The sequence below is a fragment of the Chionomys nivalis genome, chromosome 16 (genome assembly GCF_950005125.1).
Source record: "Chionomys nivalis chromosome 16, mChiNiv1.1, whole genome shotgun sequence".
Classification (NCBI taxonomy): domain Eukaryota; kingdom Metazoa; phylum Chordata; class Mammalia; order Rodentia; family Cricetidae; genus Chionomys; species Chionomys nivalis.
Genome location: NC_080101.1, coordinates 1,572,867 through 1,861,224, shown reverse-complemented (window position 1 = coordinate 1,861,224; position 288,358 = coordinate 1,572,867). Strand labels below are relative to the sequence as shown.

Genomic DNA, 288,358 nt, shown 5'->3' with positions numbered 1-288,358 from the left:
GAAAAATAATTGGAGTTTGGGCTTTGGGACTTTGGGATACAACAGCTAGGTGTGAACTGACCCCTCACTGATGTAAATATGAAACGTAGATTCACAGAGTTGTTCTAGATCTTGGGCTTAAGACGCCCACCCTGACATTGGGCAGTTTAAGAATGAGTCCATGGTATCACAAAGCCTCACTAGGATGGGACTGGTCCCAGGGATCTGGCATCCTGGGTGACTATTCTTTTTTACCTAAATAAGTAGCTCCCTCCACATTACACCAGCAGCTTAGGGAACGGGTAACCTTAGCAATGCAAGATGGTTCATCCTGCTTTCTTCAACATGCCCTTTCTGATTTCTGTGTAGTCTCTGGGTACTGGAATTGTTTTTCTGGAGTCTCTAGTTCCTGCATGCTATTTTTGTTTACTAATGATTGTTCAAATTAATATTTCAGTGATGGATGAACCCCGGCAACTTTGATTTTATCATTTAGGTTATGTCACTCCATAAAGTTTTTGTTATATTATACATTAATGAAACCAGCTATCATTTGTCTTTGGAGCACAGAATTTGCATTCTAATTTTCAAGTTAAAATGAAAATTTTAAGAATAACTTTGAATATGCATCATATTTTGTCCTCCAAATTAATCTATTGTATACTACTTAAAGATTCAAGTGTACCCTCTACAATTAACATCACAACATATGTCCAGCCCTATTGTAAAAGAAAATAGTTTCTATTGAAGTACCTTGTTGCATATCTCAGTGAGATGACACTCATAAGCAATAATGAATATGTCAGTTCTCATAAGAAATTTGGCTTTAAGAAATTACCTTGTTTAACACTGAAACACTGTGGAGAATGAAATTATGTGGCAATAATGCCAATGAAAAAAGTTTCTCATATCTGTTGACAGATCTCAAATAACAGTTACCTCATTATCTTTCATGTAATGCTATTCTTAGGGTAAGATTTTATTTGGCAGCTGATATTAATCCACCACCTTCTAATAATAATATTCTTCATATAGATTTTTTCCATAAGCAATTTCATTAATACATTATAAGAATTTCCAACTCTATTAGTTCAATCCTTAGAATTATTCATCCTTACAATAATTCAGAAACCTCAATATAAGGCGTTCAATTAGCACCTGTGCACATGGACAGCACTGCTTGCCCTCAGTGATATATATTTTTGTGAAATAAAAAAGGCATAAATTTTTGGAGGGGCACTTGTTAGAGTTAATGTAGAGGGAGTTATATGGTAGAAATTATGAAGTATATATTATCAAAACACAATGTACATGTTCATGGAATTCACAAAGAACACATTTAAAATATCCTTCTGAGGCCTACAGATAATCACGGACTTACAGATGTTGCAGTTGCCTACCCAGGACCTGCACACAGGCAAGCCACAGAGTAAGAGGTCTGAACTCCCATCCACAGCTGATAACAATGGCTTCTAGTGAAGAAGGAGTCAGTCTTCTTCAGGGTGTGGCCCTGGTAGGTTGTTCATGCTCCTGTGGATGGCTTTAAACCCAGAAATAATGGAAACCATAACTTGAATTTGATGGATTATAGAGAAGTTAACAAGAGGAGATGAAGTTAAGGCGATGTAGAGGTAAGGGTGTACCTGAGAGGAATTTGGGTAGAAATGGGTAATGAATATGATCAAACAAAATTGTATGCGATTCTCAAATAAATAATGAAAGCATTTTATTAATTAAAAGGAACAATTCTCCAAATTTTTCAACATTTTCCTTAATTGAAACTACTCTTAAAGAACGTTTCTTCGCTAATCTGGTGCTATTTAAGGCAATCAAGTTTTTTGTTTGTTTGTCTTATTTTTTGTTTATCAAGACAGGGTTTCTCTGGTTGCTTTGGAGCCAGTCCTGGAACTAACTCTTGTAGACAAGGCTGTCCTTGAACTCACAGATATCTGCTTGCCTCTGCCTCCTGAGTGCTAGATTAAAGACGTGCCACCACCACCAGCTGGAAATCAATTTCTTAATCCAAGAACCTTAACTCTTTATTAAGTTTTGAGCAAACAGTCAATCTTAAAGAGATAAGAGCATTTCAATTACATTTGTTGTTATTAGTAGAAATCTAAGCCAAATGTAGATATGTATTAATTGCTAATAAGATTTCTAACTGGACTCAGTGGTGGGGTTGTATCCCTTTGATACCTGCACTTGGGAGGCAGAGCCACAAAAATTTCTATGAATCCAAGGCCAGCCTGGTCTACAAAATGAGTTTCAGGACAGGCAGGGCTGTTACACAGAGAAACCCAGTCCTGAAAACAAAAACAAAAATAAAAACAAAAACAAACCAACAGAAGAGTGCTAACTGATACAACTTTCTGAAAACAATCAAGATATACACACATTTTTCTGGCTATAAGGCTGCTATGACAAATGGAAAAGACTAAAATAAATACTTTTGAAATTAAATGGCATGCATGTGTCAAATAGTATTTACTATACTGACAAAATTAGAAAAATGTGAATTTCAAATAAGACATAAGAGCCTAAGTGAATCAAGGTTCATGGTAAAATGAAAGAAAATGAAGCCTAAATAACTATGTTTGACATAAAAGCTTAAAAAAAAGGCATATGCCTTAAAAAAACATCATCATATTTATACTTAGTAAAGATAGGATTTTACTTAAAACAAATATACCTTTAGCACAGCACTAGATTAGAAAGTATTTTAATTATCTTACTAGCATATGTGATTATATGAGTTATAGTTCGTGAACCACATGCATATGGAAAATTTTAAATTGTGTATTTAGAGATTAATTCTTATATGCTAAGATATGCTTCTCAACATTTTTCTAAATTTTATTGAAAAATATTATCTTACAATAAGTAACAAAGTGGTTATGTTGTCCAACTGCTTTATAAACATTTGTGTTTATGCCCTCATGTTTCTTCTGCACTCAGCAGTTATCAGAGAAGTTTTTTTCTGCAGTGGGTAATTGTTTTCACTTCTGTATTTGTCCCCTTTTATTAAACACATATTTTTTTTTTCATACAATGTCATCTGAATATAGTTTTCCCTCTCTCTATTCCTCTCAGTTTCTCCCCTCCTCCTCTCTCACCCAGACCCACTCTTGTTTTGTCTCTTGATTTAAAAAAGATCAGGATTCTATAAAAATAAAATATAAGAAGATAAAACAAAAACTATCATATCAAAATTGAACAAAGTAAGCCAATGGAAAAACAAGAAACCCAAGAGAAGGTACCAGAATCAGAGATAGGTACCAGAATCAGAGATACATTCAGGAGCCCTATGAAAGTATTAAACTGAAAGATATACATACATACATACATATGTGAGTGTGTGTGTATGTGTGTGTGTGTGATTGGTGTTTTAGTACCTGAGTTCATATGACCTTTCCTTATGTGTTTTAGAGGACCTTGTGCTTGTCGTCTATGGCTCTCTGGATAGAAACACATATATCAAAAGCTTGAAATCTGACATCCACATATAAAATAAAACAGGCCATATTTGTCTTGGGTCATCTGGGTTATTTCACTCACAATAATTATTACTAGTTCCATTCATTTACCTAAAAATTTATGAATTTCATTTTTATGTACTAGTGATATACCATTGGGTTTGTGTATCATATTTCCTTATTCATTCGCCTGTTGAAGGACATCTAGACTGTTTCCAATTGCTGGATATGTTGAATAAAAAAAGAATGAACATGGAATAGCAAATATCTGTTATAAGAAGGAGAGGTCTTTGGGCATATGTCCAAGAGATTACAGCTTTATCTTGTGATAGATAAGATTTCAGATTTCTGAAGAACCTCCACACTAATTTCCATAGTGTCTGTTTGCATTCCTATCAACAATGAATAAGTGTTTGCCTTTCCCTGCATCGTGACCAGCGTCTGTGTTCCTTTGTTTTATTGATCTTGGCCATGAGCCCAGGAGAAGCTTCTTTTTGCAGTAGATAGTAATTAACACAAAGAACCACAACTGGACAATGTACAAAGACTGAGTGATCTGGAGCATTTAGCCCTAAATGGTCTAATCTGATCTGCCTTCCCTAAGTCTTAGTGTAAAATAATAATAGGATTAACTAACATTAATAAATAATATGTGAAAATGAATATAATGACAATTTTAAATTAGATGTACATGTTTGCATACATGCATATATAAATAAATGCATACATCCTTATTAATGTAAGTAAATATACATATGAATATATATAAGTATATGTGTAAAGATTCATTTATATTGACATGGACACATATATATTTATTTCAGTGACAGTGATGTGGGATTCCCCTCTGCATGTTGTTAATACCATTAGTTAATAAAGAAACTTTCTTAGGCCTGTGATAGGGTGGAATCAATCTAGGCAAAGGAAACTTAATTGAATGTTGGGAGAAAGGAGGTAGAGTCATGGAGAAGCCATGTAGTCCTCACTGGAGACAGACACCAGATGTAATTTTACCCAGAAGCCATAGCCATGTGGCAATTCACAGATTAATGGAGATAGATTAAGTTAATATGAAAGAGTTAGCCAATAAGAAGCTAGAGCTAATGGGCCAAGCAGTGATCTAATTATTACAGTGTCTGTGTGGTTATTTCAGAAGTCTGGGCAGCCAGGAAATGAACAAGCATCCTTCTTACTACAAATTGGTGCTCCAACATATGCTAGCTACATCCACATAAAACCTAAAAGCTTAAAAATAATTTTAGACACGAAAGAACAGAGTTAAGCATTGTTTTTTTGGTAGCTTGCTGGTAGCATGGCACAACCCCTTTGAGAGAGGTCTTCCTGATTCAGCAACAGGAGAAAAAAAAAGCTGCATCATTTTGAAATGGCAGCTTCCTAGGCCATGCTTCCAGTACAAAATCTGAAAAGGTATAGCTATGGAGCATTTAAATGGGTTTTGTGAGCAGAGTGCCACAACTTGCTTAATGACAACATAGACACTCTGTGTGCCTGAAAATGAGGCAATGTGCATGGCTCTCAGAAGCAGCAAACATGTCTCCACCATGTTGGACTGTACAGAGCAAGTAGGCAGGACTGTGAGGTTGGTCTTATCCATGCCCATTAAGCATTTAAAAAGTGCTTCTGGTCAAGAGATATTTACAGAGTTGCAATAAAAACAAATTCAGATGGAAAAGACCTCTAAATGTGTCACAGTGTTAAATAAATGTATGTAGGATTGGGAGAGAGAAGAAAATGAGTAAATAGAGTTATAAAAGGAAGTAAATGGTTCATAAAAATATAAAATAAAGTCTTCAAAGAGACAGAGTACAGACAGTAATAAATTCAAGGAGTAAAGATGATAAAATAAATATTAAAAATCAGACAGAGAGTCTGGAATATATATATATATATATATATATATATATATATATATATATGATTGTATTTTCTTTCAATTTTTGACTATGAAGGAGCTAAGTACAGAGAGACATTTCATTGTATGGGATGCTAAGCTAAACCAGCAGATATTTTAAAGGTTCTTCAAATTTGGATCTAAGGATATATTGCTTTGGAAAAGTGGCTCTTCTTTTGTTTGCACAGAGGATGAGAACCTGTGGAACCCTTCCAGACTAAGGTGGTTTGATGGAACAAGACCCTATGAAAGGTTGCCTTGAACACCCTTCAAAAAATTACTTCACCTAATAAACAGCAGGAAGCAGTTTGAGGAGAACTACATCCAAATTCCCAAATATTGTTTATACATCTTTGTTTACATTTAAAGAGGGATGTTATATAGAGATTTGCCTTGGTATGCATCTTGGTTTACTTATACAAATTTTGGGTCAATTTTGTTATGTGTATATTTCTGCTCTTGATTAAGGTATTGTGTTTGTGCAGTTCATTTAAAAGTGTAATGTATAATTAAGAAATATAGGTTAATAGATAATCATCTATAATAGTCAACTTGTTGTCATGTTAGATTTTCTAGATGAACAGAGATGTATTTCAGATGGATAGGCATTCTTCAAACCTTTAAAAGACTTCAGAGTATGGCATTTAAAATGTTTAAAAACTTAGGACTTTTCATGACAATGAGACACATCTGCTTTAGGCAGCACCAACTACTTCAAGAGGATGATAGGCATTGAACTGGCTAGCCATTTGGGCAAGAAACTGCTCTTGCTTGGGCTGCTTGATGGTATGGTGTATAAATTGGCCATACAGGACCCATGCAGAAGTGACTGCTAAACTTGCCTATAGATGAGAAGATCCTTCAGGGTTCCTGCTTCTTGAAAGAGTATTCAAAATATTCTGCAGGGTACAGAAAAAAATGGCTGACAAGCTGCCAATATAGGCAAAACTGTCTTTGAAATTCCATGCTTCCTGGAAAAATTTGCTGGATAATATGGGCCTGTAGGCTGAAGATGGATGCTCCAATGGTGCAGAAGAACTCTGGGTGATTGTTCAGGCAGCAAGATGTCTCTGTCAATTCTAGAGCTTTGGAAGTTGCTTACAATGCACTCCCTGTTAACTTAGGTAATACTGTATCCTTCTGGAGTCTTTGATGGAGTTGAAGAATAGGTATAGTTTTCCTAGTTATGATAAAAGATAAAATAGATATAAATATTGTAAATATAATTCTTGCTTGATAACTGTTTTGTTATATGTAATTTTAGTTGTTAAAATTAAAACCTTCCTTCTTATTTAAACAGAAAAGGGGAGGTGATGTGGGATTCCTGTCTGTATGCTATGAACACCATTGGTTATAAAGAAACTGTCTTAGGCCTGTGATAGGATAGAGTAAAGTAGGCAGGGAAAACTCAACTGAATACTGGGTGAAAGGAGGCAGAGTCAAGGAGAAGCCATGTAACCCCCCTGGAGACAGATGCCAGATAGAACTTTACCCAGTAAGCCACAGTCATGTGGTAATATACAGACTAATAGAGATGGGCTAAATTAATATGGAAGAGTTAGCCAATGAAAATCTAGAGCTAATGGGCCAAGCTGTGATTTAATTAACACAGTTTCTGTGTGGTTATTTTAGGAGTCTGGGCAGCCAGAAAATGAACAAGCAGCCTTCTTACTACATGACAGTATTTTCTTTGAAAGGCAACAATTCAGTGAAAACTGATATTATCTTGATGAATAAGAGACAAGAGGTTTGAATAATTCACATGTCTGCATAAAATTATGTTAAGGAAATTATCAGATAAGCTTGGAAATGCATTTTGTAGGGTAAAATGTATTTTCTTCAGTGCTATTCTTCCTTTTAATGCTTGCCATCACAGCAGACTGAGACCACATAAAGACCAAGAGGCTGAGGCCAGTATGAGTTGTATTTACCATTTTCTTTCCTGAGAGATATTATACAACCTATTAACCTCCTGGTTTCAGCTGTCTCCTCAGAGAAGGAATTTTCAGGAGCATGAATTAGAGCAGGATATTCAGAGTTATTGCAGAACACTTTTCAGTAAATGGCTTGATAGTAAATATTTTCTGCTTTATAGACCAGAAGTGTTCCCTGGCAAGTACTTGACTCTGACTTTGTAGAAAAAAAGCAGTCATAGGCAATAAAAAAATGCATGAGTGTGGCTACATTCCAACAGTACTTAATTTATAGATATTAGGATTTGAGTTTCACATAAATTCCACATTTCCTTAAATGTTATCCTTCTTTTGATTTTCTTTCAACCTCATAATATTAAAGAGAAATTGTTCTTAATTGAATAACTTTTAAGAAATACAAAATAATTGATGGTGGGACACAGATAAAGGAGGTAGGGTTCTCCTGAGCACTAAGCTAATTTAGTAATTACAGTGGGGACATGATAAAAAGGACTGCAAAGGGTACTTCTATGTTCCCAAGGCACAACCTGCATTGATTCCCAGAATTATGAAGCTGGGAATGCCTTTTTCACTGGCAATTTATGGAAATTTATTAGTAAACATTTTGTAACCACAGAGAAGTTTCAAATACAAGTTACCTCAAAAGAAAGGGTTATTTAGCTCCTAGTTTGGGGTGGTTAAAAGTTAACGCACATGCTACTTGCGGCTATCGTGAAAGGTGATGTTTCTCTGATTTCCCTCTCTGCTTCCTTATCCTTAATGTATAGGAAGGCAAACCGGACTCTCTGAACGTGTTGGACAAGGAGGGCTGACTGAGAAGCCAAGGACAATGGCACTGGATTTTGATCCTACTGCATGTACTGGCTTTGTGGGAGCCTAGTTGTTTGGATGCTCACCTTCCTAGACCTGGATGGAGGGGGGAGGACCTTGGACTTCCCACAGTGCAGGGACCCCTGACTGCTCTTTGGACTGGAGAGGGAGAGGGAGGGGGATGGGGAGAGGAAAATGGGAGGAGGGGAGGAGGTGGAAATTTTTAATTAAAAATAAATAAATAAATAAAAATAAAAAAGAAGAAAAAAAAGTTAATGCACAAGCTTGGGCTCATTTTTTAATTAGTGAGAGCTACATGAAAACAGCAATGATGGAAAAGACAGGGCAAATGTATCTCCAGCCAGAAAACAGGGAGCAATAAGAGTGTGCACTCTTGCTCCTTTTATAGAACTCTTTATTAGAACATTAGAACGATAATGTCTGTCCTACTCAGAGGATAGAGTTTTACAGCTCTTAATACTCATTTTTAAGACATTGACAAAGTTACCATGCTTTCATATTAGAAATGGTTCCACTAACTGCATGAATCCCACCTCTTCTCCAGCAATGTATCAGTCCTAATGTTCTTACTCTCTCTTCCCTGTGCATTACCTGCATAGTCCTGATGTTATTCTTTCTACGTTGTATTTTGCTATATAGAGTTTACTATTTTAGTGCACATCCTTTGGTAAGGATTAGAGCACTTTACATATGTAAAAAAATAATGCCCGTTATGGATCACATAGACTTTATGAAAGTAACTCAACCTGGATTCACAACATACTAAGCTGATTTGGAAATATTCTGCAAGTCTTCAGCATTGTTGCAAACAAAGGTACAATCAATTAAATTTCTATAAAATTTAGCAATGTTTTCTTCAGTCCTGAATAGCCCCCAAAAATCGTAACTACTGAAGCGTTCTATGTAAAGCTCGTCTTGCCTTTGCAGCTTTTTTTTTTTTAAAGCAAGTTGTATAATGGGACTGACTGACCTGAGTTGCAAAATGGGCTAATTAATCATTAATTTGGAAATGTTCACAAAGCATTAAATACCTGATAATTAGCAACATGAAAAGGGCCTAATAGCCTTGAATTATCTGCCACGCTTTGTCCTTATGAAAGTTCTATAATCATAGGCTTTCAGAAAGCTTTTCTTTGTTATTGCCAAAAGCCAATTATGGAGCAATTCCAATGGGATAAAGAATGTTTTCCACCACTCCAAATAGATTCTATTAAAGGTACAGAAATAAATATGTGTTTTGATGCTTGTATTACTGATAAGTACAAGCATGACTTCTACATGATGTGTGTCCTATATGTGTGTTGTTTCTAACAGTAGGGTTTTACTCTCAAGGTTTAGTAGACAAAAGGAGCAATGGAATTGGCCTGAAAAATTTTCAGGAACCCAAGAGCATCTTTGGCCTGCAATTCAAGTGTAAGTACATTGTACCTGGCACCAGACATTTTATTGAGCAATTTATGTCTTGTGGCATTAGCATAAAGCTCCAGGTAAGATGGCCCAAATACCATTAAAATTATTTCTTAAATAAAAATGGAAATAATATTTCAAATATCTTTATATGAAGTCAGTATTACCCTGATACCAAAACCAGATGAAGATACAACAAAGATAATTACACACCAATTTCTGATGGACATACAAAAATTCTACATAAAATATTTGAAAATGTTGTTTAAGAATACATCTTAATCGTCATTCACCATGATCAAGTTGGCTTTCTTCTAGGGATGCAGGAATTGTTCAACACATGCAAGTCAATAAATACAAGCCAATATAAAGATGAAATTGCTTGTAGGCTCTGTGTGAGGAGGACTAACTTCCTAGGAGAGTATCTCTGTTATATCCTATATATGGAAAATAAGATTGTTTTAAAAATTAAAAGGAAAAGATTAAACTACTTAGTTTGCTTTCAATTTTGTCACAAGTTATAATTTAGAAATTCATCAGTGATTTGAAATAATATCATGATAACTGATAAATATTTTACATTACCTAAAGTTTGCTATTTTTATTTTCTGGAGGGAAAGACACTGTTGCTTTATTCTGTTTCCCCTTGATTAACACTCTCCCCACTGAAAAATCTTTATCAAAACAGACACTTACTCACCACAAAACTGAGCAAAATGAACGTAGATAACTAATTCCATGGTTTGCCTTTTAAAAGAGAAACATATTGGAATGTTGGAGAGTTGATAAATCAAATTTAGTTGTAAAAGGGGAGCATATTTTGGGTTTCTTCAGGAATAGAAATTTGTATTTGACATAAAGTATTTGTTTTAATTTGCAGCTAATGTGCTGTTAGTGAAATGAAAATAAAGCACTCATTTTTGTTAACTACTAAAATCTAGAGATTTATATCTTATTAAAAAAGTAATTTTAAAAGATACTTCCTATCTTATCTAACAAAGTCAGCATGCAAAATAAATTCAGTTTTATATGTAACTAAAATGGAATTTAATAATGATAAAGAAACAACTTCACTTTGTAAATTAAGTATTGCCTTTTTGCTTTGTCTGATATAATACACTGTTACAGAGAGGCTTGCAGACAAAAGAGAAATGTAATGCTCACATTTCTTGAGTGTAAGCTATCTAAGATTAAATGGCTTATAGGCTCTGTATGAGGAGGGCTGGCTTTCTAGGAGATCATCTCTGTCATACCTGTTATGATTAAAGAGCCAATGAAACTCACTCTTGTGTTGTTATGTAATTTTTCTGTGTTAAAGCTAAAACTTTACTTTTTTTTAAAGAGAAAAGGGGAGGTGATGTGGGATTCTCTTATGTATGCTGTGAATGCTACTGGTGAATAAAGAAGTTATTTTGAGTCTGTGATGGGGTAGAGCAGAGCTAGGCATGGAAAACTAAACTGAATGCTGGGAGAGAGAGAGAGAACAGTGTCAGAGACATGTCATGTAGACCCCCTGAGACAGATGCCGGGAATTTCCCCAGTAATCCACAGCCTAGGGGTGATACACAGATTAATAGAAATGGGCTAAAATTAAGATGTAAAAGTTAGCCTATAAGAAGCTAGAGCTACACCTTCCTAGACCTGGATGGAGGGGGGAGGACCTTGGACTTCCCACAGGGCAGGGAACCCTGACTGCTCTTCGGACTGGAGAGGGAGGGGGGAGAGGAGTGGGGAGAGGGGAGAGAAATGGGAAGCGGGGAGGAGGCAGAAATTTTTAATAAAAATAAATAAATAAAAAAGAAGCTAGAGCTAATATAGTTTCAATAATATAGTTTCTGTATGATTATTTTGGAAGTCTGGGTGTCTGGTAATTGAAGAAATGCCCTCCTCCTACTACAGTTTCTCTCTCTCTCTGTCTCTCTGTCTCTCTGTCTCTCTGTCTCTCTCTCTCTCTCTCTCTCTCTCTCAGAGAGGACTGATTCTATTTCTGAAAGTTCCACCCTTAGGACCTCTCACTTCCAAAAGGACCTACCTCTTGAATTGATCACCTTGGTGGGGGATAATAACATTTTCATATATAAACACATTTGAGATTGACACAAATACTCAGAAAATGACATGATGAAAAACTAATTTTTTCTCTAAGAGTGCCATATTAATAATACAGCTGAAATAATATAATAGTTCAGTGTGTAACTTCTTTAGTTAATCCTTAATTTAACATAAAGTTGTTTGTTGATTGAAAAGATAATACTAGACCTAAAAATATTATTGTACTATTGTACTTAGTATATAATATATAGTGTAAAATACTGTATGAGTTAAGTTTTACCCTATGATGAAACTAGTTTTTGCTGTACAAAAAGAAGAGTCCACATTAAAGAAAGCATTAATATTTATTTTAATTATCCAAATGAAGCATGAGAATTCTCAAAAATGTATTTCTTCAGAATTAACAAATAATATAGATTTTCTTTCTATAATATCAGAGTCAAGGTTAGTAAAATTGCTAAAATGAATCATTTCTCAAGGATAAAATATGTGTATCACAGAAATCTTGTTATATTTCTGCTGACTTTCTTCTGAAGAGTGTTTCAAGAAATGGAAATTTTCATATCATATCACATATCAAATCAAGAAATTTCACATTATGTTTATTTAGCTCATTGATAGAATTGACAAAAACAATCAGGTAACAATCTAGTAACACAATTACCTCAGAAAGGGAACCTGTATTTTCACTTTCTCCAACCTAATCTATATTTCATTTATGAGATTAGCTAGCTGTCCACGTTCAATTTTGTTCTTTTTTTTTTAAAAAAATGGGTACATGTTTGCCTTACATTTAATTTAATATGTCACCTTTTTATCAGAAATTTGTTTTGTATATCATCCTTGCTTTGGTCCATGTCAGCCTAATTAATTATCCTGCATTTCATTATTTATTTTAGAATTTTACAAGGTGATACATTGAAAAGATCTAATGTTTATATATTTCTACTGGGGTTTTTCTCATCAATAAAACAATGTGTAATATATTCCAACAGTAGTTACTAAATTTTAATCAAACTTTAAAATGATAGTGTAAATTTAAAAACACTGACACTCCAGAATGGTTAAGATAAAAAGTTCTGAGGATAGCTTATATTGGAGAGGATTCAGAGTCAGGGGGATCACTCCTCCACTGTTTGTAGAAGTGCAAACTTATACAGCCGCTTTGGAAATTGGTATGGCTATTTCTCAGTAAATTGGGAATCAATCTACCTTAAAGCCTAGCAATAACACTCGTGGGCATATACTGAAAGAATACTTAATCATACCACAAGGTCATTTGCTCAACAATGTTCATAGCAGGATGTTTGTAATAGCCAGAACCTGGAAACAACCTAGATGCCCCTCAACTGACGAATGGATAAAGAAAATGTGGTACATTTACACAATGTAGTATTACTCGGCTGTAAAAAACAATGACATTAAAAAAGTTGCAGGCATGCCGGGCTGTGGTGGCGCAAGCCTTTAATCCCAGCACTCAGGAGGCAAAGGCAGGCGGATCTCTGTGAGTTCGAGGCCAGCCTGGTCTACAAGAGCTAGTTCCAGGACAGGAACCAAAAACTACGGAGAAACCCTGTCTCGAAAAATTCAAAACAAAAACAAACAAACAAACAAAAAAAAGTTGCAGGCAAATGGACGGAGCTAGAAAAAAAAATTCTGTTTGAGGTAACCCAGTCTCAGAAAGACAAACGCAAATGGGGTATGTACTGACTCATAAGCAGATACTAGATATAAAGCAAAAGAAAACCAGACTACAATCCACAGCTCCAGAGAAGCTAGGTAACAAGGAAGATCCTAGGAGGGGCAAATGGATCGCTGAGTGAAGGGGAATTAGATGAGATCTTGTGCATAAATTGGAGATGAGGCGGTGGCGGTAGGGGGAAGGGAGGGGTGATAAGAAAATGAAGGAATGGGATGGTTAAGCAGGGAGAAAGATGGAGTGGGAGAGCAATGAAAGAGAGATCTTTATAAAGAGAGCCGTTATGGGGTCAGGAAGAAACCTGGTGCTAGGGAAATTTCCTGAAATACACAAGGATGTCCCCTGTTAAGACACCTAGCAATAGTGGAGAGGGAGCCCGAAACTGGCCTTCCCCTAGATTGGTAAATACTTCAACTATAATCATGACCTTCATCCAGCAATCCGACAGAATGAGATGCAAAGATCTACAAGCAAGCACACAGCTGAGCTCTGGGATTCCAACTGAAGAGAGGGCGTGGGGAAACACAGAGAGCTGAAACAAGATTGTGAAAAACTCAGGAACTCTGGTCTGACAGCTGTGGAGCCTCTGTGTGACCAAACTAGGTTTCAAGAGGAAGATGGGCATCAAAGAGGCTCCTCATGAGTTTCTGGTCATTTGGGCAAGAAACTGTTCTTTCCTGGACTGCTTGATGGTATATGCTTTGTGAACTGAAAATGTAGAACCCACAGAGAAATGACTGCTGAACTTGCGTAAGGTGAGCAATCCTTTAGGTTTCCTGCTTCATAAAAGAACAAAACGAGTCGCTAGACATCGTGCAGAACACAGAAATAAGTGACTAACTGCCAATATAGACAGAACTGTCTTTGAAGTTTTCTGCTTCATGGGAAAAATGTTGGATATTATGGGCCAATACGCTGAAGATTGGTGCCCCAAGAGTACAAGAAAAACTGTGGGTGACTGTCCAGGCAGTGAGATGTCTCTGTCCATTCTAGAGTTTTGGAAGTTGCTTACAATGCACTTCCTGTTAACTTAGGTAATATTATATCCTTCTAACGTCTTTGATGGAGTTGAGGAATTTATACTTATAGTTTCCCTTAGTCATTAAAATATAAAATAGATATAAATATTGTAACTGCAACTTTTACTTGATACCTATTTTGTTATATGTAATTTTACTGTGTTAAAGTTAAATCTTTCTTTTTTATTTAAATAGAAAAGGGAACGTGATGTGGAATTCCTCGGTATATGCTGTGAATACAATTGGTTAATAAATAAATGGTCTTGGGCCTGTGCAGTTAATAGATGTAGGCAGGGAAAATTAAACTGAATTCTGGAAGAAAGAAGGGCAGAGTCAGGGTGAAGTCATGGAGATGCAGCCAGAGACAGACTTGCCAAAACTTTGTAGGCAGGCAATGATCTCCTGGTGATGCACAGATTAATGGAGATGGGTTAAATTAAGATGTAAGAGTAACAAATAAGAAGCTAGAGCTAATGGGCCAAGCAGTGATTTAAATAATATAACTTCTGTGTGATTATTTTGGGAATCTGGGCTGCCAGAAAATGAACAAGTGACCTCCCTATAAGATTGCAATAAAGCCTATTTGATTATGTCGGATGATCTTTTTGATGTGTTCCTGGATTCCATTTGTATTTTATTGAATATTTTTGCATCTGTATTTGAGAAAAATTGATCTTCAGTCCTCTTCTTTTTCAAATCTTTGTGTGATTTGTATATCAGTGTGACTATGGCCTCATAAAATATATTTGACAATGTTCCTTCTGAGTGAGGCAGAATACAAATATAGTATCTACTCACTTATACACAGACATTAGCTATTAAGTTAAGCATATCATGCTATAACCCACAGAGCCAAAAAGCTACGTACCAAGGAAGGTTTAAGTTGGGGAATTCATGGTTCTCTTGAGAATGGGAAATAAAATTGATTTTGTGGGCGAACTGGAGCAGATAGGGATGGGAACATGAGGAATCAGGTGTAGCTGGGGGAGAGATAGAGGAAGAGAGTACTTAGAGAAATGACTCATGCTGGGGTATTTGGGGTACTATGTGGAAATCTAGTGTAGTGGAAACTCACTGGAATCAATGAGAATGACCCTAGTGAAGACTGCTACTGATGTGGAATACAGAACCTGAATTGGGCATCTTCTTTAACCAGGGAAGGCTCCTAGCAATAGGACTGAAATATCAACCCAACCTCAAAATATTTGACCTACAACTCCTTTCTAAATTCCAAACATCTTTAACTATTGTTGGCTAGTAAGTCACAAGTGATTCAACAAATGCTGACTTTGTGTGTGGAATTACCAAGGTTTTTAAATTATTAAATAGTAGTCTAAAAGAAATTCAATCTTTCCTTGCTTTGATCATTCATTCATAACATGTTCATTGTTTCTTTCTTATTTGATTTGATATAACTTTCTATTAGATAGATTTCAAGAGTACAGTGATACTTAAGATAAAGGTGAGAATTGATCATGAACTATAGGCTCAGAATGTAAGCCTGAAAAGAGTGGCCTGAATAACAGACACTTATGGAACAGTATCATATTGACTACTACAGTTTTTTATTATTTATATTTTTATGCATATATATGTAGTTTTCTTAAGATGGTAACTTCTAAGAACAGTTGTACAGTAATATGAAATTACAAAGGGAGAGATAAAACAAACTGTATTGATAACTGTTTCATTCAGCAAACAAATATTTATCAAGTATTTTATTTATAATAGGAAAAGGAAAAGTCAAAATAGTAGGGGAAAAATTCTAATTGGAATATAATTTAGAAAGCAAATATAGACAGATATTCATAGACATATCATATTTTATTAGTAAAAATATAGTTAATATACATAAACTTCATTTTGGGGCTGTTTCAAGTAAAGCTATAGAATATCTTTATATATGCTATTCACCTTCCCACCATGGACTCAAAAATACCTGACATCATCAACTTAAAAAAGAAGATGCATTAATCTTTGCACACAATTTGGAAGTATGGGCCCTTGCTTCTGGACCTAATTAGTGTGCCATAACAGAAGCACCTAGTGTGTCTACCTGCAGAGAGGGGATGGGAAATTGAGAAAGGGGCATTGAGGAAGAGAGGGAAACATGAGAGGCAATAAGAGAGAATGGGAAGACCAAAGTTTTCTAAGCTCCTTTCACATACTTGCTATGAATTCTTACTGGATTTGACCTCACCCACCTCACAACAGCACTTGAACAAAAATGATTTACAAGAGTTCTGCACTGTGAGCAGGTTTCATAAGAACATACAATAGGGGCCAAGGAAAATTATCGGGAACTTGACTGTATTTCTTTAAAATGTCAGATCTTTGTCTTCAGTGAAGAGGAGTGTTGGAAAAGCATCTGTATAATGCAATGGGATCAAACTGATGAAGAAATCTCTAGAAGACACAAGGACATTTGTGATCTATGGAAAAGGATAGAAAGATGACCTTCAGCACACTTCCTTCATAGCCATTGAAATAGCTAAGTTTAATTTAGGAAATGAGTCATTATTTTTTTTTTAGAAACAAAACAGTTTTTCAAAATGAGACAACATTAAGGAGCTAAAATGTAATCATTGCACACCAGCTGTGCACAGCTTGTACTTTGGAAAATTTGTAAGAATTAAATACTAGGCTGTTCAACTACTTCCAAAAATCAGTGTAGAAGAGACTCAGAGAGGGAAGAGCATAGCCATTCCTCCTCATATACACACAGTTATAAGCTAAAGAAAAGTTTAAAATTTCATTTTTGGGGGAGAATTTTTTTCTCACAATTTTTACTATGATTAGAAAACCATATTTCCTTTGAAAATTTCTTTGAATTGTGAAATAGTTTCACAAGAAAGGACCTTTACCATGTAGAAGTTAAATGATACTCAACTTCATAATAGGGAAACATTCATGTAAACTTTAAGGGATGAGAGCAAAGAAAAAGACAAAAACAAATAAAAATTAGATACTTCAGAAAAATATCTTGAAATATAAATAACTTGTGATGTATAATTTATTTTATAATGTATAATGCTCAGTTATTCCACACAAGGTTTTGTGTTACAAGTGTGTTTTACAGTTTTTTACATATTTGTGTTGCATGTTTTCATGTAAGTTCATACTACAGTATAAATGTGGAGCTCAAATTCATTTCATACTGTAAAATTAATTCTCTCCTTCCACCTTGAGGGATTTCTGGACCAAATTCAAGGCATCATATTTGGTGGTAAGTGCACCCAATCTTTCATCTTACCAGCCCTTGTAATTGTTACTTTAAAAAGACAAGAGAATCGAGGCATGTTGGTGCATAGTTTTAATCCCAGGACTTAGAAAACAGACACAGGAATCACTATGAGTTCAAAGCCAGCCAGACTGCCTCAAAAAGTATGTGGGATGTGGGGAGAACAAGAAAAATACATCTTATTTTTATTTTGTAAACAATGCAAATTCTAATTGGAACAATCGTTCCCAAGAATTGGTTCTACTAACTAGTTATATAAATATCTGAACACAAATAACTTAGTATTTTGCTCACTTTAAATATCCTCATGAAGTTTATCTGAAGTTGTAGTGAGAGAGATGAATTAGTGAAACTAAAGAATTTCACTCTATTTTTTTTTCTGTTTTACATTACGTGTTAGATAGCCCCAATTTATTTATTTATTTATTTATTTATTTATTTATTTATTTTTATTGAAAAAAAATTTCCGCCTCCTCCCCGCCTCCCATTTCCCTCCCCCTCCTCCCGCCCCTCTCCCCCTTCCCCCACTCCTCTTCTCCTCCCTCTCCAGTCCCAGGAGCAGTCAGGGTTCCCTGCCCTGTGGAAAGTCCAAGGTCCTCCCCCCCTCCATCCAGATCTAGGAAGTTGAACATCCAAACTGTCTAGGCTCCCACAAAGCCAGAACCTGAAGTAGGATCAAAACCCCGTGCCATTGTCCTTGGCCTCTCATCAGCTCTCATTGTCCGCCATGTTCAGAGAGTCCGGTTTTATCCCATGCTTTTTCAGTCACAGTCCAGCTGGCCTTGGTGAGCTTCCAATAGATCGGCCCCACTGTCTCAGTGGGTGGGTGCTTAGAAATTCGTGAATACTATTAATGAAAATGCCTTTTCTTCTATGTCTCTGGATTAGAGACCATAATATTCCACTGAGAAAAAACTTGTCTATATTTTGTCTACATGAGGGGACTCTAAGGATGAATGGGTAATTATCCAGTCAGGGAAAACTAAAGGCAGCTCAAACACAACTTATGACGTGAGTGCTTTGCATGCCATTGATAGTAAGATTTACAGATATAAGAGGAATGTCTTGAAATTTTGAAATTTGTTGAGAAAAGAAGCATGCATATTATTGAAGCTAAACAAAAGATGATTGGTAAAGACAGCAACACCATTAAATAGAAATAAAGAACTTCAACCTGGTACTAAAGAAAAGATACCTTGGGGATCTGTCTGGAACAGGCATGGTGTACCCACTGCAGGTTAACAGCATGAATATTTTAATTCATTTGAATGATTGGTAAGAGGAAAACAAGGGCCAGTGGAAGGAAGTATTCATGAAGAAGCTACTTGGGAATCCATGATTTTGTAATCCAAATAAAAAATAAAATAGGAGGGGATAATAGAAAATATGTTATAGGAAAGAAACTGGTACAGGTACTAGATACTGGGAGCTAAAAGTCTAAGAGAGAAAGGTAACAGGGAAATGATGGAAAAATAGAGACCAAGTATGGATTAACACACAACTGGCTCTATATTTGCCTGTTTGGAAATTTTAAAACACTTTCTCAGTTCCTATATGGAAATACATGCCCGTATATTAGACACAATATGTAGCAAGTCTTTAGCTGTTCTTCCAGTCATCAACCAAATAAAGACATGAAGAGTTCTTATTAGTTGTGAAATCTCTGCCTACAGCTTAAGATTGTTCCTAACTAGTTCTTATAAATTAATCCATTTGTATCAATTTGTGTCCCACTATATGACTCATGACTCTTATGTCTCCTCCTGCATGTCCTGCTTTCTCCACCTCTGTCTGGCAACTCTACTTTTCTTCCCAGAGTTCTTTCTCTGCATGGAAGTACCACATTTACCTCCTATCTAGCTATTAGCCATTCAGCCTTTTATTACACCAATCATAGCAATATATCTTCACACAGTGTATTAATATCCAATAACGGTCTTCTCTGTTAAGAAAAGACAAAATTGTTGGTTGGGGGCGGGTGTCTTTGCTATTGAAAATCTGGAGCTTCTTATATCTTATATCTTATAGTATTGCCCACTATCACAGTTAGACTTTGTAAGGTTCACTTTGTTTCATTGCTGAAATGAAGCTTTTCAGTTTGAGTCAATCCCATCCCTAAATCCATGTTTGTTTTCTGTGCTTAGAGATCTTGTTCAAAAACTCCCTTAATATTCTAATATAATTCTAACCACTGAAGTGAACTGTACCATTTTATACTAGTGATTTCAGTAGCCATGCTATGCAAAAATGATTTCGTAACTACTATCAAATCATTTATATCTATCTATATATAGATAGATATATAATGTAATTTTATAATTTTCTGCTCCACAAGTCATCCTATCTTTACCCATTCCTCTCTCTCTCTCTCTCTCTCTCTCTCTCTCTCTCCCATTCTCAAGTGAAACAAGATATAACAAAAGGCCAAAATTACCAAACAATAACAACAACAAAAGTTATACACAAAAAAAAACCAAAAACATGGAGCCCATTTTGTTTTGTTCAACTTTTCCCCCACTCCGATTGTGATATTGATGTATCTAGTACCATTTATTGGAGAAAACTGATTTTCCCTCTTTCAGCAGGAGAGGGGGGAAATTGAAAATAACTTATATTTCAAATAAAGTATCATTAACAGAAAGAATTAACCTTGAAATATGCTTATATTGGAACTGATTTAATATATGTAAACTGTAACAGTTACTTCTTTTTAGTACCAAAATTGAAATAATATAAAATAACTAAAATTATGTCGCTTAGGCTAGAATTGATACAGCTAATTACCTTCACATTGTACAATAATTTTTCAAGTTAAAATACCTCTTCTTTTAATATATTACAGAAAAATATCCTCTCTATTTCATAAAAATTCTCAACACAATAATAGTTAGATTTTTAAATTTGAACCCACCTGTGATAAGGATTTTGCACGTAGTCACTATTAAAGGGAAAATAATAATACACTGACTTTAATTCTGTGGTATTTGTGTCTTCCCATATTCTAAAACACTTTGAGATCAAAATGATAAAACCTATATATTAAGAACCATTTAATATATGAATAATGACATTTTTATTAACTTAAATTGCTACAGACTTCCCATTCATTTTAACATTGGAAACAGTTGTGTGTTATCAAAAACATGAAACACAATTTAGCAAGAATTGTGATAAATAAAAACAAAAAGAAAATATGGCTCCTTATAATGAACTCACAACATTCCAGCTAGAAGAACTTGTGATGTTTGAATAGGAATGGCCCCCCGTAGACTCCTGTGTTGAGTACCATGCTTGGCCCTCAGTGGCACCATTAGGAGGTGTGGCCTTGTTGGAGGAAGTGGATCACTGTGAAGATGGGGTTTAAGGTCTCATATATGCTGAAGCCATGTCCATGGTGACTGTCTCCCTCTGCTCCCTGCAGATTAAGATGAAGAACTCAGCTCCTTCCCTAACACTATGTCTGTCTGCATGCTGCCACGCTTCCTGTCATGATGATAATGGACTAAACCCCTGAAACTCTAATCCAGTCTCAAATGTTTCTTTTATATGAGCTGCTGTGGTTATGGTGTCTCGTCACAGCAATAAAGCCCCAACCAAGAGAGAACAGAAATAAAAATTGAAAACAAGAGATACCACTATTTGTTTCAATTTAAAATACAGTTGCTTTAGGCTCAAAAGGATGATTCAGCTCATAAAGGCACCAGCTGCCATGCCTGACACCTGGGTTCAATCCCTGAAGCCCACATGATAAAATAAAACTAACTTCTGAAAGTTGTCCTCTGCTTCCATAGGCATGCCAATGCACACATTCACACATATAAATATATGTAATAAGCATTTTAAAATAATATATAATAACAATGATAGACTATTTAGATATCTTGTGAGACTTCTTTCATCCAGGTGCCAGTTTAAATGCAACACACACTATTGTAATGTGTGTGTCTTCCTAATGCTTTTGTGCAGGCAAAAGGAATTCGGGCACATAGAGTTTCTATAGGTTGGTTCCAAAAGATACATGATTTTTTAGGAGCTGCAATTGCAGATACAGGTACTCTGTCTTTCCAGAATCTTCTCCCTTGGCTATTACCCAGAATTTCCAGTTTATGCTTAGAATCTTGGCACTGTTTTGGTGGATTTTCTGTTACTAAGATGAAGCTCTCTAACAAAAAGCAGCTTAAGTTGTATTACTTTGTCTCACAGACCATGGTCAAATCCATTTTAATCGGAAAGCAAGGGCCAGAGGAGCATGAAGCAGCTTACCATGTTACACCTGTGGTCAGAAGAAGAGAAATGATGTCATCCAGGATCTGTACTCAGAGAATGCCCCCCAAACACACACAGCTGAGGTGGGATTTCCCACATCAGTGAGGACAATCAAGATAATCTCCCATAAGCATGCCCGGATGCCCATCTCCCATGTGAATCTAGATTCTGACACACACTATATTAACCACAATGTGTACCTCCTGCCAAACAAATATTTCTTAGTCGACATATAAATTTGCATCCAAATATTACAACCGAAATAGCCAAAATGAGGATAACAAACACCACCTGTCATCACCTAAACAACTGTGAAAAATGTCTTTTTCATTTTGTGAATTTAGGACAAGGTTAGGATACTGGGAAAATATCAGCTGGAAAGCCACATACCGAGAAGGGAGAGAGTAAGGTTTCCTACTGGAGAAAACACAGAAAGATAAGTGGACCACGGGCAAACTGTATCTTAGTAATGACCAAGTACCAGTTCCTGAATATCAGAGAGAGGACAAAGTGGGAAACGCTTGCATATTTCATAAAGTGGTATCAATTTGATTTTTTAAAGAATTTAAATTATAAAATCTATTCTTATTTCACATCAATGCAGAATCAGGTGGCATGCCATGCTTAGCCTGTGAGTCACAATCTGCCAGCTTGATGCAAGCAACTACTTCAATTGGTCTCTGAGACATATTAATTCTTGTTTACTCCTAGATCACTATCCTAACCACACTAACTGCTCTTTGTTACACAGTTGTTTTCCGAATTAGAGATCTTACATTCATTCTTATCTTTCGTTACAATTGTCTCCCCTGTGGAAAATGGATTGCAACTTATTCTTCATCTTTCCACAAAAGGCAGCCATTTTTGCAAAATGTTATTTCCTGATATTTTCTCTCTGAAATAGCATCTTCACCACAATCTTATTGTCATTTTCATTACACTTATTATTCTAGAAAATTATCTGTACAGTGTCAAGTGTATATATAGTTACTTTGTAAAAGCATGATTGAAATAAGATAAATGACATTATAGAGTCCTTGAATAAGAAAATATAAAATGGACAACTATATTAAATACAAATATTATTCCCTTAACATAGATATCAGAGTTAATAAAATAAAAGAAAAAATCAAAGACATCCAGGTAGTAGAAATATAAAAGAAAAAGTAACAAAATTCTTGTTTGGGCTCATAGCAGAGTGTGATTGTTCATATTAGGGGAGAAAGAGTGTATAGATTGGTTTTTAGTGAAAGTGTAACTTTGTGTAGCATGAATGAAAAAACCCTAGATCTGATACCAGCAAAACAAGTGACCAAAATCACAAATGAATAAGAAAAGAAAATAGGTTGGTGACATGGCTCAGTGAGCCATGCTGGCTGACAAGAATGAATGTCTGAAATTGTTCCCTGGGACCAACACAGTAGAAGAGAGACCCTAGAAATTTGTTCTCTGACCTTAACATGTGTGACATAGTACATGTGACTGTATATGTATAGATACACACACATAAACACACACACACACAAGCACATTAAAGAGATGAATGAATGCAATAAACTTATTTGTTTAAACAAAGAAAACAAAAGACTCCCTCACTTCCTCCTCTCAGAAAGTTAACTAAGAATAATCACAGTTAGTGAAGAAACAAGAAGATCCACTGAGTCAAGGAAATCTAGAAGACATCAGTAACAACAGAAAGTGTCAAGCATTTGAGCTATGAATCACTTATCCCCCACCCAGGGCTCTCAGCATAGCATGACAGAAACTACTCATAATGGGTGGGAGACAAGAAGGCAGCTTGGCTCAGCTCCCAGGCAAAAGCCTGAGTCTCTATGCAGGATAAGCAGCTAGCATTTCCCCTCATTCACATTCCACGTAAAAAAAGTTAAACTGCAAGTAAAAACAATTGAGTATTTGGAAGACCCACTCCTACACTGAGCCCTTTCTAATGCAGAACTTGCAAACCAAGCATAAAGGCTTTGAAGCTAACCTCATTTTATCTTACTTATGAAGCAGAGATTGAATTTCAGGAAGAAAAAGTTTGACAAATCAGAGACTATGTCATCAATGCAATGACAAATTGAAAAGATGAGGGAGACGAATCCATTCCATTTCAAATGTACTTTCCACACTCTTCTTCCTCCATCCCTGAACACTTTAGATTTGTACTATGTATCTGTTGTGATACCAGACTCAAATGACACTCAGTGTTTAAATTTACATAACTTCAAATTTGAACAAAGTATGGTATTAAATTTTGTTCTTAATGATAGTTCCACAGATTTGTAACTGAAAAGGGTGTACTTGAAACTTTCCCAAGTTTTGCAAATAAGGAGCTCTGAATTAAAACAAGTGTGCTTTCTCAGTTACCTTATTATGCATTGCAGATGTGGTGGAAATACCAGTGTTCTTAGTTTATTCTTATAGAGGAAATAAACAGCACATGGTAGCTAGGCAGTCGTGGCTCACACCTTTAGTCCCAGCACTCGGGAGGCAGAGGCAGGCAGATCTCTGTGAGTTTGAGGCCAGCCTGGTCTACAAGAGCTAGTTCCCGGACAAGCTCCAAAGCTACAGAGAAACCCTGTCTCAAAAAGTCAGAATAAATAAATAAATATATAAATAAATAGCAGGTGGTAAGTCTGAAGGATTTAAGACTATGTATCCTAGAGGCTAAATGTATATGGCCAACTATTGTCTATAACAGATGTTTTATGCTGTATAGAGAGTTTAGTCACAGAGAGAATCTGCCTTTCATTGGGTGATTATTTCCAGTGACTTAAGGGATTGCCTCTCAGACACAGTGCCCAGGTAAACTTGTTTGAAAACCATCTTTACCTTGTTGTAAGTATGCTATACAAATCAAATCTCAGTAATACAATCAGGAAAAGACTATTTTCAGTTCTAATCAGAAGCAAAAGCACAGCTTGTTGAATGTTTCAGGGAAGCCAAATCTTGATGTCTTCAACCTCAGCACTACCATGACTACCTGAAAGCAAACAGCTCTGCTCAGTCAGCAGAATTCCAGGTGATTCTTTTAGGATGATCAATATTCATACTTTAAAAAAAATGTGTTTTATTGTCTTGTTCTGTTTCATTGTGTTCCAAGTTGACCTTTAATGCAGTACGTAGCTAAGACTGGCCTTGAATGACTGATCCTTCTGCTTCCAACTCCAAAGTACTGGGATTGGAGGCATGCACCACCATATCCTGATGTGGGATGTCCTTCTGTATATATGTGTTGCTTTTACTGGTTAATGAATAAAGCTGTTTTGGCCAATGGATTAGCGGAGTAAAACCAAGTGGGAAATTTGAACAGAGATAGAAAGAATAGGCAGAGCCGAAGGAGATGCCATGTAGCTTCCAAAAAAGTAACGTGCCATACCAGTAAGTCACAGCATCGTAACAATACACAGATTAATAGAAATGTGTTAATTAAAGATGTTAAGAGCTAGATAGAAATATGCCTGAACTATTGGCTAAACAGTGTTGTTATGAATATTTGGGTCTGGGGGGCTGGGAAATGAAAGCACAGTCTCTGTCTATAATGCCCAATTTGTACCATTGTGGGGATTAAATTCAGGGTTTTCTGAATGGCAGATAAGCACCAACTGAGCAATTATCCCAGTCCCCAGCCATCTCTCCTGTCGAATTTTACTAAATCTGGCTGTGATAATGGTCTAGATATTTGATTTCCCAGTGGCAATAATAGATTTACAAACAGCAGGACTTTCTTGGCATCCACGAAAAGGAAAACAAATTGCATATACTTTTTAAATTATCTGCGTTTTTAGTAGATACCCATGATTAGGGCCTATTGTCTGATATGATGGATGGTAATGGAGAGCCATGTAGTGATCATAGGAAAGGATAAACAAGTACCTGTTTGTGTTGTTGTTACTGTGACTTGACAGAGACAATTAAATGTAAAAAGATTTCAGAGTAGGGACTGGATACCAGTATATCCCACATCTCAGCAGAGAATAAGAGGAAGACAGAGGAAGGGCAAGGTATTGTTCCCAAAGACTTTCCCTAATGGCCTATTACCTTAAACTAGGTCCTTTTTTTTTTTCAATTTAAACACTTCTTAATAATCTATTCAAAATTGGAGTTCAGCCATGAGTTAAAACATTCATCAAATCAAAACCCTGGAAAGTACATAAGGGATTACAGAAAGTAGATGCAAAAGCTATGATTGTTAATAGACAATTCATAATTTGTAGCAATAGTTTCTCTGGTTTTCTTAGAGCAAGAGAGCATTAAATTAAAAAAAAACATGGCATAATGTTATTATAAATTACTCTAAATTCATAAAAATACCTACATAAATTAATAATTAACCAATAGTCCATGCAGAGGAATTCCAAATAATTTAGACACATCTCTAAAAGTGGAGTATAACTCTGCAAGTTTATGTTCAGGCTTTACAAAGAAATTCATTTTTTAAAGAGTAAGGTATAAAAAGAGCAAGAACACAACTTTATAGCAGAAGGTACTTAAAACCTCCTATTGTGAGCAGGATATCAAATTTAAAAACAATAGTGGAGACTTCCTAAGGACATGGCCTTCGTATTATATGAGCATTTTCCATCTGTGGTGTCCTGATAAAAAAAATCCACAAACCCTGTGGAGATAAGTATCACAGAAACTCAGAGTGAAATGCAGTCTTTAAAACTATTCCACAGGAACTCATAAAAACTGTGAGGTCTTCTTCCTTGTTCCTATATCCGCCCTTCCTCCATCTTTACCCTCCAACTCCCCCAAGCTCTCTCCAGTCTTTCCTTTCTCCCTTCTCTTTCCCCTTCTCCTCTTCCCCCAACCCCACCCCCACCCCTACCCCCACCCCCATGCTCCCAACAATCTTGTTTGCTTCCAATTTCCAGGAGGATCTATATATGTTTTTCTTTGGGTTCACCTTGTTATTTGGCTTCTCTAGGCTTGCGAACTATAGGCTTAATGTCCTTTGTTTATGGCTAGAGTCCACTAATGAGTGAGTACATACCATATTCATCTTTTTGGATCTGGGTTATCTCACTCAGAAGACATCTACATTAAAGGAGCCATTTTAGGGTTGGAAAGAGACTTGGCTCTAGCGGGGATCCCAGATGTCCACGGGGATGTCCCCAGCTAGGTCCTTGGGCAGCAGAGCAGAGGGTGCCTGAACTGGCCTTGCCCCATTATCACACTAATGATTATCTCGAATATCACCATAGCATCTTTGTCCGGTGATGGATGGATGGAGATAGAGACAGAGACCCTCATCGGAGCAAAGGACTGAGATCCCAAGGTCCAGTTGAAGAGCAGAAGGAGGGAGAAGATGGGCAAGGAAGTCTGGACTGGAGGGGTTGGTCCACCCACTGAGACATTATGCCTATGCAATCAAACCAGATTCTCTGAAAGTGGCTGAAAATAGGGTCTGACTGAGAAGCCATTGATAAAGGCACTGGGACTTGTTTCTACTGCTTGTACTGGCTTTTTGGGACCCTAGTCTATTTGGATGCAAATCTTCCTAGGCCTGGATGTAGTGGGAGGGCCTTGGACTTCCCACAGGGCAGGGTTCCCTGCCCTCTCTTAAGAAGGGAGGGGGAGAGAGGAGGGTGAGCGGAGGAGCAGTAGGGGAATGGAAGGAGGGGAGGAAGTGTAAATTTTTTAATGGAAAAAAATAAAAAATAAAAAAATAATAATAAAAAGAAAATGATTCTTTTTTTTTTTTTTTTTTTTTTTTTTGATTTTTCGAGACAGGGGTTTCTCTGTGGTTTTGGAGCCTGTCCTGGAACTAGCTCTTGTAGACCAGGCTGGTCTCGAACTCACAGAGATCCGCCTGCCTCTGCCTCCCGAGTGCTGGGATTAAAGGCGTGCGCCACCACCGCCCGGCTAAGAAAATGATTCTTAAAAAAACTGTGAGGTCACCAAAAACAACTACATGGCATGATACTGTTACAGCCTGCTAAAGCACAGAGAGACAGGAGGCCAAACATAAAATGACACACTTCCTGGGATTCTGGAATAGGAAGGGATGGGCATTAGGATAACAGCAGTGAATATTACTAAGGCACTGTTTTAATTAATAATAAAATATTACTATTGGCTTATTAGTTGTCGTAAACGTAATAAACTGATGTAAGAGGTTACCATAAGGGAGTTTAGCAGTAGAGCTAATGGGGACTATTGAAAATTTCATAACTTTCATATAAAACTGTCTGTTGTAAATATTGTTCTTCAGAGTTTTAGTACTTATCTCCATCTAATTGGTATATGCATACTTATGAATGCATGCATATATCTATGGGCTTTTTTCTGCATTAATTTATATATTTAAGTGTCTACATAAAATATCTTCTTTTCAAAAGGTAATAAAAACATAATTTAAGAAAAATATACCAAAAAATTTGACAGTTTCCTCTGGATAATTAGACCCAGAGTTCTTTATAGAGGACCTTTTGTTAGTTTTTGCATATAATTTTGTTTTCTCAGTAAAATCTAGTTATATCTCTTTTAGTTTATGACTCTTTTGTGTCATATCCTTACCCTTGCTTCCACAAAATAGCACACAAAGGTTATTGTACACAAGGAAGTATGCTCCCTCGTTTTAACCTTTGCTAAAGAAAAGAGCATATAAGCAATATGGTTCAGCTGGGGCCTTGTCTTTCTTTGTCAGTTTGCCTGGAGTTTTGTTTATGAGTTGTGAGGCTTTAACTGTTACCTATTTCACAGTGCACTTTAATTTATATTTATTCTTAGGAGTCAGAGAATGCAGTCGTAAACACTTTCTGTTCATTGTAAATAGAGCTTTATTATGATCAGCAAATCTTTTCAGCTCTCGACATTTTTAAATGGAGTGACTTCTGGCAAACGGTGGAGAGGTCTTGCAAGTTTCTCCTGAAGGGGCTCCATTATGGGCATGGAATTATGAAAACAGGATCATCATATTAACCAGTATCTTCCTTATGGAACTGATGTGAGAGTCAATACATTGATAACACACTTAGAACTGTGCAATCATAGGTGTAGGTAAATGTGAACTAAACTCATCTGCAAAGTTTAACACTAAGAATATTTAACTCCAGATAGGAAAGAGACCAGCAAATCATTGGCTGCTGAGAATAAGTTCAATGATAACAAATAAAGACATGAACATTATAACTAGTAGCCACTGTCCTTAGAGTTGAGATAAAGGGACCAAGAAAGACCCACCTTTTAGGATGATATATAGGCATTTTATAGAATAGATATTGAATATATATTATGACACACATGATATATGATTTCTAGATTCAGATATTGGATTATGGTCTTTATTTTCCTAACTAGAAATTCAGTTACTGCTATAAATGTTAGTAATGTGCTTTGTAGCTAAAAGAGAAAAGACATTCAATAATAGTAATTGTTATTCATTTATGACCATGCATTTTCTATTTAAACTGAATTTATTATTTACCTACCATATACCTGGCCTCATTTTTTAATGTTTGGTTCTCATAATTCAATTTCAACCCACAACATTCTTTTGCTTTGGTGTGTTATCTAGCCATATCATGCTAAAAACACATGATTTCACATTTGTGTCAGGTGACAGCATTTTATGTATTTCAATCTTGAGTTAGACCTTGAGTGCAATATACCATCTGTTGACACATAAATTGCCAAATGAATTGGCGATGCCACTGTGGAAATAAATATAATTACCAAAACAAGTACATGAGAAAAATGTGCACAAAAAGACTTTAAGCCATTCACTACTCATTGTTTTTAGAGAAGAAAGGAGAAGAGAATTCAGAGAGACTAGGCCAACCAAAGACTGTGTGGCTGACAAAAACCAAGGAAACTTGCTTATTTTTTTTGAAGACAAGATTTGTTTGCGGATATATTTATCTGTAATGCTGACATTGAACCCAAAGTCTTGTTTATAGTAGTCAAGCAGTCTCTGCTACTGATATTCAGCACCAGGCCAAAACATTATTCCAAAGAAAAAGTGCCTAAATGAGTTGAAAGTAACTGAGAAATAAAGAAGCTAAAAATGGAAAGTAAATCTTTGTCTCTACTGACCTTAATCAGAATAGTGTTGCTGTTGTAATAGAGGAGAATATTATTATAGTTAATGAATGAGGAAGAAGAATAGTGAAGATTAACAATATAGGATTTTAAAAATGAAATTCACCATAAACAAGGAAAGATATGGTTGAGACAAAGATCTTATCTCATGGTGGGACAGACTTGAATAGTGTTAGTGGTTTTAAAATTTATTAATCATGCTAATCAAAACAAGTACAAGAATTCTGAGAATTTAGGAAAACTCATCTAGAACACATCTTAGATAACACATGAGTTTCCTGATTTTATTTCTTGATTGACGTAGTTTCATTCATAATTATACCATAAAGAAAGAAGATGAGGATATATGTGCTTGGTATGTAATGAGATAAGCATTGATCCAGAATTTGAGCAATTCCTTCACCCAGAAAATATGTGTTCTACTCCATCACTCAATCAGCATCAGTGGTTTATAGCCTGATGGTACTGAAAATATTAAGGACACAACTTGTTCTCTGAGAGTCCAAGGACTCTCACAGTGTGGCTATCTGGAATGTAGTAATGTAAAGAGAATCAGAGAAAGAGAATTGGGAAGCACTTGGCTTAGAAGAGATAAAAACAGAATCAGAACAATTCTGAAAGATAAAACCCAGTCATATTGGCATACCAAAAAGTATCCAAAGGGGACAGGGGGAAATCCAAGGAAAAAGGAAAGGTTCTTTCTAAATAAGTTTGCACCGTAGTGAGTCGGCATGATACAGGTTATGAATAAAAACCCTGTAATTACTGTGCTTATATGTTTAGTAAGTTTTATCCAAGGTACAGTTCCGAGAAAGAGAAGTTTACAGAGGATGAGAGAAATGGAGAAATCGAGGAGCTATTTTGCTTAATCAGTTTCAGAAGTTGTGACTGCCAAGTTCCATGGAGTTCCTTAGCAGGACTCTGTAGAATTATAAAGCAGAAACAGTTCTCACCAGATATTAGCAGAGTATATAAACATGGCAACCTAATAGGAAGGTAGAAACTTCTGACAGTCATGTGGGATCCGAAATACTGTAATGGCCAATACAGAAAGGTAAAATTCCACAATAAATTGCAGAAAAACCTTCTGGGTTTGATTTTACAATTTCTCTGGGTCTGTATAACAATTAGAGGAAAATCTGCATCAGTTAAACACCATGGATGTTTCTTTAGTTAGAGTTTCTATTGTTGTGAATAGACATTATGATCACATCAGTTCTTTGTTTTTTAAACAAGAAAACAAACTATGTTTTTTCGTTATTCATGCCAATTCAAGTTCCAACTCCCTCTCCTCCTCCCATTCCCTGCACTTACCTTCCCATCCCACTCCCCCCCCCATTCACTCCTCAGAGAGAGTGAGGAACATTGCTTTGGGGAAGGTCCAATGCCCTCCCTCCTATATGTAGGGTGAGCAAGGTATCCATCCAAAGAGAATGGGGTCCCAAAAAGCCAGAACAAGCAGTAGGGATAAATCCTGGTGCCACTGCCAGTGGCCCCTTAGTCTGCCACATCCATGCAACTGTCAACAACATTCAGAGGGACTAGTTTGGTCCTATGCTTGTTCCTTCCCAGTCCGGCTGGAGTTGCTCAGCTCCCGTTAGCTCAGATAGACTATTTCATTGGATGTACCCATCATGATCTTGACCTCTTTGCTCATATTCTCATTCCTCCCACTCTCCAGTGCTCTAACGTGGGTCTCTGCCTCTGTTTCCATCAGTTGTTGGATGAAGGTTCTATGGTAATATTTAAGATATTTATCAGTTTGACTACAGGGAAAGTCCAGTTCAGGGCTCCCCTTCTCTATTGCTTAGGGTCTTAGCTGGGGTCACCATTGTGGATTCTTGGGAATTTATCTAGAGCCAGGTTTCTGCTAATGCCATAACGGCTTCCTCCATCAAGATACCTCTTTCCTTGCTCTCATATCTCTCCGTTTTTTCCTCTCCTGTGATGTGGGAGTGATTTCTTTCTAATCTGTTGCTTTCATTGGTTAATTAATAAAGAAATTGCCTAGGTCCATTTGATAGGCCAACCCTTAGGTGGGTGGAGTAAACAGAACAGAATGCTGGGAGAAAGAAGCCGAGTCAGTGAGTCACCATGATTCTTCCACTCCAGACAGACGCAGGTTAAGATCTCCCTGGTAAGCCAGCTTGTGGTGCTACACAGAATATTAGAAATGGGTTAGATCAATATGTAAGAGCTAGCCAATAAGAGGCTGGAAACTAATGGGCCAGGCAGTGTTTAAAAGAACACAGTTTCCGTGTATTATTTCGGGTGTAAAGCTAACCATGCGGGCAGCTTGGTGCCAGGAACGTAGCCCGCCGCTCCTATTTCAACATTCCTGTTTCGACTCTCCTGTTTCCTCAAGTTCTCCTTGCCCCTCCCCTTCTCCTCTCCTCTTCTTCTTCCACTCTCCCTTCTCAACTCTTATTAAGCAAATATTTAATTGTGATGGCTGGCTTACAGTTCAATGGTTCAGTCCATTATCATCAGGAGGGAAACATGTAGCATGCAGGCAGACATGGTGCTGGAGTAGCTACAAGTGCTACATCTTGCATGCCACAGGAAATCGACTGAGACACTGGGTGATATCCTAGTGAAGGAGGCCTCGAAGCCCACTCCCACAGTGCCACATTTCCTCCAACAAGGCCATACCATTCCAACAAAGCCACATTTCCTAATAGTGACACTTCCTATGAGTGTGTGGGGGCCAACTACATTCAAACTACCACACACATCTACCTGTGAATAAAGTATGTTTACCTTAGTTAATATGTATTGAATAGCTCTTACTGATGTATATGATTTTCATACCTGTAATATTTAATTTTATCAGAATTTTCCTCTTTAAATTATGTAACTTTAAATAATAATTTTCCTATAAATTGTTTGTATATTTTCTAGTACTTAAGTGAAAATTATTTTGGATATTAATTTTAATCAATAATTTTAAGGTATCATATTATTGTTAAAAGTTTATCTATAGATTTCCCCCAGTACAGAAGACCTTTGCCCTAGTGAGTCAGTAACTTAGCAAGACAGGTTCTCATGCACTCAAACCTGCTTGGTTTGTCATTTCACACATGTTTGAGGCTGCCTGCTTTTTGTTCCTTTTCTTCCCAAATGCTAGATTTACAGGTGTGAAGCCTTTTGTCTGCCTTCAGTAGAAGTCTTTTAAAATAGCTTTTTATACCCATCCTGGTTCAGTAGGGAGAACAGAGAATTTTCTTGGCACCTCCATGGTCTGAAGATGCTAAGAATCCTGGGTGTACTACAGCTCTGTTCAGTGAGGCACCCTGTGCTGACTTTAATAGACTCTTTCCCCACAACTGGGGACTTTGCCATCCCTTTGCTAGTATAGCCTCAATACAATATAGCCACAAGATTCTCTTTCTCTCTCTCTCTCTCTCTCTCTCTCTCTCTCTCTCTCTCTCTCTCTCTCTCTCTCTCTCTCTCTCTCTCCCTCTCTGTGTGTGTATTCTACCTATCTTTCTCTCCTTTCCACCACCTTCTTTACCTTCTTTAATTTATCAAGTTCTACAATTACAGTGTAACATTTCAAGACTCTGTTTTCAGTCATGGGTCCAACCCTTTGCAGGTATACTCACTACACTTGCAGATGGTCCTCGGGAATGGACTCTGGATTTTACTCCTCTTCTGCTTTGTCATTTTTCTTTCTTCTTTGATACTGAAACCAGTATTCTACCATTCGTGCCCACCTCATGGGAAAATTGCTGTCAATTATAACTGGTTTATTCTCCAGGGTCTACACATCAATGCATGATTGTCATTTCAACTTTGTTTTACAAGAATATTCTTATCACTCAGAAATTCCCTTTGACCCTGTTCCACAAAATTAATATTTTTACTAAAGTAATAACTAATATTCGCCTGCATTAGTGCCGCGCACCGCGCCCCCGTGTCTGCGTTCTGTGTGCTATTACCCAGTTCGTGAACTTCGGGCAAGGGGGCTGGAGGTTAAAATACACAGACACACACAGACAGAGAGACAGCGACAAGGGTCATCCTTGAATTCCCCAAGAATGACCCCTTTATTGTGTTCAGGGGCAGATTATATAGAGATAGCCACGCCCCAGCCAAACCCACCAGAAACCACTCTCCTGCCATCAGGAACTCCTGAAGGTCTCGTGCTCAGAGCAGCTGTAAGCACTCAGATCAGGGGATTACAAGAAATTCAGGATCTGGGGGCTCACTGCTCCCAACACATTAGAGCATCCGATAAACAATAAAATAGCCTGATTCTTTGTGTTTGGTCTTATTTTCTCATCTGGATAATTGCATATCTATCTTTGACTCTCCATAGGATTACTTTGTTCATGTTAGTGTTCAGTAGAATTTATTGTATGCATTCACTGCAATTTGTCCATTCTCAAATTTATTGTCTGAAATAATCTGAGCCCAACAAGGAAAGAATAATTTAAATGAGGATTAACATTATGAATAATAGCTCTAAATGGGAATTAGATTATCAAATAAATAGCCACTAAGAACAAATACAATACTAAGAAATATAGAAATGTACAAGGAGAAGCCACTGACTTAAAGCTGAGATATAGTGACCATGAAGACTTTCTTCTTAGAATGATATGTAGATATTGCAGAAAAGATATAACCATGGCTTACCAGTAGCAGAATTAATACACTGCATCATATAATCTACTGTAGTACAATTAGACTCAATATTGCTGTATAGATAATCTAAAACTTCTATGGCATTAGAGATGGCTAGGGTTTGGAAAAATCTATAAATAAAGAAAAACGGTTAGAGTCACATTAAACAAAATCATTCAAGGTCAAAAGGACTGACACATATATGATCTCACAGAGATTGTGACAGCATGCACAATACTTACAGGGGATCAAGTGAGACAAAATAGGCCCAGAAAAGAGTAGACACAAAATCCCCACATAACTAAGAAGCTATTTGTAGTTGATACCTGCTGGGAAAGGGAAAATCTGTTTTCACCCAATGGAGTGGTACTGGATCTATCAGTCACACTCAAGGCTAACCCTGAAGCCCAGGAGAAGTTTTTTAAAACAAGACAAAGTGTTTTTGTTTGCTTGTGTTTGTGCACTTTTTGTCATGACAGTTCTTGTCTTATGTTGTTTGTCTTGAAGTTTCGTTTTTGATTTGTGTGTTTTTTGAGACCCCGAGAAACAGAGAAAGAACACTCACCTAAACCAGAGTCCTGGAAGTTCAGCCATCTAAAGCAGGTGGTCATCAGTCATGTCCTCTCAAGCACAGGGTTTCACCATTTTCAGACTTTATCTGAGTGAGAACATTAGAATGTTCTTGTCTCAAGGCAATAATGTAGAAAAGCATGAATTGAATATGACAATTTATTTTCCTATTTTTATCTTCAGACATATATGTTGCATTTTCTCCAGCTCAAGGCTAAGGCCAGTGCTAGCAGTTGAGTTCCAAAGGCCAGCTACCCATATTTTAGTTTTCTGCTTTGCTTGCCAACAATGTTAAAAGAAAATTTTGGTAAACTGAGATATAAATTGTGTACTTCTGGAGGTTATAATTTGAATTTGAGCATTGGATTAATTATTTTCTTAGAATCACACATATCAATTCTATACCTAGAAACTAAACAAACACTCTTGCTATCTGAACAACACAATTAAAGTAAAAAAGATTATATTTTATCATTTAATATTAACAGAATTTGTAATAATTTGAAAACATTTGTATGCTTCTGTTTTCATTGGATTTAAATGCATTATTGCTTTGATAGAAGCATTTTAATAAGTTTCTTCTTTAAATTTAAATAAAGTGAGCCAAGCGGTGGTGGTGCATGCCTTTAATCCCAGCACTCTGAGAGGAAGAGGCAGGCAGATCTCTGTGAGTTCAAGGCCAGCCTGGTCTATAAGAGCTAGTTCCAGGAGAGGCTCCAAAGCTACATAGAAACCCTGTCTCAACAAACAAAAACAAAAATAAATAAATAAATAAATAGATAAATAAATAAACAAACAAATGCGTGTGTGTAAGTGTGTGTGTACGTGTGCACATAATTGTAAGATTGATGTTGAAGGCCAGAAGAGGGCAGTAGATCCTTTGGGGTTGAAGTTACTGGTATTTGTACACTGCCCAAAATGGATAATGACAAAGTCAGGCACTCAAGCCATCTATCTCTCCAGCCAGTGAATTGTACTGCAATAGAACTTCACATGATCATGCTGTAAGATATGCAACAAAGCAACACACCAAGATGCAGTTAAAAAGCCATGTTAGTCATTTAATCAATCATATAACATAAATAATGAAACAGGGTTTCCAAAGATTTACTATTATATAATGGTTACAGTAAATATGGGGGCTTTATTTCCAAAGACAATGCTTCTCTCAGTTGACATAAGACTAAATTATACTTTGTTATATCAGAGAGTATCAGGATCCACAGATTTCATACATCATTTTATTATTGTTGCTATTGGTTAGTCATTTAATATCGTGGCTATTCCTAAGTGTTATGTTCATGGTATTTTTCAAACCTCTCATACCTGTCACTTGGAATGGCTAGAAGTTAAATTCTTCACAAATGTAAAATACAGAAATTTTATTTCCTCATTTAGAGGAATTTTTATTCTTATTTCACTGAACCTCTTCTTGATCCTAACTATTCAAGTTGGTATTTGCTTATCACTAAATTCCCTGAAATATATTCAAATATATTTTTAGCTAACCCCAGTTTGGTATTTCCATAGCATCCTTTAGTTTGAATATTTTGACAGAGACATCACATTCCAGACAATTTTGAAGGTTTCATTTCCAGTCTATAGAAGAGGAGCATTAGTTATAGTTACAGAGTGAAAGAATCTGCCTCATAAAAGACTTCAGTAGTTCTTTCCAATTATAAAGCTTAGGAGTCGTTCTCTGTTTCTGGTTTTATTATTATACCCTTAATACAGTGAAACCACAGCTATAATAACTGATGTTCCCTGCAATATAAAACTGACATTAAATGAATATTTTTTTAAGCTACCCTCTGTTCACATGTGAATAAGTGTCATCTCATCACATATATCATAAAAACTGTTACTGGACCTTCAGATAAGAATTGTAATGTTCCCACAGAACGTCAATACAGTTACTAAAATATTCACCTATTGGCTCTTGGAAACAAATTTTTAATTACTGGTACGAGAGGCAAAATGATATAGAACAAAGGTAGGAATTAGAAATTGAAAAGTAGATATCTATCCTTAAGCCTATAGCCAATATTACAAGTGTGTTATATAATAAGATGTCTTGATTCTGGAGCCATCGTAGCTGAAATGTTGGAGTAAAACTGGACGAATCAGCAGATCAACTTCAGTTTCAAAAGTTCTTAATTTTATTAAGTCTATCCCAGGTCATTTGAACATCGCTTCTAGGTTCAGAAAACTTTTTTTTTTTTTTTTTTTTTTTTTTTTGGATTTTCAAGACAGGGTTTCTCCGTAGTTTTTGGTTCCTGTCCTGGAACTAGCTCTTGTAGACCAGACTGGCCTCGATCTCACAGAGATCCACCTGCCTCTGCCTCCCGAGTGCTGGGATTAAAGGCGTGCACCACCACTGCCCGTCTTAGGTTCAGAAAACTAAGTAAGATCATTGGAGGCATTAAAATATTTCCTGAAGGCCTAGAAATCATTCTACATATTTAATTCTCTTCTGCTGCCAGGAATTGATTCAAAAGCAAGGCTTTTTAAATCTAAACATCACTCTTTCAATGTATAAATTCATAAAACAAACACTCTTCCAGTTCTGAATATGTGCATGTTTTGTGCATGTGAATGAATCTTTTTTAATAGCTACCTTAACCCTGAATGTTATCTAAGCTTCTATTTCCTCATCTGTAAAATGGAGACAATGCCATAGACATCACAACTCTAAGAGAGAATTAAAAATATTATACTCTTTATATGTCAAGAGTATTCACATGTCCTCTTTATACATTTTCCGCATACTTACTTCATCAAAATAAAAACACTTTGTTATCGTCCCAATTTCCTTTCCCCTGATGCTGGTTTTTCAGGGATGCTTTATTTTCCCTTAGGTATTCATTTTTCAATTGAAAGTGCAGCATACAATTTAATATATCATCTCATCCTGAATAGCCTGTTTGCAGGCGATGTGTACTTTTGGCACCACTGCACAGAACTCGCTACTATAAATGTCACCTATGATAGATACTATTGGCTATCAGACCGCTGGCATCTCTGGCCCATGGAGTAGGTCAGCAGGCAATCTTGCAGAGTGTCTGGGCAGTCCACAGGAAGAACTTACTCAGCAGTGCTACCAATTGCTTTTACTTAAAATTTAATTTGTATGATGAGTGCTTAAAGCAAGTTTCTACCCTTACCACCATATCAATAGCTTCCAAGAAGAAACTTCAGACGTATAAACAACAAAAAAGGAGATGAAGAGACAGAAACTTAATAGGAAACAGACAGTTTGGAGTGTGAAAGGCCAATTTCTCCTTTAACTTCTGTGAATGTCTGAAGCAGCCCACATACGAGACTGACTCAGACGTTGAATGTCATGGGCTCTTTTTTTCCTTACTTTCTCATTTTGAAACTCTATTTTTCCTTAAAACTGACAAGAAATGCTCTGTCTGATACTGGAAGCATGAGGAGTACAGAGCAAAATCAGTGAGGTTCTGAGGCTAGTTCAAATCCTAAATCTACACATCAGAGGGTTGTTTGAGTCGATGTCCTAAAGAAACCTTGTGAACTCTTTACACGGAGCTTCAGAGTATATAACTGAACTCCATAATCATTGGGCAGACAGCGTGGAGTACTGGAAAAGGTTTTTGTTCTGTTTTTTTTTTTTTTTTTTTTTTTTTGAAAAATGAATAAGTATGTAAGGATAGAACGTTACCAAAAGCAAGACAACCAATGAATGGAAATGCCTGCTTTGTGGTAGCAGGCATAATTTTAAATGTGTGGCTCACAAGTCCCATAAATTCTGACAGTGAAGTCTGTGGAAATGCATCCTTATGGAAGTTTCTTTCTCCTCTGTGGGACATCAACCTGTTTTCTGAAGAGCTGCAAGTAACCTCTTTGTCTTAGGAACTCACATATTCTACATAGTTCTGTAAGACGACAGAGAATTCATTTTTTAATTTAAGTAATTAAAAATTATATCAGGTACATTGACATGAATTAAACCACATATAATTTGAATTAATTTAATTTGTTCTGTCCTTTTCTAAGATTAAAGACTTTGAATTTGTTCTTCACATCTGGTATTTATAGTGAAAAGCAGGAAGTTGTTTTCATTTATCCAATATACTCACTTCATGCATTCCAGTGACTGGTGGTGTAGAGAGGGTGGTATTTTGACATGTTTGTTGAATTAGTAATTAGTAATTTCACAGTGTCATTTTATGGAAAATTACAGGAAATTCGTTGCATTTAATTTAGCATATCACAGTGTTATGCAGTTTAAAAGCGATTTTGTTGTATTTGAAATTAAGTTTGATGTTTAAAGTTGCCTTGTCTAAATGTTAAATTTCCCAGTAATAACTTTTTAAAGATAAGGGCTAATGTTTTTTGCTGTTGTTGTTTTGTTTTTATTTCTTTAGAAATATAGGCCCCAACAGATCATTCTTTGTTTATTGTTTGTAGACAGTAAGGTAAGGGAAGTAAATAGTATACTACGTAGGAATTCCTTTTTTTGAGTATTAAGTTTTAATATAATATGTGTTTTCCATAATCTTTATAATTTATATCTAAAAGAATACTAATTATATTTTGTGAAAACATAGTCGATGAATTGTTCAACTTGTTGCAAAACTAAGTGTCACTTGGCTAAGTGAATAGCTACCAAGCCCTCTGGTGATGTTTCTCTACAGTAACAAGTTAACTACCCAAGTTCCAAACAAGCTACTTTCCCAAAAATGGCTCACCTGAAAGGAACAGTGCATTGCTTGACAGAAAGGTACACTGAAAAAGAAGTCGGAAGGAAATAAGAACTTTGGTAAACCTTTTCTCATTCCAGTCGCCCTAGTATGAGAGAGAGAGAGAGAGAGAGAGAGAGAGAGAGAGAGAGAGAGAGAGAGAGAGAGAGAGAGAGAGGAGAGAGAGAGAGATCCATTTAGGCTGCTGAGAGAAAGTTAAAGCCTTGGACTTGAAATCCATTAACAGGCATGCCACACTGAAACCCATGGCTGTGCAGTCTCAAGGGTTACACTGTCAGAAAAAAAAGAGAGGAACTGAGCCACTAAAGCTGTGTAAGACCACAGTACTAATGTCCTTCATCATCCTTTCTCAAAACATAGAAATCAAAACATAGAGCAGGACCATACAACAAGAAAGGGCCAAGGAGGTTAGCATAGAACTGGGTCTCATATACTATTTCTAAGCTCATACTCTGTCTACTTTACAATCTTCCCAAACCAGTATAATCTTTAACTGCATTCTAAACACTTATCCCTAATTTCATTTTGCAGAAAACAGAGATCATTACAGAGAATCCCAAATGGCCAAACTGCCGAGACTAAGTGACAGAGGTGTACACATCCCCAATTGATAAATCTGCAATCCAACTCCTACATCAAGAAGGTGTACATCTAATAACGTTCTCTGTGATGCTGTCATTTGCAGGCTGCTGTTATGGCATCTCTATTTATTGAAATCTACCCTATACCATGTAATTTTGTTACATCCTATACTATTAAATTCGTTAAATCAATACAGTTCCTTGCATGTGTTTTCTGGGCTCCAGTAACAAATCATATAAATGTGAACAACTGTTCAAATCTATTTTCCCATAAGTATTCCTAATGTTGATTATTTCAAAAAGGATATTCTTTATCAAGATTTTGTTGCAGTATTGCCACTGTGCCAGGATATGAAACATCAAAATAGTTTATCAAAAAGGAAAGAAAATGTGTCTTATTGGTGATGAGTAGAATTTTACAATAAAAGACTATGACATTATTTCTGGCTTCATTGGAATAAATGGATTAATTCAGAATTTTTATCAACCAATCTAGGAAATATTCTTTACCTTCTTCTATTGTGTTCATGCAAGCAAGATGTAGCAGTAGTGGTTTGTTGCTTATGTTTCTCCAATCCGTAGCTGTAATCAATTTGGAAAATTAAAGGGCTGACAAATGCTATTTAAGGAGCTGTCCCTTTTCATCTGTTATGCTATTTCAAGTACAAGGTATTTTTTATTATTGCTCTGAACATTTTTTGAATGCACAGGCTACATTCTAAAGTTGTGCATGCAACTGAAAAACCTAGAGCAATTTTTACAATTTTTTGGTATAAGTACCCCTAAGTAGGCCTGACCCTTTATAGGTAACCAAAATCATTAGAAAATAAACAAATGTCAAATTAATTTCACAGTTCTGTTTAAAGATTTTCTTGAATGTGGTTTATTTAATGCTACTTGACATTACCAAGTTTATTTTTGCATTTCTGTGAAATGGAATAAGAATCCTTTATATTCACTGCCTTAGTAGTCTAGAGAAAGGCAAGAGCAGACAAGACGATATTAATCAAGCATACTTTCTTTCTGTTTTTATGAAGGTAAGTTATCTGAAAAGAAAAAATAAAGCAGATATGAGGTATTCTAGACAATTTTTCTTTGCCTTTAAAAATTTGAAAAAGGAAGTATTTTTGCTCTTGTAGATACAAAGATAAGGGCCTCCTTGATGATCATCTTCTTGCAAAACATCATAACACAATGTAAGACACTAAATGCTGCCTTAGTTTCTTTGTCCGTTGCTATGATAATATATCCTAACAAAATCAGCTTAGGATGAAAGCATTTATTTTTCTTACAATTTCAAATTACAGATGATTATTTGGGAGAAATCAAGGTAGCAGTGACTTGTTTTTTATATATAAATACTTTTTAAAAATGGAACTTTATTTTTAAAAGTGTTTGTTTTAGCTTACAATTCCAAGTTACAGTTGATTATTTGGGGGAAATAAAGGTAGCATTGACTTGAAAGATGTAGTCACATCCACCCTCAAATACAGAGAGAAATAGAATGCATACAGGCTCTGCTAGCTAGAGAATGGTGAGACCCACAGCGGGTAGATCTAACTTCAATGAACATAATCAATATAACCCTACACAGAGAGTGCCCAGAGCTCGACACATCTTAGATAATCCCTCATTGAAACTTTCTTCCTGTATTATTTAACAATCAAAACAAGAAAAGATCAGAGAGCTTCACCATATTATATAATAACAATCAACTCCCCCAAGTCCATCTCTGCATAGTACTGACATTGTCTTTATTCCCTTTAGCCCTCAGAATGTGGACAGAACCTGAAAACTAGATCTGATAGGAAACCTCTGTCAGCCAATGATCTTTAAGAGGTTGGACCAGGTTAGGGTATGACCTTTTGAGTACCCAGAGAAAACTGCCTGGCCACTCAGGGCTCGCTCCCTGGTTCCTGCCTCACAAACCTGAGGTTGGACTTCTCATTCCTGTTCTATGAGTTTGTCCATTATGATAAAGGAAATATAAGTGGAATCTTTGGGTATTAGCTTGGGATTCTTTGACCCAGGTCCTCACCCCACAACATAAATCCTTAAAAAATATACCCAAGTCACACCTAAACCACAATATGTGATTTCCTTATACAGCTAAGTGCAATACATAAATATAAATGTAAAAACTACTCTATACTAAATTACAGTTACAAATATAATTTTCATCTTTTTTGTTGGAGTTACTAGAGTTCAATGAGAAGATTTTTTAATGTATCACAAAGGAGAGATGAAACTCCCTCCATTAGGTCATCATATCACTGGTAAAATGATGAAAACATGCACTATCCATTTGAAATAGATCCAGTATAGGCTGTTCATGCATCTCTGAGGAAACTATGAATTCAATTTGACTACTCCAGGAGAGCCCAGGAAACTGACAAACAATGCAAGCTCTGGGCCAGATCACCCTCAGCTTACTGTATGCTGCTTAAACCTGAATGGTTGAGAACCTTTATTGGCAGCACCCACTGTAGCCTTGACAGGATTAGAGAAGAACAAAGGACCCTTCCACTGGACTTTCTGATGTCAAATGGAAGAAAAGGGCATTTTTTATGTCACAGCTGGGAAGTTTCATTTACTATTAGAGAATGGCCAGTCACAATGTACTGGCCCACACCTCTGGTGTAAGACCCTACCCCATCAGAAGCCGAATCAGAGCCCTAAACCCCAGATAAGACTTGCCCCCCACCCAGACCTGCCCAGTACAACTTTCTTTCCTCATCATCATATTCCAGCACACACATCTGGCAGAAACCTTTTACCCCAAAAGAGGCCAGTCCTGCACTGTGAAAACTAGATAGGCCCCACATCCCACCATACTCCTGCGCTGCCTGCTCTTACCTGGCATAAACCTAACTCCCCCTCCTCTACTTTGCACCACAGTCAAGCCCACACCTCTGGTGGAATCCTTCTACTCCACTAGAGGCCAGAACAGCATCCCGAATCTCAGAGACAGCTCCCTGAAAAACAGGCAGAAAATCCTACCCCACCAGAAGCTAAGTCAGCATCCTGAGCCACATGGAAGTTCTAGCAAGGACAGATGATAGGCACATAAGACCAGAATTCTAATCCCCAACATGGGTGACAACCCCATGATGGATCAGAGACCATCAAGGCCATCAAGTCCACACCCAATGTGGGCAGAGACCCTCTTCTCAACCTAAGGCCACTCCAACCAGAAGACCAGAGAGGAAACAGAAATCAAGGAAAAAAAAAAAAAAAAACCATTAAAGACAAAACCAGAAATCAGAAACTTGACCTATAATAACTCTGCTGTTCTCGATTCTAGCAAAGGATATTGATTTGCGAGCCTACCCTTAAATAAATAAACAACTATTATTCTCAATTCTGAGCTAGTGTGGGATTTCTTTTAAGCGTCTGTCTTCATCTGGTACCCATGTGGATTCGAAATCCACACCTGCTGGGTGGATGGCCTAAAGGCCTAGTTGGACCATGACCCAGAAAGTCTCCCAACCCTGCCTGCTTGGCTTGCTTTTACCTAAGCGGTTTTTTATAGAACCCCCGCCACAGCCGATAAGTATTACCTTATGTAAAAACTTTTAAGTGGAAACCTTGTGATAAGTTGTTTGAATTTTGTCATTCTACCAAGTGATATAAATTATTTTTTTGCTCACTGGAGGTTTTTAATTATTGGATCAATCACTAATAGCCTTATTGAACTCTCAGTCAATTTGGTTATGAGTATTCCTTTTATTAGGCAAATGAACCTCCTTAAGTCTCAGTTTTCTGAGCAAATAACCATGCTAAAAGAAATAAAATAAACCAACAAGCAAACTCCAGACAACTCCTGTTTCTATAGTTTTAATGAAAATTAAGTAGGACATACAATGTAGGAAAAACCATATTTTCAAGGTTGAAAATAAATATGCCCGAGTATATAACTCCTGCCCTGTGGTCTGTGGGCTCTGATGGAAGAAAAGAAAGCCAGTAGAGCACCAAGGTTTTCCTTTGCTCTATATTTGAACACTCTATGAAATGATCTGCATTGTTTTCTGATATCTAGGCCTGATGAACTGAACTCTAAAAACATCAAACAACCCGGTAGTGGTGGTGTGTGCCTTTAATGACATTACTCACGAGGCAGAGACATGTTTGAGTTTGAGGGCAGTCTCCTCTACAGAGTTAATTCCATGATAGCCAAGGATACACAAAGAGACCCTGTCTCAAAGAATAACAACAAAGAAACAAAACCAAATATCCCAGACAAACAAAAATCGCAGAATACATCAACCAAAGAAATAGTCTCCAATCAGGTGTTTCTCTCTGATACTCTAGTCAACGTGTTGAAAAAGGAAACTAACACACTTCACATCTCTTCAGTAATTTTCTAGTTTTTCAAAGTCTCAAGGAAAATTCAACTGAAAGTTATCTGTTTTTACTGCTTTGTTCTTTCTTTTTCACAACTTCTGACTTACAGTTTCACTTAGGAGATCTTTCTCCTCAAGTCTACAATTGAAAACTTATTTTTGTGATCAAAGTTTAGTTCTGAAATCTCTGCCCTATTTTACCTGACTTTCTTAGAGAACTTGCCTTAGCCTTGACCTTTCCTATATATATATAACCTATTGTCCTGTGACTCTAATTAGAACTTACAAATGGGGAACTCTTCATTTATTTAAAATTCATTAGCAAACCCATGTTACACAGACTTAAATAATCAAATTACCATGCAAATCTCATTTCTACACTCATTAATGGCAGTATCAGAAGTAGGAAGCACTAGTACTTATCAATTATTATGCTGTATTTTAAACTTTTGAATATATTATAAACAAATATATATATATTCACTTATATAACATAATAACATTTAAGCAAGTTTGTGACGGGAGGAAGGGGTAGGAACAAATGTACAGGGATATTAACTTATTGCCTAAGATTGTTAGCTAATAAGCAGCAGAGAACTGTGTCTGACTCCAAGTTTTCAGTTTCTATGTTCTAGTGGACCATACTACTCCAGTTCACGAATAACTCTATTCCTTGTCTTTCATCGTGATCAAATGGAGTATTTTCAGTTGTCTTTACTACGTTTAGTACAATTTTACCTAAAAGCAATTGATCAATAATGGTTCTCCTTATTGCCTCGTATGATTGCTTGTTTCTCATTTTGAAGGAGAAATATTTCTATCTCCTGAGTATCACTTGTTTCTCCTGGAAGCAGAAATAGAGGTGTGCAGGTATGAATGAGATGGACCACAAAGTCTTGGGCACCTGAATACTGGGTTAGTTAGTGGCACTGTTCATGTAGGTTTTAGGAACTGTTTTCTTGTTTGAAGAAGTATGGTAATGGGCTAGTTTTGAGAGTTTAAAGACTATCACTATTTCTAGTTTGCTCTCTCGGCTTTGAAGTAGCAGTTCAAGATGTGAGACCTCAGTTTCCTGCTTCTGCTATCATGACTGCAGCTTGCTGTCATGTCTTACCCTATGTGGCTCTATCTCTCTGTGCTTTCTTCTATACAAGGCTACCTTGGTCGTGATATTTTAACTTTATAGCAGAAAAGTAACTAATGTAAAAGATAATTATCCTAGTACTGCCTGATATTATTTAAAATGTTGTTAATTGCATGCTATAAAGGATTAGATTTTTATAATGCTTTTTAAAATTCATTTATTTCTAAATTACGTGCTTTGGTGTTTTACCATGATGTCAGGTCTCCGGGAACTGCAATTATGGACAATTGTGAGCTGTCGTGTGGGTGCTGAAAATGGAACTCAGGTCCCTTGGAAGAGCAGTCAATGTTATTAACCACTGAGCAGTCTTTCCAGGCCACAAGTATTGAATTTTTATCTTTAAAGAAAACCTTTGATATTTAAGGTGCATTGATGTGACCTCAATGACTTACAAGAATTTTAATATTGTTAGTATCTCACTCATTGTTGTGGCCAATGTAAGGATAGAAATTTTTATTTTATATAAATTACGTGTTTATTCTTGTTCAGTCATGGAAATTACAAGAGCCCAGACTTCTCAATTTTAGAACAGTCTTGATTCTTTTCTGAATTTCTTTTCTGTCTGAGGGACCCCAAATGTGTTAGAAATTTGCATCCATTTTAACATGGGAGGCATCTGAAGACATGTGTCACCCTGCACATGCATGCAATCAATAAACTCAGGCAGTGTTAAGATACATAAAATATAAAATTCAATCTACCATAATCTTTCCTGTTCAGTGAGACAGCAAAATGAAACTCAGCAAATTTGGTGTCCTTTACATAAAACTGAGATCAATGAAACAGAAAAACAATTATGTCATACACATCCAAATTCTTTCATCTACTTGTAATAAACCACATCAGATTCTAAGGAAATGTATTGGTTCATGCAATGAACCAAAGAGAACGGCTGTCTTTAAGATTATCTAATCATAATCATCTCTTTTTCTGTGCTTTATCTGTGGGTTTTCTTTGATAGATTGCTTATAAAGCTCTTTAAATGTACTTTCACACAACACAGTCCAAAAATGAAGAAAAACGTGTTTTAATGAGTCCAAACCTGTTCTGCAGCTTTCCATGTATGAATTAAAAACTTTGTGTGTTTAGAGAACATTTCTGATAGCCAGAGAAATGTCGTATGATGAATGACCTGGAAAGATGTGCCAGTTGTTATTTGAGGAGTCATAGGAGTTAGCGTCAATGTAACAACTCATAAACGAAAACCCAAAATCAAAGGATAATTCTTTTGGGAAGAATAAAGGACATGTTTCGTACAGGCCAGGAAATGTTCTACATAGCCAAACTTTTAGTTCCAAATAGATAGATTTAGTAATCATGTAGCTAGCAAAAGTTAAAGAACAAACAAAAAGGAACAAATTGATAGAAGTAGTAGATAGGAAAACATCAAATCAAGCACTGGCAACAGGGAAGAGAGAGGACTGAACACCGAAACAAAGGCAGCTCTATCAAACCAGGGACTTACACCATGCAGCAGCCTGACTGAGGAAATCCCATTGAGGCAGCCTGCACAGCTCCTGACTGAGACTTGTCTGCTCCCAATGAACAGGTTCCCACAACTGGCAGTGTTCTACAATGGGACAAACCGTAACAACGTTTATCAGAAGCCTTCTAGCTGTTCTCCCAGATGAAATATTTTAATGCTATTAGCTGATTTCTGTTTCGTTTCTATCCCTCTTATGGACTGAGGACAGGCTGACCTAGAAAAAAAAGGTTTTGAAGGACACTTGATAAAAACACGGGAGGATCAGAGTCTCAGAGTCTACTTTAAATAATCTTAAATAGCACGTGTCCGTTTATCAATGGTATGTGTGTTACAGCAACATAGATTCAGGAAAGATGACAAACACTATTTACTTCTAATTTCTCTTCAATGCAATATTTTATTAATTACTTTGGAGTTACATACAATGCACTTGAAACCAGCTAGAGTTATCTGAGAAGAGAAAACCCCAATTGACAAACTACCTCCATAAGATTGAACTGTAGGAAGCCTAGCCTGCACACATTTTCTTAATTAGTGATTGATGGGGAGGGCCCAAAGCCCATTGTTGGTGGGGATACCCTGAGATTGTGGGCCTGGGTTCTATAAGAAAAAAGCAGGCTGAGCAATCTATGAAGGCCAAGCTAGAAGTCACTCCTGCATGACCTCTGCATCAGCTTCTGCCTCCAGGTTTCCACCTGGTTTGAATTATTGCCTTTGCTTCCAACTGTAATTCAGCATACGTAAAACAAATAAATAAACCCTTTTCTGCCAAGTTGACTTCTGTCAAGACGTTTCATCAGAGCATAGAAATCCTAAGAAACAGTACTATCCATTCAACCTGATTTTTATAATGAGTGCTCCTAAGAGAGATTTTCTCCATTGTTATTAACAGTAATCTTAAGGTCTATTCTGAATTTTTTTGTGTGTAAACAAAGTAGGATGAAGGGCTATTTCCCAGCCGTACAGCATGATGAAAGACAATGGGACTCAGAACCATGTAAACTTAAGTTATAAGTTTAAAAAAACAATGGTAAACTACTTTGTATTTTCAGGAAATATATGAACTAATACAATTTTATGCTGTATAAAAACAAACACCACCCTATGACTGTTGTAGGAGTCCATTTGTGTGTTCTGGCTGCCCAGACTCCCAAAGTAACCACGCAGAAACTATATTTTTGCAATACTCCTTGGCCAATAGCTTAAGTGTAATTCTGGCTAACTCTTATATCCTAAGCTAACCCATCTCCATTAGTCTGTGTATTTCCATGTGGCTGTGGCTTACCAGCAAAGTTTTGGCATGATGGTGGCTCCATGGCTTCTCTCTTTCTCTGCCTTCCTTTTTCCCAGCATTCAGTTTAGTTTTCCCTGCCTACTTCTGTTCTGCCCTGCTATAGGTCCAAAGAAATTTCTTTATTCATTAATGGTAATCACAGCATTCAGAGGATAATCCCACATCATATGACCTTCACTGTAGTGTCTGAAAATTCTACTTTTGTAGTTTTAGTGAAGTGTTCAGAGAAAAATCACTGGATATATTGCAATACAATTTCTGCAATACAAGTGTAGTTACAAATAGTTATATTTAATTAAGTTTCTTTTTTCAATGTTTTATAATTATTCATATGATTTCATTATTACATATAGGAATAAATATCAATATATCAAGTATCACACAGCTTTCTGCAAAAATTTAACAACAGAATTAAATTTGCTAAATTTTATTTAACAAAATAAGAATTCTTTTCTCAAAACACTGATAATAATTCTTTAAGGGTGTATTATTTTTCTATTTCTGATTTTCATTCTTCTTCTCATACTAGCAATCCGACCCAGTGCCTGACTCATATCCTTGGCAACAGCCTCATCACCAAACTTACTTTTGAGTGTACTATTTGTTATATGACGAAGTGGCTCTTTATAGTGTCTAAAAATCCTTTTTACTCTTGAAACTTAAATCCTGTTTTTCTACTTATTCTCATAAGGATAGACACCATCCCAAAGGGGAAAATGTGTTTGTAAGTTGTCTGGGCTCTTTCAGATATTATTTTGATGTCATCAATTGACAGAAATCACAACTAAAATTCAGATAGATAAAAGGAAATTTGTATTTGGACAATGTTAAACCCATGTAGAATATTTTTGTAACATCAGATTCTTGATAGGCAAGAAGAAATATAGACATTTTATTTAACATAGTGTTTGAGAAGACATGCTTCGAAATGTATGCATTAATATGAAGACGGGGAGAGAGAGGAAAGGTAAACCCATGTAATCGCCCAGTATCAGAGCACCTTGTTCCTCCTTACAAATGTGTCTTTAACCTTCTCATTGTATTAGGATTTGTACAAAACCCAAAGCCATCTTCTGTTTTGTTTTTTATTTGTTTGTTTGTTTGTTTTATGTTTTGCTGTTTTGCTGTGGTGTTTTGACACACAAGTCTCAATTTATCCAAAGATGACACTGAACTCACAATCTTCTTGCCTTCATCTGGAATGCTGACATAATAGATCAACAAGGCCACTTTGGGCTCCGTGCTACTTTTGACCTGACGTCTGTGTTTTGATGGTGGTACAAAAAACAGATTCATCTTATAAGATCATGCCTTTTGCCTTATTTTGCGTTTCCTCACTTGCTTAAATCTACCCAGTGTGCTAAGAACAGTCAGAAACACTGCATTTACCCTGAAGGTAATGGATGATAAAAAGCTCTTCCAACGCTGCAGCTCAATTTCACAAGCAGGTGTTCGAGCTGTAAACATGAAAGCCTTCCCTCCACTGATATCTGATCTAGGCAAGTATACAGAGATTCGGCTTGATTTTGGCGAACAAGTCTGAAACTGGCATCCCATGAAGGAGATCACAATAGTAACGTTTTGTTAATATAATACACGGTGTCCTTTCTCTATTGGTCCAAGGGCACAAAATATTCCACGAAATGATTATAAAGTCAGTTGGGGAAGATCAAAACACTCCATCCATCTGCCTACTTGTTTTAAAGAGAAAGGTCAAATATACAGAAATCCCTTAGCTCAGGCAAAGCGATTGTCCTTGAAATAGAGAGGGATCGTGAGCAGTAAATATTTACTCTCTTCAATACTGCAAGATAAAGACGCTAGTCGTGTTTTGTTCAAATTAAATAGATGAGTGCTTCATACCACCAGTGTGCAGTGTCTGGGCATCGGCTGCAGGGGCAGTTGCAGAAGCACAGCAAGAGATTGATTAAAGGGAGGGTTTGGCCATCTGTGGCCACGTTATGCTTGGGATAGCTCATACATCTGCAAGGGCAGGAGTAAATATGCCAACATGGGCAACAGGTTTCCTTGAAACACACACACACACACACACACACACAAAAAGTTTAACTGAGACTACAGCTTAAATCTTACAATGTGGTTTTCATGGGAAAGAGCGGGCTTTGCCATTCTGGGTTAAAAGACTATCCATGCTAGAAAAACTGTTCCTCCTTGACATTGTTAAGATTTATAGTCAAATTTGGCTATAAATTTGGCATTTTTATTGATTTTATTGAGCTCTACATTTTTCTCTGCTCTCCTTCTTGCCTCTCCCCTCCCCTTCAACCCTCTCCCATGGTCCCCATGGTCCCCATTTACTCAGGAGATCTTGTCTTTTTCTACTTCCCATGTAGATTAAATCCATGTATATCTCTCTTAGGGTCCTCATTATTGTCTAGGTTCTCTGGGATTCTGATTTGTAGGCTGGTTTTCTTTGATTTATGTTTAAAAACCATTTATGAGTGAGTAAATATGATAATTGTCTTTCTGGGTCATGGTTACCTCACTCAATATGATGTTTTCTAGCTCCATCCATTTGCCTGCAAGTTTCAAGATGCCTGTTATTCACCAAAACTACCACTGGTGACCAGATGGGCTGGAAAAGGGGCCTGGATGGGCCTAAAGGGAGAGGGATATGCTGAGTGAAATGACTCAGGCCTCTGTGGCCTTGAATAAACCACTGAATGTGAGTGTTCACTCTATCTGCTTGCAAATGGTTATGGGAACAATAACAGTAAAAATAATTGTATATTGTTAAAAAATATTTATGATTCAAATTTTTTTAGGTCAAAGCAGCTTCTTTATTACCAATGACAAGAAAACATATTCACAGCATACAGAGGAGACTCCCACATGAGCAAGTTCAAAGCTACATAGCAAACCTTGTCTAAAAATCAAAACAAAAAATTAAAAATACCAAATATTGGGTTCTTGTCACATAGGGTTTGGGGACCTTGGTAATTTTAATTTGTTCTAACATTTGTTCAATTAAACCAGTAATAAACATTTTTGCTGGAAATCAACCTTTACATTAGGAAGCAATAGATTTTAAAAGGGTTTGGTTTAAATGATTACATTTTGTTAAGATGATAATAGAAAAGGAAAAGATAAAGTAAAAAAATAGCTACAAAATACAGCCCTTTTACGATTTTACTGAACAGACTCTTGGTCCTAGAGGCCCGAACTTCAGTAATCTGGATTATTAATAATTTATTATTTTGTTCATTTACTTACAAATCCAACAAATGCATATTGTAAGGTTGCTTTGCATAGTGTCAGAGATGAAGTCCCAGGGGGTAACAAACTTTCCTGATTTCCATGATTTAGCCAAACAAAGAATCATGCATCTAAGTTTACAAGTTTACAAATGTTGCATCTTCTTTGTTTAGAATAGTCCAGGAAGAAGTAACATCCCAGCTGAGTATATATTTTACTGGGTGTCATTGTTCTATTCAAAGTAACTCCTCTCTCTCTCTCTCTCTCTCTCTCTCTCTCTCTCTCTCTCTCTCTCTCTCTCTCTCTCTCTCTCCCCTCTCTTTTTTCGCTTCTCAGAATGTAAAGTAGAGAATGAAAGTCACTCAGTGTGTCAACTCTTCTTTGTGACCAAATGCCCAAATATGTATCAGGGAGGTGTTTCCTTCTCCTTTTCTTCTCCTCATTCTTCTCCTACATCATTCTACACATGCTGCCTGTTGAGTATTATACCTACTTGGTCATTTCTTTTCTTCCAATGTCATTGAATTTTCTCCTGGGTAGTTTCTATATCTCAGAAGTCATTACTTGATGTGCATTGCGTGACTTAAAAAAAAAAAAAGATGTAATGCTTGTAATTCATATTAAGAAAGAGTGAAGGGCCAGGCGATGGTGGCACACGCCTTTAATCCCAGCACTCGGGAGGCAGAGGCAGGCGGATCTCTGTGAGTTTGAGACCAGCCTGGTTTACAAGAGCTAGTTCCAGATCAGGCTCCAAAGCCACAGAGAAACCCTGTCTCGAAAAACCAAAAAAAAAAAAAAAAAAAAAAAAAAAAAAAAAAGAGTGAAGGGATGTTCAAGGACTAAAGCAACTGCCTTCCTTTGTCTCTGGAGGTCTACAACACTGAGGCCCAATATAAGCCCCCAAGAATTGGTGTAAGAAGCTTTGACATGTCCAGACTTCTGTTGTGCTATGGTTCTGTCATCTAAATGTGTGTTGGAGTAGACCCATAACTATTCTTAGACTCAAGCAGGCCATAACCCTCAGATTGAACATGCTTGTAAAGTATTTTACCTTATAATCAAAGAGGTAAGCAAATTAAACCCTTCCTATATCCTAAATGCTGATTCTATCCTCCCTGTTCTAATTAGAAAATAAAATGCTCAGAATAATTTTAACTTCACTTGTAAAAACACTTTTACAAATGCTCAGATCACTATAAAAATACTTCAGTCTGAGTTGCCTTCTGACTTCTTTGAAATTGCTACTGTCAGTCAGAGTGAGCTTTCTATTATAAAACTCCATGCATAACTCTGTGCCTCTAATTTAAAAACTTCCTACTTTGAACTCTCTCTTTACTTCCAGAATGCAGAATGTTCAAGCTTACTCCCATGTATTCCCCAGTAAATTGTTCCTCATTGCTCTTCTGCTTCCATATGATATGAGAAAATGTGTCACTCCACCATTTTTCTCAGCTTTGATCTTTTTACTTAGGTCATATTATCCAATCAGATAGTTTTCACTGCTGATATGTTTCAGTAAATTTAAGAGTTCAATCCACAAGCTTACAACTTTATTTTGTCACTATGTTTTGCTGAATCATAAACTCAATTAGCCCCCAATTAAAATCTTCACTCCTTTCTTCCTTAATCTTTTTTTTTTCTTATGAGAGCAATGTTGTGAGACAATTGGTTTAATAGTTAAACATTTGACGTACCTGAATTTTCATCATTCCTGTTTCAGTTTTTAACTTGTTTTAGTATTTGTTTAATCAAGCCACATGTACAATCTGACATCATGTCCAAAACAAGAAGGCCAAAGGATCATAGACAAAAGCTTCTGAAACCATTACTAATAAATCTTCCGTGTCTAAAGGTAATTATGTCAGGTATTCTGGCAAAGTGATGAAATCTAACACCCATTTCATTCAGTTCATAAAAGTGCCAGGATATCGCCATGTTGTGAAACCTGAATTAATCTTGGATATAAGCTCCCGTTTTCATATGGTAGATTAAAAGATGTGTCTTTCTTTTCATAAGATACTGGATAAAAACAAGGAAAACACAGGGACAGAGAGATAAATAAATGGTTGATATGTCAGATCTTTCAGATTACTGGAATTCAATTTTTAGCTTCCACACGGCCCCTCACAGCTGGCCATTACTAGGTTACAAAGCCCTCTAGTTGCCTCAGAAAGCCTACTACATTATAAGATATCTCAAATATACATTTATAAAATGAGTTTAAAAAGAATCACTTTATAATAGGGGAGACAATTGTATGAGACATCATATGATATGATACCAAATAAAATCTCCAGTTCCAGTGAGTCATTTGCTAAAAAGTATCCTGTAGAACCCCTAAATCTTCAGGCTATTGCTAATGTTATTGATTGCCCTCTGCTGCTTGATGGTAAGAGGAACTCAGAGCGATGTGAACTTAATATGCCATACTGATGAAACTCATAGGAGGTCTGCCCCCTTCTGAACAGAAACAGAGGAAAAGGAATATATTGTGGGGAGGTTAAGGGGGTGTTGGGAAGAAATAGCAGCAAGGGATAGGGGAAACTGTGATCGAGATACAAAATCAAACATTAAACTTAATTAAAAAAATTAGGAAGAATGGAGAATAGAGTAAGAGCTATTCACCATGGTCAATGTTTAGTAACAAAAGCAGTTTCTAAGTCTTCTTATAAAATCAATTAGTTGGAAAAGATTTGAATAGAAATTAATTACTTTTAATACTTCCTCCAATTTTCTGTCTGCCCTGATTTCTACAACGCACTTTCTTTACTTATTTCATTCTTTTATCTTTCCTCTTCATGTGTTTCTTTTTTCAGACAGTCACTGTATTTTCAGTTTTTATCTATGAAAACATGAAAAATTCAGTGACCTTTGAGTGATTTCACATTCATAGAATCACACTAAAAAGAGCTTTGTTGTTAAATCTGTAATGTGCTTCTCACAGGTAAGACAAATAAATGTCTGTCTTCAGCTGATTTCTTGCTTCATCCCATAGTCAGAATCAAAGACATTGAGAAGACAGTCCTAATGCATCAAACCCAATCTTGACTTGGCTGCATTATGCAGTAATTCACTATGAGCCAATTCCAATATACTAAATTGTCGATGCCCCCTTTGTTGTCATTATAGCTATTTCCTAGATCACTGGGAACTCACAATGTGGTAGATGCTGCTTCTGTTGTTAATGGCTCTTCTGAATCTTCCAAAGAATAGCATTCAATTTTAGAACTCAAATGCCTATAACAACCACAATAGGTATGTGCTAGAAGTGCATACATGTCTGGACCTGTTCCCAGCAATTCTGATCAAGTGTTCTCACAATTTGCATTTTGAAAAGGCACTTTAGGTTACTTGAGTCAGGTGAGAAGAACGGCTCTTGAGAAACATTACAGTGAAATAAATATACAAATATAATGGAAATGGAAAGGTAAAAACGTTACAAATATCTACAGTGTGAGAGCAGGGGAATAAAATCTAGGCATTCCTGTGCTCTTGAGAAGACAGTAAATGAATAGAGACGTCTATCATGGGGGCAATATTATTTCTTTCTTTCTTTCTTCTTTCTGTCTTTTTTTTTTTTTTTTTTTTTTTTTTTTTTTTTTTTGATTTTTCGAGACAGGGTTTCTCTGTAGCTTTGGAGCCTGTCCTGGAACTAGCTCTTGTAGACCAGGCTGGCCTCGAACTCCCAGAGATCCACCTGCTCCCAAGTGCTGGGATTAAAGGCGTGCGCCACCACCGCCCGGCCTGGGCAATATTATTTCTATGGGATCCTGTAACACTGAAATGATGGTTAAGTTTCAAGATTACTGTCTGGTATAATTGCAAGTAGTATCTGAATAGTCAGTAGGGTTTTTCTGAAGTTCTCGTTTGAAGCTCTGGCCATAATGACTTAAGAAGACACACCATTTCAGCTGACCAAGTTAGAATCATTTTGAGCAGCTGGCACCCAAAACCAATCTTAAAGTAGTACTATCAGCATCATGATGTCATTACAGCCAGGTGAAATCATTGTTGTGGGGCCCCAAATTCTTCCTGCAAATTTCAAATATTATTGCAGAAAAATTTATTGTTCATTGAGGAAAACATAAACATTATTCATATAGACATAAATTCAATGAAAGTTATGATAGAGGTAAAAATAGGTATGGTAATAAATAAAATCCTTCCTGAATTCTTTTTTCTTTCTGTTTCATACCAGAATTTTCTCTTAACAACTTGCTTAAATTTAGAGATGGGTAGCCATAGTCTGACTCAAAAGGCAGCTTTGATTTTTAAGTGATTTACGCATTCACTATACTGAGAAGAGTATATATATATATATATATATATATATATATATATATGTGTGTGTGTGTGTGTGTGTGTATGCATGTATGTGTATATATATATATATATATATATATATATATATATATATATATATATTTCAGGTAATGAAATTTTACCCTGCAGAGGATATGGTACTATTCCATAAGTCAGTTTTCTAATTGCTTGATGATTCTGAACAGCTATCTTTTCTTCTTTATGCATCTAAATATCCAAGATCTCTTGACTTTCTGAAGATGAATATTTTCCTGCAAAAACAAAAACAGAACCCTATCCCAACAGTTATGATGTTTTCTTACCACTTGAATGGTTGTCACCTCTGTGGATGAATGGTCGTTTCTCTGTCTCAATAAGTCTCTTTTCCAAACTGAAACTTGACTAATTTTGATGGTATCCATAGCTTTTCTTTTCTTGTGGAAGAAAGAGTGAAACCCCCTTCCCCAACGTGCTACATCTTCTGGGTTCCAATGTGAGGTTAATACGTCCTTGAAATATACCAGCTGATTTAATTCACAAGATTTTTCGATTATCCAAAGTCTCTCTTACTGCCATTGTTCCTTTCTCATTAGCAATAAGAAAATTCAGGGTTATAAAGCATTATGCAATCTACTTCTGGGAGTATTTTCCATTCCTTTCTGTTTATTTAACATATCCTTTATAATTTTATTTAATCTTTCTATAACTGCCTGACATGTAGGATTGTTTGATATACCTGTGATATGTTGTATATTATATTAAGCAAAAAAAAGTTTTATTTTTTTAGATATACGGTGGACCATTATTTGTCTTTATTTTTGTAGGTATAACTATGATGGCCATAACTTCTAATAAATGCATGATTACTAAATCAGACTTTTCTGAGCTCAAAGCAGTTGCCCATTAAAAACCTGAAAGAGTGTTAATGGTGTGGTATACATATTTTAATTTTCTAAATTTTGTAAAATGGAACACGTCTATCTGACAGATTCCTTTTGAGTACCCTTTGGGTTAGTTCTTGGAGTTAGAGGTATTTGCTTATAGAAAGCTGCATCTGTCCAGGAAGTGGTGGCACATGTCTTTAATACCAACTTTCTGGAGGAAAAGGCAAAACATCTCCGAGTTAGAGGCCAGGCTGGTCTACAGAGAGAGTTCAGGGCAGTCAGAGCTACACAGAGACAGAGAGACCCTGTCTCAAAAAAACCGTAAAATGCAAATCTAAAAAAACCAATCCTGGAACTAAAGTGGTTATTGCATTGTTATTCCATGTCCATTAATATCACTGGAAACCCTGATCTTTTCTGAAGATAAATGAAGCAATGGATTTCAGGGAGAGGAGAGGAGTGGAGGGAAAGAGGTAGTGGTCAGGGTGTATCATATTAGAGAAGATGCAATAAAACTAAATACAAACCCTCATATCAAGTTCAGGCAAGGCGACCTAGTAGGATGAAGGGATCCTAAGAATAGACAAAAGAGTCAGAGACATCTCCACTCCCACTGTTAAGAGTCCCACCAAAATCCCATGCTAAACAACAATAGCATATAAAGAGAGGAACTAGTACACACCCATGCAAGGTTTAGTGATGGCCATTTATTGAAATAATAGGGAGGAAATAAATGTTTATGTTTTATTCTTAAAGAAAGTTTTGATGCCAGTGACTAATGTAGGAAGAAACTGGAAATTTCATCAAACTGATCCTGAGAATTGCCTATGAAGTTTAAGTGGATGTGTAGAGGTACAAACAAGGAAAATAACAGTGTCCATATAAAGATGGGCCTCAGCCTTTGAGCAGACTGATTGAGAACTAATATATGGTCTTATACTACCAAACATGACATGACCTACAACAGAAATTGCTTTGTCATTTCAATTATCCTGACCTCCCAAAAAAGTGAAATGATGGGACATTGTGGTAAAGACGTGCATGCAGCACATTTTTATCTTTTTTTTTTTTTTTTTTTTTACTTTTATCTGCATTTATTTCATGTTGAATTTATTCCCGTGCCATAAGTTTTTGTTTCTTCAGTTTCTTTTGGGATATCTTTTTCTTCTGTGCAACCTCCTCTTCTGGCTTTGGAACAATCTGTTCCTTTTCAGTGAGGATCATCTCGATGTGGCAGGGGGAGCTCATGTATGGGTTAATCCGGCCGTGAGCTCTGTAAGTTCGTCGGCGCATCTTAGGTGCTTTGTTCACCTGGATGTGCTCAATGACCAGAGAGTCCACATCTAAACCCTTCAGTTCAGCATTGCTCTCTGCATTTTTCAGCATGTGCAGCAAAAATTCTGCACTCTTTTTTGGCCACCGACCCTGTGTCCAGCCCCACTGTTTGGCCTGGGCGCACCTACCGACTCCACCATTGTACCGTCAGAATGGCACACACTGCTTCTTCAAAGTGACATCTTTCAGATACTTGGTGGCTTTTCGGATATGCATACCCTTGATGGCCTGGGCCGTTTCACGGGTGTTCTTAAAGTGAACTCGAAGGTTTGATCCTCTCAATTTGCATGATTTTGTAGGGTTTTCTGGGTCAAGAGAGTAGCAAACCATCTTCACGGGTCACCTCTGGCTGCTTATAGGAAGAGCCACATTTTTATCTTTAAGAGAAAAAGTTGGAGACAGGTAGAAAATTTCTTTGCAGAACACACACACACACACACACAGATATGACTAGGAGAGCCAAGAGTTCTGTTGGAACTAGGAAACAGATGCTGGAGATTGTAAGGAAGAGACAAATATTATGATTCCATCAAATAAAAGAGAAGCTGGAGGGTTAGTAAAACAGACAGGTTAGAAGTAAAGTCTTCCAGGAATTTGATTGAATGCTGAGTAAAGTAATTGTTTGGTTACAGGAAAGGAAACGTTATCCAAACTGCGAATCAATAACAAGCCATGGTCAAACAATTCTTTGTAATTACATGAGAGAATAAGAATATTTATACTTTATTTTCTACAAATTAGAGTAGAGTGGCTAATATTAGGGACATCATTCAATGCATTAGGAAGACTTAAAATTTATTATTGGGCTTAAACCTATTTTAAAATATCTGTTTCCTAATGAAGCAAGTGAAAGACATGCTTGATAAAGACACTGAGTCTTTAAAGGAAGAAATTGAAGATGTCAGAAGATGGAAAGATCTCCCATACTCCTGGATTGGTAGGATTATTATAGTAAACATGGCCATCCTACCAAAAGCAATCTACAGATTCAATTCACATCATAATAATTTCAACAAAATTCCTCACAAACATTAAAATAACAGTTCTCACCTTCATGTAGAAATGTACAAAAAGAACATAAATAGATAAAACAATCCTAAACAATAAAGGAATCTCTGGTGGTATCAATGTTTCAAATTTCAAGTTGTGCTGCAGAGATATAACAATAGAAACAGCATGATATTGGCATAAAAACAGACACATTGATTAATATAATTGAATGGAAGACCCAGACGTAAATCCACACACCTATGTATACGTGGTTTGTTCATTTGTTTGTTTTATAAGGAAGCCATACACAGTGGATAAAAGACAACATCTTCCTCAAATGGTTCTATCATACTGCATGACTACATGTAGAAGAATGCAAATAGACCCACACTTATCACTGCACAAAATTAATTTCCAAATTGGTCAGATAACTCAATATAAAATCATATATCCTGAACCTAATAGAGAAAGCAGGGAATAGCCTTGAACTCATTGACATAGGAGATAGCTTCCTGAACAGAACACTGATAGAACAGGCACTAAGACCAACAATTAATAATTGGAAGCTTATGAGATTGGAAGGCTTCTGTAAGGCAAAGGATATCTGTCAATTGACAAGGGGTAGCCTAAAAAATGGGAAAAGATTTTTAACAATTCCAAATCTGATAAAGACCAATATCCAATATGTAAATAATATACAAAAAACTTGATATGAACAAACCAAATAATACAATTAAAAATGGGGTAGATATATAACCAGAGAATTCTCACAGAATCTCAAATGGCTATAAAACACTTTTTTAAAATGTTCAACATTCTTAGCCATCAGGGAAATGCAATTCAAACCTGCTTTGAGATCCCATCTTATACATGTCAGAATAATTCAAGTGCAGGCAGGGATGTGGAATAAAGAGAGCACTCACCCATTGTTATTTGGAGTGTAAAGTTATACAGCCACTATCGATATCCTATGGCAGTTCCTCAGAATTTCATTTACTTCAAGGATTTTATCTACTTCAACATCAAGCCAACTCTTGTGCATATGCCCAAATGATGCTTCATATTACAACAAGGTCACTTGTCCAATGTGCTGCTCTTTCATAAGAGCAAAAAGCTGGAAACAACTTAGATGTCCTTCTACAGAAGAATGGATAAGGCCAATGTGGTGTATTTACACAATGGAATGTTACTCAGATCCCTAAAAAGTGAACATTCTCCTTAGAGGGCAGCTACTTCCACTTGTTTGATCCTGGACTTGCTTGATCCTGGAGCTGAGTGTGGGGACTGAGATGCACCTGTTGTCACTCACCCCATGTCTTCTGACTGCTTTTTCTCTGCTGCCCTTCCTCAAAGGCTCCCCCTGGCACCCATCAAGAATGGTGGGTGCTCCTTCTCTGGAGGGAAGCTTTTACCTGATTTACCCTTGTCCAGCTGTAAACATTTAACTAGACCTTTCACCACATGTGCCCCATTGGCCCCACTGGGACCTCTGAATAAGGCAGGCGTAAACTCGCAGGATTGGTTCTCAATGCACTTTGACAGATGGACCTCACTCACTATGGCCCCTTTGACAAGCGTGTGTGTGTGTGTGTGTGATTATTGACACCTGTTGCTTTTTTTGTGTATGCTTTGATCCAAACAGGGGAGAAGGCCAGACAAACTATCAATGCACTAAAGTCAGACATGCTGGTTATGGGGGTACCCTGAGCAATAAAAACTAACAATGGTCTAGCTTATGCCTCTCAAACCTTTAAAGACTTCTTACAGAACTGGAAAATCAAACACTCAATAGGGATTCCCTATAATTCCTAAGACCAGGCTATTGTGAAAAGAATAAACCTCTCCTTGAAAGGAGAGCTGGTCAAGGTCTCCTCATAAAGTAAAAAGGATCCTCACAAAGCCTTGGTGGAGGTCCTCTTCCGAAAAAAATGTGGCCCTTGATGAAGAGGATCTTAGCCCTGCTTATAAACCCTGGGCTTCCCTCCCCAGGGAAACTCCAGTTCCACCCCCTGCCTCCCTATAAGCAAGAGGGCACGGTTATTCTCATGTGTTTCCATAGAACCAAATCAAACCAATAGAGATATTTGGTCAGCCACAGACCAGGAAAACATCCCAGATGACTCCTCACTATGAAAATGGTACTACCCTACAAAAACTGAACTGCCCATATTCTGGGATCATTGTATTTCTTGTATCCAGATATTTGTTGTTAGGGGGAAAAAGGAATTTAATTATTTGGATGAGAGCAATCTGGGCTAATGATTTGATAAGCACTAACAAATTATCCTATAGAAATCCTGCTCAGATCAATAGGTCTGTGTTTGGTCAATGCCTTACACACGGCCATAGAACAATCATCTGCAGGCCTCAGCACACAACAGTTAATTAATGCTCACTTTCACATGGCCATTATAAATTTACAACCACAAATTGATTTATTAGATGAAAAATAAAACCTTTCACTATTTGATAAGGGCCAATTGTGATCCTCAATTTCAGTCCCTTTGCTCAACCACGTCAAGTTTCTAACTGATTTTTGGCAGTATGACAACTACGAGTTTATTGGGACCATGGAATCCAAAGTTTGTTAATCCTATAAAAACTTATACTACATTCTTGGCCAAGTATGATATCGCATAAAATCCCTGCTAGACCCCTCTAAACTTGTTGCATGGTGTCTTATGGGAGAGGTGGTAGTGGCTCTAATCTTTCTGCTTAAGGTTCTCCTCAGCTGAGATTCTGACAATAACAGGTGAATAAGGCAACACTCCAGGTGTTAGTGGCTGTGGAGCACACTGGACCAAAACCTCCAAGGGAGGTAGTCCATGCTTGACTAATGCAAATACAGGAGGCCATTTAAAGCCCTAGTTCTCCTAAAAGTCTCCCCTTGTTTCTGACTTTTTAGGACCTTCTAGACATCCAACCCTTCAAGGACTAGTAGGTCAGATGGGAATGAGCCTGCACAGCAGGCCAACCTAAGAAAAACACAGCCCATAACGCTGGGGGTCCTTGAGGTGAGGTTATAAAAATCCATTACTCCCACTAGTTCCCTAAAAATAAAAAGTAAAAAGGGTGAGATGAGGCAGGGCAATAGCATAAGCATAGGGAAGTAGTTGCAAATTCACAATGAGTAAGCAAAATTGGCCACGTCAACCTGTCAGCCGGCCAAAAGCACAATAACTAATCATGCTCCTAGCCAATCACAACATGCCAGCAGTGATGGCCAGTTTCAAACGGGCCAACCAGAAACATTCCTGCAGCAGCTTAATTTCCCTAACCCCATAAAAATCTACACAGAAGCAATATTCATATAAGACAAATGTAGAAGTAGCAGAATGTCTGTAAATTGTTGAATAAATAAATATAATAGGTGACTAAATATTAGAAATTAGTAGTCAATAACTGTAATTAAGGTCCTGAGACATTTCAATGGGAGCTCACATTGAAATCAAAAGCAAACCGAAAGATGCTGTTCCAGAAAGGCTCCATATTGTACAATTCCATGTATAAGTTATTCAGAATAAGTAAATCTCAGGAGAAAGAGTGTAGACTGTTGTTTGTCTAGGCTGGTGTGGAGAGCACTGGATGTGGGATTGGAAAAGAAGCAAGATTTCTTTGAGAGTAATGGAATTATTTTTAAATTGATTGTGGTAATGGATACACCACTCTGTGAATATACTAAAAGCCATTATTTGAATTATGCTTTTTAAATAATGGATTGTATGGTATGAGAATCATACCCCAATAAGGCTATTTCACCAAAATGAACAGATAAATTGAATAGAAAAATTTTTAAATGATGGATTTAATTAAGGCCAACCATATAAATAATTACAGGAAATACAAGCTGACTCGGCAGTCCAACTACAAAGTAAAGAGTTTCAGATGAATAAGCGAGAACACAAAACTGTTTCCTGTCTGCAAGAAGTCCACTAAAAATTAAAGGATGCCGCTGAGTTAAAATGGAGTTGTGGTAAAAGTACACATTCTGGTGGCACTGATCATAAAAAGGTGAAGGGTTTGTGTCCATGCCATAGAAACAGGATTCAGAAAATTTAGTGTCAGACACGTGGGAACATGTTTCAAACATGTAAATAACTAGAACCAGTGTCAAAACTCACCAAATGAAACTAATAGAATTCTAAGAAGAAATGGGTAACTCAAAACTATAGTTGATGACTACAATATTCTTCACCTAGTAATTTGCACAAGTAGGCAAATTACCAGCAGGGACTCAGAAACTATAATTACCAGCTGAGTCCACCACGTTGTCAACACTGACACCCTGGTATTGCAGTGGCCAAAAAAATTAGTGGAACAAAAATCATCAATGTAGGTAGCCACAGAGGAGGAATTGCCACCAATTTCCATACACTGATTAAAAAGATAAGACAATGTTCTGAAACTTTATTATGACATGAAGAACAAAAGGCATTCAAGAAATGCTATGGGAAGGGGAAATAAGACCTGCTGTTTTCTCTCATATAGTAAGGTAGCTACAATGATTGTATCAGCTTCTTTTTTGTTGTGATGGAATTCCCTGACAAAAGGCAAGCCAGGGGGAAGGATTTATTTTTCACTTACAATTCCAGAGGACTGGACCTGTCCCAGGGAGGAAAAGATGGCAAGAGACAGGAAAGGCATGCCTACAGGAACAAGAAGTTTCTACAACCTTCTCAAATAGCTCCACCCACCGGGTATTCAGTATTTACATGTTCACCTTTAGTGGAAAGGTCTTATCCAAACCACAACATTAATGATTTTAAAAAGTGAGAAAAAGTGTTTTAATAATAAATATTTGATGCATATGTTTACCTAAATTGGTATATCATACAACACATGCTTGTAAGAAACTTCTACATGATATGCCACTAATGTGTACAAATTTACATAGTTTAAATTGAAAATATTTAAGTAAATAAAAAGCAGTATCAGATACCAAAAGCTAATAAAAAGAAGTATCAGATATCAAGTTCTATAGTCAAAAGAAAAATGACTTCAGCAATATCTCTTTTTTGACGAATACTATTGATTATTTTTGTTTTTCTATCTTATGTGATCAGAACAGTAGAGGAAATGATGACTTCATAAGTGAAGAAATAAACATTTTTAATGGAACATATTGTCATGATAAAAGTCATTCATCAGAATCGAACAAAAAGTAAAGACCATCTTTTAAAATCCTACAAGTAACATTATAATAATAGTTACAGACTAAATACTTATCCTGCATAGTTAGGATCAATACCAGAATGCCTCTTTTCATACTGTCATTCAATATTATTTAAATGTTCTAGCCAGTATAATAGAAAATGAAATGGAGGAAACATAATTGTGAATTATTAAATGATATGCCATGCATATACTAAGTATATGATAGTATCTGATGAAAATCAAAAGAATCTGAAGAAAAGGCTATTAAAATCTATTTTTAAGTGCATTATGTTTTTGTCTCCATGAATGCAAATGCACCATGTGCGTGCTTGGTGCCAGAGAGGACAGAAGAGGATCACAGGAAGTGAAGTTATAGATGGTTATGAGTCATCATTTGGGTTCTGGAAAGCAATCCTGCATTTTCTACTACATCAAAAGGTGTTCTTAACAACTGAGCCTTCTCTCTAGTCCCCATATCATTCTTCCTTCAACACAGTACTCATATATAAGGTTCAAGTAAAAAAAAAACTTGTATTGTTTTGGATAATCTAGGAATTAATAATTCGAAATTAAAAGGGGGATATAATAGGAGTGTCACATATGAATTACTTAGGTGAATTTTTAAAAGCCTGTAAGGCTGGTAGGCTAAAAACTAGCAGCTACTAAAGAGAAGTGAAACCTCTGAGCAAATGAAAAATTACATAATTACTGTAGACAAAAGCACTAAGTACCCATCAAGATAGAAAATCATATCAAATTAGTTTAGGAACTAGGTTAAGAACAGCATCATTTATAATCTCTGCACATGTTCATAATACAAATACGTAAAGCATCCTTAATAGAGAACAAGTATCATGTAGTCACACAGAGATGAATTTTTCTTTCTGAAATCATCTCCTGTCAAGGCAGAAGACAGAAATGCAGTCTTGTTGAAATCTTGCTGGATGTCTGTGGATCCAGTGAGGAGGACCCTACTAAAAGAACCTAGGGCAGCAGGAACATCAGAAATTCTAACTGCTTCCTGTTTCCCCATCTGAATCTTGGTCCATGTGGCAGAGGAAAGTAGGCTTGACAATTTTAGCAAGTTTATCTTTATGTTACAATGTGATCTTGATGCTAATATTGCAGAAAATATGGTCATGAAACAACAGGAGTTCTCAAATATATAATACATAAAGTATCACAAAATATGCAAACTTGAATAAAAAGAGAAATTGCTAGACCTGGGTGGACTTCAGGCAGATATCCCAAAGACTTAGGGTATGAAAAATATGTATTTATTGAAGGCTTAAGTTTTATTTAATTATCCATAATTTTTTCTATTTTTAGTAAATTAAAATTTTCAAGATAATATAGTGTTAAATAGTTAATGGTTGGTTGGCCAGATATTTAGAAATAACAGCACTAGTCCCACAAGCCTGAAAAACATTGTTCAGCCACTGGAACGCACATAAGGTTTCAATGGGAGAACTGACACCACAAAGCTTTCCTGTGAGCTCCACACGCATGCTTCCATTCGGACAATAATGAGAGCAAAAATAAATAGAAAATGATAACTGTTTCTACTCCCTTTCTGTCACTATAAAACATATTTTGATATCCTTTTTGTTATTGACCAAGAAGCTAATTATATTTACTAAGTAGTGTTTGGATTTTATTGCAGAATTTTCTATATCTGTGTGTGTATGTATGTATATATATATACATTCTCAACAAAGGCTCGTATGTTACTGTGTTAGATAGTTTTATATCAACTTGACACAAGCTAAAGTCATCTGAGAGGAGGAACCTCAATTGGAGATTAACAAAAGATAGCCCAGTTCATTGTGGGCGGCGCCATTCCTGAGCTGGTGTTTCTGGTTTCTATAAGAGAGCAGGCTGAGCAAGTCATAAAGAGCAAACGAGACAATAGTTAGCAATACTTGGTGACTTCTTCAGTCCATGACTACAAGTTCCTTCTTTGAGTTCCTGGCCTTACTTCCTTTGATGATAAACTGTGATGTACAAGCTTAAGCTGAATCCAAGCACTTGGGAGACAGAGGCAGGCAGATTTCTGTGAGTTCAAGGCCAGTCTGGTCTACAAGAACTAGTTCTAGGACAGGCTCCAAAGCTACAGAGAAACCCTGTCTCAAAAAACAAAAACAAACAAAACAAAAACCCAAAAACAAAGCAAAACACCATTTTTCTTGCCCAATAGCTTTGATAGTGGAGTTTAATTACAGCTGTAGGAACTCTAAGTTATTCATAAATATATAAAAACAGTATGATTTATATATGTATATTCAAAATTATACACACACGCACATACATACATACATACATACACACACACACACACACATACACACACACATATATATATAACTCAAGAGAGCATGTTGTTTGTTCTGACTCAGACAGAAAGGTAGACAGAAACACACACGGACGCACACACTCACTCACATTAAGACTACAGAAACTATAGGCTTATAAATCATGAAATAAAAGGTTGTCTTCCTTTCCCTGCTGATCATGAACCTCCACTGACAAGGAGAATGGAAAGCAGAAGCCAGAATACAGTCACCTTGCATGAGGGTGCTGCCTAAATAGAGTTCCTGGTGCTTGTTTCTATGAAAAATATCATAAAATGATGCATGTAAGCCATGTGCACAGTATTTATCACTAGAGCAAACAGAAAGTGGTGACAGGATTGGTGTGACATCTACTACAATTAAAATAGAAAAACACTCTCAGAGAACTCCCTAGTCCTCGAGGTTTTACAACCTGTCTGCCTCTTCTTCCTCAATTTTCTCTGGACCTTAGATGAGGTCGTGTTTGGTAGATGTGTCCATTGGGACTGGACTCCAAAAGACACAAAAAAGCTAAAAATACTACAGACATAATCAAATAAATTCATATCAGTAAAACATTTCACAACTTGAATTTAGCAAAATAAAAAAAAGAAAAAGAAAACAAATCATTGATTTTACTCACATTGAACTTCAGAAAACTATAGGTCTCTGAAGGGGAAGATGGGAAAATTAGGCCTAACTTTAACACCAATTACGAACAGTCTCTCTTAAAGTTAGGGAAGCTTAAAAATGTTTTTCCAGTCACAGCAGAAAGAAATGTAAGAATAAGAGTGGAAACAGCTGTGTTCTCAGACTCTACAGGCCTGGCCTCAGGAGGTGCAGTAGCCAATGACTTTCTTGACTGAATAACCAGACCCATGCCCTGGAATGCACTGCTAAAGCTACATGTATAGATTTCCTGAGTTTTATTATTGACTTTCTAGAAATGATCAATTTCCTATAGGAACACAGTGATCGTCTGAGAATTGCCACAGCTTTGGCCAAACTATAAAACACCTATTTATGCAGTTTATATATTTTATGTTACTTTTCTATTGATGCAGCTTACTGGTCAGACTCTGGGGATTTTATTGTTTTGTTTTTGTTCGGTTTGCTTTTTCTTTTTTTAAATATCCTTTTGTTGTTTTTTTCTAAATCAGGATTCTGATGGAGTCTTTTTATAAATTTATGGTCTATAGTGAACTCCAAGGTTGTATCATAAAGCCATGAGTCACATCTGCACCCAGTAAGCTTTCTAAATTGATGAACATTATCTTTGAATTTGAAGGAGCAAAGGTAGCAAGGATCAACTTACAGCACATAGATCTGCAAACAGACTAAATTTCAAACTTACACGGAGTGCCTCCTTCAGTACTTCTCTGAGTACTTCTAGAGCAAGTGTTGAAGAAATCTTAAGAAGCCAGAGAAAGGAGGGGACAAAGAAAAGAATTCTTGCGTCCTATAACAGGGCATCAATAATAAATTTGCCAACAAGACATTTAGGAAATTCGTTAATCCCAAGGTGCCATGCATGACAACAAAGGAGCATTCTCTCAACGATAAGATGAAATCAATTGAAATGAACCTACTCTAGTTCTGACTAACGTGGAGTTTGTCATTCACATGGCTCTTACTGACTTTCAGCATGATGGTTTAGATTACTGATTTGATCTAAATCTCTAATGTTCACTGTGCCTTTCTTGTATCAAGTCCAGTGTTTTTCATCATTTTTGCGATTGTACTCATTTATTCTGTAATGACCTCTGTTTTTTTACAGAGAATACATTGTCCTGAATAGTCTTACATAGTCACTGGCAGTAAGGGACACAATTCTATAATACCAGTTACCAGTCTGAAGAGCTCTTCCCACAGACCTGTACCTAGATGAAGTCAGCAAAAATGTTCAGGGACAGTCATTGCAAAACTGAACTGGGAGGCTGTATTTCCTTAAAGGTATACTCAAGTAGATCACAGTTAAGGAAGATATTTCATATATATATACATATATCATATGTATATATATATGTATGTGAGTGTATATATATAATTATCTTAAATATGTACTCTAACTCTATGACTGACTTTAAATGATAATTAATCTTTGAAAATTAAAGAAAGTTAGAAAACAAAATGAACTTGCTTATTTATTTCTCTTATTTTAAAGAATTTCTTTTGGAATTGCAAAGTGGTTTATGAAGTGCATTTTTCAGGTTTCTGGAAAAAAAGAAGTGTTGATAAAGTAAAAAATGAATGGTCCCAAGGTTTTCAGACATGATTTTGAACTTAGTAACCATCCTTTCAAATATTTGTTAAAAAACATATATATGATGTAAATACGCATGTATAAATACCAGTTATGGGTTTTCTACCTATAAACTATTGGTCAGAGAGTACCCAGTGGCACCCAAAACAATATAAGCTCCCCATAAATATATGTTAAGATCCTTTGCTGAATACAGTGTACATGCTAGTTGCAGACCATAGAGAGAACAGCCTAGAATTGAGCAGGAAAGACTCTCTCTGCTGTCTAACTTTCAAAGTGCTGGAGGTGCGATGCAAGCTGCTAGTGGAGATAAAAAGACATGAATAATATTACTTAATACTGGGTCCTGCATTCTCACTTATTGACCTACCAGGCAAGATGCCCACACTTGCACCACAGTGGTAAGACTGTTTGTTGGGATAAAATGATCCCTTGCTTGTACTTGAGGGCTGCTCCAAAAGAAGGAATTCACGTTTGGTAGACTTGGATAAAGCCAGGATTGTAAGGTTATAGGCCAGGAGGAAAGTATACTAATGTTTTATTTGGTGGTCACCATGTCAAACTACCTTCTATTTACATTCTATTCATAGATCTGTGTTACTCTGAAATTTGGTCAAAAGAGCTTCTCTTCTTATTGCCATGAGCAATGGTTAAAGCCAAGACTCACAGTTGTTGAAAGTGCTGAGAGTAAGTGACAGTGTAGAAGGGACATACGTAATACCCCACCATGGCTCTGAAATGTATTAGAAGAGGGGAAGGGGAAATGTAACAGCTATAGGCTGAGAAGGAGTGCTGAGAAAAGCTGTCCTCTGGATTGGACATGGCATGGCATTGCACACACACACTCACAACAGCTGTGGTTACTTGAAGAAATGCATGACTTAAAAATTCCAAAGGAGTGGGCGGGGCTCCTGAGGCACCAATTCTAGCGTTTAGCTATTGATGGCTGCTGGGATGGGACAGTCACTTTCCTTTGGAGAATATTCACTGGTCAGTTGTTCAAGCCCCAATTGATGTTCCCATACCTATGTTTATATGGAAGGTATATTTTTAAGATCATGGAATGATGTGGGATTCCCCTCTGTATGCTGTAATTAACATTGATTAATAAAGAAACTGCCTTGGGCCTATAGCAGAGCTATAGGGAAATAGAGCTAGCAGGGAAACTAAGCTGAATTCTGGGAGAAAGGAGGCAGGGTCACGAGACAACATGAAGCTGCCAGAGGAGAATGACATAAGCTATTATTTGAATCTTGCTGTAGGCCACAAACCTCATGATAAAATATGAAACTATAGAAATGGGTTAACCAAAAACAAAAGAGCTAGCTAACAATACGCTTACGTGATTGGCCAAGCAGTGATTTAAATAATAAAGTTTCTGTCTGATTTTTTGGGGGACTCTGGGCAACCAGGAAATGAAAAAGGGACCACCAACAACAAATTTTTCGGACAAATATTAGGAAGGGAGACATGTTGTTGAGGATACCAGGGGAATTGGAAGAAGGGAATGAGGGGTGGATATGATCAAGATACATCATGTAGTAGTATGACATTTGCAAAGGATATAAAAATATTTGTCTCACACACAGTAAGAGACATAAACCAATTCCAGAAGTGTGAGGGCCTCGTTTCATTTTTATGTTGCCTTAATTTTCCCATCTACCTTGCTTCATCATATTATTTACTCAACGTATTTGTGTGATGCTTAAGGAAAATTTGTGAATTCTAAGTTTAACATAGCTACTGCTAAAGCCATTAAGTCAAGTGGAGAAATATGTCAAATGAATACTGCCAAGTTGTAACGACCAAAATAGCAATGTCTCAGACTTAAGAATATGGAAAACCTCAGCCCTGAACTTTACTTTGGAATGTATTGAGGGGTATTAAAATTTCCCCTGGATGGTAGATGCCACTTTTTGTTTGTTTGTTTTATATAATGTAAAGATAGTATTGTTATTATTCCTTCTGCATTTTGGATATGGAAGTTCCATATTGTTTAGGAACTCTCCACTTCTGTCTTTCTGCCTGCCTTTAATCTGACTCTTACCTATAGGAGAAATATCAACTATAGGACAATCTCAAGCAATTGCTTCTGAGACTACTTTCCAGTTGTCAACACACAATCACTCCTTCCATTTCTTTTTAATAGACAACAAAACAGATGAGTATTGCTGATGTGGGATGTCCTTCTATATATGTGATGCTAGTCATCATTTATATATTGTTTCCTGATTAAATAATACATGTACTGTGTGATCATGAACTTCTTGTAAAATACCATTAATATCTCAGAGTTCCTTATCCAGAAGCTGGTGCCTTTGATAGTGGCTTATCTCTATTACCAAAACATCTTTCAAAAATCATGATAACTCTGATTTTTCAGATTAATTACAAGATAATTAGTTACTGCAATATAGTTTCAGGGATTGTATAAGATACAAGACTATATAACCCAGAATATTAGAATTTTTGGATGGTCTAATGTGAATTCCACTCCCACAGAGATATGTGAAGATGGTAATTCGTACAAAATACTGTGGATTTCAGAAGAGGAATGCTAAGTACTGGAAACTTGAATATTTCATAAGAAGAGGTAAGTCTGTGCTCTGCTCAATTCTCAGGCAATCATTATATTATTAAGCTGAGGAGCAAGCAAATTTGCTCTTTACTTCAAGAGTGAGACACTATATCCTGCATGTCTGCTCTTTATGCAAATAATCTTAGAGAGTTCAAAACAAAGGTCAGCCAATACATCATGCACAGACATGCAAACACCAAAACCCCTCCAAGTGTCTTCTTAATAATACCAGCAACATGAAATTATCATTAAACAGAATATTTATATTTCTAGTGTGTTCTTATTTTTAAATAATTTCTCATACGTCCCAGGCTGTCTCCAAACTCCCTATGTATGGTCTTCCTGATTCTGCTTCACTGAACTGGCATTATAGACATGTACCCCCAAGCCACCTTGTGTGATGTTAGGGATTGGACTAAGGCTTTTGCACACGCCCCATGAGCACTCTGCAACTAGCAAGTTCCCTGGCCATAAATGTTTTCTTTTCAATAAAATGTAATCATAAATTATTTTGGTGAATTGTTTTAAAATTTCTTAATGAGCAAATGTTCCTCCATATAAAATTCTTGCTGTTATTTATAGAATTGACAGGAGTGGGCATATCATATGACTAATATTTAATTTGTACACTTAGAAACAGTACTAGATTTCCTTGCTCATGTTCTCCCTCCTTCTGTGACAGTGGAACTGATTTATTGGGAGCCCACCAAGGCCAGCTGGTCTGGGACTGAATAAGCATGGGTTGAAACTGGACTCTCTGAGCATGGCGGACAATGAAGGCTGATGAGAAGCCAAGGACAATGGCACTAGGTTTCGATCCTAATACATGAACTGGCTTTGTGGGAGCTTAGCCTGTTTAGACGCTCACCTTCCTGGACGTAGACAGAAGACCTTCGTCTTCCCGCAGGGCAGAGAATTTGGACTGCTCTTCAGTATCGAGAGGGAGGGGGAATGGTGTGGGGGGGGGTGGAGAAGAGGAGTGGGGATAGGGGGAGGGGAGTGGGGGGAGGGGGCAATATTTGGGAGGAGGGGAGGGAAATGGGAAACGGGGAGCAGGTGGAAATATTAATTAAAAACGAATTTAAAAAAAGAAATAGTACTAGAATATTTTTAAATTATAAAGAATGGAAACAATCTTGGAGAAATGTATAAAAGCTGTACAGTGTCAAGAGAAGTAAAAACTCAGTATATGCTGGTAAATATAAAGGAATACAGTTGTAGTTGTTTGAAGAATCTTAAATTGTAGTCTGAATTAAATTAGTACATGATAACAGCCATAGAAATAGATTAGTGGGTAATGGTTCCTGTTACTAATCCAGACAACCTGATTTCAGTTCCCAGAACTCACAAGGGTGGAGGAAAGAACCGACTTCCCTCATGTCCTGCTGCACATTCATTCACACACATGCACATGCACACAGGCACTCCACACACATGTATGCACACACATGCATGCACACGTACACACACACACAAGTGCACACAATTAACGAAGTTTGGAAATTAACAAAATAGGTGTTTGACATGTAATAGCATATATTCAGTGAGGAGCGTAATAAATACTATTAACTATATTTAATTGTAGTAGTGATTCGGTAATATACATATACTCAAAAAAAATCCTATCAATATGTCATTCATTAGGAGATACTTTCTGAGATGTGCAGCAGGGTTTTAGCCATCATAAGTGTCACATTACAGTAATTTATTGTCAGTTAAAAAGCATGATTTTTTTTCACTGCTTTAATATTAAACTCAAGTGTAGTGGTTCACAATCTGTGGGTAGCAACCCCATTGGCAAACCTCTATCTCCAGAAAAATTAATATTACAATTAATAATGGTAGTATCAAAATTATGCTTATGAAGTAACAATGAAAATAATTTTATGCTCAGAGATTAACTCAATATAAGGAACTGTATTAAGAGGTCATAGCCTAAGGAAGGTTGAAAACCTCTGGGTCTAGCGTATTTTAATGTTTTAATGACCAATACAAATGTTTTGTTACTTTCTGATTATTTTTGCAAATATATTCTTAGTACATATGACTCTAACCAAGTAACTCATAAGATATACCATGTATGTGAGCAATAGGAACAGTGTGTAGACAACAAATCTCAGAACGTAAGTAGTAAAGATTGGAGTTTTTCAAAGTTTTTTTTGCCATATAAATCACTACAGAGACACAACTCATAGGTTATTTTCAAGTAACCCATCTCCTAGCCTTGCAAATTTTGTTTTCTTGCTCTAATATGAAAGCCTATTTCAATGTAGGGAAGCAAGAGAAAAAGAATTCCCATGATCAAAGAATTGACATACATAAACTCTTTCTATGCACTCCTGTATTCCACATCTCCAAATCTTCCCATCTGTAGTTTCCAATAAAACATGCCAACAATCCAGTGGAGTATATATGTAAGTGAACATGAACAATAATTGGTCAAATAAATCTACTAAATTCTGTGGAATCAATATTTTTATTATAAAACAAAGTTAATAGAAATATGCTTTCCTTCTTTTTTCTTTCTTTCTTTATTTATTTTAATCTAATTTTACATTACAACCACAATTCTTCCTCTCAACCTTCCAATCATCCTCACTCACCCCAGTCCACCCCTTATCTACTCCTCCAAAGAGGTAAGGGTCCCCATGGACCTTTAGCATAATAAAGTCTGGCACATTAAGTTTGTGTAGGACCAGGTCCCTTCCCCTGCATTAAAGCTTGCATGATGTCCCACCATAGGGAATGGGCTCCAAGAAGTTAGCTCATGCAACCGGGATAGATCCTGGTCCTACTGCCAGGGGCCTCTTAGATTGCCTAAGCTTCACCACTATCTTTCACATCTGGAGGGCCTAGTTCGATCCCATGGAGGCTCCACAGCTGTCAGTCTAGAGTTCACGAGATTCCGCGAGCTTGTTTCAGCTGTCTCTGTAGATTTCTCCATCATGATCTTGACCTCCTTTGCTCATATATTCCCTTCTCCCTCTCTTCACTGGTTTCCCAGAGCTCAGACTTGTGTTTAGTTGTGGATCTCTGCATCTGGTTTTATCAGTTACTGAATGAAGGTTCTATAATGATAGTTGTGGCAATCATCAATCTGATTGCAGGTTAAGGACAGTTTAGGCAACCTCTTGACGATTGTTAGGAGTCTTAGCTGGAGTCATCCTTGTTCATTCGTGGGAATTTTCCTAGCACTTGGTTTCTCCCTAATTTCATAGTTTCTCTCTCTATCAAGATCTCTCTTTCATTTCTCTTCCACTCTGTCCATTCCACCCCAATCATCCTGTTATCTCAAGTTCTCATCTCCCATCTCCTCCCCTTTAATGCCCCCCTTGTTCCAAGTTTTCCTTCTTAAGTTGCATTTTGGATTGAAGCAAATAAAACAAAAGGTTTATTTAAGAGTGTTCATGGGTACAGTATCACTGTCATGTCTAAAAGAGACTGCCTATGGTCCTTTGTTCTTTCATTATTTTCTGCATGATCTTTCATTATATTCTCTGAGGCTTAACTGTAAAGGCTTTATTGTACTTACACCAGTTTGGACTGTGTATTCTGCTGTCTCTTATTCTATGTGTTTTGATGAGTTGTGGATCTCTATTAGCTCATTTGAGTGCTACACACACACACACCACCACCACCACCACCACCACCTCCACCACCACTACCACCACCAACACCAACAGCAACAAAAAAATCAACAATAACAAAAACTTTCCTAGGGGATGAGAGTTACAGTTTCTGTCAATGTAAATATATTTAGAATATAGTCAGAAATTATACCGATTTAAGAATGTGATTATCCCCAAGATAAAGACACCATGGTTGCACCGTTGGGGATGTCTTGCTGGGATAGTCATTGTTCTAGTTCACATACTTTTTACAGCTGAATAGAGCTATGCATTTTGGTAGTTTTGAGATTCATTCTATTTATTTATTATTTATTTATTCATTCATTCATTTATGTGTTTTAGTGTTTTCCTGGGTGAGTTTATGTCTACTACTTACCTACAGGAGACTGTTAACAGCAGAAGTGTGTGATGAACACCAGGACCTAGTAACAGGCAATTATAAGACACCTTTTGGGTGCAGAGACCCAAACTAAATCCTCTTCATGATTCCTAAGTACTCTTAACAGCTGAGCCATTTCTCCCCTCCCTCAGGTGTGATTTGAAGTTTTTATCTTCAAGGTGTCACTAAGCATCCTAAAATGAGATGGTGTTTGCTAAAGGGCAATGGCAGGATTCAACAGATAAAACCCAGACATGGAAGAAGTTTGGATATGTTTACTGAAAAAGAAATTCATAATCTCCTTTGTGAGATTCTCAGAAGATGCATAGGTGGGTAAGGAGATCTTACTCAAAATCATTTACTTTGAGATTTTAGGATTATTTCATTGCCATGTTTAATAGGAAATGTCTCTTAATAATGGGATGTCAACTCTGCAACAGGGGCCTTGGCATCAGCTGTTGTTTAACTAAGTTGGAATTCTTGATTCTCCATCTGGATTCCTCAACCAAGTTCCTAGGTTAGGTCTCCTCTTATTTCCCACATCCCCATAATTTCCCCTCTGCTTTTACCTTGATTCATTAAATACTTTCACTTAAAAAGAATACTTTTGTCTTTTAAACTAGAATACAAGATCATGATATGTAGTTTGTATTGGGATCATTTAACTGTTTTCCACTACAGTGAATAGAATTCCATGTTAGTGCATTACCTACAAGGCATTGTTTTAATTCATCTCTTACCCCTTTAGTGTGTTACTTTATCTACACCTTTCTCAAATCAATTAAATTTACAGATGTGTGTCAGGGTTGATTTCTACTCTTGAATCAAAATGGGTCAGCATTTGAGCCAACCATCAATTTGCCATGACCTTCTTATATGTTGCTGTTGTAGAGATTGCTTGATGATAATGGGACTTTAATGTGGCACCATGGTTCTCTTGAGAGTTCTTCAGATTAAGAATCGATCCATTACATTGCACTTCTCCAGATGGTAGCACTGATTAAAGTCACTGAAATCTTCCTATGTGTGTGTGAGCACATGTGTGTGCCGATGTTGAAAGCCACAGTTGTATTGTCATGGCTTTAGACCTTTTTCAAGTCCTTTATCTTCCTCATGGCTTATTGCCTATTATTTTTTCTTTCTCCAGTCTGTGTCCAATTGAGTTCTCAGGTTTTGTATAATTGCTTGCTGGTACTCTGTTGATTTTCACCTAGTAGAACGTAGAACAATTTCAGATTATTAAAGTAAAGTCCTTCAAGTGTTTGGTTTATTTCAATTGTTAGCTATTAAGAGGTCAGTTTTATGGAGCCACAGCCATCTGTAATTCCTTCTCTTTTCCTTTCTTTGATTCCATTCACCTCTGTGTTTTTTATTCTTCAATCAGATAATGCAAATGACACTGCAACTTCTAAACAACATTTATATCTAATTTGCCTTTTCCAAAAAGTTTTAACCTATTACACATTGTATGTTCTTTTTAGCTGTTTTACGTTTTTATCTGCAAATGCCTTGTAGATTAAGACTGATAATTAAAACTTCAATGATTGGTTTAAGTACTATGTGCACCTGCTAGATAAAAGGCATCAAGATGAGAGTTATCAAAATAGACTTCAACTGGACAGTGTGGACCAAAAGGTGAATGATCAGCTCCCCAGCTGAACATCCCAGTCTCTAGGCCCTAGGCCCCAAGGGCAAAACCCCAGGCCCTTCTTCCACCTGCCTCAGCTGCATTTGTAGGCCAGTAGGCAAGCCACCTGAAGGCAGGCTGCTCCAACACACCTCCATCAATCAGATCCTATAATCTACAAGTTCAATTCCACCTCCAAACCTTCCCATTCTCTGGGACCCCAGAGGAACCCTGAGGCACAGACACTGACTGCACAGAACAGACCAAGAGAAGATTCTTAAATTACAGACAGCAACTGCAATGATCCATCCAAGAGAGGATCCCTAAACACGGGTGCCAACGGCAAGAATTGGACCAGGAGAAAAAGATAATACCTGCACAAATTGGAGGAAAAGATAGGTAGACAAAAATGCAAGAATACATTTAATAACCTAAAAAGCAACATGGCAATACCAGAAGCCAGTGGTCATCCTAACCAAGAAGAAGTGGAAGAAATTGCCTTAAATATAACATTATGAAGATGATAGAGACACTTAAAGAGAAAATGAAAATTTCCCTTAAATAAATGGAGGACAAGACAAAACAAAAAAAAAATGAAAGAAAGCAATAAAACTCTTAAAGAAAGCCAAGAAGACCAAGAAAAAACAAGCAAACACATGAACAGGTGAGGCTTGTGGAAAGGTTCTGGCTGTCGGCTTGCATTTTTCTCCTGTGGTGACTCCATGGCAACTCCTTACTCTGGTTTCTTTCTTCAGCATTCAGTATAGTTTTCCCGCCTAGCTCTACTCTGTCCTATCACAGGCCAAGGCAGTTTCTTTATTCATTAACCAATAAAAGCAATGCATATACACAAGGACTTCCCACACCAGTCTGTTTATAACATTGCAGAGAGAAGGTAGTCTGGAAGCAAAGGTAGGCTGGAATAGACACCAGATCTGCTAGTTTCTTAACCTTGAACCTTAGAACCTCCAGACTGTAAAATACGTGTTTATTGGTTCAGTGACCCAGACTATAGTGTTTTTATAATAGCAGCTCCAACTTGAAATGAGTTTTCCCTACACTGAGTAAGAGCACAAAATGAAACACCTGCAGCCTTTGCACTCTACAAGTGATGGTTCTGTATGTACTTTAGAGTGAGTGGCTGAGTCGCCAGCTTTATATTATTTGGGCTCCATCCACTTTAAATAAAATTTAGAAACTGGGCAAAATTTTATAGAAACAATATCAAGCTAATCCTGTTATCTCGACTTACAAATTCTATTCATACATCTGAACAAGATCCTTTAAAAGGGGAGTAGGATGCATTTTGACATAAATGGAATAACAGCTTTAAATATGACAAGTATTAAAGTATGGAAAACAGAAATGTGTATTTATTATGACTATATTGAAGCTCCTTTATGAAGTGCATATATTTTAGCTAAACTTTTTAGAATGGTGACAATATTAAAAATTAAGTTGTATGTTGTAGAACTTTTACTTTCCATTGTCTGTTGTAAGATTAAAAATCAAGTCTGATAACATTTCCTGATTCTTTTGATTAGTGTGATAATAACGGTTTTGAAATATGTAATAACATTTCAGCTGAGAAAAGCTTGAGTATAAATATTTAGGAAACTAGATTTTTGTAACACATTAAAACATGTTTTCAATTTTGAGTTAGTGAGGGACTTTGCTTTTGTTTTGTTTTATTCAATTTTTAACACAGTATCATTTCTGACATGTATCCCAGACTGAGTTTAAACTTGCTGTATAGCCCAGGATAACTCTCAACATTTTTATTCACTTAGTGTGTGGTATGTGTGTGTGTGTATGTGCATGTGTGTGCCATGACACACACACAGAGGTCAGATGACAACTTTCTAAAGTTGCTTTTCTCCTTCCACCAAATAGGCCCTAGGGATTTTATCTCCTGGCCTACTTTTGAATTTCTAATACAACTGATTCAGTGACAGGCATCAAACACAAGACTTTGTGCATGCTAAGCAAACCCTTTAAGTACTGGGCTACATATCCAGCTTCCTATTAGTAAGTTTTTTTTTTTGGTTTTTTCGAGACAGGGTTTCTCTGTTGCTTTGGTGCCTGTCCTGGAACTAGCTCTTGTAGACCAGGCTGGCCCCGAACTCCCAGAGATCAGCCTGCCTCTGCCTCCCGAGTGCTGGGATTAAAGGCGTGCGCCACCACCGCCCGGCCCCCTATTAGTAAGTTTTAATGTTCCTAAGAACAGTTACACAATATATCAAAATTAGATAAAAATAGTTCCATTATTAGGATATTAGTTACTGATACTGAATTATGCTCTTATATTAAATTCTTATATAATTTTTATGTTCTTGTATTATTTTGCTTATAATTATTTGAAGACGTTGTTTCAAGACTTAGCTTATTTGAAATGACTGTTGCTTTATGTGTGTTTGCATGTATGTATTCATGCATGTGTGTATTTGCGTTGGAGGGCACAGAGCAAGTTCTGGTATTGTTTTTAGCTTCATTTCCTCCTTTCTTTCAAGATAGGATCTCTTTTTTGACCTAGAACTACTCTAAGTGGGTTAGACTAATTATCCAGGGAAATCAAAGGAGGATCTACTAGTTCCCCAATCCCCAACTGTAGTAGTATATTATTTGTGTTTTAATAAATAAAGTTTGTCTAAAGATCAGAGGGCAAAGCAGCCATACAAGTCACCCATATAGGCCAGGGAGTGGCAGTACACACCTTTAATCTTAGAACTCGAAAGGCAGAAGCAGGTGGATCTCTGTTAGTTCAGGGCCATCCTGGCCTATAGAAGATTGGATGTGTCTAAAAGAGAAACAGAGCTCACACAAAGGTGATTCCAGCACTTGGGATCACAGGCCTATAATCTAAGCACTAGGGAGGTAGAGTCAGGAGCAATATGGCTGGTCAGAGAGAGAAATATAAGGGAGAAGAGAGAGGAAATCAGGAGATGTGGAGGCTCTTCGGGGGGATTTGTACAGATAGGATCTTTCCTTTTTTTTTTTTTTTTTTTTTTTGGTCTGAGGTAGAGCTAGCATCTGACTGCTTTTATTTATTTATTTATTTATTTATTTATTTATTTATTTATTTATTTATTTATGTTCAAGACAGGGTTTCTCTGTAGCTTTGGAGCCTGTCCTGTCCAGGCTGGTCTCAAATCACAGAGATCCTCCACCTGCCTTTGACCTTCAAGTGCTGGGATTAAAGGCATGTACTACCACTGCCTGGCACTGCTTCGTTTTTCTGATCTTCAAGTTGAACCCCAGTATTTGTCTCTGGGTTTTTATTATTCTTGCTACACTAAACTACAACTGGAATTACAAGTATATGCCACCATGTCTATATTTTATGTGAGTTCTGGAATCAGGTCTTCACCTATACCACAGATTACAAAATGAGCCATCTATCTAGTTGATTGCTACTATTTTTATCATTTTTTTTATTGATTTATTTTACTTTCATCCTCACCAAAATTTCTCCTCCTTTCTCTCCTCCCAGTTTCTACCTTGTACCTCTATCTACCCCAACTCATTCATCCTTGTTTTTCTTCAGAAGATGGCAGGCTTCCCATGGAGATTAACCAAATGTGGCATAGCAAGTTGTAGAAAGACCTACAAGTTAGCAACACCAACAGTTACTATTTTTAAGAAAAATAAAAATTTTATATATTGCTAGAGTTGTAGACATCGATACTGTTATAATTTAATATGAATGAGCCACTAATCTGTTAACTAAAGATAACAGAAAAGTGAGGCTTTAATGTAAATGGAGGCAGATACCTTAATGAAACAAGTTAAAGAATACTAGAAAGCTAATATATTCTACAAGGAAATTTTCTTAGAGATTGTTATAAATACATGTGAGGAATAACTCTTTGCTCATCTGTAAGATATTACAACAGCCATTGTTCAACATAGGGGCAAAAAGTAGTCGGGAAGAATGTGGAATACAATACCTTCATTACCGTCTTGAGTTCTTCAATAGCGAGAAACAAAGACAGAACGATTCTTTCCACTCTATTACAGAAGTAATTAAAAATAGTGGAGATTAAATGATTTCAGAACTATAAAATGTGTAATGAAAACCGAAACAGATGAGAAATAAGAATATTTGCTATTTTTTTTTCTTTTTTTTTTTTTTTTTTTTTTTTTTGGTTTTTCGAGACAGGGTTTCTCTGTGGTTTTGGAGCCTGTCCTGGAACGAGCTCTTGTAGACCAGGCTGGGAACTCACAGAGATCTGCCTGCCTCTGCCTCCCGAGTGCTGGGATTAAGGCGTGCGCCACCACTGCCCGGCCTGCTATATTCTTTTTTATTATATCCTTGATCTAATGTTAAGTGTGTTGATATGGTTTAATTTACTTTTATTTTTCTTCCAAAACATATAAAAAAGGGTATTTCATTTGAATGCTTGTTCTCTCATTATTGCTGGAAATTAGTTCACAAGAGGTTTCATGAACTCAAGTTTAGATTTTAATCCAATACTCTTATTTTAATGAAAAATTCTCAGTTTTACATTACTTATTTTCATTGTGATTTTATGACTGTTAATGAAAGTCAATCTAATTTCCATCCTGTTTTCTATTTTCTTCTCTTTTTAGGTGAACTAATAAAATATACACTCAATACTTTATGTAATAGTTTAAAAGGAGATAATTATATTTCCATAAAAATATTAAAATCTGTCATGTTAAAGACCCTTTTCTTTGGCTAAATGATAATACATTTTATCATTTGTATTAATACCAATTAATAGCCAAGCAACTGTTTTCTCCACAACGTGTTTTTACTCTAATCAGTAACTAGTCACGGTTGGTCTTTCCTGCCCACATGCTATATGAATATTAGCTTGTTTATCATATATATTAGATAATACAGTTGCAATTGCCTCTGGTGTTTAATATTTACACATTTCCTGAATCTTCTGCACATCAACATCTCATTGAATTCTCAGAACTGCTTTATGAACATGGAATCCCATTGTATAAAGACAATGAAGTTAGATTAAATTTCCCAGTGCCTTATAAATGTCTAAAGGGACTCTGAATTCTTGTACTGGTTAAACCAGCTCCATTACGACTATCATTTCTCATCTGATATAGTATTATGAAACCAGGATATAATTAGTAATCATAATTAGCAATCAAGAATACACTTGAAGGTAGACTATTATAATTGTTTACATACCGCTGCTAAAACAACAATCAAACATGATGTGGCTGTTTGAAGGAAAATCGCACTATTAGGAGGTGTGACTTTGTGAGAGTGGGTGTGGTCTTGTTGAAGGAAGTTGTGTGGAGACGGGCTTTGACGTTTCATGTATCTTCAAACCATACTCAGTGTCTCAGTTCACTTCCTGTTGCTTGCCAATCAAGAGGTAGGACTGTCAGATCTGCATCATGTCTGTTCACATGCCAACATGTCCCACCATGATGATAATGGACTAAACCTCTGAAACTGTAAGCTACCCCATTTACTGTTTTCCTTTATAAGAGTTGCGTGGTCATGGTGTCTCTCATAACAATAGACACCCTAACTAAGACACGTGGGTTTTTTGTTTTTGAATTGCATTTGCTTATACGTCTAAAGTCATTTATAATGCTACTTTGCTCATAAAAAATATGAAACAAGCAAAAATATACACTTTTTCCTTTACAAACTATTCACATGATTTTCTTAATGTTGGTGAGGTTCAATTTTCTATCCTTTCATTATTAAGGAATTATTTTATTTAGAATATAGGAAAGATTTTAAAAATATTCCTCCAATTTTTGTTAAGAATAGAGGTGTTAACAAGGCTACCTAAGGAGACATCCCAGTGGATTGGCATGCAAGACAATTGGAAACAATGACAGCAACAACAACAACAACAAAACCAAGTACGTTTGATACACATATGACTGCAATGCTGCAAATGTTAACTAACCATGAAGTGTCAAGAGCATGCATGTACAGGAACAACAGTTAACTGCAGTGCAGGTAGGAAAATGAATCAGAGTTGCAATGGACAAAATAATGTCATAGCTACTGGCTTCTGATTCAATATTTTTTTTTTTTAAGTTTTTCGAGACAGGGTTTCTCTGTGGTTTTGGAGCCTGTCCTGGAACTAGCTCTTGTAGACCAGGCTGGTCTTGAACTCACAGAGATCCACCTGCCTCTGCCTCCCAAGTGCTGGGATTAAAGGCGTGCGCCACCACCTCCCGGCCTCTTCTGATTCAATATTGAACATGACTTAAGACAAGAGTCAAAGGTATATTCAAAGGTTGGGTAAGTACTGCGTCTAGGCTGAAATAAGAAAGCTAAAATGAGACCAGCATAAACAAAAAGTGGTGAGCTTGTTTAAGGATATGCTGGGTATTTTTTTTTTTTAAGGATAAATGATATGAATTTGAGATCAAAGAACTGTGAAAGCCGGGCGGTGGTGGCGCACGCCTTTAATCCCAGCACTCGGGAGGCAGAGGCAGGCAGATCTCTGTGAGTTCGAGACCAGCCTGGTCTACAAGAGCTAGTTCCAGGACAGGCTCCAAAACCACAGAGAAACCCTGTCTCGAAAAACAAAAAACAAAAAACAAACAAAAAAAGAACTGTGAAGAAACGGTTTTGAAAAATCATCTGAAGTACATGATAAAGTATTAAGCAGGATTTCTGAGGAATGGGCTGGTCTTGATGATACCATACAGATAAGGACAGAAATTCCTCCAGTGGCCTAATGATATAAGGTCCATTATTTCCTTTCTTAACCTATCTTCAGGTATTCACACAAGACTAAGTTGGTTTAGACCTCTGAACTTTAAGTACTCTAAGATCAAGAGAATAGGAGGAACTGGGGTCAATCCGAAACACTTGCTAATTTTTCCTAAACATTTTTTTTAATGTTTTGTACTGTCAGATTTTTATATCAACAATAATTACAAATGAAAACAACTTTAAAGTCCAAGACTTTCTTCTCATCAATCTTAGAATCTAACCAATCAAATTACTTCATGTTAATTCACTTTTTGTATGATTAGTAGTTGGTATTTTATAGGAATTAATGAAGGAAAAATTGATAAATAAATAAATGACCAAAACTCTGGGAAACATAAAATTGTGGAGCAGAAAATAGAGAATAAATCAAAGAATCATAGGGATAAAAAGCTCTTTTCACTGGCAATGATACAACTAGCAATTTTTCTATTCTTTTCAGTGTGTGTATGTGTTTTGTGTGTGCCTGTACTTAAGTTTCTAGTTACGTGTTCTGGTGTGTTCCTCCATGCAGGCACATGTGGATGCAAAACATGAGTGCCACAATGTCTTCTCCCTTGCTTCTCCACCCTATTTTTGGAGACAAGATCTCTCACCGAACCTGGGTCTATTCCTTCCAGTTATGTTGGTTGGCTAGTGAGACCCAGAGATCACTATATATAGTTATCAACTATAGCTATAGTTGATAATGCTGGGTTTATCAACTATATCGGGCAATTATTTGGCTGTTGGGCATTAATATCAATCCTCTTGTTTGTATAGTAAACATCTTGTTCACTGAACTACTCTTCCCAATTTTTCTTAATTACCATGTAAGAAAAGCATTTTCTGCCCAAGATGTGTTGTCAAGGAATATCGTGCTACCCAAAATAATCAGTCATGTAAATAACTTTAGCTCATGTTATTATATTTCTGAGGAAATGAGTATCATTTCCATACCATAAAGGTTACCCTGGTTGGAATTAGCCAACATTACTCAAATATGACGTTACTAATAGTACCGTGGTAGATTCAGGAAAAGAATGTCTACTGTGTGCAAACTCTACAACAGAGCATCTTAGTTTTGTCATGATTGTGAATCACCAGGGGAGCTGATGGAATCCATAAGTATTCATTTCTGACAACCCACAAGCCTTAAAGTTTCATCCAAACAGCAAATTTAATAACAAGGTCTGATTTGCATATGTGTGCCCCTGTAGCAATGGTATGCCAGTAGCTTGACACTAATTTGTATGCATTGGATTTTTTTCTTTATTTAAAAGCTTTATAACTAATGCAAAGATGGAAGGAAGTACATTTATTGGTGTGGTAGAACATTTGAAATACTTCTCACAGTATAAAAATCATTTTAAGGCTATCGTCTTAGAAATCTGGCTCACTGGTATTTATAAAGAATATAATCTATCTCTGGCTCACGGGTATTTGTAAAGAATATAATTTATCTCTATTGTCTTGTAAGCAGTTATAAACACCAACATGTCACTGAATTTTTCACTTTTAACTATCTACCATTGTTCTCTGGAAGGATATAGGTATTATTTAGTGTGTCAGTCTCTATTTCTCCCAAGTGGCACTTTATTGAATTGCCATTGGCCTTTGCCAGGGGCAATTACAATTTTTCCTTGGCTTTCTTATTTGTTTCCTCTCCTCTGTTTTCTTTTGTCTCAGGTAATCATGGGATTATTAGTTTCCTGAAATTTGTCTAAGATGAAGACCTATGACGAAAAGCATATACAGCAAAAGACTGGAATTGTGAGAAAAGATTTTATTAGCATCTTAAAAGGAAAATATTTGTTATTTTAATTTACTTTAGATAGGCTATCAGCCTACTGTCGAAGAAGACCACTAATGAAGAAATTCGCATATTAGTAGATATGAGGACAAGAAGTTTTCAGTATCCCTGGATCTTAAAAGGGAGCAGAGTCAATAGGCTAGAAATGAAATGCAAACCTCTGACAATAAAACTGAATACCTATCAGTAGGCTTTCAACTGAGTCCATATCAGGTATCTTTATATCAGACTTATTAGTGAAGTTTGAAAAATGTCTACAAAGTTATTTTAGGAGAACAAGATAGAAATTTGAGAGTGTGAGTTTCTATAGTTCACAAACCACACGAAGGCAGAACAAGCTCAATGAACAAACTCTAAGGACTTCATCAGGGAAAAGCCTTGTTTCTCCTTGCTTCTCATCCCAGTGACCTCTAACCCTGACTACTCAAACATGCTCCAGCATTGCCCTTTGCATAACATCTGCACCTCTACAAATGCCTTCTTGCATATTCATTGATTCACTGCCCAACAGGTCTGAAATGTCCTCTCCTTTCTTATCTTCATATTTCATTACTATATACTTTCCAAGATTCTGTGAGTCACTTACTCTGTGATGCTTTCTCCAAAGACGTTGGTGGGGTATCAGTTGCTTATTCCAGTCTACTATATACTATCTTTCAAATAAAATTCCTGAATTCTTACAGTGTTCTGATAATATCTCTCTCTCTGAACTATGCTTCCCGAATTCCATTACTGAAATGAGGCAATATTTTACCTGTGAGTTGTTTCTAGAACCTCAAATCATTTCACTGTTCACTGGTGAATGCCGATAATTCAGATTAATAAATGTACAAAATTTCACTTTTCAATTATTTTTACTGTTCCTAAATTTAGTATTTCCTATTTTGAATATTTCTTTTGTTTCCTTAGGAACATTATTTGAAAGCATAGATTTCTGAGCTCATCCCACTTGCCCAGTCTGATTGCTTTTATAGTTTTGTGTTATTATCTCTTTATAAGCAATTTTACCCATGGATAAACTCACAAATAATTTTAAAAATGCCCTTCTATAGATATGTAGTAATTTTATCTCTTGTATTTGATTTCTTCCCATAATATATCATTGCAAGCTCACCTTCACTTACTTCTGTAAGCCACCATCCATCTCTTTCTCCTTTCCAAGTTTCTTTAGAGAAACGCCTCCTTGCTTGTTACCTAGCAAGCCGCACCTTCTCTTTCACTTTCTTGATAACAGTCCTCTCATATTCTGGCTCATTTAGTAAGGTCTTCATAATTTAGAGCTCTTTCTTCACGTAGTCCTCCTGTGAATGTGTTTTGGTGATTCAGTAGAAGCTAGATGACAAGGAAGATCTCACAATGGGTTTTGTCATCATCTTTGCATCTTGTTAGATAGAATGGGCATGTAAAATAATTCTCTGTGTGTGCACATGTGTGTGATGTCAGTCGTGGCACACAGATGGCTAAGAAGAATACCAGGCGCCCTCCTCTGTTGCTCACAACTTTGACTCCTTGAGAAGGTCTCTCAGGACCTTGGAGTTCTAGGGTTTTCTTTTTCAGCCGGGCTGGGGACCAGCAAGACCCAGCTGCCCACCCACCTTAAGGATGTTGTGACAATAAAATGAAATACTATGACTGGAAACAGTCTTCAGGTTTTAACAGAATGCAATATGTGACGTAGTTTTTCTTAATGTCTTCATCACACACACACACACACACACACGCACACACACACGTAAGCAGGTCACAAAGGGTTCCCTGCGTCTCAACTCACGTGGTGAAATATTTCCCACAGGTTCTATTAAAGCAGGAAACTTTTAGCCTTCAGACGGTCTTCCACCCACCAGATTTCATACACAAATTATTCCTGTCTAACACAATGTTTGGCAAACTATTTTTTTTCAACATTTTCCATCTGTTTACTAACTGTGACCTCTTGTGTTCTGCTCCTTGCTTTATTGGCTGACCATGAAATGCATCTTGTCACTTCTCTCTTCCATTTTGCCTAGGCAGCTGTCAGGTACCTGGAACACTGCTCCCCACTGCTCTGGCTGCCTGTCTCTCACGTGGGCTCCTCTTTCCCTCTACTGGCTGCCAAAGAGAAGCACATTTATTGGCCTTGCCCCCAAACAGATGCCTGCCTTGTTCCCTTCCCCCTTTTTCTTCAGTTAAAAGTCACCTGCCAAGGGCTGGTAGTTGCTGCCTCCCCTGTCCGCTGCCTCACGTTGCCTCGGTTCAGGTACCTTTCTGCAGCCCCTCCTGAAATCCCCTTGGCCCTGTTTGCCAGCCCAGCATGCCAGCAGCCTCCCTCCAGCTCTTGTAGCTGCTTGGGCTCCTTCCAGACTCTCCCTGCCTCCCTCTGAACTGCTCTCAGTATCTTGCTCCCCCTTGTCAGCTGTTCACCCCCCCCCCTGGGGTGGGGGAGCTGCCTTCTATTTCCTGGGCTCTCACCTTTGCTCCGCAGCTGCCTCCTCCCCACTGCCCTCACCTCTTTTCTCAGATGTGTTAATGATCCTGTCTTTGGAGTTCCAGCGTTTACAGTGCGTTCACCATCCATTTGAAGGGGGCACTTTCATGCCGATTCCGTATTTGACTGGTCTCCTAACTGAAATCCTGTGCTGATTTCCCAATCTATAATAAAAGGATCCTGGGAGATAGCAGACCACAGGATTAGGGGACCCTAACAAAGTTTTAATGGCAGGTTTGCCATCTCCATCTGACAAACTTGGTCAGCTCGGGTTCCTGGTCCACACCATCAAGCAACTCACAGGAACCTGAGTGTTGTTCTGATTTCCAGCACCAGGGTTCTTTTTGAATACCTCTAACTAAGATGCCAGATACTCTTCAAGACCAGGCCTGGGCTGCTCCTCAGCTTCTTACAGGGTCCACAGCCCAAGCCCCACCCAAGCACTGGTTGGGGAGGAGAGCACTTGCTTTTAGATGTGAGGGCAGGGGGGGCGGGTGTAGGGGAGATGCAGGAATAGATTCTCCCGGGGGAATCCTAGGTGTGACTCGACCTTCTGGATGAGGGCAGGCAATAAGAAAAAAGAGTTCATCACCAACTAGAGCCCTGCAAAAGGCCGGGCACCTAAGCCGGGGCTCCACACGGTAGCCAAGAGGCAGCCTTTACGAACCGTCTCCTTTAAGAAGCGCGCCTGCGTGTGTTTCGGGCCTTGCATACTCGTGTGTGTGTGTGTGTGTGTGTGTGTGTGTGTGCATAGGACGGAGCGTGCGCGCGCGTGTGGTTGGAGAGTGTGCACGCGCGGGGCCCCCCCGAGAGCATCGCAGACCCCGAGAAGGAGGAGTTATGTAGATTACGGGTGAACATTCTTGAGGGGGAGCGGAGAGGAGGAAAGGAGCAGCAGAGTGAGCTGGGAGCAGCGGAGGCCCTTCCCGCAGAAACTGGGGGCACCGGTGGCGTAGGAGGTGGAGGAGGCGGAGGACGCACGGGCTGGAGGCGGCGGCTGCGACTCGGCGGCGCTGGGAGTCGGGAACCGCGGCTGAACTTGGGCGCCACGTTCAGGGCGACAGCAGGGAGAGGATGGTGAACGCTCGCCACCGCTGACCCTGCCTTTCCTTAGCTCCTCCCCGGCTGCCGAGTCCCCGCACTGATCTCCTCTTCTGGAAGGGTGGGTGAACCTGCAAGCTCCCTACCCACCCGAGGACTTTTTTTTGAAAGGAAACGAGGGAGTGGGCATTGGGAAAGAGGGAGAAAAACGCAGGGGAGCTCGTCCATCCGTGGAGGCACAGTTCACTATGATCTTACTCGCCTTCAGCACTGGAAGAAGGTTGGATTTTCTGCATCGTTCAGGGGTGTTTTTCTTGCAAACCTTGCTTTGGATTTTATGGGCTACGGTCTGCGGAACGGAGCAGTATTTCAATGTGGAGGTAAGACTACAGTGCTTTCTTCCTCTCCCCTCGCCTGACTGCTCGCTGGAACCTTTCCTTCACTCGCCGGTCCTTGTAGCTCGGAGCACATTGTTTCCTTTGCAGCCAGCCACCGAAACCCATGTTGAGTTTGCCAGTGTTGTAGGTGATGGATGCCTAGAGACGGACAATCCGTTATCCCCAGCTGCACAAAGCACGATGCTGCACGCTCAGAGACTCATTGTAGCAGGCTGGTACTGCTTAGCCAGTGAAGAGGCAAAGCTCTATCTAGAGCAAGCGTTTAGTTTTATAAGAAAGCTTGAGTTTTTGCTGGATCCAGAGGCTAGGGAAGCAGCATCATGTGCCGCCTGGGTATTGTTCCTGCAATATTTCTTCTTGTGGTCTGTGCCTAACAAAGGGAGGATAAAAATCAAAGATTTCAAGGAGAGCATGGGAATACTTGATATGCTTAATAACACCACTTTGTGATAAAACACTTGAGCAGACTGTGTCTTTCTATTAGACATAACTTAATACACTTGTAACTAGATCTAACTGTACAGAGCACATGAAAACCATTGCCTTAAGTGCCTACTCTCTCCCTTCCCAGGGGACTGGAAATAAACGTGGCCCCATCTAATAGTTCGGGAGGTGTGTTTTTAATTTGATTTCACACTGACATGACAAAACCTAGATGTCTTAGATTGCCATTTGTTTGACTGTGGTAATTTTGGGAACAGACAGTAGAAACAATAGGGAACTTAAGGATAAGGAGTTGTCAGACCTTTGCTAAAGTGCACTTCCTGTCATCAACTGAGCACTAAAGCCAGTCATGTGCAGTAAATCAATGAACAGCGTGCACACCTGGGCTCTGACACAGTTCCTTCCATTAGCATTACACATAAGGTTGAGACTGTGGGAAGGTCTGGGTAGAACAAACTTCTCTTAATTAGCTATCATGGCTTCATATATCTCAAAAGAATTAGGCTTGAAACTGCACTAATTGGTGTGGTGCTTGGGTTACTGTCCTGAAGCTTCCTGTTGTGTCAGGAGCTTGTGTTTACACAATAGCAGGACCTGTTGCACAGGGCTTGAACATGTTTCATGCAACCAATTTATAAGCAAAGTGTTCATAATAAGTGCCATGTGTGCAGGCAGAGACTTCTATGAACTGTCCTTTGGCCTCCATTTAATGGAGCAGAAGCAGTATAGTTGAAAGAGTAAGAGCCATCATCACAGGAATTAAGGAAGTTTGCAGATGTTAAGTAGGAATATGTTTCAAAGGAGCAATTTAAAAACCAAAATAGTTTAACCCTTTGAAGCCCACAGCTTGATTTTTTTCTACTTAAAAACAGCAATGGAGAGAAAGATTCAGACTTTTCTTGATGGCAAATTTGAACTTTTGGAACTGCATGCTACTATGAGTTTTGTATTAACACTTAAACCAAGGGATAATTTGATTGAAATAAAGGAGTGATTGATTCAAAAGCTGAAGGAATGAAAATGGAATTTGTGGTTTATAATGTTATATACAGAAAGGGCTGTTCCTATGTGGTGGTAAAGGAGATTGTGGGGATGGGTTAAGAGGGAGGCAGTTAGAGTAAGTGCTGGCTGGTATCTTATTTCCTGTGGGAATTTGAGCCTGGGTTGATAGCTACCTGCTTTGGGAAACTCTAACTTACATTTACAAGATTGAATGACATCAGTGTTTTGATGATTGTTATGTTTGTTTGAGCAGACTAAATATAGATTAGGCTGTATTTCCTTTTATTGGAAGCTTTATCTGTTCAACCAGATATTGTTACCTGAAAGAGGTTGAGATACTTCTGTAAAAATGATTTCATATTGAATTTCAAGTATCTCCTCTGTCTCTCAAGATTTATGTGAAGGGTAGTTCACAGAGCCACTCTCCCGTTGGAGGGGAAATATTTAAGTTATTCCAGCCATGTTTATTGCACAATGCAAAGATTTAGTTGGCACTAAAGAGTCATGTGCCCTCTGAGACCTTAGCAAGCTTACTTACCACAAAGGGAATTTTCTAATGATTTATAGGAGATCGTGTTTCACAGTTTGTATTATTTCCAAGTAGCTTTGTAAGCTATTTAGTACTGCTTAAGTTGGATTTCTTAGCATATGTGTGTGTACATATGTATGAATCTATGTATATATATATATATATATAACTATAGCTGATAGTAAACATATAAGTAGCTGTTATTAAAATCAAAATATTATACAAAATAATAGGGCATTTTGACTAGTGATTACGCCTGTTGAAAGTTTACTAGATTTTTTTTCTAGATATTGTTTTTTCTAATAGGAAATGTTAAAGGGAAGAATAGTCCATTATTTCATTTCCAGGAGAAAAGAAATTGTGCTCTATAGTCTTGGTTGCAAAACATACACACTGAGATTGCTTTATTTCATTGATTCAAAGACAATCTTTTCTTTAAAAAAAAGAGAAAAGCAGTAATAGCATCCATTGCACTTGAGACTCATAGGATTCTGATTTGTATCCTGATTTTTTTTTCTGGTAAACACACTAAGTTATTAAGTGGGACCAGAGCTGTGGAGAGGTGGTTTTTATGCTGACAGCTAAGACTGCAGTGACTTATATGTTGCAGAACTTAATTTGTGATTGTCCCATAGTTTTGTCATGACTTAAAGTTAAAAAGCCTGTATTTTTTTTCCCTGAAGGAGTGGTTGGACAGAGGTATTCATGTTAACTCTTTCCTGTTTGATTTTTTTTAAAGAAAATAAACATTTAGAGTGCTCCACTTTCAGAACAGATGCTAGAAATTTTTAGATATTCTTATGAAAGTTGATGATAAATGGATAATTTTGAGTTTTTGAATAAGCAAATAAAGTATCTATTAAATCAAGAAACAGATACATCTAAGGTAGTACTATGGATAGATCCCCTGCATTTTTCAACCCCTCCTTAAGTTGTAAGTGAACATTCATCTGCCAAGGTCTTTCTGTAGCCTTATAGTGGTCATAGTCTAAGTCACCACCTTACAAAGCAGTAGCATGACTAATATTTACTGAAAATCAAAGACTGCTGTCATTGGATGGCACTCTAAACCTGAGGTAAATTATTAACAAGAAATTGTGATTTAATTCCCACAGTCTTGGAATCATTTCATCCTTAACGTCATTACTGGGAACTCGAGATTTTCATGATTCTGGGGTTTATTTTTGGGGTACATACATTTTTTGTTATAAAATTTGAAATATGTTATAGATCATGATGGCAATAACTTATCAACTTTTATAGCATGCCATATATATGAGCATTTTTAGTTGATTTTTAAGCAATGATACATGTTTGTTAAGAGGGAAAACATTTAGAGGCAGCTTTATGGTAAAACCTTTTAAAATTCAATGGTGCACAGAGCAATGTGGAAGATGATGATTATCATTTTGGGAAAAACTCTTGTTAAGTCAAAGTTTGATTTCCTTAAATCAAAGAAATAAGATTCTATGATCCATATGATTCATATGGATGGATCATTTATTAAAAGTGTTATGCATTGTGAGTGTAACTATATCTTAAATTTTCTTCTAGTTTGTTTATATAACTGGTTGTTATCTGATCAGAGTTCTCAGGCTTATCTGATCTATCTAAATAGTCAAGCTTTGATTTGTGTAACTGTGCACTGCATTGGAAATTGCCAATAATTGATTATGAAATGCTTTAAAAGATAACGGTACTTCTGTTTTATAGATTTAAAATTCTGTATGTTGAGTTGCTTCATTCTTATTTATTGGTTTCTATTTGCTTAAATGTTCAAGACTCATTATTTCATTTACTCATAAAAACTTGTCTTCAGCTAACCTCTACCCTCAGCATTCTATACGTATGTGTTGGAGCAGCTGATGACTGACATGCAACAGCGTCCCTGTGACTAATTCATAAATGTGTGTATCTACTGTGGGATTGTAGGCTGAATGAGACATTCCACATGCTTCAGAGGGCCAAAATCTATAACCAGAGGACCAGGAGTTAGCAGTCTAGGGCTCTCCTGCTTCTTGCTGTGTTTCACTTTGCCTCTGACATTCTCTCTGGAAGTTGCCTAGATAGATTTTGCCCAAATCTAAAGTCCTTTAGGAATCATTTTGGAAGGTATATGGACACAGGAGACATACTTATCCTGACACTACCTAGCAAAGTGCACCGAGACTTGCAGGTTCCCGTCCAGCTGGATTTTCTTTTTCAGACCCTTCCAGAAAATAAAGATCAAGTTAGATTCAACAGCTGTTTTGTTTCCTTTAAAGTCATGTTAAAAGTGATGTATTGAAGTTTCTACTATTTCTCATTCAGGATATGCAGTTACTAAGTAGAAAATCTTAATGAACTTGTTCAGATTACTAATAATTTTTCTAAATTTTGATTAGTGCTATTACATGTTAATTTATTTTATTTTGAGACCCTCTGCAGCTACTCACAATGTACATGTTCTGAAGATTTCTAAATGGCTCAGAATATTTTCAGGCCAAAATGATTTGACTCCATGTGTTGGATTTATTAAGTGTTGGAAGAGAAAGATTTATTTCCTCATGCTCCTTTGGGAATTTTCTGACCCCATTGCCTGTGAATTTTAATTGTAAAAGTTCCTTTTCTCATTAGTTTCCACTACAGTTTATTTCAGTATCTGTGGATGTAATTATGTCTATTACATTGCCTTTTGTGGAGTAATGTACTTATAAAGAACACGCATCTGAGACTAGATTTCCTGGCTTCTATCTCATTGTCTGTTGGAGTACTCATCAGTCTCTGGAAGTTGTAGCTCACATATCTGAGAGATGAGGATACTATTTCCTTTATAACTTGTTTTGATGATTGAATGAATACTGTATATCCTATGCATATATTCATGTTCATTGTTGAAACCATTTTATTGCATGGTTAAACACAATACTCTTTATCATTATTACTAGTTGTAAATCAGCATTGATACAGAGGACTTTGACATGATGGCAACAAATTACATAATAGTCTATAAGGTTATAACATGTCAGCCAGTCTGAAAGGTTTCATTTAAATATCTTTTCTGTTTTTGTAATATAATGTACTGAAAATCACACTAACATCAGTACATTTTATTCCTGTGGTTTTTTCTTAGACGGTTTAGCTCAAGAATGTGATTCTCACATTTTGTCTTGTCATCTGTTACTATCATAGAATGTCAAGTTCATCTTACACCTTCTTTTACAAGGCAGAGTTTGCTGAAATATGTTCCTTGTAGAAGTAAGGTCATGAAAAATAAATAGTTTTTTATAATTCAAAGGGCCTGTGCACCTTTAGTCAATTGAGGACCAAGTGCTTCCCCTCTAAACATAGGACTAAAAGTCAATACTACATAGATCAGTTGTATTGATACTTTGAATATTAAGTTACAAAAATGAACAGGAAAAAGGAGCTTTTCTACAAAGACAGAGGGAGCTAATAAAATCATTTTTTATGTGGCCATGTGAATGACAACATGATTCCTGAAGGGGTATACTGGAGCATGGTGTAGATGTCACAGGATGGTGGCATTGGCTCTTGTATTGACACTCATTGCCTTGAACATGGGCCAGTAATTCCTTCACTGGCGCCTCCTAAGGAGTGTGTATTAAACTAAACTGTGCGTAATGATGGGGATAGTGATTTGTCGCCTTCGCGGATTTGGTCAGTTCTAAAATCACCTTGGAGACAAACCTCTGGATATGTCAGTGAGGGATTTTTCTAGATTACCATGATTACCTACATATTGCTTCGAAAGGGCAATGGAAGCTCTGAGTACCAGTTGTCACAAGATCCTGCTGCCATGACTTCTCTTCTGCAGGGAAATTGTGCTCTCCAGCTGAGAACCCAAATAAATCCTTCTCTTATGTTGCTCTATTAGGGACTTTCCCAAAGCAAAGAGAGAATACAAAAACAGATAAACAAAATAAAAATCAAAGCAACCCAAACTAACAGCAAAATCATTTCCAAATTTACAGTACTTAGTTTGTGCTTCAGAACACGTGGTATATATAGTCATGAAATGTCAGGGTAGGACATATCTATTTAAGTTGTCTGGGTATCTGTCCTGCCAGGTTCCTGCAGTCGTTAAGTCCCAAAGAAATCACACAGAGGTCTACATTAGTTATAAACTGATTTGCCCATTAGCTCAGGCTTCTTATTAACTCTTATAATGTATATTAACCCATTATTCTTATGTGTTAGCCACATGGCTTAGTACCTTTTTCAGCGTCATAGTCCCATCTTGCTTCTTCTGTGTCTGGGCAGGACTGCAGAGGGAGCTTCCCTCTTCCCTGAATTCTCCTGTTCTTGACCTGCCTCTACTTCCTGTCTGGTTGTCCCACCTATACTTCTTACCTGGCTACTGGCCAATCAGTGTTTATTTAAAACATAATTGACAGAATATAGACAGTTGTCCTGACCATACTTACTACTAAATTTGAGAACAAATTAGTTTACAAAGTTGATGTTTCACTTTTTTTTTTCTAAAATCTGTGACTTGGGTGGGCTATGCATGGTTTCAACTTACATCAAACCCCATTACTGTCTCTAGCAACGAAGGGCACCTCATTTTTAGTGAATTACCTCACTCTCTCTAGATCAGATGATGCCAGTTTAAAATAAGTTTAAATCAGACTTTTGCCAAGACCAAAAATTTTAAAAATTAAGTATTAAAAACAATGCTATTTTACAAGAATATATTTATCACTAACAAGTGGTAGTTTATAAAAAAGGATAGAATAGGTTGTCTGAGTCTTTTTGAGGATGCTTCTCAAAGTTGATATATCTATCACCTATCACCTGTCTGTCTATGTACGTATCTATCATCTATTATGTATCATCTCAAATATTACTGGTTTGTCTGTTTATCTGTTTCTCTTACTATCACCTACCTGCTTAAGCATAATGTACCTTCATTTTACCTACTGAGGAAGATCATTTTAAAACATCTTCTGAGTGCTAGTTTATCTTTCTCACCACCTATTTTATTTTGACTGTGAGAAATAGGTTGCATTGATTTCATCAAGTATTCAGATAATATAATCAAGAAGAAATTTCAGGTAAAAATCATAAATGCCAAGAAATTATGTAAGTAATATCTAAGAAACAAAATGTCTCTTGTCTTGTTTTAGCTAAGGAAAGTTATTTGTAGATCTTTGAGGTCATTCACGAAACCATCCTTGATTGATGCTTCCTGTCATTTAGTGCTCTGAGTGGATGCTCTGCAGTGGTGTTTCTCCACCAACTCAGCTGGCTCACTGCTTTTTTGTATGTGCATTTTTGCACAGCTTGGTGAGCCACACAGCGAATTCGATTAAATGTGACCTCTGGGTGCACTATATTAAAAGAGGCTAGAGGGCACAATTGAGCTGTCTACTAAGAATTCACATAGCTTAGAAGAACTTGGTTTAAAATCAAAGAAATTAGGTGGAGTCAGATGACACAAAATGACTCATAGATAATCAAGTTTTTGAAGAAGCCAGTGAACACATAGCTTATGATTTATGATTTTCACCTGGCTTGAATGGCACTCACTTGAAACCGATTTACATATTTCTTGAACTCAGAGGGAAATTAACATTTCTTTGGGGAAAAATGTGTGCTGAGCTTAGCACTATGATAAAAATGTTGTGATGTAGCACTACTTTATGTATTATTCATTTTTGTTGTAGAAAAGTTCAAAATCTATTTGTCTTCAGCTTCCTTAAGACCAAAATGACTCATGGTCTTAGAGTAGAGGTAGGATGAATTTAATTAGATAATGCCTATTATATTATTCATAGCAAAAATCCAATATTAAAAGTACAGAAAGATTATTTAGTCACTTAATATCTACTTGTATTATTCTCTTAATATTTATTAGGATCATATTAAATAACTATTTTCCAATAAAAACAAGTTTTAAGATATAGTTTATGCCTATTGTTTTTAAGATATGTAAGAAGTTAATCACAAGACTATGAAACCAATTTATTTAAATAGAAACTTCAGAAGTCTTTTACTTTAAAAATTGTTAGATACCTTATATGAATGATTATTATAGGTAAGAAGGTTATGAATAGGAAGACATTCACTAACATATTAGGGAGTACTGAAATTTAATTAAAACCTAACCTACTCACAAATGTCATTCAAGTTTTAAAAATGTGTTTTAGCCGAGTAAGTATATACACACACACACACACACACACACACACACACATTAAACTATGTTCTTAGGAGAGATTATTGAAAGTATATAAATTATTTAATGGGATAGATTTTCTAGTATTTGTTTCAGCTACACCCAAGAGAAGGCAGAATAAACCTTTCTCTTTGCGAGAAAACTGGATACCATAATGAATGGCATTTCATGTCTTCAGATTGTGTGACCTTAATCTGACATGAGGGAAAGACAAGCACTAGCCTTGGCACATGACTGATATAATCAAGCTCAGTGGATATCACTGGAAGAGTTTTTCTGTGGGAACTCGTCAGGATTAAATCACCGTTCTGTGTTAATGATTTGTAATGATTGATATTTGTCTTTGCTTGGGTATCTATATTTTGTTCATTCATTCCTTCTCTAAACATTTGCTTGCCTGGTTCTTCTCATGGGCCTATTGGTTTCTCTACTTAGTGTCTTGAGAAACCTAATTCTTTTTTTTTTTTTTCAGGAATTTTCAGAATCTGTATTACAGGTTGGGAAATATGAGAAGCCAGATCTCTACCTCTCCCCCTTTATCACCATGAGTTAAATGAGAGAGTTGCAAGTAGGCCACAGAAAATAATGAATGACCAACTGCTTGTATAACATTGAGAATAAACTTAAACAGTTCAGAACATTGCCAGTTGCCTATAAAACCTTTTTGTAGATTGAATATTATAAATACTGCAACAACTTTTTTTTATATCACTGACTGCTTTGCTTCCTTACAAGACTAAGGATAGCTGTTCACTCTGTGGGCAATTTAGGATTACTAGAGGAGAGTTTGCTTGTAACAGGTATGTGATATTCATTGTTCATCGATAGCACAAGTCTTTAATGACAGCACGGAAGCAAGATTAGCAGTCAGTCACCCCTGAGAGTGAGAGTTGGGAAAGTTTTACTTCCTGAAGTCATTCTCAGGACTAGAAGTGCAGAAACAGACATCTCTTGCCATTCTAATCGAATTAGAAAGACATCTAGTTAATTAGCAAAATGGGAAGACCTCAGATTTCTTTAGATGTTTTAATTTAACCATAAAAACAATGTTAAGTAACAAAGATTGAATGATGAAACCGTAAGTGTTTAAATATCCTTCATTGGCATATTTCATTATCACTCTAGTCTTGTGCATAAGCACAGCTCTCTCCCCTATGCAGTGAGGAGTTAGTCACACAGAGAGAGTAAGGATCTTGACAAAGACACATTGAAAGAAAATGTTTGGGTGAGAAGCCTACACTCAAATCAGGGAGGCTATGTCTGGAACCTGGGTTCCTAAGTCAGTTCAGAAAAAATAATTTCCAGGTTCCCTGTAAGGAATGTTGGGTACACTTCCATATAGGACTTTTTGTACTCCAATATAAAGGTAGATATTTAATATGCATAATGAACTTGAGGGACTATTCTAAGAATCTTACCTGGAATAAAATATATTAGAAGATCCTAAATTTGATTGCTTGATTCAGCAGTGATTGTTTATAGATCAATAAAGTTTTAATGTTAAATGTCTTTTATCGTTTTTATTCATTAGACATTTGTAACCTCTCTAAGACCTAATCTGAAGTTATATTTCATATTAGATAAATTGAAATCTTATTCCTCAATGGTTTGTAGCTATATAGCTTACTGTTAAATATGATACTCGAAGGTCATGAAAATTTCACCATATTTTATGATGGAATGAATTGACCATTGTAGAAAACATGGAAGAAAACATTCATCAAAGATCAATTTTATGGTGCCCTTTAGGAGAGAGTGTGTCTGAGACTGTGGATTTCAGTGTGGCTATAGCCAGTCATAGTATAAGAGTTTTGGTAATTTCTGAGAGATTTACTATGTCAAAGTATTTATTTGTAATATAAAGTGAACTGAGAGAGAGAGAGAGAGAGAGAGAGAGAGAGAGAGAGAAGAAGCCTCAAAAGTGATAGAGTATTCAATTCAAATTTTGTCAACAGGTATAATATTCTGTCACTGCTATTTTTTTATAGCATCTATGTTGGTGACTGACCAATAGATATCAAATAGCATTGTCAGGTCTTATGATGTGTTACTGTGTATAGCTTCCATTAATCATATCATTTTTCATTATTCTTTTAAGGAAGATATGTGTCTAAACCAGCTTACAAGGGTAAAACTCTAGCTGGCTTTGTGAAATACTGAGTGTTAAATATTTATTCCATATCTTTCTTGCCTCCCTTTTGGAGCAGTGTATCATGTGTGTGAGAGCTTTAGATGTTTTTTTTTTTTTTTTTTTTTTTTGGTTTTTCGAGACAGGGTTACTCTGTGGTTTTGGAGCTTGTCCTGGAACTAGCTCTTGTAGACCAAGCTGGTCTCGAACTCACAGAGATCCACCTGCCTCTGCCTCCCAAGTGCTGGGATTAAAGGCGTGCGCCACCACCGCCCGGCGAGCTTTAGATGTTTTGACTACACACTGTAAACTCGAGTGAGTTGAGTTATCGACTCATTCCCCAGTTACTCACATATAGAATAGGAAAGATAATAACGATGCTTGTTGTAAGATTAAAGAGTTAAGGATGGCTATTGGACAAAGATGAAATAGCATTTTTTTCTGATTTATCCCTTCTACTATAAAATACCTCACAAAATGTACAAAATAAATGAAACCATGTTTCTACATAACTTAATGCTTAGCAGAGAATGTGACATCTCTGGGAGCTGGGACCAAATTAGGTGAACTCTGTCTATAGTAATTTTCAGCAACAAAACAAAACAAAAACAAACAAACAACAACAACAAAAAAAAACCTTGATTCAGCCAACCCAGTACCTTATGACATAAAGGAAGCTAAGTTTGGGGAGACCAAGGTGCTTTAGAGCTCACACAGGTCAGTATACCAGAGAAGCAATAACTACACAGAGTGAGAACATGAATGATCTCAGGAGGTTTCTCTCCTTGCACTTGCTGTATCTCCCCATGAAGTCTCTACCCAGGGAGGGAGGAAGCAGTCAAGTAGATTGGAGGAAGTAATTACTGGTGCTTACGAAGCAATGCCAATAGTGCATGATCCCTTACCCCAGTCAGACAGGAAATCCTCATTTTCACAGGATATCTGTAGAATACCCCAAATTATCCTGCCACAATAAGTAGGAAATAACTAGCATTGAATGCAGCACTATGTGTGTCTGTTTAATGATTCTTAAAGGTCTGAAAGGAACAGATCATTCTAAGTGACTTAACAATGGAGCTCTTTAGTGTTTATTGGGATAAAATATCCCAAATGGTAAAACTCATAATGTTTGCCATCCAATAAAAACTTTCCAAGCATGGGGATACAGAGATTGATAATTCAGTTGTTGGCCACATAAGCATGAGATCCTGAGACTAGCACTCATTTAAAAAGTGATTGTGGCATTTAGGTTGTTTCCAGGTTCTGGCTATGACAAACAATGCTGCTATGAACATAGTTGAGCACATGTCCTTGTAGTACGATTGAACATCCTTTGGATATATACCCCAAAGTGGTATTGCTGGGTCTTTAAGAAGGTTTTTTTCCCCTAATTTTCTGAGAAATTGCCATACAGATATCCAAAGGGGCTATACCAGCCTGCACTCCCACCAGCAATGCAAGAGTGTTCCCTTTACCCCACAACCTCTCCAGCATAAGTTGTCATCACTGTTTTTGATCTTGGCCATTTTTACAGGGATAAGATGGACTCTCAGAGTTGTTTTTATTTACACTTCTCTGATGACTAAGGATGTTGAGCATTTCCTTAAGTGTCTTTCAGCTATTTTAGACTATTATGTTGAGAGGTCTCTGTTTAGGTAAGTACTCCATTTTTTTAATGGATAAGGAAAATGTGGTATATTTACACAATGGAGTACAACCCAGCAGAGAAAAATAATGACATCTTGAAATTTGCAGGCAAATGGATGGAGCTAGAAAACATCACATTGAGTGAGGTAACTCAGACCCAGAAGGACAATTATCATATGTACTCACTCAAAAGTGCTTTTTAAACATAAAGTAAAGAAATCTGGCCTAAAAATTACAATCCCAGAGAACCTAGAGAAGAATGAAAACCCTAAGAGAGACATATATTGATCTAATCTACATGGGAAGTATCTCCTGAGTAAATTGGGAGCATGGGCACCATGGGAGAGAAGCGGAGGGAAGAGGCAGGGAGGGGAGCAGAGAAAAATGTATAGCTCAATAAAATCAATTTAAAAAAGTGATTGTGGCAACATAGACCTGAAATCCAGAGTTAGGAAAGTGGAAACAAGAGCATTCTTGGGGCTTACTGGTCAGCCTGTTTACCGGAATAAACAATTTCTAGGTAGAGACTTTGTCTCTAAATACAAGGTGGAGAGTGAATAGTGAATAGGGAAGGCATGCGATCCTGTAATCTAAACTTCACACAAGTTACACACACGAATAGTTCCTCTGTAGTGCACATAATTCTTAAGTGTGGAAAAGAAATGCAAAAGAGCAGTTCTGCATAAAGAGATTTCAGTGTTTGTAAGCCAATCTCAAAGATGACATAGGTGTTAAAATTAGAAATATGAGTACTAAGCAATTACAACTGTATTATCTATGCTCAAAAAACTGACATGTGGAAGACAGTTTTTAAGAATTATAAGGTGAACTTCTAAAGACCAAAATTATAATAGGTAGATTGAAAATAAAATAAAAATAAAATTAAGGTTAGAAGCACATTAGGTATTACTGAATAAAAACTAGGTCACAATAACAGAATGAATATGCATATGAATCACCAAGAACAGACAATTTTAAGATGAGCAGAATATGCAAGATCATAATATACATGTATTTTAAGTGTTTTAAAGGGAGAAACAAGCAAAAAAAAAAAAGAAAAGAAAGAAGACATTTTCCCCACGACTTTATAGGAATTATGCAAATTCATAGATCCAAGAACTCCAAATTAGCACATGCCACAGAGATGACCATCCCCAAGGTAAACCCAACAGATTGGGTAAACAAATTGTCAAGAGAAAAAAACATATTAGACACAGACATGGAGCTAGCTTACACAGTGAGGAATCCAGAAAGGAAGAAAGATTTGTTGCCAAAAATCATAAAGAACACTTTGAAATACTAAAAGGAAACAACCAAGTAAAACAAAACTGCATAGAATTTCACACTTGCTGAAAATGTCTTTCAAAAATGAAGTGAGAACAATTAACTTAGGCTTAGAAAGTTTGAAAGTTTATTTTTGGCCTTTCAGTATCACAGAGAATATTCAAAAATGTAAAAGTATTCCAAACCGGGGAAGCACCCTGAACATCCACCTATGTGAGCAGGGACAACAAACTCTAGGAGGTCCATAGATGGAATACCACTACAATAAAACAGGAATGGCCTGGGCTGGGGAGATGGCTCAGAGGGGAAAGGGTGAATTGAACACCCTACACATGTGAAGATCCGCAATTTTATCCTGAGAACTAATGTAAAAGCTGGGCATAATAGCAGACAGAATCCCAGAACTCCAAGGAGATGAGAGGTAGGGACTGGAGAAGCTACAGAAGCTCTTGGACCAGATGGCTGACATGCAGCAGCAAGCAACACATGACCTTGTCTCAAACAAGGGAAGCCAATGAAGATTGGCACAGAGGTTGTCTTTCAACCTACACTTGTGTACCCTGGAGTTTGTATGCCCCCCTCTCATAAGCAGCCACGTAAACACAAAGATTAAAAGAATGATAAAAAGGAAGAAATGTTACAAGTATTAAAACATGAATTAATCCCTACATAATTAATGTTGAGTGAACACAGCAGGACAAAAAGAGAAAACTCCACGACTCCATTCCACAAAATTATAGACAAAAGACACAAATCTAAGGCAAGAGAGTAAAGGGACTAGGGATGTGGGTTAGATGGAATTTCAGACACTTTCGAAGACTTTCAAGGTAAAAAATATTTTAACATTTCTGATTACAGTATTTGTTTCACATGGATGCCAAAATTTACCACTGACACTTTTTAAATATGTACAACTTACTGGGTATTCTTTGTACTGCAATAGAGATATTAAATGTATTACTTTTTGCTACATAATAACCAAGATAATGATAACAGGTTGTAATTTCATATATACTGTTGCCTAAATTGACATGGAAAAGAATAGATTGAATGTTAAATGCTTAACTGTAGAATATGGTTTTGATTAGCATTCGGTTTTAGTTAAATAATGAATTCCTGTGACTATTACATTAGAGGAAGACTACTGCATTTTTTTAAATCTCTAGTTACATTCCCTCTTCTCGGTTTGTGTTCTTATATATCACCCTCATAAACAAGAAGCTAATCTCTTCTCTCTACATTTTATCTTGTGTTTTCAACTGCATTGCTGCTATTTTCTACCACATGGGCGTAAATTTTAAGGCTTGATACTAACCTCAATATACACAGCTTTTGTATACCCTGTCACAACTTCTGATAATTTTCCTAATGTCCTATATTTAAGTAATTCTCTAGTCCTCTCTTTCTTTTATGCAGCCTGATTTTGGGGCCATGGTAACCCAATCTTCACATGCTGTATTATTCCATGGCTTGTCAACAAGACCTCTAAATGTCAAAGTTCACCCCTTTGACTAGCTTTATAGGTGACATTCAACTTCTGCATTCTGTGATATATCAAAGGGATGGTCTCTATACACCTAAAAGGAAATAAAAACCCAAATAATTACAACACATGGTTTATATCTGTTTTAAATTGTTAGAAAGACCTGATAAACCTTAAAATAATTCTTTAGAATTCCATTAAGAATGTCATTGATATATTATCTTATTAAAATATTTTACAAAAATTAAATAATATAGAACTTAAGAAGAGTAACATTGTTTTATATTTTCTTAAATACTTTTTGTAGCCCAGTGTTAAAAAGCTCCATATTCTGCATTTTCATAGACAGTATTACAAAGTATTATGTGTAACCCCTAGTGAGCTCAACAGGCAGTTGCAAGGAAATGAGAGAAATAAGGCAGATTTCATAGCGACTTATGAAAATATTTTAACCTAGAAGACACTGGAAGAGTTTTAGGACACTTTGGTCCATGTGTGTATATGTATGCACACACACACACACACACACCTACACAGATACAACCTGTTGAGTCTGTTAAGTGTAGCTTGTGTATATATAATTGCAGGACTGTCCACTTTGTACTGGATAACTAAGGGGGGTGCGCCTAAGGTTACCCCTTCCTCATTACTATATCAATAACATTGATATTGTCATTGTTCAAGTCTTGCTTAGGCTACATAATGTTGTGGTATCATTGGTGTAGCTTCCCTGTCATTTCTAGGAGACAAAGTCTCACAGAAAAGTCTAAACATCTCTATTAAAAATCTATTCATTTTTCTCATTAAATACTAAGGCTTGACCTATAGGTGTTAAATAACCAGATTCTAATACTTTTCATTTCTTTATGCCTTTGTGTTTTGACCTTCTTCTCGCTTGATCTCTGTAGGCCAAATGCATATTTTTAGGGAAAGAATTTTAAAGGGACTGAAATATTATTTTCTCTCTTTGTTCAGAGTATAGAGAAAATTTTGAATATCAGAGCCAACTAAATGGCTTACTAATGATCTGATGTCCAGGTGTTGTGTAATAGACCTAATCTGTCTCCCATAGTACAGTGCTGCATTTGTTTTGGTCACCTTTGTGTTCTATGAGCTGTGATTGTTATGCTAAAAGTAAAGAGCACCAGTTCCTACACTCAGGAACAAATAGATTACATCACCTGGATTCAAAGGTGTAAGTGGCTAGTAATGTTTTCTAATTTATTTAAGTTTTATTCATTAGGTGAACACATGCCCTGAATGATAATATAGCATCCCACGTTTATTTCAGTTACTTTATTAAGAATATTAAAATATTCTAACATTAAATAATCAAGGCTTTTAACTACTTGGGTTACTCTCAAATAGTTTATGTTGTGCACTTCTGTACTGGAGACTCTTTTCCTCTTATTTCAACAATATTTTTGAGGTGGCTATAAAGAGTGTTTTCTGTCTTCATTCACCAATGGAACATTTATGCAAACACTTCTGACTTGGCATTAACAGCTAAAACATGTCTGTGTTATCAAGATGAAATTGAAGAGGATAATAACCTTGTTCTAGTTTAATGACTTCAAGTGTAGTCATTGCTATTAATGATCAGGAACTTCATGTAAAAGAGTTTTCAGGAAACAGCAAGAACACTTTATTTGTATTTTATGGAAGATTTTAAATTAATGCCAATCATTCTTTTGTTACATATTGAGGAAATGATGTATGCACTATTAAGTTTTACATGTACAAAAGTCTAAGAATTAATAATAAAATAATAATTTAAATTTCCTTTAAATAGCACATCAACACTAGATCTATGTTGTGTTCTAAAAAACACAATTCTAAAAATCCTTGAATTATTGACATGAAGGAATTTGGACTTTTGAGAAGTACCTCCTTCCTAGCAGAAGGAGAAGAAGGATATGAATTCTATCACTCTCTCATTTGTAGATGCACTGTGATTCTAGACTGCATCTTCTGTAGCAGAAGAGGGGGAGAAGATAACTCCTAATATTAAGCAGACTATTAGTCACTTTTGTTATTAACAGTAAAAACGTGGTTTCAGTATGAGTGACAATTATCTTATAATTGATTGAAAGGAGCCATATGCTTGGAACTTCATTTTTATGTTTTTAGCTTGGTTTTCTCTTCTTTGTGTTATTGGGATAGCTGAGAAATTGTCTAGACAAACATACACATAGTGTTCCTTTTTCACTTCACTACTTTTTTCCTTTCTCCTTTCATTCCTTCTTTCTTCTCCCATCTTTTTTGTTTGTTTCTTTCTCTACATAGCCCTGACTGTCCACGAACTTGCTCTGGCTTCATTCCCTTGGACACACTATTTGTACTCTGTGTGGTGTTGGTCCCCTATCAGTTGTAATATTTTTCTTTGCCCTCTAGCTGGAAGAAAATTACTTTCTTTACCAGTATGTGCAGGCTGCCAAATTTACTGATCAAAACCAAGAGGAGATCTAGAATTAATCCACATTAGGGCATTAGCTATCCCTGAACTTTACAGAAAGGGTGAGCTCCATAAAAGGCAAAGTCCTGCATTTGGGAAGGACAGAGAAAAGTGAGATTCCCAGAAAGGAAAGAGGCATACTGCACAGGCCACCACCAAAGCTGTCCTAAACAGGTGAATGGAATTATTCTTGCTTGTTCTTTTTGTTCTTGCCATTTATCTGCCTGTCCCTTCCTATCTGCCTCCTTAGGTGTCCCGCTGACGTATGAATTATTCTTTCCCAACTTCCCTTGTCTACCATTTTCTTCCCCACACCTGGGTGCATTTGAATTGCAGCATTCCCGTGCTTAAGAGCTGTGACTGAAGAGAAGTATCATGGGTGCAGAGTGAAATGCCAGTGATGAAAAAAGATAGCAGAGACATCATTTGTGTACGGATTATGTAACAAAGACAGAAATTGGACTGAGTATGGCTAATATGACAGAGACAACAAGTCCAGAGCTTAAGATTGGTCTTGAGTAGTAATTTGGCCTCCTGCTGTAAGCTTTTCATCGAGATGAAGAAATGGAGAAATTCATTATATTTTTCCCCCAACACTAACTTTGGTGACTGAAGTGACTCCCTGATCCCATTATTTTTTTTAATAAGGAAGTTATAGATATGCTTTTGCTGTGACTAACTATATACTTCACTAAAAGTATGAAACAATAAAAAAATAGGAAAACTTTCTCAAAAAAGGGGGGGAGGAGAAAGCCTCATGTAACACAATGGAAATTAGGAATTCAGACATCAGCATCCATGTGAGATTCATGAACATGTGAGACAGATTAATCATTAGCCAGTTGTCAAAAATCATTATAGTAAGCGAGGGGTGGTTATGATTCTTCTATTATTTGGACTGTTGGCCACTTCTAAGAAAATACAGTGTGAAATGGTAAAGTGATTTGCATTTGAATATTCATGTGTAAATTCATTATTGTGGTTCTTACAAACCTGTTTTGGCGGAGCAATAGGTTCAACAGTGAAAGTCTGTTTATAAAAGATTTCTGAGTTCAAAGAAAGAGAAATTCATGCTCCTTCAAATCATTTTATGGGAATATATTCCTTTTCTCAGTAGCAAACATAATTTTGTGTTGTATCTGTAGTTCAGTCATCTTAGCTCTTGCCATTTTAAACAAAAGTGTCTTTTATCTTTGTTTAAATTTATACGCAATGTTACAACTAAACAGATTCCTAACTATATACACACCCTGTCATATCTGTGTACACATTTCACTGTTTGTAAGGGAAAGATTTATAGTAGAGCATGCGTATTCCTACATAACTTAAAGAGAGCTTTTGAAAATCAATCAACATTTTAAATATGTCAGTATTTTTGTCTTACTTTTAAATTTTGTAGCAAATAATTCACAGAGATTTTGAGATAAAAGAAATATTTGCCTGCTTCCAGGACATAATGAAGAAGAGGAACAGACAGTTACACTCTAGGGGCTTTTCATTTGTAGGTCCTGCATCTAAGACTTACTGCAGTTATCAAACAGAAAGATGCAGAGGATGGCTATAAAGGGAATACAGTCAAGGATGATGGGCTAGTGAGATAGGTTAATGGGTCAGAGCTCTCCCTTTTAAGTCTGACAACCCGAGTTTAATCTCCACGTGATAGAAAGAGAGAATAGACCTCTACAGGTTTTCCTCTGAAGCCATCCAAATGCTATGACACGTGCATCCACAAAATACTCAACCACAATAAAAAAATAAATGCAAACAAAAGTTAAATCATGGATGATGTTAGTTGGTGCAAGTAGGGGAAGTGATTTATTAAATCTTAGTGGAATTATGTACAGGTGTTATTCTAGTAAATATTTATGTAATACCACTTCTAATGTTAAGCTTTACTCTTCCTATTTCCCTTGAGTATGAAGATAATAATAAGACTTATGGTTTCTCTCCTTAGTGTTTCAAGTATTATTGATTTGAAACTATTGTTATTTTGACCTACTTTATTATATTTGCTAAATTTTTATTTTAATTTCATGACCTTCCTTCCTTCAATATTTTATTTTCTCATTACCCTCTCCCCCAACCTGTGTCTTTTTCTGACAGTCAAGGCTTAGAGGAATGAGTTTAGTATTAATATTTGATAATTATAGGATAATGTTTTTAATATAGAAGGTTTAAATTTACAGTTTAACAAACAGAAAAATAAAGTTCAATGCAATTCTCCCTACAATCTCCTTGGTATAAAAGGATGTAATATATATATATATATATATATATATATATATATATATATATAATTTTTTTTTCAAATTTTTGTTTGCGGTTATGGTAGTTGAATTCAAAAATAAAAAAGTATTTTCTTAAGTAATAACTTGCATGCCTCCACATTTCTTCCACAATGTCAGTGTAAAGCTCTCTTGGCATTCTTCTCCATGTCAGATTTTCATGTTTAACAGGAAAATACTAGAAGCTTAAGTAATATAAATATATATTTTATTATATATTTTATATTTTTTCTAGTGCTTAAGACATACAGATATTAGATTTTCAGTCTTAGTGTGTCGTTAGGAATATAGGTATGAAAGTGGTATATGAATATGTTTCTATTATTTGCTATGTGAATTGAAATTTATTGAAATTTATTGACTTCTTTATAGACTAGTTCCTCAGATATGAAAGAAGAATAGTTTTCTGGAGAAGTGTCTAGTCTCCTGTGATTTTCGTGACTTTTTAAATTTTCCCCATCTTCTATCCCAAGTCTTAAGGCAGCATTATTATATGAACAACTTACTGACATCATAATCACTATGTTGAACTGACCGTTTTGACCATATGTCTGTAATCTCAAGTTCTTAGGTGGCAGCGGAATTACAGAGAGCTCTTTTTGAGTTTACAATCAGCAGGAGACTTGGTGTTTTGTATGACAGGGGTTTTTAAGAGATGATTCTTCCTGAACTATCCTTTGGGGGAGAAGAGGAAGTGGGAAAGGGGAAATAGGATTTTATTTCCATGAGTCTTTTTTGCCTGCTTCCCTATAAGTATGTTCCAAATAGAAGATCAAGAGATACCATGTGAGCATTAACTTAGGACTGATGTTTGGAAACTTTCATTTTTGAGCTTTAAATATATTTAAACAATTGTAAACCCAATAGCAGGTAGTAAGATTATGTACATTCACTGAAGTAAAGAATAAGTCATCCATGAAAAAAAAAATAAGCTAATCTGTTTGCAATATAGTTTTCATAAATTGGAATCAGATACAAACACAGTTTCAAAGTATAAGTAAATAATATGAAGATTTGCATTTTCTCCGACAACTGTACCTTTTGTCATGAAAGATTCTCTCTGTTCTAGCCACTCCCCATTGTATAATCGTCATAAATTAAATTTGAAAGAAAAACTCAGATTTCTACTAACGACATTGTAAGTCACATGGACTGGTTTTAAATCTTCTGTTCATTCATCTCCACTGTCAGCTTTTCTCTGTGCTATCTCATTGAGGTAGGAATACTTTTAAAATACTGCCTTCTCTCTCCCTATGTGCTGAATCATTGATCTTGTTTTGGGAAATATTGCTATAAGATTTCCTCAAGGATTGTCATCTGAACAATTGCATGTGTTTTTCATTTCATTCTCTAAATTGAATTCAGGTTTATTGGCCTGTAATTCTGTGGTTCTTCTTTTGTTCCACACGTAAATTTGGCAATTACAAGCAGTACATCCTCTCCCAACCAGCCTGTGCTTGGATGCTTAAATGGATCTCCCTTCTTATACTCTTCCATGCATATGTATTGAAGAAGGTGTGTCATAGAATTGACTAAATCACATCAAAATGTTTAACAATCACTCTTTCTTCTATTTTACTAATAGTGACTTAAAAATTAAAGTATAATTACACCACTTCCTCACCTCCTTCCCTCCATCTGTCCCCACTTATATGCCCCCAAGACTATTTTATTTCTTCTTACATTTGTGGAATTTTTCTATTCAGTTTTTATTGTTTCTCCCTCTCCCTCTCCCTCTCCCTCTCCCTCTCTCTCTCTCTCTCTCTCTCTCTCTCTCTCTCTCTCTCTCTCACACACACACACACACACACACACACACACATACTTACACACAGAGACACACACAGAAATACAACTTCATAAATATGTATAGTGTTGCCTGTATGTATATGATTTCAAGGCTGACCACTTGACACTGGAAAATCTACCAAGGAGCTCATCTCATCCTTGGGACAGACTCTTTCTCTGTCTCTCAGCAGTCCTTAGTAACCTGTAGTTCTTTGTTGAGGTACTGGGTACCATGAGATTTCCCCTTTAATACTGGTATATTTGTTGGTTTTGCCATTGTTCAGGTCTTGTTTAGGCATACATTTTGTTGAGGTGTTATCGGTAAATTTTCCCTGTCATTTCTAGGAGATACAATCTCAGAGCAGGTTACATAGTTCTTTGAATTTGACAGTCTCTCTCTGCTCTCCTTCCCAGTAAGTACTGTGCCTTAGTTTCCCGAATTGTTTCGTAGATGTAGGCATTAGGGTTGACCACCCTGTGATGACATCTTTGCATTTTGACAAGCTATGTTTTTCTGTCATGGTCTACATACTTTCCATAGGGAATCATCGTTGGTAAGAGGTGAGAGCCACATTTATCTGTGGGTATAGGGAAATATGTAGAATGAAGTTATGAATAATAATGGTTGTGCATTCTGTTCTAAGATCCATCACCTCTCCGGTGCTGTTAGTTGTATAGGTTACCATTACCAGATAGGATTTCCCTCTTGTTGAGCAGGCCTTATGTCCCTTAGAAAGTTGTGGATTACAGCCAAGCTAGAAGTCCCACTATTGCACATTTAGGCCTATCTTGCCATGCTCTTCATTGTTGAGGTTTGAAGGTGGCATAGTTGGGTAGGACTATTGATTCTTTCTTCCCTTGTCAAATTACCTAGTACAGTGAAAGTTAGCCCTTACGTAGGATGTTTTCAGATCATTTCCAACTCAGATTCTCTGAGTCCTGTGTCTAAAGTGTATGGTATCTTCATCAATAAGGTCTTAACTTCTGTCTGTCTGAGGCAAGGAAAAGCAGCAGCAATAGCTTATATTATTTAGGGACTTTCTATAACAGGTGTCTGAAGGCAAAGGCGTAAGTCACAAACAATCCCACGCTAGTTTGGAATTATGATTAATATAATGGTTATTTATTTAAAGGGGAAAAAACTTACAGATCACCGTCCCAGACAACAGCCCTCTGCACAATCCGGAGCAGGAAGTAAGAGAGCACGAGGAGGGAAGTAGCCACTTTTGTAAAGGGAGAGAGACCACGCCCCAATGGGCTGGTATCTCAGCAACTATTGGCTGGAGGAGCAGAAGGACCTCCCGCAACAGGTGTCAAGTGAGATGTAGTGGGCAGTGGAAAATAGGGGATGGCTTAACTTAGGAATGGGGATATCAGTATAGAAAGAGAGGGTGGGAAGATGGGAAAGTAGCATTAAGGAGATCTAAAAAACATTAAGAAATAATTTATTTTTATTAACATAAATTGTATATTATGCATATAATGTATATGTGTATAAATATATTTTATTAAAGTTATGTCAGTTGAGTTGGCACATTTCCCCAAAATCCATAAACTAAGAACCCCAGCACCAAGAATGAGAAACCCTGAGTTGTTGACCATTCTTCTTCTTATTTTTTTTTTGTTTTGTTTTGTTTTTTTGTTTTTCGAGGCAGGGTTTCTCTGTAGCTTTGGTGCCTGTCCGGGAACTAGCTCTTGTAGACCAGGTTGGCCTCGAACTCCCAGAGATCCGCCTGCCTCTGCCTCCCGAGTGCTGGGATTAAAGACGTGCGCCACCACCGCCCAGCTGACCATTCTTATTTTTTAAACAGTTTCATTGCCTTCTCAAAAATTTATCCTCCATATCATTTTGAACTCACACAAAGACAGCTTAATTTTCCTAGAATTTTTTTTATTTTTCTTACCTTCTTTAACAAGCCTAGCTCTGCATTATGCTCACACCCATCTCACTGAAGTCACAGAGGCATGAAATGATTGGTTAATTGATTTCCTATTCTCCAGTTGTCATTTTAATAGGGATCTTAGTTATGGTTTCCACTACTGTGATGAAACACCATGCCTTAAAAGCAACCTGGGGAAAAATGGTTTTATTTTACCTTACTTCTTTTAAGTCTATCACAGAGAGAAGCCGGGGTAAGAACTCAGGGCAGTAACCTGATATTATGGAGTGCTCTTTACTGACTTGCTTCTCATGGCTTACTCAGACTGTTTGCTAATAGATCACAGGACCAGCAGCCCAGGAGTGGCATCACCTACCATGAGCTGGTCTTTCCCACAGCAATCATAGGCTTGTCCATGACTAATCAGGTAAGGACATTTTCTTCCCAGAAAGTTCCAGCTTGGAACAAGTTTACAAAAAAAAAAAAAAAAAAAAAAAAAAAAAAAAAAAAAAAAAAAAAACCCAAAACAAAACAAAAACCAAAACCAAACCAAACCAAAAATAAAAACAGATGAAAAAGAACTAGTCAGTGTTGTGGGCATAGTCCCTTTATCCTTAAAATAGAAGTGTTTACCAAATACCTTGCACATATTTCAGACACTGTATTAAATGCTACCTGTTACCACTTTCTACTTATGTTTGCCTGTGTATATACTAAGTGCCCCAATCTTGTTACCTTCAGTCCTAATGTTCATGGCAAGAAGTGCTTTAAGTTATGACTTCACAGAATCAGGAATTTACTGATTGGACAGTTCCATCTGTAGTCAGAAATACTTCTCAGTTCTTCAAGTTTTGAGTGTGTTCTGGATTTCGACTTACACATTACAGTCACAGTAGCATATACCAAGTCTAGAGAAGAAAAAATTGATATCACAGAATTGTAGAAGACTTGTTGGCCTAATGTCTTAAAACTGATGAATGTGACAGCCAGTGGTGCCAGATACATGTCTGCAACCACCACACACTATTGCTAGTTTGTTAGTCATTGTCTTGTGCGTGTGAGACACAAAACCCATCTTGACTTTGTTAAGACCTTCACTGGCACCGTGCTATCATATTTTTTTTTCTCTAATGATCAAGTCCTTGAATATTGGGTGACTAATCCCGAGCTTGTATGTGGTGATATTTAGAGGGATCGCTTTGGTAGTGAGTCATAATGACCTCTGCAGGTGTCTTTCGTCCATGCTCCCAGGGCTGGTTTTCAGATTTTAGAAGTCTTGTTTATTCCATTCCATGAGGTATGAAGTTAAGTCAAGGTGCCCTGGAACTTGCTTTTCAGGCCAGATTGGCCTCAAAGTTAGAAATCCACCTCCCTGCTTTCTGAGTGCTGGGATTAAAGGCAGGTGGCACTACAGCCCAGCACATTTCTAAGGGCTGTGCAAGGTTCTGGTGTTTCTCCACATAACAACAGCTGCAGATGGTAGTATTTCCTATGTTCTGTGCATTGCTCCTGCCAGTTTCTCTGCTTATATTGTGTGCAGGGTCACTTTTGGAAAGATGAGTATGGGCTTATCTGTGTGTGGAAAATCCTTGGATAATAATATTTTCGGCAATTTCATATAAATATAACTATGTAATCATAAAGTAAATATACAGAGAGTTTGTTTTGACTTTGAGACAAGTTCTTATTCTTTGGTTAGACCGGCCTGTAACTCGCCATAAAACACGTGCTGGCCCCACAGCTGTGGCAGTTTTCTCCCCTCAGCTGCTCAAGTACAGGACTACAGGTGAGAGCTAATATACCTACCTTAGATGTTTGTTTTCATTTAAATCATTTCCTGGTACTAAGTCACTAATGTTAAGTCTTAGGTTTTTAGTTGTTAGTCTTGATACAGCGTCTGAATCTGTACTCCACTGTCCCCAGACTCATGAAAGTCTTCCTACTTCAGCCTCTCAAGCACTGGGATTATAGGCATGAGTCACTATAACCAGTTTTAAAGTGTCTAGTTTGTTGTATTTTTTTTAAAGGCAGTTGGAACCAACAGTAATAGGAATGAATTGTTTAAGTTCTTGCTTTAAGTCATAATTATCTTCATTACAGATATCTTCCAGGTGGATCTTTTAGTATCACTCTTTTATTAGAATAAATTTTATTGTAAAATTTCTCTTTTTTATTATTTCAAATTATATGCATGCATCTTTGTTGGTACGTGCACTTGAGAATGCTTGTGCTGACAGAGGCCAAGGGTATTGGATGTCACTAGAGATGAGGTTACAGAGTTTTGTGAAAGATCTGATGTGGTTCTGGGAATTGAATTCTGGTCCTCTGGAAGAGCAGAGCCTGCTGTCAACTGCTGAGCCACCTCTCCATCCCAGTCCTTACTCCTATTCATCTCCATGTCTCAGAATAGCATCTGTCAACTAGTAGAAGCTAAATGATCAACTGTTAGATGAATGAATGCCAGATTGCATTGATAGGGCAAAATAATTATAATTCTTGAGTTTTTTCTAAAAATTTAGACTTGTCTTAATAATTAAGGATTCCATTAAATTAACACATAAACAATACAAACTTTAAAATTTAATGCACTCAAACGGTGTATTATATTTGTCTTTATCTGATTTTTGTGCTTTCTTATCTCTGGTATACATTATGTGTTGGTTTTTTTTTTGGCTTGTTAGAAAAAAAAGGCATATTACAGAGCTCATGAGAACATCCTTATGCATTTAAAAATATATCCTAGGCAAGGGCTGCAACAGCATCTGTGCTTCATTCATCTCCAGAATATTACTACACAATTTCCAGGATTACTGTCCTCTTCAGCCTACATGTGTTTCATGAGAGCAGATGAAGGGTTGGAAAGCTTTTGTGAATTCTTTTCAAACACTGTTGTGTTTGTTGGATGTGAACACTAATATTAAGAAAATGGAACATCAGAGAAAATAACTTTTGTTTGGACTTTGTGCTTTTGAAGCACCAAGGTCACCAGCCAAATACTTACATTGCTGTTTTATGATATACTCTCTGTAGTATACCATTTTTTAAAAACATGATGTCTAAGAGTAAAATTTACTGGCTCCATGTCAAACTTATGCTTTCAATCTCTGACTTTCCTATTTCCTTTCCATTTTATCTTCCCAAACTTGTTGCAAATACCTATAACAGTTTTTATCTGAAATTGTTGGGATCTTTCATTTATTCTATCGTATATTTTCTAAGTTTTTTGGGGTAATTCACATTATGGATTCTAAAAATAGGCGAGTAATCATCATCACTTAAAAGTAGTATTTCTTGTAAAATTCTTTGAAGAACACAGGGTAACTTTAAATCCTGGAGAGAACATAGCAGTGATGGGAACCTTCAGTTACTGATAACCTCAAATTCATATTAGAACAAGATTTGATTCTTTATGAAGTGTCCTGAAGTATGCACTCAACTTTGTATGATGTGGAGATACATTGAAACATTGAACTCTAAACCTCTGAAAATAGGGATTAATAAACATGTGAATATGTCTTTCTTGCTTTTCTTTATATGAATAAAATGTTAGATACACCAAAAAGAAATACATGCAATCACAAACATATTAAACATGTATATTCAGAATTCAATGATACTTTTCTTCAGCTCATAGACAATTTGAATTTTAATTCCAGATGTTTGCTTAGGTACCTGTAACCCAAGCTGGGATAGGCTATCTAGTAAAATTATTTTGTGTGAAAACCTAAGCATAGAGTTATGCCTTTGAGATATCTTTTTAAAAAAAAAAATAGAATGTTGAAGTCTATGAAACATCCTTATAGAAAATTCACTAACATGCAAATTTCTTTATATATCAAGTTTGGAAACTTTGTATTTATGCTGTCAATTGACTCTAAAGCAGTTTGGGTTTTGTGTTTGTTCAAGTTCTTATATTGTATTTTAAAACATCTTTCCATTTTTCTTTTTATTTACTTTTTTTATAGATCTGATGCTATTCAATATAGGGCCCTATCCACAATAATTGTTTACTAGATATTGGCCAATAGGATTTGGAGTATGTCAAAATGGTTCAAGCTAAGAGAGAAGGAGGCTTTCCTATTATGAGTTTTTCTCATTTCCCTTAAACTAGAGAATCTTGGACAATTTGCTTCAAAATTCTTCATTTCTTTTGTCTCTCTAAAGCAAAAAAGTACCTATTTAATAGATCATAGGTATATTAAATAAAAATTTAAAATATGTAGTATACCCTTAATATGAATAGTATAAGCTTAAAGTGCATTTTCAATATTTTTATGTTCAAGGAATGGCTAATATCTCTTGTTCAAAGCCATAAATTAACATTTAATTTTAGAACATTCTTGCTTTAATCACCATTTAAATTGTAACATTATTTTAAAAATGAACAATAGTTAATTAATTGGATTTTGTTACTTTCACAAACATTGTGAATTGTTAATTAATTTGGTTAGATGGGGCCACTTGCTAGCTCAAGGATGTCTTTTCATTTATCAATCACCAGCTCATAGGGTTTTCTCTAAAATGAAAACATAGGTTACTGTGGGAGGGGGAATACCTTAGATTTACTGTCAGCTAAGTAAGTTATGAGGAGGAGAAATAACAAACTTGAGTTTTTATGCATTGGATATGTTGTGTAGTGCTAGGGAGTAGAATATTCTCTCTCTCTCTCTCTGTGTGTGTATGTGTGTGTGTGTGTGTGAGAGAAAGAGAGAGAGAGAGAGAGAGAGAGAGAGAGAGAGAGAGAGAGAGAGAGAGAGAGAGAGAGAGATTAAACTGGGATTAAACTCAGTGCCTTTTACATACCAGGGCAATATTTTTACTTTGAACTACAAACCCAGTTATTTTTTATTTTGCTTTGAGACGCTGTTGCTAGTCTTTTTCTGAGCTCTCTTTGCAGTCCAGACAGGCCTTAAACTTTTGATCCTTTTTTCAGCTTCCTAAGAAGCTTAGATCACAGGAATCACATGTACAATCAGATAATTCCTTTACAAGAATATTTACAATGATCTGTGATGTACTTAATATTACTAATGTTATATGCAAAATTACACTTGTAATAAACCATGAAACATTAAAACTTTGTACATAGTTTCCAAAGCTCAGCATTCATTACCTGGGATGTCAGAGAGCTGTTAAAGTGGACATCAGGACGGACACCGTCTTTACTTTCCAATGTCACTTTCCCATGGTTCTTTCTTCGGAGCTCCCAATGTTCAATCAAGAGTTAAAACTAGTACCTCTATATATTGATAATTACAATATAGTGAACATAGCTAAAAGAGTTTAATAAGCATTAGTAGATTTTTAAATTTTGTTTTTGTATGAAATAATCCTCTGTTCAGCAGTGATTCCATGTGTATTCCATAACTGTATTAAAATCATAATATATGTTACCATATTTGGGCATTTTCTTTAAATAATTCTAAAGCAAAGCTGAAGTTATATAGATGCTAGACTTAGATTTTAACAATACTTGAAAATAAGAACAATAGCAATCTTTTTCGTTGACGCCTTAAAGGCGATCATTGCCTCTTATGGATTTGTTTTTTTCTGCCTTGTGATTTCTGTTGTGTACATTGTTTTAACTTTTTTTTTTGTTTTTTTAATCTTTTTCTCTATCTATAACAACTGACTCCTTTGGGATCTATTTTTTTTCCCGAGGGAATGTATAATCTCCCATCAAATAAAAATTAAGACTACTGATGCTGTGACTTAATTATATAAAAATTGAACTGCATGAGGTTCAAAGAATTTATCTAACTTCAATTTATAAATTTGATTTCTTATTGAAGGTTAATCTCTTTATCAAAGCAGCCAATATTTTAGAATTATTCTTTCCTAAAAAGTGTCGCCTTCTTCTCCCCAGGTACCTGTTTTCATCTGCAGCACCAATTGTGCAGTGGTATTGAGATGCAGACATCTACCTTAAAGATCTCAAAATGCTAGTTATGTACAATTTTAGAGAATAAAAAATAGTATGTCCCTGTCTACACGTCCACATCAGGAAAATTAATGTGTTAAGTCCTACCACGCAATACAACTATGAGAACTAAAGAACTTTTACGCTCTGTATGTCTGATAAGCACTAATTATCAAAATTGGCAATCATGGATTTAAAATGTTATGTATTAAAAATGTATTTTTTCTTCTTTAAGTATAAGCTCAATATGTCCTAAACAATAATATTAAAACAAAATGTTACAAATGTCTACTGCCCAACTTTAGTGCTTGTCCTGTTTTGAATTCATTATTACATGTTTCAGCATTTTTTCAGTCTCTCAGATATTGGGATAACAAAGGTATGTCATCAAAATTCTTTTCAATTTCAAGAGGACATAGATTCTTGTCACAATATCTTTGTAAATAATTGAGCTACATAGCAACTGTTCTCCCCTTTTAGTATCACAGGGTATCACTACCTGATCCTTAGTGTAAGAGCTTCTTCCTGTGCATGGCAGATTTAACATTTGTAAATTGGCCTGCTCACTATAAATCAATAATCATGGTTTCTTCGTGGCCACTCTTGAACATGCTTGGAAAAACAATAGAATTATTTCACCTGCCACATTCCCATGCCTTTTCTGTTGTCTTCATCAGCTACCCACTAGGCTTTTAGAACCATAATACATCAGTTTATAAAGAGTACATATTCGTTTTTGTTTCATTGTTTCACAAGTTCAATTCCATTGGCCTTGTTGCTTACAGACCTGTGTTGAGGCAGATTATCATGATAAAAATTTATAGTGGAGGAGACTTATTCACAGTGAATGAAAGAGAGAGAGGGAGAAAGGGACTAGGATCTCACAGACCAAAATATAATTGCCAACAAAGTTCAACTTGGTAAACCAATACATTTTATTAGACAAATAGAAATATGTGTGAGGAATTATAGGAGCTGAAATGACTCAAAGACGTATGCATCACCAAAAGCCTAGGCAAGCATGTTTGCAAACTGGAAACCCTAGAGTGCACTCCACAGCCTGCAGTTAGCTCTGCAGCTTGTAGGCAGTCTCAGTCAGCTCATATCAACTGAGCCTCTTTCAGGTGGCTCTGCCCATCTCTTCTTCTATGGGTTTTGACTGGTCTCAGCATCTTTCAGGATTCTCAGCCGATCTAAGGCTATTGTAGACAGCTCAGCTTGTTTGCAAGTGTCTTTCACCAGATCTTAGAACTTACACACTACAGTGAATCTGGCCAGTTTCAGAGTCTTCCTGAAACCTTTCAATTGTGTACTTTCTGAGCTTAAGGAACTTTCCTGAATGACGGAATGTTTCACATGCCTTTAGAACATCCATCCCTTAAGAAGCCTCTCTCCATAAGGGATGATTGTAATCACAAAGGAAACTGCTACATAACACCTTTTTGAGTAGTTACAGAAGAGACTGGTAAATATTGTGCTGATAATAAAGGGCTGAAAGACGGTGTCACAGGCTTGAGTCATGCTAGTAGCTGTATGGTGGTTGGGGCTGGAATATATGCAAGAACAAAGCACAAAGTGCCCTTAAGGGGCTTGTTATTATTTTGAAATCAGAGGAACCTTTGCATAGTCATAAGTGAGCGGTAATATTGTGGTTGTTGCAGTTGAGAGCTAGTATTGAATTGGAGTCATGGTGGATAAAGGTAAAACTATTACATATTACAGCATTTTGTGTGGGGATATTTTATGGGTATTGTGCTTCTGGAAATAAATGACAGTGATAATGAAGAAGAACAAGGGACTAAAGAAGGAAGCTATGAACAAATTTTTTACTACTGGAAAGACAAAGTATAGATGTTGAAGGAGTGGGAGGTGTCAACACCAAGTCTCAGGTTTCTGCCTTGCTTAGATAAATCAAGAGTCACATTTGCCAAAAGAGTGCACACTTGAAGGGAGCATGCTTTGGGGCTTGATTTAGAATATGCAGAGTTTATGCGGAGTTTGAGCTATTGTAGTGAATTCTCAACAAGTGACTTTCACTAGCATTTTAAGCTCAAGAAATATTTTACCTGTACTGTCACATGTACATGCAAAGTTTGCAAACCAAGATAAAACAGGCCAGGCAATTATTATATAAGCGAAACTTGTCCTGTGGTTATAGAAAGAAACTTTTAATAGAGCTCTTGTTGATTTAGTATCTTTGTGTAGTCCAAAACAAAAGACAATGCAAAAGGCATAAGAATGAATCATCTGGAGGGAACATTGGTGAACAAGTCATCCCTGAGCTGGGATAGGTAAACTGAAGAAGAAAGAGAGGCACAAAGTTCATCATGCTCCTGAAAACTAACAAGAGGTCCTTGAATGAATCATAATACAAAGTTAGGGCTTTCTGAGGATGTTAGAAAAAATGACGAAGTGTAATGTGACTAATAAAAACCCAGAGACAGGAAGTAAGGTTCAACCTGAAGGTCAGAAAAGCAGAACAGTCAGTCACTGACTCTTACCTCTATCTCAGTCAGAAATGGCGATCCTACCTTCAAGAATCTCAGAGACTGTGTGGGAGCTGCCTTCTCCTGTCTTATGTTCCTCTCTAGTGCTGTAATTAAAGATATGCATCACTACCACCCAGTTTCTATGGCAAACTGGAGTGGCTACTGGAAATAAAGGTGTGTGCTACCACTGCCTGATTTGTAAGGCTGATCAGTGCGACTGTTTTACTCTGTGAACTTCAGGCAAGCTTTATTTATTAAAATACAAATGATATATCAATACAACTAAGCTCTCATGGGAGAAGAGTGAGTTAGCAATAAGAGACTAATCATAAAATCTAGGAGTAAGAAGCTAGAAATCAAAATCAGTATTGTAGGGGCATAAATTTGGCTTTGAAGAGAACCAAAAAAGGTGTTATTAAAACAGAATAAGAAGACAATCAATATTTGTCATGTAGTATACTTGATGCCTCTTGTTTGCATATTTAAAGAATAATAAAAGCTATAATATATTCTCTTTTTATGAGGATATTTATAAAACAAAGCTAGTGGAAGGATCCATTTATGGGAAGACATTTACAATATAATAAGAAACAAAATTGTCAAAAGTATTATCTATATTAAGGCTGTCTCATAGAGTGATTGGGTTATAAAGAAAAAAATAACAAAAATAACATTCCACCACTTGTCTAAATCATGTGATAATGGTTTGAAACTATGGAGATGGAAGTCTTTTCATGAGCTAATAATCTCTCTTGAACTTAACTATCTAAAAAGCCTTGGGAATAAGGTAAATTTCTAGGAGATATAAAAACCAGACCCTGTCAATACTAAAATTTATAGTCTGTTGGGGAGACAGTCAAATATTTAAGATACTAAAAGTGCAAATGCTAACTGATATTGTGGGGAAAGTAAACCATTTCTAGGAGTGTATTAAAAAGCCCACATAATATCAGCAATTGGAGAAATTTACTATAAAGGGGTTTATATTTAGGTTCCAACCTCATGGACAGACTACATAAAGAGAGGGTAAGTTTATTTGTCACACAGAAAACAGACATCAGCAACAGCTATAAGTCACCCAGACATAATTAGCTGTGGCGTGAGAAGAGTCCAAAGCATTCAAGGGGGGAATTCAAGCAGTTCTAAGTTGGGTGCAGTGGAAGCCATTTAGGAAGCCCTGATACAGAGTTGTGAACTCTAGGCAGACCAAACGTACATTGGTGAGCAAAGTGGCGACCAATACGTTCTCTGGCCACGGTCATTATCATTTGCTTCTGAGAAGTGCTTGGTGTGTCTGCACTACTTTCACAAGAGACAGCAGGTTGTAATCAAGGAAGTGCTGAACTGCGCATCTAGAGGCCTGAAGTTTAGCATGCCTCTGCCTATAAGGCTTTTAATCGAATGTCTTTGTGATGTCAAGACTGTCATTGTAAGTGGATCTAGCTGAATGAGTTCGTCTTCCCGGGCTTTTGCAGCTAAACACTGTTTAAATTGTCATCCCAGAGCACCTAAACACAGACTCAGTATGCACCACATGAGCATGAATAAATAGAAAATGTTTAAAGCTATGGTTACATGTCTATTAAATAAACAGCAGCATCTCAGCCATGGCATGATGTTATGACATCCTTTGCTTTTTAGGATTAACAACTCCAATATAAATCAGAGGATACCACACTGCTTGCTGTCATTTCCAGTGATTTTCACTAACACAGTTGATGATAGTGTTAACTTAACAGCCCATCAAGAAATTTTACTCAAGTCCTTTTGTTTATGGACAAAACGTGATGATGCTTTGATACATTACTTTTTAACTGCAAGAAAGGCCAGAGACTTATGGTTAACAACTGTCACTCATTTGTTTGAACATCTTTTCAGTGCTCAAATGCAGAATGGTTGGTACCGTTGCATCCTTTGAAAAATGGTGTGATTCGTTTTGCTAACTGTGGACAGTTCACAGAGATAGTGACTTCATTACATCAGTGAACAGCGTTATGTGAAGATTGCTTATGTTAGCAGAAGAAAAATCATCCAAACAGTACATTTATTAGAATGAAAGCATTTTTTAAAAAATGGTTTAAGTTTCACAGTTCAGAGGCCAATATTGTTAAAAAGATTTTTCTTGCGGGGCGATGGTGGCACATGCCTTTAATGCCAGCACTCGGGAGGCAGAGGCAGGCGAATCTCTGTGAGTTCGAGACCAGCCTGGTCTACAGAGCAAGTTCCAGGACAGGCTCCAAAGCCACAGAGAAACCCTGTCTCGAAAAACAAAAACAAACAAACAAAAAAAAATTTCTTTTTAGAAACTCAATTTTCTTTTAATATTTTGGTTATATATGTATAATTATTGTAGCTTCTACATCTAGAAGTTTATATATCTTCAACCCTATACCTGTTATTCTTCTACAGTTTAATAGTAATAACAAATTTGTAAATAGAAGTTTCTGTCCCTCCGGGTCCTGCACCCATTCAGTCCCAAAGAAACTTTATTAATTATAAAATTATATTAATTATATATTGTTATATTATATTCATTATATTAATTATAAAATGTTTGGCCAGTTATGTTATATTACTTACATTAATTATAAACTGTTTGGCCTATTAGCTCAGGATTATTATTAACTAGCTCTTACATCTTAAATTTACCCATAATTCTTGTCTATGTTTAGCCACATAGCTAGGTACCTTTTTTCATCTTGCTTCCTCTGCCTTTTCTCTTCCAAGAATTCCCTTAGTATGTATGGTTTTGGGGTTTTTTTTTTTTTTTTGAGATTGGGTTTCTCTGTGTTCCTTTGGAGCCTGTCCTGGAACTAGCTCTTGTAGCTCAGGCTGGCCTCGAACTCACAGAGATCCACCTGCCTCTGCCTCCCTAGTGCTGGGATTAAAGGCATGCACCGCCACTGCCCGGCTTGTATTTAACTTTTGATGTCTCTTCTTTTAATATGTTTAACCATATTTCTTGCCATATTTCTTAATTTCAGAAATATATAATTGGCACTAGAATCTTAGTCATTGAAATTACTCTCTAAGCTTTTAGAAATCTGATGTAATTAGTAGTTCTGTGTAGACAGAGACTGCTTGTTTGTTTCCTGGCCACTCAGACCCAAATATTAACACAGAAACTATATTAATTATAACACTCTTTGGCCAAGAGCTTAGGCATATTTTCAGCTAACTCTTACATCTTAAATTAACCCGTTTCTATTAATCTCTGTATCACCATGAGGTTTTGGCCTACTGGTAAGTTTCTGGCTAGTGGCTGGTGTCCTTCTCCTTTGGCAGCTTCATGGCATCTCTTTGACTTTGCCTACTTTATCTCTACATCTCTGTTTGGATTTCTTGCCTGACTTTACTCTAATAAGCAATTGGCTGAAACAGTTTCTTTAATAACCAATGGTAATAAAACATATTCATACCATACAGAGTGGACTCCCACATCAGTGCTGGGAAATAGTCTTCAAATACCAATACATGATTTATCAATGTGCAAGAATCTCTCTCTTTTTTTTTCTTTTTTTGACAGGGTTTCTCCGTAGCTTTTTGGTTCCTGTCCTGGAACTAGGTCTTGTAGACCAGGCTGGCCTCAAAATCACAGAGATCTGCCTGCCTCTGCCTCCCGAGTGCTGGGATTAAAGGCATGAGCCACCACTACCCAGCAAGAATCTCTTAATACCATAGAAAGGCAGACCTTATTTGATATTTCAAAACCAAACCAAATCAAACATCATTCTGAGAATACTTGAAGCCTGTGGGCCACAGGTATTATTGTAGGTTTTTAATAAGTATGATAGAGCTAGTTCTTGGTATTAATAATTTTACTTACAATACTGACCACAGTTCTCTTTCTTAAAGCCAGCTTCCCGAGTTTCCAACTGTATACTTTATATCTGTTCAATGTCTAAGTTTACAAAAGTGTTTATCTACTATGTTTTAAATTCTAAACCGACCCTAATTTTCAGAATAACCAATGTAGCTATAATAGATCAGAAAAAAAGAAAAGATGATGTTTTGTTTTCAATCTCTCTCTAGAAAACATCTGTGATTCTCATTTAAATACATTCCATTCTAAACAGATTAAAAAATAAACCAATTTAAAAAAAATTATTTATTTTTATTTTAAGTACATTGGTGAGTACCTGCATGTATGATATTTGTTTGTTTGAATGTACTGGATGCCCTGCTGGAGTTACAAACAGTTGTGAACTAACATGTGGATGATTTAAATTGAACCCTGTTGCCCTGGAAGAACACCCAGTGGTCTTAACCACTGGGCCCTCTTTCCAGCCCATCTTTAATTCTCTTAATTAGCATTTCTCTGAAGTTTAATTGTATTTTAGTTTAACAGCACACCTGAGTGCAGATTAATATCTACAGATGCTTTGAGACTTTATCTGAATAGCTTGAATTGAACATTCATTATTAAATGGATTTGAAGAAAATACACATAATTATAGTGACAAATTAAGTATAAAGGAAAGATATATCCCAAATAATTAGTATTGAGCCACTAGGTCTTTCATTGCTTTTTGTTGTATACAGAAATGCAAATGCTTCAAAATGGGAATAAAAATTAAAATGTAAAAGTTGAGCATCTTCAAAATTGCTTTATGATTAAAACATAATTAATGTGCTGCATATGTTAGATGTTCTTTATTCTGTGAAGCCATGTAATATGATTGAGATATTCTAACTCTAATAATATTTAATTAAAAGATAAGAAAAGTGTAGGGAAAAATCTTACAGAGCAAAAGAGTGCTTATCCAACAATTAAATAGAATAGTTTTGTTTAGTGTATTGTTCTTATTTGTGATTTGTACGTCCAACTGAGTTACTTATAATCATAAATATAAAAAGTACAAATTTTGACCTATTAACATTTAGTTCAGTTAATCTTTTAAGATGGGCTAACAAATTGTTTAGGAATTATATTATTTATAACATAGACATGACAAATATTAATGTCTCTTTGTGACAGGTAATTACTAACTTAACAAGTTTTATTATGACTACACACAGACACACACATATAATACTTTATGCATTTAATTTTCTGTAACAAACATTGTCTGATGACAGTGGCAATTTCAGTATTCTAAATACTCAACAGTTTTTTAGGTTAGTTTTTTTCTGAAATTTTCCAAGAAATTGAGCTGATCATTTGCATAAATATAAAGCAATACATTTGAAAACAGGAAACAGAGAATTGCTTTTATATCTTAGTTAAGCTTCTGTAGAGACTGTAGAATTATCCCTGAGGGAAATGAGTAATACTTGAATTCAAAATGCAGCAAACCACAGAATATTGGCAGACTGTTGCAATATGCTTTTACTACACCCACATGCACACCTTCCTCTCAGTCTTTTATAGGGAAATGAGAAAGTGTATAGTTGTATACTGTAAGCTGAGAATTGATACCTCAGTGCTGCTGCCACTGTTTAAGATATTGCCTATAGCTTGATCCTTTGTGTGCATGTCTACAAATCTTGAAATTTGTTTGTTCTTAATTTTGATTTTGTAAAGTGTTTATTTTCAACTAATTAAGAATGAGATTTATTTGGCTTAAAATATTAGTAAAGAATCTTAAAAATTATAATTTTAAACATAGACTAGAGAAAGAATAGTTACATCTTTATGATCTTAGTACTAAGAAGGACTGTTGATCATTGATTGGCTTTTTGTAGGTCAAGTATACGGATATCATAGCTTAGGAGATGTCATAGTTACTGTTCTGTTGCTGTAAAGAGATGCCATATGAGGTGTTTGCTTAGAGTTTCTGCACGTGCATCTATGACCATCATATTGGAAACAGCAGCAGGCAGGCAGGTAGGCAATCATTGTACTTGATCAGTAGCTGAGAGCTTACTTCTTATCTACAAACTCCGGGAAGGAAGTGTGAGGTTAGGGTTAGGGTTAGGTTTGAGGTATTAAAACTTCAAAGCCCACCACTTCTGACATAGTTCCTCCAGGAAAACCATACTTCCTCATCCTTCCCAAGCAGTTCCACCAACTGCAGAACTAGAATCTTTTTATAAGAAACTCTGAAGATTATTCGCATTTGAGCCACCACAGGAGGATAGGGGAAAGGTTTGATAACCATTTTCCTGAGTGGAGAAAATATGATTGATGTATAATTATCAACATTGATAATTATGAAATTACTACACGTTGTTCACTGATTTTTTTTTTTAAACTGTGAGTATTACTAACAAGTCTGATATCAGATTTCCCCGGATTTGTTGAGCTGCATGCCTGTTCCTAAATATCAGGTGTTCTATCATCCCCTTTACAAACACCTCTTCATTTCCCTAGGACTTCTCCATTCTTTCTTTCCTTTTTCCCTTGTAAAACACATACTTGATCTTTAAAGTCTTGATGCAGCTCTTCTTAGCTCTTTTGGTATCTTCAAATCCCACTGGGCTTCTCAACTTAACAGGAAGTTTAAGCTTATGCCTGCCTTCACCAACACAGGTGAAAATCCCTTGTGGATCAAGGTTGTCTTATTGAAATTCCTGTTTTTCACACCTAGTAACAAGCTTGGCACAAAGATTGCACCTTATTAACCAATTGTGATATGTTGCTTATTAACCAATTGTGATTTGTTGATGTTTAATAATAACAGGAAGGACTGGATATCATAAAAGAGATCCGGAAAACAGTAACCAATCTCTTATTCTACATCTTTTAATAATTCTCAACTGAAGTAATTAATGCTAGTCTCAAAATTTATTAAAAAAGGCTTTTTATTTTAGTCTTATGATTCAACCAAATAATAAGATATATTTTGAATAATTCACACTAATTGAATGCATGTTCATCATATAATTAATCTGCCTTTGTAAATTCTCAGCTATTGTTCATTTTGATAATAAGATTCATAGAAAGTAGTGGAAAATAAATGGTTAATTTTAATTGGAATTTCCTTCCGTTTTTAAGTGTACTTACTCACCATTAAATTTTTTATTTAGTCTTTCTCATACTCTTCTCACATTGTTTTAGTGAAAATGTCCCTTGCAGGCACTATCTTTTTGTCAAGCATGTTACTAGGTATGAGAGACAAGAATTTCCATAAGACTATCTCTATCTACAAGGAGTTTTCACCAGCGTCTCTGAAGGCAGGCATAAGCTTAAACTTTCAGATCAGCTGAGAAGCCCAGTGGGATTCCAAAATACACAAAGAGCTAAGTACTGTATCAAGACTTGAAAGATCAAGAATGTGTTTGACAAGGGAAGAAGAAAAGGAGGAATGCAGAAGTCTTAGGGACATGAAGTGGTGTTTGTAGAAGCAGAGAGATGATAGATCACCTGACCTTTAGGATCAGCCATGGAGCTCAACAAGTCTGCAGTATCTGGTATCAGAGTTGAGGGAGAAGTGAAATGTTGCCTTGACAACTAATTGGAGACCAGTAACAACCAATCTCATAAAATGTGCAAAGATTGAATAAGATGCAAGAGACTATAAAATCACTCCATCAGGCATACACTTCTTTTTTTTTTCTGTTATTATATTCATTACCCAAACCTCTACATGAGCTACCCATAGATCCTGTGCTCACATCTAAATTCCTGAACAATAATGAAAAAAAATGCAGATTTAACAACTGATCTTATTTTAAGTTCCTTATCACAAATATCAGACAGATGCTAAGCCCTGCTTGGATGTTTGTTTGCCTTTCCAACATTTGTTTGTTTTTGTACTATCCAAACTTGCTGTCTGGCCCTTCCTTTCTTTCTATAAAACTGCTTTTAAAGGCCTAAGTGTTAACAACATTGTTCATGACAATGAGGATGATTATGAAAAGATAATGATGATGATGATCAGTACATGACATTTGTACCAGTAAGGCAGTGGGTGAAAATAATGCCTTATACTTATCTATTCATATCACCTATCAGGATTAATTCACAATTATTCCTGCTCCATTATTATAAAATTAGTTTCCCTCTTCATGTTGTTTTTATTTGCATATGTATACATTCTACTTTCTTTTATACATTCACACTGACTTTCATCTATCCATCTTATATCTATTTATCCACCTGTCTTTATATCTGAGAAAGACACTATGAAGAGCATAGATATGACTGTTCTGCCAAAATTGCTATTTCAGTTCTGTAATGTTCTTACAATAAAATGTTTTGAAAGTGTAATTTGCAGTTGATTGCATCCAGTTTATTTCATAGGCTCTAATAGTCTATCCCATGTCTCCACCTACAGTTTCTTTTTTCTTTCAAGAATGCTAATAATCTTTATGTGGCTAAATTCGCTTGGCTGCTTCCTTGATACTTTTCTTTCTTGATTTCTCCTTTCATGTGAAGCTTTTTCTTCTGGTTCTTGTATGTGAGCCTGCCCTTCCTGCATTTCTGACTCTTCCTGTCCTATCAACATCATATCATGCTTCTCTGTATAATGCTGAGCACTTTCCTGGCCAAAAAAATAAATAAATAATAAATAAATAAATAAATAAATAAATAAATAAATAAATAAATCTAGTATGTAGTTTTTGTTAGTGTTGGCTAAGGATCAGAATTGCATCTGAATATGTTTGTCTATGATTTCCATTTTTTTAAGTCCCTAGAAACTCTTTTATTTGGATTTTAAAATATTTGTTTCAGGAAAAAAAAGTGTTTCAAAGAAAATAACTTCTTAAGTATGGAAAACATGGGAAAGAATGGCTTCAAGTGCCTTTTTAGGAAGTGGATGTTTGGATATAGGGTGTTGTTTAATGCAGTTAATTGAAGGCTCTTAGCGCTGTCTGTCGGCTGAGTGCTGGTGTGGAATACATGAGACAGTCAGCCTTATCTTCAGCACTACTCAGTTTTTAAATTATTTTCAATTTAATTTGTAGCTAAAGTACAATAAATTGTATGTCGTTCTATGAAAGACTGATCCAGACAGAAACTATATGCTGCTCAAGAGGGTCAGTTCAGAGAACCTGCACTCAGTCTTTTTATCCAGGTTGTTTACCAAGTTGTACTCAAAGCAGTGTGCTTGCTCGTGGAATGATTTATTTGAAGCCATGCTATGAGCAGAGAGAGAGCCAGCTCTGATATTTCATTACATTTCTTCTTCATTTCATTTGTCTGAAGTTATAAGATCATAGTTAGCTGTTTTATTCTCGGTCTCTGGGAAAGAAGTCATAAGGTCAGCCTACTCATCTTTTCAGTTCACTGACGCACGTGTGTGATCCAGTTTTCCTCTGCCATGTGCTTACAGAATTCGTCCCCTTGTCTTCCACTAGACACCACTATTCATTCACTCCTCTGCAATTTTGAAATTTGGTTCTTTTCAACCTTTTACCCTAAGTTCACATTTTTTGTACCCCCGGATTTTGATCATTTTCTTGTTTCTCATGGCAACACAACTATTTCTCACAGTGGTTTTGTGAACCTTTCTTTGCAAATTATTCCATTTCATTGGGTGTAGCTTTATTAGGATTTAAGGATAACTGAAGTGAAAGCCTAGTTTTGTTTTTTCTATCATATAACATGATTTGTTTCATTATCATGTTTGTGTATACAGCGTCATTGTTTAGAATGGTCTGTGAATCAGAGTACAGGATGTAGCAGTTGATTCTTTCCTTCAGCCATACATCTGGACACCTTTGCTCACAGAGTTTGCTTGCCCTGAGCAGTCTTCATTTTCATGCATCCATTGAGCATTTATTATGCATTCCCTATTAAGTTGGTGTTGTGCTCAGCACTATATATTTTAAGCAATGCAGATGAGGATCCTAGACTATCCAGCAAACCTCTGTCTGCTGTGAGGAGGTGGCACAATGGTACCTATAGCAAAGCAAAGTCAGGAGCCTCTGTGGAGTGCTGTGGGGACACAGAGAAAGCATAGCAAAGGAAAAAAGACCAAGCTTAAGATTTGTCCAGTACGAGCAGAAGCACAAGGGGCAAGTTACTAACCTGTCTGAACTCCACTTTTTTTTGAGATCTGTAGGGCAATATAACAACAAACATGAAATACTGATGTTTCTAAAGTGTTCTACTGGGGCATGTTATCTCTGTCTATAGGATTTCCCATGTAAATGTTTTATGATACCTATAGTCACATACCATACAAGAAAATATGAATGACAGATAACACTCTTCAACTGACCATATTTTATAAACTAGTATTGTTAAATATTCCTCTAATGTATGCCTACTTGTTTTTAGCAATTGCCTGATATTTGGGACTTTTAAATATAACAGTTTAGGTTTTCAGTAAATATTATAACTTTCTGTAAGAAAATCTAAAATGGGAAGATTTTCAGGAGTCCCGAAATAGCTATTTGCAGATAATTGCTAGTGATTCAGCACAACTGAATGGGTGATATCTGAATGATAAAACTGTTTTAAATAATTGCAACATGTTCACCTTTTGTGTTTGTGTGATTTCTGCACTCCCATTTTTTTAAAAAAACTAAACAGTTGTTCACCTTTGACAGGAATATTTCCCTTCTGTCTTCTGTAAAGCTACTGAGAAGATGAATTCCTAGAGAGCACTAAAGTGAGCATGTCCCAATAAAAAAAATTCTGTAAAGGTTGTAGGATGTCTGATCACAGTGTCAAGCAGTCAAAAGGACAATGGCATAAGAGGACTTTAGCTAAGATTTCAAAGTTGAGTCTTCAGTGATTATGCAACAAATTCACTGTTGTTCAAGTCTAAGGGATAAATTCATATTAAGTAATCTAACACCAATTTGTGACATTGGTGTTTGTTAGTGTATGAAATATAAACTTTTGGATATTTTTTCAATACAGAGTGAAGAGCATAAAATAACATGTGTAAACAATTGGAGGTTTTGATTAATTAACTTAATATAGTTGGAGACAGTAGAATTAGAGTTATGGAGAGAAATTAAGAATTTAGCCTACTAGTTCCTTCCAAAGATGATATTCCATAAGGATTTCTGAGGAGAATCTGGGAATGTTACAGGAGTTTCCTCCCTTCTTTTTTCCTCCTCTCTCTCTCTCTCTCTCTCTCTCTCTCTCTCTCTCTCTTCTTCTTCTTCTTCTTTCTCTCTATTTATCTGTCTTTCATTCTTTCTGTCTCTATCACTTGTTCCTTCCTTCTTTCCTTTCTTATTTTATTATAACAGCAACATTTCTAGTATTCTGAGGGGGGAAGGAGAAGGACGTTGCAGAGCTGTTTAAAGTCTTAAAGTGTCCACAGTTTCTCTACATAATTAACAATTGTCCCTTGACGAATACTAGACGTACCCCATTGAGAAAGGTCAGTTGAGTGAGTTCTTCCTTTACAAAGCATGAGACGCTTCCAGTGGTGGGCATGCAGACAGGTGCAGTCTCTACTGAACACAGTCTGGTGTCCTCAGAAAGTTGAAAAGAGTTCTGCCATACAATCTAACTATAAGATTCACTCCTGGGCTTACACTTACAGTATTCCACATTGTCCCATCGAGAGTTGTTTGAGTTATGGTTAAAATACTAGCTTCTAGAATGTAAAATCTTCTGTATTCTTGGAATAGCTAGAGATGATGTATTACCAAGACTAAAACGAGATAATTTTAAAGGGAGCACACAGAAGGTTTTAGCTACAGTGTGGCGCATTCTCTACTTGATTCTGCTTGATTCACTTTCCCATTCTTAGTACCTTGTGTAGTTTTTAACTTTCATAGTAGATGGACTATTTTTTTAATGCTAAATGGAAAACATAAAGAGAATACAATGTCAGAGGCCATGATGGAGACAACAGCTCTGCTAAATTGCTGGTCTGATCTGGATTCAGTGTCTTTGATTTGAAAATTAGAAATCGCAAGTTGTGCATCAGGTTGCCTGATGATTGAGTTTGGGAACTGAATACTCAAAGGCGTTAATTATGTTCACACCGAGCTTTCCTTCAGTGAACTTAAGGACTTTCCTCTAAGCAAAGGAGTTTGGTTGGATCAAATAGGAAGTAGTTGGTCAACTTAGTTTCTGAGAGTTACTGAGTGTCTGAGTATCTCAGCATGTTCTTCCTCTTAAACCTCACCTCCGAGGTTTACGCTGAGAGCTGAGGCAGTCATCTGTATGTTCTGGGTACTTAGTAAGTACTCAGTGAATAATGATACTGCCTTGTGTTTACATCTATTTCTAATACTATTGAAATGTAGTATATTTGTATTTATTTAAACTTTTTTCTCATACCATATATTCTGATCATGCTTTCCCATCACCCAACTGCTCCCAGATCCTTCCCACCTCTTCACCCACCCAACTTCAACCTGGTTATTTCTCTTTCTCCTCCTCTTCTGAAAATCAATCAAACAAACAAAAACCCAGGCAAATAAAGCAATAAAGAAAACTTCACTAAAATGTGAAATACTTTTAAATGCTGAATATAATCTTTTTTCCTGGTGCTTCTTTCAGTCTACCTACAATAACATGCATATATGTATATATATGACATATGTGTGCAATATGTGTATAATAATGAGGGAAGTGTTTATCAACAATCCATTTCACATATTTTTGCCGAGGATTTGTCTGCACTAGCTCTTAAACTGGTAGAATTAAAAGTTGGACTTGAACCCCAGAAATGCACACCAAACCCTTTGCTGTAAGAACATAAAATTGTAACCTTATGCTTAGAGACAGAGTCCCATAAGAAGTTGATTAAACTAAAACAAAGTTACTTAGGATGAGCTGTCATTTAGTAAACCTAATGTCTCCTTGAAAAGAAATTTGGATGTAGAAATATGAGTATGAAAGATAATGGGTGCACCCCTCGTGTTCCTGAGTTCCTTGCTCGTGCTCTCTCTCCTTCTCCTGATTTGGACCTTGAGATTTCAGTCTGGTGCTCCAATGCGGGTCTCTGTCTCTGTCTCCTTTCATCGCCTGATGAAGGTTAATATTCAGGAGGATGCTTATATGTTTTTCTTTGGGTTCACCTTCTTATTTAACTTCTTTTTTTTTAAATTATTTTTACTCTTTTTTTAATTAAAATTTCCACCTGTCCCCGTTCCCCATTTCCCTCCCCCTCCTCCCAAATATTGCCCCTCCCCCCACTCCCCTTTCCCTATCCCCACTCCTCTTCTCGTCCCCCCACTCCATTCCCCCTCCCTCTCGATACTGAAGAGCAATACAAATTCCCTGCCCTGCAGGAAGACCAAGGTCCTCCTACTTCTATCTAGGTCCAGGAAGGTGATCATCCAAATAGGCTAAGCTCCCACAAAGCCAGTTCATGTATTAGGATCGAAACCTAGTGCCATTGTCCTTGGCTTCTCATCATCCTTCATTGTCCGCCACACACTGAGACAATGGGGATGTTCTATCAGGAACTCACCAAGGCCAGCTGGCCCGGGTCTGAAAAAGCATGGGATAAAACCGGACTCGCTGAACATAGTGGACAATGAGGACTACTGAGAACTCAAGAACAATGGCACTGGGTTTTGATCCTACTGCACGTACTGGCTTTGTGGGAGCCTAGGCAGTTTGGATGCTCACCTTACTAGACCTGGATGGAGGTGGGTGGTCCTTGGACTTCCCACAGGGCAGGAAACCCTGATTGCCCTTTGGGCTGACGAAGGAGGGGGACCTGATCGGGGGAGGGGGAGGGAAATGGGAGGCGGTGACGGGGAAGAGGCAGAAATCTTTAAGAAATTAAATAAATAAATAAACAAAAAAAAAAAAAAGAAAGAAAGATAATGGGAAAAATAAAAGGCAATGCCATCCTTAAGTCAAGAAGAGAAGCCTTGGACAGAGGCTTTCCTTCAATTTCCCCAAAGAACCAACACCAGTGAAATCATGATATTAGACCTGACACCAGGACTCCATACGGGTAAATTTTTCTTTCTTGTAGTCAGGTGATATATATCATGTTATTTTAAAAATATCAAACACACACACACACATATGGTAGGTGAGAACTTGTGTACACAGCTCTCTGCCAGGGATCATCTGTAATTTCAGCTGTGATTTAAATAACATGTCAAAACAGTTCATCTGTACACTGGTACACTAGAGAAGATAAATATCCCCAATAATTGATGCCAGTGTCTCTAGATGTAGAAAAAGGAACTAAAAATTGAATTTTTCAAAGAAAATTGCATCTTTCTGTCATCCTTGGTTTAGAATGTTATCTGAGGAGACAGTGGCAAATCACAGTGCAATATCCTGCACAGCAGCAGAGTGTTGATTTCGCAATACATTTTCTCTAACTGTACATTGTATCGAGGTATGAAGATGGTCACATGTCAGTGTTCCTGTTAAATTCTAAAACATTTCAATTACTCCAAAATTGCCAATTAGCGAAAATGATTTTGGATGAACTATTTTTAATGCCTGAACAGTCCTAGAAACTTATAAATTTAAAATGCACAGCCAAGACTTGCAGTTTCATAACTGCAACTATGTTGACCAGAGCCAACGAACATACTGATTTATGCAAGTTCTGCAAAGTAAAAGGCTCTTCCCAAATGGAGCCTCCAGGTGTGTCCTTTCTGCCTAATGACTGCAAAAGGGAGCAATTTACCCTCTATATCTGCTGAAGTTCTAGAAATGCTTCAGTGTTTTAGGAAGAATATTGTCGTCAGAAAAGTCATTTTACCATGCAGATTCTTAGAAATCTTTGAGAATCAAATACAAACACGAATGGCAATAAGGAAGCAGTCTTAAAAGTTATTTTCTCACTTTAAGAACATGTAGACATATGTTTCCACTCTTAAGCCTGTTATATGCCCCCATAGTAGGAAACACGTGACGGTGCTTGAAGACTTAAATAACATTTTTATTAGGAAGTTGATAGTAAATGTTTTAAAAACCAAATATCCTCATTTTCTCCAGTATAGTATGTGTCATTATCATTCACAAACCATGAGTATCTTTTTAAGTTTTGTCTATTTGATGAGAATTAAGCATAGGATTAGACTGGCTGAGATATCAAGAAATTAATGCTCTATTTTTTGGAACTATGGTAGACCCTGAAATGCAATCAGGGAGACATGACTGACCCCTGTTCTTAACAACTTCATACTAATCTTTATATTTTACTTGCATATACCCCAAGTAACCTTTACCAGACTACTTCCTGGAGGTATGCCCCTAGCTGTTGTTTTGCTTTTGGAGGTTTTAGTTAACCAAGTTACCAACATTCAGAAAATATTAAATGAAAAACTTTGTAAATAAACAATTCATTAGTTTTAATTAGCTTAAAATTTATAATTTTAATTAGCTTAAAATTTATAGTATTCTCTTCTATTCTTCTCATCACTAACCATCCCATTGTCCAGTGTATCCACCTTTCATGTGCTGCTAACTCTTTGTCATTTAGGATCATCTCACTTAATAGTCCTACTGTTCCTATATAGCTGTATTTTTTCCCAGAGAACCTTTATTTTACTTAAATATTTTGCAACAAAACAAAAGTCATGATGCTGGAAGTTCAGGTTTGACAATAAGCCAGTGAATATATCTATAGAAAAATAGAAAAAATATCAAATAAAGAAAGGGAAAGCAATGTATCTACTGCCACAGTGAAATTACATACCTATCCAAGAAGTGTGAAGAGGAAAATAGAACTATTACTGGTCACATCTCACACTGTAAACTCTATTACCAAGCATGTGTTAAGTACACAGTTAGGATGGATAAGGCATCATATATGAGTGGGAAACATGAACAAACAAATGAATTTGAAATTTCTGCAACTTCTTAAACCAGAAAGAAGTGTTGCTATGTGGCAACTCTAAAGGGTATATGAACAAAACCAAAATTATCCTCCTTGTCCTCAGAAAGTGTTGATAGAGCCATATTGTTCATAGAGTGGTTTCACCAATGTTTCTTCCCAGAAGAGAATATGTACTTAGAAGAGGAAGGAACAGAGTAAATTCCTGTTCATGATAAACAATTTTTCTGGGCATTCTGATTCTGTTTACCGTAAATTAAAATGTTGATATTTTATTTTATGATTCATTAAAACACATTGCTTCAGTTTCTTGACCAAGTTTATTCAGTTTGTAGAGGCCACATACATCTTCTCTTGATGTCTGTTCTCCTTCATGTAACAGTTTATGTAGACATTAACCTGGAATTCTGGAAGTCATTCACTATTACTAAAACATCAAAGCTGCAATGGGAGGATTAAAACCAGGAACTGTAAATTTATGCTGTAACTCTGACGTGATGTTTACACTGTTGTTCAAAATGTCTGGGGGCTTGATAAAAAGGGTTAGGAGAGCCATTCAGATAGAAGGACAACTTGGTAAAAAGGATGTGGTGACATGCTTTATAGCCAAGTGCAAGGATACACTGAAGGGTGTTGAGAAATGTTCATGAAGGAAAATGGGATACATCTTCTGTCTTCTGAATAAGTGAAAGATGAAAACAAGGAAACTGAATTGGGCCATGCATTTATTTAAGATATAATTGACATAATATAGACAGTTGTCCCAAACCAGCCTTCTTTTTACATTGGTTGTCTCAAATATTTTACACTTTAATATAAAGCTTTCTTAATGAAGATGCACAAATGGAATGAATACCCTGAACTCACTGTTGTAGTCAGAGAATTAAAACAGCACTTTGGCAGGTAATAAGGAAATACACAGAAACTTCTCATTACAATGTTTATCCAAAAGCACTGAGCAACAATATAAATAAAAAACTCTTCAAGTATCAAGTATTGCCAGACATCAAGACTGGCTGCTCTTGGTATTCAACCAGAAAACCTGAAACACATCAGTTATCTTATACTTCATCTGCCTCACAGTCGTGTTACCTCATTTCAACTTATTCTGTAGGCATTATGTCATCTCATGGCTTTAATAGAACCACATTCAGATAAATTTGATTGTGGTTTATTATTGAATTTTTCTAATTTAATTTTAATGATTTTTAATGTGTCAAACTTACAGTTAAACTGTGACAGAACGACATTTATAATAAAGGCAGAGTAATATGTGGGCGTGTTTCTTTTTCTTTTTTCTCCTTATATTGTATATTTTATAGACAAATAACTTTTTGCCACAACCTGTTAAGCTGCATAGACTAATGATCCCAGCTTTCGAGTAGTGATCATATAGTTGGAAACAGGACAAAGTAGTAACATTTATCCATTTATTAAATTATACTTTATTTATACTAGATTTAGAGACTGAATGAACCCTTAAAGAATCATTGTCAAGCAGAACAGTTTCTGTTCTTACTGACCGAGCACTAATGGGAAAGATAGTGTTTTCGTCAGGCTCTGTGTCTAAAAGACTGCGTCAAGACATAACACGAGCATCTCTACTCCTCCCTAAAATAATCTTTAGAATAAGGCCTTATGTCTACATAGCATTTAATGGAATTATGTTTCTATTTTTACATAATTATACTCCTTAATTTTAGTAAATTTCTTCCCCACCCTTTCCTTTTTTCTTCTTTGCTCTTTCCCTTCCTTCTCTCCTTCTTTCCTCCTTTCCTTTTGTCTGTCATTGATAGTAAAATTTCTTTTGGTCGCCTGTCTTTTGAGAGCATCAATTCACAGTAAGATAAATGAGTACAAACCGGCCTACACCTCATTTTTACCAATAAATAGACATCATAATTCTCAGTTTTCTATGTCTATTTTCATGTCTTTAGGAAAGTTTGTCTAATTTTGACCATGAAGTACTTCCATTGGGAACTTATGCATCTTTCCAGATTCATTTCAAGGCAGCAATGGCTCTTTTGTAAAGCTGGATCTTATTACACAATGTGTGATTGAACACACAAAGCATTGTACATTACTTTGTATTTGTAACCTAGTCATAGAATCCTAATATTTTCAAAGAATATAAATTTGTAGGATAAATAGTCTAGATAATTAATGGGGAGTGTCTGTTAACTAAAGTATACTTAATATTGTTGTATTGTTTATGAAAATTTACTCTCCAGGGAGATTTTTATGTACTCTTTCAGCAAAAGGAAAAACAATAAATAGAAGGTGGTATATACAAAAAAAGAAATTTGAGTCAAGTACACAGATTGTTTTATTTATAGATGGCATTAATCTATAGATTCCTAATGATGCTGACAGAATTCAGAGACAAGTAAACCTCTCTGCAGATAGCTGAATATAAGCTTCACTGTCACCTGTAACGTAGAGTTGATAGATTCAAAAATGAAAAAAAGAAGATAGCTTAGTTCCTCTTACAGGTTTCTCAGAAGTTCTGTAAAATGTTTTATTTGTTCCAAAATTATTGTTCTGTTATAAATGGGAGATAAAAATGTCTCAATAATGGCTATGAAACTTACATGTGTTAGAACAAAACCAAATATTTAGTTTATTCTTTAATAATGAGGATCTTCTATGTTTTTGTTTTCTCTAAAATATTGCAGCTTTCTTGCAATGCTTTCTGTCTGTAAAAGGAACTGGCATTTCTTAGTTTCTGAATTCACAAAAGTAGACAGCAATGGAATCATTTGTCCGGGCTTGAAAAGATATTGAAGCTTTATAGTGATGTTTTCTTTCTCTCTTCTCATGTAACCAGTTATTTTAAACTTCCTGTGTGCCTATAAGTTTAGGAGTCACGCATCATTCATGTACAGCCTCATTTAATCTTTTTTCCTTAGTAATTTCCTGTGTTTTACAACAAAGCTTATAGAGACATAACGGCAGCATTTGGGGGAAAAAATGAGAGACTGGGCACAGAATTATTTTTCAAGGGAGGGAGAGACCTGAGGCTCTTAGGCAGGAATTAGTATGCCTCCACTAACACACCAGAAACTCACTTTGGTAGCCTACTCATAGTTTTTGAAATTGAAAACACATTTTACCCTCTGATCTTAAGTGGTGCATTTTAATCATCTTGTTCTTGAAGCCAGGCATGGAAGGACATTTTATTAAGGCAGAATTGATTAAGCCCAGGAAACCTGGACAGAGCAGTTGGAATGAGAGATGGAAAATATGTGGTGTGAGTGTTCCGGGGTGAGTACCCTTGGGATCTCAGCCCACCCCACCCTAAGTTGCCTTCCCGTCTCTTCACTGCTCACTAGTCACCTGCCATGTTTCTGGGAAACATTTTATTTTGGAATTGAGAAGCAACCATACTGAAACAAATTGGACTTCTGTTTACACAGAAATTCTGGCTTTCTAAATTTAATTCTTTTTAATTCCGGGAGATTATTATTTTTTTAAAATATTTATTTATTTATTATGTATACAATATTCTGTCTGTGTGTATGCCTGCAGGCCAGAAGAGGGCACCAGACCCCATTACAGATGGTTGTGAGCCACCATGTGGTTGCTGGGAATTGAACTCAGGACCTTTGGAAGAGCAGACAATGCTCTTACCCCCTGAGCCATCTCTCCAGCCCCTCCTGGAGATTATTAAACAGTTACTTTAATCATCCTGTGTGTCTATAACCCAGGCATGTCACAGGGTAGCAACAGTACAGACACCATGGTCCAGCCCCACGTTTTACAAACTCTGAGTCATCCCTCTTAGGCTAGAAAAATCCAGTATGCTTTTGTTTGTCTAAGTGTCATGCTAGAGTTTTGTTTGTTTTGTTAGATTAACAAATGTTTAATGCACAATTTCACACGTATTGATTGACTGGCATACACTATGAGTGAAAGAGCTTATGGATTACTAGTAAAATCATAACAGTCGGTTACAAATAAAATTAGAATGATATTCACTGTCAAATTATTTGATCTATGTTAGATTTTTTTTCAAAACAGTCAGTCTCAGAAACCTACAGTATTTACTAAGAACATGGGATATGTAAATAAGAATGACAAATAATTAATAGCTATATTTTTTTCTTGTTGGTGTATAATACAACATATGTGGAAAATACAAATCTATACGAGCACATGTAATTATTCCCACTCCTGGAAGGTGATGCTTTCCTTTCCATGTATAGATTTCTAAGGTATGGTCTCTGTGTATATTTCTTATTACGTACACATATCAGGCCATGTGGGGTATTGGAAATTTAACTTGGCTCCTTTGGAAGAGGAGTCAGTACTCTTAACTGCTGAACCAGCTCTCCAGCAATGAAATGCAGATTTAAGTAAATCTTTCTTTGAATTAATTTACTAAAAAACAGTAAAAACAATTACAAATCCAACAATATTAACTTGTAATTGCAAGCTGGGAAAAGAATAGAATAGAAAATGACAATTATAAAATTTACCAAGTTGAAATTACTGATTTTTAAACACTGGAAGCTGAGCAAAGACGTCCCAATATGAATGGTAGTAATTACTGTAAATAATATAAAGTAAAAATAATTTGTTAGACTAGTAATAAATCTAAAGTTATTTATTTTTGAGAGATTATAGATTATGGTTAAAATTGCATGAAGTAGTTCTGAAATAAGAATAAAACCATATTTGATTTTATACCCTTAAAGAAAGTTTCAGCAAAGAAAATTTTAATCATAAAATGTAGTCACTTTTATTGCTGCTAGGGGTGTTTTAAAGCAGTAGTTGGTCAGTTGTAAGAATGAGGGAATGAATTTCATTTTTTATGATGTGAAGATGGTGTGTGTGTGTGTCCAAGTATGAGAGAGAATAAGAGAGAGAAGGAAAGGATAGAGTCAGAGGATTAATTTATATGTCTTTATTCTTAGGAAGAAGAACAATAAACAGTTATAAAATTTTTGTATAAAAATACTTTCCCTGTTGCTTTTCTGAGGGTAATTTGGTGATTCATCACTGTCAAGACACTGAAATAAGCATATAACAGAAGAAGGGACTGAGATGAGAATCTTGCCATGGATTTGTGTAGCCTGAAACCCTGGCCACAGTGTGATTTTTCTCTGGGAATAATTTTTCCCATGATATGTGAGAGCAAAAAATGTTTTAAGGCCTCAGACTATGTGTTGATCAATCACCAGTAACAAAACAGAAAAAAAAAATGCTCAGGGCAGCTACTGATTATAGGGAATATTCAATCCTTAAGTATTTATCTAAGCTGGGCGGGCGGTGGTGGCGCACACCTTTAATCCCAGCACTTGGGAGGCAGAGGCAGGTGGATCTCTGCGTGTTCGAGACCAGCCTGGTCTACAAGAGCTAGTTCCAGGACAGGCTCCAAAACCACAGAGAAACCCTGTCTCGAAAAACCAAAAAAAGTATTTATCTAAATCTTTCCTTACTTGCCACCGTCCCAGACAACAGTACTCTGTGCAATCAGGAAGGGAGCCTAGTTGCCTCTGCTGGAAACCAGAGAACAAATGGAGGGAAGTGGCCGATTTTTTAAAGGGAGAGAGACCACGCCCCAATGGGCTGGTATCTCAGCGGCTATTGGCTGAAAGAGCGGAAGGAGCTCCCACAACACATCTATTCTCATGTACCCCCACAAAGACATACACACAAAAAGAAACATATATACATCCATGATCTCCTCCCCCACAGCTACTCTTGACGCTATCAGGATTTGTTTACAGGTCGGACACCCTCTCCTGCCCTGCAGGTATGTGCCATATGTGGTACACAGGCATACATGCAAGTTAAATATGCACAAACATAGAATTTCAAAAATAATCAAAATAATCAAATCTTTAAAAATAACATTGAATAAATACCATCTATCATGGGCAAAAATTTCTTCAAAGAAATTCCCTGAAAATAAAAGATTGAGTGTAACCAAACAGAAAAGAAATTATCTAATTTCTGTGAGCTAGGCATCGTAAACTAGTTCAGTGCTGTTACAAAGGGATTTTTATGACACTCCAGAATTACTCTAATCACTGATAAATGAGCTCCACACTTCGTAAACCTTTAAGGGCTCAGTGTGGATCTCATGTGTGTATCCTGACAGGACAGCCTTGTGTATCACTGTTATTGGGGGCAGCTGGGAAGTAGCACTGTAAAAAGATCAGGAAGCTTACCTTCAGTCAGAGAAGTAGGAGGATGCCATGTCAGTGAACATGGTTACTGTGTTACTTCTTTCTTTCACCACATCCTCATCTCTGTGACTTTACAGACAAGCTTGACATCCAGAAGATGTGAGCTTGAAGCTGGTTAGCCAATATGAAAGACCTGTTTATGTATTTGATTTCAAACGGTACTCTAATGTGCTAAAATGATGACAGTTAAGGATAGTTGTCTCCAAGGATCAGCTTTTTAAAAGACTATTATTTGTAGATGAATTTAAAATATTGAATGTTTTCTCTGTGTAGATGTTTATTTTTGTTTTCAATTTATCAATGTTTTGAGCTCAGAATCAAGTCTGGTAACATTCACCTTGTTACTATATACCCTTCCTTCCTTATGAGTTTTGAACAGTTTAGACTTCTATGACCTTTAAATGATCTAACATTATTTGAGGAAAATAAAAATGTTTTTGGCAGGCTGCCAGCTTCATGTCACTATGTTCTGCACTTTTCTTTTGCTCTTGACTCTCACAGGTCATTTGCACTTTCTGAGCAACAATAAAAATAATGAAAACATCCATAATGCAAGTATTTTATAGACTTACTTCCTGGGGTGCTCTCCATGTTTTGGTTTTACTTTCTATCCCAGAGGGACTCAATAATTCATACATCTTCTATAAACATTCTTTCACTTGTTCAAAGAACTATTATGCTTTGTGAATAAAAGATGTTTAATCCAAGCTTGCACCTTGAGGCATGGATGTGTATGCAGGGAGTTTTGAGAAGGGAGAGGATTTCAATACAGTAGTATGTCTGTCTAGCTTCATACAGCTTTCATGTTCCTCTGCTTCTCACCATCATAGGCATCTTCCCAGAGCAGCCAGGCTTCCATCCACACTGTTGTTTATTTAATTTCTATGCTGTGTCCAAGATCTGCTCAAGGTGGGGGTATGTCCTGACGCCTTTCCAGTAGGATACTCAGATTGTTGCTAGGTACCGAGAGCTTTCAAGAGTACCAACATCAACATCCTTTCATTTCCCAGCTGCAAGTATTGCAGGACTGGCTCAGTGGCTACCATCACCATTCCTGTGGTTATTAATCTTCTATGGATATGAGTATATTATGGACAGTTGCTGAATTCTAAATGTCTTGGGACCAGGATTAGAGGCTCGTCAGTTTCATGCACAAGTCAAGATCTAATTTTTAGAAGGAAACAAAAACGAGCATCTGACTACATAAACACATATTTAGATCATTTGACATTGAAATTGTGTAAAATGCCTTTTTCTGTTCTACTTTGGACTTGAGAGCAGAGGTACATTATTTCATTTATCCATTTCACAGAAAGAAATAAACTCCGATTAGACAATAAATCATAAATTTAAAAATGTTTTTAACAAATGCAAGAATTGTTTTTATTTTTATTTTTGATTAATTAATGAAAGAATTCTTTTGGCATATGTTAAGAGTATTTTGAGGAGCTGGAGAGTTGGTTCAGCAGCTACGAGCACTTACTGCTCAGTTGCCAGCACTTCTATCAGAAGGCACACAGCATTCATACTTCCATGTCTGGGGGAATTAATGCCTCTGGCCTTTTTGGGCACATGCATTCATGTCCGTGTGTGTGCCAAGGTACACACAGCATTAAAAATAATACAGTCAAAAAGTTGAAAATACTTCAAACATACTGATTACATATACCTTGCTTAGAATATGATCAACTTTATATGACGGAAGTATTGAAGGAAAATGAAAGGACTTTGAAATGCTGCCTAGGAAAAATATCACAAACTGAAAACAGGAGATGAACTGCTTTAATGAGATCAGGGACACCAGGTGCAGAGACATTGCAAAGATAAGCTGAGACAACCTTGAGGTTCAACAGAGAAGACTGATAAGAATGACCTCTGGATAAATGAAAAGATAGAGCAGGGGGAAATGAATCCAGCATCTTCAGAACGGTTCCCTGAAGCTGTGACTGCAGAAATTGAGATCGAAATGATGGGATTCCACCCCTGACAGACAAGGACACACCAAACCACATGCTTTACTGGGGGGAAAATTAGACTCTTACTGTCTAGCAGTGTTTAATGACTCTGGAATTCTGGTTTATTTTTGGCACTTAGAAAAACCTTAGCAATTAATATTTCTCCTTCTGTCAATCTGAGAGCAAAATATGTATAATGTTTTAATGCAGATATTAAAGGTACTTAAGAAGGCTCTGTTCATAGAACCAAAGTTTCTGTAATTGTTCAAATTCACCCTCTATTAGTGATCCAGACAAGTTACTCATATGAAAAAAAACTTGATTTTCAGCTTAAATATGATAATGCCTATCTTTCTTTTTGGTGATCCGTTCCTGTTTTCTAATTAAATATTTTATTTTAGGAATAATTTAGGCAGCCAAGGAGATGTATCTGTCAGATGTCCAGTGCATGCCACACATGGAGATCTGGGTTTTTATTTCCAGCAACTGTATAAAAGCCTAGCACGATGACACTCATGGGTAGCTTTGTTCCTGGGGAGGGTCACAGACAAGCGGATCCCTGAGGCCAGCTGTCCAGACAGTTTAGTTGAGTCAATAAGCTCCAGGTTTGGCGAGAAGCCCTGTCTCAGCCGATATTCACCTGTGTCATCTATATGTATTTGCACATATTTGTGTGGAAACCCCACGCACAAACATGAATGCAGATACACATGAGCACACATATGTATCAAACACAGAGAAAAATACTAGCTTCAGATTAGCTATGTTAATAGTACAGATTGTTCTCATGTATTCTCAAATGGCCTCACTTTTTATTAACATCTTAAAGTAGTTAGGTGCCTCTGTAACCGTTGAAGTACTCACGTTGATACAGTACTTTCACTTATGAGATTTATTTATATAACATTAATTTTTATTTAATACAAATTTCCCTACCAGGATCTGCTCCAGCATTCAGCATTACTTACAGTTGTTAGATCTCCATAGGTTCCTTTTTGAGGTAATGACAGTTTTTTAAATCTTCCATGAATTTTATCATCTTGCCAAGATTACAGATTATTGGTCATATATTGTTCCAAAATATTTCTCAATGGGATTTGCTGATGTTTTTTCTTATTAGATAAGGGATATGTGTTTTTGATGTAATAATGGGGAAACAAAAGAAGGATATTTTTCCTGTCATATTCATGTCAAGGACAGGTATTGTCAGACAGAGTCAACATGGTGGTGTGTAACTTGAATGCTGAGTGGTGCTTGTTTTTCAGGTCTCTCCTCATGAGATTACTTTTCTTTCTTTCTTACTAGCTTATACTCTTTGAATGGAAATTATTGTACACAATTGGGTTGTGGTTAGTTATAGTCTACATACAGAACTATACCTATTTTATGAGATTGTGGGGCTATGTATATGAAATAATTAAAATATGATATCACATAATTAACTAATGTTACTGCTGATTATAATAGTAATAGTATCATGTGCATTCTGGGAATTCTATTTAATCAAGTCCTCTTCAAAAATATCTGACAGCTATTTCATAAAGTTGAGGGAACAGATGAGGTGAGCAAAATGGAATTTTAATGAAAGAAAAGGCAATTTCCCTACAGAACAGCGCTATCAGAATTGTCTTTCCCACTGCTTACCATGCGTTTTAATTAATTCACAAGTTCACATAATTATTGTTAAAAACTACGTGCTCGTTTATTAGCAATTCTTTTTCAAATCTATTTGACAAGAGTCAAATAAGTCAAGTTAGGTAATTTGAATTATTATTATACTCCATTTTTACTCTGTTAGTACGTCGTTGTCACTAAAGTATAAAAACTAGGTATAATTAGGAGAATTTTAAGCTGATTTAATTTGTATTGTGTACCAAACTATATTGTGAGAATAAGTTAAATTTTTGATAAAACATGTTAATTGTCATCTGAATTCTTTCTGTTTAGTTAAATTTCAGTTATGTGTTTATTATGCTGTTAATCAGAAATATACTTTCTGATATTTTATTATAAATGTTATCTGTATTTTTGCTTGTATCTTCATTTGTGTTTTGAAAACAAAATATATGTATATATGTATGGATGGATGTATGGATGGATGATGGATATTTCTTTCTTTGTGTTTAGCATAGAATATTTTTATAAAGCTAGGGAATAAATTACAATAAGAAGTAAAATGTGTTTTCCATTTCAAAGTTGTAGCTATATGTGATAATGAAAACCTGCTGATTAACGTAGTGATTTCACCATCAGGTAGAGATCTCGCTTTACCTACTGGGATAACAAGCACCATCAACTGGAAAACTGAGTGTGCAAGAGAGATTAGTACAACAAACCTCATGAAGCTACTTACAACTTAAAAGAAAGTAAAAGAAAAATAGTCAGGTGGTGGTGGCACATGCTTTAAATCCCAGCACCTGGGAGGCAGGCAGATTTCTGTTAGTTTAAGGCCAGCCTGGTTTACAAGAGCTAGTTCCAGGACATGCCCCAAAGCTACAGAGAAAACCTGTCTTGAAAAAAAAAAAGTAACAAAAATAAATAGAATATGAAATTTCTGGAAAACTTAATTTACTGAATATTAACACTTCAAGAGAAGAGAGAGAGATAACATCAAGTACTCAGAACTGAAATCCAAGAAAGACATAATACCTGTGCCCAGTTAAGTTTAGAAAACCATTATAATCTAGTACTATTGATCTATCTGGAGTTCTTATGATTTCTGACTAGAGAGCTGCTATGTTTTGGTGATTTCTGGGAGTTGGCTGCTGGAAATGAAATAGAATCTTATGAGTCAGAAGTGCTGTGGGCACTTAGACTATACATACAAGACACGTACAAAAACCCAGTACCAGTTGGTCATGATGTAGAAGTTCTCAACAGCTAGATTGTGTTTGAATGGTGAGAAAATAACGGAGGTAGTTGGTACACAGACAAACAGGATGACTTGAGATAGAAATTTTGCCTATACAATTTTACTGCTAATGCTCACAAATGTTGGTAATATAAAATAAAAATGCAACCATTATAAAAAAGGCATGTTGGAAAGGAAAAAACTGCTTCACAGACAAAACTATACATATGATTTTCTAGCTGGGCTGTCTTGTGTTAGCTCTTAGACATACTTGACTATGGATTCAGCTGTCAACTCTCTTCCACCACTCTTTCCCCAGACAGCTTCCCTTTGTAGGCAACCTTGACTTCATTGTGTTGGCTCCCTGACCTTTTGCTTGCCCTCTCTCCAGAGCCACTTACTGCAGAAGGTATTCACCTGGCAAGGAATAGTACCTCCCAAACCTCCTTGCTTAGCCAAGGAGAAGGCCTTCCTCATCTTTTAGCCAATATTATGTGGCTTTTGTTACTGTGTTCCTCCAGGTGATATGTCCTTCCTAAAGAAGTATGCTGAAATGAGGACTTTATCCCAGAAGTCAGAAGAAACAACTTGTTTAAATATGAGGAAATGAATCAATTTCTTGGGCTAGGGAACTGCACATAGTCATGTTCCCACGCAGATGCTCACAGTTTGCTTCCTTGGGTCTGCCATCACTGCTTTAGGTCACCTTTTGTGAAGCTTTTGCTAGGTCTAAAGTTGGGTACAGACAGTTAATGATACTGGCAGTTATTCAGCATCTCAATAGAGAGCCTTTTTCATTGGACCAAAATCTATTATACTCACTCTTGCTTCTCTGACTTTGAAATTTAAGATTTTTTTTCTTATTCTTCCTACTCTCCATCAATTGTGATTCATTTCGGTACATTCTTACTTCCCCTTATCTAGCATGGCATACTGAATGACATTTTACACTCACTGCAGCCTTCCTGCTTTTGCATCTGCTGACTTAATATGCTTTTGCCTATGATGTCTATTCTTGCTTGTTTGGTGAAGGTTTTCGGCCTCAGGCATGCTTCTTCAAGAGTGAAACATTGATACATGTCTTGCTGGTTAATTTAAATAGCTGTTTTAGTACAAAGCCCAATTTTTTCTTTAATGATTAGTTTTACTCTAGATAAGAGATTTTTACTGAAAAAGAAACAAATAGAATTTCTGATTGAGTTTTCCCCAGTTACTACTTTAAATCTTCTATATTGGCCATGGAATTGTAGGTAGGATTCATGTTAAAGTTTAACTTGTCCTATATAGCACCACTTTAATAACAGTAGCTCATCAACATCTACCCAGAGAATGTCTCCATTTTCTAGTGCACACTTTATTCAAGGATTTTAATGAATTCAGCTTAGTTCACATTTTTTATATTTATAATTTATAATTATTTTTATTTTTTTTATTAAAAATTTCTGCCTCCTCCCTGCCTCCCATTTCCCTCCCCCTCTTTTTATCAGTCTTTTGTGCTTCTAATTTCTATTCAAAGATGGAAGAACAATGTTCTCATTGGAAGTTTCAATAGTTTATTTTCTATCCTGTTGTTTTTTTTTCTGTCAATTTTCTCTTCTGGTAGAATTTCTCTAAGAAGAAGACAGAGAATCCCCAAGACCAGATCATGTGGCATGAGAATAATGGCTGTCACTTGTATACATGCACTGAGTGCCTTATCTCATGTTTCTGAAATTCATATAATAACAATTTATGATTTTAAAGGATGAAGGAATCTCCAAATTACATTAATAAACATGCCTGGCAATACAAACCACTCCTATAGAATGAGCATTCTTGAATTATCTCCATAAAATTCCATTAAAAATCTTGGGATATTTATGAAATTTACTCCCATTGAATTAAGCAAGTCTTCTGTTCTGTTTTGTGAATCATTCAGAGATGCATGTTAGTAACATGGATATGATGAATTATTCCATGAACTAAACCATCAGAGTATGGCTTTGAGCTTCTTAGAGATGTTTAACATTTTTATTCTCCATTAGTTGATTGCCGCTATTCTTTGTGGCCAGAAAAAAGAAGGTTCCTTTGATTCTCTTTTTGATCCTGTGATAGTTTCAATAAAAGGATGTCCATTCTGTTTAGAGGCAAACATTAAAGAACAAAACACACTCAGATTGAGACTGAATTTGATGAACAAAATTCAAGGAATTATAATTTTTAGCTTCTATTAAGCAATATTTTATACATTCATGTTTTAAATATAGCTGAACAGTGCAATTTGATGTGTTTTATTGACTTCTGTGTAAAAGAAACATTATTCTGAATAAGCTTTAGCAAGTGTCTCTTAACAGAATGGTTTTCATGACTAACAACAGACATGAATCCTCCTTTCATTCTTAGGAAAACAGGCGTCTGTTTTCAGTCATTAGTGTATGACTCTCATTGGCAGATACTATTCTGGGTCCCTAAAACCTTCTGTGACTTCCACTATTTATCGATAGTAGAGCTAGTCTAGTCTGTGTTTCTCTTTCAGTAGATCTTTGTAGGAATTTCTTTATGTCAAAAAATGGAGTTTTTGGAATTTTTTACCTAGCCTGTTTTCTTTTATACAATAACAGCAAGGGCTGTTTTCAGCCTTGATTTATAGAGGGATGTGTTAACAAATCATTCTTTTTTTTTTCTACCTTTCTCTTCTATTAGAAAAGAAGAATGAAGTTGAGAATTAACTAATTCTGTTTTGTCCCGTAAGCAATTTATGTGGCAAAGCGATATAGGTTTAATAAGGATAACTTTTCAAATTTATCTGGTCAGTTTGATTTTATTCACACCATGCTCCCCACTGGTGTACTTTGATAATGCGCATCATCTCTCCCAAAGTTACAACTTGCCAATCTTCTGTCGTTTTTGTCTTTACTCCCCCACCATTTGACATCATTGAAGACCACTTCTGCTGGACACAGTATATTTGCAACCACTTAGGCCCACAAAGTTGTGAATGCAGCAATCTGGTGGAGCCATGATAGAAGCACTTTAGTTGACTCTGCTAAGAGTACTTCAAATTTTCCTTCATCTTACAGCGTTTCTCATATTCCTCATGTTGTAACTATCATGACAGGTCTAAGCCTATTAAGGCTTTTTTGTCTTCCTGTGAAGCAGTTTCAGTGGTAAAGTTTGCTCTCTGCTCTCACCAAAGAGGCTTCCTGAGAAAATTATGCTCATCTATCAACATACTATAGTACCATTATTTATATGCGTGTTGCATTATTTATATGCATTGCACAGCCATACAACTGTCTACATAGAATGTTTCATACATCAGGAATTCTAAGGTCATCATTTTGTGGCCTTGTAATTCCTCAGAATATTAATATTGAGGAATACCTATCTTATACAGTTGCAGGTCTTGAAATGAGACCAGTGGTATACGGGAAAATCTCTAATACAAAAGCAAACACTAAGTTTAATGTTGTTTCATTAAGTCTGAAGATAAATACTTTATTGATATACCTAGGAATTTCATTTTTTATATATTGAGAAGATATCAAAAATATTTATTAAGCCTTGGAAAATAATGATTAATAATAGTATTGTGTATTTCAAAGCTTTCTTTTATATATTTTTCTATAATATAAAATGTTGAAGGTAATTATTATATAAAAAATTAATAGCCAAAGCTGTGAGTGCATTTTGTCAAGTCCCTTAAATGTTCCCTGTCTAATTTTCATGTTTGATTGCATAGGACTTTGGTTAGGATGAATCCAAACAGTGATTATAAACTTCTTAAAACAGTGCATGATTCATTAAAAAATGTACAAGACCTCTTAGAAAAATGATTATTAGAAAAATTGGTATAATAACTCTGTCTTTATCTACTTGTTATGAAGGAAAGGACATGATTATGGTGCCATGAGGACACATGGAACTGTGATTTTCACACATCTTCCAATAGTTTGAGCCATAAGCCCCAGAGTCGGAGGTGGTTTCTATATATAGATCCATTGTTGCATTTCAGTCACAACTAAGACTGCAAGTAAAACTGTGATGGGATTTGAGGATTTTTAGTCTTTTCTAAGTTTTCTATTTTTATACAATGATAGCCTGGCCTGTTTTCCTCACCTGGTTTGTGAAAGGTTATCTTAGCAAACCACTTCTTTCTCGACTCCTAAATTGAAAATATATAAATCAAACTTAAACGTATTTTAAAATTGTATAGACCACAACAACACTATGTTTTTATGTTTTCTTATCAGAAAGTTTTATTGGAGTAAGGTTGGCACGTGTATCCCTCAGAAGAGAAATTTCGCTGTTTAGAAGTCTAATTTTATAGTTGAGATTTCACATAATACATTGCTGGCTTCAATCAAGAAAATCATTAGTGGGACAGTGACCATCACGTATTGTGAGCAAAGGGAACATCATCCACATAATGCGAAAGGTTCTTTGCTTAGACATTTTAGAATGTTAAAATAATAGTATTTCTAGAGTAATTTAGAACTTGGTGATGAAATAATAAGTTACCCTGTTTCATGAACGTGCACTTTCCCTTGAGGTGACATTTGGTTCAAATAAATAACCATAAGAAGGAAATTCTAACAGTCCAAGATGTTGAGCTCCACATTATCTTCAGCAGGCATCCCAAGGGTTGTTACCTAGAGAGCACTTCATCATTCATCTCTATGAGAAGTTGCCCAAATCAAACAAAGATACTCCAGTATTTTAACATCATTTTAACACACACATGCACTCACGCATGCACACATACGCATGCACATGCATGCATGTGCGTGTGCACACACACACACTCACACACACAAAGTCCTTGCTTATTAAATGATTCTCCTCTTCACAGAAGGATCTGGGCCTTCTTCCAAATATTAGCATAAAAACCCTGCATCAGCAGAAAGCGAGAAAGTATTTAATGTATTCTACAACAAATTTGAGTATTCTTGACCCTGCTTTAATTTTAAGTTTTTGCTATCTCATTTTGTCTTATTCCCAGATTCTACTGCACCATTTTCCAAGTGGAATCATGCTGATTGGAAACATTAGGAGAAAATATATGGCATGAATCCAGTGTTTTCAGTGTCATGAACAGCCAGGGATTCTGTCAAAATAATTGCAAATAGAGCCATGAAGGGGGCGATGTGAAGACCTGTAGGTATTTTGTTGGTCTATTGCATCCACACTGCTAGCTATGAACAAGAGTGGAGATATCAGCAAAACACATCTATCAAATGCCTTCCTAAGTCAGACTAGACTAATTGGGGTATGTTTTGGTATTTAATCCAAATACCAAGTCTCAACAAGCATTATGATCTTGGGGATACTTTTATCTTTCTAGTCTATAATTTACTGACATGGTAACATTCATTCTGTGTCATTTTCTACTTAATGTCCAGGTTGATGGTAGGATAAATGACTTGCTGAGAGCATTATGTTTTCATTCTCCAGAGCACAACATCCTGAGAAATCATTTGTTAGTCTATTGAATCTTGACTGTTGAGACCAGAGAGAATTTGTTTATAGGTGGTCTCAAGACATATATCACAGGTTTTGCTATCACACATTTATTATCCAGTCAAAGCAAGAAGACAGTGCGCAGAATTCCCGACTAACAATAGGAAAAAAATTGCAATCAGTTACAACATTTTATTTTCCTGATGTAGCAAAGCTAGGATTAACTGCTCCCTACTAGTTAACTTGAGGCCAACTACAATGAAACTTTTTAAGTCATATATGTAAACTTATGATTTTATTCTATGATTCTCATTGCTCAAGATGAAATTGTACACTTAAAATCTAGGAGTGCTATTTTAGTTCAAAACGATTCAAACCATCATTTTAGGCTGGCATGTGGTATTCAGATGAAGAGTTCTCTGTGCCTGCGTGGAATTTAAATAGTAGTGTACTTCTGTGGTCCTTTTGCCTCTGTAATTTATGAATCCTCATTTTAAAGTTCTGTGACCAGTAGGCTGGGTATGTGTTTGAATTGCTGTGTCTACATAAGGAGAACATTCAGAACTTTGTAGAAAATATTATGTGGCTTAAAATATCTCCCTGAATACTACAATTGATGCCTGAATATAAGTATAGAGGATATTGTTGATAACCCTTTGATAACCAATCTAGAAAATTTGTCTAAAACTTCTGTCTCAGAATCATTAAGGTTAGGAAATAATTTGTAAATTCAGTGATAGAACTGAATGCTGGGAGGAAGAAGGTAGAGTTAAGGGATGCCATGGATCCATGGCCAGAGGTAGATATGATGAAATTTTGCTGGTAGGCCATGACCTCGTGGTGATGCACAGATTAATAAAAATGGGTTAAATTGAGATGTAAGAGTTAGCCAATAAGAAGATAGAGCTAATGGGCCAAGCATTGATTTATGTAATACAGTTTCTATGTGATTATTTTGGTTCTGGGTGGCCGGGATGAACAAGCAGGCCCTCTGCAACATGGAGACAAGCCACAGATGTTTGAAAATGTCTTCAAAGCAGATGTTGTATAACAAGTTGGTATCTCAGATATATGTGGAAATAAAGCACCTCTGTAACAAGTAAAGAAATACCTCTGTTTAAAAATGAGAGAAGGGGTTGTATAGCTCAGTGTGGACTTTTGACTAGAATACTCAAGGTCCTGTGTTCAAACTCTAGCACAGGGCCTAAATACACATTTCTTAAAAGAGGTACTTTAAGCGATCAAGAGGTACATGAGAAAATGCTGGAGCATCACCAGTTGTCAAGGAAACACAAATGAATATATAATGTGGAGCAATGCCATACCCAGTATGGAAAAGAAAAGGAAATAACAAGTGTCAGTGAAGCTGTATGTAAGGAGAACATACTCTCTCATACTGTTAGTGTGAATGTAAACTAATTACTCCAATGATTATGGCAAAAACTGAGTGATATTTTAAAATTTTTAAGCCAAAAATGCCATATAATTGTTGGAGGAGTTCACTTTTTCATCCTGGTCGCCCAGAACCGAAATAATTACACAGAAACTGTATTAATAAATCACTTTTTGGGCCCATTAGCTCTAGCTTCTTACTGCCAACTCTTACGTTAATTTAACCCGTTTCTATTAATCTATATTTCACCATGTGGCAGTGGCTTACTGGGTAATGTTCACACCTATTTCCAGCATTAAGTTTAGTCTTACCTGACTGGCTCTGTTCCACCCTATCAGGCCGAGCCAGTTTCTTTATTAATTTACCAATAAAAGCAATACACATCGAGAACAACCTCCCACACCTAAATTTTGCTCATGGTTCCAAAGCAATGAAGTCGAACTGTTGAAGATATCTACACTTACATGTTCATTATAACACTATTTAAATTAGTCAAAGTATAGATTCAAATAAAATACACAGCAGTTGATGCATGGTTTAAGCTGAGATGTTATGTATGTCTAAATTATATCTTTTGAAATAACATGAATCAAACTAGAGGACATGATATTAGATGTAATTAGCCAAACACAGGAAGACAAATACAAACAACCTAACCACGTGCGATGAGAGGTGCCACTAAATGTCACTGAAACAAATAAGATGTTAATACAAGGGGTCTATTGTGTATTATGAGGGCCAGAGTTAAATAATATTGCATGTAGACTTTGAGTCTTAGAATACCTCTTAGAATGTGAGCTGGAACATATATGATATAGCTTGTTTTGGTCATTCCACAAGCTACATATGATGTTCTTCAACATAAAAATGTATTTCTTCTCACTTAATCATAATCATAAAAATAAACGAGAATCATTTTTTTTCTTGATTTCGCCATGTTAAATGCTACCCAGGTAGTCTCAGCTCCTTCCAAAGAGCCACACATAGATTCATAGATCTGCAGGACATTATTAATAAGTCACTATTGTTGGACACTAAAGTTAGCTGCAATTTATTAAAATAATTTCACAAGGAACCATTTTTTTCTGGCAGTATTGTAATTTAGAATAAAGCTATGGTAAGGAAAAGTATTGTAAAATTATTTTATTGCATAGTTTCAGTTAGTTATTATTTTTTCCATTTCCATTAAACTGTTGAGGTTGTAATTTGATTACAGCTCATGTGTCCTTTGTAGCACTCAAATCTTAGGAAAGATTTTATGGACATACACATTCAATGCTGTACATGTAATTTTAAAAAGTTTTAACTGACTTTGTCATTGATTGTCATTTCATAAAACAAGTAAAATGAGCGTGGCTGAAGAGATGGCTCATTGCCTGCTCTTCCAAAGGTCCTGAGTTCAATTCCCAGCAACCACATGGTGGCTCACAACCATCTGTAATGAGGTCTGGGGCCCTCTTCTGGCCTGTAGGCATACACACAGACAGAATATTGTGTACATAATAAATAAATATATATAAAATACAAGTAAAATGAGCAAGCATCTGAAAAATCCTAAGAAATGTATTATGGTAGTCAAGGAACAGTGTGATGTTGATTTTAATGCATAGCTATTCTACCCATTAAGACAAGGGTAGTGTTCAATTTATTGTATGAAAAAGTCTAAGAACCCAAGTAAACTTATACTCAGAGTCACTGGCTATGTGCACAAGACAAGGGAGAGGGAGCTAGCCTGAAGCCACCCTTGTGCAGGAAAAACTAATTTTCAAACTCAAATCATTTTCAGGATAGAGAAATCCTCCCAGTTAATTTGAGTAAAATTGTTCTAACTCATATAGGAGAAAATATTGGGTGGAATTTGTACTTTAATTACCCCTTTGTAATGGAAAGTGGTTAGCATTCAGCCATCAGTTCTAATTGTATGGTATTTGAGAGAAGAAAATCACAAGTTACCACACTGCTCTTAACTTGCCAACAGTCCCTGTGACTTCGCCTCTATCCCCCTTCTCTTTGAGCTCCAGTATTTTTATTGCTTCACACAAAAAATTCTCACAATTTTCCCCTTTGATTGACAGTTCAGCTTCTTCAAAAATATGCAGCTTCTATGTGATGTTGTGTTCTGATGGCAAGATGATGTTGTGAACTACTTTTCTATACTCTTGACCATTAAAATTCAGCATCTTGAGTGAGCAGCTGGAGTTTCTCAGACACCTTGTGATAGCAGGGTTGTTTTAAAGCATCATATCCTGACAGAGTTGTTGAACATGCAGAAGAGAAATCAGGAGAATTGGGTCTGAATCAACTAAGTTAGTTTTATAAAAGAAAAAAAAAACTTGTTTATAAAAAATCCTCAATATTTTAATTCATGTTTTAGGAAGATGTGGAAGTATAACCTATTAGTTGTTGTTACTATTTATTTTGTGGGCAGAAGAAAATTACATTTCTTCCAAACAATGCTTTTTTGTTTTTATTTTTTATAAATTAGTAATAGTTTTGCAAATTATTATGCTTAAATATTTCTAATTAAGGACTTGAATGACATCATCAATACCACTGCACACGTAGCCTCCTTGCCCTGTCATGGACTTCCAGTTCTTTTCATCATATATTTTATGTTTTTGCAAACACTGCTCTAAACCACTATGCCACATAGTAAGGGAAAGCCCAGATATCAGTGATCATTCAACATGCTTTGAATTTTTATTTCTGCCATCCATTTTAACACACATGAATGCATAATTTATGTAAATAATTTAGATGCTTAAGACTGTTATGTTTGTAATACCAAGTGAGAGAATACTGTGGTAAAATGGGAATTTGAAAATAAGTTAAAATGATTCTTGTAATTTTGGAGTAGTTTACTATTTTAAGTGGCCAGCAAAAAAACATGAAAGTTTTAACTTTCACCATTGCAGTGTATTTCTAGCAAAATAAATATGTATCATGTTTATTTAGCATCAAAATAAAGGCTATATGAAGCATGATTACAAAATCATTTACAAAGAGGAACATAGAAGGCTTCTGTGACAACCCAACCGCCACCAACTCTACCCTAACACACCTAAAAGAGTAACAGCCTAGACAGAAAGCCATCAAAGTGAACCCTTAAAAATTGTGGTAAGAATGTTAAAATGCAGCTCTCCACAACTGGTAACTTCTGGTGGGAGTATAGGTGGGGAAGGACTCTCTTTTCTTTATGGGCGGGCCATCAGGAATTTGACCATGCTCCAATGAGAATATGGGCAATACGAGTTGTGCTTTTTTTCTTCTTTTCTTCTACTTCCTCCTTCTCCTCCTTCTCATCCTTTTTCTTCCCTCCTCCTTCTTTCTTTACTTCTTCTTGGGATTCACAAGGATTGTGGTGTCGTTCTGAGAGGACAGGCAAGTAAGTGTGATCAGGGTTCATGTTGTGAAATTCTCAAATGGTCAATAAAAATATTATGAAAAAATCGACACATGTCCATTTAAGCCTTTCCCATGTGCATATATAAACATTTGATGGTATTAGATTTACATTAAAGGTGTTGAAATATCAAAAGAAAGAAAGAAAAAGGGAAAAGAAAGAAAGCAGAAGTCCTTCTTGTGGTAACTGTACCATATGTCACCTGGCTTTGCTGTAGATAATGAATGTGCTTTCGGGAACAATTAATCACATTTAATTAATTTCTGTCTGCAAGGTTAAAGGAAGTGTGTGTTACTTTGAAGTTTGTCCTGTTGATTTTAGTTTGATTGATTCCTCTTTTTGTTGTTATTGTTGAGATGATATATTCTTTCATATGCTATACTACTTATAGAAATTAATATGTACAATAAGTATACAAATTAATCCCAAGATATAGAACTGGTTATTAAAGTAGAGGCATCTTCTCGGGGTTCTGGGAGAGTCATTTCCAGTTTTTTGTTTGTTTGTTTGTTTGTTTTAATCTAAGGCTCTGAGTGTGCACAGTGCTAAATGTTTGCTCAATACGTTGAGGTTGTTAGACATATACTTCTGGTGTACATTTGTTAAAACAAACAAACAAACACACAAACTGTATTCATTTAAACACTGCTTGGCCCATCATATCTAGCCTCTTCTCAGCTAACTCTTGCACCTGAACTAGCCCATTTCTAACAATGTGTGTAGCATTTCCTCTTGGTTCATTGGGTTTAGGTACCTTGAGCATCCTGCTTGGGTCATAGTTCAAGCACATCCAATGTAATTTGAGATCTATTCACTGATGGATAACTTCAGTAACGGTATACATTTACTATTATGCTACTTTAAGAAAGACACTTAAACAAGAATGGATAATAAAGTGCAGGACAATATATTTTGGGATTTGGAAACGCCTCCTAGCACCTTTTTCCTATTAGACGTCGACCTTTCCTTCCTGTCCTCCTTTATAGCTGGTCCTCTTTATTCCATCACTGGAGTTAAAAGGACTGCTCTAATTGTCTGTAAGGAAAGGTTAAAGACTAAGTCCAAGTGTCCTATATTAGTCCTCATATCGTTTGATGGAAACAAAAGATCTGCTTTGGGTAAAAAGGGTCATGGCTGAAAAGTTAGTTAAACGATTAAATTAAAAGCAACCACTATTTAAAAAAAATGTTGGGCAGACACATGACACCCTGAGCCATTAGTGCAGAAAGAACTTGGATTCATCATTCCTCAGGCCAAGTCTCTTCCTGGAATTATGGCTCAGAAAAGTCAATGTGTTCTCCTGATTTATATTATGCCATACTCCTGCCAGGCATCTTTAACTTTTATTGAGTTTGCAAGTAAATACGGGTTCCACATTTTAGATCTCTGGCACACTTAAAGTATAGATTTTATGTAAAATTTAGACTACAGAATGACAGGGTCCAGTAAATAAAATTAAGTAAATGTCTTTCTGTGTTTGTATCTGGTTATGTGAGCCTTATTTTGATTTCTGTTTTCTCATGGAGAGTACGTGCTTTAGGAATGTGTTTGATCTTGAATGAGAAAGCGATTTTTATTCTGAGAGAATAAAGTATCTACTTAATGAAATGCTCAGTATCTTGTATTGATGACTTCTTTTTCTGCACTTTTTAATTGAATCCTATTATTTTCAGGGGTTTCGTCCAAGCTCCTTGAAGTTGTGCATAATATATGTCAAATTACATCTCTGGCAATAAAAAGAAGTACTGGGATTTGATGCCAACTATAGGAACTTATCAAATAATTAAAACAACAACAAAAAACACAAACTTTCTAAAACCCCAAAGAACCCAGTGATTTGATATACTGTACATAAGCCATTTTTTTCTAAGGTGAATAAACTTTGCTTCATTTGAAGTTTCCACCTTAGGGACAAGTGCAGCTATAATTCTAGATTTTTTTTCGTATTTCACCATTCAGAATGGATTTCAATCATGCTCTTTGCTGACGTTGCCTTGGCAGATTTAGATAACCAATATGATATCTGTTTCATACTCACAGTTTAAGATGTGTCTTCTCAGCTTGTTCCTCCAGTCAGCATGCCTATCTATGGCTATTCTTATCACTCTGGAGCAATAAGCTTCTATTATCCCCTCTTTCTGTAAGTTGGTTCAGTTACAGTGTTTTATTATAGCAATAGGAAAGTAACTAAAACGGAAGTAACTTCAAGTTTCTCCTGAAGCCATTGTGAAATAAGGTATGAAAACTATTTCAGATACTTTTCTTGGCCTTGAACACCAATGCAGGTGTAAATTACGACGGGTAAAAATTCTTTACTTGCCAGCATAGAACTTTGATTAAAAACGTGAAGCTTAGCCTGTTTGGATGCTCACCTTCCTAGACCTAGATAGAAGTGAGAGGACCTTGGTCTTCCTGCAGGGCAGGGAATTTGGACTGCTCTTCAGTATCGAGAGGGAGGGGGAATGGAGTGGGGGGAGGAGAAAAAGAGTGGGGATAGGGGGAGGGGAGTGGGGGGAGGGGGAAATATGTGGGAGGAGGGGGAGGGAAATGGGAAACGGGGAGCAGGTGGAAATTTTAATTAAAAGAGAATAAAAATAAATAAATAAATAAATAAATAAACGTGAAGAACAGGCATGTGTGTCTCTGGTGGCTTCTTTTGTTAACTTTTGATGGTTTTATGTCCATGCAGCAAAATGAACCTAGAATATTAAGATATTCTTGCTGTATACAGAGTGCCAACATGATTGTGTCTGAGTACTGAATATTCCAATCAATTTTAGACAAGATGAAAAATCAAAATATAAAAATTTCAAAGTTATACCCATGCATGTGACATTTAGAAAAGATTTTTTAAAATAGTTACATCTATTACAGATTTTTGCAAATTTTGCATAATTGGAAATATAGAAGCTAGAATTTTGTTGGTAACATTGGTGTTTGTAGGCATATAAAAGAATCCTGTCAAGAAGAGTGTCATAGTTGTTTTTGTAGTCTTCTGGCATTTGCAGTCTGGTGACCTGAGTAATGTTGCTGAGGTTATTCACAGTGCTCATGAGCATTGGTTAGCAAGAGGAGTTTCAAACTATAGAAGCAACATGCTTCATAGGTCTGTGCTTTCTGCTTCTAAGGCAATTTCCTTTCTAGAGTGGATTAAATGTGTGCTTCAGGCTCCTTTTCTCTGAGGGCACCGAGCTTTTCATCTAAGGGTTATGGGTCAAGAGAAGTTAAATAATTTTGGATTCTACATTAATAAGATATATAATAAAATGCTTAAAAGTTGAATTATAGTATGTAGGATGAAACCCATTTTTTTGAGGAACCAGTAACTATATGCTGATAATTGATTTATGTCTGACATTATTTTAGTTTTAAGTTATACAAACATGTTATAGCAATGGATGATTAGAGAATGTATTAGTTTTATTCCAGTCTTTATTTATTCTATATTCTTTCTACAGAACTGACATAGGTCCAAAGAAAGAATAAATGGAACTTTTATTTGTTTGTTTAAAGAAGGTATTAAAAGTGTTTCAAACCTAAATATCTTTAATGGAAGTACTTCCTTATTTTGGATATGGATAGATACATCTATTTTTCAGTTTTGAAATACTTTAATAACTGTAGTTATATTAATTTCAAATCTCACAAGCTATGTCCCCAATCTTTGCCAGGAATCATAGGCACAAAGGGAAATGCTACAAGTATCACAATTCCTGATCTCAAATTATACTGCACACTATACTTCAAAGCCATATTAGCAAAATATGGCAATAGTAAAAATGGACATGTAAAGTAATGGAATAAAGTGTTTCACCAAGAAATAAAATCTCCCAACTAACACCATTTAATTTTCAAGCAACGTATCCAAAATAACATTAAAACTTTTAAACACATGGGTGTTGGGAAACTGGATATGCACATGCAGGAAATAAAATCAGATCTATGTCCCTCACCATGCAAAAAATAAACTGAAAGTTGATCTATAACCTTAATTCAGCCCTGAAGATGTGAAACTGCTAGAGGAAATCGGGAAACACATATCATGACAGAAGTATAGTCAAAGACTTTCTAAAAATGATCTCTAGTGCCATAGGAAATAATCCCAAGAACTGACAAATGAGGCTGCATGTGATTAAAAAGCTTCTGTGCAGCAAAGGAAATAATCAGCAAAGTGAAAAGACAGTCGTTAAAATTGGAAAAGAAAACTGCCTACTATTTATCAAAGAGAGGAATTGCTGTCCGGAATACATAAAGGACTGAAAAATTAAGACACCAGAATAAAGCCCGCACATCATCTAATCAATAAAGGATGAATGGGCTAAAGAAGTTAGTAGATAGTTCTCAAAAGAAAGAATGAACATTGATGAGGACTGTATTAGTCTGTGCGACCAAGGCAAAACTACTCATTAAAAAAAACCCATTTGGTAAGGTCCTTAATTATAGTTTTAGTTGGTGAGTCTGTGATCATCATGGCAGTGAGTAGGAAGGTAGAGATAACTCTGGAAGACTAGCAGAGAGAAAAAGACACACACACGAGAGAGAGAGAGAGAGAGAGAGAGAGAGAGAGAGAGAGAGAGAGAGAGAGAGAGAGAAGGAGAGAGTCAGAGAGGGTGAGAAACAGAGACAGGAGGAAAAACACATACATAGATAGAGCCACAAAGACAGGATCTACTATGGGCTTTTAAAAACCTAAAAACCAACCTTCAGTGATACGCCTCCTCCAAAAATTTCACCCAATTCTTCCTAAATAGTTCACCAGCTAGTACCTAACCATCAAATATTTGAGTCTGTTGAGGCCAGTAACATTCAAAACTCTACAGAGGCCAATAACTATTATAATACCATTCGTAATTCTTAGCTATCAGACAAAAGCCAATTCACACTGCTCTGAGAGACTTTCTCACTACAGTTAGAATGTATATCATCAAGAAAAAAATGCTGCTGAATGTGTGGAGGAGAAGGAATATTTACTTACTCTCGGTAGACATATAAACTGGTACAGTCACTATGCTGGGGGCAGGGGGTTCCAACCACTAAAACTGGAATTTCCATATAATTAAACTAACACTTTTGCCAGATAACCAAGGAATATAAACCAGCATACTACAGTGTCCCTTAAATATGTTTATGTTTATTGCTGCACTAGTTACATAAGTCAAAATGCCTGTCAAGGCATATATAGATAAATACACATTAGGTAATATACATAACACATTAGTTCTTGATATTCTACATGTTTAGAGGATTTTCATTAAAATTCTCATTTATTCAAATAGTTCTTTATGAAAATATTTGCACAATTTATTTCGTACTTTTCTTATCATCTTCTTATACTAATCTAGAAGCTGATCAAATGCAAGTTGTTAAAAATCTTATACCAACACTGTTACATTGCAGGAACCAGATTGTAGTTTTGCAGCTCTGATACCAACTTCATATGAGCTGCCCTTTTATTACTAAAGGCAACAGTGTTCCTATCCTTGCACAGTTTATAAAGGAAAACATGTTTTGATTTAATCTGGATTTCTTTTATTAGTGCTGCTTAATCATTTTATGATCAGTCAGTTTTGTCCTTCTGTATTTTCAGTTCTGTATTCCATTTCTGTTTTCCATACAATATAATTGCTGGTCCTGAGGTTGGAGTACACCATTTTCTTCTTGATACTAAATGCTTCATATATTTTAATGGAATATAATATATATTAAAATATAGCATTTTTAATGTGACAATAATGTTTTAAATTTCCTGAAGTTTAGGTAATTTCCTTCCCAGTTGCCAACAATGGTTTCTGACCTTGTCTTCCATTTTAAAGGTGTTGATAATGAGGGAAGACATAAATTGTGAAACAGGAATCCTGTTTTCCTGTATATTGAAGATATTGGATTTCCTTGAGCAAGAGTAGACTCTACAACAAAGTTATGTGTCAGAAAAAACAGACTAGAAAGCCTGGTTACAGCACACTAGGGGGGTGTGCAGGTATGTGGCTTTCTTGGAAAGCTGTTTGGGTGATCCATAGCATGTGAAGAATTTCATTATGACCTGTCAACAGGCAGGAGGGAATCTGACATAGGCCCAATAAACACAATGGACAGAAAAAAATCTTTCTGTCCTGTTCAGAACAAGACTGCTTTATGGACATTCCTTACCTTTGTCATTTTGCTACACCTTTGAAATTTGAGAGTTTCAAATTTGACTAAAATCTGTAACTATTTTTATGGTAATTTTCACGCCTCCAAATCATCTCCAGTGAAATATTGAGTGACCAGTAACCATTCACTACTGTTGTATTAAAATGTAATTTTGTGTTTTATGTGAAATTATGCATTTCTCCCCCACAATTGTTTTCTTATGGCAGAAATACCTGGCCAGACCCTTGCCAGACATCTTAATTTGGTTTTATGAAGACAGTGAGACACAAAACTAGCTTTGGCCATTGACAAGCACCCTTTACAAAAACTATAAACTATAAAGAACAAATTTGGAGTCAAACAAGACCAGTGTGAATAATGGAAAATCTGATTCAATACATGATTTTAATTTTAAAAAAATCAGTGTAATATTAATCTTCATGAAATGTCTCATAGAGCACCATGGAAGTTGGGCATGGGTCCTTTATAATTAGGAGTAAATGGGAATCCTAAGGTCTACCACTAAGTGTTCTGGGATATCATACATGTATCTAAATATCTTCATGGGTATTCAGAAGATGGTACTAATCCTTACCTCATTGATTTGTAAAGCCCCTGTAATATAGCTTAGAAAATGGATATGAATACATGATTACTGTCTAAGGAAAGCAAATCTAACAAAATCATTTTCCAATTCTGGACATTGTCAGTAAGGATTTATTTGAAGATTTAAAATTAGAACTGTGATTTCAAAAAGCAATTCTTAATTTCTTCTGAGAAAAAAATGGGTTTAAAACTTTTGAAAACTTGCATGTATGTGTATGTCAAAACTTCTATTTGTTATTCCATATGTTAATTAGTTATTTTCTCATTAATATAATAAAATATTAGACTAAAGCAAGTTAAAGACGGGATTTATCCTATAAAATATGGCAGACAAGGCATGGCACGACTGCCTTAGTCCAGAAAGGCAGGAGTGTAGGCCAGAAGCAAAGATGGGACTATGGATGTAGGTCAGTTTAGTTTCAGAATGCTGGGATTACAGGTATGAGTCACCATGCCCAGCTCAAGTTGTAACTATATTGCTGAAGGGTAAAATTTATTTTTATTTAAAAGATTTCCTCTATGCTTCAGTATAAAACTAGAGTAATCCAGCTATTTAAACAGGTGTCACTTGTTTCTAATGATCTGAGGTGTTAGGATTTACTTCACACCTCACTCAGGAAGCAGCAAAAAACAAGAGGTGAGTATAATCCTCTAGACCAGAGAGCCTTTCAGATCAAGTTCAGTGACATTAATGATATTCTGGGAAAGAAAATACATGAAGTAAAAGTAATATTGTCAAATTCTGGCCTTTTTAAGCCTCTGACTGAATTTCAGTTTGCATTAGCTCTGTGAGATTTTCTGGAAAGAAATATCAACTGAAGTCAGCATTCCACATGTATATTTGACTATGGAATTCTTTTCTGTTTTTGTTTTCTCTTGCAGATCATCCATTAACATGTCATGAAAATACAATTCTACAATTTAAGTGCTGATGGGCTAATGCCTCAAATGAAGCATAGCAACAGATTATTTATAGGTCAGAATACATGATAGTTGTTTGTGTTATTCTTGTGTGGTCAATTTGTTCTGGCTATCCAGGAGACAAAACTTAAATTAGGTACTCAATAGTAGTTTGTTCTGAAAGCATCAATATTTATTTCTAAGCACTGGTTGCTTGGTAAAGCATATGACCCTTTTTATAAACCAACTAAAAGATTCTTTCTTGTTCAATGAATGTGAAAACAGAAAAAAAAAGCCAGCTGTGATGTGAGAAAAATGAACCCTAAACATCTCTTTACAGTGTCAACACCTATTTTGTTGTTGTCAGTGTCCTGCAGATGCAGTGATGCATCTCCTAACCAGATACCTGGCTCGTGACATGCAGTGTGTAGTGTAGTACATTGAATTCTGGGCAATGAGATGAAAGTGTCAATATACCTCCATGTGTTTGTGTGTTTATAGCCTAATGTTGAGGTCCAGAATGACAGCAAACTAAGCTTTCTTCACAGTGAAACCTTTCGTCAGATACTCATACTGAACGTCAACATGCTAGCATTTTGAAATTATTTTAAATGCTCAACTCATTACTATATACATTTCTAGTTCAGCAAAGGCCCCATCTTCATTCAGGCCATTTCTCCCATGACGCTAATACTTGGATTCACATTTAGCATGACTTTTCATTAGTTTACAATTCATTTCTCAGTGTTTTGGAGTGTTTATACAGAACATTATGTTTATACAGACATTGTACTGTGCCCTGAAAAACTGTAAATTCTTGCTCCTAAATATAATTTATTGCCCATTAATCAATATTTCTCCATCCATTCCTACATCTTTCTCTCCTCAGCCCCTGATAACTAACAATTTCTGAAAGATCAATATTTTTCGATTGCAGGAATGAAGTGAGTCATATGTAATCCACTGAGTACAGTGCTATCCAGTTAACCCCATTGTGGGATGACTAGATTGCTTTCATCTGCAAAGAAACATTTTATCCCCCCGTGTACATATACCACCTTTATGTTTTGTAGATGGATTACTTCTTCCTCTTGAGTCCTATGAATGGTTCTTCAGTAAACATTCGGGTGCTGGTGTTTCTTCAACACACTGATTTTAATTGTTTTACATAAATACCTAGCTGTGGCAATGTGAATTATAGGGCAGTTGTATCACTTTGTTAAGACTCAGTTGACTGTTAGAATGAAAAATTGTTTCCTGGCTCTGTGTTTTATTCCCTTGGTCTGCACATCTGTTTGCGTGGTGCTACTATGCTATTTTTATTACTCCAGCTTTGTGATATGTTTAATGTCAGGCTGTAAAGTTCTTAATGCTTTGACCATTTTGTTCAGGATAGCTTTGACTATTTAGTATTTTCTTTTATTTATTTTAGTTTTTGGATTGTTCTTTAGGGTTTTTTTGAACAATGTCAGCGGTATTTTGATGAAGAGATACTGAATCTACAGATTTGGGCTTAATATTTTAATGATATTAATTTATTAATCATAAAACAAATACTTTTTATATTTTTGCTTACTCTTTAGTTTTTTATTGGCATTTTGTAATTTTCATTGGATTTCTTTAAATTTACTTTTACTTTTTCAAATAACTTTACATTTATTTCTTTAGTCAGTTAATGGGATCCAGGCATTTCTCTGTAATGCATGTGGAGATCAGAGGATAACCTGAAAGAGTTGGTTTGCTTCTTCTACCATATGGACTTTGTGATTTGAACCGAGACATTCCTTTACCCTATGAGCCATCTTGCCAGCCTTTTTCTTGATTATTGTTTTTAATGTTTTGCTTCTTTCTGGATTTTTATTTCTCAAGGCTATTGGAGATGAGATTGTTTTTGTTTTCTTAGAAAATTTCCACATGTTGATTTTCATTTTGAAATTTTGTTTCATTCATTCCTCTATCAGCTCTAACAGTTTGTGGAGTCTTTGGAGACAGTTTCAACGTTAAGATCCAGTCATGTTCATTTAGTGGAAATTGTACTTCCTCCTTTTTGCCTTGGGTACTCTTTGCTTCTCTGTTGACTGCTATAATAGTGACTTACAAGTGCTTTGTCACATAAAATAGGATGTTTTCATCCTTGTCCTACACCTGATCTTGGATTCCACCTTCACACTTTAACAAAATCTATCAACCTTCAGATTGATACTATTTCTTCTTGCCTGCTAGAATATTTTCTGATTATCACAAAAATCGTATGATCTCTCTCATACACATTTCCATACATAGTTTCTGAGAATCTCTCAAAACAACCTGATGTAAATTCTGTATAAAGAATTTTCATGGCATTTACATGCTTGCTTAGTTCATACACCTCATGCTTTATGAAGTGTGAAGATCCCAAAAATCTAAAGAAGGATGTGACAGTCATTTTACCTGGATGCTACAACTAATCTATATGACATCAACTAATGCATTAAGATAAAATATAAGCATGGTGGCATGAGAAAATAAGTGTATGCAAAATTTGAAAGTATCATCAAATGGATACTTTTAGATTCCCAAGTAAAAACCTCATAAACCTGTTGTGGGATTAATGATCCAATGTGAGTTCATTTTAAATTACTTGTTCATAAGCCTCTTTAACTTCATATACACCTCTGTGATACAACATGTCCTTGTCAAAAACAAGTAAACATATTTATTTTTCCTTTTTGTTTATTTTTAAAGCTTGTTTTCCAATTGTGTAGCTTATCATAGACTTTTCAAATAGTTTTTATTATTATTCATGTGTTTGCATCATTTTCTATTTCCAGAGAACTTTTTCTATTGACTGTAACTTCTAATTATTTTTTTTTTGCCAATTTTCCATTTTTTATCTCATTTTTCTTTTCCTATTCTTTTCCTCTTTTTGTTTATTTTTCATGGAGTTTTAATTCCCTGGGGGGGTGTTAATTGGAAAGAATCATTGTGTTTTTCTGAAATATTCTTCATGTCTGTTTTCCCAATGACTGACTTTAAATGTGATAATTGCTTGGTTTGAATTCTTAGTTTCGAAATTTTTTTTCCATTGACTCATTTTCCATGGCTATCTCCACACATATGTAAATCCAAGACACTGAAATGTTTACTAAATGTCCCAGCCAGGTTGCCTAGAAACTAGGTGGGAACAGACAGGGAGTCTAGTTGTTTATCCAATTATTTATTGAGTAACTTGCATCCCCAATCACATAACCAGTAATCTCTCTTATTTCTTTCTGATTTTTGAAATTGCAATTTAATTACAAAGTTTCTCCCTTTCCTTTCTTCCCTCCAAACTCCTAGGTATCCCCCTCCAGGATTTCCTCAATCCATTCACTCTTTTTTCACTGATTATTATTGCATGCATACATGTATGTGTATATATGTATATATTTCTGATACAGTCTGTTGAGTCTGTTCAGTGTTACTTTTCTGTATTTCTTCAGGATCAACCATATGTCTCTGATCTCTTTACTTCACTCCCTGTTTTTCCATGCCTAGTATTCTGACACCTACGCGTCTTCATGAGTATACAGATGACCTCTAGATGACCTAGAGTCTTGAAATTCTAGTGGATCACTCAGTGTAGGACTCTTCCTTACTGATTTACTTTATTTTGTAATTTAGTAGAACTTTAGAAAATGAATCAATAAAATAGACATTCAATCTTCCAAGTTTATTCAAAAATCACAAACGTCACCCTTCAATGTATATAAAAATTTACCATTGTAAACCTTTAGACAGTTTATATGTGACAGATCACTAAAGGTCCATGTCCCAATGGTATTAGCCTTATATTAACATTTTAATTTACCCTTATAGGAGTCCCATTTTATTGTGAATATTATTGTGAATATTTTATTGTGACTATTTAGTCATCATTATAATGTTTAAAACAAACATATTTGAACACTCAATTAGAAATGTTCCCAGATAGTGGATATCAACATCACATCCAATATATATCAGTGGTCTACCGGTTCTCTATGAAGCAGACAGAAAAAAGTAGAGTATCAGTGACAGGGGAATGTGGTGAACCCCAGTATAAAGAAGCAGTTAGAAGAAGCTAGAAATGAAATAAGAGGTTCTCTTTGAATATAAATATAGGAATATAGAAATAATAGAAATCTAGTTCTATTATTAAAAAGAAATTAGAATAATACAGAAGAAAAAACCAATTGAATGAATTTAGAAACTCAAAACAAAATTATATATATATATATACATACACACTTAGGCATCATAATAACTGCATACAGGAATTGTTTTTTATTTTTATAAAAGCAAGGTACATTTTAAAATAATGTAATAAATATTAAATCTGATTAGATAATGGAAGGTATGGTAGAAATGTGATTATTTTTTAAAAGTTGTGTATTTTGAAAGTTGTCATTGAAGTGAACTCTCAGTGAAATGGTAGGCTTCTAATGAGGTCTGAGATTTGCTTCCAAATTACATTAGGAGAAAGACGAGGAAGGAGATTTTATATGTTCACAGTAGACTGGGTCTGCCTTGATGATTGTTGAAGGTGATATGGGCATTTGTGTTCATGTACACTTCTCTCTAGTTTTATCTTGGAATGTCTCATAAGAAATGAAATAAATAAGTAACTAATTTTGATGCCTTTCAAAAGATAAGTATGTTTTACTTTTAAGAGATTCAACTTAAAGTTTATAGCTCTTTTAATTAAAAAAATAATGTCTCCCAAGTCCACCCCATAATCATTCATATCTATCTATTTTATTTCCCTTTCCTAACAAGACCAATCTGTTTTTAGTCTGTTCCTCTATACCTATCCTCTGAGTTTCTATGGATTGTAGCTTGTTTATCATTGACTTTACATCTGATATCCACATATAATCAAATTTTTGTCTTTCAGGGCTTGGGGCACCTCACTCTGAATATTTTTTTTTTGTAGCTGTTCCATCCAGTTGCCTGTAAATTTCGCAAGGTCTTTTTTTTAGTTTCTGAGCAATATTTCATTGTATAAATGTACCATATTTTCTTTATCTACTTTTTAGTTGAGGAACAGTTATGCTGTTTCTAATTCCTACATATCATAAATAGAGTGGCAATGAACATGCTTGAACAAGAGTCTCTATGGTAGACTGAAGGATGGTTTAGCCATATGACTAAGAGTGGTATAGTTAGATCATGAGGTAGATAGATTCCCATCTTTTTGAGGAACCACCACTGATGTCCATAGCGGATGTATGAGTATACATTCCATCAACAACGCATGAGTGTTCCTCTAACTCCACATCCTAAACAGCATGAGCTGTCACTTGTTTTACTGAACATTAGCTATTTGGGAAAATGCGAAATGAATTCTCAAAATAGACTTAATTTGTATTGCCGTGATGACTGAGGACTTTTAATATTTCATTTCCCATTCATTTGCATTTACCTCTACTGTGAACTCTGTTTAGATTTGTACCCTATTTAAAATTGGATCATCTGTTTTCTTGACATTTGGATTCTTGTTTCTCTATATATTTTGGAAGTTATTCATGTAGGAGATGTGTAATTGGTTAAAAAAAAAGTCTTTTCCCATTCTGTAGACCGCTGCTTTGTCCAAATGACAGTGTCCTTTGTCATGCAGGAAGCTGAGCATTTTCATGAGGTCCCAATTATTAATGATTGATTTTGGTGTGGATGCTATCGATGTGCTCAGGAAGTCTTTCATGTGGCAGTGAGTTCAAGGCTACTCCCCACTTTTTCTTCTGTAAGGTTCAGTATATCTGATTGAAAACAAGTTTAAAGGATACATGCTGTGGTACTGTCTTGTTTAATTTTTTTCAGGAGAAGTATGAGTGCTGTAGCAAGTAGTTTGTGGAATATATTGAAACACATTGAATAAAGTAACCAGAAACTAATCACTATGGAGATATGAATACTCAGTAATCTATATTTAGATATTTTAAAATATAATCTAGATATCCCCATCAATTACACAGGGGAAGTATGTCTTTACCGGCATCATAAGCTGACAGATGCCACTTTAAGCAAAAGGTCTAGAAAATTTCACCATAAGTGGAATAATCTGCTTTGTGCCACTAAAAACCCATACACTCAAGTTGTGCTTTAAGATGCCTCTGCCAATGATATATCACTAAATCTAATTATGAGACAGTGTCAGAGCACTTATTCTCCAAATTAGCTATCTTCCAGTCCCAAAGTTAGGAATATCAAGAAAAGTCTGAGGAGATATTTTAGGCCTAGATGATTAAGGCAATATGAATTAGCAAGTCATTGAAGTCATTGTCTTGAGCTGAAATATTTTTCATTTAAAACTTCAATTGTTAAAGAATAAAAAACTTATGCAAACACCACTCTTAACCAAAAAGCTATCTTCACTTGATACCCACTGGAAAAGATAAAAATAAGAAAAAAATTCCTCCAGTGGAGTGAGACTCGGTATATCAACCATATGAATTTTTAATTAAAATGTTGAAAATCAGAGGCTGCCAATTTTCAGTTACCAATAAGTTGAGGAGCACTATTGCACTTTGCCTACACCATGACTTCAGTTAAGAACAGTAGCCTGTAGTTAAGAATAGAAATGTAAACGTAAGCATTTCTGTAAGTCAGTAAAAGTATCCAAATATGTAAAGAAATTGTTAATCAAGTTGACTTAGCCTTTCCAACATTTATAAAAACTTACAAAACATCATCTTAAACAGTTTAATTGTATTTTTTCATTTTAAATTTATTGTTTAAAATACAAATTGAGTTCTGAGAAAGTGTTTCTTAAAAGCTAAGGAAGCTTCATGTCCTCTTCTGAGGCTAATGAAGGAGAAAAGTGAGTCATATGTGCAGACTTCTGATCAAGGATGATAAGAAAGACTCTATTTTCAATAACTCCAAGCTTAGAGTTTGGCCAGTGGGCTATGATGTGGGATTCCCCTCTGTATGCTGTGAATACTATTAATGAATAAAGAAAAATGTCTTGGCCTGATAGGGTAGAACAGAACTAGGTAGGGAAAACTATATTGAATGCTGGGAGAAAGGAGACAGAGTCAGGGAGAAGCCATGTAGCCCCACCAGACACAGATGCTGGAATTTTACCCGGTAAGCCACAGCCTCGTGGCAATACAGAGATTACTATCTTAAATTAAGATATAAGAGTTAGCTAATCAGAAGATAGAGCTAATGGGCCAAGCAGTGATTTAATATATATTTCTTCTGTGTGATTATTTTGGGTCTGAGCATCCAGCCAGTTGGGAAACAAATAATCAACCCCTCCTTACAACAGGGCTAGTTAGTTTTGCCTGTATAACTATCCTGAGACTGATAATGATTGTCTTTGCTGAGAGCCAGACAAGTATTCAAGTAAAATTAAGTCTCTGCTCTGGCTGATGTGTGGTATCCATGGAGACAAGATTTAGATAGTAATATAGGGTAGAAAATATGAGAGACATTTCTGGAGCCCTAGAGAGGTAGATAAGCTGAAATTGCATTGACAGAAATTTCTCTAACTCTCAAACATATTATGATCACAAAAATGAGTCATTGCAAACCTAAGTTTGCTTTATTTGTTAGGCCAATATGTCATATTAAATTAATCACAAATGAATGAGCATGGAGATGTGGAGTATTATGTTGTACTAATAGTGATGGGATGATATTGCTTTTAAGATACAGAGCTCATCATGTTTAATCAGTTCAGGTGTAATTTTGTAGATTGTAGACTGCATGTATTAAACTGTCTGACATTTTGCTGAAATCATTTTTGTTCATAAGATTAACTTTTAAGCAAGATTTCAATCGTGATTCCCTGAGGACTATTTCTGTGATGGTCCTAAGTCATTTTAAAAGAAATACTTAGAAGTATAATTATTCCATTTATCACCAGGTTATCACACAGAGCCTTAAGTAGGAACTGGTAAACTTCTCATCAGAATGCAAAAGTGTAACATTTCACTCAAACATCCTTCAAGATAGTGACTTTGTATTGAAATACTGAATGCATTTACTTATTTCCATACTCTGTAACGCATAGGGAAGTATACTATATTTGATCAAGTACAAATGTGAGGGCAAAGCAATGTTTTGATGGAGTAAATTGAAAATCAGTAATAACTATGAGGCATATTTATAGAATCTGTTATATTTTATTAAATAATTTTGAATGTAAACAAAAATGTAAGCATAAAACAGTTAAAATACTGAAAAGCGATTTTCTACTACAGTTTCTTTGTCCATTAATTCTAGCTGCTTATGTTAGCTGCTTTTAGTAATTTCTTACATCATACAGAATTTGTATATATCAGCAAACATATAGTAAATTGGTTTGTATACATATTCACATCACAATATTTTTTGTGTGTTTCTTCATAATGGTCCATTTGTATTGGAATGTAATGAGTGGATACAGGTCAAAGGATATATACATGAAAAGATACAGACCCAAAATTTGTGCAAGACCTTGTTAAACCATGTAGTAGCATAGAAGCAAATAGTTTGTTTTGTTATGTTAGTATAAAAATTTTAGAAACTTTGTCAATAAACTTAGCAAATACATTTCTAAACTTCCTGTTTTAGTTAGGGTTTCTATTGCTATGAAGAGACTCCATGACCATGACCATGGAAAGTTCTATGAAAGAAAAAAATTAATTGAGACTAGCTTACATTTTCAGAGGGCTAGTCTATTAAAGCAAGGTACTGTTGAAGGAGCTGAAATTCTACATCTTGATAATCCACAGAAAGCAGAAATAACTCTGTGCTAGCCTGACCATAACTTGAACATAGGAAACATCAAAGCCTACCCCCACAGACATGCTTCTTCTAACAAGGCCATACTACTTCACCAATGCCACACCTCCTAATAAGTACCCCTCCCTATTGGGGCAATTTTCTTTCGAACCACTACATTCGATTCCCTGGCCCCCATAGACTTCTTATTTTTTTTTTTTATTGAGCTCTAAATTTTTCTCAACTCTCCTCCCTGCCTCTCTGCTCCCCTTCGACCTCTCCCAAGGTCCCCATGCTAGCAGTTTACTCAGGAGATCTTGTCTCTTTTAGGGTCCTCATTATTGTCTAGATTTTCTGGGATTGTGATTTGTGGGCTGGTTTTCTTTGCTTTATGTTTAAAAACCACTTATGAGTGAGTACATGTGATAATTGTCTTTCTGTGTCTGGGTTACCTCACTCGAAATAATGTTTTCTAGCTCCATCCATTTTCCTGCAAAACTCAAGATGTCATTTTTTCTGCTGTGTTGTACTCCATTGTGTAAATGTACCACATTTTTCTTATCCACTCTTCGGTCGAAGGGCATTTAGTTTGTTTCCAGGTTCTGGCTATGACAAACAATGCTGCTATGAACATAGTTGAGCACATGTCCTTGAGGCATGATTAAGCATCCTTTGGATATATACCCAAAAGTGGTGAGGAAGGTTGTTTCCTAATTTTCTGAGAAATCGCCACACTGACATCCAAAGGGACTGTAGCAGCTTGCATTCATACCAGTAACGCAGGAGTGTTCCCTTTACCCCACAACCTTGTATCCCTGCTCTCTCCAAGTCCTTTATCATGAAGGGATGTTGTATTTTGAGGGAAATGTAGAACATGTCAGCCAAGGCATGTTAGTATATGTAGGGCAATGATGGTATAGAAAACATGAACATCAGTGATCCAGAAACAGCCAAGATACTGTACAGTGATTTTTTTTTTCAGAGAGAAATTTGACCTTCCAAAGTTTGCCATATAGAACTTCTTGAATTTGTTATATTTAGAGATACAGTATTTTAAACAACTTTAATACATAATGACAGTAATCGTGATGTGAAGAGGAGGTATGTTGAATAAAGGGCATGATCTTTTAGGAAACTTGTTATTTCTGGACTAAATAGAATAAGTCAAAGTTGAGAGAATCTAGAGCCAGGGCAGCTAATTAGGTACTCAGAAAAGTACAGTCGTATTAAAGTGTCAGTAAATGATTGCTTGAGGTACAAGGTCATCTTGAAAATTTGAAGTTTAGCATTCTTTCAAAGCTCTCATATATTTACGTTTGAAGTACTTTCTCAGCTGCTTAGGAGTTCATTCCTACTCATCCCCCTGACAGAAATCTGCCCTGTGAAGTGTGGGTGCCGTGACAGTTTTCACTTTCAGTGTGTGTTCAATGGGCATGCTGTCTTGACCCTAAAGACTGTTTTGCGAACTTAATAGCAGGTACCTTGGTGTTTGTCCCTGGATCATAGCCCTGCTGTTGTGCTACTCCAAACTCTATACACGAAGTAAGAATTTAGAATAACCACAATGATGGTTTCATTGCGTACGTACTTTATCTGTGAAGTTATCATGAGTTAATCTACACCTGCTTGAGCTATCACTAGAACTGTATTTGCTTTTACACTACTTTTCTATTTATATACTCTCCAAAATATTTTATCGACTGGTCATGATTGTATGCATTTGTTGATACAGCAGTGTTGAATATATATACACATACTATGTTTGATTGGTTAAATAATTTCCCAATAGCGGGTAAATTGGCCCTCTCTTGATTTACCGTTCTCCACATTACATAAAGTTTACCAGAAAATTAGTAATACTCTGCCTGTATACATGATAATTTTTAAAAAAAATTTCTCATGGTGTACCAACCTCTTTTTGAGTGCTTAGCTATGTGGATGTAGGAGTGTGCAATAATTGATTAGGGGGTAAAAAATGGCAGCATGCCACTTGCATGGCTAATTGTAATATCAGTTATGCATTAGTATGTAAAGTTGCCACTTAACTAGATCTCATATCTCATATTTCCTCTCATCTAGCTCAGAATACAAGGAAATTATATAGTTCTTGGGCCTAAAGTTATCAACAAAACATACAAGAAATAAATCCATTTATAAAAAATGGCAATGTGATGGTCACTAGGGGGATAACTAATGCCATTAACATGTCACATGGTGTCAGTTAATAACAAAATCCTCGTTGAAGTGCTCTAATGGAAATTCATTTTGAAGGATGAGAAGGAAAGTATTTTGTATCTTTTATATAGGAAAGTAAATGAAATGCCCCAATGCAGGAGGGAATTTAAATTGTGTCAGAAATACATAAAAATGACAGTGTATTGGGAATATAAAAGGAAGGTTCTGTGTGACGAAGTTACAGAATTTACAGTGTCTCTTTCTTCACTTACATAACATAATAAGGAGTTTATCTTTAGGGTTAATTTGAGAAATTGCTGATAGATTATAATCACATGAACAATATAATCTCCACCTTTGCTTTAAGAAACGGTTATATGTTACATCATTTAGAATATCTATGATTCTAAAATTATAATTGGAAATGAAAAGTTAGCAGGAATTTAAAATTTTGTGCATTTGTATAATAAAATGAATTCTAATAGCCATTGCTTTAGCCAACTCAAACTATTTTATCAAACTATTTTACTGTGAGCTGCTAATAAATAGTGTTGCAAACAGTTCAGGGCCTGGAAACAATTGCCATGATGTTTGGACTTGAAAATGAGGGCCCCTCTTCCAAGTGCATGCTGCTAACCTTTCATAGTGTGCTCAGAGATTAAAAAGAAATACAAACATAAAGCAAAGAAAACCAGCCTGTCTCATCCTACTGTATATTCCTCTCTACTGCTGGGATTAAAGTGTACACCAGCACTGCCCAGTCTCTATGGTTCACTAGTGTGGCTTCTGGGTTTAAAGATGTGTGCCACCACTGTCTGGTCTGTATGACTGACTAGTGTGGCTGCTTTGCACTGACTTTCAGGCAAGCTTTATTTATTAAAACACAAATAATATGATACTATACTTCCTATTTATAGTACAAACTAATGAGGGTGATATCTCTTGGCTAGTGTTTTTTTTTTGTTTTTTTTTTTTAAATAAATTGAAAGATTCCATTCTGCAGAGAGAAGCATTGTTTTGGGTTGTGTTTCAAATACGATATATCACTAAATATTGGAAATAAACTGTATCTGAAAGGTATGAATATATATGGGTAAGATAACATGGAGAATACAGTTAGGGTGAGATCATGTAGATCCTTTTGAGGTTTGTGGTTTTCTAGTGACAATGACTAAAATTACTAGAGTGTAAATCAGGTCAATTTTCATTGAAGAACCTTCATATTGTTAATATTTTTAATACTCCTTCTACTGACAACATTAAAATAAAATAAATAAATCATAACAATTCACCAAGGCCCAGTTTGGCAAATATTTTACATCTTCCATGTTTTGAAATAAGGAGTATTTTCAAGCAGTGTATGATTCTTTTATTTTGGCCTCTGCTTCCAAGGGCTATTTAAAAATATGTTTCAAGCTTGTCCTATTTTAAGGCAAATTTCCAGTTGAACAGACACAATTTTAGTAATAAAAAACATAAATACTATGACTTACTGAGCACCAAATTTGCTGTGAGTTTTATATACTCTGTCTTCAGCCTTATGTTGTCCTCAAATGCACATTTGAAGAACATATTCCCTAAGTACTCATAATGTGCATTTGGGCACTGAATATGTACTGAAAAGATTCCAAGGCACAAAATTTATCTCTGGAGACAAATTTGCTTTTATCAGTGATCTAGGAGTATCAGGAGTTTAAATCAAAGTTTAAGGGGTGGGTATATTTCTGTTAGCAGCATATGAGGATGAATGTGTGTATTGCAGGCTGTTAAATGTGATGTATATACATATCTGCCCATATATACATATATATTTATATACAACTATATGTGAACATGTATGATTAATGAAACAGATACAAAAATAGATACCATATTATTACCCTTGGGAACTATTAAGAACCTGATGTAAGCTAGATCTTCAAATATTACTTTGCATATTTTTTTACAAAATTTTTTTGTAGTTTCATAGAAAATTTCCTTCTTGGCTGACAAAATCCTGACGTTAATATATCACTCAAAATAAACTGACTGTAAGATGGAAAGTCTCACACCTTGCATGCTGTTTTATAACTAAAAAGAATTACCCACTTGTCCTTCATAAGAAAAAGCAGCAATCCATGATAAAGAGCAAAATATAAGAGAATAAACAGAAGAAATATAAAACTTCATTTTTACATTATTTAAAATCACTTGTTTTGGAAAGATTAAGGCATAATTCAAATCAAATGTACATTTTTTAAAACATGATATCTTTCATTATGCACTTCATATTTATGTATTTTTATATTTACTATATTTTAACATAAATCATAGGTTTTCTTATTAATAGTTTTATCTTTACTGTTCTTATAAATGAAATTGCCAGTAGCTGAGCACCAAAGTGTAACCTAGCAACAAAGCTCTTTCTAGGACGTAAGGCATAAATGTGCTGCTATAGAAAATTTACTGAGCTTAAAATATTTTGCTCATTTATACTATTAAAGTCTTCTTTTAAAGCAATTGAATTAAAATATTGAATTTCATACTAAGTAATATTATTGACTGCCTCCTTCATTGAGAAAATACCAGAGTCTTTCTCTGATTTCGCCACTGCTAAATAGGTGACTGAATGTCTTTCTCTGGCAGCCTGCTCATTACAGATTAGATGAGAAGCATCATGACACACGTTTTTCATTTAGGTGGCTCTTTTTGAGATTGACTTTTACCAATCACCTTCTTGATTGCAGTGCAGTGCCCATTTTAAATAGCTTTTATCAAGCTGATGATACATATGGATTGTAATTTTAGGTGTGTAAATTTTTGAGACTCCATGGAAGTTTATCCTTTTCTTTTCACATTTTAAATCCTGCATATTTAATATTATCTTTTATAAAATGCATTAGACAATGCATTTTATTGGATAGTTATTTACGCTTGGAAAGTGAATTTTCTGGGCAATAGTTATAACTTATATAATGCCAGTTATTACAGAAAAACTCGCTCTCCCATATAATCACTTGCATGATAACTAGGCCACATCAGGGAGAAACACCCCCAGCTGACTGACTTCCCATGAGACTTAGCAATTAGTCAAGTAGTTCACTGCTGTTAAAGAAACCCTGAAACCCCTGGGAAGACTGAGGCAAGAAATCGCATGCAAGGATAGGGATTGTACTTGTGGAGTGAAGGCATGAGACTCTGGGAAAGCATGCCTGTCCTCCTGGTGGGAATGGATTCTTTTCCTCCAGTGCCCTCAGTTGTTTTTGTTTTCTTTGACTTCAAATGGTTCTTAACTGTTGATTGAATTCAGATGAGGACATTTCCTTTAATCTAACTTCTTTCTCCCACCATCCTCCCAAGTCTTCTCCCTGAGGAAAAGATGAGAATCAGGAAACTAAACCACTAAGAAAGTTGAATATTATCTATCAATTTCAAATTATGAACTACATTAAGTAATGGTTATTCCTCATATGAAAGTGTTACACAGTCTTGAGACTATCCAGCTACAGTTGGGTAAAGTGTTTACATGAATATTGTGTGCAAACGCCATGAGTAGCATAGTTCCTCTGTAAAGATACCCATCCCAGCTGCAGGCATTTCTCAGTTGTCCATAGAAAAGTTCTTTAGATACATTCTATGCATATTCCTTACTCCTTATAGCAAGGATGTCTTGGCAGGCTTCTGGAAAAAAATGATTTTGGAGTTTGGTTCTTGGAGGATGCATGAAATCTTATTTGTATTTCTATTTCATATTAGGTATAGAAATTATGTATAGTAAATACCTCAGTAGTGATTAATCACACTTTTTACTCATTCACATGTAAAATGTTAGAAACGTCTACAACCACTTCAGAATCATAAGATAAAGTACATAAGGTTTATTTCAAATATATCAAATAAATTTACCATCTAGTGTAGATATCAATCAGTTTCCATAACAATAATGTTAAATTGTAAAGGTGCTCTAAAGGAATTGTGCTTGTGATTACAGGTTTGGTTACAAAAATACGGCTACCTTCCACCGACTGATCCCAGAATGTCTGTGCTGCGTTCTGCAGAGACCATGCAATCGGCCCTAGCTGCCATGCAACAGTTCTATGGCATTAACATGACAGGAAAAGTGGACAGAAACACAATTGAGTAAGTAACGTCCTCCCAGTTCCTTCTCTCGTGGACTCTTGAGCCCAGATAAATTGTCGACAAAACTACGCAGACTTCAACAACCACTATTGATATATTTTGCTTCTATAAGTTTTTCTTTGGAATGTATCCTATTTCCAACCCCAGTCTTTTGAGGCTTTTCTTATATCATGCATATACAATGTCAGGTTGCTCCGTTGTTTTGTCTCTCCCCATTCTCTTCCATGAAGCCCCTCTTTTGCTCTAGATTGCTTGGCCTTAAACCTTATTGTTGCTAAAACTAGAAGCGCCATGACTTCATTTTCTTGCTGTCTGTTTTTTCAATGAAATAATTAATACTGAGGTGTTATGTCTCCTCATATCAAATACTTTGAAGTATAACCCCTCTAATCATGCTTTAAAAGCATTGCTCTGTGCTTTCTTTAATTCAAATTAACATATAAGGATAACCATGCTGAAACTGCATGATTATAAGTTATGATGGTCCACACTTATAATGTAATAATATAGAAGTGGAGGCAGGGTGATTGACACAAATGTGACACCATTTTGGCTTGCACAGTGAGTTTCATGTAAATACTGACTCGAGAGTGAAGCCTTCTCACAAAAAACTGCGCTGGAGAGATGGCACCTTAGTTAAGGGTGTTTGCTGCTTGTCTTAGGTATATTTCAATTACTATTACAACACACTGTGACTAAGGCAATTTATAAAAGAGTTTATTGGATGGTATGGTTTCTATGGTGAGTACATGGCTGTCAGAGAGAAAGTACCCCTGCAGCTTGAGTTACAGTCAATTGTCAACTGCTTGATCTGGGTGCTAAGAACTGAACTCAGTTCCTCTACAAGAACTGTAAATATTCACAACCCTGGTCACTCTAGCTCTTCATCTGATTTTAAATTTAAAAAAAATCCTCCCCCTCCTTTGACGAACAGACATATGGTACAGTTGAGCTATAATTCTCAGGCAATTAAAGTGATTATTCCAATTTTAGTAATCCTTGTATTATGTTGAAGTAATTAAACACTTCTAAGTAACAAATTTGGTAATGCTTTGAATAGAATATTTTATTACTTTTTTGTTCATTGGAACTGACATTAGAAAGATAGTTGCATTTATTCTCCACCAAAAACTAAATCCATTGTCTAATAGTATAATAATTCTTTTAAATGATAAGTTGACTAACTAATTTATTATTTAAACAAGCTCACTTAAATTCCTTAATGAATAGACAATGTTATAGTAGGCATAAAATATATTTTAGCAAGTTGAGAAATTCAAGCTCGTATGTAGGGCATGCCTGATTTTTGTTTTCTAATTTTAAATGTAACTTGTGGGGGTTCTTGTTTAAGGGATATATAGCAGTATATAGCAAAGAATGCATGATGAGAGGGTTATCTCTTTCAGTGCTTAATATTCTCTCTACTTTCATATATGTGCCATGTATGTGTGCATATTTGAGCAGTTCTGATGATCTAAAAAAAGACTCACAGCTTAGTCAACAGATGCTAATATGTTTTATTTGAACTGTTTTAGATCTAAGTAGCATTTCTAAAAACTTACTATGAAAATGGAGTAGAATGTAAAATCCTGTTTTTAGTTGAGATGACTAATTAGAAATACCAATGTTTTTCATTTTATTCCTTTGTCCACTAATACATTTAAATTTAGAAAAAAATGTCTTTTGTAGTTAATTTTTTTATGTTTTTACTGTCTGAGTATGGAAAGAGCTTCCTAACAGTATCGCTTTAGGGGTGTGTAAGACTTGTCGCTGCAGATGTGTGCTTGGTAGCTATGTCAGAGGGCTGAGAGCTTATCCGGAGTGTAACACCTTAATAAGAGTAGACAACAGCTGACTTCTTTTAGATGATTGTGGTGAGCAGGATATTTCTTCACTGTCCCCATGCACTTCAGTGTTTTAATCTTTGCTTTTTCTGTCTTGGCAGTTGCACATGTGCCCAGTGAGGCAGTTAATGAGCTTATATATATATATGATAGATAGATAGATAGATAGATAGATGATAGATAGATAGATAGATAGATAGATAGATAGATAGATAGATAGATGATAGATAGATGATAGATAGATAGATGATAGATAGATAGATAGATAGATAGATGAATAGATAGATAGATAGATAGATAGATGATAGATAGATAGATAGATGAATAGATAGATAGATAGATAGATAGATAGATAGATAGATAGATAGATAGATAGATAGAAAAAATAAGCCCTCAATGTTTGAGCTGTGTAAATTTGCCTTTAACAATCTCTGTATACCTGGTGGACCTAGTCCTCCCCATAATGATACAGCCTATGAATGTTTAAAATAATAAAAGAAGCATATTTAGGCATTCCTAGACAGCAGCTATCAAGTTATCAAGCTATCACTCCTCCATGTCACTAAAATTTGGAAAGCCTGAATGATGAAGCATGTCTAACCTATTGTAATGTATTTTGAAAGTATATTTTCTCTCAGTACATGTATACACCTGTACATCAAACTGATAACGTGTCCAGCTATGTGTGTGAGAGCTCACTGTCCCTTCCAGCCATGCTTAGTGCTGCTTCCAGAAACTTTGCTACAGTGTCTTCAGCCACAAGATTGATTGGGATGAGGATTTCCAAACTAATCCCAGCAACATTGCAGAACCCTGTATCAATCACCCAGTGACAGATCACTGACTGGTATTCACAGTCTGGGGTGTTGAAACTGATGTAATACTAAAACCATTTTTTTTAAACTAAGGGTCTAAGTTTTGTGTAGAAAATAAGTATATTACATATTCCTGTACAAATATGTTATTCCTGAGCTGGTGACTAGTCATGAAAAATGTGAGAAGAGATAGCTATGGTAATATCTGTTATCCAAAAAGTAGAAAGATTTCTGATTTAAATGGGATGCTCTCCTGAACATGAAAGCAGAAATCAAGCTGACTGGAAATATTCATTTCTACAGTGTTTAATCCTGCATAGGTAAGTTGGTTTCCCAGGAGTTGGGAGTTAGGATGCATTCCATTGGATTGGGAAAGGGAGTGGTTTTCCTGAAAACAAAGTTATTTAGAATAGAATGAGATTTACTATATCTTATAACTGTGATGTCCCCATTTCTCTGAGAATAATACTATACTCAGAGAAAATAATACTAGCAATAAACTTTTAATCTTTGAAAGTAATACTTTTCTTGTAAAATAAGTAATTCTGTTGTTGAATGTTGTTATTCTCATATATGTATAGTATAAAAAACAATTTTGAGCAAGTTACATCTAAAAAGTTAATTCAGTTATAAAAACAAATGTTTTTTTTAACTTTGAAGTCATTTTATAAGAAGACTCCATCAGTTTTTTTTTCAAAAAAACAACAAAAGCAAAGCAAAAGAAAAGTATACTAAAAAATGTAGATAAAGTAATAAATAAATAAATTTCGTTATCAGTGTTGTTCGGTTTCTTCATGTGTCCTGGAATGATTGTGACTTTGCTGGCCTGTAATTCTCAAACGTCTTTAAACCTCCTGTCTAGGTACCAGGATTTTAAATGCACATGAAAGTACCAAGCTATACTGTGAATATTCAAAGAAAACCATTACTAAATTCAAGTCCATTCAAATGTTTTAAAACTCATATTTGTTATAAAATAAAAAAATTACTTTCATTTCCTTTCTCATTCATTTAGCAACAAAAAATTATGATCTTGGTAGTTAGTAAAGAGGCTAATGAACAGAAAAAAAATGTGAGGGAAAATATTGAAAATTCTTAACAACTTTCTGCTTAAACAAAACTCAAGGGTAGGTAATAAACATCGCAGTTATCAAATGTTATGCCCTAGAAAACAAGTTAGACTATGACATGGGACTACATAGTAAAATTAATACATGAAACTAGAATTTCATTTCAATGTTGATTTTCAATCTGTGATACTGAACTGCTTACTCTGAAAATTATTTTAAAAATATTGAAGTTGATTATTACTTGGAAACATGAGTAATGATTGAAATTAAAGAAAATTGGTAAAATGCCAGCACCATATGAACAGACAATGCACTGCTCTTGACTGGAGGACAGGGTCTCTGCCCTAGTGAACTCTGCCACTAGAAGGAGCATGAAAAATATAAAATCTGTGGAGCTGCGATGGTTCAGCAGGTAAGAGCACTGGCTACTTTTCCAGAGGCTGTGGGTCCAATTTCAAGCATGTTTATGGTAGATCACAATCAATAGTAACTCCAGTTCCAAAGGATCCACTGCCTCTTCTGACCCTGTGGCCATTAAGTACACATATGGTACAAAGACATCTATGTAGGCAAAACATTCATATAGATGAAATAAATTTAAAATGCTATTTTTAAAAAGTGCTAACTCATATCCCATCCGAAAACATGCTGAAAGTTTGAGACAAATCTTAGTACTCAAGATAGTCATGTTGACACACAGTTTTAATCCCAGCACTCTGGAGGCAGAGTAAGGAGGATTCTTGTTAGTTTGCGGCCAACCTGGTCTACAGAGTGAGTTCTAGGATAGCTAGGGAGACCTGTTATGCAGATAAACTCTATCTCAGAAAAAAAAATTGTACTGTAGAATTAGTTCCCATTGCTAACCATAATATAATGAGATGTTATAATGGATTATCATATTGAGATATTATAGCAGAATAGTATAGTTATATATATTATATATATATAGTTATATATTATAAGGTATTATAATAGACTATTACACTCAGAAATTATAATGAGAAATTTATCTTATAAATAACAACAACACAGCACACAGAAGGTGACAATTCGATGATCCCCTAGTGTCATTTCATAGATGACATGAAGTGAAGATTTCCCCTAGGTTACATACTTTTCAACAGTGGATTCTATATAGAAATTTCAAGGAACTTCTTTCTGTAGTTATCTCAAAGTTTACTGGAGGAAGTAAATGGGCTGAAAATTTTGTGTAGTTAACATATCGTGTTAACTGTTTCTGAAAGTTCACAGCATCTATTTAGTTTAAATTGTAAGGACATTGAACATGGACCCCATCACTCTATGGATTGCTGTCTGTTTTCCCTTTGAAATCATTAAGAAGAGTTGCTGAAAAATATCCACTTTTTTTCAGTTGGATGAAGAAGCCTCGGTGTGGTGTCCCGGACCAGACAAGAGGCAGCTCCAAATTCAACATTCGTCGAAAGCGGTACGCACTAACTGGACAGAAGTGGCAACACAAACATATCACTTACAGGTACAAGCACCCATCCCTACCCCCAATCTTGTTTCTTTCCATTGCTTTGTCATTTTCTTTGATACATGCTATTTTATGAACATGGACTACGTGTCTGTAATCAGTGACGTATTGTCCTTTGAAAGGTGTTTCTAGTCAAAAAAATAAGCAAGTAGCATGGCTTTTAATTCTATCTTTTAAACAAAATGCTTTTGAAATAACTGATAATACTGCAACCACTTGGTTTTTGTTTGCGTGCTCGGTTTTTGCTGTGGTAATTACTGAACTTGATATCTTTTCTTTGTTGTCTTTAGTGATGCAGAATGACAGACAACCTAATGTTACCACTACTTCACTGGAAATTTTGTATTTTTTTAACCCACTGAACTACTACTACTTTAATGGTTCCACTTTGATCAAAGAACAGTGCTCAGACCCTGGAGAGCAACAGATAAAACACGAGGACCCTGTGTGTCCTTAGGGAATATATAGCAGTGGGGAGACTAACAATTCTATAAATGTCATGTCTGTATGAAAAGGAAGAAAGAAAACATACCCACCCAACATCAGGACTGGCCTAGCCATTCTAGAAAATCAGGGAGTCTTTTTAATGAAATGCTTCTTCTTAGATGAGGCTCATAAGATTATTTGAAACAACTTGTTAAACCAATGGATAGAAGATGAAAGATACTACATGGAGAGGGTATGCCAAAAATACCTCAATCAAATTATATGATTAGGAGAGGAAATTATAATTCTTGCTATTTTCACAAATAGGCCGTAATGAAGTGTTTAAAGGTAGCATTGAAATGATTTGGTTTGGTTTTCTCTGTATACAACTAGAATATGACATTTGTACTTATTTCGATTATTAGAGGTCAAACCTCAATCAGAGTTATAATCTCATATTGTCCTCCCAGATAGAATAACACTAGATAATTGTTATATGAAAATTATGTCAGCTACTCTTCAGATAAATTAAAGACAAAATAACCTTGGCTCTTCCCGTGAAGCTAGTATTCACCGTCATTTAAATTTTTCTGTGTGTTATTCATTTAGTTATAGAAACATTTCATACCACTTACACTATCTGTGCTTTCAAAAGAAAGTTAAATATTATTCCCAGAAATCAATATGGAATAATGCTTCTATCTCCCCAGCAACAGCAATATTCATGCCTGTTGTCCTTCTTTCTCCCGTGAGTTTCATTATCAAGTAGTCTTAGTAAAAAGGTAGGAGACTGTGTGTATACGTTAGACAAGACTGAAAGCAATTCTTTTCCTGGTTTGGTGACACAGAACTAGTTAGAAACTTAATAGACCATTATAAAATGAAGGGTTTGAAAAATTAAAATTACTGTCACTTATACTTTGCACTTCTTTTTATAAAGCCTAGCATAATTCTAAACAATTACAAAATAATAAAAATTATAGCAGTCTTAAACAATTATAGGCTTTCATTTTCATAACAATTTTAGACCAATGAATCTTGAACAGCACAGTTTCTGCTGTCAGGAATATTTTCCTTAGTATGGCACATTTGCAAATATGATCATCCAGAATCACTCTGTATTGCTGATGGAGAACTATCAGTCACACTACCATTCACTCTGGTTCTATTCACTTGGCTGGTGTATGATGTCATGTGTCTACGTCTAAAATATTATACATGTAGCTTCAGTGCCCTAAAAAGCTCATGTCTTACCAATTTATTTCATCTCTTTTCTCTCTAAACCCTCAGTAATTACTGTTTTGTGGTGTTTTTTTTTTTTTTTTTTTGTAATATTGATGTGAGCATTGTTTTGTTTTGGTATGGTTTGGGTTTTTTTTTGATATAGGGTTTCTCTGTGTTGCTTTGGAGCATGTCCTGAAACTAGCTCTTGTAGACCAGGCTGGTCTCAATCTCACAGAGATCCTCCTGCCTCTGCCTCCTGAGTGCTGGGATTAGAGATTGCATGATCACCACCTGGAGGCTTAATTATCTTTAGTCACAGTCCCTTGAAGGAAGTAAAGCATAAGAACTCAAATCTGATGGGTCCTGGAGGCAAGAACTGATACAGAGCCCACAGAGTAGGGCTGCTTGCTGGCATGCTCCCTCTGTCTTCTTCAGGCTGCTTCCTTATAGAGCTCCGGGCCAAATTCTCAGGGTTCACGCCAGGGCTGGGCCTTCCCAGCCAATTAAGCTGCTAATTAAGAACATGCCTAACAGGTTTCCTTAGAACTGGATCTTATGAGGCATTTTTTCAATTAAACGTTCCTCTCACCAAAAGCATCTGGCTCGTCAAATGGACTTAAAACTAACTAGGACACAGTGGCGGGATTCTCATTGTTCATGGACATATCATACTTGGATGATTTCTTTAATGAAATATAATATTCAGCATCATCTGCACTTACATGCTATCAGAATATCTTCTTTGGTGAAGTGTCTTCTTAGATTTTCTGGTTAATAACTACATGGTTTTCTTGTTTAAGAAACTTACCAGTTTTTCTCTAAGTCTTTAATAAGTTATACCTTCAACCATTTTCTCTTGTTTAGTGTTCTGCCTTCCATTGTCTTTGTGATCTTTTTAAGAGAAGTTTTTTGAATTCCCATAATGCCCAACTCATTCACTTCCTTTGTTGTTATATGTAGTGTCTGAAAAATATTCCCTCATGATTGGCTTAGGAAGGTGGCTAGACTCTGGTGGTGAAATATTGAGTTGTTGTTGGTTGTGTATTCTGAGTGAGGAATCTAGGTAAGTACTCATTCTGCAGGAAATCCTTCCAAATAGCATGCCTTTAGCAGTTTTGTAGTTCCATAATGTATAAAGAGGATAAATGGTTACCAGTAATTTAATTTGCACAAGATTAAGAATGATGCCTTCACTTGGCATACCTCTGCTGCATCAAGATGGGAAATGAGTTCTAACAAGCTGTGAAGACTTTGATGCCTCCAAGGAGATACTTCCTCTTTCTCAAAATGTAACATAGGACAGTATGTTGAATGGTGGACAAGACTTGCTCAAACCGACAAACACCCATCCTTGAGAAGGCAGAAAGCAGTTTCTTCTACCCATCCTTTCACTAATGTTACATCTAGTTGTGTGTTTCCCCTCAAAAATGCATCCTAGTTCCACCATCTTCCATCTGGGGGTTTGCAAAAGTTTTTAAAATCTTCCATTTCATCATTTTCTCTGCCACCGTATACGTTCCTCATTGTGAATCAAGTCATTTATTTATGGCAGAAGACCAACATCAAGAGTCATTCCCAACACTCCATTTGTTCTTCCTCCACTCAAAGCAACAAATACAAAGTGAAGGGAGAGGGCATTGGTGAAAAGATAATATTTAAAAATTATGAAGCAAAATGATTTTAATGCTACATAAAAGGTTCTGTCAATAGTTCGTGCTAGAGATTTGTTCTGAAAGTTAAACATTCACCTCATTTATGAGAATAATGAATAAAATTAATTCCAAAGCCTTTTACCACTTGCAGCTTCCTGGATCACTCCTTGCTTCCCAACTTTGCTCTGCTTTTTTGTATAGAATAAATAATATTTGTCGACATATTAAAATGTAAATAAGGCCTCGACTATGTATTATAAAGGAAAAGGAAGCTCATTTTTAGATGTATGGGGTATACAGAATCCAGAACAATGGACGCTCAGGGTATTTAGGAAAATGCTCCTCAGAGCATTTTCATCTCTCTCACAGGAAAGGTTCCTTTAAATTCATGCAAATTATCACATTTTTGTGAGGTATGTATTAATATTTACCTCCATGTATTGTCGGTGGGATGAAATAAGGTTTATTCACTATTTGTCACACTCACAGTGCCCAAGTAAGGTCATTATTATTATGGCATTTGTAATGATTATAAACAAGTTAGTTATATATAATCAGAATGTTACCTTTTCTACTAGAAAGTACATCATAAAAAGTTTTGATGTTGATAAATAAATCTGAAAAAGAGAGATAAATTTTAGTCCACTATTAGCAATGGCATGCATTTTAATGGCATATTTTGGCTACATCACTATCATTGTAGATTGCAGCTCTGACAATCACCTCTGATGACTGTACAGCAAGCTATATTCCATTGAACATCCTAGCAGTTTTTATATTAAAGATTTTACTTTAGGTAATCTTATGTGGAGAATATTACTGATTGAAAGGATTTGAAACTTTTGAACCCTATAGTATTCATCTGTTAATTTTAAACTGTAGCTGCATTCTGTACCATAAAATTCTACAAACAAGTTTCATATATGTTGTATTTGATAGAAATTATCGGGAAATTTATATATATATGAGTAGTGTTAAATGAATCAAAAATAGTGATTTGCCTCATCAACTTATATTAATGTTAGACCACGGTGAAACTAATAATGTCTAGATAACATTTTCATTTACTCCTGGTTTCATTTAAATTCACAAAATGTGTAAATCATTGTTGTAAGTAGCTATTTTAGTTACTTTTTTTTTTAAACTGAAAAGGCTCAGTTAAGCAGAGCAGAATATCAGATAGCACAATAACTGGGCCTTTGTTAACAAAGTTAAAACTTGCTCATGCTGAGTTTGTTTTCACAGATCTATGGATAAAGATATTATTTGATTGGCTAATTACAGTGATATACTTCTTCAATGATGGAAATAAAAAGAAATTGGCATTTTTGTTTCAGCTCAAAGCTCCTGCACCTGTTTGATGACTTAGAAAACAGGTTGATCTGTCATTCTACCTCCCACTACCCGTCCTACACAGATCTTCTTCCTAATGGCCTTGGCACATGAATGCCCCCTTGATGACAATGAAATAGCTGGTGTAATGAACAATGTCTATAAAGTCACTAAAAGTGAATGAATTCTATTGCTCTATAATAGTCATTTTCATTGATAATTTTGAACTAAAGAGGTGAAAAAAATTACAGTAGTTTAAATTGCACCCAAGAAGCCACACTGATCATTGTCTTTTCCAACTTTCAGTATAAAGAACGTAACTCCAAAAGTTGGAGACCCGGAGACCAGGAGAGCAATTCGCCGTGCCTTTGATGTGTGGCAGAATGTAACTCCATTAACATTTGAAGAAGTTCCCTACAGTGAACTAGAAAATGGCAAACGTGATGTGGATATAACCATCATTTTTGCATCTGGTTTTCATGGAGACAGTTCCCCCTTTGATGGGGAGGGAGGATTTTTGGCACATGCCTATTTCCCGGGACCAGGAATTGGAGGAGATACTCATTTTGATTCTGATGAGCCATGGACACTGGGAAATCCCAATCACGATGGTATGTGCATCATTTCTTTCCAAGTTTATTGATCTCTATTTTATTTTAAGATGCTCAAATAATTTTTAATTGATAAAATTAAGGCAGAGAGTCTATATGTTACTTGCAAAAGTATAAAAGTAGTGTTTAAGGCTTTTTTAGATTGGGAAAATAATTGATCGAAATCACTACTTTGTTTAGTTATGTATGTGTTCTTTGAAGGAATAGGTATAAGTGTAAACACAAAATTGCATTGCTTTTGCAAATCATTACTTTTTAAATTAATTTACAGTTTATCCTTAAAGTTCTGAGATATTCATCATATACATCTTATGTCATTTTTCCATGTGAAATATATTCTAACATACATACTATGCTACACTGTGTATTTTGTATTATCTTCAGTCCCAGTATCACAATTACACTTCTTTTTTATGATCCTTTCTCTTTCTCTTTTGTCTTTCATCTATTTAATTGGGCTATGACATGGCAATGTAATTAATTATCTTAACACCATCTACATTGTCTCACAAGCATACGTCTTGCATCTTTTAAAAAACATATCTGTCTATTGTCTAATTGCCATCATTATGTTCTGATGGCCAACAGCAGCATAACAGCTAGAAAATCCAATCCAAGAATGAGTTCTTCTTGTACACAAATGTACATTTTCAGACCAAAGAGTCTGATGATGCCTTAGTGTTCAAATTCTTCCTTCTTATATTTCAACCCTGAATAATTTTCCTTTTTTGCTCTTGTAAATGGTGCTCTACTACACTGTGTATTGCTTTTATGACAACTAATCAGCTAATAAAACTCTTGATTCTCTTTCATGAGTTAATGTTAGTCATAGAATTAAGTTTTGTTAGTTCATGAGAACATTTAGTAGATGGATTTTGTTAATTACCTTGCTCTTTTTATGATACATAAAGGTTAGTAAAGTCATGAATAATGTAAATTTGCTAGGACTAAATTTAAAACTAATCATCAGTTTCAAAGGACAGATTAATCTTAATGTTTACCAAAATAAAATATGTGATACTAACTCGAACTTTCAAGTTAATAGTTCTGTATTTTATAGTATTAAATTAGTCTTACCTTATTAGTATGTTTTCTGAAGCTAATGAGAGAAAGTCATGGAATTTTTATGGAGGAATGGAAAGTCAAAACTTTAAAGTCAAACATATTTATATTTAAATGTTGGTTAACTGATCATTATCTCAAATAGCCTGCAATACATTTGTTTCAATTTGTATTGTGAAATTTATGTTGTAGGCTCTGAACACTGGAAGTCGAAATGTTTTCAATGTATACTGTGTGTAGAATATGTTTTACTTATTTATAACACTCCATTTCTAATACTGAAACATTGGCAGTCACAGTTGAATGTTACCAGTTGCATTCATTTAGTTTGTGTCCTCAAAAATTTAAATTATGTAAATATTGCATAAAGATTATGTCTCTCAAGCTGTCTATATTTTCTCTTAAATTACTGAGATCCTCAATAAAAGTAGCACTTAGCTTTAGGTTTCTGCTCTACAAGGTAGCAGGCAAACATTTATAAATAAACAAGTTTACTGACAGAAAAAATGAGGATTTGATTATACAGGAAAGAAAAATGTTTACACTAATCTGACTGGGACCAGTACTATAAATGCTTATGTGTTTCATTTGATTTAAAAAGTTTTCCAAGAAATGTGTCAGTGGAAAAAAAAATCTCAAATATAGCATGACCTAATACTTGTAGCTAGGTCAAGACATGTTTGACCAGATGTTTTCAAGAATGCAATCTATTTTTCTTAATTTGTACTGTGGATTCTAACTTAAAGTATAATAATAATATTCTTGTGATGTAAAGCTCCAGCTTTAATCTTAAGCAATATAATTATTTGATATCTGGTCATAAATTTTGAGAAAAAAATATCTCTACCAGTCAATTAAGACTCTTGCTCTCGGAAGAATCCTAAAGGAAAAATTCTGCAAAATAACAGTGTTTCAGAATTGCTAGGGATTAAGGGCATGTTAATTGACATCTGAAAATATAATTCCATAATGATTTACTGCTTAATTAAAATTCAGAATCTTAAGCAGCAAGAACTAGCAGCTAGATGGTGTCAGTCTGAAGTATTGATCGTTTCTTGTAAGAGCAGCCTCCAACTTTGCTCGTGGTATTAATAGATGTGAAAAGAATTCATGCAGTTTTACATCCTAGTTTCTAAAAGCCATCAAGGTTGTCTTTTGTAGCACAGATTAACAAAAGGCACAATTCTGATATCCCTATTGATAAACTGTGTTTTTCCTTTAATCTGGTCCTGGACTGCCCTGGCTTGTTTACCTGGCTGGTTTTCTCCCTTTCATTCACAGCTCTTGAGCAGCTAGAAAACACTGCTGCTTGGTTTTGCAGCAAAAATATGCAAATGAAAGAGCCTCTTGATAAGTGCCTTGCTCATTTTGCACAGCATATTACCCCTCTAATGAAGGCAATTTGAATTCTGTCTACCTGAAAAGAGATAAAGACTGTCGCAGACTATCAGTAACTACAGATTATTGTTGCCTACTCTTTGACCAATTTGCTTATTGTCATGATGTCTTTTAAAGCTCAAGCTAATTATCACTAATGGAATTATACCATAATTTTATTAAAACATAAAAGAACATTTACATATGAATACATCATGAATAAAACATGATGTCATTTTTAAACTTATATTGAATTTTCATTCGTGAAAAAGTTGAGTATGGACATAGTAATTCTAAACAGAAAATATTTAGCTAGGCAAGATTTTTAAAAGCATTTATTGCCTTGGTGTAAGTGAAAAAATTTAACTCTAGAAGAATGTTAAAATCTATTTTGAGTAATAACAGCTTATTCTTTTCTAAGATATGATATAATAATAAATGTTTAGGTAGAATTGCTCACTTTAAAAAAAAGCATCACACCAATTGCTTTTGTATAAACAGGTGTCTAGCACAATAAGATTTCAAATCAATCACCTACGAGAGAAAAAATAACCATGCCTATAAAATGATATATAAATATATTCAGAAAATTATCCTGAAACAGAAAGAATTTCATTATGATATATGTTATAATACTGTTAACATGAAAGTATGTTTCAAGGGTCAAGGATGAAATACTTGTCTGACATTAAGAAACCCTGAGATGATGTCCATCACTGTGTGTGTATGTGTGTAGGAGTGTGTGTTGCAGTAACAGATTATTGTTTCTGAGTTCACTGTGTAAAGAGACATGCATAAGGTGATCAGCACTATCTAACAAATATGGAGTGGAAATGATATAATAATTTCACTGAAAACCAAACGTTATAAGTGTATTGTTATTAAATATGAAATGAGTAACTTTACCTTTAGACCTTAACTTTCATGAGTTTACCTTCTCTTATGAGAATAACTATGTGGGTGTCTCCATATTGATCTTCATATTGACCACAGAGAGTCATTGAAAAATGGTATAATGGGTCACAGAGACACATGTTTCTTGCCAGAGGCAAACCAGAACATTAAATCATCTTGTGCTGCACCAGGCTTTCTGTTCCCCTTGCAGCTACTGCTGCTACATAGGGTTTCTCGGAAGACTGCATGTTTTTCCATGCTGATTTTTGATGAAGAAAAGTGACAAGAGAGTACTTTTGAAGATGTTTCTCAGTCAGTCCACAGTCTGAGCGATTATTGTTTATGTTGTCTGTCCTTAGGTTTCTGTTTATTAGAAAAAGAATTGCTTGACTATATGCCAAATGACCTAAATGAATCCTAACACAGGAGTACTTACTGAACTTACTGAGATGCAAAATTCTTAAAATAACTTATTGCCACATACATTTTAAACATGTTTTTAGTAAAACATGAAGAGCCTATCTTTAAGGTAATTAGGCATCATATTCAAGAAGGACGTTATTTCTTTATTTACTAGAGTGGCTTCTTCATTCCTAGAATATTACTCATTTTATTATGTTTACTTCATTTTACTAGATCCAATACAAAGTTAAACAAATGTTTGTTGTAGGAAGGCCGCTTGTTTGTTCCTGGCTTCCCAGAACCAAAATAATCAATCACACAGAAACTGTATTAATTACAACACTGCTCGGTCTATTACCTTATGCATATTTCTAGATCACTCTTATCTCTTAAATTAACCCATTTCTATTATTTTATATTTTACCATGAGGCTCATGGCCTACCAGCAAGGTGAGAGCTAGCAACTTGCATCTTTCTGCTCTGGTGGCTCCATGGAATCTCATGACCCCGCCTTTTTTCTTCCAGCATTCAGTCTAATTTTTCCAGCATAGCTCTACTCTGCCCTATCAAAGGTCAAGCCAGCTTCTTTATTAATTAACTAATAAAAGCAACGCATGCATAGAAGGACTTCCCACACCAAATGTTAGTTTTTAAAAACAATTAAATTCTGTTGCATTATATGATTATCATGTGGTATTAAATTATTTTTTATATTTAGATCTTCATAACCATCAGAATAGCATATGAATTGAAACAATTATATTTGAGAAGTTTTAATTCCTGTCAAAATTAATAAGGTATAGGAATGGTTCTGGGCTTGCCTTGTTTCACATTCACACGCACATGCGCGCGTGTGCGCGCACACACGTGCACACACACACACACACAAATACACTGGAGCTTATACTGTATGAGGTTTCCATCTGACTTCTCGAAGGTCTTTCATATTATTTATCATTTTCCCCTGTGCTTTTCTCTACTACTTCCTCTTGGGTTATCTTTTCATCTATTCCTATGACCTAAATTATTCCTATAATAATAATTTATAAAAGCCTTCATTTGTTTTAGCTTTTCTTTTGAGCTCCAAATCCAGATTCCACTTTACTTCCCCCATGGGGTTCTCAGAGTATAATTTAAAAAGAGAACTTATTGTGTTCCTGTACTTGACAGTTGTCATCTTTTCTGTGTTTTAATCTATCAGTATCAGTATTTGTCTCATTGTCCGGAACAGAAGCTGGCTTTCTAGCAAAGCTGTTTATTTGTATTTGGCATATTTTCATGGTCTTTATTTTTAAACACTTTTCACAATTAATTGGTCTTATAGCTTCCCCTCTGTCTTTGCTAGTTTGTACATTTGTCACCCATGCCATTCGGTCTCAGTATTTCTTAAGTTGATATATTTATTAGGTTGTCTCTGGTCAACCTGCTACTAATTTTAAATGACGAGACTCAGTCCCCCTTCAAAGTCATGAGAAATGGTTTGTTTCCTTACCTGAGACCTCACTGGTTCATATAAGTATTTATCTTAGGAGGTGCCATTGTTTCATAACTTTCTGGCACCTCTTTGTTCTGAGAACTGTAGACTGATCCTGGAGCTTAACTGACTGAGGACATTGTGCCGCTTTATGATGATGGGGTTAGCATCTCTTTTGAGCTCTTCGTGCTTTTTTCCTGTTTATAACTCTGCTGTGTCAGACTGAGCTCATTGATAATCAGGGCTATGTGTGGAATCTGATTCTCAGTAGACTTTTGTTTGATGAATAAATGCATGTAGTGGAATTCAGTTGATTGAAATGCACTTTGATTAGAAAATTGTAAAGGACAATAAAGATTAATAAAAGAACTTTAAAAGGACTCAAAGGAAGAGAGACTTGTATAAAGAATCAGTGAAATCATGGTGAGATAAGCTGTACACTCATTGTTGAAAAGGAAAACCTTTATTTCTTTTTATGATAGAAAAGCTTATTTTGGAAAAATTCTATTCATATAATCATCCAGATATGAACAGACTAAAGATAAACACATAAGAAAGCTGTCAATATTAATATTTCATGACAAGTCATCATAATAAGCCTACATACATTATCAGCATTAGATCTAGATATTTATAATGTGGGTGATAAAAGCATTTAGAGGATTACATATTTAGCCAGAAAACATGGTATAATGAAAAGAAGGGTGGGTGCCAAGAATAGTTCTATGACATATATTACTTCAGAAATAGGAATATTGTCTCTGGAAAGAACAATGTCTGACTAATTATTAGAATCTGTTAAGAGTTCACTTAAGATATAGAGGAGATGATTGAATAGTTTATTTAGATTGTTAGAGTCTTCAATAGTTTTCTGTCTTCTATGGGTGTTTTGATTTCAAAACACCTAAAGATTTAAAGTTATAATCCACACACGACAGAGAGAAAGACAGAGAGAGAGAGAGAGAGAGAGAGAGAGAGAGAGAGAGAGAGAGAGGAGTAAACATGTATTATCTGTCATTCTGGGTCTGTGTTCAAGAACTTAGAATAGTTGTTTCCAGCTCCAGCTCTTTACCTGTGGATTTCATAAATTCTGTTCCTTTATAGCTCAATAGCACTGGATTGTGCATATGTACTCTATTTTTGTTTTCCATTTATCACATGATCAACACTTTTATTTCCTGACTATTGTGATAGAACAACAGTGAACATGAATGCCAAATATCTCCAAAGTAGATCACAGAGTCCTTTGGGAATATAATGATATTATTGCTGGAATGTATGATATATCTGCTTCTCAGTTTGGGGAGAACTTTAGTAATGATTTGCATAAAGGTTTCACCAGTTTGCACTCCCACCAGCAGTGAATAACTGTTCCATTTTTCCCCTATCCTTGCCAGCATTATTTTTAGAACTACTTCAAAATTTATTTAATTCTAAGAACCATTTAAAAAGTGGATATTCAGCTTTTATACTTTTCCCTATAGTGAACTGAGCAAAATTATACTTGGTACTGGAAAATTAGCCATCTTCCCTAAGACTAGTGTATCATCTTTCTTATAGATCAAATGTCGAGAGAGCTGCAGCTTTGAATTGTAACTGCAATTAGTGTGGACACCTAGTGTCTTCATAAAACAAACAAACAAAAAACTTCTCCATTAATATTTCACTCGATATTATTGATACCCAATTAACCACCCTCAAAGATGGCCACCAGTGACCAAACCTTAGTCATGGTACCCTAGGTAATTTCCCCTGCCTCACTGTGCACTGGATAACATCATTCCTCTCTAAAGAAAATAAAGGAGACAGTAGTAAATCACTTCACAAATAAAACCACAAATGACAATTTCCAACTTAGGCAATCTTTTTCTTATCAGTCACTGTGGAAGTAGTCATATGTCATGTTAAAGAGTGCCTAGGCAACATACGAAATGAATGAGCCAGGTGAGAGCTCTTCCAAGAACAAGTCTCATCAGAATCTTGACTGGGGCTTAATATAACTACTCAAATATTTTGATAATTCTGCCCTACAGATATCACTAAAATATCCATAGATTATTAATGTAAGCAGCACATTTTAAGCTTCCCTCACATTTCTAATCCTTGAAATTATGAAATATAACATTTCAGTTAAACTGATATCATGTTTAGAAATAAGTCCATTACCATTGTAATTTTTCAAAAAAAAATGAATGAAAACTTATACCTGAAATGTGTCCCATCTTTTCAAGCATAAAAACTCAATTCCATCACAAACAAAATCTGTTATTTTCCACATAAAAATCAGTTTGCATGATTTAGTGACACACACATAGAGACACAGACACACACCCTGCTTCTCTGCAGCTGAGGTAGCTCCTGGTAAGTAGCATTTTTCTATCAAGTTAACTAAGAAAACAGAACAGGGAAAGGACAGAAGGAGTATTTTAAAATATTCAAGGGTGTTTCAGAGGGAAATTCTCCCTCTGAGAAATACAGATATCTCAAAAGCACCAGCATGTCGTTACATAATGAATAGATGTAGCTCACTTTTTCTTCTTTAAAAGGGACTGGGCCATCTTTGATCACCCAACAGATACTAAAACATAACTATAGACCTACAGAGCTACATGTATAATAGTACTACTATATTATGATGTAAACATGAAGAAACAGACAATTAATATTTTGTTTTAGGAGAACTGTTGAGAAGTAAGTTATATGTTCAGAGATACTAGAATGTGGTTTGGAGAGCAGAATTTGGACTGGACTATGAATAATTTTAGTGGCTTTTTAAAACTGGTAATAAACACTCTGAAGGTTTTGTATAAATGTCTATGTTAATGAATAAGCTGCTTTGTCAGCTGTCCCTCCAAAATGGGCTGCAGATATTGTCTGTAATCAGTTACCCAGAGACACCTGTCCACTAACTAGGTTGCATTCTTGGTAGGGATGCTGTAGAACACACACTTTTGCTCTGTGTTATGAAAACTCATGGAAACCAATGATCCAGGAGCAAGTATTAAAGAAAGTGCTACTACATTTAGCATCAGCAAATATTCCTTCTTCATGTGGTTACATTTATGCTTTCAAGTTGAGTTTATTTGATAGATTTTACCCTACTTTCTGTGTTGTGTGTACTATTTATGATAAATTGAGTCATGCACAAAGAAAAATCTGTGTTTTCAAAGACACCGGGGTAGGCAAATACATCTCTATATATTATTTTCCAACTTGAGTTATTTACTCTAAACTTTTATTCCTTTGAGTATTGTACATGGGTAAACATAGATACATGAAGAGATTTTGTGAGAATTCATTTCTGCAGCATAGGGAGAATCCCATGCATGCTAATTTTTAATCCTTTTATTCCAAATGAGAAAACTGCTTCCCAACATTTGGTTTCTTGAAATTAAGGGATTGGTAAGGTGAAGAGAAGCCATTAGATCCTGGTGTCCATGACTTTTGTGTCTTAGTCAGTACTTCTCATACAGTTTTAATCTATTAGGTTGTAGGAGAAAATGTCCAAGTTTACAGTAAAGTTATTATATTAGATAGATATTTTAATAAAGTCTGTGAAAATCATGAAACAGATGCTTCATTCATTATTTAAAAATCTCATGAACATCACATGAGAATTGACAACATATGTAGATATAGATATACAGATATCTATACACACACACACACACACACACATATATAGACATCTAAGCTATACTTTCTTTCCAAGTCATGAATCCTAGAAAGTAAACATTATTCAGAACATTTGAAATTCTTAACTGTTCTGCCAACAGAATATTCTGCCAAATTCCAAGCTACAATTTTGGCTTTTCATGTTTGTTTATTTAGGAACAAGCAAGGTATTTTGTTATTTTATTCAGAGTCTTAGGTACATAATATGTTGTATAAATCACAACTTAAAGTTTAAGTACATCTATTATTTTATAAAAAAATCTTTCATTTCCATTTTTATCCTGCTGTTTCAGTTTCAATGTTCTAAAGACAGATAAGGAAGGCATTTAGTGACACCACATCCTATTCCAAGATCCAGAAATAGTGTGCAAAATTTTCTCAGTGAATACCAGGCCTAGCATAAAACTTATGGTTTTATTCATATGTTCCACTTATATATTTAAAGTCTATCATTTTACTAAAATACTTTTGATGAACTGCTCCATCTGACCCCCATTAGCCCTAACTAGACAAATTATCCAATTTGTGATCTTGAATTCTACCTTTTTTATTCATACATGAACGATAATATGTTGATCAAACTTTCATGTTTCCTCTTTGGAACACAAACTTTAGCTTAAATTATTATTCTATAAAAAGAATTGTACAATGGCAAACTCTTGCCACAAAAGTCTTGAGCTATTGATTACCAAATCTAGGTAATCATTATATAGACTAGTCCAGTAAAATATGTTGAATTTTTTCTGTAGTTAAAAATAGTATGATGGAAAGATCCACAAGAAAACATAAAAACAAAAATATTGTGTGTGTGTGTGTGTGTGTGTGAGAGAGAGAGAGAGAGAGAGAAAGTGGGAGATAGAAGGAAGATAGAAGGAAGCCCACTTGAAAATGTATAATTCATAAACTGTTCAGCTCAAAATTGTTTTGTATTTCATGTAAACATCTGGTCTATACAAAGTAACTTTTTGAAAAGAAAACCAGCAGTCGTAGGTAATGAGAAAACACTTGTACTTTAGAACAACAATAACAACAAAAAAAACAAGTATGAAAAGACTCCTCAGAATTAATACTGAAACCCTACATTAAAAAAATGAAATATCTACCTTTTTATTTTCTTTTGAGAAACTCTTCAGCTTGAGGAAAAGGCTCACCATCAGGAGGTTGAAACAAGGCACAATGAAGCAAGGATGTTCTTTATTATGCACTTGTTGGATATCTGTATTACTGTTTGCTTGATGGCTCTCTATAAAAACACTTGAGCATAGGACATTGTTTTTTTTTTTTTTAAGTAATGAAATTTCCACCCCTAAGCATTAAGTCTATAATATGTGATGGTGTTGAACTAGATAAGTCAGGATGTGGGAAACAATAACATGTTAATTCTCCTTTGTTACACTTTTCACACTGAAGTTTATATACTCTTTTGTGAGGGCATAAGTATCTCAGGAACTCGCCATTTTGACACAAGCTTCCTTGAATTTTACTTTTTCTATATGAAACAGAGCATACAAGAAAGATTCCAGAGTGTAGGTGGGTACACGGGAACCACACCATCCTATCTCTGTGGGCATCTTTCTTTTATATATGAGTATTATTTTCCTCATGATGTGTGGCCATAGATCAATCAATATTCTTAGGTGATCTGTGTTTGCTGATTAATATTTCATAATGGGATTTCCACTCTTTCAGAGAAGAGGAAAGGGAGTCATTCCATATCCTCATGTGTCAGAGAGGTAAGGTTCTGGTCTTTGAGAAAGACATTAAGTGGGAAGAAAATGAGGAAAGGATTTGTTGTAGTAGAATGTTATCAACTAACCATGCATAGGCACTGTGTCCTTAGTTCTCCTTAGCTGTGATTATCTCCATGATACATGGACAAGATAGAGTCCATTGATCTTCCCCTATAGATGATGAGGAGCGACTACAAGTCCCACTCCTCCTTAAGGACATGTAATTGGTTCCGTTTGTGGGGTGGAAAACCTTTTCTCTATATGGTGTCCATTCTTTTCTAAACAACCCTTAAACCATGCTCCTGTGAGTAACCCTAATTAGACATAGCGAGAGTAATTGTTTTGTTGTTGTTTGTCTGACTGTCTGTCCTTAGTTTTCTCAGTGCCCTCTCTGTTGTCAAAGGTCATTACTGGCTCTCTACAAAAAGTTGAAAGAGCGGGGCTAGGCTAAGACTTTTTATCAAATTTCTAATTTTCTAAGATTTCTAATTTTCTAATTATTTGAAGTAAATGCTCCCAGAAAAAAGAAAATTTACAGTATACCATTGAAAAGAAATTTATTTATAAAGGTAAAAAAAACTAAGGAGGCAGAGAAGTAAGAATATCTTAGTATTAAATCATATATAAGCCATAAAAATCCATCTCAGTTGTACTTCCACAACAGTAGTTTCTTCACTGTCAGACCAGAAAGTCCTCCTCAGTGTAAAATAAAACAAGTTGTGAGTGCTTGAACTCTCAAGCTAAGGTAACAGTTATTTTGTGAACATAAGCATTATTTTGCCAGGGACTCTTCTAATATTCGGGCAGTCCCAATTTCCAACTTTAAGAAGGTTTTGCAGGGCAAGCTGTAGGAGGTAAGTATTTTTCCATGCATGTACATAACACTTCCTCTTTCCTATGTGACTTGATCAGCACAGGACAGCCTTAGTGTATATCAGACCCATATCATGAAATTACAATATACCTTTCTTTTGTGTGAAAAGCTCAGGGGGTCAAGAAAGAGATACTTAATATAACAAAGTATATGTGAGAACTGATTTTCTATCTATAGATATAAGCAAGTGAATAAAACAGCTTATAACCTACTTTCTGTCATTTCCTTATCTCCAGTCAAAATTCAGTTAAGCATAAATTGGTGCAGAAATGCCAATTTCAGATACTATGTGAAAATAATATGATATATTCATTTTTGTTTGTTTTGTTTTTGTTTTTGTGTTCTGAGACAGGGTTACTCTGTAGCTTTGGAGCCTGTCCTGGAATTAGCTCTTGTAGACCAGGCTGGGCTGTCCTTAAACTCATAAAGATCTGTCTTTCCCTCCTGAATGCCGGGATTAAAGGTGTGCACCACTGCTGCCTGAATGAAATGTTCATTTCTTAAATGGGCAGAATTTTCCAATTATCACTATATCATAATTCTATAATTCTTCAAATGACTTTCAAAAATCAAGTATATTTATTTTTGAAAAGTTATTGAAAAATCTAAGTGACATTTTGTGTTTGTTGGCAATAACAAGTGTAAAATGAGACAAATCTACATGGAGTTTGGTCAATAAGGAGTTATCAGTAAGTCATTTTAAATGTGAAAGTTTTTAAGATGTTTTCATTATTCTGTCACTTAATTATTTTTGCTTTTATCGTTCCCTTCCTCATTTCAGTCCTTATTCCCTAAGAATTTTGACTTACTGAGTCAAAATTTGGTCTTCGAGAATCTTATACATGTATGCAACACTTTTGATACCATTCAGTCCCTATATGTGCTTGGGTATGGAACCATCCAGTGTAGCATAGGAAACTTCCTAGAGACCACACCTTTGAAGAAAACTGACTCTCTCTCTTTTTTAGAAGCTGTGAGTTTCTAATGCCTTCCTTTTCCTTTAGCTGCATAAACTCTCTAACCATACTCTTATACTGAGGTTAAATTACAATGCAGTATTATCATTTGACTCTCAGATATTTTCTCAATATTTATATGATCTGAGAAGTAGTGCTGAAATTTCTTTTTCATCTCAAAAGCTAAATGTTTGGGCCTGAAGAGAGTCTCAGAGATTCAGATCAGTGGTTGCTTTCCAGAGTTTCAATTTCTTGTTACCACATAACGACTCACAACTATCTAAAACTGCAGCCCTCAAGGATCCAGTGCCCTCATATGACGTCTGTGGGCACTGCACACGTGTGCTGCATAGATACGCTTCCAGGTGAAACACTTATGCCTGTAAATGGAGACTGCTTCTTCGTTTCCCAACCACCCAAACCCAAATAATCACACAAAAACTTTAACAATTACAACACTGTTTGGCCGATGGCTCGGGCATATTTCTAGCTAGTTCTTACATCTTAAATTAACCCATTTTTATTAGTCTGTGGATTGCCACATGGCCATGGCATTACCTCATTGTTCTCCATGTCTTGTTCCTTCGGTGGCTGATTGGTGTCTGATTTGACTCCATCTACTCTCTAAATGTATCACCGACCAGATTTCCTGCCTGGTTTTACTCTGCTAAGCCATTGGCCAAAGCAGCTTCTTTATTAACCAATGGTAATAAAAAATATATTCGTAGCATACAGAGTGGAATCCCACATCACATACCCATAAAATAATGATTTGCCAGTGGACCAAGTGAGAGACAAATAACTCTAATTATTGGATGCAAATGTGTTTAAGTGTCGTGTGAGAATTTCCACAGATTCTCAGTTTTTCTGAGAGTCTAATGTGCTCAGAAGAAGTTCATACTCATTGAACTAAACTCTCAGTTCCTTAACTAAGAATAAAAGTCCTCAGCTAGGCATGAGAGTAGGTGCCTAGAATCCTAGCATTCAGAAAGCAGAGGCAGAAAGCTTAATGCAAGTCTGAGGCCAGTCTCCTTAACAAAGTGACTTCAAAGACAATTAGACTATATAGAAAGATCCTGGATGGATGGATAGATAGATAGATAGATAGATAGATAGATAGATAGATAGATAGATAGATAGATAGATAGATAAACTAAGGGGAGAACAAAAATCCTATCATGCTCTTTGGCATCTATGACACCCATACTTTCTGGCACACATAAAAATCATTTATGTATCAATGATTATTAATTGCTTATTAATAGTTTGCTAATATAAATATTTCCTTGTGTGTGCTAGGTCATGAATAGCTTTTAAACCATGTTATTTTGTGGTTGCTGTTTTAGAAGTTATAGCGCACATTAGCAGGATTGCTAATCAGATAATACTTTGTATTATTCAAGTAATGACATATAAAATAATGCAAATCAGTTCCTGGGAAGTAGCTTTTGTGAGTTATTATATGATTATGGTTGTCTGCAGAGCCATGAATATTGATTTTCTTTGTACTAGCCACAGAGAGGTAAGCAAGCCTTTATCATGGTCCTTGCCAATCAGGCGAGGATGCCCTGGGGAAAGCCAAACACAAATAACCTGCCCGTGAATAAATAAGATAGCACATGAACTGAGAATGTTCCTAGAAGCTTAACTAAATTCAGCTAAAGAAGAAAAACACAACCTGTATTTATTTCAATACTGTGCTCCAATTAACCATGTCTTTCTTCTTTTCTAGCAAGATTTTTCTGAACTAAGACAATACAGAGCTAATTGACTACAAACTTCATAGCCATACTGTAGCCTAAATGAATAATTAGCATATTTTAGCCTTTATTATCCAAATGTTTTCATAAGATTTCCACTAAAGAAACCCAACTTAGACCTTAGTTGCTCTAATTATATTGATTTACTTTACAATGTTTATTTAACTTATTACTTTCAGTTTTATTATCTGTATAGGTTTTTAAAACTTTTTACTGATTTTTGGAAGAAGATTTATTAGGTGGTGATTTGTTTACCTTGTATTTTAATGCTCAATGTTTGATTTTGGCTAATTAGTACATACTTGTAGCAGGTTTTGAAAAAATAAGTCATTCAGATAGCGTCTATGTTTTTAGGAAATGTTCTGAAATATTGTTTTAAGTAAAACTCATACACTGATTCTTTATTCATGTTAATGCAATATGAGTTCCATTACTGTAGAAAAAAAAATCTCATCACAGGGCTGAAGAGATGGCTCAGTAGTTAAGAGCACCGCCTGCTCTTCCAAAGGTCCTGAGTTCAATTCCCAGCAACCACATGGTGGCTCACAAACATCTGTAATGAGATCTGGTGCCCTCTTCTGACCTGCAGGCAGAGTACTGAGACTACTGTATACATAATAAATAAATCTTTAAAAAAAAAAATCTCACCACAGCATACTTGTAGACTTAATGAAAAGAGAAAACAACATACCCCTCCACCCACCTCTACTTTCATCTCCTCCTCCCCTCCTCCTCGTCCTCTTCATCCTCCTACTTGTCCTCCTCTTCTTCTTCCTTTATGAAATGAGTAACCTCTGTCATATATCTCCATTACCACAATGTTCTGCATCACTAAAGGTTCTGAATCAACTGATAGAGAACTCTGCACTGAAACCATGTTCCAAATCAAATCCTGCTTCTGTCATATGACTTTGTCAAGAATTATGTCAAAGTACTGCAAAGCTTCACTAACAAAATTCACATGATGAAGTTGTAGCTCCCCGTGTCTCAGTTGTATCTAGAATCCTGGGAAAGTAGATGGCCTTAGATGAGAAGTTGAGCAAGGATCTACTTGTTGAGGTGAGTGTCTTTGACTGATAACATATTAAGCCTTTGTTAGCCTGGTTCCCCAAGCTGCGTTGTCTCAGAGAGAAGGTCACAGTGTGTAAACCAGGAGGAGTGAGTGCCCTGTCCACAACCAATCATGTCACCTTTTGATCTCAGATTTATCACTTCACAATCCGTTAAAAAAAATAAATAAAAAAAAACAAGCGTCTAATTTTCAAACTGTTTCAAACTGTCCAGTTTCTAGCCTTTTGTCGTAGTAGAGTAGGCAGTCTGAAACACATATTAAATTTGAATACAATTCAGCTTTAATTAATTGAAGTTAACAAATACTATTACTACAGACTTTTAGAGGGAGCTATTACATGCCAGCAGTATCCTCTGAGTAGGTGAAATGATAGTCTGGCTCTTTTTTTTTCTTTTTGTAAGACCTGGGGGAAAAAAGTGAAATACATATTTCCAACATGCCAAACTCATGATCGTGATGCTTATCTGCATGGGAAATTCTTGTTTCTAATGTTTTATGTAACTTTTGTAACTAACAATCTACTAAAACCTCCTTTACTTTTAAATTCTTAGTAATAAGATATACCATGTTAGCAAATAGAAGAGAAAATACAAATTGAGTGCTTGGTACTCTACTTTGAACAAATAATTACTAACTTTAGCTTTTCACTGAAGAAACTAGCTGTGAATGTAGTCACTCAAGACTAAGAAACACATTCTGTCATATCCGTACTCTAAGCACTGAAAAATGTTCTGTTAATCAAAATGCAGTGATGCACTTTTAAATTTCCATTCAGTATCTTAAAATGTAATTCACCATTTTAAACTTAAATATTTAAAAATTTTCAATCTATTCATGTTCATTAGTCATTTAATTCAGAGATAAATATTAAAACGTCAGGAACTATCAAAGTTTTATAATAAAGTTGTTCTTTACAAACATGAGAGAAACAGAAGCAGAGCAGGAAACTGAGTTGGGTATCAGAGAAGGCTTTACAGAGAAGGTAACTGGAATTTGCTTTTAAAGATAAATAACTGCAAGTGGACAAATAAGACATGTAATATAGTAAAAAAAAAGAAGTTCTAAGTTTCAGTATATTTTTATAAAAATGTGCAAAAACATGCCAAATTTATGAAACTCAAGTACCAGAGATATTATGTTTATTAAACTGCACATAGGTGATCAAAACACAAAAGTATAAGCTAGAAAATCAGGTTCTTGCTTGCAATTGAAGAGAATGCAACATCAAGTTATGGAATAAAACAGAAAATGAGATCCAATGATGTGGGTACTACAATGTTTAATAAAGCTTATAGATGTGTGTTTCCATGAATTTGTATGCATGAAGTTCTTTATAATCATTCATTATATTCAGGACATGTCATTGGTGGAAGCAACTTCTAAAAATGCATGAAGTTTTACAATAACTTAGGATAAAATATAGACATAATTATGACAGGAAAATTACAAACAATGCATTATCCCTCATAACACTGAGTTTAGCATTCCACATGGTGTTGGAATACACAAAAGGAAAGGGATTAGAGACACAATTGAAAGACACACACAAAACTCAAAATCTCGCAAGAGCAGCAAGTGCTATTTCTGCACCGAGAACAGAAAGGCTGATTTCTCCTTTGTTGCCTGCTTGTTGATACGATCAGGCATATTACAATCGAAAAGCCTAAATAACGTGAGAGAACGGGACATTGCCGAAGCAGTTATTATTTCCAGCGTTAGCAAAGAGGTCTGGTGCATTCTGATTACCCAAACCTCATTATGTGCCAACAACTTTTGTTCCTCGCAGAACTCAAATCACAGGGTGTTGCTGTATTTAACAACTTACCCTTTTAGATGATTGTGAAGCTGCCCGTGGTGTTTAATCACATTATTGCCAATCATCAGCAGAATGGTAATGACTGGGGAGACTCGGCCAATGTTTCTGATTAAAGCATCATGCTTGTAGAGCAGGTCAGAAGTTCATATCCTAATTCTGTTAACTTTCTTCTAAAATCTTATTTCCTCATTCTGCGAGGAATTTCTCTAGTTCTATCCCTAAAAATCAGGCTGGCAGAAAAACCTGAATAATTTCATGACCTATTCCTGAAATCACTTCATTTTGGCCATTATGACCTATTTGCTGTTCACTGTAGTTATTTTATTTTATTTTATTTTATTCCTTTTACAAGCTAAGAAAAAAAGTGACCAGGAGACTCTTTCCCTGTGAGATCTGAAGTGATTTTTATAATTTAGCTAGGCCAGTGGCCAACAGCTTAGTGGATGGCTGAAAGCAGTTTTCATCTGCCCAAGTACAGGACGTTGGGTCCCACATGTTTACTTAGGCACCGGGATCTTGGAATTTCTTTTTCTACAGAAGGCAAGTTGATACACAAGGTGAAAACCACTGAAGATTGAAATTTTTTTTTTCCTTTTAGAGAAGAAAAAGGCAAGACAGTTATTGGGACGTCTGCCTAAGAGGTTGTATCTGTCTTGCCACATGAAGATACAGAGAATCCAAAGCTACGTGGACCTCACTGTCCTATTCCTGAGCTCACATTTAACCAGCTGTTGGCTGTAAAAGTTACTGTCATCTTTTGGGATTTTTGCTCGTAGACTGGCTGCCTTGATTTTCGCTACTCCTATGTTTATTTTATCTTCATTTACTTATAAGTTACGCCCATGGAGAGAGTTTTCTTTGACTTTCAGCCCACTAATAGAGCATTCTAGCCAAAATTCTTCTATTTTGCCCTGGTTGGATATGCTTGGAAGCTGGTCTACCACTGGCCAGAAACACTTAATGTTATTTGGAGGAACAAATTTGTTGTTTTCAGATTTTGTGCTTTTTTTAATTATAAAGGTGTTTGCAGTTGGAGTTAGATATTTTCTGTCTAAAAACTATGTTTGCTTTTTTTTTTTCCCTTCAATGCCTTTTTCTTGCCTGGAAATAATTATTGATGGCATAATTCTTCAGAGTCTCTCAAAATTACATACCTGCAAACACACTCACATACCACTTCAGGAATGACTCTCTGTTTTTCTTTCTGCTTCTCGAACTATAATACCCCCTGAAGGTATGTTCCAATACTTTCCCACTCTACATGACTTCTGTTTTAAAACCTCTTTTCTTTGCTAACCTTGCAGACATTTTTCTCTCATTCCTTGTTCTCTGTAATCTTTGTGACTCCTATAAAGAAATGAAGCCTGTCCTTCATAACATATAGTTGTCTTTTCTTCCATGTCTCCTATATGTTATCTGAAAACATAAACTTTTACTGCTATTCACTGAGAAAAAGGAAGTAGTGGGTACTATTGTTCTACTCTCTTAAGCTTCCTCTGAGCAATGCTTTCTTATCATTTTCTCATAGAGTTATTGTTACCTTCTAGTTCTTTGCAGGATATCTAGAGGAGCATTTCAATCCACAGTTAGGTGAAATTTATATTCCTATTTTTAATACTATATTTCAAATTAGTTTTCTACTGCCAGAAATGTTCTGTTATTCAAACTCACTGAGATATTAAATATCTGCTTTGGGGCAGCCAATGCCTTTAGAATTATCAAAACTCAGATAAGTCATACTCATTATTAGTCTTTACTCAAAATATGCAGAAAATACGCGAGCAGATAGTAACAATAAAATATAACCATCATTGAGTGCGTGGAGTGTTGCATTGGGGCTGTGGTAGTGTGAAGGAAACAGCACATAAGGCTCTCTGACCTGAGAGCAAAACTTCATAGAAAAGGAAATTTTAGTCTGTGATAGAGAGCAATTCTAAAGAAATGAGGATCCAACACCTTATAGGGGAAAGGACATTCCAGAAAGGAGCTAGTTTAACAGAGACCCTAAAGACAGAATTGTTAGAAAAATCTTAAAAAGAACCTCTCTGCCAACACAAAATAACTCCAGTTAAACCTGATTAAGCAAATCAAAAATGCCCACATTTAATAAATTCCATGCTCTCAAGTGGCCAGGGGTGTGGCGGGGGGGGGGGGAGACAGAGAGGGAAAGTATACGCAAAACTGGAACTACCTGTTCCTTTTTCTAGCATGAGTCTAAATAGCCTATGGGCGTGACCCTGATCCTTCCTGGGGAGGGGTAAAGACTTGGCCAGCTTCCCAGAGGTAGAGTCTAGCCCAAGGCAACTTCCAAGGGGAGAGGGCCTAAGATGGAGCTTTCTGCTCCATTGGCACCCAAACGATGGATGCCAAGGACTGGGGTGATGCTTCCAATCATTCCAGATTCCTTGGGTTTAGGAGCATTAGCTCAAGTCTGGCTACTTCCTGTGGGTATGGGTCAACATGGGAGAGGGGAAGCTGGGAGTTGGGCTCATACTCAGTGAGAGGTATGGCTGGAGCGGCATCCAGTTTGCTGTCATCCAGGAGTCCTCAGGCAGCTGTTTTCTGAGGGAGATGCGAAGGCAGGTGGCTGGGAGAAAAAAATATTGTTATTATTGCCCTATGAAATGGGGCTAGCCATGGGCTGGGACACAATAGCAGAGAAAACCAGATTTTAGTTGGCAGGTGTCCTTGATCTAGGAGAGTGGACGCCAATGGTCAAGTCCCCGGGAGCTGTTGCAGGTGTTTGGTGTTGTCTGGAGAGTGCTTTGTGAGTTTGTCTTGGCCCCCGGGAGCAGGGGTGACTTGTAAATTATGCTTGAAAATGGGTGGGGTTAGTAAAAGGCTCTGAAGACTGTTAGTTTTTATACACCTGAAACCTGTTAATCTTGAACCATGAAGCCTGTTAAAGAGGTATACCTGTCTGTATTTTAGCAGGACACTTCACAAATAAAGTAATGAGCTACTGCTACCTTCAAATGCCATTAGACAGATTAAGGAGGGATAAATGTGAAAAAATTGATACAGCTTTTTTAGCTACACAGGCGATCCTAAGTCCTCTCTTTGGTCTTTGGAGAACACCAGTCTTAGAAGCAGTGCTTGCCATTAACTGCCTAGTACAAGAAGCCCAAATATTTTTTTCTGTGGGGGAAATATTAATCTGCCTGTCTTGGCCGGATGAGAAGATCAATTCCCCAATGAAGCATCCAGGAAACTGAAAAGGTAGAAGGCTGTTTTTTTGCTGTGTGAGTTGCTTTTCCAAACCCAAAGGCATTGCCTGGAGTCATAAGGTCTTCTGTCTTCTTGAAGGAGCTAAAAGGTGCTGCAGAAACTGGCATTTCTGTGTTAGAAGCACTTTTGTTAAAACACCATACCCCCAGATCTGAAAAGGCACTTGAGAACTAGGTACCATTACCTGTTATTTACACTGGGCACATAAGCTAAATTTAGGCATGTGTTTGATCCAATGAGTTACAGTTTACCAATGCTAGTAAATGTAAGAAGATTAAAAGGAATATTTTAATTAGTCAAAGAATGTTAGCACATGTGAGTACCCTTACCAAAGATGGTGGACTAGTACATGAGGGTACCCTTACCAAAGATGATGGACTAGCACATGTGGGTACTCTTATCAAAGATGGCAGACTAGCACATGTGGGTACCCTTACCAAAGATGGAGGACTAGCACACATGGGTACCCTTACCAAAGATGGTGGACTAGCACATGTGGGTACCCTTACTAAATATGGCAGACTAGCACATGTGGGTACCATTACCAAAGATGGAGGAGAGGTTAACATGGCTACTACCCATGTGTTTGTATTTTTCCAGAGCTGCTGTAATCTGGAGATGTAAGTTTTGTTGATCTTAAACAAGCACACATGCACACAGAAACATAAATCAAGCACATCACAAAAACACATTTACACATTCATAGAGACATTCTGTGGCCACATCATCTTAACAGACAGACAAATAAAGCACTTTTAGAAACCTGTGTCAGTTGACCAATTTGAAATCCCTGCGAAGTCAGTCCTGTCAGGGAAGCAGAGCAAACAGCTATAGGGGGAGGGGCCCATAGTGAGACAAAGGGCAAATAGCTTAGAGAAGCAGAGAGGGTAACTGAATGGGGCTGTGGAAGCATGCATTTAGAAACAGTGGGCTTTTGGAGAGTTGTTAATTTACATTAGATAGCCCCAATTTAACAGGACTTTTTTGTAAAAGGCCACCAAAGGGTGTTTCAGGAATAGGCTTGGAATTGCAATAAACCCATTTTAAAATCTATGCCCAATTTTGTGGCTCACGTCTATCACAGCACATCCGCCAGGACCATCCTTGAGCAGAAAACGGGGCTCTGAAAATTGAATGACAAGGATCCCTGGCCATGCAATCTTAAGCTCAGCAAAAGCCCAGGGTTTTGGCCACACGGGTCAAGATTTTGGTGCAGACTACGACTTCAGCGAACCTGCAAAGCGAATGAGTTACCCCGGGAACACTACTGCCATAAGCGAAAAGGGGAACTCACTGAGTGAAGCTGATCTTGCCTGGCAGAGAGGGCACACAGGAAGGGTATTTTCCAGCTTGTGGCTCTGGGTCCTGGGCCCGTGAGCAAAACAGACCCTTTCGGTAGGAAACCTCCATCTGTTAAGAAAAATCTTAAGAAGAGCCTCTCCACCAATGCAAAATAACTCCAATTAAACCAGATTAAACCAAATCAAAAAAGCCGATGCTTAATAAATGCCATGCTCTCAGGTGACTGGGAGCATAATGGAGGGAAGACAGAGAAAGAGGGTATAAGCAAAACCTGAAACCATGCTAGCCTAAATAGCCTGTGAGAGTGGTCCTGACCCTCCCTGGGGAGGGATCGGGGCTTGGCTGGCTTCCCTGGAGGAAGAGTCCAGCCCAAGGCAACTCCCAGGGGGAGGGGGCCTGAGATGGAGCTTCCCACTCCATTGGTGCCCAAGGGTAGATGCCAGGGACTGGGGTGACGCTTCCAATCATCCCAGACTCCTTGGATATAGGAGTGTTAGAGGCTGGGGTCTCACTTTCAACCAAACAAGAACAAGCTTATATTTCTCTAACTTGAAAATGTTCAAAGAAGGAAAGAAGAGATATTTTTGGAATGTCAGGGCAAAGACTTGTGTGCCAATATTCTTGGTTATATCTCCAAGGATACGGGATTTACTGGTAGACAATGAGAAAATGATAGACCACTTAAATAAAAGCAGATATGAAAAGTTAATCTATTCTGCCACAGCCCATATTTTTATCTCTGTATCCTTTCCATTAATTCTTTGTCATTGTCATCAGTCAAGTTCTTTGGTTTTTCTTTAACTTACTATAAATTGATTATAATCTCTATATTTGAAGACTACTTATTTAAACCTCTTACCTCTCAGAACTCCTGTAGTATTACAGGACACTCCTTTCTGTCTGTCTTACATAAATTGCTTTCTCTCTGTGAATCTCTCTCTCTCTCTCTCTCTCTCTCTCTCTCTCTCTCTCTCTCTTCTTCCCTCCTTCCTTCTCTCATCTTTTCTGAAAATTTTATAAGAGAAATTATGAGTTAATCATCATTAATATTCCCTTGTTAATCAACATTATCTACATTGTTAATTTTGACAACAGAAAATGGAGTTTAACTTTACTATACTTTCATTTACAGTCCTTAAAACTGTCTTATTCTCTATATTATTTTGACCACAATGTCAGTTTTCTCCTCCATGCTCCTCTAGAAGTACGAGAATCGTGGTATGTGTCATCTTCTTTCCTTTCTATTTTTACCTCCGTATCACTTTCTGTTGTGTGAATAGATCCTTGGGAAGACATGAACAAAAAGCTGCTCATTCCAGATAGGAAGTCGACTACGGATCAAAGCAACAATATTCCCAAAGTCTAGCTTGGTGAACCAGTGATTTTGAGGAAGTTTCTTAGAAAAGAAGAAATAACTTTAAAACAGTAGCATTGACAAAAGACCATCCCAGCATAGGTGATGACCCTTGGAAGCTATAAACAAGACCTCATTGCATAACTTGCAGGCATGTTGATAGATTGAACTTTCGGGCAGTTCAGGTGGTCATAGCCTTTTCCAGGCAGCTTGGTCGCTCTGTTTTTTCCAGGTATCATGGCTGCTCTGAGCATCTTCTACGTAGTTCTCCTAGTCTAAGTGTCTCTTAGCAATTCTCACTACTATATAAGCGTGGGAAGAGAAAAGACTAATGAATCTGGCCACGGATTTCCTGAAAACATTGAGTTGTTGAATTCCTGAGTTTTAATGAAATTGCTTGCAAGTTGGATGCTTCAACTTGCTTTCAGAAGATTCTGAAACTGAAAGAACTTCCCTCAAAAATGAAATGTTTTATCTTAGAGGTGATTGCTCTGCAACAGCTCCTACACTACCTCTTGTGTCTTGCAACTGATGCTAGAGAGTAATTCCCAGAGTGACTCAGTCAAATTGAAAGAAAACTGTGTTTCTTGTCTGCCCAGAAACTTTAACTGCCATCTTCTTTAGACTAGGAGCCAAGCCACTATTGTTATCTACAATGCCATACTTGCTCTGAATTTTTCTCTTTAACCTCATTATTTCTGCGCTTTGATATGGCCATGTCATTCTTGTACTATATGCTTTCCTTGTTTACCTTATTTCAATCTACTCTTCTCCACTACAACATAAATGTTGTGAAGTAAATAGTTTGCTTGCTGGTTTTTTTCTTGTCTATTTTGTTCAGCATTCATTGTCAAAGCCTACAAAAGAACCTAACACACAGAAGATATAACTAAACCATTGTGCATCAATTAATCACTTTGTGAATGAGACTGCCTTCACATTGCCACATTGTAAAGCTTAGGAATGGCTGTATGCATGTGGTTTACTTTAGTGATTAAAAGTAAGCACTCAGCAGGTGGCCTGAGAGACATCTACATGTTTATTTTGTCTTACTGTATGACACCGAAATTCTTATAAACTATCACTAACCCTTTTCTGATTTACTAAATGGAAATAATAATAAGTGACCAAATGATGTAAAGTTTGCTAAAATTAAATAAGAAAGTGTTGGTAAACTCTTTGAAAAATCTACAGGAGACTAAGCTAGTATTTTTCCATTGTAGTTACTATGTGTTATTTTTTTCTGTCATAATTTTTGTTATTAGTTAATTTTATAAGAAAAGAAGATAAGTTTGAAATTTAAGTTTGAAATGTTCATTATCATTTCTGTTTTAAAACACCTTGAAATTTTTACCCCAGTCTCTAGTCAATGTTTTTAAAAAATAAAGTGATGCTCATAATGTTTCAGTGGCTCCTCATCCTCAGTGTGTCAATATTACATGAGAATTGGCCACTTGACCTCTTTCATTCTGAGACAGACTACTCTGGAATGGAAATATTCTTGCTTATTTTCCTACTTTGTGTCAAAAATATATAATTCTCATAGGGGGCTCATTAAATTGTTTTATATTGTGTAAAAGAGTTTTTAAGGGTTTTTCCTGAAAGTAATGTCTATTGAAATTTTCTTCTTTCATAACAAGTCCTCCAAGGAAAGTGTTGCCCTTCCTCTCCAATGTCTTTAATCATTTCTCTGGGAAATGTAATCCTTAGAATTTCAAGCTGAGAGTGGGCTTAGGGATACATAGTGAGATCTGTCTTTAAACAGAGAATAAAAAATTTAAAGAAGGATGAAAATGAAGAGGACAAAGGGGGGAAATGAAAGAAAGTATGAGAAAGTAGAATGACCAGAATATGACCCCAAGACTTCTCTTGAATTTATATTATATGGACTATATTATGCAAATTCATCTAAGTAAAAATTCTCAGTGAGAGAACAAAGCTCCAAAGTAAATGCATTTTGTTCAGATAATCTATGCTTTGATTAAAATTGATATTTATTAAACTAATGCTACGACTGTAATTAGTGTGATGGGGAATAAATGGATGTTACAGTGTTCTTTTATTCTTAGGTAGCAAGATATTAGAACTCATGAAAGAGTCACAATAACATGGGTCTAATTTGTAACAATGTATCTTCAGGATCTTCTGTTCCAAACCAGCAAATCCTCTGTTCTTTGTTGGTCTCTTATGTAAAATGGGGTTTGTACATTTGCTCCACTTTGTATTATTGCAAAAATTTTGTTAAATGTAATGGTTATAACATTTTAGCCATTAGCAATTATATATTTTATCTTATAGTTGGAAAGATACTTTAACACCAGATATTGCTGGCACTTTTTTTTATAATTTTACTCTCTAAGCATCTGTAATTTCACCATGACTATCATCCATCTCAATATGTTAAAGCAAATATTAGCCAGTAGGAAAGCCAGTGTTAAAATCAAACTGACCATTGGAGTAAAGGTCCTTTTATTTTCCTGGGTTAATGTACTGAAAACACTAAGTTGTCGTTTTCAATTCCATGGCTATCGCTTGCAATAATCTTAACCTCTATTCTCCTCATTTGGCAGGAAATGATTTGTTCCTGGTAGCAGTTCACGAGCTGGGTCATGCTCTCGGGCTGGAGCATTCCAATGACCCCACTGCTATCATGGCACCATTTTACCAGTACATGGAAACGGACAACTTCAAGCTTCCTAATGATGATTTGCAGGGCATCCAGAAAATATATGGTAGGTTCATGTGTTCCTGCTTGCCTCATTTTATATGGCAACATGAAGTCATGTAATTCGATTTCCTTGGAGGTAGAGTCTTTAAGCATATAACACAGAGAAAGACAGAAGAAAAGTGCTCTGCTGTAGTGGCAAAATTCCATCAGTCAAGTTGTATTGGCAATAGTCCCCCAAATCTTAATATATAGATTACTAGAAAGACTTAATCACTGATGGAGCTTTCTTGTTGTGTTTAGTGGAAACTCATATAAATCTCTAATAATATAGACATATAAAATTTAGGTAGTAGTATATTAAAATAAATATATAAACTCAGAAAAATAGTTAAAAGTACAAAATGTCACATAATATAAGGAAACTTTCATATCCACTGACAACTGGAATTAGTGTTTAAAATTCCTGTTAATTCTAAGACAAGCTAATTTTGAAGATCAAGAAAATAAGTTATTCAACATTAAAATGTATTTAACTCAAATGTATAATTACTTAGTCAGGATGAAAGTCAACAACAAGGGAAAGAAAGCAAATAAGTGGCTAAGTTTTATCAACAGATTGCATGGATTACACTTCTAATATTCTAAACTACATTTCTGGTTTGGTAGCATTTTTACTTATAGGGTTTATTCAGAAAATGCAAATTAAGAAAAAGGGAGGTTATCATGCATATTTACTGTGACCATATCTTCCTGAGTACAACCCGGGACCTTTGTAAAGACATTCATTTCACATATTATTAAGATATTGACATTCATAATTTACCGATACCAGGTATTCTTTGCAAGAATAAGGAAAGAAAGCTTTCATTTTTATGATGATAAATGTGTGCTATCAGTCTGTCAACAGTCTCTATCCAGAAGGTATGATTTACATCTTAAACAGTGTAATTCATGAGCACTAATTTGCTCTGCATACATTAGTTTCCAATTTTAATAGTGTAGTCATAAATATTCTCTTAGGATTAAAGTAAATTTGAAATTAGATTGAATATACTGATATATGTCACAGACACAAATCCAAAGAGCTTTGATATTGACAGAGTTATCCATTGCCTGTGTGTGTCATCAGAAATTCCTCCCACATGTTTAAATCAAAGACATCTCTTTCTCATTACTTCAAGAATTAGTAGTCTAGACTGAAGGGCTGTGAAAGAATATCCATCCCATATCTAAATATTAAGTGTGAACAACTCTATTTATTAAAGAGAAAGCACATCAATCCCTTGAGGAATGAGGGCTAACATCTGTTGCAAATTACAGGAGTAAACTCTGGCTCTACTTGGAAGCCTCTATTCAGAAATACTTTACATTAATATTTTACCCGTGGTATGTTAATCAATGGACACTAGATTCAGTATTTAAATGAAACACTAAACTATTTTTCAAGACATTTCATTAAAATAAAAGTGAAATCAGTAAAAATTTATAATAGATAGCTGGCGACAGATGGTAGAATAACCTCTGATTTGCTAGTGTTTATCTTCGGAAATATTTTCATAGAATCAGCATCTGTCAAAGTCCAGTTTCCCCTTGAATGAAGCTCACAGTTATTAGTTCAGTATTTATTATCATACTCGTATTTTTTCTTCATGAAAAACCTACTTCCATACTGGTTTTGAGAGCAACAGTGACTGGGTTAAAATGAAACCAACTAAAAATTAACAAAGAAATCATAGTACTAGGAGCTGGACTCCAGCCTCAAGACTGAGACACCCGTGGTAGGCTTGGGAGGATTTGAGAGTTTGGGTTTTCAAAAATATACGATCTCAACGACCTCTTAGCTTGTCTAGTGTGTGCCCTCTGCTGATCAGCACGTGTTCTCTGTAGTGTATCTTCCAGCACTATTCCAGTTTTAAGTGAGCCAAGCCCTGTCCTCATGTTTTCAAAAGGTCCTCCTGACAAGATCCCTCCACCTACAAGACCTCTACCAACAGTGCCCCCTCACCGATCTGTTCCTCCGGTTGACCCAAGAAAAAATGACAGGCCAAAACCTCCCCGGCCTCCCACTGGCAGGCCTTCCTATCCAGGAGCCAAACCCAACATCTGTGACGGGAACTTCAACACTCTAGCTATTCTTCGACGGGAGATGTTTGTTTTTAAGGTAGGAGACTATGTTTATTTTTTTTCAAAAGCAGAGATAAAGTGTCTAGTGTCGTTTCAGAAAACAAGGTCTCATTCATTCTGAGCCTACCTTCCAGGCCCTCTCACAGTTAAGAGGTTCAAAAAAAAAAAAAAAAAAAAAAGCATCCTAAAAAGTACGTGCAGAAATGGGCGTAGATGTCTAGCAGAAGATTGCTGTGACATTCTATTTTGGGAAAACACTTATGTCAGCAGGAGCTGAAATGCCTGGAAATGTGAGGTTGAAAAAGTACTGCATGTTATGAAGAGATAAAATAGCAGAATTTAAATCATGAATGGGATCTAATAGCGGTGATTTGCTTCCCAGCTTAGCTGCTTCCCAGCATGCTGTTGCTGGGATGTCTTACTATACAAATCTTAAAATGTCTCTGGAATTTCAGCTGACAATTACTACTTTGCTTGGTTGTTTTGCTTTCTTCTTGTTGTCGTTGTTGGAAGAGGATGGGGCTGTCATTGTTTTGGTTTGTTTTTTATTCCTTTTATCAGTTTGTTTGGGGTTTACTGTTATCCACCTTAGTTAAATCACTACAGATTCATGGTTTCCACCTGATGGTACTTGGTGTTTTGCCTTAGCAGACTACTTAATTTATATCTTTAATTATAAGCTATAAAATTACTTTTTTAGAATTAAAAAATGTACTCGATCAAGTTTTCCTATTCTCAATAACATCAATGAACCATTCATGAAAAGAGAAAATAAGTAGTAAATATGAGAAAGTGAATTTATATATGCATGAAAATCTCAGAATTATGTGATTTATTTTGCACAACTGTAAATGATAATATACATTAAATAAAAATAAATTCAGAAGGAAAAGAAAAAGACAATCCTGGAATACAAAGTTGTAAACCTATTATAATACTGTGATACCAATATTTATAAATGACTCTAATTTTAAGTATGTTAATAAGTTTAGATTCAGTTGGTAATGAAAAAGCTTAGTCATGTGTGCATGCACACATCTATGTGTATGTCTGCCATGGCTATTGGTCAATGATTCCCAAAGTTACTCTTCATAATTCCCCATTCACAGTTCCTCTGTGTCTAAACTGTAGCAACCAATTGAAAAGAAAATACAACAATTTATTTATTCTTTATGACTAATATTTAAATTTCCAGTGTGATATTAGAATATTAAAATACTTATGTTTGACCAATATTATCTAATAAAATAAAATAATGTGTTCTTATTTTTGGTGAATATGAGTTAATAATTAGTGAAATAGTGTCCTGCTTATACAGACTCTCTTAATAAGTAAAGATATATTTCAAAAATATAGCTTTTATATAATTTTAGAAGACAAAACTTTTTATTTCCCATATTTGAAAATAGAATCAGAATTTGTTATTATATGCATAAGACAAGCATGCTTTCTCTAAAAATATCATTTTCTCAAACATGAATAATTGTGCATTCTAAAGAAACGTCTTGTGTTCCTTAACTAGATGCCACTATTCAATTTCAAGTATGTCAATAATCTCAGATGCAATTGGTAGAGAAATGACTTACTTTAATTATGTATGCATGCACGCATCTGTATGTGTGTGTCTACCATTGCTCTTGGGTCATGAATCCCAAAGTTACTCTCCATAACTCACAGTTGCTCTGCAGCTGAGTCCCAGCAACTAAATGGGAAGAAAATGAAAACAAAATACAGCAATTTGTTTATTTTATATGACCAGGATTTTGTTTTTACTGCCTTAGGTAAGTTTTCACGTTGCAATATGATACCTTGATAAAATAAAATTTTGGTAGTGTCACTATTATCTAAGAATATACTATGAAATCCACCCTGGCTGTATTCTTTATTATTTCTGTCTGTATAACCAGACTGGTATTTGCAGAAGAGTGTGATAGCTACATATCTACAATCAAGTCAACTTCTTTGTCCTGCACACTGTGCTATGCAGAGAGTGCACTGGACTAGCAAAAAAAAGTCCTATGGATACTTGTTTCTGGAATCAGGAGTATAAGAAAAAGCTCATAGTTTAGACTCTCTAATGCAAGGCAGTAGTAACTACTTTTGATATCATAAAAGTTAAAGCTCAACTTTCTTTTCTAATTTAATATGTTACCTTAGAATCCTTATCAAACTACTTAAGGAAACAGTTCCTAATATAAATCTGGAATTTTCTTAAATATAACACCATATGAAAGACATTATATTTTTCTTAATAACAACTTTCCTAATACTACACACATTACAGCTTCCATATTTATTGTTTTGTCGTAGAATAAGCATGTATGCTTAAGAGAGTCTGTTAGATACTAACAATATGTGAATACAAACAAACTTTCCCATCTGCGCACAGATTATATAACTGAAAAAGAAGGTGAACATGAATGTAAATACAAACACTGCAGTTATAACATTGATACTAAGAGACAGTACTAGGGTTTAATACAAATGGAAGTTTTACTCAGCATTTTGAGTTAATTTTAATAGCAGAATTTTCCAAGATATTGAATAAGTAGGTAGCAGACAGCAGCTTCCACTGAAAAAAAATGGGCATGATGTTATCTAACATATAGTCCTTAATATTATAGTCCAGGTGTGAACAGATTTAGTTGAAGGCACAATGGAAGTTTACCTGCTCTTAGTTAATGGCTTTTACAGATTACAGATTGGGTAATCCATATGTGCCTAGCTGAATACTGGCACCTATCCACCATGTCTAAACCCTACAACAACAACTGAATAGCATTCTTTCTAACTAGAGACAGAAATCCATTAAACTTGAGTCATTTATTCTCATTCAGTAACTGTAAAAAGCTGTTGAACTAGGTGGATTTGATTTCAAACTATCGTGCATCCAACTCACCTTTTCAATTCTATTATCTGGATAATCATCAAATGTTCCAAAACAAAATTGAACTTTATATTTTGAAGTTATAATTGTTGAAGGGAGTGTGTGTGTGTGTGTGTGTGTGTGTGTGTGTGTGTGTGTGTGACACCAGTCTGTGTTGTTTTCGGTGCTGACACTTTAACAGTTCATAAAAGAGGTTGGGTTCTTATTTCTTAGAACTTGAATTCAAGTTTTTGAGGTGAACAATCAGGTGAGCGGTATTACATACGGTTTGCGGGTGAAATGTCCTTTGAACAGGCTCTTGAGTTTCAATGTGTTGCCAGGTGACATATTGCTTTGGGAACCATACGACTGTGGTCTAACTAGCCAAATATGAGTAGAGGTGAACCTGGAAGGTGGTATTTGCTTCTGGTTTCAACCATGTAATTTCTTCCGGGTTAGTTATAAACTGAATGAGCTGCCATCTACTGCTGCAAATCCCTCACAGCCATGAAGAAAGCCACAGCGGCATTTCATCTCACCATGATGGATTGCATTCCCAGAAGCCACAAGCCAAAATATGTCTTCCTCCCTTTAGTTGCTTCTGTCAGCTGTCTCCCGTAGCGATCAGAAAAGTAACGAATAGAGAGGGCTGCAGCTCCTTGAATGAGTGTTGTGGGCACCCATGGCAGCCAAAATCTGCTTTGTGAGTGACAGCTGGTCTGTTAATTTCTTCCTCTATGCTTTACCTATTTAATCCAGATGACCTTCATCTTTACATCAGTGTCTGTGTCCTCTCTATACTTAGCATCCCTGCTTGAAAGTCTCTTCCAGTCTCTTAAACTCCTGTCCTTTAAATATCCCCTCTGGGATGGAGAAATGGTTGAGCAGTTAAAAGCACTGACTGTTCTTTCTGAGGACCCGGGTTCACTTCCCAGCACCCACCTGTCACCTCACAACAGTCTATAACTCTAGTTCCAAGGAGCCTGACACCCTCACACCAGTATATACTGAATAAAATAAATTTTTTAGAAAAGTAAATATTCTCTCTGTAAGCACATGCTTTTTCATATTTTACCCAGTTTATTGTCCTGTCAAATATATTTAGGGATATTTTATTGTTTGATCCTACTCTTAAGTAGCATGATATTTTACTCTTCTTTGACAAAGCCTCTATACAAATCAAAGACCACAATATCCATTAATGTTTCCTATCTACTCCCTTAGTTTCAATGTCTGGCGATTTGTCCCATCAAGCCCCATCTTCCAGTCCCTTTCTAACCCAATGTCTCTGCAGGAAACTCAGATCCTGACTGTCTGCTGTTAAGATTGTTCATATTCTTGTATACCTGATCTGTGCATCTTTGTAGTGCATTGTCTCTAGTGATTTGTCTTCGTTGCATACTTTTAAGTAGATGATAGCCTTGCTTAGAGCCACGGATAGACAGTTAATTCATACCCCAATAGTCACCACTAACAAGCAGGAATTTCAGTGTAGCAACAAGCTGAAGGCAATTCATACCATAGGTATGAAAAACAATAAAATAATAAATGATTCGTGCATATTCCAGGGATCACACTCAGGTGGTTCTCTGGATTACATGCAAGTAAGTGTTTCTGCTGTCCTATTTTTTATGTTGTTTGAAAGATCTTAATGGGCATTAATAGACTTAAATTTTATATGTATATTTTTAATAAAAAATAGAAGATCTAGATTTGTACAAAAGGTAGTAACTTAAGGTAAATTTGTTTTCTTGTTAGAAAGAGTTCTTCTGTTGCAATAGGCATTTCAGCATGGTTCTTCTTGTTTGCTTCTCTCACAGGATTCAATGTCATCTTCTCATTGACAGTGAGTTACACTAGAACCATGTTTCAACTAGGTAGTGCATGTATGTGTACACATGTGTGTGCATGTGGGTTCCACATTATATGTGTGTATGTGTGTGTTCTATATTGCTACTTGCTTCAGAGAGTTAAACCCTGCATCTTTACAATCTTTGAGAACTGTAAAGTTGCCTAAGGTAAGCAGTGAAGATGAGACAAAAATACTGAAAAACGGAGAAAAATAATAATACCATGAGATGCACTGTCATTCCCTAGGACTGATCACTGATGATGTCAGGACCGTTGCTGTTACTGAGCTGACAATAGCGGAACCTAATTGTTCAGTGAAAATGGCATATGCCTTAGGCTTTAACAGGAAAATATTGAATGATTTGTCTTTATTTTAGTGTGAAAGAAACTATAAGACAGAATTGGATGATGTTATATGAAGCATATTTCAATTATAAAATATTAAATTGTGTTTAAAAACTGAAACAGTAGAGGTAGTGTTTGAAGCTGGTAGATGAAAAAAAATGCCACATCATTAATATAAAAAGACTTGGTTTTGTCAACGTGACTGGGACACTGTGGCCTCAGATTAAGCTTTCTTCCTATTTTGCTGTCAGGTAATCTGTCACCGTGATTAAAAGAAAAAGAAATGCTCAACAAAATTACTTATATTTCTGAAAGCAAGAGTTACATTTTACTGTTTTATGTCCACTTTGAGTGTGAATTTACTGTGTTGTAATCATCATTGCAACTGTTCAGTTATTTTAAAAAAATTCAACCAGGTTTTTAAAAATTTTTAGTATATTTTTTATCTTAATGAGGTGGTTATGTGGATACATATTTAGAATCCAGTATGAATAAAGCTAATTATGTAGCTTCCTAAAAATTTCTATGGAAATACATTTAAATACACAAAATTTAGAAAGACAGCTAGAAACATAGTAGCTTTATATGAATCCCATAATACCACTTAACTGAGTAAATAGGAAACTATCCTTAGCATAATTAAAACAGTCATAAAATTCAACTTAAGTATACATGCCTGGAATAATTGTGGCATTCACTAAATATTTATTTACTGAATGGGATTTTTGCTTATAACCGTGTTCTCTGAATTTGAATTTCACGAGGAGAGTTCTCAATATTCTTATTTATTATTCTATTCCCGATTCTTAGAATAGTTTTTGCAATTAGCACATCATATTTTTTTCTTTAAATGAGATTATTATGTGGTATATAAAAAACTTTAATTACGTAAATTAAAATGAATTAAATAAGAGGAAGATTACAATGTGCTGGCATGGAAAGACAATATTGGAAAATAATTACTCTCCCACATTATTTTGCAAGTAATAATTGTAATTCTAATGGGCTAGGAGAAGGGGAGTCCTTACTCTTCAAATTTTTAATTGATATGTAGACAAGGTAATTTAAATGGTGTAAGTCTTCTGCCAAACTTTCATTCCAAGCGCTATCTATCATCAATCCCCTACACACCATGATTGATGGTTTTTAGCTCTCAGTGTGTCAGGATGAGCGCTTTGCCTGCAGATATTTCATGTTTTAAACAGAATAAGAAAATGTCAGATGAATATGTAGCAACCGTACGGGGGGCGGGGAGACAGAAATGCTCAGCTTTCTTTCCATGGCTACAGCTATTATGTTGCTACTTATATAGAGATGCCTCATAAGCAAGATTTGAAAATTCTGCAAATTGTTCTCTCAAATAAGATTCAGATGTCAGTAGATTAAAAGAGAAGGACTAGATACTGAGTGGGTAACTGGCAGTTTCTGGCACTCTTTCTAAATGTTCATGATTTTGTAAAGTTCCTGAACTGTAGGTTTTTATGGTCAGATAATTTAGGTAAATTACAAAATTCAAAATGAATAAAAGAAAATAGTATTTTAGCCCAATTGATTCTCATATTTTTCTAAGTTTCTTTTATTAATAAAAATATCATACACCTCCGATAATGAAATGCTGATGTATGTAACACCTATTTAGTACCCACAAGCCACAAGATACTTTCTTCAATGTTTTAAATGTGTAGTCATACATAGACAACACCTTATATAAGAACAAAAGGTCTCAGAAGGTTGTTTCCAATACATATTCTTAGAACTCTAAAGAGCTTACCACTGAAGGTCCTATTTACATTCTTGTTACTTTTCTTTTATGCGCAACAAATACAATTACATCCTTCCAAGTTTTTTCGTTATTTCACTCATGAGGACTTAATGGCTGAATCCATATAATTTGTGTCTGCGTTGTCTGAAGTGACGACATACTGGACACAATCCAAATGACCATCAATGGAAATTTAATTAGTTGAATGCCGTGTAACTTTTAAATATTGAGGATATTCATATATGTGTTTGTATGTGTGTGAGAGAGAGTTATAGATCATATACTTAAATATATAGATCATATGTGTGTGTGTTATAGATCAATATTTTAACTCTGGTGTTTCAGAACAAAACATTGAGATGTGCAATAGTTACCTGGATATATAGGAAGGCAATAAGTGAAATGGATAGAGTATAGAATAAACAGAATAGTTAGGGAGGAAAATTAGATTGTCAGGAATATGGAAGTCCAAACCTGCAGCCGAGGTGTTTATACATGTGTTGTAAATACACATGGCATATATTAATGATATAAATATGCATGTGCATATGTGCCTTTATATATGCTAGACCATACCATAAACAAAAGCAATAAAGTTCAATGCCAAAATGAGAACAGTTATCTCCTAATTACAAAATCGAAGTTATTGAGGTTCAGAACATGCTTAGTGGTATCATTCTCACTGAACGCAAAAGAATTTGTGTTCAATCCCTAAACATAACAAAAAACAATAGCAATTATTTTTATGGTTTTATTACTTTTAGGTTGTATGTTTTCTTTGCCCTAAGTACTTTTTCAAGAAAATAAATGTATTTTATCCTTTTTTAAAAAATAGAATCGTTTTAAGGATTAATTTGTGGTTTTATATATCTCAGGACTAATACCCAGTTTTTGAATTAACTGAACCTTGCTGCAGAATTTGAAAATTAGATACTGCACCTAAGAATAATAAATTGTAAAGTGTTTTCTTAAATAAGGCACCTTAATTTCCCATCAAGAATGAACAGTAGCAGTCAGTGAGTACAACGTGTGATAGTATGTATTTTAACAGGCAGAAGAATCTGTATATTTTCAAATTAATAACCAACTATGTGATAATTCACCTGGAAAATAATAAAAGTAAATACACTTCCTTATATTTTGGGTAATTCACCTGGAAAATAATAAAAGTAGATACACTTCCTTATATTTTGGATAATAATATTGATTAATTATTTCTTGGTAGAATAAACTTAACACGGTAACAGCACAGGACATTTTAATACATCAACAGGTGGGAATATATGTGAGGCTTAGCAGTAAGGGTAACTGTAAAAAAAAAGTGTCAAATAATGAGATTCACCTACAATATATGAAATGGTAAAACAGAAACTGTTACATATCTCATTATTTAAAATGCATGCCTCTTCAAGGCACATGAAAGACTTCAGAAAGAGAAAGGCAAATCTTAGCATCATGGGATTGTGAAACCATTTTACATATACACTGTTTCAGAATATTTTGCATATATAGTAACCCAAAATTCAGTGATATAAAACAGCTTAATAACATTGAGAGTTGTAATAGGTTAAATAATGATAAAGTGGTATGATTTTCCAAATAGTATTAAAAATCAGAAACCATGAATCTATTTATTGTCATTTTCCCCTGGACTATGACTATGTTGCCTTGGACAAAATCATGGTGATGTATTTCAATAATATAATTTAGGAAAAAAATCCAAGAAAATATGATTTTATACCCACTCGAGTTTAGCAAAAGTGACAGTAGCTTTCTGTGTCTCGATCTAAACAAATATTTTGATATAATTAGTATTTCTGTTGTTTTCAAAACCAAGGTAAGAATTTATTCTGTTTACTTAATGGCTTTTTAAAATCATTCAGGCTGAAAAGATATTTTGGCAATATATCCAAAGAGTACCAATAAACTCTGCAATGTAAGAAGGACTTACATGCAATTTGTTAACTCATCAAAAAGTAGCACATGGTGCACCGCTTACATACCTAGTATATCAAATGCTCAAGTAGTTGCTACAATTGCCATTATTGTAGCTATTTATGGTGGCACTGTGATTCTGATCAATACTAGTATTAATCTAGGGTAAAAAACAATATTAAACTTAAACTGTCTGAAATGATTCCCTGACAACTCCACATGACCTCCTGAAGCTCATGATTACTATGCACTTATTATGAATTTCTTTTCACTCTTTTCTTCAAGAAAGTGTTGGCTGTCCATGAAATAATCATTAGAGACTTGGAGGTGCTCTTTTATCCTTGTTACTCCCTGTTCTGTCCCTGGGGTAGATAACAGCCCAGTTGACAGTATGTCAATAGCTAAGGTACAATGTACAACAGAAGGACATACATCAAGAAATGTATCTGTGGAGGCTATTTTATCTGCACCTGTCAGAGCAGTTAGCATCAGTCAAGCTGAGGTTAAAAGATGATGGTGCATTGAGAAGACAGTATGTTGTTCTATAGAATCCAAAGCATTGGAATTGAGAAATAGAGCCAAGAGTGTTTCCTAAGTGATCTTACATACCATGTTGAAAACTGCAGGCTTTATTCTACATGTCAGAAGTTACTAGATGTTAGTAGAAAGAGTGATGGAGATGGTGGGTTGAGTGGGACAAAGGGACCCACATGCAGGCCTGGGAGGAAGCGTGGCCCTTCCCAGGACCAAGACAGACTGAGTTAGACAAAAAGACCAACATGCAAGTATGGGGCAGTGTTGGGACCAATTGAGTCCTGGCCTTCAGCTCTTCCCTGCTAGAGCCTTCTAATTGGAGTTACTAAAAGCTGTGCCTTACCTAGAGGATCAGAGGATGGGATTTTCACCTGTTGGCCATTGACTACAGGGTATTTAAGCCTCTATGGTACTATTAAAGAAGGGCTTTTGTACCAGCGATTGGAGGTCCGTGTGTTGGTCTGTCTCTGCGTGTGTTTCCTCAACCTCCAGCCCCTTGCCCGAAGCGTGCGAACTGGATTCTAGCGAATAGAGCACAGATAGGGGTTGTGGTACCTTCCCTTCATCTGCCATATGTTGGCATGCCTGAGGTTGTTCAAAGAACTATCCCTGAGGTCATAAGAGAGAGCAGGCCCTGCACCTCCCATGGGCAGCACACTAAAGCAGACCCTCTTCGTGGAGGTGGAGGTGAGCCAGCTCCAAAGTTGTGAACATGGGACAGCTGTCTCTAATACTTGCCTGTCATACAGTGTCATGGCAGAGGAGAGATGCCCCCTATTCCTTGCCCCTCATCACCTGAAATAGATAAAGGAACTGATCCTCCCCTGTATCAGCTAGCTGAAGCACTCAAGAAAGGAGGCCCTGCTCTTCTCATGGGCAATGTAGTAGAGCTAACACTGTTCGCTAAGGCATGGGTAAGCTGGTCCTCAGGGTATGAGAGTGGGATAGTTGGCCACACCCCCTCATCTGCCATGTGGTGCAAGGGGAGAAATTCCCCTCTTACCCATACCACCTGTGATGGGAAAAGCTGACCCTCTCCCTTACCAGCTACAACACTTGGGGAAATGGGCCCTACACTTTACCTGGGCAGCCCAGAAGAGCTGACTCTACTAACATCTGGTCAGGGCATGGGTGAACCAGCCCAAAGAATGAGAATGTGAATGTGAATATGGGAAATCTGGTCCCACCCCTCATCAGCCGCCTCATCAGCCGTGCGGTGGTGTGATCAAGGAGAGAGTCCCTCCCCTCTTCATGTCCTTCACTGCCTTTGGCAGGTGGGAATGCTGGCCAGGGCGTCATAGGATTGGAAGAGCTGTCCCTGCCCCTCACTAGCTGCAGCACTCAGCAGAGGGGCCCCTGTAGCTTGGCTGGGCAACACAGTAGAGCTGGCCCTGCTGTTATAAGTGTGGGAGAAGCCAAGCCTGAGGGCTTGCAAACAAGAGAACTGCCTCTGTCCCTTGCTCATCACTGTAAAGGGTGAACTTGCCAGGACAATATTGGAGTACTGACCCTGGTGGTAAGGATTGGGGAAAGCTAGCAAGCTGACAAAATCTGCAACTACCCAGGCCCTGAATCAGGGTTATGAGTTGATCCATCCCACATCCACCCCGGCTTTGATCTGCTAGAGTTCATGAAGGGACCTGTCCTGCAGACCCAAAACTGCAAGATCTCTACAACATAGGGCAGCAACAGGATAGCCAAGAGGAATCCCAGTGAGAGCCCAATGTTGATAGTGTAGAAGAAACCAGACGAGACCAATGACTCTTTGCAATGAAAACTTGCAAGTAAATAAATATGGATAAAAGGATAAAAGTGTGTGTGTGCTTGTGAGTGTATGTGCTTATGGAGACCAGGGAGGGCAGGTGTTACAGAAGGTTATAATTTCCCCAGTCTGGTGTTAGCTGAACTGTGGTTTTTATGGAAGAGCAGAAATGTGAATCTATAGACAGAAAAGATCTTTCTTCGTGGTTGTTTTTGTAGTGCCAGCTACTAAACAGGCTGAGACAAAAGAATATTGACTTTGAATGTAGAAAGAATGGCATAAATATAGCTCATCAAACAAGGAGTGGAAAGGGAAAGAAAAAAAGAAGCAGGGAGAAGGGGAAAGAGGAAGAAGAGGAAGAGGATAATGACATGGAGGAGGTGCAAAGGGACGAGGAGGGTTTTTAATTTTCTCAATTTATTAACAGGACCAACATTCTTATTTAACATACATTATTTTTCATTTTAATAATTTTGTTTAAATGGAAATAATGTTTTTTTCTGATTCCTTATAAACATATTCCCAAAAAGTTATTAAAAGATTGTCTTTCCACAAAGAATAACCATGGAGGCTACACCAGGTGACGTCACATTCTTGAGTCTTCCACTGTAAGGGATGTTTTCTGTGTATATGTGCAGAGTAGAATTAGAATCATATTAGGAAAGCATAGCTGGGCATGCATAGGTCTGACTCTGATTGGACTTGATTCTGCAGAGGCAGCATCTTCATATTCAAAAGTCCAGGGCATCCTCTGTCTCCACTAGATACAGTTAAGTAAAATTCCTTCCAGTGTTAACTATCAGAAATTACAGCATTAGAAGATTTTCTCGAATTCCCACTGATGGATGAGTCTGGAGAGGAAACCTCAAGACTGAATGCAAAAAGAAATCACACCATGAAGATAGCTATATTTAGACAGCTCTCTGAAAGGCATGTGACTTCCACATAAGGGCTGAGTGTTTAGGAATCACTTGGGTCTCCATATTCCAGGCCAGGATCCTCTCTGACAGCAGCTGTCTCTTAGGCTGATGCGAGTTACACATCCAAGCACTCAGGTAATGCCCAGAAACCCAGGGCCTACGTCTGTTTCTTGTGCTGGTTCTTAAAATCCCTAAAGACAGAAACTAAAAATAGCAACAATCTTCTGGGGAATCAAAGAAGCAGAAATAGCATGCGAGAGTTTGTGGAAATAATGCGATTGCTATGAATGCTCAAATTAAAAATTTGACTGCTGATGTACTGGTGTTTATAATATAATATGACCAAGAAAATTTTGAAGTAGATTTTAGAAAACTGGTTTTACAGATTTTTATCACAGATCCGTACATGCATCATCCAAACTAAAATAAATTTTTTCAGCTTAATTTATTTTTCATATTTTGTTTTTGTTTTCAATTTCAGCATGACAATTCAGTTCGTAGAAAATTTCTTCTACAATAGCATCCTAGGGTCCAGAGAAACAATCCACAGTCAGGCATATTAGTACCTCTTAATAAAATCTCATGTGTATTTGTAATATAATAGTATTATATAACATGATATGTATTATATAAATACAAGTAATATATCACACGAATATATAAAATATAAATTTGTAATAGATAAGTATTATATATATATTTATATACTATGTGTGACATGTAATGAAATATTAATGAGCACAATATGTTTAAAGTAAGTATATGTAAATATACGAGTCAGTCATAAAATTCCTCATATAAATTCAAGTGAAGTTGTCTGTCAAATAAGTTTGCACCAAACTCATGGAACAGCTTTCCTTCTTAAAACTGATTCTATTTAAGAATTGTAGATAATGTGTTATTGGCCTTTTAGGTGAGCATTGAGCATCAGGGTAAGCAAGCATCATTTTTATTGAGAGGTGCAGATAGTCAAGCATTGTTGTATACTTAAAGCTTAAGCCCATTCTGCTTGGTCTTGTCATGTTTGTGCTTACAGTCTACTCCGGTTCCTATTCCTTTCATGCAACCTAGGTTTGGCAGTGGAAAAGAGGTGATTATTTAATAACAACTTTCTCAATAACCACAGGTTTAGAAGTCTTTTGAGAGCTCAGCTAGCAACCTGATGAGGATATTCAGGAAGACACTCCCAGGGACACCTTTACTTGCTCATTACATAATCAGGCATAGATTCAGGTTTCAGAGATGTACTTCAGCTTGGGGAATGCTATTTATGAGAGGACAAAGTCACTCAGAAAACAATATTCAATAATTAGTCAAGAGAAATTCTCTGTTGTTAAATGACATTCAAATATATATATTTTTTTTTTTTTGAATTTTTCGAGACAGGGTTTCTCCGTAGCTTTTGGTTCCTGTCCTGGAACTAGCTCTTGTAGGCCAGGTTGGCCTCAAACTCACAGAGATCCGCCTGCCTCTGCCTCCTGAGTGCTGGGATTAAAGGCGTGCGCCACCGCCGCCCGGCTCTCAAATATTTTTAAATTGGATAGATGCTTTGAATTTTCCAGACATTCTTACAGTGTGGAAAATCTATAGCTATTCTCATCTGAGTCTGTGTTTTATAGCATCAAGGGACACCTGAAGTCACAATTTTTAAATAAAATAGTTTTATTTAATGTGGTCTAGTCCAGGTGGTTCAGGGTAGGGTAGCTTCCTCTGATAAGATGACACTGGGTAAGCAGATATGATTCAGGGAGAGGGACGAACCTACTCTTGCAAGAATCAATTCCACTGCCTTGAAATATATTCATCCCAGTTAAAGTCTCCATCATGACATGACTTTCTTAACAAGCTTTACTGGGGACTACTAGAGCAAGCAGCAGCCTAAATGTAGCATGCCCGTGTTCACTATAATTGTGTGAATGTAATGAAAGAAGCCTTCAAATACCCTTTCCCTCACTGATGTCTCAGCAACTGGAGCCTGAGATGTGAAGAACATGACCTCATCACATGAGCTCAAAGCTAGAGCCCAGTTTCAACACAAGGAATTCAAGGCTCCTAGGGATCCTTACCTTGTCTTTTTGATATATATTGTTAGTAGAGACCAGATATTTTAAGAAATCCATCTGTATATTTCAGTTTATCTATGGACATTAAAGCAACAAAATTGAATTTTTTCAGTATATTTTCAAAGCAAAAATAATAGAGCTTTAAAAATAACTGTTAGAATATTGCATCCTTTTTTTTTCCACAACACTGAAATCAGCAGTGGGAAAACATAAATGTACTGTAAAATCTTTTATTCTCATACCTAATCAACTCTGTCTCTAACTTCCTAACCACACACTCCACCCTGAATTACCGTTATAAACTATATGAATTCATAATGTGGGAATTACCAGTAAGGAAAAGTAAATCTTTATAAGTGTTTGGAAAGCCATAGGAAGAAAACCAAAATCCTTTGACAAGCAGATTCTAGAGGAACTGACATTCCTTAAAGGCCTCTTTCATCTTGGCACCCACAGCGGCTTAGCATAGCAACCAAGTAAAACCGATTTTTGGCCATTACAGTTTGAGGGACTCTAATGGACTTTCAAGAGACCAAGAAAATCAGTGCACACACTTTCCTATTGCTGACCTGTCAGCTTGAAATCATGTTTGTAAAGTGTTTGCTGGAGGAAACAAAGCCATGCTACTTCTGAGATGTGCTGATCATCAATAGCTAACTCTTATTTCTCTGGAAGCTGCAAATTACAGGACCAGAAATACTCTGTCGGCTATTTTGTTTCCATAAATGAGAACTGCTTAGAACTGCTCCGTATAAGCTAAATAGTAGCTAGAATTTAGCAAGAGAAGAAAAAGTGCGGTATTTTTTCCTTGCCTTAAATTTTGTAATTCTAGTCAGTAAATGCTTTTGAAAACAAAGCTGTGGGTTGCCTTGACTCTACAAAGAATGGTGAAGGGTTAACAACAGCCATAATTACTTGGTTTCACTCTTGTAATTCCTTCCAATAAGTTTGTGTGATTATAGTTAACTATTTTATGAATTAGCCTGTAAATGAACAACACAAAAATACCTTCAATCAATTTCTTCAGTAGCAATATTCGTCAGTGAATCTGTCTGCCATAATCTAGCACTCATTTTTTATTTTCAAAGACTTTGAAATATATAGGAAATGCTGCTATAATGGAGTTATTTCTGGGCTCACACATGTTGGGGGAAGAAGAAATGAATGTGAGTATCCTACATAAAAATATTACCATGGTGCTTCCCCCAAGAACCCACGCTATGTGGTTATTTTACATGTGGAATAATGAGTCCTTTCTGTTATTGCCAGTAATCTGCTCTGCTTTCATCTCCAACCAAGCCTTATACTAAATATGTGTTATAGCACCTCATATTAATGTGAGTCACTTGGTGAAAACTCTGCAATAGCCTGTAAAGTTTGTTTTCATAAAAGTCTTTACACATTTCAAACAGGAAACATTTGTACTCTTGTTGAAATTCTTAATATATACATAAAAAGAAAAAGTTAAAATATATTTAAGTTTGTATTTCATTTCCAGCTCTAATCCAGTCAATCCTTAAACAAGGCTTGAACCCACAACATGTGTACACTTCCTATCCATATAAGGGTTTGATTGATCTTTTCTGCCTTAAAATGTGTAGTTGGACTATTGTAAAGCAACAATTACATGAACTTTCAAACTTAATTGTTTTTAAAATATTTGCATGAAATTTAATTTATAAACAAGGAAAATTACAAAATATGGATACCAAAGAATATTAACATACTGTAAATCATAATTGTGTTGCATTTCAAGATGTTAGTTCAGACAGAGCTTATGATGTGGGTCACTGGAAGAATGAATGCTTGGCATGTGCAAGACCAGATTCAATTTTTAAAAGAAAAAAATAAAACAAGAGGAAGATAAGCATGGACCACCCCAGTGTTGCACAGCTAGGCTTATCTTTCCTGGCAGGTAGGTCTTCTGCTTCATAGGGTTCACAGCTGGAGAAGACAAATGATGTCTTTTCTCCCTCAACAGTTCACTCAACACTGCATAACATTTCAGTGCTATTTATCAGGGAAGAGATTTCCCAACTCAGTTACAGTTTTCGATCACTGTATCTTACAAGCATCGTGTGAGGTGTCTTCCATAATATAGTCATATTCTCTAGTTCTGGTGAGCAAGCAAGAGAATGAACAAGAACTTGTATTATTGGTTGCGTGTTGTGTGGAGTTGCTCTTGTACCCTCTCTGGCCAACTCATAAGAACATATTTCATATGTGGTACTGGAAACTTTGTTCAGTAACCTGCTTGCTGAAATAACCAGGCTATCTAAGGTTAAAATAATTATATTTTATTTATTATAAGGGGAAAATTCATGAAACAGGAAATGAAAAAATCCAAGCACAGCAATGTCCACAGCAAAAAGTGCAGAGAGGACCTGGAGAGATAGCTCAGAGCTTGAGAGCACTGGCTGCTCAGAGGTTCTGAGTTCAATTCCTAACAACCACACAGTGACTCACAACCATCTATAATGAGACCCACTATTTAATCATTCATGATAAACTCTGTAAGTCTCATTTTTGTATTTTTATATGCTTATAGCCCTAAAAGAAACCACTCCCAGCCTTAATTAAAGAAGTCTCTCCTTACAAGGAACTGTAGTAGTAGTCAATGCAGAGACTCAGCTGCCCATGTTGCAGAAAAGTTCATACCTAGCCAGACATTTGTACCACTCTCTTTATGGCTCACAGAAGGTTGGATGAGAAATATAAAGTGGGGGACTTTAATGTCCTTCTCTGGATTCCATAAACTATTACAATAATTAATTCACTAAACTGGTTTTCTGCACTGGTCCCACACAAGAAAGACCATCAGCAATAGACATGAAGGAAGGAGATGCCCAATAGGTCTTATCCTTTACCTCTGAACTGTTGGCTATTGACTGATACTTGAGGAGGACAAATCACTTTCTTTAGTTTACCCATTGCTGAGTGTTCATCAGGCTCTAATAATTTGTTTTGTTTAGTTGTAACATATTGCACACCATGAGCACTTTACAATTGAAATGCTGACTGATAGAACAGTCATTTAGTTTCTTATCAATGTATCACAGTGTGGATGCTTTTTCATTTATTTTTATTATTTTTTTTTTTTTTTGGTTTTTCGAGACAGGGTTTCTCTGTGGTTTTGGAGCCTGTCCTGGAACTAGCTCTTGTAGACCAGGCTGGTCTCGAACTCACAGAGATCCACCTGCCTCTGCCTCCCAAGTGCTGGGATTAAAGGCATGCGCCACCACCGCCCGGCTTTTTTCATTTATTTTAAATTTACTCCTTCCTACTCTTTCATAAAATCATTTGTATACGAGATACCACTTTAAAGCTATTATATGTGTTTGTGTTTGAACTAAAAATAATGAAAAATAAGCAAAAGAAGAGATTATGTCAAAGGAGGGGATGTTAGAAGATGGGGTGGAAGGTAGGAAGCAGGGAGTAGTTCAGAAGAGCTCTCCTTCCTTGTAGTGGAAGGCAGAACATGCCAATATTTGATCCCTGAGATTATAGACTAAGTTGTTTAAATTCATTCTGCCTTAAAAGCAATCAGTCAACAGTCCAAACTCACAAAAGATTGAAGGGCAAAGCTAAAACTGCAATGTCAATTGATAGAAGCTCAATTATCTCTAAAGTATGAAAATGTATTATGTGTCCTCAAGAAGAATCTGCATTATAAAGTAAATTTTAATAAAAATGCTTCTTCTAAATAGGCATTGTTAATTGAATCCTGAAAACCATCAGCTTTTTGATAACACTATTCAACTCTTACAGTTTGCATAGAGTCAAATATCACACTTGGTATCATGTGCAAAGGTTTCAGTTAATTCACCCCCTTACTTATGAAAGAATTCCTCTGCCCCAAATCTATTTTAATGCTTTTTTTCTTGATAGTGTGCAATCTAACTTGATCATTTTCAAAATTTCCATTTCACTTATGATACAAACACTTCTCTTACTCTTCAGTAGATCCTAATGAATCCCCAGTCTCACCAACAAATGCCCCCCATCATTTGTATGAGATATTGCTGTAGAAAGCCAGTTGACTCTGGCATAGACCAGCCTTTCATATAGCATTCATCAAAGAAAACCTGTTTTGTAGCCCGTAATTTTCTACTCATTTCATTTCAAACTTTAAGTTGGGTAAAAATAAATGGCTAAGGTCAAATTAAAAAACTGAAGAAATTGTGTTTTTAATTTAAAGTGGTTTTGTATTTCAAAAAGGCATATTTCTGCTGTGAATAGCTTTAATTTCCATTTCTTACACAGTGCATTTATTGATTTATTTCTACAATACATATTTATAAGGTGCTTGTCTTTGCTACTGCTGCGAGCTCTTCTAAATTAGTTTTATTCAGGAAAAGGAGACAGTCAGAAATTAAATATTGCCAAGTAAGACATTAATAAATGCAATAGTGGTAATAATACAGGGTGATCTGATAAAAACTAAAAGTAGATATGCATGAAACAGGATCTTATAGCAGTCAGCTTTCTATTACTGTGATAATGTTACCTACACCTAACAATCAGCTTATGAAGGGAAAGATGGATTTTGACTCAGTATTTTGGAGATGTCACTATATGCCTTATTGGTCCTGTACAGTCATTAAGAACCATGGAAAGAGTGAAACAGAAGGAAAAGCATAGTGTCCCAATGTTTTCTTCTAAGGCATATCAATAATGATCAAAGATTTTACACTGATTCTCATCTTTAAAATATTTCAATTAAAGGCAATATCTAGGATCCAAGCCTTTAACCTGGAGGAACATCTATCTAAATCAAAACTATTCAAATATTAGTGGTTCAGGGAGATCATGGCAGAAGAAATGGAATTTTGTACACAACATGTTGGAAGCAGTGTTTCAAAATATTCCAGGTAGACATTCAGCTGAAATGACCTGGAATATTTAGCTCCCAACCCTTAGGAGAACAAACAAACAAACAAAAACTCTGGGAGAGACAGAGAGAGAGAGAGAGAGAGAGAGAGAGAGAGAGAGAGAGAGAGAGAGAGAGAGAGAGAGAGAGAGAAATACTAATGAATTTGAACATGTTAGAAGTCTAATAAGCAAAACCATGAATCATTAATTCACTCATGTTATGCTTCAGTAACCTCAGATTCAATTCTCTTACAAAAGTAATGATCTAATTGTAACCTGAAGCTAAAGAAACTTGAGCCATAGATATTGAATGGGAAAAGCCATTGTCTGAACGCAAAATGGTTTTTACATTGATTTATTTAATTTTGTGTGGAATATTCGGAAAATTAAAGGAAAGTAGTTCTTTTCATGACTAAAGAGATGGTTCAGCATTGAAGAGCACTGGCTGCTCTTGCCAAGGACGTGGGTTTGGCTTCCATCTCTCTGTATATAAGCAGACAAGTAAGAAGTAGTTTACCATAGTAACATTTCTATGTAAATTTGAATGTTCACAAAAATACAAAAGGATTTTATATGCACAATTAGACCCAAACTTCTAACCATAACTTCACATATGAATGTTACAAATGAGCATAGTTAGGCATTTGAAATTATGTACATGATTAAGCAAGAAATTTTCCCACCCATATAAAGGTGTTGCAAGAACTCATTTCCTTTCTAGCAACTGGAGCATAATTTTACATATTCTTTATTTTCTGCAAAATTTTGATAACTTAACTTTCATTTTAGAGCACACATGTCTTTCATTATTGACCATTTACAACGTAATCTAACTCAAGTGTTTTTCTCCTTCAGTACTTCACATAGACTCCTTTTCTCCTAAACCTGGAGTTTTCTGTTTTCTTTTGCAGTCTCCTGAATGGTTCTTATTCTACAACTCTCTTCACTTCTTCTTTTTTTTTTTTTTTACCTTTCTTGCCCTCTTCCCCACCTTATTTCAATACTTGTTTCATTAGCTATTCTGGTATATTGATCATGTCATTGGCCCACGCCCCATCAAGCTACCTGCTTTCTGTTTTACTTCCCATTTACGTGCCACAGCTTCTACAAATGATCTGACTCCTTCTCACTTACCTGCACTGCCCTACTCACACTCCCTACTATATCTACTTGACTTCATGTAGCCAACATGTCATATTTTTCTTTCCTGGGACAGTATATTCACCATCAACCTGAGAAAATTTTTGTTGTTGTTGTTATTGTTCCTCATCTCTCTCTGTGATGTATAATGCAGGCCAACATTATGTTCTCTAATACCCTTAGAAGAATGAAATCGATAGAATGAAACAATGTTAATATTGAAGGGAGGCAGCTCAGGGGGTCTCCACTTTAGGTAAAGAACTAGAGGCAGATAAGGAATACTACAAGTGGGAGAAAGTCTTCCCCAGGGAAGATCAAGCCACTTGGCCATCCAAAACCAATGGATATCCCTGAAGACATATACATTGTTGGGGCCCAACATCAATGGGATTCACACATTCCAGGTGAGGAACGTGAAGATTAGAATTATTAAGCAAAAGGACAGAGATATGATAGAAATAAAGGACAGAAACACAGAACAGCACCAGGAGGGAAGTTCAGTGAATACTGAAATTACGTTAGTTTATTTTCCACCTGCTTATATACCCCACTCCAAAAGGGGACAGTGGAGGCAACAGGCTTCATTAACATGATATAAAGAATACACATAGTGTCGTAAGTCAAGTTCTCTGTTGTTTGGACAGGATATGTAATGACCACACCCTTAGACCAAGTATCCTATGGGCAGCCACTCCCTGAATCCTCCTGCCATTCTCTTTGAAGGAGCAGGAATAGACTTGAATTCTCAGGCCTTTGGTCAATGTGGAGACTATCGATTCACCTCTATACTCAAAATACTAATTAACCACACCCGAGGGCAGGATCTCTTGTTTGTAGCAACACCTGTTGTCAACAATTTTGAAACAGCAGAAAAGCTCAAACTTTCGGACCTTTAGTTAAGGTGGAACGTACTCACATCTCAGAGATGTCTCTGAGCTGGTTGTATTTGTGTGTTTATAAATATATATGTGTGTGTATGGGGACACATATATACATGTGTAACAACAAATAGAAAAATGTGGCCGTGAATTTAAGAGAGATTAAGGGATTGGGAGATTCTTGTAAGGTTTTGGAGGAAGAAATGAGAATAGACAAATAATATAATTATAATTCAAAAGTTGAAACATTTATTTTAAAAAAAATTACCAATGAAAATCAAGCCAATACCATCCCTCTTCATTACCACTAGTTGCTAATGTTTCTCATAATCTATAAATATTCTATATACTTATCTGTCTTACATACAAATGATTCCTGTTGGTGTGCTCAGCCTCTCTGTACCTTACTTGCTTCATTCATTTTTCAGTTCTTAGATTACTAGTTTCTCAGAAAAATTTCCAAATTTCCAAGTGTAGAAGTGCACTTTAACGTCTGATTCAAGATGATGGCAGAGTGTTTGGCAGCTTGGACCACAGCCATACAGTGAGTAGCAGCCTGGTTGCTACATAGCGAGTTACCATCTCTTTGCCCCACCATGATCACCCAAGGTTCCATTACTGAGTAGAATGATTAGAATTAGAATGACTCCCCTACAGCAGTAGAAAATTGTGGTTCTAACTCATTATTGTTTTTGAAGAAGTATCACAGGACTTTCCATTTTCCAACATTGAGGTCATCTGATTTCCCACAGGCATCTTGGTAGAAACAGTTTTGCCATCAAGCTGTTTGTTGAAGACTCCCTTGGAGTGTAAGGGAGGGCAATTACCTTTTGAACTCTGTTTTTAAGTAAACAGAGCTGAGTGGAACAGTGGGAGCTGAAGGAATGTTCTCAAGAGCATATTAGCATAAAGCAATTAGACAATGGTAATAAGAGTTAGTCTCCACTGTTATGGTAACAATTGCCAGTGGCCTCTGAAACAACCTCATCTAGGAATCTTTCAGGGTGTCTTGCATTGCTCTTCTGGGGAATTCTCTGCCCCAGATGCCCTTATCTCTTGGGAAAAAATTTCTAATTCAACATAGCCCTTTAACACATCAGTTGTTGACAAGTAACTGTGCATCTCTTTCATTGGAAATATAAACTCCTTCCCAGAGCCATTCCTGCTTGCCCACCCCCTATCAACCTTTCTCCTCCTCTGCCTCAGCACTAGCTCAGTGAAGTGGAGACTTGACCCTTTACTTCTGTTGAATATATTGTTCTCAAAGCATAGGTTCTCTTTCGTTTTGAAAACATCCAGCTCAGAGTGGTTCTTCTTGTGTTATAGTGAGGTCTGCAGAGAAAGAATATGGCTGGTTCATGGCCAAAGTGAAAATAAACTCGCTAGTGTTGTCTCATACCTCGGATGCTTCCTATGTCATGTGATGAGTCTTTTAACACCCCCAACCCCTATACCATGACAGGGTCTTGGCACTTTGCCCAGAATGGTAGGAACTAGCGGATGCTAATGAGAATAAGGACAAAATAGTAGCCTATAGGATGGGAAAAGATCTTGATCAACATCTAATCTGACAAAGGGCTGATTTCAAAAATATGTAAAGAACACAAGAAACCATATATCAACAAGCCAAATAATACAATTGAAAGGAGGGTACAGACCTAAATAGAGAATTCTCAACATATATCTCAAAAGGCTAAGAAACATTTAAGGAGATGTTCAACATCCTTCATCATCTAGGAAATGCAAATCAAATGACTCCGAGATTCTGTCTTACATTGAAGAGCTTTTGAGACAGTCTCTTGCTATAGTCCTGGTTAGCTTTTTGACAGTGTCCTTTGGCTTAGAGAAGCTTTTCAATTTCACAAGTTCCCATTTATTAATTGTTGATCTTAGTGCCTGTGCTCTACTCTGAGATTCCATCTTAAACCTGTCAAAATGGTCAAAATAAAAAACACAAGTGTCAGCTCATGCTGGAAAGTACGTGGAGCAAAGAGAACACTCCTCCCTTCCTGTTGAGGGTGCAAACTTGTACAGCCACTTTGGAAGTCACTGTTGCAGTTTTTCAGAAAGCTGAGAGTCAATCTACCAAAGGACCCATTAACTCAAGACTAGAAACAACCTAGATGTCCCTCAACCAAGAAATGGATAAAGAAAATGTGGTATATTTTCTCTCCCAAGCCTACATATATTTTTAAACACATTGTAAACTGTTTAGAGGATTTTTTTTGTATGAATCCATCTTTACTGTATATCTCTTTTTTTTTTTTTCTGACCACACAAGTCTTTAATTTGCTAAGCAATATGGCTAGGATTAAAGCTGTGGCTTTGACGGCTGAATCCACACCAATCCTTAGTTCTCTGAGAGTCTTGCTTCATGGTGGAGGTACTGGCCGGAGCCATGTTTATTGCCATAGGTCTATGGAGTTTCAAGGTCCCTGCCGCCACCAAGAAGCATGCTGTCAGCTATTCATAAACACCATTTAAGTGTTTGGTGGCGGGGCCTCTTAAAAAGGCTGCAAGATTTTTGCAGCTAAAGCTGAGTCAGGAAGCCTCTCTTAAATGAGATGTTCTTGCCTTTAGCAAACAGAGCCCACATGAGAAAATGCTGCTACCAAGAAGCCATGCTTAACTCTGTTCTTTTGTGTCTAGAATTACTTTCCAAACTCTCTCAGATTAAACTACTACCAACACCTAACCAAACTGTCATCAAAGAGGCTTTATTCAGCAACTGATGAAACACATGCAGACCCACAGACAAGAATTAAATAGAATTTGGGGAATCCTGCACAAGAGAGAAAAAGGGATTTGGGGATCCTGGGGGCCAAGGACACCATGGGAAAACTCAGAGAATCAACTAAACTGGGCTCATTGAAATTAAAGTCAACAGCCAGGGGGCCAACGTCAGGGAGCCTACATGAGACAGAATAGGTACTCTGTATATATGTGACAGCTGTATAGCTTTGTTTTCTTGTGATACTCCTAGCAATGGGAGCTGGGATTGTCTCTGACTCTTTTGCCTGCATTTGGGACTCTATTCCTTATACTGGGTTCTGTTGGCCAGCCTTAATACATGAGGAGGTTCTTAGTCTTACTGCAACTTGATGTGCCGTGTTTTGTTGTATCCATGAGAGTCCTGCCTTTTTCTGAATAGAAATGGTGGTGTGGATGGGGTTGGCAGAGGGCAGGTGGTGGTGAGGGGACTTGGAGAAGAGAAGGGAGAGGAGACACTGGCCAGGATATAAAATAAGTAAATAAATTAATTTATTAAAAACGTTTTACATTGAACCCATTGTCTTGCATACCTTGCAAAAATAGGTGTAAACTAAACAGTATATTTGGAAAATGTAGTTTTTGTTCAGTTAAAAAATAAAAGAATAATAATTTTTTTTCTAATAACAACTGTTTGTGGCTCCTTATATTTAGTGGGAGGCAGGCCCCATTTTTATACAGGCAAGTGTAGTACATTTTGGAATCAACTTTGGTCTTTCCAATTGAATATACATTTTAAAGGGTATATTTACCTTGTTTTATTTACCTTTAATCTAAATTTCTTTTTTATGTCTAGATTCTTTTTTATATCTAGATTCTTTTTTGTGTCTAAAACTACTAATACAATGAAGTGAATGAGATGTTTTATGTTTTCAACACCTAATTTTAGCTATCTGAATTGGAATTTGACCACCCTGACAGTATTGCTGATATTCAAGTTCTAGAAATGGAAAACAATACTAAAATGAAATATTGCTGCTTTGAGCAATTATGTATGCAATTTGATATCCTTCTCCCATTGAAGTATTTTGGATGTTGCATCTTTTTATTAAATCTAAATGTCTCAAAACCATTATGATGTATGTTCTATACAAACATAGATTCCAGAGGAATTGTAAGAAATCCCTGCAGGGACTATTGTGAAAACCAGACTCAGTAATCATTATCTCCTACTCTTTCCTAGAATCTTTTTATCTGGGGGGAGTGAATCAACACTTCTTTTTTGGTCTTTAATTATGTGTAAAAATCAGATAAGTGTATTTACAGTATTATATGTACACACGAAATTATGCACTTTTGTTTATAAGTATTTAAGCTTTAAAATGTGTATTTGCTATACCATTATTTAATAAATACTAATAAATGATATAGTAGTCCACACCAACCAGTCATTTAACCTTTCACTTTCCAGAATAAACTAAAATAAAACCAAAAGATTTTTTTTTTTTTTTGAGACAGGGTTTCTCTGTGGTTTTGGAGCCTGTCCTAGAACTAGCTCTTGTAGACCAGGCTGGTCTCGAACTCACAGAGATCCGCCTACCTCTGCCTCCCGAGTGCTAGGATTAAAGGCGTGTGCCACCACCGCCCGGCAAACCAAAAGATTTTTGAAACATTTTCAAGCTGCACAAGTTACTACATCAATTTGGAACTGTAGTAAGCAAAATATTCTGAAATGTTACCTCCTTTACTTACAAACAGCTATATGGATTTCATTTATTGAAGAATTTAACCTTCTAAATTTAAATGCCAACTGTAAAATCTGACTTCTCAAAAGGTCTTTAGAAAATTTTAAAAATTATTAATTTAAACATGTTTTGGCAAGCACCTCAATGACATGTTATTTCCTTCTGCTACTATAGTGAGTCTTTGCTGTGATCATTTCTCAACAATGTCGTCACTATGCAAAGTGCTTACCAGGACAGATGGACCACTGCATCTTTATCCCAGAATTTCTTCTGGTTGATCTTGTATTGATGAGCTGTGAAATTCTTAATAGCAAAATTATTGCATATGTTCATGACTGTCTTAGTAGGAAGCCTGGTCTAATGGTTGTTTTAGACTTTAGGCTGTCCCCTAAAAAGAAGCTTATGTCAGCTCCTGGGACATAATAGCACGAACTTCCCAGAAGTGCATTGCTTTTGCAAGGCACATGTCATTATGCTTCTCTTAGTTTTCTTTTTTCACCAAGTTGTCATCTTATTTTTTCTTTGCAGTATTGAAGAGCAATATATCTAACTAACTAGTTGTATTTTCTTTCTCTTTCTTTAAACACTTGCTGGGCAGTGGTGGCACACGCCTTTAATCCCAGCACTTGGGAGGCAGAGGCAGGTGGATCTCTGCGAGTTCAAGACCAGCCTGGTCTACAAGAGCTAGTTCCAGGACAGGCTCCAAAACCACAGAGAAACCCTGTCTCGAAAAACCAATAAATAAATAAATAAATAAATAAATAAATAAATAAACACTGCAATGCCCTGTAGACTTCTCTAAAGGCATCCAAAGATATATGGCTCTTCTGTTCAAGTCTCAGCATCTAGAACATGGAGATTCTGTGTGTGGGTAGAAGTGCAATTGGGCATATCAAATACACATGTCATAGCTGTAATCACAGCCCACCTCCCACCACCAAGCAGCATGTTATCTGTCCTCCTTATTCTCTATCTTGAAAGTCCTAAAATAATGACAAATAAAAAACCTGGAGTACTGTGACACTATATTTATTCACATACTATTGTTTAAAGATGGTGGGATTTCCTAGCTAGCTTTCCATGGTGTATTAGCTCTCTCTCAGGTTATGCTGGTGAAAGAAAATAAGAATCCTATGCTTAGCTTTAAAACTCTCCGATGCATGATTGCCCCTCCAGTGCTGCCAGGCCTGTGGAAATGCTGAGCACTGCTTCCGTCTGCTTTGCAGGACCAGTGGTTTTGGCGAGTGAGAAACAACAGGGTGATGGATGGATACCCCATGCAAATTACTTACTTCTGGCGGGGCTTACCCCCCAGTATTGACGCAGTTTATGAAAACAGTGATGGAAATTTCGTCTTTTTTAAAGGTAAGCATATTTTCTCAGATGGGTTCTGTTGCATATTGATCAGCTTGTTCAGGGTCCTATGAAGCAAAAGGAAGTGAAGAAATGAAGGTTATTGAGATTATATAACTGATTTCATGAAGTACAATGAATATAAAATAAAATAAAATGTCTGTGAAACAAAATAAGTATGTTTAATTTTGTAATTTATACTTTCATTTGCTGTATGCTTATGTGCAAGTTGAAATTTAGTGATATCCTTCCCTCCAACATATATGCTTGAATTGGATCATCTCTTGATTAAAATAGAAAGAATGGTAGGTAAGTTATACAGTGATGGGAGGGTCTGGTATTATGTTGTTCTTTATAAATTTCTATTAACTTCGTGGACTTGGCAGCATACCTTGCCTCAGCTTACTTCACTTATTTTTTGGTGAATATGGTGCATACTATTCCCTATCTCAGGATTATTAGGACTGTTAAATTATTACCTCATGTGAAGTACTGGCCACATGCATGCTGTCAGTGTATGCTTGTATGGCTGCTGCTACTGATGTGACTATTTTTAATATTATTGCCCTCCTGCTATTTGATAGCAGATGTACCTGAAATATGTATGCATTATCCCACTGTGAACCAAGGATGCACACCACTGTTACCAGTTAAACTGGTGTTCCTGATTGAGTTCTAAGTCTTGTTAATAAAATAGCTTAGAGAGAGACTAAGAAGGAAGCTTAAGCACAATTTTATTAGACACTGAGGGAGGGAGAGAGGGGGAGACAGAGGGGAGGGAGAGAGAGAGAGAGGGAGGGAGGGAGGGAGGGAGAGAGAGAGAGAGAGAGAGAGAGAGAGAGAGAGAGAGAGAAGGAGAGAGAGAGAAACTTTGTAAAGGAAAAGTTATTTTTTTCTGAGTAACTCTGGGTAAACAGGGTACTCAGATAAACAAACAGATCACATTTCTGTCTGTGAAATCTCTTCCTGGGATGCATGGGAAAATGTTCCAGGAAGAGCAAGTGCATTATTTCATTAACTGGATAATTATTCCTCCCTTCTCGTAGCATGATTTTACATGAATCATCCCTCCTGAAAGTTGGTGTCTTGGCCAGGTGGTAGACAGGCAGGTCTACCTCGATTAACTCTTAAGTGAGCAGACAATATTAAACAATTCCCTAATCTTTGGAATTTATCAGAATGTCATGTCTCCACTCAGACCAGACGTAGGTTTCATTCTTATTCTGCCTCAACACCTTCCCTGATAGCTCTACTTTGTCATTTGGCATTTTTAAAGCCTAAGGTGTTGCAAAGTTGATATTTTTTTTTCAGTGTAATCAGTAAAATAGGAGGTGGAACTGAAAGGCTCAGTGGCCTCTAACATCACCCAAACAGGACCTGGAGGTTGTAAATATTGACGGCATAGTTCCTAGAGGGAAACTTTCCTCTCTCACACTCTACTTTGTCCTTACTTTAACCAAACAAGTGATTATTCTGAAGATCAAAGTATAGTTTGTAATAATGATGACAATAAAAGCAATTAAAAAGTGGGCTTTGGAAAGGCAACTCTAGACAGCCTTAGACTGTTCGGCATCACAGGCATTAGTGTCTTTGAAAGTAGGGCACCCTGATGATAACATAAACAAAAAGCTACTCTTATATATAAAACAGAGAGTTGAATATAAATCACTCAAATACCAACTACAAAATAGACCAAGTCACTTGGGTTTTGTCATGTGAAAATTCTAACTCAATAAGATACAGAAGGAATTATGATGTCAATCCTTAGTAAACACACAGAAAATTTAAGTACTGACACTCATTATCAATTGATATTTCCTTGATTATAGATCACAATACCTAGCAGTCAAAGTCATGGTATCTCCATAATGTTTTTGGTGTATAACTCCTGGGATTGCATTCTGTAACGTGACAACAAATGCTGTTAAGGTTTTTGTTTTACTTTATTCTTTCAAAGGACGTTTAGTTGCATTTAAAAAGTATTGTTTGGTTTTTCCTAACAGGAAAACTGAGTCATGATCATCTATATAATGTCTTACTCATTCAAAGTAAAGGACTGGTTATTCCCCTTTGTATGATAAAAACTATTGGTCCAATAGAAAAGCATTTCCATCATGTAGATTTAGAAACATTGCTTACTGAGCTGTCTTCCCCAGTCTCAAAAGCCCACTGTGTAATGAATTTTGATCCTCAGAACTCATGCAAAACCTGATGCTATAAGCAGAGACCTGTTCAACAAATGCTCCAAGAGGGATGGGAAAGGAGATCAGGAAAACCCTGAATTCTCATAAGCTAAATAACTGAGCATACACAGAGGCACACAGAGACTGTCTCAAACAAGGTGAAAGGAGGGACCAATGCCTGAGGTTGTCCTATAGGTCTTGGAATGTGGCCACCAAAATCACATTTTATTTGAAAAAGTAAGCACACGTGCATGCACACACATCTTATGTACATATAAATATGCATATGTACATATAAATATACATATATTATCACAGGCAATCACAAAATACAAGAAATATTTTAGTAGAATAATAAGAATTTTATATAAAATCATCAGCACTTTGTTATTCTCTCTTGAGACATACAGCCAACATGTAAAGAAAGCTTCTCTGAACACTTCATTCTGTGTGTTCACCCACTGTGAATATGGGAAAAGGGTTAAGAAATTGTCATGAAAGGAGTAAAGTTCAAAACTGCCAAGATACACATTATAAAGTATAAAATACTCTACTGGAAAGTCACAGTGGAGCTCAGTTGACCAAAGACACTCGCAGTAGCTGACATGGAGGGCACTGTAGCCACAGGTCCTCTCCCAATTAGAATCAGGATGAAAGGAAAGGACGGAGGAAGTCTACACATAGGTGAGTAGGCTGGACCTTTAAAAGTTTTCCTCTGTTGTTTTAACATGTGCTGTTCTAATGGTGAAAGAGATATGGATTAAAGAAGACTTGAGCTGTGAAATAGTTCTTTCGATTTTTTACCTCGTTACTCTGTCAAAGATTTGATCTGGACATTGGGCGAGGCACCTACTTTAAAATGTCCAGACATAAAAGAACCTGGGGAAAGCATGTATGATGACATTTCCCAACACACCATTAAATATAGCATCTGCATAGTCTTTTTTCACAGTAGTGAACCATGACTGTTTGCTCAGACATGCTATTTGTGATAAGATCCATCTTCCAGGTTTGCTAACAAGATTCAAAGCTAATAGCAAACATATCATTTAGATAGAGTCATGATAAAGGTAAAGCCTAGACACTCGGGTGATCCATGCTATGTAGGAAGGGTGCTTCAACAAAAATAACCCAAATATATACTGAAGGGATTACCTCACTTTATCTCAATGCGGTATAAACTGAATGAAGGTGAGGTAAGCAAACAATGTTGAAAGGAGCCTTGAAATGTCATATGTGTACATTAGAATTCTACCTTGTGAGCAATTAGAAAAAAACACTTAAAAATTTTAAAGACACAAAACTGGGTTATAAAGTTTTCAAGAACTTTTCTAGTGCCTTAAGAAATATGAACAGAAGGAAGACAAGCTAGAGGCAAGCTGGAAAAGAAAGAGATTTGAAATAGAACAAGCTACAAAGTTGTCATCAAGTCACTAAGGAACCTGGCTAGAAGACAGCATGGTATGTTGGCTAAAAGCCAGGACTCTGATTCCAAGATTTGGAGGCTCGAATGCATGTCATACTTCATATAGAATTTGGATGCACAAAGTTCATAAAGAGATGCCTCATTCTGTTATAAGAAAAGTTCAAATAGATTAACTGAGCTTGAGAGGGAGATGTGATAACTCACAACCAGGAACTGCATACGCTCAGCCTCTCTCTAGTGAGCACCTAATAGCTCATTCGTTCACAGCTCAGCTCTGATACTCCTTCCTCTTTTATTCTTTCAGTTCAGCTGTGTTCCTGAGTCTTTGCCTCCTCCTCCTCCTCCTCCTCCTCCTCCTCCTCCTCCTCCTCCTCCTCCTCCTCCTTGTTTTAGTGTAGAGGGAGCATATGGAGAAAAAGTTACAGAGTATTTAGAAGAGACAAAAGAAGGCTTTGTATTACTCTCAATTAGAGTGGCCTTCAAGGGACAAATTTTAGTGACTGAAAAATCAGTTGACTGTAATGATACAATCAATATGAAAAGATAGTGAACACAGTTTATGTTGTGATCATCTGAATAAGTTTTATGACAGCTGCCTGAATAAGATTAATAAGAAGATAGTGGTTAATATTAATTGCCAAGTTTACCCAACCTGGATTCCCCTTGAAAAGAAACTTTCAGTGAGGGATTGGCTAGGTCAGATTGTCCTAAAGGCATGTCTCTGGGTAGATGTCTGGATTATTTGTTAATCAGTGTGAGAAGACCCATTCCTCTGTGGGCAGCACTATTGTCTGGGTTTTGATTTAGGACTGCATAAGGATAGAGAGCAGGGTGAGTACAGGAGAGGGTGCATACATTCATCTCTCTCTCTCTCTCTCTGCTCTTCTTGGTTGTGGATGTGATTATACTTGCAGGGCTGCCCCTAGTGACCTATCTCAGCCAATCAGACCCCACCTCCCAAAGACCTCAAAACCTACAAAATAGCAAACCAAGAACCCAGTGTTGCAAACATAAGCCAGAATTATAGTAAGAAAAAAGAAATAATTAATGTACTGATGAGTACAGAAGAAATACAAAATAAATCAAGTTCAGATAACAACAGCTAGAGAGGAAAAAGGAACAAGATAAAATGGCTTCCTAATTGCTTAAGGAAGAAGCTACTTTAAGTGGTGAGTTTAATCTACAGATAAGATTGAATATATTAGTTATGTTCTATTGTAATGCAAAGAACCCATCACCAATGCAAATCTTATAAAGGAAAACATTAAACTGGGGCCTTGCACTTTCAGGGCCTTACTTCATTATCATGACAGGGAGCGTGGTAGCATTCAGGCAGGCTGGAGAAATAGCTGAGAGCTTTAAATCCTGATCCTTCAGCAAAAGGTAGAGAGCTACTGGGTCTGACATGGATTTTTAAAACTTAAAGTCCACCCAACTGACATACTTCCTCCAAAAAGGCCATAGCTACTCCTACAAGGTCACACCTCCTAATCCTGATAATACTTTTCCAAAAATTTACCCCATGGGAACTAAATAAACAAATATATTAGCCTATGGGAGGCTATTCTCATTCAAATCACCACACTGGAGAATCATTTAACTGGAATTATTGATGACCCTCAAAGTGAAAGTTTCAGTTAAATGTCAGGTTGAAATCAACTTTCTGTGAAGTAAGAAATGGTTACAGGGTATGGCATACTGAGGAGTAAGTGTTGTATGCAGTATGACTATGAGTGACTTATTTCCAGGATCTCCTGCATAGTACCTTACATGCATTATGCTGACAGGTACCTTATAACTGATGTTTCACTAACACATTCTGTACCTACACTTATTTCATACAGGTAACAAATACTGGGTGTTTAAGGATACAACTCTTCAACCAGGTTACCCTCATGACTTGGTTACCCTTGGGAATGGAATTCCCCCTCACGGTATTGATTCTGCCATTTGGTGGGAAGATGTTGGCAAAACCTACTTCTTCAAAGGCGACAGGTTAGTATGTGTATGACACACTGCAGACACACACATTAGCAGTTATTTAGTGATTTTTAAAGTCAGGTCTGCAGTCAATGACTGATATTACTGTAAATAATGACACGTATGTATGTGAACACAAGAGTTATCCAGAAAGATTGACAGTGTATTTTATATAATATTTTTAAGATGAATTTTCATTGACTACATGCATCTACTATAATTCAGTTATGAATATAGACATGTCCAATAAACTACATTTTTCCTTTACCCATGATTCTAACATGCTATGTAAGCTCTAAATAAATATATCTGTAAACACATATATACATGCATTGTATATTCTTGTTATAGATTTTCTGTAGCTACTTATTTTTTAGAAGAAATAATTGTTAACACAAATTTGTTTAGTTTTACATTCACAGTATTTTTTCACGTTACATATAAATATTATCATTTTCCAATAATTTTATTTTATTAACAGTTATGCAAAGTAGAAATAAGAAAAAAAATTATAAAAATAGGTTCTTTTTCTTTTTTTCTTTTTATTTTTTATTTTCGAGACAGGGTTTCTCCGTAGCTTTTTTGGTTTCTGTCCTGGAACTAGCTCTTGTAGACCAGGCTGGCCTCGAATACACAGAGATCCGCCTGCCTCTGCCTCCCAAGTGCTGGGATTAAAGGCGTGCGCCACCACCGCCCAGCTTGGGTTCTGTTTCTTAAGAAGTAATGTTCTTCTGCATACCAACATGCAGATAATGTGAAATATTAATAACTCATCAATGGAAGTATAACGTTACCTCCCAGTTTTCTAATTTAGTCTGATTTCTTTTCCATAGCATTGTTAATGAGGTCCATAGAATACAAGTAAATTGTTCTACCTATGACATGAGTTGGTACTCTATGCTGTATAGATAAAATAAGAAGTTGAACTTTTATTAATCTAATGTTAACTACAAAAATTAATAGAAATATAAATTCTAATTTTAGCTGAATTATTAGTAGCTGGGCCAAAGTGTGAGTCTCTGTTTTCACTGTCTATAAAGGGCCATAATATGCCATTGTACATCTTTTTATAAGTAAATTTATTAAATATTCACAAATATGGAAATAGGACTTGAATTTCCAACTTGGCAGCAAAATTTACTTTACTGTTATTACATAAAATAATCCTAGAATATGTCCACTACTTTAAGAGAAAAATAACTTAGAGTATAAATTTTATTTTAAAATTTACAAACTTTACTTGCAAGAGAGTTTAAGCATTTAACTTTACTTGAAAAAGAGATAGGATTTGATATTTGGTTTCTATGGATAAAAAATGTCCATTTATAGATGAATTGTGTTTTTAACTTTCATATGGATTAATTTTTGTTGCAAAATCTCCTACTTTACAATTCACTATAATAAATTCAGGGCTTTCCTAAAATATTTCTAAATGAATCACTAACAAAATGATACATCAAAGACATGTAAACTACAATCAAAGAAAGTAGATAGCACTCTACAGAGGAAAAGCTGATGTGAATGAAATAGATGAGGAACTTAGAATAGAGTAATCATAATAGTGAATCTGCAGATTTACAGCATAGTTTCTTATTTTGTTATTTTTGTTTGAAAAGGGTTCTCCCTATTGTCCTAGGTTGACTTTGAACTTGAAATCTTTGATTAGTGTTAGAGACCAGCTTCCACAAATATGTCACTTAACTGGGTAGGGTCATAGGACTTAGAAAAATAAGTAAAGAGAAGGAAGAGTCAAGTGAAAAATAACAAACAGAAGCATAGGATATTATCCGGAGGGAGTTCCAGTGAATATTAAAAACTGCCTGCATTTAATTTCCATTTACTTAAATACCCTGACCCTAGAAGGTAGGAGTAAGGTAAAATTGCATTAACATGATACAAGGAGTGAAGAGACCAGTTAAAGGATTATGGGCTACATTCTTAGTTAAACATTCTGTTACCAGAACAAGAAGAGTAGCACTCACAGCCTATACCAAAACATTCTGTAGGCAAACCACTCCCTGGATGGAATCCATTGTTATTCCTACTCCCTTAAGACAGTAAGAACTAAGTTGGATCCTTAGCCTTTCCTTTGAGGTATAAACAGATCTACTTCTTAATACCTGAAATACCAGGTCTGAATATTAGCCACACCTGTTGACAACAAACTTGAGAGAGCTAAACTCTCTGGTCTAAATAAAGGTGGGACCTTTGTTTGAAGTTGAAACAGAGCTACTTCATAATACCTGAAATACCAGGTCTGAATATTAGCCACACCTGTTGACAATAACCTTCAAGAAACAGAAGTTTCAACTCTGTGACCTTTAGTCAAGGTAGAATGGACACATACCTATGGGCCCTGTCAGGTCAGCTCTCTAAATGCTAGAATTATTGGCATAAGCCACTACAACAACTTAACCTAATTAAAATGTCAATGGAGACGACATAAATATGAGACAGCCCATTCATTTTCAATAAATTTAATGCCATCATCTCTAAGACCATCATATTGGTCCTAAACAAGCCACTATTAGTTTGTTCCAAATTAATTTTAACATATACTAAATGATGGACCTTAAATAATAAAAACATCATAGTAGGGAAGATCATAAGGCTCCTGTTTTAACCCAAGGCTCCTATTATAAACTATGAAACGTATATTACTTTAGAAGAAGCTAATAATAAGCTATAAACAATCCAATAACCTTAAGTTGTTTTCATATTATGGCCCTTTATAGACAGTGAAAACAGAGACTCACACTTTGGCCCAGCTACTAATATTTCAGCTGAAATTAGAATTTTTATTCCTATTAATTTTCGTAGTTAACATTAGGTTAATAAAAATTCAACTTCTTATTTTATCTATACAGCATAGAGTACCAACTCATGTCATACGTAGAACAATTTACTTGTATTCTATGGACCTCATTAACAATGCTATGGAAAAGAAATCAGACTAAATTAGAAAACTGGGAGGTAACGTTATACTTCCATTGATGAGTTATTAATATTTCACATTATTTGCATGTTGGTATCTGAAGACATTACTTCTTAGGAAACAGAACCCATTTTTATAATTTTTTTTCTTATTTCTACTTTGCATAACTCTTAATAAAATAAAATTATTGGAAAATGATAATATTTATATGTAAAGTGAAAAATCTATAATCTAAAGATAACCTTGAGTTATTTACTAGTTATTTCAGTAGAATTAAACTCATACATAATTGTCTCCTGTAATGAGACTAAGATTCATGAGTACTAAGATGATGAAATGTATGTCACTGTCATGTGAAATGACATCTGGATAAACATGGATTTCAGTCTGGAATTCAGTAACACATAATTTATCACTGGAAATAAAATTTCTCCAAAAGTTTGTATTTCTTTTTTTTTCTTTTTTCTTAAAATACAAAGAATTTTTTAATATAAATTTTATTTAAAATTTTTAATTTCTTTTCTTCTTTGTGGCAATATTCTTGCACATGTTTATAATATTCTCTGTTGAGCTTTTTAATCATGACAGTCATTTTAGGTAAGAAAATATGCATACACTATCATCTGTTTTCAATGCAGTTATAGCTATGTAAGTAGAATTTGGGGAACGGTATACATCAGACAAACATGAATTTTATATTAAATTTTATATGGTGTTGCATGCAAAGCTTATTTCTTTGGGTGTGATCGACAAGTTGCCTGAAAACTGATTAAGATTTCTGTTAATGATTATTTTGAAGTACTAAGTATGCTTTTCTCGAATAATGTTCTGGGGAGATGGCACAGTGGTTAAGGGTGCTTTCTTCTCTTCCAAAGTTCTAACTTTAGTTCTCAGTGTATACAATAGATGGTTCATAAGTACTTGTAACTCCCACTCCTGGGTTCCTTATGCCCCTTTTGAACTACACAAATCACTACACACATACGGCATACAGTCACACAAACACAAACAAATGAATATAAATAAGTCTTAAAATTATTTGTCTAATTAGAACCAGTATTATGCAGTAGCGATAACTATCAAAGCAGATGAAAAGGCTATAATGTCCTTTATAATCTTTATAATAACTGGCCAAAAGGTTACTTTGACACGGTATTACAAGATTTCTCTATGAAAAGACCTAGCTTTAACATCCCTTAACCTGTTTTACTTACAGTGTTAATGTCTGAATATGCTTTTTAATTGTTAATGAACCCATAAGTTTAGCTTTCATGAGAAAAAAAACATAATGCTTGTTTTTTTTTTTGCTGGTGTTCAAAATATCTATGAAATTAGAATGTGCACCTGTGTTAATCAGTGCCAAAATTTTTGCAAGATACCTTGGATAGGGTTGAACAGTTTTATCCCATTCAAGATTTTGAGCTGTATATCAAAGTTGACATACAGCAGACAACCTAGGGATTTAATCCTAAATTCACTTCCTCAAATTGCAAAATGATCTCCAGTTCTACTTTCCATTTGTTGCTAGGAGAACCCAAGTTTATTTATTTTGACAAGTTCACCCAGAATTATATCTTACATGTAGTTTGTAATAAAAAAATTGCACTCCTTAAATAATTTCTGGAAATATAATTGCTAGGAATGTTCCATGGCCTGTGATATAGGTGTTTGGATGAATATTCGTGGATGAGCATTCTAGGAATACTCAGGTGGAAGAAAATTATACCAAACAAATGAACACCAATATTTGGAGGAAAATACAGAGTAAGAGTGGCCAGCATCATTGTCATTGGCTTGCGGTGTCTAGGAAAGTGCTAGCGAGTGCATGGCTCAACACCATACTGAGCCATAACTGGAGAGTTAGTTTAAATTTAAATTTTATGTTATTAAAACAGCGGAAGATGACTTAGGTGCCAGTGCTGTGTCACTGATTCAGCTTGATACCATGGTTGCTATGATCATAGTTTGAACTTTATCACAGAGGACTTAGTGTACAATATAACGAGAGATCATTGAAGGAATTAAGTGTAATAAAGTAATGTATTGTGGGAATTCACTTTATAGGCATCATGCCTTGTATAAAGTGTTGATATTGTCATATTGAGGGTTTTCAGGAAACTATTCTGATTTCTAAGCATTTAATGATGTTATTAAGTAATCATGTTATGCCGCGCACCGCACCCTCGTGTCTGCGCTCTGTGCACTAGAACCCAGTTCGCGAGCTTCGGGCAAGGGGCTGGAGGTTGAGAATACACAAGCAGAGACAGACCGACACGCAGACCTTAAACACTGATACCAAAGCCCCTCTTTATTAACACCATGTAGACTTAAATACACTGTAGTCAATGGTCAACAGGTGATAATCCCATCCTCTGATCCTCTAACTAGGCACAGCTTCTAGTAACTTCAATTAGAAGGTTCTAGGAGGGAAGAGCAGCTGAAAGCCAGGACTCAATTAGTCCCAACAGTGTTATCCATAGGACTTTAAATTATCCCCATAATTCTAATTTAGCCCTTTACAATTTACTTTTAACTTACATTTATATCATCTGCAAATGAGTGCATGTGTGATGTTCCATTATTTATCATGCAAATAAAAATCTTAAATAAACTTTAATCCTATACCAATTGCAATGTATGTTCTTCCATCTATATGCTGAATATGTGAGGGAAAATATGTTCGTCACATCCATGCTATTAGTTAGTTATTTTCCATGCCCCAAATTATTCTTGGTTCAGTGCAGGAAACAATTATGTATGAGTTTAAATTCTATGAAATATTAACTCAAAGTGATCTTTAGATTATGTCTAGTTTGATTTCCTGTCACTGTGATTAAAAAACACTCTGGCAGAAGTAATTCAGTAGGGAATTTATTTTGTCTAACATTTCAAACACTCAATCACTGTGTAGGCAAAGTAAAAGCATTCTGTGACTGAAGCAACTGGTCACATTGCATTGCTGGTAAAGAAAAGAGAGCCAGCCTCTGCAATTCTTAACTTGTATTCTTTATTTTATACTGCCCAGGGTCCCCTCCTCAGAGAATACTCACACACACCAATAACAATTAGAGTGATTAAAAAATTTACATCCCTTAAGAATGCCCAAAGATCTAGTTGGAGTTGACAATTAACATTAACCATTAGTGTGTACTAACTAGTTCTCCTCTCAGCACTCAAACCTAGACAGTCTCTGACTACCACTCAGGCTTGCTCCCTCCCTGCCCCCTCTCTTCTGCTCCCTCACTGCTGCCCCCTCACTGCTGCCCCCTCTCTCCTGCCCACTCTCTCCTGCTTTCTCTCTCCTCCTCCTTCACTCCTGTCCCCTCTCTCCTGCTCCCTCAATCCTGCCCCCTCTCTCCTGCTCCCTCTCCTCTGCTCCCTCACTGGTTCCTCCCATAGTTGCTGTCCCTTACATTTCTTGCCTATATCAATTTTTTCCACAAAGGACTTGCTTTCTAATGTTTTATATATTTATAACATTTTATGCCTTGTTCTCTTCGTGGCAGTTAATAGTTTCTATCAATTTTATATCTTCATTGGTGATTTCATTTGTTGTATATATAATCATATGTCTAAAACTCTAATGTTAATAAAAGCAAGATCTTGCCTTTTTTGGTCAGGGTTATGTCTTTATGACCATCAAGAGTCAACATGTATATATTTCCATCCATCTGTGCATGTATATAGGTGCATACATGATGGTTGGTTGCAACCTTATGCATTAAAAGTCTACTTAGATAGCTTTATGCACTTGCTATGGTTAATAACTTTAAAAGATTGAATACTCCTTTTACCATATGAAGGATATAGATAATAATACAGTGCAGAAGACAGAGAATAATTTTTATGTTAAATTGTATTCCAGTGATTTTAGTCTGTTTTTAAATTAAGAGGTACATAAGCATACAACAAGCATTTATGAAAATGTATACTTCCATGAGTGAATTTTTCATATATGTATTATTGTTTTTGTTCAATTTTAGATATTGGAGATATAGTGAAGAAATGAAAACCATGGACCCTGGCTATCCCAAGCCCATCACCATCTGGAAGGGGATCCCTGAATCGCCTCAGGGAGCGTTCGTGCACAAAGAAAATGGTACACAACACAGACTCAGCTCCTGAGTTTCCTATTTCAATATCACAGTGTTTTATGTTAAATCAAATAATTTGAAATTATTGTGCTAGAGTTATGAATTATATATTCATATATATAATTTCTGTTTATATTTTTCTTCTTAAGAATTTACACCTAATATTACTCTCTGGGCAGTTTCAATTTAATTTATTTATATTTATTTAAGTTAATTAGAAGAAAGTATAAGTAGTACTTTACTACTGAGGAATGTTTATTATTTAATAACATGATATACATAGCTATGAAAATTAATGAAAAATACACAAGTGTGTGCGAGACAGGAATTTGTCCCAATGACTCTGTCCTGAGTTCAGCCAGTTTCAATGACACTCTCTGCTAATCCATGCTTAGCTGAAAACTCCCCTCAACACTGTCAGATCATGGCTGTCATAAGAAACAACATATAAGCCCTATACATTACGTTTGATAATCATAAATCAAAGAAGACAGGATATTAAATGATTTCTCTAGTTTACTAACCATTTTCAAAATCTGCTGCTAAAAGTCTTCTCCCATTTATTTTAATCCATAAATTCATAAGTGTTTCAAATTTAATGTTTTTCTCATTTTGTTACTAGATGGATCATGTCACATCTAATATCTAAGTATTAATTTTAATTCTTCCTTTAATCAGCCATGAAATATGACTGATGCTACATGAATGCTTGCTATGGATCAAGTATATTCATAAATTCATTTAATTGTCCTACCAAAAGATTCAGTTTGCCCATTAACTTATTTTAACACTAATTAATATCATGTAAGAAAACAAGAAAGAGGAGAAAGTGCAACACAGGGTCTAACCTAAAAATGTTCCAAGTTACTTTGTAAGGATATTTGTTGTTGTTATAAATGTCTCATTACTTTGCGAGGATAAAACAATAGAAAATGATCCAATAAAATCAAAACAAATATAAATGAAAACAATATAAAATTATACTGCATTCTCATTGATTTTCTTAAAAGTTTTTCTCATAAGCATAACACAAGAATAGAATAGCAATGCTATTTTTACTGAGTGAAACAGTTGAAAATTTATTGAACTGATATTTCATAAATGGAGATAATAAGCCTAAATTATTACAGACGATTAGAACACAAACAAAATGTGACATATATCTGTTACAAAGATTTCATACTATCTCTTTTAGTTCTACTGAGAAACTTTATTATCCTAATACTATATTCAGGAAATGTAAATTCTATTCCCATGTTTGGAGTTTGTTAATGTAAAATTAAAACTTTAGACTGGTCATTATGGAAGGAGGCCTCTTCTGAACTTTGCTGTGCTGTTCATTACCTTTATAGTAATTAGTCTTCGCTGAAAACTAGAGATGAGGATACTTGTGGCTGTTACTCTCCTATTTATAGCCATAAGCAGTACTTTCACCAAATTTGAAGATCTAATTATGAATCAATGGCATTATTCATCTGTGGTCATCTCATAGTCTGCTATTTTACAGTTCCTCAGCACTTCTCATCCAGACTTGCTGAATAAGTACACAGGGTTTCATTACAGTGATACTAGTTCTTTTGCGGGATGAATTGAGTCTGTATGCTCCTGCTTTCATTGGCAAGTCGCTATGACTGAATAACTCTACTTCCAAGTTAAAAGCCACTACAGATTTTTACAATACCGAACCAAATAATTTCCAGTATGAAGTAACCGATGATGACCTATACGTCATACCTAAAATTTCCTGAGTTTGCAGAACTCTTTATCTCAGGACTGACCCCCATCTGCCCAGTGGTGTTTACAAAGCAAAGTCATGTGTTATAGCTCTAGCTGTGGGAAAGTGCTTAAGTCTTATTTGGTCCTAGTCATATGTATTTGCCTCTTAGCCTCAATATCTGTCAAAAAATAAAAACAGGAGATTAATTATTCTTAATACTGGAACAGTTAAGAAAGATAAAAACAGTGCTTTTAACAATGTAACTCTTCCATGATAATAACATACAATAATAATCATAATTTTGAACGCTTAAGCTGTAACATTCTGTTCAAAATAGGTAACTCTTTAAATATATTTTTAAATTACTGCAGAGTTTTTAGGGTTTTTGTTGTTGTTGTTGTTCTTGTTGTTGTTTTGTGTTTTTGCTTGTTTGTTTGTTTTAGTTTTTAGTTTTACCTAAAAACAAGAACCAAGTCCAAGTAGCACAATGAGAAACTTCACTGGGTACACATTTTAAAATATTGGAAAATATCTTTAAGAAAATTCACAAGGTATGTTAGGAACTTAAAACATCTATTATTTTTAACCACAATATTTTGCATCATAGATTACTGAATTATTTGAAACTTCCTATTTAACTCTTCATAGATGAACTAGAAGTATTACTCAGTAATTTTAAGATAAAAGTGATTTATTTTCCCATTATTCCTAAAAATTAATAATAAATTTTAAAATTCCATAAGGTGTACTTAGGGGCACAAGTTTAGGATAAGTAGGTATGACAAATGGAAATAACAAATGGAGAAAAGACAAAGGAGAAATGAATTATAGTCAGAAATGAGGTTAGTGTATATATGCTACAAATACATGCTTGCTTGTTAAAATTACCAATAGACAAAATAAAATACCTACAATGTGTTATGACTTCTCCAAATAACAAAGGGGAACCTCTTATTTAAGAAGAGCACAAAATATACCGATACTAAGATGTTGAGAATGTGCCCTGAGGTGTGAATGGGTGAGAAACTTATTTATTGTACATCAAACAGTCTCCTCAGTGGCAGTTTGAGGATCAGCAATGGTTTAATTTTTCAAGCAATTCAAAATTCCATGATAACAGTTAATATCGTGATTCTGATGTGAATTATATGATAGTACTCCTATAAGCCCTCCACCCTCCCAAAAAAGGATGACACCCTCTTTACAGTCCACATTTAGGAATGGGTATAGATAACCTGCCACCATGTATTTTAGGCACAGGACTTTTTAAATTTAGAACGTACAAGCCAGGCTTGATGGCATACAACTGAAACTCAAGCGCTGGGAAGCCTGAACCAAGAGAAACAATTGTCCTACATTTGAGGCCAGCTCACTCTCTCTAAAGAGTTCTATCCCAGCTTGGGGGCCATAATTAGACCCTTTCTCAAGTATGAAGAGACACATGGAAGACGGGGAGAAAGGTGAGAAGGAAGGAAGTAAGGAAGGAAGGAGGGAAGAAAGGAAGGAAATAGAGAGAAAGGGTTCAATTCCTGGAATACAGCAGCTAGAGCCTTTGTAATACAGTTGAACTGAGGGTTGTGTTTTTTTGTTATTTTTTTTCTGTAGAAATTGAAAGGACTTAAAATCTTAAAACACATGTTTTGGGAAGTAGTCTATTTCATTAGCATGTTCATATACACAATCACAAATAAGTAGTATCTGTGTATGTATGTTTTCTCCTCAGGCTTTACCTATTTCTACAAAGGAAAGGAGTATTGGAAATTCAACAACCAGATACTCAAAGTAGAACCTGGGTATCCAAGATCCATCCTCAAGGATTTTATGGGCTGTGATGGACCAGCAGACAGAGATAAAGAAGGACTCAGTCCACCAGATGATGTAGACATTGTCATCAAACTGGACAACACAGCCAGCACTGTGAAAGCCATAGCTATTGTCATTCCCTGCATCTTGGCCTTATGCCTTCTTGTATTGGTTTACACTGTGTTCCAGTTCAAGAGGAAAGGAACACCCCGCCACATACTGTACTGTAAACGCTCTATGCAAGAGTGGGTGTGATGTAGGGATTTCTTTTTTTCTTTCTTTTCCAGGAGTTTGTGGTAACTTGAGATTCAAGACAAGAGCTGTTATGCTGTTTCCTAGTTAGGAGCAGGCTTGTGGCAGCCTGATTCGGGGCTGACCTTCCAAACCTAGAGGGTTCCTGGTCCTGCACATGAGTGGAAATACATTCATGGAGAAGCTTCCATGAGGCACAGTATCTGCTGTTCTTCAGTCCTCTGTCTTTCTTTGTCATTCAGTTGTAGGCCTTTCCTCTGCACGCTCAATGCCCAGTAAAATTTCAGGATTAACTGAAGAAGAGGAAATATAGAAGAAAAGTTTCTTCTTAATTTTTTAAAAAAACTTTTCCTTCTGAAATCTGAGCCCATTTCTGGGAGAGAGAGAGAAAGAAAGAGAGAGAGAGAAAAAAAAGAGCAAATCAGAAAACCCATTAGGTTTTTGCTTTAAGGCAAAAGAAGAAAGAGTTTTAAAAACAACACAAAATCCATAAATGAACTTTCAGGAAAGTGTGAAGACCCAAAACAGCTTTGTCTCCAAAGAAGATAGCTCTGTGACCACTATGGATAGTCTCCTGCACATCGTTTTTTTCAGGTGGGAGATCTGGAACAGACATGCAGGACTCTAGACTGTTGGGACAGCCATTTTCCAACAAACAAGGGGCCAAAATATCTGCAATATAGTAACAGCCTTAATAATACATGCATTTTTCGTTTTCTACAGCTGTTCTCAGCTATGTCCACAGCGTTTCATCACCTCCATACTCATAGCTGTTTTCCAACAGGACCTTTTGATTGTTTTGAAATCTTTCTGAACCCCCTCTTGCCTCCTGACCCAACATCATTGTGATGTTCTTCTTCGTTGTGTCAGGCCTTTGTTCCAGGCCTTCCATTGGTCTGTCAGCAATACTCAGCAGAAAGCAGAGCAGGAACAAGTGTGTCTCTGACGTCATTAAGTGATGGTTATTTTTTAAAGACATGCGATTCTGGTCGTACATCGGTGTAACCCTTTGAGAACTATCAGACCAGGCTCAAGAGTCATGTGGATCAGTCTTGCGGTCTGGTCACACTGGTAGAACTGGCCAACAGTGAAAGCCATCACAGGTTCAACAAGTTCAGATGTGTAAAGCATACCTTAAATCCTATGTAATTCCTTAATGACTGACAGCAACCCATAAATACTTTTATAACAAACAACAGTGATGTGACTTGCCAAAATTTTTCTGGCAAATAAAAAAAGATATTTTGTTAACAATATCTTATGAGAGTGAAATTTTATTTGAATAATTGGTTAGAGGAACCTCTAAGCCTTTTCTTCTTCAGACACACTGAATTTTTTTTATTTAAACTCCATTGCATGAAAATTCAATTTGCCATGATATCCAGTTAGCATTGTGGGGTTAAAAAAGAATTGAAGCAATGACTCTGAGTTTGCATGAATACCTTCCAATGCATTATCAATTGCATGTCAGCCATAGTTCTCAAAGGGTTGGTGTGGCTTCTGGCATTTAGCCATCCATTTGATCACTGACAGAGCCAAGAGACACCAAAGCATTCCATTGTTGAGTGTAATTTGTCCTAACAGCAGTATTGTCATTTTAATGTGACCTGCAGAGCGGGTTTGTATCAATATTTTTTTCCTAGAGAAAAGTCAGCAACTGACAGACCTCTATTGATTTTAGGAGCTGCTTCTTGCAGTGAAAGTCTTTACAGCCACTGGGCTGTGAACTTATTAGGGATGGTCAGAAGGAAAGCACCCCACAAGTCAGACAATTGGCTTTGTGTGAAAGCCAGCTTTGGAGGGGATTAGCTTTTGAAACAATGAACAGCTTGCCTTGAACTTGATATTGATCTGTTGACTGTCATTAACAACAACTTAAACATTGTCTTCTGTGAAAATTTTCCCTGAAGAGTCCTGTTCTGTGTCTTTGCCCTTTGACCTTTAACTTGCAAACTGGCACAAGCTGAAGGAAATTTGGTGTCGCTTCTCCGTTGGATTGTTGTTCTCTAAGACCTAGTAAGCAAGAGCTGTTTCCTTAGCGTGGAGAGAGAGTTTGGGTATTGGATCTGCAGTTGGACGCTTTGCTCTCCACATGCACACTCTGAAGATGCCCTATAGGTAGAGGTATTTTTTATTTTTTTTCTTTAATTTCAAGCTTACTTTCATCATTTTAGTAAAAATTACAAAAAAAAAATAGGAAAAAAAACCTCAAATACTTGAATGGCCAGTGTGGCTTTTATATAAAGCAGGAATTTTATACTAGTGAAAATTTCTTACTCATTTGCTAATATTAATACACATTTCCAGATGATTTTTAATGAGTGTAGGTATACATTCTTATTTGGAAATGGATAGTTTGGCTGCCTTGAATTTATATTTATACTCAACATAGCATGAAAATTAGAATGCCTTTTGGTTAAACTACATGTTTATGATTTGGTTGGGGAAAATATTTTCTAGTCATGGGTGGCATGCTGAAAAGCCTTGCAAGCTGGTGTTTCCTACAATCTGAGCATATATCCTGTAAGGCTAAGACAAAAAGAACAGTTATAAAAGAGGAATAGCTTTGTAATATCACATTATGAAATGCAATTTGGACTTCAACAGGACATCAAAGATTTTGAGCGTAAGGGTCAATAAGAAAGGGGAGGGCAAGGATCAGCCCTGTATCTCTACTTCAGAACTTCCTTTCTAAATGATGCTAATATTATGGTTAGTTTCTGCAGAGCATGGCGGACCGTATACATAAGCCTGTTGATACAGTGTTTGCTTGTTAGAGGGTTTAATCCTTTCAGGATCTTGATGTCAAGAAAAAAAAAATGACTGGAAGCTTTTTTCTAATGATAGAAATGAGGAACTGTAAGATTTGGGGACATGTGCAAATCATTGAGAAACTCCACCAACGTACATTGAACCTTTTTTTCTCTCTAAAATCAAAAAAGAAGTCGAATAAGCAATCTCTTGCCTCTTTACTCATTCACCACAGTACCCTGATTCGTCACAAGACTGTAAGTACCTAAGGGCTAGAAAATAATCATAGCATTGAAAAGGAAGGAATCTTCATTTTGCTTGAGTTATGGCAAACATTATGGATATGATTTGGGTTATGTTGCCATGAATATGAGAAGTCTATGTACTTTTAAAAATGGTTTATATGTCTACTATCTTGACTAGGACACTTATAAGATGATAAATGATAAGAGCTAAGTATGATGTAATAAAAAAAAACACTGGGGTTCCTTGGTTCCTTTTGTTCATATTGTGCCAGGCACTACATTCATATGGTTGCTGACTCTTCTTACACTTGGGATTTGTTTTGTTTTCAAAAAAAAAGAAAGAAAAGAGAAATATGGCAATGCTAAAGAAAGCAGAAAAATGAAATGATTAATTAATCTACTATATGAAAATAGCAATTAAAAATTTAAAAAAGGAAGTTCTCTGCATAAAGAACATAATGTGAGTTCAATATCAGTGAAGATGTGCAATCAATCAAGTCTTTTTCTGTCATTTTAAAATGAGGAACATGAAAATTCCAGGCCTACTATTTCCAAAACTGAAATGAAAACATATTCATGTTCATAAATTATTCATCTGTTTCATTATTTTTATTACTTTACCAAATATTGAAGACAAATGTAAACAAGGTAATGGTTTTACATAAAATGAATTTATAGTTTACAATTTCAGATAAATATTGTTTCTCTATACATTATTAATCGGACGAAGTGAAATATTAAGATAGATGACCAGTTCAAATGTTTTATAAAGCAGTAGTTCTGCATCAGTTGTGTAAAGAAAGCTGTAATTTTAGATATCTGCTAACCCATCTAAGAACAAAGTTTTCTGCACACGGCAACAACAGGGTGAAGACAGATGTCCACCGACATGGCAAAGGCTACGGAGCTCAATTAGAGAACAATAGATGTTACTAGCAAATAGAGTTTCTGTTCCTAACCAGAGAGCAAGGCTTTTCTCAAGCAAATGTAATAAATTACTAAATAATAATCACCAAAACAATTACTAAGTATTAAAAGATAGAGACAGCTTTACTGAAATAAGAAAATGTTACCTTTGTTACTTGAGCTGCCTACAATCTCTTTTATAACACAAAATTTGGCTTTTCACATACTGTACATTTATTTGTATTTCATTGCTGTGAATGATTGCAATGTAATGTAGTGGCTAAAAGAACATTGCCCGGATTCTACTTCCCGCTGTGATATCTGAAAGAGGGTGTATTTACTGGATTCTAGGAAGAGTAATGTAATATTCTCAAGTTCTCCATATTGTGTTGGTATCTCTAATGTGGCACAAATTTTGACTCCTGTCATGTGGACCTTACAACTGAGTAACTGGTGTGCCCATATTAATTGAACTCAATGTGCTCTCTGAAGAAGAATAGATGTTATACTTGAATAGATGTGTTACACAAAAGTCATAAAAATAATCAGATTTTTAGGTATTTGGTATTTATTTCCAGAAACAAATAAAGGCAGTGATTTGCTGATAGTTTTGAGTCTGTGAGATTGTAGTATATAATGAAATAAGCCTGGGGATGGTGAGGAAATGTTTACAGTAATCATAGCAAAATGTTTAATTTTTGATACTTTAAGAGCATATTCCAAGATATCATAGACACAATATACCATTGAAACCACAAGTTTGACATTCAGATGATCTATAGAAAAGAGCTACAAATACAGTCTCTACTAAGCTATGATGCCATAGAAGGGATCAAGCCACTCATGTGGTAGAGTCTTGTCATTCTTTCCAGTGGCATTCACCTCCACAATAGATGTAAAAGAAACAAGGAAATAAGTATCAGATTCTAGTAATGGGTTTCCTGTTGTCTAAGAAGAAAGGAGAGCTATGCCATAAAGTTTAAACAAGTACCCTTTAAAAGCTAAACTTAGTATAATAAGGAAACTAACAACCAAGGATAGTACCACATCATTCATGTGAAAACTACATTTTGTAAGTAGAGTGGGCAGTGGAGAAGCTCAAAACCAGTCTTTTGTAAAATATAAAGTCATACTTTAGCACCCTGTAACATTACAACTGGAAGTTTTATTTTAGCAAGAACAAAAATAATAGAGAAAAAAAAGAAACTTCAAGCTCTTCACACCACGAGTATGGTATCAATGTATATACTTAGTCAGTCCTCAGTAGAAGTCACTGTATAAATGTGTCTGATACTCACCCATTGCCTCATAGACCCAAAATGTTAAAAGTAACCCCGGTCAGAAGGACGTTAGACCCCTGTGAGAAAAGCCATTTCTCTAGGACAGATATTTACCTCAATAATCATAAAACACAAAACACTTGGCATAGTAGCAAAAGTTGCCTTAGTGTTCTAGTCTGATCTAAATGTCTATAATGCACCACTCACACCATTTCTCTTGTTGGTCTACGTTTAAGTTGATTTTTGAGATATTTGAGGTCAGATTGATAACATCTAATTATATCTCCTTCAACATGTCTACTCTGAAATAGAATTCAATAGTACAGAAAACCTAGAATGATGACTGACTTGACATATTCACAGAAATTTAGAGAAAATCACTGGTGATATTTCAAAATTTCCATCTATTTTCTGGTAGAAATCAGAAGTAGCAGTTTTCAGTGTTTGAGCATGGCTATGAACTAATAATGACAGAACATGACCTACACCATTTCTTTAGAATAAATAGTAGGTAGTAATAGAAGACTACAAGAAGTTTAGTGATATAATAAAGGTTGCACAGGCATTTGTAGAGTTTTTTTTTAAAAAAATGGGGCAAAATCAGTACTTGTGATCAGTACATCATAAGCATAAGAAGCTATATATGGAGGACATTTATATGTGGAGAGATCTGGGATTCTATGCCTTTCAATTTAAAAAGCAGTGTGTCTTGGAATTTTTCTTATATTAACATAGAGCTAATTATATTATTCAGATGTGTTCTCTAAGTGTCCTTCTATGAAAGGGCACACTGGGCTATGAAGGAAAACCCATCACGAGTTGTAGTGTTGTGCTGATTCACATGACGTTGCCATGCGCTCTGCCACAGAGCTGGATATTTATGCCCTTAAGAAGGGACAAAAATATAAATATAACTCTTTCCCCCATGACACTTAGCTTCAAAGTAAGATATCACTATTATTTCACTGAGAAAATGAAAAGAAAGGATGGTGAGCTAGAATAAAGCAAACAAACAAAACAAAACTGTACCTTACAAAGACATTTTCTACAGTTTCTTTCACCTTTGTTTGTTCATATTAAAAAAACATTTTTCTCTATATATGAGTTGCATATGGACCTCTTTCTAGCGTTTAATATGTAGCTAGACTGGATTGCAAGCATAGTGTTTTCAGCACAGGCCTTTGATACATGCCACGGTGAGGTGTGACAGGAAGGGATAGGCTATGGTGCTGCTTGTACTTGCAATATTTGTATGAATGTGTGTTGCTGTGTTGGCCTGTCTTGGAAGTATAGTGATGAATAAAGCCTTGTGTACCCTGTCTATTTGAAGTCACTAGAATGCATGTTTGCTGTCAAGTGATACCCACTGGATCTCATTCCCTTCCTATATACCAATAGCCCACTTGTTAGTATAAAACATACTTCAAATGAATAGTTTCGGTAGTAATGCAAGGGTTATCTAATATAATTTTTTTACTACACTGAAATAACATTACCACCTCACTTCTTGCTCCTTGTGAATTTGAATTTTTGTGTTAAATTAAGAATTTATGTTGCATATTCATTTTCTTCCTTTATATATGATATGAATTCTACTCTATATTCATTATATATGATATTATTCCTTTCTATATTCATGGATACAAATTTCAAAATCAACCAACCATGGATTCTAATCAAGAGTGGATGACTGTCAGCATATTCCACACACCCTTCTGTGATCGTTATTTGATTCCTTTCAGTCACCATTTTTTTCTCCCCAATTTTATTGTTTTTATTTAGATTTTGTTTTCTTTTTCTTTGTGAAAACCAGAATTTAGCAGCATACAGGTGAAACCCTGGAGATGTGTCTTTGTTCCTCAGAAATTTCCATCATAAATCAAATAGAAAACATAGTCCTTATAGCATCCCAAGCTTTTGCATTGGTTTATATTTTTATAGCGCTCTTCCCCTGAAAAGAAGTGAAATGCTGAGTATAATTGCTGTTGTCTGTTGATAAGACAGCAATGGAAATTTATTTTGGGAGAATGTATGAAGTATAAATATACAGTATGGTAAATATCACAATGTAGTGTTTAAGTACATCAGGAGGAAATGCATGCCTACAGCCTTGAATCTTTATTTCCCTTTAGGGGTAAATTGCATATATAAGGAAGAGATAGATAGAATAAAAGAATAATGTATGTGGCTTCTGCTGCATTGCTTTTGAATATATCAGCATTTCTATGGTGGACCTCTGTTTTCAGGGGATTTAGAGACTTGCCCATAAAAATTTGCTTCAAGCATAAAAATCTTTAAAATTTTTTTCTAACATGTATCTAATTTTAATAAAATATTTTTTGTTTTATATTATGGAAATTAAATGGCTGGAGTTTACTAGTTTAATTTTGTGCTAATATAAACTTTTAACAAGCTTAATTTTTAATAAAAACATAAAATATAATCAGTTCATAGTCTAATTTTTTAAACAAATCAAATATTATTGACATTGAGAAATTTGCCTGCTTCACCAGTGTGGTATTTATCTTTAAGATGTTTTTAGAATTCAATACATGTTGTTATCTTGATTCCAATAGTGAATCAATATAACTGACAATGAATATAGATATGTGATATCTATATAAGCTATCTGGTAACATATTTTGGGGAATATATAGTATATGATATATATGTGTGTGTATTTATACATATATATTCACTAGACAGGTTAAGAGAAAGAAGCACTCATGATTTATCAAATAAATACCATATTTTTTAAAATAATTACACAAGCATTTAACCTTCAGAGTCCAAATGAGATATAAGTAATTGCAGAGGAAAATTGTCTTGTAGGTAAACACCTAGCATTGTATAGCTTCCTATGAAAATCACCTCTCATTTATATAGTGTGGATATTAGGAATCAAGCATTAAAGGTAAAACAGGAATTATTAAACAACGTTAGACTATGAAGCAGAGAGAAAGGCCAGGAAATTAGGATTTTAGACAGTTGTCTTGTGGTTGACTGTATCTTAGCCTTTATTTGATGCCTACAATGTTGTCAGTTACTGAGAGAGTATGAAAATATAACTCTGAGTTTCTTACATTGTACTCTACATTATCTCACTAAGGTTTTGATAACATGTACGTTTCCATGTACAAGGCATGAAATGACATATTTATTTTCTCAATGGATTTTCAGGGTTGAATGTTATGGTTTTGCCCACACAGAATTATATACATTTATTCCATCTTAAACTTGGCATATTTTTTTTCTGATTGCTTCTACTGACAAACACAAAGCTTGTTTGTGTGCAAATAAAAGGCTAAATAAATGGTGCTAAAGTGTATTATGACTGTCAGATATAATCAGGCAAAATTTTGTGGTGCTTCAATTATTTTTTCATTGATTTTATTGACCAGTGTATTGAATAGTGTTTATTCACAAATTGTCTTTTATTAGTACAATGAAAGCTTCATAGCACATTGTTAATAAAATGATTGCCTAGTTTGTGTAATAGCTCATCAAGCTATTATCTCCTTGACTCCTTATAATGAGGCCTCATTAAAGGTCAAGGGTCATGCTATTAATCTCATTCTATAGATCAGTAACATGACTGAGTATTTTCACCATGTACTTATGTTTACAATGCTATAACCCTTTGACTGCTGCGGCAACCTTAACCATACAAATGTCACAAGCTAGAATCATCAGCATGGTTTGTGTCATAGCAATCAAAGAGTTAAGGGCTGTGCAGTTATTTGTTTTGTATTTATTAATTTATATTTATTTCATTTCCATTCCAGAAGGGGTTTGGATGGGGCAGTGTTTGTCTGCTGTAAGTGTCTTAACCTAAGGAAAGGTTTAAAGGCATTTTATACTGTTGCATCTTCTGTATTGACCATCAATTCATTGTGCTGTAATTTTTAAAAAAAAAAATGTCAATAAATAAGAAAACCGAAAAATCGTTCATAGACATGTGGTTTTAGTCATGATTTGCTTTCATTTATGACCAGCACGTAGAATCTGATCAATCGCATAAGTCTTTTTTGTCCTTGGCTTCCTAATTAAGAACAGGCAGTTGAAAATGCTTAGGTAATTTAGAAAAATGTTTTTTTCTGAATTATCAAGTATCTTTAACTGGCCGTATCAGTTGGAGGATTGCCATACCACTAATTTTATGCAAAGAGTTGTGATCAAGGAAAGGCGCTAAGAGTACTGCTGTACCACATACACTTCAGGCAAGTGGTCATGAATGCAGACATGACTTTTTATGAGACTCAAGAAGTATGAAAAATAACTATTAGAAGAAGTAAATGTGAGCTATTACGTAAAGTTGTATGCCAACATGGGTTAGGTAAATTGAATTAAATTTTGTTTTATGTCTTATACTGAGTCTCTTGCAGAATTTCATTTGTGGAACTCTCTTTTCTTGTTGGTACTATGATTTGAACCCAGGGCTGTGCACATGACTAGAATTATCTCAGCCCTTGTTCTTTTAGTAATCTTATTATACTAAAGAAAGGCAGGCAACCAACTCTCAGAAATAAAACTAAGAATAAGTTCTTTTGAATTTAACATTTGGATAAATTAAGAATCAGCTAAATACTCTTCAGAAAATAGTCAATAGTAGTATTTAAAAATTCTGAACTAAGCATTTTCTGAAAACCAGTTCTTCTGTGTATCAATTATCTCCAAATCATAAAGGCCATCTGAATTTTACAAAGAATAACAAATTTTAATGGGAGTAAAGTAAAAAGACATTCACTCATACAAAAATCTGTCCACCTGTATACCAAGAAATTAATTATATCTTCACATACAAGCACATAGGGAGAGAATGAGAGGTAACAGCAGAGGGAGAAAGATTCCAAGACTGACCTTGCCCTCTCAATCCTCCTGCCTTAGCTGCCTGCTACTGGGCTTATGTTCATTTATCACCATGACCAACCTGATTGTATGCTTTTAAACCATATGTGACAAGGATTTTTCTTGAAGAAATAATACCCTGATAATGTTATAAAGAATCTAGTAACATGCCTAGCACATTGTAAGAATGTGTTTATTAAGATGACTTCCATGCTTTCATCTTTTACATCTCTTTTTGAAGACTGAATTGCATGATTTAACTCACTTTGATTTCTTCTGCTACTTTCATATCTTAGTAAATTTAGTTACCAAGAGCTGCTCACAACTGACTCCACCTCTCCCACCACTATCCTTCCATTCCAGGTATTCTCTTTCCTTATTTTAATCCTAGAAATAAATTGTATATTTAATTATTTTCTTATGTTAATCTTTCTGTTTTCTTCAGCTCTCCATTAGATCCATTTATTCTAAAGTATGTGAAATTTCTCTCATTAAAATAACTACTTGTTATTTCCTGCCCCATTTGGCTTGCTCACAGTATATAAGGCTAATAGTTACATTACCACTAGTACTTTTTCTAGATAGCTCCTGAATAGTAGTGTAAGTCTACAAATATTACTTATCTCTTCCACCCTCAGAGCTCGCTGCCACACTGGTTCATTGTCAATGAACATCAGATATTTGATTCTAGGCATGAGAATCCAATCTTACCATTATGGGCAACTTTTGTCACCAAATATTATGAGTTTATTCAAGTCTATACACATGTTCTTAATCTTTATTTTACACTATCTCCTGTGCTGTAGGTTTATAATGAGTTGTGAAATTTATATTCAAAATTTCCATACTTGATGAACTAATTAAAATTAATTTTTCCTTTTTGTAAAATCAACCACTGAAAAGAAAGATCACAACTATCTTTTTCTTTCTTTCAAAAGAGATATATTGCTTGAATTTTGTATTTTATTTGCTGTATTAGATAACTTTTGCTACCTGTCCATTAAATCTTGAATATCTTGTGTCTTCCTTTACCTCTGGTCACACCTGTCTTCATAAACACTCACCAGCAATACAATAAACTTCAACAGTATTTCTGACATCCTATTTCTCTTAGATTTTTTTTAATCTTGCATCTTCTTGCCTATCTAAGATTTTATTTTTCAATTCCCCTTGCTTCCTGGCACAAGCATCTTCCCTAACAAGGTTATAAAACTTCACTACCAAAAGTAAATATTCTTTTAAATATTTAAAAGTATTTGGTTGTGTGTGGTAAGGCGTTTATGAATACGGAGTTCAGAAGTGTCACCTGTCATTTTGCCTCTTCTTCTCTTGAGACCAGGTTTCTCACTGAACCAGTGGTTATGCTAGCAATCATTGACCCCAGAAACCCACTATTCCCAGTGCAGCAGGGTACAGCTTTTTACTAGGATGTAGAAGCTCAGAGCTCAGGTCCTCAAATGTGCATAGCAAGAGCTTTCTCCCCAATCCCAAGAACAAAGATTTTATATGTAGACTTTCCAAAATCTATCCTCTACTTACCTTTCAAGATTTTCCACCAGTAAACATTGTTGCACATAAAATCTTGTTATTTGCCACTTCCTATGTGTTGTCTTTGTATTTGTAATGTATTCTTTATCTGCTTTGAACTTCAACTTTGCTGTCATTATTTTCTCTGACCTAAGTAGGTAAAACCCATGTACCTTTAAAATCTTGAATTTCCAGGGTATTTCACCTAGGGCAATCACAGGATAATTAATATTGCATCCTTCTCACTTCAAAGGTTTTCTGATGTTATAATAAACTGTATGACCATAACTTTATGCAAAATTTGGATAAGGATTATTTTGTATGCAAGTTTATTTTTATTGCTCCTTGCTAACATCTACTTTCTAGGAACTGTGCCGTCCTCACTGTGGTGACGTGGCTTTGTTTTTCTCCCACTACGATATTCACTGCAGTGTCTTCTGGAAAGGAAGAGCTCCAGAAAATGTGCTGCACTAAATCAAATGATATTTTAAAAATAATAAAAATCACAGGAATTTTATTTGGCTTTGTTAAATAGTCTCTAATATATCTGAATAATTTTATGAATAAAGATATTTAAATAACTTGTTTCAAATCTCAAAAATTTAAGTACTTGACATGATTTCTCTCTAAAACTACTTTCTAACCTTCTCAAAAATGTTTCTTATTAGGCCATAAGGTAAGCGTGAAATTTTAGCTAAATTTTATAATTTCTCTTCTATTTGTTACTTTTCAAGAAATGAGAACATATTTAAGTTATTGTATTCTGGTGAAATTAGGAGACCTGTGTTTTGGAGGTACCCTTGGATAGAGCAAATATAAGGACAATATCCAAAAGGTAAATCCTTCCTCAAATCTATCCATATGTATGTATTAAAGAAGTAGTTAATAGTTTACTTAATACAATGTGACAGTGGACTCCCCCCTATAATGAAGAACTAGCAAGAACCTTTGAGGTCATTTTGCTTATTCAGAGGGAAATACAATCTAAATTATTGTGGGACCATGGGTCAGGATATCAAATAATGTGTTTGATCTGAAAGCAAGTAGGATATTGTTGAGAGAAGTGCTCAGAAATAAAAAAAGAAGCCAAGTCAGAAATAAAATAGAACAGATAAACAGCTCAAAGACAAGCAAAGAAATTGTTTTAAAAACTATTTGCTGCTTTGAACAGCTATTGAGCTACTATGCTTACGATTGCTGTCCTCCATGAAGACTTTATTGATTTTAGTTAGTGTGGGGTATACTGCCGAAATTTTAGCTCAAATGGTAGATCAAACATAGGAATATAATTTCCTGACCTTTGAAGCCTTCTTAAACCTCAGAAAATAGATATTTTTATTTCTCTTTTCAAAGACCTGACAAATGAGAGTACAGGAAAGGTGACAATAGCATTACTTGGAAATTGGAGAGAAAGTGGAAATCTAACAACTAGATTGATAGACCCAAGAAAATCAAGTGCTAAACCAACGGAGAACATGTTTCTCTGGAAGTGGGGAGAAGGCAGCTCACTAAATTTGAACATGAAAGCAACCCAGTGCTAGGACCCTGCCTAGGACATCCTGCTTCTAGGGAATGCTCTCTGTGGCTACTTTCTTCCCTGGATAGTGTGGAATTCTGAACTGAAGAATGCCAGAGTGCTTCGCTAAGACAAAGAGGGACGTGACTCTTTTCCTTCACCTCAGCTCAGCGGAGTGGATGTTCATTTGTTTGTTTTCACCTAGGCAAGTCAATGGAGCATGCTTTTCTGAAAACCCAAAAAGTGTTAATAAAATTTGGTGCCAGTGTAGCTCCAGTAAGTGTCAAACAAACCAGTCTTTATTAAAAATCATGCTAATACACCTTTCAATGTTTTTAAGGCATGTATTGTTACCTGATAAAGAGGATCAATACCAAAGATCTTTGGTTATTTATGGAAAGATTCAAATTTAAGAATATACCAAATAACAAAGATTAGAAATAAAATAAATTTTTACAAGGGGAAAAACAGGTTTTAGAAGTATAATTGTCCTTAAAAATTCAAAACCAAAAACAGTTTCTTGGAAATTAAGACTGTGGTAAAGTTAATACAACTATCATAAAAGTAAAATTCAATCTCTGAAAAAAAACACAGAAAATATGAGTAAAATTTACAATATAGTCTTAGAAAATTAGAGGACAGATCTCTCTAATATGGGAAAGTATAATGTTTTAATAATAAAAGTTCTAGAAGAAAAGGCCAGAGGAAATGAAGTAAGAAAGCAATTACATAACTTACTAAAATTTCCATAATATAGAGAAATGACTTTCAAGATTGAAGAAGCCTTGCTATGTACTGTGTAATGAATGAAAATAGACTTAGTGTCAAGAATATAATTCTAAAATGTCAGATTGTAAAGGTCAGGGAATGCACTATAAATGCAATATAAATGCACTAGAAAAAAGGTTAGTAAATTACATCGCAGTATGAAAAGGATTAGAAAGGCCTCAGTGCCCTCAAAAGCAACACTAGAAACAAGGTCATATACCACTATCATCAAAACTCCACAACAGGGGCTGGAGAGATGGCTAAGAGGTTAAGAGCACCGACTGCTCATCCGGAGGTCATGAGTTATATTCCCAGAAACCACATGGTGGCTCACAACCATCTGTAATGAGGTCTAGTGCCCTCTTCTGGCCTGCAGGCATGGAGGCTGAACACTGTGTGCATAATAAATAAATCTTAAAAAAAATAAGCCTCCACAACAATGTATTCTCAGCCTAGAAATATTTATACAAATATTTACAAAGTGTACAGTATGAAAAGAAAATTTCCTTTTCTTGATATATTTCTCAGTTAGAATTTGCATTCACCTATGTGATGTGTCAAAGAAAGGAAAATAAAATTCAGTAACAACAACAACAACAACAAAAGATCACCCAACAGTGTAGTGAACAATATTTCTAAGAATATAACCTGTAAACTGTCACAAGAAGCAAGAACTTACAAGGAAATTAAAAGCATAGTAATAATAATAAACTACCATACAGCCTGCTTTAACACCACTGGGCATACACACAAAGCAATTTACCCATCTTTATATAATCACTGTTTTTCCTCCCACTTCCAGACTTTGCTATTTCTTTGTGGTCTCCTGTTGGTGAAGACAAAGGCAGCCATGACAGTCTTAACAACTTTCATTCAAAGTTTTGAAAGCTTCCTCCAAAGTTTTGCTGTCAGTCATGAAAGGAGAAGTAGGACTTGGTGAAAAGAAGTAGCATTTCAGGCCAGCACAACTTGAAGAAAGGTGTGCAGGTTTGGAACAGTGTGTGTATTCTTCTGAAAGTGGAACACTGTACTATGAGGCTGCTTGCTTGTTTCCCAACTGCAAGCCCCGACATAATTACACAGAAACCATGTTATTTAAATCACCACTTGCCCCATTAGCTTTAGCTTCTTATTGGCTAACTCTTACATCTTAGTTTAACCCATCTCCATTACTTTGTGCATCACCATGAGGTCGGGGCCTACCTGCAAAATTTTAGTGCATCTGTCTCCAGCCGTGGCTCCATGGCTTCTACTAAACTCCGCTCTGAATTTTCCCAGCATTCAGCCTAGCTTTCCCTGCCTAGTTCTGCTCTACCCTATCGCAAGCCCCATACAGCTTCTTTATTAACTAATGGTATTTGCAGCATAGAGAGGGGCATCACACATCAGAACACAGTCTGTATGAAGCCCAGTAGTGAAAGGTACAGTCAATAAATAATGTTGTTGAGGGTTAAATGGTGGATTCGATGCCTGAGTCCTTATGTTGTAAGCTCTCTGTTGATTCTATATGGTACCTGTGATACCTTTAAATATATTTGTTATTTGTTGTTTATTATTTATTTTACTAGATTCCAGGTTCATTGTGACATTTTAAAACGATGCATATTTTTGTAGATTCTCTCTCCTTTGCAACCTTTCTGCTCCCTCTGGTACTTTCCACTCTGATTAACTTCATTTCTGCTTATATGTGTTATATTGTCCTAACCTCCTCAGTGCTAATTCTTTCGGTCTCTTGTGGTCTTCTTTCTAATACTGTAGATACTCACACTCACACCCACATACCCTCATCAAATGCTAGGTTCTACATAGGAGAAAGCATATGATGATTGTCATTCTGAGTCTAGGCCACCATGCTAAAGATAATACTTTACAGGTTCAACCATTCTACAGAAATTCTCAGTTTTCTTTGATATTCATTAAAGTACCACTGTTCATAAATATCATACTTTAAGTGGATGAATAATGAAAATATATCTACTGTAGATGATGTTGGCAAGTGCTGATTTCCTGCCATGCAGCTAAGACCTCTGGTTGAGCTGGCTTTCCTACTAGAAGCTAATCATATGACCATACCTTGTTTAAATATACCATCTAAAGGTTTGAGGTGTAGAAGTTTGTGTATTTGAAAGGAACTTTTTTTTGATAACTGGTAACATATACGGGCAAATCAGATAATGTAAGGTATCATCTCTTTTGACCTGGATTAGAGAAGGTAGAACAAGACTTTAGAAGTCATATTTTCTGTTTCCCTGAGACCATATAAAGACATCACTTGTCATTAGAGATTAGACACAGAGTTGGAAGAAGTACTTCCAATGGCATGTGAAATCTTTAAAAAAGATTATCAGGAGCTAAACTCATATTCTGTTATCTCAGGTCTCTACTGAAAACTAAAGACATTTGAGATTTCTGAATTTTTATACTCATACCTCTGAGAAGGATGGAAATAGAACTCACACTTGACCACTAGGTCAATGTTGCCAAATTTCAGTGTCTATTAATTCCGAGTCTCAATAGGTCCTTTGAAGCATAAGGTTGTAGACCAGAAATGGACTCTAGTCATTCCAATGAGGACACGTGGAAAGACTTATAGGTTCATGCTCTTCCAAGTTTCCAGCCTGTTTTGAGCACAATTATCTCATTTTCCCAATCTGAGAAGGCTGTTTGGCCATGTTTAAGCACTGTGTAACTTCTCCAGTAGTTACCATAAAAGGAGAAATCTAAAATTGTGTGCCCTATTCTTAACACCTTTCATTTCTGCAATGATAAAGCTGGAGGCACAACCCAGCATATCCTTTATTTGTTTTGTGTGCATGCATGTAATATGTGTGTGTGTTTGCTTATGTGTTTGTGGTGTATTGTGTGCATGTGTTGTGTGTGTATTGTATCTGCAGTGTTGTGTATATTTGTTTATATATATATGTGTGTGTGTGTGTGTATGCATATATGAAAGTGTGTATCCATGCATGTGAGAGACCAGAAGTCACCTAGATTATATTTTCAGTCACTTCCACTTTATTTTTTGAGACAGAGTCTCATTCTGCACATGAGCTCACTGATTTGGTTAGACTGACTGGCCCACAGGTTCCAGGGATCTGCCTGTCTCAGTGTCATCAGTTCTGGAAGTATCAACACACACCACTACACTCAGTGTTTTACTTGGGTACTGAGGAGCTGAACTGAGATCCTCATGCTTGTGCTACAAGCAAATGAGCCATCTCCCTGTTTCCTAGAAATGAAAATTAGAGGTTATCCACTGCTAAGGGGGTATGAAAGGAAAATATATCAGAAATAAAGTGGGCTTAGTGGTTTAATGAGGAGAATGTATCGCAAGAGTAACAGCATACAAACCACAATATGAGAACATCAGAAGCAGGGAACTATGTTTACCATTTATTAGTAGATGTCCATACATTGCTAAGTTATTTTCAATGTTCCCAAGATCAAAACAGAATAATATTTTATAACATCCTACCTGAGTTATTTAATCAATAAAGATATTGCATATGGGATCTCTAACAGAAAGACAGAACATTCTCAATTCTCGTACTCAAATTGGACCACAGATTCAGCAGTAATTATAATTAAAAAGAAACATCTTGTTGCTTTAGAGGGAGAAACTTTGATTTTTATCACTTATGACAATGACTCTATCTAAAATCTTTCTGAAAATATCTAAGTGATTCCTTGGATCCAATAAGGCGTTCATGTTCAAAGGAAAATAAATATCCAGTCTTTTCATGGACATCTCAACAGTGACTGTTCTCTAACTCTGATCTGCTTATCTGTTTGTGTTCTGGCTCACCTGCTTGATATTTATAGCAATCTAACTTTGTAGACAAACCATTTCTTAAACTTATGTAACCCAGATCACCCCCAAAATATTATCTTCTTCAGTTTCTAAAGTGTTGGGCCTATAGCTGTACCCCACTATACCTATCACAAAAATAACAAAATCAATTTTCTGGAATGGATCACAGTTAATATGGTAATATCGCTTAGTCCTAACAACCTGTAGGTTCCCACCCTCTCATGCACTTTCTCTCTTAAGAAATCTCTTCTTCATATTCACTCTACTGGGAAGGCTACAGGAAAACACCCTCTATTATCATTCTCTACTATTTTGGGAGATGGAGTCCTAAGACTTTAGTTACCCAATGTCTATTGCAAATACTTATGACAAGCCAGTAGCAAACATTTTTATTCAGAAGTTATAAATAATGGATGAGAGCCAATGGGGTCTTAACTGTATACAGTCCTTGCAAAATAGATGCATATTACCAATTTGCCTCTGCTTCATTCTGAAGTTATGGCTACAGCGTGAGATGCAACCATTCCCATCCCACGTGCCAGGTTATTGAAATGTTTGATGTCAGTAGTTGAAAAAGCCTGTAGTGGTGCAATAGTTCAACACCAGTGTAGCTCTGAAGGGCAATGTGGGAATTAAATTAAAATGATAAATCTTCACCTTGCCTGGAATGAGAGATAGTCTGAATTAAGTGTCCATACTGATTCATGGCTGTGTATAATCATTGACTAGATAATCTGAGAGCTAAAAGGAAAAGATAAGAATCACAGTAACAAATTTACCAGTGGACATTCTTCATTGTCTCAGTTTTTATAAATGGAGTAGTTACTTACCATAGCAATGCTTTGTCATAACTAAAATCAATATCTAATAAACTGATGGCATTACTCATGATTTAATTTTGGGGGGTATAAATTATCAGCTGTAAGAACTTTTTTTGTAAAAGAGGCATTCCATTGATATTGAGCTTGTTAGTATATTTTCAGATACTTGAACACACAGTGACCTTGTCAGATGGTGCCCAGTTTCACTAAGAAGAACAATTAGAGTAGAAATTAATTTGGCTAAAGAATAGTTCGTCACTATTTATTAGGTAACATTTATGACAATGAGGTAGGGATGTGGTACAGTGGTAGAGTACTTATCCAGCTTGCACAAGACTGTGAGTTTGAACCCCAGCACTGTAGCAGCTTATTTATCCAGTTATATATTTATTTGCTCATTCATTCATTAGTTCACTTATTTTGGAATGATACAAGTCATCCTTTTAATCTTCTTGTTTCTAATCTGTATAAGTAACTATTTTTCTCATCCTTTAATGTTCAAGAAATTTTTAGATGACTCAATGAAATTATTAGCCTGATGTCAAAGTTTAATGAAGGGTAAAACTTCATACAGTGTGTTGATTCAAATATGTTGCTTAAAGCATCATGCTAATATGCCAGTTCATTTAAACACTGTTTTGGGTGAAAGAAGATAATCTTGAGTCATGTATTAGATATTGATTTCCTTAAAAATTGCTGTGAGTGTTCTTGAAGATGCATGTAAGGAAGCCTCATAGATGCTTCACCAAAACTATTGGATTAAGTTTAATAAATTCTTCAAATAGCTAGATCATTGGCCAAGGATTGAAAACAAACATTTGATCATGCATTGTTTTCTGAGAACACTCTTTGCTTAGCCAGTAAAAATTAGGTGGATAGAGATAGATAGATAGATAGATAGATAGATAGATAGATAGATAGATAGATAGATAAAAAAATATCAATTTTCCTGGGAGAAGAAACCTTGTGGCACAGTTCAGTTATTTCACATGACCCACAGTCAAAGTCTGGGAGCACAGACTTTTCGTTCCATAGAAAGTATATGTGTATGTATATCATCAATATGCCCTTACTTTATTGAACACAGATTACAGAGTGAAGACCTGACACAGGTTATATTCTCTTCAAAATGAAAGAGTTTTTTACGGCTTTGATAGCTGGCAATTTTCCCATTTGAACTTGTTATAGCTGTGAATTATTTAATACAATGACAGTGATGTTTGATTTGAAATTCATTCATTTCTTAACTAGACACAAGGCAAAACACCTCCTAAAGAGCATATTTAATTGCCCAGATGTTTGTGTGAAATTACTGCCATTAATCACAGTATTGATTATGTTTCTTCCATATTCCGGCAGTCTTCTATTTTTAAACAGTACCTTGAAGCGACTTAGGAGATATAGCATCCTTGTTATTCATGACTTTATAACTTGCAATCTAATTGATTGATGAAAAATAAGTTGTATACCACTTAAAGCCAGTACTTGTGTTGAAAAGATAGTTATTTTTATCACTTCCTATTTGGAACATAGCATGTTCTGTGCTTACAGTTTCAAAAAAGGGGCCCCAGATTTTCTAGTCAGCTTCTGAGTGTAAGAGTGTCATTAGGCAAAATGTCCATCTGGCAAAACTAAGCTTTTTCTGTCTGTCTCAATTCATTTACCAACATGCCTCCTCGTTTTCTGTCTACTTTTTTATTTCTGTTCTATAAACATCTAGATTATCTTCAGTTTCCGTGTCCTTAGCTCTAGATCAGCTCAACAAGACAGAAAACAAGGCAGGTGCTTGCAATCTAACCAACCCCTCATGATGGAGAGGCATTGATCTTGGAGGAGAACCTCCAATCACAACTTTGGTAAATGAGCATGATCTCTAACTATACTCTAAATATTTGCCCTCACACACAGAGATAAGTGTAGTCCTCACCCCTCATCAAGGAAACTTCCTTTTAGAGCAGCCGGAACCTAATGCAGAACACCATAATCAGCCTAAATGCAGAGTTGTGGGGTGCAGTCCCAATGGATACATCTGCAAAAACACTTCCTCCCTCAAGGCTCAGGAAACATTGCAAAAGAAGGGCTGAAAAGAATGTAAAAAGCAGAAGCTTGGGAAATTTGTTACAAGATTGTGTCTCCTAGTAACATCAGAAGCTACATCCCTAATGACTCACCAGCCTGTCTGCCTAAACAGGAGCTAAACAAGGACGAAACCAATAGACATACCAAATGGATGGGCATCAATCCTATATAAAGATTTGCAGAGAAATAAAAAATGTTGAGTGTGGGAGAAATAGTCTTCTCGAGGGAAGAACACATGGGTAGTTATCCAATACCAAATGGTCATTTCTGAAAACATATATACAAATAACATTAAAAAGACTGAGCAGGCTGTATTTAGAAATATACATGTGTATACATATATGAATGTGAGAGCTATTAATGAAAAAGGAGCCTGTGGATAAAAACGAGTAAGGAGAGAAATATGGAAAGGTTTGGATGGAGTAAAAAGAAGGAAGAAATGGTGTACATATATTATAATCTCAAAAATAAAAGAAGACATATATTTTATTTCTCCTAAACGAATTGCATTTGGTGCTAACTTTGAAACTCAGTACACAGACAATCCCTGAACTGGAACATGTTTATGAAGTAAAAATTATTAAATCACTTTTGCAAACTTCACTATGAGATTTCTGTTTTTCAGTCTATATAGATTGGTTATGTTGTTGTTTTGGTTTGAGAGTCTCTTTCTGAACTACAATGCTGCAAGTGATTAAACGATTTTATGAAACAAAAGCATCCAAAGTCATCTCCAATTCCAAAGTGCTAATTTCTTCAAAAAGCAGTTGTGTCTTCATGATACATATAGATATGCAAAGAGACCCTGGCCATCTTCGCTGTGTAGCCTAGACAGCAGAATCTTGATTACATTTGCCATTTTTAATTCTGTTGTTCAATATTTATAAAGGATTTTCCAATAACAAAAATAGTTGAGAGAGTGAGTGAAGTTCTGTGTACAGAAACAAGTGAGGTGTCAATGAAAAAAAATCAGTATCTGCAATTATTCACATGCATACTTTAAAAACAAAATGACATTGCTTTATAAACAGTATTTAATCTGTACTTGTGTTAAGTAAAATAGCTTTTCAAGAAAGTGGTTTGAGTGTCCGGTCTAGGGTCTCCTTTGACTTGGTTCCCATAGTGGTGGGACCTCATTTTGGATGTTGTTAAGTCACCTCAATTGTAGGTCTGTATTCTTTCGTGGTTTGTTTTGCTCTTGTTGTTTATTTTGTTTATTTTTTTATTAACAGAAAAACCTGAGCTTGACTTCATTTCTTCACTGAACATATAGGACTGTTCAATTTAAGATATGATCTTACCTTTTCTATATGACCTTCATTATGTAGCCCACACAAGGTCTCAGGCAGCTTAATTGCCATGACTTTAAATGAATTATTAGATAAACAAACTTATTTCCACTATAAGCTTCTCGCTTGAAGTATTTTGCCATAGTAATGCAAAGTTATTATAATCAGAAAATTACTGATTAAAATATCTTCAAAAATAAATTTACTTGTGCTATTCAATAACAATACAATGAACAAATGTAAACCCCGGAAACCCTCTCCAACAAAGCTGCTATTTGCAAAGACTAAATCTGGACTTCTTAAGGAATAACTAAAACATTTAATTAAAATCTTTGACAAAATTTGAAATGAACCACTATTTTGCTCCAGTAAAAATTATTTCGATTTTGATAATTTTTGGGAGAAAATAAGGAAAAGAATATCCTTTTATTTAGAAAGTAGTGGATGAAGAATCAATCAATGTAATAGCATAGCAGCACAGTGCATTCTGGGAATTCTCATGTGGGTCAGAAAGAGGAGGAGGATATTGATAAATGAAAACAAACAGGACAGCATATATACAATGACTGTGTATTGAATAAGGATATAGACTAGTTCTTTAGATTATTTGTGGAGTGTTTCTCACATATAAAATTGCAATGAATTACAACAGTGAAAAAAGGGTGGAGGCAGGAAAGCTAAACTTTCCTCTGAAGCAGAATACTGTTTATCTAGATTAAAGTTTGGGGTTTCTGTGAAGGTTTGGATAGTTGGAATTCTCATCCAATGTTATTCCTGTAGGACTGTTGTTTATCTGCCTCTTCTACTGCAGAATTCTGACACTCTATGCACAGTAACTGGGAGATTCTTCTTAGGTCACTTAGTAAATGCTAAGCTGACCTGAGGTATTCAATATAATCATCAAAACTCTCTTATGATTGGAATGAGTCTTTTTATTGCAAACTAATGTCTCTTTCTCTATATTTTTCTTTTTACATACTGGAGATTAAACTCAGGTCATTTACCTTCCAGACAAGCTCTTTATTGCTGAATTACATCCAGAACGTTCTCCTTAATGTTGATTTTGAAACCAAGTCAAGCAGCATTAATCTGGTTGGCCTTGAACATACTCTGCAGCTTAGCTGGCCCTGGCCCTATGATCCCCCTGCTTCTGTTTCCCAAATGCACATGCTTACAGAAATATGCCAGCAATTTCTACTTCTATGCATGCTGGAGGCCAAAATTAAACCAAACTGTGATGACTGCTTGGTTGCAAATTCTGCTTACTACTAACTTAGTACTGAGAACTATGAGGTGTGTTTATGGCTTGTTAGTTGAAACAATGCTATTACTTTAAGAAGAAAATTTTCCCTTAATTATTGTGAAAATTAAGTGATGGTTCTTTAAAAGTTGCAACATGAAAAGGATGTAATGGAACAAACCCCAGTGGCCTTTAGAAATCTAAATTGGAAAATGCATTCTCAATGTAATTTTAATTAAAGCAATTGAATTTAAGCAGTGGAGATAAACAAGGAATTGGAAGCCCTAAGCCTCAATTTATCACTGTGATACGGAAGATTATGGAAATTGTACTTTAAATATAGGTCTCGGTTGGATTTGCTATAAGAACTCTATTAGACACCAAGCTGCAAGGCACACTTCTTGTCTTTCAGATAATTGTCTTCTTGCCTAGTTGATTAAATAAAGATTAGCATTTATTATCTCCACAGCATTTTACAGGCTTTAACAAACGAGGCTACATGGCCCTTCTGTATGATACACAACCCTGCTGCTTTACTCCATACACAGAGATAAGCAGGAGAGTCTTACAGCATTAAAGGCAATACCAGGATGACTGAAAAGCCTCACTTCTTAACTTCTGCCCTGTTCCCTACAACATCTCTAATGTCTTCAGATCATTGAACACTTATGATCATATGCTGTTCATGGCAAGGTTCAGTCTTTTAGGACAGGTGAGAAAGCTTGTTTGTCAGTAACATGTTTTCCTATTGATACTGAAACATAAACCTTTCTCTCTTAACTCTCTCTCTCTCTTGCTCTCTCCCTCTCTCTCCCTCCTGCCTCCTCTCTTCTCTTCCATGTGAGTGTGTGGTGTGTGTGTGTGTGTGTGTGTGCGTGCATGCGCATGGGTATGCCTGTGTGTGTGATGAATCCACATATTCTGGAGTGGTTATAACAGAACTTTATTCTTTTGTGATTCTGGAGGTCAGAATCCTGAATTCAAGTGTCAAGTGGACTAATTTCTTCTGAAGTTTCTAAAACAGAATCCATTTGCAGTGATGAGGATTATTTAAATACATCATACTACCCAGGTGATAGCATCAAGAGATGAAATCTGAGGAGGAGGCTAGCCATTAGTACCTCTCCCCAAGGCTGAGGAAAGAGGATTCACTTGGTATATGACTGTTCTTTTCTGTTCTGTTCCTGTGATGATGCAGTATTTGGCCTTTTACCTTTCTTTTCCACCATGAAATGATGTAGCAAGAAGAATCTCATAAGTTGTTAGAGCCTGGATCTTGTCTGTCCTATATAAATCACCTATATCACGTGTTCTGTGATAAAAATATGAAGAGGATAAGAAATTATTTCTCTCTTTTCTGTCTTTTAGAAAATACTTGCACTTTTTGGCTCCTGACACCCTCCTCCACACCCAAACCTGAGATGCTAGCATCGTTACTTCTCTCCTGCTACTTCTAAACTCACTGCCTCCTCCCTGTAAGGATTGTTGTGAATGGTTGGCCTACTGGAATAATTCAGAATAATCACCTCCTTTCTAGAATTTTTACTTGAGTGCAGCTGTAAATTCCTTTCCCATCTCAAGAAGCAGCTCTAGGGACAGATGCAGATACTTTTGAGTGACTGTCATGACTGCCACACTTCTTAGAATGCACAAGGAGAAAGGCAACTAAAAACACTCTTCTCCCCTTTTTGGTTTTTCTCCCAGGTGTACTAGCTCCTTTTACATCACTGTTATAAAAAATACCTCGTATAAATAACTCAAACAATGAAAAATTAATTTTGGCTCATGGCTTCAGTCACTCCTGGAAAGTAAACAGCACTAGCAAGTGGCAGACATTGAATTTATTAGGACTGTTGCATCTAGGGTCAGGCTTGACCTGGTGAATTAATTCCCATCTAGACCCCAACTCCTAAAGTGTGCAAAGCACACCCAGCCCACCGCCTAGAAAAAAAGGATGCAGAGCAGGATCCTAAAGGGAGTATCTCAGACTGAAGCCACAGCATCAAGGTACTGATGTAAAAGACTTATTCCAAGACAACTTGCCAATTAGAAAGGATAACTGGGGGAAAAAGTGTAGTGTAACAGTGCAGAAAATTGTTAAGACAAAAGCATAGGTTGAAATCTGATGGTTATTTGGTGAGCACAGTTGAAAAACAGTCAAAACTGCAGATGATATTTGAGAAATCAAGTTAACACAAAGCAACAAAAGCTACCACCTTTACAACAATTCCTTAGATATGCTCTACATGATTCTTTTATTAATTAATTTTTGGAAATTTCATATATGTATGTAATGCATTCTAACTGTTCTCATTCCTACCTTTTCTTATTTCCCTTTCAACATCTTGTCATCATCTCTACCTTTGTCAACATCTGCCTCCTCCCTTCAAGTCCTTCTCATGTCTTTATGTTTCGTTTTATAACACAGAGAGATGAATAAGGAATTTTTGTATGATCATGATATGGTTCGGCCCAGAGAATTCTGGTGAACTGGCAGAACACATTTAAAAATAACGACTCTCCCTCTATCCCCCAGAATCTGACAGAAGTCATCAGTTCAGTAGGTCCCCTTTGAGCAACTTTGCTTTCTACAACTGAATTTTGATAGGTCCTGTCTTATTCAGGCTGGGTGCAGACCACCATGGATGCTGTGAGTTCATTGCAACGATAACCGTCACAACCATTGATAGTATTTTATCACCCCTTTCCCAATTTCCGACTGTTAACTCTTTCATTCCCTTCTCCTGTGATAATCTATGAACCTTAGAGGAGATGTCATAAATGTCTTATTTATTGCTGAGGATTCTGTCAGGCTTTTTTCTCAGTAGCTTGAGTAGTCAAGTATCTCTGCATCCACTGACTTTCACTGTAAAAAGAAATATCTGTTTAAAGCTAAAGGAACATCTATCTGACTTTATCCCCAACATTGTGTAATAAAGTAGTAAAAGTGGAAATGAATTCTGCATAAATTTTGCAAAATAAAAAAATCCAACAGGTCTGTAAGTATACTTAGCAAAGTGTGTCCTTTGTTGTTAAGGGTCTGCAAGATAAGAAAGAGAAGGTCTTTTTCTTTTTCTTTTCTTTCATCCAAGTCTAGAAAAGACACAGTTAAAAATCCAACTTCCATAATAACCTCACAAAATCCCTTTTTTATGTAGT

General features: G+C 35.9%; 1 protein-coding gene and 1 pseudogene across 1 annotated transcript; one reads left to right on the top strand and one right to left on the bottom strand.

Annotated features, from left to right (window-relative positions):
- Positions 1 to 58,145: 58,145 nt before the first annotated feature.
- Positions 58,146 to 58,714, bottom strand: LOC130888052 (60S ribosomal protein L17-like; annotated as a pseudogene).
- Positions 58,715 to 89,148: 30,434 nt separating this feature from the next.
- On the top strand, positions 89,149 to 272,373 carry Mmp16 (matrix metallopeptidase 16). The gene is made up of 10 exons (XM_057790517.1): positions 89,149 to 89,730; positions 180,605 to 180,753; positions 185,855 to 185,977; positions 190,921 to 191,225; positions 216,772 to 216,933; positions 218,819 to 219,030; positions 245,602 to 245,740; positions 251,182 to 251,332; positions 258,236 to 258,351; positions 261,787 to 272,373. Exons 1-10 carry the CDS (start codon positions 89,599 to 89,601, stop codon positions 262,119 to 262,121), a joined length of 1,824 nt encoding a protein of 607 aa, XP_057646500.1. The 5' UTR covers positions 89,149 to 89,598; the 3' UTR covers positions 262,122 to 272,373.
- Positions 272,374 to 288,358: the final 15,985 nt, after the last annotated feature.

Excerpts from the sequence above, each read along its gene's own strand:
- Mmp16 (XM_057790517.1), top strand. The coding sequence starts at position 89,599 with ATGATCTTACTCGCCTTCAGCACTGGAAGAAGGTTGGATTTTCTGCAT. Across the intron at positions 185,978-190,920 it reads CACAAACATATCACTTACAG|TATAAAGAACGTAACTCCAA; the intron begins GTACAAGCACCC and ends TCCAACTTTCAG. Across the intron at positions 245,741-251,181 it reads AAATTTCGTCTTTTTTAAAG|GTAACAAATACTGGGTGTTT; the intron begins GTAAGCATATTT and ends TATTTCATACAG.